The sequence below is a fragment of the Haemorhous mexicanus genome, chromosome 16 (genome assembly GCF_027477595.1).
Source record: "Haemorhous mexicanus isolate bHaeMex1 chromosome 16, bHaeMex1.pri, whole genome shotgun sequence".
Lineage (NCBI taxonomy): Eukaryota > Metazoa > Chordata > Aves > Passeriformes > Fringillidae > Haemorhous > Haemorhous mexicanus.
In genome coordinates this window covers 5,206,173-5,463,421 of record NC_082356.1, presented here as the reverse complement: position 1 = coordinate 5,463,421, position 257,249 = coordinate 5,206,173, and the positions used below count along the sequence as shown (strand labels likewise).

General features: G+C 52.6%; 6 protein-coding genes, 4 long non-coding RNA genes and 2 pseudogenes across 57 annotated transcripts; 3 read left to right on the top strand and 9 right to left on the bottom strand.

Annotated features, from left to right (window-relative positions):
• The window catches only part of LOC132334711 (zinc finger protein 850-like), a 209,251-nt pseudogene extending 206,259 nt beyond the window's left edge, over window positions 1–2,992 (bottom strand).
• A 21,512-nt stretch (window positions 2,993–24,504) lies between these two features.
• On the bottom strand, window positions 24,505–27,615 carry LOC132334607 (uncharacterized). Its single transcript, XM_059860711.1, has 8 exons — window positions 27,373–27,615; window positions 26,996–27,110; window positions 26,699–26,827; window positions 26,319–26,495; window positions 26,056–26,211; window positions 25,732–25,894; window positions 24,966–25,022; window positions 24,505–24,674 (listed from the first exon to the last, which is right to left on the bottom strand). Exons 1-8 carry the CDS (start codon window positions 27,471–27,473, stop codon window positions 24,505–24,507), a joined length of 1,068 nt encoding a protein of 355 aa, XP_059716694.1. The 5' UTR covers window positions 27,474–27,615.
• On the bottom strand, window positions 27,534–29,569 carry LOC132334606 (uncharacterized). Its single transcript, XM_059860710.1, has 5 exons — window positions 29,403–29,569; window positions 28,848–29,171; window positions 28,516–28,664; window positions 28,044–28,191; window positions 27,534–27,797 (listed from the first exon to the last, which is right to left on the bottom strand). Exons 2-5 carry the CDS (start codon window positions 29,169–29,171, stop codon window positions 27,534–27,536), a joined length of 885 nt encoding a protein of 294 aa, XP_059716693.1. The 5' UTR covers window positions 29,403–29,569.
• A 3,157-nt stretch (window positions 29,570–32,726) lies between these two features.
• Window positions 32,727–36,235, bottom strand: LOC132334822 (lanosterol synthase-like). 3 transcript variants are annotated; one of them, XM_059861001.1, is made up of 6 exons: window positions 35,418–36,235; window positions 35,127–35,192; window positions 34,644–34,724; window positions 34,186–34,355; window positions 33,807–33,885; window positions 32,727–33,720 (listed from the first exon to the last, which is right to left on the bottom strand). In XM_059861001.1, the coding sequence occupies exons 1-5, from the start codon at window positions 35,513–35,515 to the stop codon at window positions 33,842–33,844; spliced, it is 459 nt and encodes a 152-aa protein (XP_059716984.1). In that variant the 5' UTR covers window positions 35,516–36,235; the 3' UTR covers window positions 32,727–33,720; window positions 33,807–33,841. The 3 variants fall into 3 exon arrangements, with proteins under 3 accessions (XP_059716984.1, XP_059716985.1, XP_059716983.1); XM_059861002.1 differs by lacking the exon at window positions 34,644–34,724 and having other exon boundaries at window positions 35,418–35,940; XM_059861000.1 differs by lacking the exon at window positions 35,418–36,235 and having other exon boundaries at window positions 35,127–35,377.
• Window positions 36,236–55,902: 19,667 nt separating this feature from the next.
• Window positions 55,903–200,591, bottom strand: LOC132334605 (zinc finger protein 850-like; annotated as a pseudogene).
• LOC132334884 (uncharacterized) lies at window positions 61,319–64,882 on the top strand. 2 transcript variants are annotated; one of them, XR_009488530.1, is made up of 3 exons: window positions 61,319–61,359; window positions 61,992–62,097; window positions 63,465–64,882. It is a non-coding gene; the product is annotated as an uncharacterized LOC132334884 (long non-coding RNA). The 2 variants fall into 2 exon arrangements; XR_009488529.1 differs by lacking the exon at window positions 61,319–61,359 and having other exon boundaries at window positions 61,954–62,097.
• Window positions 76,376–77,973, top strand: LOC132334913 (uncharacterized). The gene is made up of 2 exons (XR_009488558.1): window positions 76,376–76,440; window positions 76,731–77,973. It is a non-coding gene; the product is annotated as an uncharacterized LOC132334913 (long non-coding RNA).
• Window positions 150,063–152,617, bottom strand: LOC132334508 (serine/threonine-protein kinase pim-1-like; the record flags this gene model as incomplete). Its single annotated transcript, XM_059860622.1, has 5 exons — window positions 150,063–150,206; window positions 150,455–150,631; window positions 151,274–151,640; window positions 151,845–151,895; window positions 152,012–152,617. Coding segments are annotated over 5 exons (1,308 nt in total), but the record flags the coding sequence as incomplete, so codon positions are not given.
• On the bottom strand, window positions 160,703–166,725 carry LOC132334788 (uncharacterized). Of its 11 annotated transcripts, none has more exons than XR_009488480.1 (5): window positions 165,775–166,374; window positions 165,419–165,474; window positions 162,746–162,854; window positions 161,285–161,484; window positions 160,703–160,978 (listed from the first exon to the last, which is right to left on the bottom strand). XR_009488480.1 is itself a non-coding variant. In XM_059860928.1 (5 exons), the coding sequence occupies exons 1-4, from the start codon at window positions 166,372–166,374 to the stop codon at window positions 161,477–161,479; spliced, it is 828 nt and encodes a 275-aa protein (XP_059716911.1). In that variant the 5' UTR covers window positions 166,375–166,376; the 3' UTR covers window positions 160,703–160,978; window positions 161,285–161,476. The 11 variants fall into 11 exon arrangements, 2 of the variants coding, with proteins under 2 accessions (XP_059716911.1, XP_059716912.1); XR_009488481.1 differs by lacking the exon at window positions 165,775–166,374 and adding an exon at window positions 165,608–165,686; XR_009488482.1 differs by lacking the exon at window positions 165,775–166,374 and adding an exon at window positions 165,603–165,664.
• Window positions 175,459–180,881, bottom strand: LOC132334885 (uncharacterized). Its single transcript, XR_009488531.1, has 3 exons — window positions 179,747–180,881; window positions 178,987–179,098; window positions 175,459–176,123 (listed from the first exon to the last, which is right to left on the bottom strand). It is a non-coding gene; the product is annotated as an uncharacterized LOC132334885 (long non-coding RNA).
• A 24,935-nt stretch (window positions 200,592–225,526) lies between the features above and the next one.
• Window positions 225,527–238,413, bottom strand: LOC132334783 (uncharacterized). 35 transcript variants are annotated; one of them, XR_009488473.1, is made up of 6 exons: window positions 238,155–238,315; window positions 227,196–227,309; window positions 226,956–227,076; window positions 226,369–226,404; window positions 225,765–225,833; window positions 225,527–225,672 (listed from the first exon to the last, which is right to left on the bottom strand). XR_009488473.1 is itself a non-coding variant. In XM_059860914.1 (6 exons), the coding sequence occupies exons 2-6, from the start codon at window positions 227,188–227,190 to the stop codon at window positions 225,601–225,603; spliced, it is 426 nt and encodes a 141-aa protein (XP_059716897.1). In that variant the 5' UTR covers window positions 227,191–227,309; window positions 238,155–238,315; the 3' UTR covers window positions 225,527–225,600. The 35 variants fall into 35 exon arrangements, 26 of the variants coding, with proteins under 26 accessions (XP_059716897.1, XP_059716909.1, XP_059716899.1 ...); XR_009488472.1 differs by having other exon boundaries at window positions 226,956–227,056; XM_059860914.1 differs by having other exon boundaries at window positions 225,527–225,673; window positions 226,369–226,529; window positions 226,956–227,056; window positions 227,169–227,309.
• A 5,990-nt stretch (window positions 238,414–244,403) lies between these two features.
• On the top strand, window positions 244,404–253,852 carry LOC132334927 (uncharacterized). The gene is made up of 3 exons (XR_009488568.1): window positions 244,404–245,036; window positions 253,072–253,270; window positions 253,577–253,852. It is a non-coding gene; the product is annotated as an uncharacterized LOC132334927 (long non-coding RNA).
• The last annotated feature ends 3,397 nt before the right edge of the window (window positions 253,853–257,249 follow it).

Genomic DNA, 257,249 nt, shown 5'->3' with positions numbered 1-257,249 from the left:
GTATCAAAGGGAATGTGGATCACCAGGGCTCTAACTAATGTGGGACCTCTGATGGGGATGGAGTTGGAGCAGCACACGAAGCTCTTCCTGCAGTCGGGGCTCTTGCAGGGCTTCCCTTACCAGTGCCTCTGTTGGTGTCGGGTAAAGAACGAGCGGTCTGAGAAGCTCTTCCCACACTGGGGACACTCGTAGGGCCTCTCCCCAGAGTGGATGCGCCGGTGGGTGACGAGGGTGGAGTTGTGTTTGAAGCCCATCCCGCAGTCAGGGCAGCGGAAGGGCCTCTCCTCTCTGTGAATCCGCTCATGTACAAGGAGGTGGGACCTGGTGTGAAACCTCTTCTGACACTCAGGGCACTTGTAGGGCCTCTCCCCGGTGTGGAACCTCTGGTGGACACCCAGGTCAGACCTGTGGCTGAAGCTCATCCCACATTCCAAGCACTCATAGGGCCTTTCCCCAGTGTGGATCCTCCGGTGGAGATCAGGTTGAATCTCTTCCTGAAGCTCTTCCCACACTCCAAGCACTCAAAGGGCCTCTTGCTCTCATGAAGCTGCTCATGGGCCACCAGCTCTGAGCTCTGGCTGAAGCTCTGTCCACCTTCCTGGCCCAGGACTGGTATTTCCCCCTCAGAGCAACCTGGGCTGGGATTGGTGTCCCTTCTCCTCTGGGACCTCTGGGGCTTTTCCTCCCCATTGGATTCCTGCACTGCGAAGCTGCCCAAAATGGGCTCTTCCATGAGGTTCTGCCCCGGGCATTGGTCCTCCCTGGTCTCCATCCTCAGTTCCTTCCCTGGGGGAGGAAGGACAAGGAGAGAATGGGACGTGCCTGCGTGCCAGAGGGAAGGGAAAGGAGATCCCCACAGTGCATCCCCAGCAGGACGGCATTGGCAGCAGGGTTGTCCTGCAGCCAGGGGCCATGCTGGGCTGGGAGATGGAGCAGGAAAGAGGGGGAAAGGGGCACTGACTTCCTCCTCACCTGCCTGGGTGTCCTGGGGCATCTTCCTCTTCCTCATAGCCTTCTCCTCCTTCATTCAGCCAAGGTTTGGGAATGGGAAATCCTGGTTTGGGAAAAAACAAGGTGTGAATGCCTTGGGCTGGGGATTCCTCCTGCCCAAGTCCATCTCTAGAAGTTACCTGGTGTCCATAAAAACCTCCAAAATCAAGAGTGAATCAAAAAAAGCCACCAGGAGTGTCCTATTTCCAGTCTCATCCCTCTGTGGTTCTGGTAGTCCCCCGTCTCAGGGCTGCTGGGGATCCCATGGGTTCTGGGGATCCCCCGTCTCCACGGTCCTGCTTAGGGATGCTGGGGGGTTTCAGGGTCCCCCTCTCCAGCCTCCCCTCAATCCAGCCACTTGGGGCTCCCTCCTCTTCCCACAACCCTGTCCTGGTTTAGGGCAAATTTGGGATAAAACCCCCAAAAGGGGTTTCCTCTAGAAAGAAAATTATAGCAGTCCCTCCCCCAACCAGATCGAGAAAAGATTTCCATGAAGAAAAGGGGAAAAAACTGTTTATTTAAAAGGCAAAGCATCACCAGCACAAAAAATAAACAATATTAAAAAATAAAACCTCTGCCACTCCAAAAGAGATGACAAACTCAGAAAGTCCCTCCGTGGGCTGTAACTCGGCTCACTCAGTCTCTGATCAGTCTCTTATCAGTCTCTTTTCAGTCCCTCTGGCACTGGAAATGCTGTGGCCCAGAACCGGCCCGGTGGACCACAGGTGCGAGCTGCCAGTGGTGTTCTGGGTGTTCAGTCCAGAGCAGGTTTAAAGAGCTCCAAAGAAAAAGAAAAAACACAGTCCAGGGAACTTCTCTGCCTCAGGAAGCTAAAAACTAACTAAAAGCAAAGGAGAGCTCTGTCCTGCTGTCTGTCCATTTATAGACAACTGATACCTTAGATTTTAAGTTTTTCTGTTCTGTTTTGGTGTGCAGCTTTTAGCTTTATATTAAGTATTACTGGGATCTTTTCCCGGGGTGGTGAAGACAAAACAATCCCATTCTAGCTGGAGACTCAAGGACAATCTCTTCAAACTTCAGGCCCAAAGCGCAAACAACATGAAAAGAGGAGGGTGGGCAAGCAAGGAAGGAGGATGAAACTTCATAATTTGAAGCTATTGATTGGGCAGTTAACTCCTATATACAAATGGACTAAAACTTATAAAAATGTGAGATCTTGTGACCGAGCCCTCTTATGCTCCCATCTTGGAGCCATCCGGGCAGAGACACCACTATGGCTCCGGTACTGCCAGAGTGTGGCCTTTGAAGAAAATTGAATAAAAATTCACTTTATTCCTCTTAGCTCCGTCTGGCCTCTGTTCCAGCTCCTTAAGGCAGCAGAACAATCCAGGAGATGGAATGTGGAGGAGTGAGTGTAGTTTCTGAAAACAAACTGCTGCTTCTTCCTCCTCCCCTTCGCGCTCGGAGGCAGCCTTAAAGGTGCAGAACACATTTCTGGGCTGAACGGACCGATGGGGGTACGAGCATCATGAAGTCACCCCAGGACACACCCCTGCCAGGGTTAGGGGGTCCCATCCCCCCTCATCTCCAGGCTGCCGGGGGTCCCCCAGCTCCGGTATTGCCCCTTCCCCCCTCCCCACCCCGGGGATCCCCTGTTCCACAGCCCCGGCTCTCACGGGGATCCCCAAAACCAATGTCCCACCCCGTTGGTACGGGGCCATCCCCACGTGGACCCCCCGGGACCCTCCCCAGGGGCGATCGCGGCTCCTCTCCCTCTGAAAAAGCTCCTCTTGGGAGGCCCGGAGATATCCGGGGCTCGAGTCCGGGATCTGCCGGCTCCGAACACTCTCCAAAAAAATCCTCCCGGAGACCCCTCGCTGGAGTCGGGGCGAGCTCGGCCTCCGCCCTCACCTGCGGCTCGGGGCTGGGGGCGATGCTCCCGGGGCAGGGGGTGCTGCACACTCAGCGTGCGGGCGGTACGAGCGGCGGGATTCTCCCGCTCCTCTTCCTCCTTCCCTCCCTCCTCTTCCTCCCGCATTTCCTCCACTCCCAGCCCGGACCCCCCTTTCCCACCCCTCTGCCCCACCCCTCTGCTCAGCACCGGCTGCTGGGTGGGGGGAGCCCCCGATCGGCCCCAGGGGTGGGCAGGGGGCTCGGGGACCCCCCCGGTGCGGATCAGTCCCCCTGGCCCGAGCCCCAAATTCCGCTCCGGGGGCCGCTGGGGTCTGCGGGTCCGCCCGGCAACCGGTGAGTCATCGGCGAGAAAGGCTCTGGTTGGCTGGAAATTGTTTAGTGCGTTCTCTGATTGGCTGGAATTGTGAACGGCGCTGTGCCCTGCGGGTGTCCCTCGGAGCTGCGGAGTCCGGGCCGGAGCCTTTTCCTCTTTCCTTCTCTCTCTCTCTGAGAACTTTTTCCTATTTTTTTCTCTCCCTCTGAGACCATTTTCCGATTTCTTTCTCTCCCACGGAGACCTCTTTCCTATTTCTTTCCCTCCATCTGAGGTCTCTTTCCTCTTTCTTTCTCCCGCCCAAGAACTCTTTCCTATTTCTTTCTGTCTCTCTGAGACCTCTTCCCGATGTATTTCTCTCCCTTTCTCCTCCCCAATTCTTTTTCAGCTCAATCCAGGTTTGAGCAGATCCACAGGTTGCGTTCCCACGGTCTCATTTGCACCTTCACTGGGGCAGAGGCGAAATCATAACCCGGGGGCAGGGTCCCTTCCCACCGCAATCCTTCCAGGATTCTCTCGGGGACCTGCTTCCATTTCCTCCCTCCCTGTGCTTCCAGCCAGAAATGTGTTGGAAAATGTCCAGCAAAGCCACCTTTGCTGTGTGCTCTGGGAGCCCACAGAGCTGCTGGACCTTGTTCCCTGGCCCTGCACAGCTCCTTGGGAGGCACGGCAGGAGCAGCACCCTGGGAGCCTCTGGAATGCCCCTCTGGGATCCATGGCACACACTCCCAGGGGCTGGAATTCCAGTTCCCAGCCAGGAAATTATGTTCCTGCCCTTGAAGGCAAAGCCCTTAAGAAGGGACCCAAAAGCCAAGCGGAGCAAGATCCTACAGTGACATTTCACTGCCAACCTTCATAACTTCTCCCATGGTTGTTGTAGCTCGTGGATTGGGAATTAAATCAGGGCAGGGTCTTTGGTAGGAGCTCAAGGGAGACACTGAGAGAGAAACAGAGCAGGCAGAGAAAGGCAGGGGAGAAAGGAGGACGCAAACACAGTAAGCTGAGACGGTGGAACTGTGAAAAACAAACTGGAACTGGCTGAAAATGAATAGAACTGAAAGAAATTATTTTGTAACTTTATTTCCTATTGTCTTGTTTTGGAAAGACAGGTGCCTGCTAAGGAAGACAGGAGTCTCCCCTGAAATGGAGAATGCAAACCCTCCCCATCCCTCTGAATTGCTATGAATTTTAAATTAAGGGGCTCTCAGAAGAAAAACATGGGAGCAGGAAATAACAGTTCTTTAATAGGGAAAGGGAAACAAAAAAAGGATAAAATAAAACAATGTAATACACTAGAAGAATACTGACAGAGACAGAACTCAACCTGATACCCTGTTGGTCAGGGGGTTGGTAGCAGTCCAGCTGGAAAAGTGGCTGCAGTCTTCCTGAAGTGTCAGGTGTGGTTCTGTTGGAGCAGGGGGGGTCCTGTAAAAAAGAGTGTATTCTTCCTCCACAGATCCGTGGAAGTAGAAGCAGCTTTTGTTCCTCTGGGGAATCCAGTGGGAAGCCGTCCTGGGTTGTCAGAATCTCCAGATTATATCTGGGTAGCAATGCTTGGTTCCTCCCTCTGGGCGGAGCATCTCACAATGGGATGTTACAGTTCTTATCAGGCATGCAGTGACATTCAATAGCCTGTTATCAGCAGCTGTCCCCTACCGAGGGAGGGGTGATTATGATCACTCAGGGAAAGAGAGAAGGGGAATTGCTCACTTGACACCAGACAACTGCCATACAGATGGTAATAGGCTACATCTTGCCTTGCAATCCAGAACATTATCCACCCCTTATTCTATTCCCATCTGCATCACAATGAAACCTTACCCACAGTTCTCACTAAAGACTAGGTTTCCCTGTGGTACACAACAGCTTTCTCCATCTTTCTGCATTACCCACCAAGTGTAACCAGGTCCTTGAGCAAAAACAATTCCACGGATGGGTTTGTCTTTGCCTGAGGTAGGAGTAATCCAAACAGTCTTTCCTAAAATACCTTTCATGTGTACAACAGGGACTTTATCTCCATCCACTGTGTGCAAGGGTTCAGACTGGGCAGGACCAGCTCACTTGATGGACCCTCTGGTGTTGACCATCCATGTGATTTTTGCTAAGTTCATTTTCCAATTTCTAAAAGCCCCCCCCACCAAGTGCCTTCAGGGTAGTCTTGAGTAGTCCATTGCACCGTTCAACTTTCCCGACAGCTGGTGCATGGTAGGGGATATGGTATATCCATTCAATACCATGTTCCCTGGACCAGGTGTTGATAAGGCCATTCTTGAAATGGGTCCCATTGTCCGACTCAATTCCCTCAGAGGTTCCATGTCTCCACAGGACTTGCTTTTCAAGGCTCAGGATGGTGTTCCAGGCAGTGCTGTGAGGCACAGGGTGGGTCTCCAACCACCCAGTGGTGGCTTCCACCATGGTCAGCACGTAGCACTTGCCTTGGCGTGTCTGGGGCAGTGTGATGTAGTCAATCTGCCAGGCCTCCCCATACTTGTACTTGGACCACTGCCCACCATATCATAGGGGCTTCACTCGCTGGGCCTGTTTGATGTCAGCACACGTCTCACAGTCATGAATAACCTGAGAAATACTGTCCATGGTTAGATCCACCCCTCAGTCTCGTGCCCACCTCTAGGTGGCATCTCTGCTGTTATGACCTGAGGCATCATGGGCCCATCGAGCTAGGAACAGCTCCCCCTTGTGTTGCCAGTCTTAGTCTTGGACACCTCTGTTTTTGCTGCCTGATTCACCTGTTCATTGTTTTAGTGTTGCTCATTAGCCTGACTCTTGGGGACATGGGCATCTACATGGCAGACTTTCACAGGTAGCTTCTCCAACCGAGTGGCAATGTCTTTCCACTCATCAGCAGCCCAGATTGGTTTTCCCCTACGCTGCCAGTTGGCCTTTTTCACCTTTCCAGCCATCCCCACAGAGCATTGGCTACCATCCACAAGTCAGTATAAAGGTAGAGCTTTAGCCACTTCTCTCTCTTAGCAATGCCCAGGGCGAGCTGAAAAGTCTTGAGTTCAGTGAGTTGGCTCGATCCACGACCTGTCATGTGGGGCTCCATACAGCTGCTTTCCACTTACGGTTCATCCCTACAATGCTACAGGAACCGTCTGTGAAAAGAGCATAGCGTGTTTCCTCTGCTGGCAGATGGTTGTATGGTGGAGCTTCTTCAGCATGTGTCACTTGCTCTTGTTCCTCTTAATCAGTGAGATCAAAGTTTTCACCTTCCGGCCACTTTGTAATTATCTCCAAAATCCCAGGGCGATTCAGGTTTCCAATATGGGTGCGCTGTGTGATCAGAGCAATCCGTTTACTCCATGTAGCATCAGTGGCGTGGTGGGTGGTGGGAACCTTTCTCTTAAACATCCACCCCAGCACCGGTAGTCGGGGTGCCTGGAGGAGTTGTGCTTCCCTGCCAGTCACCTCTGAGGCAGCTTGAACTCCTTCATAGGCAGCCAAGATTTCCTTCTCTGTGGGAGTGTAGTTGGCTTCGGACCCTCTGAAGCTTCAACTCCAGAATCCCAGTGGTCAGCCTTGAGTCTTCCCAGGCACCTTCTGCCAAAGGCTCCAGGACAAGCCATTGTTCCTGGCTGCAGAGTAGAGCACGTGCTTCAGCTCTGGTCCCGTCCTGACTGGGCCAAGGGCAACTGCATGAGCGATCTCCTGCTTGATCTGGGCAAAAGCTTGTTGCTATTCAGGGCCCCAGTGGAACTCGTTCTTCTTGCGGGTGACCAGGAAAAGAGGGCTCACGATCTGCACAATCTGGCTGTACTTAGGAGTATGCATTCTCCAAAAACCCATGGCACTGAAGAAAGTTTGTGTTTCCTTCTTGCTAGTTGGTGGAGACATTGCGGTGATCTTGTTGATTACCTCAGTGGGAATCTGATGCCGTCCGTCTTGCCACTTTACTCCCAGGAACTGGATCTCTTGGGCAGGTTCTTTGACTTTGCTCTTCTTGATGGTGAAACTGGCTTCTAGCAGAATTCTTCTGGATGATCCTCTCTGCTTTCTCAAATACTTCCATTGCCATGTTCCCCCACACAATGATGTCATTGATATACTGCAGGTGTTCTGGAGCCTCACCCTTTTCCAGTGCAGTCTGGATCAGTCCATGGCAGATGGTGGGGCTGTGCTCCCACCCCTGGGGCAGTCGGTTCCAGATGTACTGCACGCCCCTCCAGGTGAAAGCAAACTGAGCCCTGCATTCTGCTGCCAGAGGAATCGAGAAAAACACACTGGCAATATCAACAGTGGCTTACCACTTTGCTGCCTTGGACTCCAGCTCGTACTGGAGTTCCAGCACGTCTGGCACAGCAGCACTCAGCAGTGGAGTCACTTCATTTAAGACCTGGTAGTCCACAGTCAATTTCCATTCTCTGTCAGACTTGTGCACAGGCCTGATGGGGCTGTTAAAGGGTGAGTGGGTTTTGCTGACCACCCCTTGGCTCTCCAGCTCACGGATCATTTTGTGGATGGGGATCACAGCAGCTCGATTTGTCCAATACTGCCGGCGGTGCACCGTCGAGCTGGCGATTGGCACTTATTGCTCTTCCACCTTCAGGAGTTCTTCTGCAGATGGGTTTTCTGACAGTCCAGGCAAGGTGTTCAACTGCTTAATGTTCTCTGCCTCTACAGCAGCTATACCAAAATCCCATCTGAGTCCCTTTAGGTCTTTGTAATAGCCATTCCAGAGAAAGTCTATGCCCAGAACACACGGGGCCTCTGGGCCAGTCACAATAGGATGTTTCTTTCACTCTTTCCCAGTCAGGCTCACCTCGGCTTCCAACAGGGTCAATTGCTGTGATCCCCCTGCCATCCCGGCAATGGAAACAGGTTCTGCCCCCACATGTTCCAATGGTATCAGGGTACACTGCACACCAGTATGAACTAAGGCATCATATTTTTGCGGTTCTGATGTGCCAGGCCATTGGATCCACACCATCCAGAAGATCCACTTCTCCCGTGCCTCTCCCTGGCTAGAGGCAGGGCCCCTCTAACCCTGGGTATTATTTCTTTCCTGGGCATACATGGCAGAGGTTCCTTCAAGGGGATCAGACAGATCATACTCAGCAGCTCGGTCATGGGAGAATGAGGCTACCTTCACTTTACTGGAGTTCCCTTGATTAGTGTTTCCCTCCTTGAGTTGACACACTCGTGCTGCCAGGACAGAAGTGGGTTTCTCATTCCACCTTCCCATGTCTCTGCCCCATGGTCCTGCAGAAAGAACCACAGGTCAGCCCGTGGGGTGTACCCTCTCTCTCTAGCTGGGGAACGTTGGGCTCTGACTTTGGGGCCTGTGACTCACACTGCTGCAATGTGGGAACTGTTCCTCCTCACCTCCTCCTTCATCTCCTCTCTGAGTTCTTGGAGCACAGCAGAGACATGAGCCTGCATCGGGCCATTGATCATACTTGAATAATTTCTAAGCTTGTTGGCAACAGAGCCCACTGTCTCTCGGCTGGTATCGGCATTAATTGTTGCAATGAAGGTGATGTATTGAGATGGCCCCAGATTTGCCAGACTCCAACACATTTGCCCTGGGCACCTAACCCTGTTGGGGTCATTATCATGCTGTCCATCCCTCCCAAAGAGTACCTCCAATACTGACACTTCTCTCAGCTGTTGGATGCTTTCCTCTCCCGTCAGAGGGTCTTCCAGCACATTCTATGGCGGTGATCCTGCATTCTCTCCCTGTGGACAAACCTCCCTCTGGCACTCATGAAATCTACTCCCAGAGGGAAAGGGAGCCTAACTCCCTTACAAAAATCTGATTCATACCTGAGTCCTGGGTAGGGGGTCCCAATTTCCTTGCCTCACCACCATCCAGTTGCACAGCTGGACCCATAAGGTCCCAGACCCAGAGTAACCAGATTGTACAAGCCTCATATCCCCGCTGTACATAGTCTTTGTGCAGATTACAGAGATTTTCATACATCAGGGATTCAGTGATGATCTCCACTGTTGTCTGTCCTGCGGGTTGTGAGGGTCCTCCTTTCTTATCTTCATCTGGGTGCTCTGGCTTCATCTCAGACCTCCTTGTTTCCACTGGGGCAACTGCTGCTGGCTGTGATTGCCTTTGCACTTCAGCTGGAACCTGGACAGTTGTAACATCTGTGGGTTCCACTGCTGCACCATCAGACTCTCCCTCTTTGAGGCAGGGGAAGGGTTTTTCACCAGCTGTGGAAATGTACTCCTTCAGCATCTGGCCCATCTCTTTCACTAGAATCCCCACCCAACCTGGGTGGTTCATTTCTGAGATGGGCTCTGGGGCAGGGTCAGGCTCTGGGGCAGCAGCATCCCTTGTCTCTGGGGTAGGTGTCAGTGTGGTTATCCAGGTTAATCTTCTTTTATCTCTGAATGCTAAATAGAAGAGGCCTATCAGGAACACTGACCACTGTATGGTATCTTTAGCATTTAGAGTGGATCTGAACCCTTTGAAAACTGGTGGGGCAGACCCAAAGAGCTGGGTGAATGGCTGGGAGAAAATTTCCCCCAGTGTCATTTCCTCACAGTAAGTACCATTATTAAAGTAACCCCCAAAACATACACTTAGTGTCTGATAGCTCTGAATCCATGTGCCTGCCTTCCAGAGGAAGTTAAAAATCCATTAATCCCTCACCTTATAAAGCCATAAAGCAAACTGGATAATAGCCACAGCAGCCTTAGCTATGGTGAGCCTGTGTTCCCAAGGATGGCCAGGCTGCTCCTGATGGGGCAGAAGGAAGAGCTCCAGGCCCTCTGTGAGGGTGACTGAGGGCAGCGGGCTGTCAGCAGGGGCTGGATGGGTGAGCTGCAATCCCTGGGCAGGGAGCTGCAATCCCTGCCCTGGCTGTGGTGGGCTTTGCTCCTTGTGTGGATGAGGGGTGCTGTGGGCAGAGCACACAGAGATTTCAGGGATGTGGGCAGGGGATTCATGGCCAGCACCTTGCAGCTGATCCCCTTGGCCCCTCCTCTCTTGTGGCCATGGCAAGAGCTGGGTGGGATGGCTCTGGCAGAAAGGTCTCCTTGGATTCCTGCACATCCAGGTTCTGACTGTGGCTCTGTTCCTGTCTCTTTCAGCCCTTCAAGGCCTGAGTGAATACAACAGCCCCTCCTGCATAAGCATATTTGTTCAGGTGATGTTTGAGGGAAGAGCTGAACTACTTTCATCTGCGGGCTCAGAAGAACCAGTATCTCTTTAAGACCTCCAGATCTCTTGGAAGGTGAGACCACCTGGAGACCAGAGGAGATCAGCTGGAGCTCCAGGCACAGCTGATGACTGGCACAGCTGAGCCTGTGGGAAGCTCCCATAGCTCCTGCCTTCTCTCTTGCTGTTGACAGCCCTCAGAACCTGCCCATCCCCTTTCTTCCCTCCCAGCTCATCCCTTTGCTTTGCCTTCCATTAATAAACAGTTTGGCTTCTTTGCTTTACCTGCATCTCTGTGGAGCTGGAACGATGCAAATCCAGAGCCCTGGGACACACAGGCCCCTCCTGCCATTCTCTTCCACACTGTGTTTTGTGCACAGACACAGAGGAACGAGGGCAGATCAGGCTGGAAAGGTCCCTGTGCTAAAAGTCCAGTTCCACAACGCTGTGGAGTTACAGATCTTGCTGAGCACCCTGGAGCCCCTGGACTTTGGAAGAGCAAACCTGAGAATGCTCTGAACCCACCTATGAGGGATTCCATGGAAAGCATCCATGGAGGGCAAAGGAGCTTGGAATGCTGGAAGGTTTCAAGAACAGCTTCCTGAAAGCACAGCAGTGCTCCATCCCTGCACAGGATCAGGAAGAGGGCAGAACCAGAGACCATCTGGGCTTAACAGAGAGCTTTGGGTGTGCCTAAGGGCAAATGAAGCAGCAGCAGGGTGCCTGAGACTCGGAGGTGCGACCATGCCAGTGCCCAGAGCGCTGTCAGGCAGTGCTGGGATCCCAGGTGTGGTTCTGGTCCCCACAACCGAGGAATGGCAGCCCCAGGCTCAGAGCCAGTCAGAAAGCCAACCAAGTGAGACCAGAGGGAGGGCACCCTTCCTGTTTCTCTTGGGCATGGCTGCAAAACAGCCCCTGCTGCTTCTTCCTCTGCCTGTGTTTGGGGTGTGCTGGTGGCAGAGCCAGCCAGGTTGTGCTCTGCCTTCCAAAGCCTGTTGGGAGCCAGCATGAAAAGCTCTGCATGCACAGCCGAGAGTCCTGGAAGGTGCTGGCAAGAGCATCCTGCAGGAACAGGGCTCTGGGCTCTGGCTGGGAACAGCCTGGTTTTGCTGCTGTGACCGCAGGCAGGAGTTGAGGCAGGTGAAGAGGCAGTGGGCAGCTTGTGTTTGTAGAGGGCCTGGGGCTGCACCTCTGAACCTCCACCTGGAAACACACTTGGGGGAATACGAGCTAGAGCTGGAGTGCCTGTCCTGAAAGGACCTGAAGTTATTCAGCCTTGCCAGCTTTTCTTAAGAGTGTATTGGTGTTCCCCAGGAAAGCTACACATTTGGGGAAATGCCTTTGGAGGAAAGGGGCTTGCTTCTCAAGGAAAGTGCTTCCCAGGGAGCTGCCAGTGAGGTGGGAAGGGTGATCCAGGAACCATAGGCCTGGCAGCCTGAGCTTGCCACAGAAGAAGGTATTGGGGCAGATCCTTCTGAGTGCCATCCCCTGGCATGTGCAGGGAACCAGGGGGTCTGCTGGAGGGTGGGAAAGCTCTGCAGAGGGACAGGGACAGCTGGGGGTCCTGCTGAGGTGTTGAGGGCTTCTGTGTTGGAGTTTGGGGGTGTTGGTGTTGGTGGGGTGTCGGGAAGGAGTTATCTGCAAGGTGAGAGGTCTAGGCTGGAATCTGAGTCAGTTTGAAGGCAGCATCTGTGGTTAGGCACGACTTTGGTTACTGAGGACAGAAAGAATATCTGTGACTATTCTTGTTCATCGTCCTGATTCTCCTGCAGGGAACAAGAGGGGAGAGCTGTACTTTACTGGCCACTTAGATATCTGTACCAGGGGGAGGATTAGCCCTTTTGCCATCTACTCATTTGTTTGAGCTACTTTTGTAACACTGAGTGGACTTTAATTTCTTGAGAGCTTTTATTCTTTAAGAGAATTAGGATAATATCATCCCTTCACAGAAAACCATTTGCAAACCAAAGAATGGCTGTTTTTTTACCTCTGTACAGTGTTATTTTAAGTGACTCTCAGTGGATGATGTTAAGGCAAATGAGTTGCTGCTTTGAGACAGAAAGCAGAATTCCAACTCTTCACCTTCTCAGGCCATCCCAATGAAGTTGGGAAGCTGCAAATTTTTGGAACTACTTGAGTTGAGCAACGGGAAGTAAAGCTTTCCTGAAGTGAGGATTCCTAAATGCCAGATTCTTCTGTGCCTTTGCCACTAAGGTGTTTTTGTGCTGAAGGAAATTACTTCAATGAGAAAATAATTTCAGCATGGAGTGAGAGCTTCTGACCCAGACCAAGCGTTGCCAGCAGTTGCTCCAGGTGCTCCTGCCAGCAGTTGGTCCAGGTGCTCCTGCCAACAGCCCCTACAGGAAGGAGCACAGTGGGCTTTGGCTCCCTCTGGAACAGAAGCCCCCTGGGGGCACAGGTCTCTGGGGCAGGAGATGGGCACCAGTGCTGCCAGGGCTCGGGGGCGGGGGACAGGTCTGCTTGGGCAGGGACTCTGCCACACCTGCTGATGTCAGCGCTCTCCGGGCCCCAGGGCTCAGAGCAGCATTCAGGCCCTGGCCCACACGTTCCATGTCCATGCCACACCCGTGGGTTTAGGATGGCCACCAGCCAGGACGTGTCCCAAGGAGGCCGAGCCAGCTTCTGTGGAAGGCCCCGTGCCCTTCCCAGTGCAGCTGTGTTGGCAGCCCTGGAGGCTCCTTCTGCTGCCCTGAGCCCACAGAGCAGGGCAGCATTTGCTGATGGTTTGAGCTGTTCCTAAAAACCCTGTCGGGCTGTCTTAGACACTTGGGGTGAGAGATTCCTTCCAATCTGGGCCACTTTGGGTGGGCTGGGGGCGGCCCCAGGGCAAGGGGCAGTGTGTGCAGGGGCCCTTTGTGACACAGTGCAGCATGGGCACCGTGGCATAGAACAGGTGTCCAAGGGCCCTTTGTGACACGTGGTGACATAGGAGCTGGCAGTGACAAGAGCACACCACAGGTCTCAAAGCACACAACGGGACAGGACGGGACAGAGCGGTGCCGTGAGGAGCCCCCACACAGCGCGCTCGTTCCTGTCCAAACCGGAGCCTTTCCAAGGTGTTATTCCTGCAGCTGAGCTCGAGGCCTGACCACAGGACTTGCCAACCCGTGGTCTCCCTTCTCTTCTGCAGGTGCCCTTGAGGGCAGAGTGTGGGACTTGGTGCCCCAGAGGCATCTCCCATCCCTGGTGCCAGTGCCCTCGAGGCCAGACCACAATCCTTGACAGGAGTCTCCTGTCCTTGTGGCAGGAGCCCTCGAGACCAGAGTGCAGGACTTGCTGTCCTGTTGCCTTCCTGAGGCTTCTTACTTGAAGGTGCCTTCCAGGCACCACTGCAGGACTTGCTGACTCTGAGCTTTTCTGAGGCATCTCTCCAGCAAGTAGCCACAAATCCACTAAGAGACATGGAGCAGAGACCCCTAAGAGTGCCCAAGCTGGCGTGGGTGGAGGAGGAGGAGGAGGAGGAAAAAGGCGCTGGAGCTGCTCCAGCACAGGAGACCAAAGAGGTGGTGCTGTTTGAGCTGCTGCAGGAGGGTGAGTGGCAGAGCTGGGCCACAGGGATGGTGCCTGCAGCCAGCCTGGAAACATCCCATCCCATCCCATCCCATCCCATCCCATCCCATCCCATCCCATCCCATCCCATCCCATCCCATCCCATCCCATCCCATCCCATCCCATCCCATCCCATCCCATCCCATCCCATCCCATCCCATCCCATCCCATCCCATCCCATCCCATCCCATCCCATCCCATCCCATCCCATCCCATCCCATCCCATCCCATCCCATCCCATCCCATCCCATCCCATCCCATCCCATCCCATCCCATCCCATCCCATCCCATCCCATCCCATCCCATCCCATCCCATCCCATCCCATCCCATCCCATCCCATCCCATCCCATCCCATCCCATCCCATCCCATCCCATCCCATCCCATCCCATCCCATCCCATCCCATCCCATCCCATCCCATCCCATCCCATCCCATCCCATCCCATCCCATCCCATCCCATCCCATCCCATCCCATCCCATCCCATCCCATCCCATCCCATCCCATCCCATCCCATCCCATCCCATCCCATCCCATCCCATCCCATCCCATCCCATCCCATCCCATCCCATCCCATCCCATCCCATCCCATCCCATCCCATCCCATCCCATCCCATCCCATCCCATCCCATCCCATCCCATCCCATCCCATCCCATCCCATCCCATCCCATCCCATCCCATCCCATCCCATCCCATCCCATCCCATCCCATCCCATCCCATCCCATCCCATCCCATCCCATCCCATCCCATCCCATCCCATCCCATCCCATCCCATCCCATCCCATCCCATCCCATCCCATCCCATCCCATCCCATCCCATCCCATCCCATCCCATCCCATCCCATCCCATCCCATCCCATCCCATCCCATCCCATCCCATCCCATCCCATCCCATCCCATCCCATCCCATCCCATCCCATCCCATCCCATCCCATCCCATCCCATCCCATCCCATCCCATCCCATCCCATCCCATCCCATCCCATCCCATCCCATCCCATCCCATCCCATCCCATCCCATCCCATCCCATCCCATCCCATCCCATCCCATCCCATCCCATCCCATCCCATCCCATCCCATCCCATCCCATCCCATCCCATCCCATCCCATCCCATCCCATCCCATCCCATCCCATCCCATCCCATCCCATCCCATCCCATCCCATCCCATCCCATCCCATCCCATCCCATCCCATCCCATCCCATCCCATCCCATCCCATCCCATCCCATCCCATCCCATCCCATCCCATCCCATCCCATCCCATCCCATCCCATCCCATCCCATCCCATCCCATCCCATCCCATCCCATCCCATCCCATCCCATCCCATCCCATCCCATCCCATCCCATCCCATCCCATCCCATCCCATCCCATCCCATCCCATCCCATCCCATCCCATCCCATCCCATCCCATCCCATCCCATCCCATCCCATCCCATCCCATCCCATCCCATCCCATCCCATCCCATCCCATCCCATCCCATCCCATCCCATCCCATCCCATCCCATCCCATCCCATCCCATCCCATCCCATCCCATCCCATCCCATCCCATCCCATCCCATCCCATCCCATCCCATCCCATCCCATCCCATCCCATCCCATCCCATCCCATCCCATCCCATCCCATCCCATCCCATCCCATCCCATCCCATCCCATCCCATCCCATCCCATCCCATCCCATCCCATCCCATCCCATCCCATCCCATCCCATCCCATCCCATCCCATCCCATCCCATCCCATCCCATCCCATCCCATCCCATCCCATCCCATCCCATCCCATCCCATCCCATCCCATCCCATCCCATCCCATCCCATCCCATCCCATCCCATCCCATCCCATCCCATCCCATCCCATCCCATCCCATCCCATCCCATCCCATCCCATCCCATCCCATCCCATCCCATCCCATCCCATCCCATCCCATCCCATCCCATCCCATCCCATCCCATCCCATCCCATCCCATCCCATCCCATCCCATCCCATCCCATCCCATCCCATCCCATCCCATCCCATCCCATCCCATCCCATCCCATCCCATCCCATCCCATCCCATCCCATCCCATCCCATCCCATCCCATCCCATCCCATCCCATCCCATCCCATCCCATCCCATCCCATCCCATCCCATCCCATCCCATCCCATCCCATCCCATCCCATCCCATCCCATCCCATCCCATCCCATCCCATCCCATCCCATCCCATCCCATCCCATCCCATCCCATCCCATCCCATCCCATCCCATCCCATCCCATCCCATCCCATCCCATCCCATCCCATCCCATCCCATCCCATCCCATCCCATCCCATCCCATCCCATCCCATCCCATCCCATCCCATCCCATCCCATCCCATCCCATCCCATCCCCTGGGCCATGCCCATGGGCAGGGGCCAGGCAGACACCCCGCAGTGGCCGTGCTCCATCCCCTCAGGCATCCCAGGGCTGTCCCCACCTGGGGAGCCCAGGGCTGGGCTGTGTTCTCCGGCCTCTCCCGCAGCCCCTCAGCTCTGGCTGCGCTCGTTCTTTGCCAGGTGCAGCCCTGGAGCGCACACAAGAGCAGGACCCCACCCGTGGCCTCTTCCGCCGAACAGCGCAGGTACCTGCAGCCACCCCCAGCTGGGCTGGGCCTGCTGTCACCGCACTTGGAGCATTCTATGCAACATCCTTGGCTTCTTGCCCTTCTCCTACAGCTGGTTTGCAAATTCATCAAGAGAATTCGGGAGGAAGAGACCAGCACCATGGGAACTGGGCTCAGAGCATACACGCACATCTTCAAAACCAAGACCAGTGCTGCCCTGCTGGATATGCTTGTAGAGGAGGGCTTTTCCAACCCAAAGCAAGTAAGCAGCCTGTGGCCAGGGTTTGATCCTCCCAGGAACTGCTTGGCCTCTCAAGCCACACCCACTGGTCACTGGAAGGCTTTGAGGCCATGGCAGTGTGGTGGGAAGAGAAGAACTTCTCTGGGGACACTGGGGACATTCCTCCTTCTGGCAGCTTTCCAAGTCTTCCTGTGCCTTCTCCAGGTGCCCGCCCTGGTCAGGTACATCCACCAATGGCTCCTGGCCAATCAGTTTGCTGAGCACAGGCTGAACAGGACCCTGCTGGATCTCACAGAAGCACAGCCTGCTGACGTACTAATGACGCTCCTGCGTGTGGCCCCATCCTGTGACAGGTATGGGGCCCACCTGCCCAGAGAGCTCAGGGCTCCCCAGCCCATCAGCCTGTACAACTTGGCCCAGGTGTCTGACCAACAGAGAGTTCCAGGGCCCTCTGGCTGCTCCCTTTGCCAGCCCTGGCATGTCACCTCCCATGCCTGCTGCCATGCTCCCTCCCTGCCCCTCAGGGGTCTGTCCCCAAAGGGCTGGGCTGCCTGGGTGCTGCCAGTGAGGGACAATGGGCAGAGGCAGAGCTGGAAGCTGGCTCAGATCCCCACTGCTGCCCAGGCCACCGTGCTGTGTCTGAGACCTCCCTGAGACGGAGCTCTAACCCCACAGAGCTGCCATGGCCATGTGGAAGACCATCATGTGCTCGCCCAGGACTGCGGAACCAGTGCTGCTGATACTCCTGGATGTGCTGGGGAGCTGGCCAGAGCACAGCATGTGCACCTCTGATGGGGACGAAACGGGTGTCTTTGCCCTGGCTGTGAGTTTCTGTAACTGGCCTTTGCTGGCCCCAAGGCCACCTCTCCAGCAGCTCTCCATCCTCCTTCCCCCACTGCATCTCCCTGCCTCAGGCGCTGGCCTCAAACCTGGCCCAGGGGCAGCTTCAGGCCTGCCAGGCCCCATGCTCCCCCTGTGTCTCTCTGGGCCTCTTCCTGCCAAGCTCGGGCCCTGCCACACGGACACCTCAGCACTGAGCACTGTCTCGGGTGGCTTTGTTCTTTGCAGGCAGCTGTGGTGATGTGGAAGATCCTCCAGGTGCCCTGTGTCCCACATATGGTGACGGTGTATTTCCCCCGCCTCTTTGTGCATCTGCTCCTCCAAGTGCTCTTCAGCACTCTGGATATGCCAGAGGAGGTCATTACCTTCTGGAAGGGATGCCAGGAGCAACATGGCCTTGCCACCAGCCCCAGGAGGTGCTCCATCCTACTCCTCCTGTCCCTGCCACGTGACCTGGGAAGGAGCCAGTGCTCCCAGCGTGACCTGGGCTTTGCTCTGCACGCAGGTTTGCAGTGCAGACCCTGAAGTCCCTGCTCTGCCGAACGCAGCACGAGGATGTGGTGGTGGCAATGGAACACAATCGTGGCTGGGACATGCTGCTGTGTGCTGACACCCACCACTGTGCCGTGAGTCTGCTGGCCAGGTGAGACCCCCTTCTCCCCACTGCCTCTGACATTTGTGCTCTGTGCCCAGGGAGCTCCACACAGATCCTGTGGTTGTGGGCCAGAGGGTCTTGTCACCGAGGGTCGGCCAAGCAGACTGGAAAAGGCTGGGAGAGGAGGGTGCCCACAAGGAGCCGCCTCCCAAATAGTCCAGGGCCACTTGCACAATGCTGGGGAAAGACCAGACCTGTGTGTGTCAGTCCTGGCGGAGGTTTGTGCCCCTGGCCCACAGTCTTGGTTACTTTTTCTCCTGCCAGGGAGATGTCCTGTGTCTCCATCCCCTTGTGTTCCCGGATCGCTCGCTACCTGCTCCGGCTGCTCAGCACACAGGAGCCACGCTGGGAGCTGCCTGCCCTGGCGTTCCTTGTGGAGGTGAGCCTGATGGCCAGCGCTGCCTTGCTCAGCTGCCTCCCAGCTCTCTGCCCTTTCAGAGCCACAGCTGCCTGGGATGGAGCCCGTGCCCTGCGCTGCTGCCTGGGCCCGGCCCTGTGCGGTTCCGGGCTCCTGCCGGCCGGGTTTGCTGTCACTGCCCTGTGCCTTTCAGGTCCTCGAGTGCCTGGACTTGAGTGAACGCAGTGCTAACAGAGTCCTGCAAATCTTCTCAAGGCAGCTGCAGAGGGAGTGCAGGGAGAGGCGTCGCCTGGCGCTCAGGGCCCTTCTTGATCTCACTGATGATCCCTCAATGGTGAGAAGGGGGCAGTGGCTGAGGCTGAGCTAGGGAATGCAGTTGCTTGGGCTTGGCTGGGCTTTGGGAGCTGGGGCAGCTGCTCCCAGCTCTCCTGCCTCCCGCTTCAGCTGCCCAAGTGCTTCGGGACAGGCCTTTGGCCTTCAGGCCCTGCAGCAGGAGGATGGCATTTCACAAATTTGTGTTCTGCACAGACCAAAAAAATGTGGAGCCTGACTGAAAGTCTTGTGGAGTTCCTGTGGGACACAGATGGAGAGATAGTTATCATGACAGTCATGCTACTCAGCTTTATCATCTTGGACAATGACATGCTGATGCCCAGCCCCATCACACTGCAGCTGGTTGAGGCGCTCCTGCCACTCTTTGACCACGTAAGGCTCGCTGCCCCCAGCCATGGCCACTGGGTGCTACCCGGACAATTCGTGCCCTGAGGATTTGCAGGCCTGCGTCAAGCTGAGCCCCATGCAGCCGATTCTGAGGTCTTTTTTCCTTCCTTTCAAACAGGACAATAGCCAGGTGCAGGTAATCTCCATACTGCTCTTCCGAACACTGGTGACTCATCCAGCGGAAAAGGCAAAAAAGGCCCTGAAGACACCCCTGCGCCAGAGCCTGCTGCCACTCTTCTTCCACTGCCATGATGAGAATCGTCTTGTGGCACAGGTGAGGACTTGTGGGCTGCTGCTGTCGCCCTGGCAGGGGGCTCAGCTGCCTCCTGCCCTGGTGCCTGCCAGGCTGCAGCCTCCTCCAGGCCTTGGCACAGGGACACGGGTCCTGCGCCCTGGGCTGTGGGGTCATCTCCTCGTCTCTGCTGCTCTCCAGGCTTCACAGGAAACGCTGCTTTGTGTGGCCAAGTTCCTGAAGAGGAGGGATCTTGAAAGACTGCTGAAGAACAAGAAGCTGTGGAAATTCACCGAGTGCCTGGTAAGGATGGCCTGGAAGTCCCAGCATCAGCCTGGAGAAGGCCCCCGAGGGCGGTGCTGAGAGTGTGGGGCTGGCAGCTGTGCCCCTGCCCGCTGCTGCACGCAGAGGCCGCGCGGGCTCCTCTCAAGGCTCCCGTGGGCCCGAGCCGGGTGCCCGTGGAGCCCCGGCCCGGCGGAGCTGCGGGGCGGGCCAGCACTGCCAGCACCGCGGCTCCCCGGGCAGCAGCCGGCCCTCTGGCCCCTCCCTTCGGGAGCCCGGCGCTGGGGGCTGCTGGCCGCCCCTCAGGGCTGTGCGGGCAGGGGAGGCCGGGGCTGGGCGCAGGCAGCGCCCGGCCGAGGGGCTGAGCCCGCGCCAACCCTTCCTTCCCTCCCGCCGCTCTCTCCAGCTGGCAGAGGACAGGAGCGGAGCGGCCGAGCACCTGCGCCGGGCCCTGCGCTACCTGCAGAGCCCACAGGAGCCCCTGCGAGAGGCGGCCATCAGGTTCATGGGTGAGCCACGAGCCCGGGTCCCTCCCCGGCCCGCCGCAGCTCGGCCCCAGCCCCGCCTGCTGCCCCGGCAGTGCCGGCCGGGCCCGGCGCCGTGGAGCCCCGGCTGGCCTCGGCGCTGCTGCCGCCCTCTGGCAGCCGTGCCCTGGGGCGGCAGCGTGCGGCCAGGGCCCGGGCTGAGCCCTGCCGGGCCAGCAGGCCGTGTGGCCACAGCGCCGGCAGTGCCGCTGGCAGGGAGCTGTGCCGCTGGGGCCGTGACAGGCTCTGTGTTCACAGGGATGGCTGGGCAGTACCTGAGGGGGAAGAAGGAAGAGCTCCAGCTCATCTGCAGTGGTGAGTGAGGGCAGCGGGCTGGCAGTGGGGGCTGGTGGGGGCAGCTGCAAGCCCTGCCCCGGCTGCAGAGGGCTCTGCTCCCTGTGCAGACGAGGGGCAGCGTGGGCAGAGCACACAGAGATTTCAGGACCACGTGGAGGATTCGTGGCCAGCAGCTTCAGGCTGGTCCCGTTGTTCCCTGCTCCCTCCTGGCTATGCCTAGAGCCGGCTGGGACGGCCCTGGCAGGGAGCTCTCCTCGCGTCCCCAAAGATTTGGGATCTGACCATGGCTCTGTTCCTCTCTCTTTCAGCCCTTGAACACCTGACAGAGGACATCAGCAGTGCTGTGTCAGACATGGCACTTCAAACATTGTATGTCCTCCGGGCACTATATAGTGAGCAATATTCCATCTTCCAGAGGCTGCAAGATCAATTCTGCAGGGCATGGAGGACACGGCCTCGTCTGTCAGGGCTCGGCTGGCTGCGCTGCTGGAGCTCGGCAGAGAGCTGAGCCCACAGGCTGTGTCTGCTGGAGCAACCTGAGCCAGCGGGAATTTTCTGTTTCTTTAAAATTGTTCTTTTTTTCTTTTTGTTTTTTTTCTTTAGTCTATGAATATAGAATGTGTTATAATACACAGACTCCCAGGAGTTTTCTTTTGCTGGCAAGGGTTAGCAGGGCATAGGGGAAGAGGGGGAAAAGGGTGCCTGGGCTCAGCCAACTGCCCAGACGTGCAGTGTAGCAGGGAAAATGGTCAGAAGGCCCTTGCCCTTTTTCTGGTTCTTCTGAAGCCTTTGTGCAGGTGACAGAGCGGCTGGGCAGGGGCCGGAGCTGCGGGGATCCCTGCGAGAGCGGTGCCTGGAGATGGCCACAAGCCCTATGCCAGGCAGGAAGGGCCATCTGTGTCCTCCTGCCCGTGTGCTGCTGGCTGGATTGCTGAGGGCTCCGAGGTGCCTCTGGCTGGGGCTCCTCTGGAGCTGCTGTGGGGCTGTGGTGCTGCTGCCGGGCAGGTTGGCTGGGATGGGGGAGACCCTGAGGGGACAGAGCCATGAAGGGATGAGGGGCTGGAGAAGCCCTGACAGGACACGGCAGTGGGAAGGCACGAGGGGGGATGTGTGAGGGAGTGGGTGGCTGTAACATTGGCAGGGGGAGGGAATGGGCTGGAGACAAAGAGACCACTCACCCCGATGTCCATGTGGCAAACAGAGAATGTTTATTCTCAAGCCCTTCCTTCTAAAGGGCCTTTGAAAAACCCAGTCTGGATAATTTCATTACTCTGATCTCTATGCCCTGTCAGATTCTGACCAGTGAAATGCTGCAGCCTTGGCAGAGATGTGACTGGGTGAGGCCCCTCTCAGTCAAACCAGGGGCTGGTGCATTCACACAGTACCAGCCAGCCTGCACTGTGACACACGGCAACAGAGTGCAAGGCACAGCTCCGGGTGCTCCCCAGGAACCTCAGCTCTGGGAGCACTGTCTGCCCCAAGCTCCAGGGGCTGCAGTGAGAGCCAGGCTGGGCTCTGCCCTGGGGCCATCCTGCAGGGACAGCTGGAAACAGGGAGCATTCCCTTGCCACAAAGAGCCAAGCCAGGCCTGCAGGGCAGCTGCTCCAGCCTGGACTGCACTGTTGGTGCTGTGCTCTGGGCTGGGGCTCCCCGCACAGGGCACTGGACTGGTGTGCCAGAGGAGACAGAGAAGCTTCAGCTTCAGCCAAACTGAGGGGGGTGCGTGGGCTGGGAAGAGTGGGCTGGGGAGGCTCAAGGGGATTCACAGAGCTCATCCTGCTGAAAGGATGAGGAAAAGGGAATAGGAACTCAGCAGTGAGCAGAGCTGAGGGCTGGAGAGTGGCTCTGAATGACACTAAAATCCCACTGGACCTCTGAGACATTGCTGCTCCTCAGCCAGTCCCAGGATGAATTCCTAAGTCTGGGGCTCCCTCTTCCTTGTGGTGAGGGGGCACCAAGGAAGGCAACAGTGTGATAGAGACTGCGATGGGCTGGGAGCTCACTGCGGGAAGAGAGCAGTTGGGAAGTAAAAGGCAGGCAGTGGAGAGGACTGTTCAGAGAAGGGCTGAGCTTCAGCTAGAGCAGGCTGTGAAATGTAATTTGGGGTCACCCCAGATTGATTTCATTTCAGAAGTTATTGAACAAGTTTTTTTTTTTTTTGGGGGGTGTCATGTTTTCCCTTGGAGGTGTACATTCTGCAAACTTGAGCTGTGTTGCCGAAATGCTCAAGCAAGTCTGTGCTACAGGTCACACCATTTCTTCTTTGGCTGATTCCAGCCCAGTGCTGAGCTCCAGCAGAGCCCTGGCAGAGCCCAGAGCAGCCTCAGCACCCACAGAGCCCAGCTGCAAGGAGAGACACCAGAAACTGCCTGTCACCTGAGGGCTCCTGTCCCCTTGTGCCAAGGCCTGCGGTGCCCAGGCCATGCTGGCTGTGCCCAGAGCTGCCCATCCCTGCTGCCTTTGGGAGCAGAGCAGGAGGGCAGGACATGTGCCCAGCCTGCAGCCAGCCACGGCACATCCAGCCTTCAGCAGCTGCCCAGAGCCAAAAAGCAGCTGGGCGGCCAACTGAAGAATTCATTGCATCTGCCCCAGCAAAGGGGGAACCCTTCGTGCCTGGCCAGGCCATGCCATGCTCAGATCTGGGAGCATCCCCATGGCTGTGGACTCACCTGCAATTTGGGCATGGAGCCTGGCTTTGAAGAAGGTGCCAGAATCAAAGTCCATCATCTTCAGCTGGCCAGGCTGAGGAAGAGATTGTCATCCTTGAGGTTTTCCTTGGTGTCTCCAGCAGCAGCCCCACCAGGTACAGCTTCTCCAGGGGCTCCTTCTCTTTCCCTGCGGCCAGACCAGGCTGTCAGGGCTCTGCCCAGGGCCCCAGCCATCCATGAACCAGACAAACACAACCAGCGGGGATGGTGGCCACCAGTGCTTGCCACACCAGGTCTCCAGCTCAGCTCCAGCCCAAGAGCTGCGTATTCCCTTCTGCTGACCCCTGCTCAGAGCTACAGGCAGGACAAAACCAGTCTGGTATGCTTTGCCACTGATTGCCAAGAGATGTGTGGAGCTGTTATCTGCCAGGCCCCTGGATCCAACTGTGCACATGGATCTCTCCCATCTTCTAGGGCAGAGGAACACCCTGCACCCAAGGATGACAGAAAAGCTCTTCTAAGGATGGCCTGTCCAAGGGTTGCATGGACAAACACCCCTTAATGATGTCCTGGCACTCTGGGGAACGAAACCAGAAATCACCAGTCAGCCCAGCGTCTGATGGCCAATGCTGCGAGCGCTGCCCGTCTGGCTGTGGCCAGCAGCTCGGGTCCAAACACAAGCAGGTGCCTTCTGGGCAGGGGAATGGACTGGCATGGGCAGCGATTTTCCCTGGTGAACCTGGGAGGAAGCTGGGCAAGTGCAGAAGATTGGGATAACTCCGGCATGAGAGAACCTGAGGTGTGTCCCTGATGATGCTGCCAGCACTGAGAAGGAACGGCCAAGGCAAGCGCTGGGAGCAGACACATCCTGCCGCTTTCTGCTCTTCGACGGACACGGAACTCACTTGTTCCCCCAGCTCCAGAAGACTTGATGCAGAAACAAAAACGTTCCTGCAGGACCACCAAAGGCCAAGGGGCTTTTGGCCACTTTCCCTTCCACACCACTTCTGGGCAACTTGCTCAGAGGAAGAACTCTTTCTTCCCCTCTTCCCCATTGGCCTGAAGACACTCTGCTCCAAGAGAAAGCTCCCGGACATCGGCGTATGACAACAGCAATTTAATGTTCCTATAGAGGGTGGGAAAGGAAGTGCTTGCAGAGGAGAGGTGTTCCCCGCAGGTTCAGGTGGCCCCAGCAGACGCAGCCTCCCGGATCACTTCTCCACGGCGCCACAGCAGGACACTCAGCCACAGTGAAACAGGAAAGGCCGCGACTTCCAGAGCTGGCGGAGTTGGTCTCGCATCTTCTGGAGTCGGGAGGAGGGAATGCTCTGTACAGCTAAATTGATGTACAGAGTTTGAAGTGCCAGGCATGAGACGGTAGGGCTGGTGTCATCCGTCATGTCCTGAAGGGCTGCAAGAGAGAGAAACAGAGCCACAGTCAGAGGGTGGATCTGCGGGGACCTGGGCAGAGCCTCCTGCCACGTCCATCCCACGCAGCTCCTGCCAGGGCCTGGAAGAAGCAGGACAGAAGAAGGACGAGCTGGCAGCTGCTGGCCAGGAATGTCCCCCAGGCCCCTGAAGAGTGTCTGTGTTGTGGCCATGCTGCCCTTGGTGCGCGCAGGTAGCGGAGCCGCCCACGGGCAGGCCAGGGAATGCAGCTGCCGGTGGCAGCCCCCGCTGAGAGCCTGCAGGCCTCACTCACCCATGCAGATGATCCGGAACTCTGGCTGCTGCCGTGTCAGGTAGCGCCCGGCGATCCCTTGGGAACACAGAGCGAGTCCTGCCTTCAGAGCCACAGCTGCCGCACACGGGTGCTGCCAGCCCTGAGGCCACAGGGCCTGCTGGCCTGGCAGGGCTCAGCCCGGGCCCCTGGCACAGGCTGCCGCCCCAGGTCATGGCTGCCAGAGGGTGGCAGCGGTGCCAAGGCCAGCCAGGGCTGCAGATGCCTGCGCCCAGGCTCCTGTTGCCGGTGCAGAAGGCGGTGCTGGGGCCGAGCTGCGGCGGGCTGGGGCGGGGAGGGGAGGGAGCAGAGCTTGGGGCTCACCGATGAACCTGACGGCCGCCTCTCGTAGGGGCTCCTGTGGGCTCCGCAGGTATGGCAGGGCCTGGCGCAGGCGCTCGGCCGCACGGCTCCTATCTTCTCCCAGCTGCAGAGAGTGGCAGGGCACGGAGAGAAAGGGTTGATGAGAGCCCTGCCCCAGGGCCGGGTGCTCCCTACACCCTGCACTGCTCCCCCTGCCCACACAGCCCTGAGGCCTGGCCAACAGCCGCAGGCGCCAGGCTCGGGATGGGGCAGAGGACCCAGTGAGCCATGGTGCCGCCCCGCAGCAGAGCCCAGCTGGCTCGGGGCTCCATCGACATGAGGCTCGGTCAGAGGAGCCTGGAGAAAAGCCCGCACGGCCCAGGAAAGGGAGTGGTGTGCCTGCGTGGGGCACTGGGAAGGGGCCACAGCTGCCAGCCCCACAGACTGGGTGCCATGGGCAGGCGGCTTCTCCAGGGATTGGGCTGGGGATTCCAGGCCGTCCTTACCAAGCACTCGGCCAACCTCCACATCTGATCCGTCTTCAGCAGCTGCTTGAGATCCTTCCTCTTCAGGAACCTTACTGCAGAAAGCAGCGTTTCCCGAGAGGCCTGCAGAGCAGCAGAGACCCAGAGATGGCACCGCAGCCCAGGGCACAGGACCCGCATCTCTGTGCCGAGGCCAGCAAGAGGCTGGAGCCCGTCAGGTGCCAGGGGGTGGGCAGACAGCTGAGCCCCCTCCCACGGAGACACCAGAGGCCAGGAGGCCTCACCTGTGCCACACGCCCGTTCTCATCGTGGCAGTGGAAGAAGAGCGGGAGCAGGCTCTCGCTCACATGCTTCTTCAGGGCCTTTTTGTCCTTTGCCACTACCAGCGTGATCACGTCTTGGAAGAGGCGAATGGAGAGCAGCTGCACATGGCTGTTGTCCTGTTGGAAAGGAAGCAAAAGCCATCCGCATCAGCTGCTCCAGGTCCCGCTATGCCCTGGCCCAAGGCAGCATCCAAGTGCCCGTGGCTGGGGGCACAGAGCCTCACATTGTCAAAGAGGTGCCAGAGCGCCTCAGCCAGCTGCAGGGCGATGGGGCTGGCTATTGTGAGGTCTTTGTGCAGCAGCAGTAAGCTGAGCACAATGAGGGTCATCTCCACGATGTCTTCGTCCGCATCCCACAGTAGTTTCCCAAGGCTTTCAGTCAGGTTGAACATGCTTGGATCCTGTGTGCAAAACAAGGCTGGGCCACCCCACGCTGCTGCTGCAGGGCTCAGAGGCCGAAGGCCTGTCCCAAAGCACTCGGGCAGCTGAACAGTGACCTTGGAGAGCTAGGAGAGCATAGCTGCCAAAGCCCAGCTGAGCCCTAGGGGCTGCTTGCCCCAGCCCCATGCTGCCAGCACAGCTTCAGCTGCTGCCTCCTTCTCACCATCGAAGTGAGCACCACGAGGCCGCGGAGTACCACGCGACGCATCTCCGTGGACTCACTCTGCAGCTGACTTGTCAAGATCTCCAGGACTTTTTCACCACATTCGCTCAAGTCCAGGCAGTCCAGGACCTGAAAGGCACAGAGAGCAGGCGCAGAGGTGCCCAGGAGCTCAGAAGCACACAGGGCCGAGCCAAGGCAGCAGCACAGGGCACGGGCACCGTCCCGGGCAGCTGTGGCTACCAGAGGGCAGAGGGGTGGGAGGCAGCTCAGCGAGGCAGCGATGGCCATGGGACTCACCTCCACCAGGAACGCCAGGGCGGGCAGTTCCCAGTCTGAAATGCCTTCGCTGAGCAGGTCAAAGAGGCAGGATGCCATGCCGCAACACCAGATGATGGAGACGCGGCGCATCTCCCTGGCGGGGAGAAAAAGGCACCATTGCCCCTGAGCCGGGTGGGCAAACCTCTCCCAGGGCTGACTCACAGAGGCCTGGTCTTCTCCCAAGCACCCAGGGGATGCTTTGGGAGGCGGCTATTCCCGGGCACCCTCCTTTGCCAGCCTTTTCCAGTCTGCTCATCCCTCCCTTGGTGACAAGGCCCTGCCGCCCATGACCACAGGGACTTTGTGGGGAGTTCTGGGCACAAAGGAGAGGGCTGGGGGGGAGAACGAGGTCTCACCTGGCCAGAAGACGCACTGCATAGTGGTGGGTGTCAGCACAGAGCAGCGTGTCCCAGGCACGCTTGCGTTCCATTGACACCACCACGTGCTCATAGCGCATTTGGCAGAGCAGGGCCTTCAGGGTCTGCAGTGCAAAGCTGTGTGCACAGCAAAGCCCAGGTCACGGTCGGGAGCCCTGGCTCCTGCCCTGGGGGCATGGGAGGGATGGGGAGACTGCGAGGACTGGCATGGAGCACCTGTTGGGGTTGGCGGCGAGGCCATGTTCCTCCTGGCATCCCTTCCAGAAAGTCTCAACCTCTTCTGGCATCTCCTGCGTGCTGATGTAAGCTTGGAAGAGCAGACGCAGAAAGAGATTGGGGAAATACTCCAGCATGACAGGGGAGCGCCAGGTCAGATTGAAGACTCTCCACAGTGCCACGGTTGCCTGCAAGAAATAAAACACCCAGAGACAACGCTCAGTGCTGAGACATCCATGTGGCAGGGCTCCAGCGTGCGAGGGAGAGGCCAGGGGGACACGGGCAGAGCAGCCGGCCTGGTGCCCCTGAACCCTGCCCCTAAGCCAGGTTTCAGCCCAGTGCCCGAGGCAGGGAGATGCAGCTGGGGGAGGACAGAGAGCTGGCTGCTTGAGAGGCGGCCTGGGGGCTGGCAAAGGCCGGTTCCAGAAACTCACAGCCAGGGCAAAGACTCCTGCATTGTCCCCATCAGAGGTGTACACGCTGTACACTGGCCAGGCGCTGAGCGCGTCGAGGAGTAACAGCAGCGCCGGCTCCGCAGTCCTGCTCGAGGACATGATGGTTCCCCACATGGTCGCGGCAGCTCTGTGGGGTCAGAACTCTGTGTCAGGGCAGTCTAGGCCACAGCCCCGTGGCCTGGGCAGCTGCAAGGGCCCACGCCGGCCCTCAGCCCTGGCTCTGCCCACTGCCCCGGGCTGGCAGCGGCCAGCCAGCCCACGTGGGTACAGGCCCTGAGGGGCAGGGAAGGAGCATGGCCCCAGGCTCAGGAGCTGATGTCCCAGCACTGTAAAACAGAGGAGCCAGAGGATCCTGGAACTCCCCGCCCCGTCTGGCAGTCAGCAGGAACAGGCTCTACTGGGTGACGGGCTGGTGAACCCTAAGCCCTCAAGGCACGTGGGGCTGCCCTACCTGTCACACGATGGGGCCCAGCGCAAGAGGGTGATCATCACGTCCGAGGGGTATTCCTCGGTCAGCTCCAGAAGGGCCTCGTCCAGCCTGTGCCCAGCAGACTCATTGGCCGTGAGCCACTGGTGGATGTACCTCACCATGGCGGGCACCTGCAGAAGGCACGGGGAGACTCGGAGACCTGCCAGAGCAGCAACTTGCCCAGCTTCCCCTAAGAAGTGCTTCCCTTCCAACCACATTGGGCTGGGCCTCAAGAGCCGAGGGAGCCCGGCAGAGCTGGGTCGAGGTGCCACAGCAGTGCTGGGGCGATCGAGCCCTTGCCCCAGGCTGCTTACTTGCGTTGGATCGGAGACACCCTCCTCCACAAGCAAATCCAGCATGGCAGCACCGGTCTCAGCATTGAGGAACAGAAGGTCCGCCAAGAGGCCGGTGCCCACACCAGCGGTCTCTTCCTGCCAAAGGCACATGATGGAGTCACAGAGGGTCTGCAGGAGAAGGGCAGGAAGGGAGGGAGCATCCATGGAGCACTCCAAGCCTGGTGCTTGGCTGAGCAGTGACAGCAGGCCCAGCCCAGGTAGGGATGGCCACAGGTACCTGCGCTGTTCCGCAAAAGCGGCCAGGGGCGGCTTCCTGCTCTTGTGTCCGCTCCTCGGCTGCATCTGGCAGAGAGCGAGCACAGACAGGGCTGAGGGGCTGCGGGAGAGGCCGGAGAACAGAGCCCAGCCCTGCGCTCCCCAGGCAGGGAGAGCCTCGGCATGCCCCGGGGGATGGAGCACAGCTGCCAGATGATCCAGCCCAGCTTCTGTCTTATCCATGGGCATGTCCACAGGGATGGGATGGGGCCAAGCTGGCTGCAGGCTCCAGCCCTGCAGCCCAGCTCTGACACTCACCCTCCTGCAGCAGCTGGAACTGCTCCAGTTCTTCAGGCTGCTGTGCTGTCTGAGCTCCAGCCTCTTCCTCCTCCACCCAGGCCAGCTTGGTCATGCTGGGTGGTCTCTGCTCCATGTCACTCTTTGCAGTTATGAGTGCCTGCTGAAGCAGAGAGGCCTTGGAAGAGCTGAAGATGAGCAAGTGCTGCAGTCGTACCTAGAAGGCACCTGCAACAGAGGGGCCTTGGGAATGCTACAGGACAGTAAGTCCTGCAGTCTGTCCTCAAGGGCACCAGCAAGAGAGAAGTCTCTAGAAAGAAATAGGACTGAGAGACCTGCAGTCTATCCTCGAGGGCACTGGCCACAGGGATGGCAGACGCTTCGGAAATGCTCCACGTCACCGAGTCCCGCAGCCTGGCCTCGAGGTCACCTGCACAGAGAACACCTCGGAAAAGCTCCGGGTCAGCAAGGAATGAGTTGGCTGTGTGGGGGCTCCTCACAGCACTGCTCTTTCCCGTCCTGTCCCGTTGCGTGCACCGAGCACTTTGGCACGGCTGTGTCGCTGTCAGCACATATATCACGACGTGTCACAAAGGGTCACCATGGAACACTCTCTCCCTTACCATCCCATGGTGACCACGGTGCACTGTGTCACAGAGAGCCCCAGGACACACCCCCACCCCACCCAAACTGCCCCAGCTTGCATGGAAGACCTTGCCCCAAGTGTTGAATACGCAGCTAGCAGGAACTTTAGGAACAGCCAAACAAGAAGCAGCTGCTCCTCTGCTCTGCCTGCTCAGGGCAGCAGAATGAGCCCCCATGGCTGCCAACGGAGCAGGGCAGGAAGGGCACCGGGGCCTTCCACTGGCCCTGCCACGGCCCCTTTGGGACCAGTCCCGGTGCTGGGGGGCCCGGCCCACTCACAGGGGCGTGACACAGACACGGGCAGGCATGCTGCTCAGTCCCCTGGGGCATGCTGCCATCAGGAGTCCCTGAGGAGGGGGTGGGCATTCAACTCCCTCTCGGAGGAATTGGTGGCAGCTCAGCTTGCCAAGTGCTTGCCACATCATCTTTATGTCCTACTCCATGCTGGACTGTTCTGTGTTCATCTTGCTCACCTCCTCATGGAGACCCTGACACAAACCCATGGCCTAGGACCCCTTATCCTTCCATTTGGAGCCCATCACACAGCCAGGTCAGCAGGGATGGATCCAGCACCTCCTGCCCAAGCCAGGCTCTGTGCTGGATCATGGAATCCCCTCTGAAAAGCAAAGACCTGCTGCCCTCTGGCAGTCTGAAGTCATTCCCCTGTTTGTCCTGGCCCTCCAGACACTTGTCCAAAGCCCCTCTCAGTCTCTCTTGGAAGCCCTTTAGGCACTAGAAGAGGCTCTAAGGTCTCCCTGGAGCCTTTCCTTCTCCAAGCTGACCACCCTCAGCTCTCACCCTTTCCTCACAGGAGAGGGCTCCAACCCTTGGAATATCTTCATGGTCTCCTCTGGATTTGGTCAAACAGCTCCATGTCCTTCCTGTGCTGAGACCCCAGGGCTGCAGGCAGCTCTGTGTCACAGCACATGTCGCAGTTGAGATGGCCACCATACACAGAGAATCACCACACAATATCAGAAAGCTCCAACCCACACACTGTAACACCTCACCTCTTTAGAAGGCTGCAAGCATCTGCCCTTCTTCTCCTTCAGCCCAACCTTTCATAGTCCTCCTGTTCATGCACTGCACCTGTGTGCCCTCTGCTCCCTTTGGTGGTTGGTCAGTGCCCCTGGGCACTCCAGAGCTCATTGCTGTCAGTGCTGCTCAGAGCTGTGCCCAGTGGGATGAGGCTGGGCCCAGCCCCACTCCCAGTCACCACAAACTGTGTGCCTACAGCTTTGCAGATGTTCAGGTCTCACCCTGAACTCCCTGTCCTTCTGCCCACGCTGTGTGATCAGCCCAGCACATGGTTGGTTTCTGGGGGTGAGTGCACATGGCCAAGGCATGTCCAGCTCCCACCCACCGGTATCCACAGCTCCTCCTTGGCAGGGCTGCTCTCAATCCCTTCATCCCCCAAGCTGGACTGATGCTGGGGGTTGCCCTCACCCAGGTGCAGCATCAGCACTTGGCCTTGTTGAACCTCATGAGGCTTCCATGGGCCACTTCCTCAGTTTGTCCAGGTCCCTCTGCATCATTCAGTCCTTCAGGTGAGGCATTGCACCCTCAGCTTGGTGCCATCTGCAAACTTGCTGAGGTGCACTCGATCCCTTCATCCATGTCATTCATAAAAATATTACACAGTACTGATCCCTGTACAGACCCTGAGGATCACTTGCTTTCTCCTAAGTGTACCAGGACACTGGAAGACCATGTGGGACAAAGTGGGTGGCATCATGTCAAGAGACAGTGCTTAGGATCACCACGGTCATGGCTAAATCTTGGATCTCTTTTTATTGCATGTAATAAACCAGTCTGCATTTGTATCTCTCTTTTCATGTGCTGCAACTCCTGAAAAACAGAAAGAGATTTCCTCCAAAACAGAAAAATAATCTCAGAAAGTTTTCTTGGAAGAGTCTGGGGCTGCCACCCAAGATGTCAGGTCCCAAAACCATAGATCAAAAGACTCCAGATGCCTGGGATGAATCTTGAATAGATTCCAAACCTGAGAGTTTCTCCAAAGGAAAAAAAATCACCTCAGCTAACATCCTGGGAGTAGTCTAGGACTGACACCTGGGATCTCTGAAATCAGAGATCAAAACACTCTAGAAGATCCCTGGGAAGAGTGCCAGAGGACTCCTGGAAGAAGCAGTTTCTATCAAACAAGAATTGTACTGAATATATCCTGTATCTACTTGATCTCTTCTGCATGTGCTCAATCCAAAATTGCAGCTTGGAGCAGATTTTAACAATAGGTGAAATCCACACAGCCATGTCCTCTCAAAACACATCACCACGTGACACTTGAATAATTCAGTTTCAGCAAGAAGAAATTTAAATGCAGAGTAATATCACAGACAGGTATAAAGAGGTCCATAATTTGGAAAAGGCAAACAGGGCTGAGTTGAGACAGCCTGAGTTGAATCTTCTTAAATAAATAAGTTTTTCTGTCTTGCTTATCTGCATGAGCGTAAGCAGCAGGATGAGGGAAGTGATCATTCCCCTTTAGTGAGCTGCTTCCTTGATTACATTTTTCTGTGGCTAAATGCTTTAGAGGAGGCACAGGCTCCCAGCATGGTTTGGTGGATATGGTGCTCACACGTCTGGGGACAGGCAAGCCAAGCCACATGACATGAGGCTGCTGTGCCAGCTCCCCTCTGCCTGGGACACACACTAGCAGACAGAAAGGAGAATACAGTGAAGTTCCTCTTGCATCACCCTTAGCAATTTATTATCCCATCTGACTTCCAGCTCTGACAATGACCTGTGAATGCCCCAGGGCACCACGGTCTGAGTTGGGGGAAGCCTGGAGCCCTGGGCTCAGGCTGTGCCATGATGCCAACCACCTCACAGCTTTCTGCTTCAGCTGCCCCTTCTCCAAGGGCTGGTGGTGACTTCACCTGCGGAAGGTAGGTGCCACCAGCTGGGGGACAGAACAATAAGAAAATTAAGCAAAGCACTCCTTTTCTTACACATCTGGGGGAGGACAGGTGTCCTTCCCCTCCCAGAACGGGCTCCAGAGTAGAGCGAGTAACTCAAAGGCCATCACTGGCACCCACAGTACAGAGGTCAGCTCAGCAGGGATTGTGCGGTGCCCCCCAAGCCCCAGTGGTGGGCACAGGGGAGACCCCAAATCCCACACTCTTGGTATAGACAGACAGACTGTGACAATAAAGGCAGCCTTGCGACCCAGGATGAGAGTCTGTCCAAATGTGAAATACAACACAGCTCGGCAGCTTCATCTGATCTTCAAAATGGTCTGAAAAGGCACTTCACTCCCCATCTGGGGATGGGGAACATACCTGGAAAAAACCTTAGAAAGGGAATGTTTAGAAGAGGTTCAACAGCAAGCAGAGGCTCTGCAGCACCGGCACAGCACCCTTCCCTGGCAGAGGCAGCAGTCCACATGCTAAGGTCAGCATGGAGATGTCCCATGCAACACACACCGCCACGGCCCCACACAGACACCGGGATCCAAGACAAGTCCAGGGCCGCAGGTTCAAGCAGACAGGGCTCCCTGCTCCTCCTGCCCTGCCCCAGCCGAGGGGCTGGCTCTGGCTCTGGCTGGCAGCTGCCCAGCCAGGGGGCTGTTGGGATGCAGCCGGCAGAACCGCCCCAGCGTCCAGATGGGGAAGATGTTGCGGTACGCGGTGTAACTGATGGCACACGACTTGTTGAACACCCCAGCAATGTTCTCCTGAGAGACAAGCAGAGAGCAGAATGGTATGAGTGACAGGGGACTGCTGCGTGTTCAGGAACTTCTTGGAAAGACTAAAGATGTACCTGAGGCCAGTCCCCGTTGGGCAGCTGCTTATCCATCAACACTTTAATGCCCCCTTCCAGCACACTGATGTCAGGGTACCTACAAAGCACAAGGGAAATGTAAGCATCTTTATCCAAACATCTGCAAACCCTCATCCACATGTCTGGGGAGCTCAACTACCTCCAGGCTGCCCTGAGCTTGCCCCAGGCATGCTGAGTGCTTTGGGACCCTCCCCACAACCCCAAGACACTAAATAATATGAATACGGCACCATTTTCCCAGGCTGGAGGCCTGCAGTCATGATCAAAAGCTTTGCTTTGCACTGGGTCACACCAGCCAGGCCCAGGGCCACCCAACCCAGCTTGATCTCTTTTCCCTGAGCACTGGGGCTACTCTTACCTGACAGCCATGAGCCCCAGCAGGGCCCAACAGGTGTTGTGGATCTGTGACTCGGCACTCTGCACATATGTGTGCTTCTCGCAGGACTCGAATCATCTCCCCACCTGCCATCTGCCATCTGCTTGGAGATCAGGAACTGGCAGGCCTGGGCCACTTCTTGGCAGACAGTCCTGCAGGGATGGGAGCCAGAATCAAGACAGGACTGGGGACAGAGAGTATTTGGATGCTCACAGTTCTCAGCTGCAAAGAGAAGAAGTGCCCATGGCTGGGACTGCCCTGAGTTTGAGGGTGAGGCAGCAAGTATGCCCTGGCCATACTGCAGGCACTGGATTTGGGAGGAGCAGTCCCTGAGGCAGGAGAGCCCATGCACAGCCAGGGATCCATCCAGCTCCACCACAGAGTCCTGCCCTGGCCCAGGAGGTAGGCAGGGCTAGAGTACCCAGACATTCCCTTCGCACCCGTCATGGTATGTGTGCTGCATGCTGGCAAACGCCTCCAGACCAAACCAGGTGCCGTAGGTGAAACAAACCCCCCAGCTCCTAGAAGAAGGGGAGAGCAGCACTGTCAGGGGTGAAGGCCACAGGGAGAGGCAGGCTGCAACACAGCTGTGTTCACAGCAGAGCAGAGCCAGGCACAGAGCTACAGCCTGCCTTCCCCTATTACCCAACCATGCCCAGTCCCACCAGCACCTGCTCCCAGCTAACTCAGGTGTCAGCAGAACTGGGACCACAGGAGCTGGAGCCACCCCAAACTTCTCTGCGTCTTGTACCTGTTCTGCCTGGGCTGGAGGGAGGTTAACTGAGAGCAAAGCACAGCAGCTAGAGGAGGATCAGCCCTTCTTTTCCCTCCCACAGATCCTGCCAGCCAGGAATGCTTGCCATGATGATCCCTCTCCCACTGGGGCAGCCAGAAGAAAACGGGGTGCTGGGAACACCACCTACCCTTCCCAGGACCCATCCGCTCGCTGCTTCTTGCGACAGAAATCCAGGCCCTTCTGCAGAGTCTCCCTGGACAGGAAAGAAGTCATCCATTTCAGAAACAACTCAACCTCAGTGTTTGCTTCACTGGGGGCTCCATCAGCCCCTCTGAGGCTTGGATGGGTCCCATTATTGGAGGGCACAAGAGACAAGAGCATGCCGACAGGCAGCTACATTGTTTAGGAGGCCATGGCAGGCAGCTTGGGACACTGAGCCTGCCTTCTCCCCGGGCCAGCTCTCATCTCAGTGCCTCACCTGATCTCCACGGCTTGGTGCTCAGGGAACTGGCTCTGGAAGTGTCTCAGTGCCTGCATGACAGCGGATGTGCATTCCACGTATGTGTAGTCAATCATGATGTCACCTGCCAGCAGGCAATGGGTATCAGTGCCACAGCCCCTGTGTGGGCAAGCCTCCAGGCCAGCTGCTGCCAGCCTGCCCCAGACCCAGGGCACATTGATCCCCTGTCAGGCACCCACTGGGCATGGTGAGCCCAGGCCACTTTGTCCCTTCTCAGTGGGCAGGACAACCAACCCCCAGAGCTGCCCTTACCAAACACCTCCGAGGGGTTTAGCAGCTCCAGTAAGTGGCCTCCTCGCCTGGTTTCATAAGTGGCAAAGCCTCCATCAGAGTTCCTCATGCTCAGCAACTGCCCAGACAAGCAGAGAGGGGGGGTGGTACAACCTCATGGGCAGTACTACTCCAGTCTGGCCCCAAGCCAGCTGTGAGGATAAAGTCAGACCTACAGATCTATGGGGCAGGCAGAAAACCAAGTCCCAAACCACCGTGACAAAGCAAGCTCAGTCTGGGCCATCACATGACATTAGGTCACATAGGCAGCTCTGAATCAAGTGAGGGTGGAAACCTCCAGGAGCACATGGCTTTGGATCTGCTGTGGTTCTCCAAAGGGAAAGCAGAGCACCGTGTTGCTTTTGGAAAAGCTGAGCAGAGCTGGATGAAGCTGAGCAGGAGCCTGAAGTGGCACCTAAAGGCCTCTCACTGCTTCTGCTCCATCAGCCTGATTGCAGGGCTCTTTCAGAATACGTTTCCTGCAGTGCCAATGCCATTGATGAGAAGTGATTCCAGCACAAAGTGCAGAAGACTCAGCCCCTGAGCTGTGACTGTCAGCTGCACAAAGGGAGCCAAACTGGCTGAGAGAGGCAGAGATTCCTACCAGGAGCCAAGATTAACCAAGGAGACACAGGGTGTGGGATAGACTCAAGGCAAAGCAGGAGAGCAGGTAAGAACTGTACAGCCCTCAACATTCCTCTCAATCCAGAGCTTGCAAGAGAAGGAAACTCCTTTGGGATAGACACCATCACTGCATGGCCAAAATCAGGGGACAATTCCCAGCACAGGAAGATTTCCACCATCTTGCAGAACAAGGTGCTGAGTAATTTTCTTCTGCATGTGCTGCAGCAGAGAACTTGCTTTGCTGTACACTGGGGGAACGATAGCACTCTCCTCTTCCAGCACAGTGTCAAAGCTCCAGGTGCCAGCACTTACCTTGTCCTTATTAATGAGAGACAGCTCCATCTCAGAGACCTCCCGAGCGACGAAGTTCTGAAATACCAGCTCTGGTGGGGAAACCCCAAAACAGCTCTGTTTCGGGGCAGCTGACGGCAGCTGGAGAGGCGAGAGAGAGCAGGGAGAGCTTCAGCTGCTGGGAGGAAGGTTCATGAAGGAGAATCTTCCACTGATCCCCAGGGAAGTACAGACTCTGGGCGAGCACATCTGCCCAGCCCACACTGGGCAAACAGTGGCTCACCCACCTCTGCTCTGAGTGATCCAGAGCTGCTGGGCCACACAGAGCAGGCTCAGGCCAAGCTGCTCTTTTGGCATCTATTTCTCCAGGTTTCATTCTCCACAATGCCAGGCAGCACTTCCCTTAAGCACAGCCCTGTGCCCATGTGGTCACAGAGCTCTGGGGCACTGACTGAGCACTCATGGAGTAAGTCAAACCCATGGATTTACAGGAGACTCCATGGGAAACAATTCTGGGATGTCCTTTACTCTGAGACAGGGAAACGCAGGCCCACACAACTGCAAATATCTTTTTTGCTCTAGAATTTAGACCTATCAGTAAGAAGAGCACAGGACCAGAGGAGGTGGGAGAGATGAAGTGATATTTGGCTGAAGCCAAAAGGTTATTAAGCAAAAGAATGGAATTTGTTGGTTCTGTGTGTTGTTTGTGGTTTGGATTTGTTCAGGTTGGATGTTGAGTGTGGCAGCGAGAGGGACAGGGTTGAAGACCTGACCAAAAGGAGGTAGGATGAGAGGGGAGGGGACAGAAAAGTTGGTGGTGAGCAGAGAATGGAAGCTCCTGAGTACCCATCCAATGGGAAAGGGGACAGGGACCGTCCCAGCCGGGTGTAAAGGGCACATTAAGATTGCCATTTTCTCGGAGGGTGTGAGTGTGCTTGGCTCTGGGGGAGGGAGACACACCCGGCTCAGCTGAATCCTTACTAATAAACACTTTTCCTTTGCTTTGATGATTTTGTCCCCTTTCATTGTAATTAAAAGTCAGTGTGTTTCAAACAGAGGGAAAGGCAAAAAAAAAAAAAGACAGATGAGGTGAAAATCAAAAGACAAGGGAGGTGAATGCTGAATGAGGATAAGGTTCAGTTATTTTCTCAGCAATCTGGGTAAAAGTAGAGTTGGTATCTCCTTTTCCCAGGAGTTTTAAATGGCTGCTTTTCTTGTCATTACTGCTACCTTATTTATTGCCACTGTAGAGGCACGTCTGGAATGACACAACAACAGCAAATGCTTCTGGAGCAGAGACATTGCTTTGAGAAAACTCTCCCCTGCTTTGTCTGCCTGCTTCAGCCACACTGCTGTCACTGCAGGGACACCAGCAGGTCACCTGTGGGACTTCACAGCAGACACATTCTGCTCAAGGGAGTGGCTGCAGCACACTGGCCCTTAGCTGTGCCCTTCCCTGAGGTGTTCCCAATGCCCCTCTCCAGGGCAATCCTTAACCACTTTGTTCCATGTCTCCTGCTGCCAATTTCCTGCTCAACAGCCCACCTTGGTCACCTGCCCCTTTGGACTGTGCTTTCTACTGGGCCAGTCCTGCCAGAAAAGCAGCTTTAAACACACCTCTAAGGAGGCACTGATCCAGATAAAGCACATCCATTCCTCTCTGCCCAGGGCCAGTCCCCTGCACATCTGGCAGCCTGCAAAATCTAACACCCCATCAGGGTCCAACACATTCTTCCAGCCCAAAGCAGGAATGCAATTTGTTTTGCTAAATCTGAAGTAATTCCTGCACATCCTTGGCCTTCAAAGGCCAACACTGCCACTCTGGAGGGAATCCTCTGACCCCAAGCATTTGATGGTGACCACACCAAAGCAAGAGGAGGCTATTTCAGCAGGAGAATGGCAAATGGCAATGCTGTGCCTTTGTGTCCCCAGCCTTCCCCCTGTTAGCAATGGCAGCTACACTCCAGCACAGCCCAGCAGCTTTAACAATTTTTCTATTCAAATGACATTTTCCATTAATTCTTGTTTCACTAATTCTTCATGAAAAAAATGCCTGTTAAAATAAATTTATGACCTCTTGAGCTAATTATTGAACATGATATTGGCTATCAGAGGATAAAAATCAACCTTTTTGAACAAAAGGCCTTTTTCTTGTTTCTCTAAACATACATGAGAAAAACCAGAAGTACAAATGAATTTCCCTTTCTCTTTGCTTGCACTACCACAAAATACCAACTGAAGTGCTGTATTTGTACCAGATATGCTTGGGCAAGCCCTGAGGAACACGACAAAACCATTTCAGAGCTACCAACTGCTTCTGTGTCTTGAAACCAATGCTCTTACATGGCTTTTACAAATATTCCTGGCCTTGTAAGCAGTGGAGAGAAGCTGTATGTGCCAAGGACCATGAAAAGGGTGCTCAAGACAACCATTTGCTAGGTCTGGATGGTAGGAGCTTTCAGGTCTGGATTAATTATTTCCTGTGACACCTAAACCCAGCTCTGAATTCTTGCATATTTAGTCTACTTTTCAAAGCTACTAAAGACACTTCCTGCTAACAAGCTTTAAAATTTAAAGATGGAACTTCCTAGAAAACTTTTTGTCCAAATACTGACATTGTATTATTTAACTGAACTCTCTCTCATGTTCCAGTCTTGATGAAGTGACACCACAGGAGGAGTCAGTGGATGAGAATTTAGGAGAAGCTGACAGACAGGAAAAAGAAAAAGCAAATCTTACCACAAACTTCAGTACAGTGTCCAATTGTTAGAATAATACTGATTTTTTTCTCCTGTGCTCAGTGTCTCATTGGACAGCAGCTTCAGCAGCTCTGACACAGTGGGATACTTTGCCAAGACAACACTCATGGCAGCTGTTGGTTAAAATGATTGGAAGGAAAAGAAAGTCGATTGTGAGTGTACAGGAAATATCCAAGGATCAAATGCTGGGTTTGGAGGGAACTGTACAGAGCCCTCAAAGCCTTGGGCCTGCTCAGCCCTGCCCTGCTCCACCCTGAACAGCTCAGATTACCCCACCCCTCCTGTGCTGCTCCCAAATCCAGTCCTGCCCATCCTCCCAGCCTGTGCTCCACGGAGAGGAGGCAGAAGATCTGATCAGAAGATCTGAGTGCAAAGCCCTCATCCTCCCTGATGAGGAGGGCTTTGCACTGTGCAGCTTCTGGAGATCCTTGCTGAGTTTCTCCATGTCCTTGATCAGCTCCAGCATGGAGCCAGAGAGAGTTGAATAAGCTTTGACACACAGAGTATCTGCCATAAAAAGAGCAGGGGGCAAGCCCTTCCTGGCACTGGCAACACCACTGCTAGAGCATCCACGCTGAGGCCCAGTCCTGTCACACCCAACTGAGCTGAAACTACCCTCACAACTAGTGCAGGCTGATGCTTTTCAACTTCTGGGAACTTCCATTTGAAGCTCTTATGGCAGAAGTGTGAGGTACAGCAACCACGGCCACAGCACAGGCTCGTCAGGATCACAGGTTTCTGCAAACCTTCTGTGGAAAACACAAAACCTCATCAGGAGAGCAGTACCCGGCCAGCAAACCAGAGCAGAGTGTGCTCTGCAGAAACACCACGTCCGTTCAGCTCCACCTCTAAATGACTAAAGCTTCCTAAAGCTACACAATTTATTATTCAGCCATAGGCACAACTCCAGGATCCAAACTGACTGGTCAAATCCAGGCCCAGAGCTCAGCTTTACTTACCCAGCACGGGCAGGAGCATCTCAATTTTAATTTTCAGTTGGGTTTAAATTTCACTGCATTTATTTGAGCAATGATGGGACAGTAATCCACCTCAGATGAGCTGAATCACTCCCCACTTACACCTCTGAGTTTTAAAAAGCATCGCAACATCCACTGGGATGTGGAGAACTTAACTGCCTTTAAGCATTCATTTCTGCAACTTTTCCACCAGCACAAGACTTTAAAAATAGCATTTTAAAATTGCCATAGATCAAAAATGTCTTTCCACTCACAGTTAGTAGCAATACAGGCATCCAGAGTCTTTGTTACTACCACTGCAAGTTTCATGCTGGAGTGACACAAACAGGAATCAGGCATAAGCTCAAGGAGAACTTTGGCTAATGTATCCAATCCTCCAATAGAAACAAAAGATTTCTGCACATCTGCTCAGTGGAAAAAATAAAAAAATGTGATTTAAGCAACAGAGTCTGCAAATTCTTTTAGCATTTCACCAAGTAAGTCCATCAGAGTTTTTCTGTGCATGTGTCAGTCATTACATTTCTGATATAACAGAAGCTGGAGATACATTAATCTCAAGAAATGCAGTAACTGCAGATAAAATAGTTCCAGGAAAACATGACCCTGATATGTGCACACAAATGGCAAACATCATGCCTGAGTTCTACCTAAGTCATTGTTTTCAGTCATGTCACAAGGACTTTAATTTAGACACACTTTTAATCAGAACAGCTCCCAGCAGTTTTACTGACCCTATCAAATGTAAGCAGACTGTGGCTATTTGTGGACTTGAGCACAGCACAGTGTAAGTAAAGATGGTGGAGTACAGTGGTCAGAGTAAAAGTGGGAAGAACAGCAAATGACTTTGTAGAGATTGACAAGAAAGAAAAACTCATTTAGCTCTCGAATTAAACTTCCTTTTATCAAATGCAAAGCTGTGTAAAGCTTGAGCTGCACTTCCAGTTGTTTGCAACTGTGAGACCAAGAAATGAACAGATGGGACGAACTATCTCAGGCTCTGTGCAACTCTCGAGCCACCCTTTGGCATAGGGAAAAACCCCACAGCAAATGTTCTGATTATCTTCTGGAAAAGTAAAAACAAATTACCCCAAATCAAAACGCAATGAAATCAACTTCAGCTGAACAGTAAAAATGAAACCAAAGTGTTACCAATTTGGAGAATATCTCTGAACTTCTTCCACAATTTTCAGAGCAACACGTCCCATTCTGGGGGTTGTTGACACAGGCACAGAGAGTGCTGCACACTGAGGACCAGAGCTGATAGCAGGGATCAGTGTTTTCAGCTGACAGATTCTTCTCAGATGTGGAGAGAGTTGTTCTGTTAATGAAATGCAAACAAGTCCCAGACAGTCAAGGAAACATAGCTGCAAACCAGCCTACTATTTGTCTGTTTGAATTGCAACCCTGTTCACCTGAACAACTGCAGCAGCAGGCTGATGCAGCCTGTGTCTCTGACATGGGTTTGCCCATTTTCTAAAAGAGAACACACACAAGACTCCAGAGACAAATGCAACTGCAGACAAAATCTTAACAGCAAGTTGAATTTACATACATACATTCCCTTTCCTAAGCACATACCCTCCCCACAAGGAAATACAAAATCATATCAACATATTGGTAAATAACCTTTCTATGTCTCTCTCTTTCTAGACACTCTCATAAACTATGGGTTTGCATTTGCAAACTATCTTTTTTGAACTAAACCACGTTCTGCTGTTTAAGGAAATCCCAGTGAGCAATGACCTACTTCGACAATTCAGGTTCGGTTACATGCAAACATTCATCTTTATAAATTCACTTCACCACAACATTGCTTATTGCATGTTCCAAATTTTGGACTGCAGATTGGCAAATAGAAAAGGAGTGTTGTTGTAACACAGAAAAAAAAACCAACTTACCATTATTTGACACCAGTACTAAGATGACAGAAACAGACATTCTTTTCAAGTTCACATCAGAATCCTTTTTAATTCAAAATAAAATGAGTTCTTCAAGCAACTCAGAAGTACACAAGACAGTGTACTTGTCAACAGTGTCTGTTGACAAGACACTGAAAACAAGAAGTGAAAACCTCAAGTAAGCTACTCATCATCCTAAATTATTAAGTTTCAGTTGTGGCCAGTATGTGGGGAGCAGAGACAGGGCAGGACTATGAAGTGCCTGAGGGCTTCCCCCTGCAGTGAGTTCTACACCAAGCAGGACCCTGGCAAGCTCTGGAACAATCCAGGAGTCACTGAACACTTGCTGCTGAGGGAGAGGGGGAGTGCAGCTGTCTGGTAACTTAAAGACACCCTGTGTGCACAAGTCAGCAAGGCACAGATCAAATCTGGGGATGGAAAGGGCAACTGGGGCACCTTCCCTGCCCTTGCTCCAACTGACAATCTTGTAGTCTCATTTTGTGAGACCAAAAGAAAATGGAGACAAAGCAGGAGCACAAGTAATGACAGGGGGCCATAGCACACTCAGAAATACAAACAGTGTTATTTTTATTGCCATTACTCTCTAGAATAATCCCCAATGTAAATAAAGCTGCTTCCTTTACGATGGAATGAGCACTCGACTTGGCAAGGTCATTTCTAAACATCAAACCACCAATTCCTCCAAAGTATTCGCTTGCTTCACCTACAAGAGGAAAAACTTTTGCTTCTGTTTCTCTGCAAAATGAAAGGCTTCTATGATTTTCCAACATCTCAAGCCTTATGTCCTTTAGACATTTTTACAGTGCCCACCAGTTCCTTGGCATATATGGTGAACATAAATGCCTGCATTGTTTCTAAGGAAAAGCCTTTCTTACTGCTTTGTTGGCAAATGGAATAGACAGTGACCACAGCCTCCTGCTGAGACAGAGGGCAGTCCAACTGAGATTTAAGGCATTCCAGCAGTAAGGTCAGATCTGTTTTCATATCTAGGAGCAAACACAAAAAGCTTCATTAAATTGTTATCTTTTCTCTCTATTAATCTAGTCAGTATTAGAATAAACCTGTCAAAATGCAGTATGTAGGTGTATTTTAAAAAAGGGGGGGAAGTGAGCCAAAATGGAGCTACATCACTTCTATTCAGCCACCAATAACAAACCTAGAAATATTTCTGTCCATCCTTTGTTATTTGAGCATGAGCTCCTTTGCAGAGTAACAGCTTCCTTTTAATATTTCTGGCCTTTCATTACTAGTAACTCTTAGTAAGTCTGATGTAAACTACTAAATGTTAAATTCACAATTGCAAGGTGCATTAAGTGTAAATAATACAGAGCCATTAAAGTATTCCGAGTGCAAATAAAATTCAGGGTGCAGTTGAAAATCTGTGGAGTAGTAAGGAAAGAGTCCAAGAGCACAAGGCTGCTCCGTGGTACTGAGGTACAGGAGACATAAACCATGCAGCACAGCAGCAGAGCCCTCAGTCAGGTGGGTGGAGACAGAACACAAAATATTCTCTGGGCACCTACACCCAACCCTAGGTGGGAAAACAGACTTGGAAAATCTGCTTCTTAGTCTTTGGGGTATCATTAAAAGACTTAGATGATAATTATTTCTAACAGTGACAGAAGGTATTGTTAACAGTAAACCCTTACAAGGTCTGAGGGTTCTTAAAGAAGTTAAAATACAATAAAAATGTGGATAAATATTAGCAAATTAAAACCAAAAATTGTGACTTCGTAATGGTGTGTTTTACTATGTGTGCAGGTTTGACATTGGATTTACCCTTTGCATATCCAATACAGTATCCAAAATGTGGAAACTAGGAAAAAACATGTTCTCCCAACTGCTCACCACCCCACAACAGGCCTATCACAGTCTACTAAAACTTTGTAAAATTGATGCAGATTATAATGACAAATTATATTAGATATCTTACCACACTGATTTATCTGCACCTTTTGAGTGTTCCTTTTTTTTTAATCTCTGTTCTTGTTCTACAACAGCAAGGAAAAAGTTTTTTCAGTTCTGTTCAGATTAGCAGTGTTTATAATATATGCAGTAGAAACAACATCATTTTTCTAAAATGCACTTTTCCCAGTTTTCTGCTTTTACTTTGTCATCTCACACACACACAGTTGAATGTATTGTTGTATGGCAGAGTTTTCCTTTGGAAATACAGTCTTTTATAACAGCCCTGCATTTGTAACCACCAGGTGATCATCTTTTGAGAGTGCACATTCTGCAGAAATCAGGTCGTTCCATGTTACCCCTGAGGGTCACTGTCAGTAAAGAACATCCCCTGCTCTGTGTCACTGATCACAACAAAGCTGATCCAACTTTCCTTACAAGAGTGGCCACCTTTGCCATCAGCCAACAACTGGCACTAAGACCAAGTCATGTTACTTAGGGGATGGACACTCTAAAACATTCGGCCTCCTGCTGCTCAAGGAGCCACTAAACCATCAGCATTGTTCTGGCAGCACTGATCAAACCCAGGGCAGTGAGCACAGAGACATGTTCCTTACAGGGAGAACCCACTGAAATTCCCCAAAGACATTGCCACATTCCATGAACCATGCAACCCACCAAACCCCACAGCATTGCTTCTTCACAAACCCCACAGGGCAGCCTCTGAGAGCAGAGCAGCAGAGTGACATTCAGCTTTGGAGGCACAAAGATGCTCCCTCAAACACGCCCCAAGTCCCAAACAGAGAAGGTTGATGCAAGCATCACAGTAACCTCTTACAATTTCTCCAAAAATGACTTAGCTCCAGGTAGAAACTTTAAATCAGTGGCAAATGCAGCTTAAGAATGGATTCATTTTCCTTCTCCAAGTGGAGCAAAGGCTCAAAGCAGAATCCTTGTCATCACTGTGCATCCATCCATTGAAAGCAGCCAGCCCTGCTTTCTCTTGGGAGTTACTGACTGCCCCCATTCCTTTGCTGCTTCCCTTAGAGAGGAGAATTGAGAGAGGTCATCTCCCTGCAGCCTTTCAGAAGTGATAACAGACATGCATTTCATTTCCTGCAAACCCAACCCTGCCACAACAAGGAAAAGCTTGCCAGCCTTCCTCACCTCTTTTTGTCCTACTGCCACCACCCTGCCAGCCTAAGAAAAAACACAACCCACCCAAACAAAAGGAAGCCTGTAAAAATGAGTTCGCTCTGGAGCTAATTGCTTTTCAGAAGAGTTTCATTTAATACATGTTTATACAATTATGCAATATAAGAAGCACAAGGGGTTTAAAACTGGATGTATACAAGGACACATCTTGACCTTTACCTGCATCTTTTTGACTTTTGCAACCTACAGGAGGTACGCAAAATAGTATTTATAAACCAGCCTACATTAATTAGATTCAAATAGCTCACCTCGGTTGTTGCATCACAGAGCAAGGTGGAAAGACAAACAACTAGATTTGCTTCAACAAACAGCTGGCAAATGTTGCATCTAAAATTCTTCTCCATCAGTTATGGAAAACAACCCAGTAACATTGCTTTAAATCTCAGAAACCACTCCTGGAGAACTGCAGATCTGTCAATGTGTGTGCTCAGCAGCACCAGAGCACATGGCTGGCACGGTCAGTAGACCAGCCAGCCTGGGCAGGACTTATCCTTCGAAACCCAGGGAGCAAAGCCCAGAGGGGAGAAGTGCGGGTTGTTGGCGTCCTGTGGAAACCAAACCCCACAGCAGCAGCTGAGGCCGTGAGGACGCTGCGCTGTGGAACAGGACTTGGGGCTGTCCTGGCCTATTTCAGCTCCCTCGCACCCTCCTCCTCAGATGGGCCGTGTGTGATTTACAGCTCTTTATCAGAGCTCCCCTCTGAAGCCTTAGCAAGCACCCAGATCAGCCCAAATATAAAAGGGAAAGAACATATACATATTTAAAATAAGAGCGGGGTGGGGGGGTGGGGGTTGGAAGGCAACAGTCTAAAGATGAAACAGCAGCCTTCTGTGGGAAGGCTGGGGAGTGCCGAGGGGGGAAATGGGGCACGGCTCGGGTACCTGTGATCCAGTGGCGCGGGTGGCTCCGGGCAGACCCCGAGGCGAGGCGGGTGCCCGCTGCCGAGCGCTGTCCGGCTGAGGGGTGGGAACTGCGGGCTGAGGGGTGGGATCTGCGGGCTGAGGGGTGGGATCTGCGGGCTGAGGGGTGGGATCTGCGGGCTGAGGGGTGGGATCTGCGGGCTGAGGGGTGGGATCTCTGGGCTGAAGGACAGCGGAGGCCCCGCCGGGCTGATCTGGGATCTCGCGGAGCTGAGGGCAGAGCCCGGCCCGGCCCCTCAGGAGACGCCGCCCCAGCGCGTCAGGGCACGGCCGCCCTCGGACTCGGGACAGCACTGAGCCTTCCCCTCAGCCAGGCGGGAAGCGCTTGGAATTGTAGAACCGTCAGAGGTGAAAGAGATCTTGAAGAGCATCAGTTCAACGTCAGCCCAGCTCTGACACTTCAAACACAGACCACTAAACCATTTGCCAGTGTCAGATCCAGAGGTCTCTTTAACATCTCCAGGGATGGCAACTGCACCACCCCTCTGGCCAACCTATTCCCAGGCATGAACACCTGAGCAGTGAAATATTTTTCTAAAGTCTAACCTGAATTTCCTCTCAACGTGAGGCCACTTCCTCTGGCTCTCAGTGCAGGCCCAGCAGAAGAGAGCAGCCCCCCCTCAGTGCACGCTCCTGTCAGGGAGTTGGAGAGAGCGCTGAGGTCCCTCCTGAGCCTCTTCTCCAGACTGAACAAACCCAGCTCCCTCAGCTACTCCTCATGGGACATGTTTTCTAGAGACTTTGTGAGCCTTGCTGCCCTTCTCTGGACACACTCAGCCCCTCAATGTCCTTTTTCCCAAGGGGCCCAGAGCTGACACAGCCCTCGAGCTGTGGCCTCAGCAGTGCCCAGCACAGAGGGGCAGGCACTGCCCTGGTCCCGCTGCCCACACTGCTGCTGATCCAGGCCAGGTGCCATTGGCCTCTTGCCCCCTTGGGCACACTCTGGCTCACACTGAGGCGGCTGGTGACCTGCAGGATGTGGCACTTGGCCTTGTGGAACCTCAATGGCCTTGTCCTTGGCCCATTGATCGAGTCTGTCCAAGTCTCACTGCAGAGCCTTCCCGTCCTCCAGCAGATCCACACTCCCACCCAACTGGGCATTGGCAAATTTACTGAGGGTGCTGTCAATCTCGATCTCCAGATCATCAATAAAGATGTTAACCAGGACCAGCCCCAAAACTGAGCCCTGGAGAACACATTTCAGTGCAGCTCAGTTTGCATACTCTGCAGTTGGAGGCTGCAATGCCCTCACAACAGAAAGAGCTGCCATCCCTTGGCATTGGCCACACACACAGGTGCAGGAAAGAAACCTTTTACTAGGTGAATATGGCTGACAGGACTGAGCTTTTGGGCACACACTCCCTTTCCCTAATGACCCTGAACTCAAGAAAAGGTATTTCACCTTCCAGCTCTTTGCACCATTGCATCCTCAGACCATCAGAGCTCCACCAGCCTCTCTCATCCTTTTGCACCTTCTCCCCACTCAAACTGAGTAGCAGCTTTGATAAGAAAAAATGCAGTTCTGCTGCCAAGGAGGTGAGCCAATTTGCAAATGTAACTTACCCTGCCAAAAACAGCTACTGCCTTTTTCTTTCAGAGGCGAGTCATGAGAAGTAATGAAAATGTGTTGCATTTTAAACCAAAAAGGAAAAGAAACGAAAGCACTCACAGAGGATTTGGCAAAGCCAATAGGTGCCAGTGTGGCTTATCCTGTTGGCTGCTCAGTTATTGCAGCCCTTTGCTACTTTACCATTTGTCTTGTTTGGAGATTGTGCTCAGATAATTCAGTGATGGGTACAAGAGAAATTTAAAAAATCATAGCTGATTGCAAAATAATACAGCCTAGGAAAATTTGAATAGATTGTGAAGTATTTACATCAGGGTGATGACAGTTACCACACACAGAACAAAAGAAGCACTTTTAATAAAACTTTAATTACATCCTTGTTCCTCAAGCCTTACTATCCATTTGTTTGGCTGATGTAGTATTATGTAAAAATCCTGTTCAATACCTTGTATTGTTTATACTTTCCAACACTTCTGATGTGTTTTCTAAAAGCTGTGAGTATTTTTTAGTTTGAAAAAAAAATCTATTATTTTGGTAGCAACATTGCAGTTCTGTGTTTCCTTTTGGTACTCAGCTGAAAAAAATAAAGAAAAAAAAAAGAGCAGAAAAAATTGCAGAGGTGGACAGTAGATCACAAGGAGCAAAGTTACAGGAGATGAGTACATTACTACAGCCACTGCTTAAGAGCATCTCTCACAAAAAGCAGACTGGCTACACTGTCCCAACTCCATCATTTCAACTCTGCATGACTTGTTTCTTGCTTGGCAAAGCTGATCTGAGCCATTTTTGCCTATTATGAATAACAACTAGTAATACACACTTACAGTTCTCTTGTATTACTGCAACAGCACTAGGTTCCCTTAGAATTTTTTAGGGCAATTGCAGTGCCGTCCCTGAATTTAAACCAGATCAAGATATTATTTGTAGCTTATTCTTGAAGGTAATTTGTAGCAAAAGTAAAAAAAATTATTGCAGATGGTCAGTGACTGGACTGTTATGTGTATGGGATGCACAGGATGATTTAAGTGCTGCTTCATTCTGTGTGACTCCAGGCTTTGAAAAGAGTAATCCCACTTGGCATTTGGACTCCATTTGGTCTCAGGAATTATGGATCCAGAGTAACTTGTTAGAAGCTTGTGAAAAAATGTCTCTGAAGTTTACAACAGAGCTGAAGTGTACAGAAGGATGAGAATTCAATGAAGAATTCAATGAATACTAAGAATAAGTTTGAAAAGCATATCCAGTTATCCTGCTGGCTATGTCCAGTGGCTGTCCCCTGCTACAGTACAGTGCACAATGTCCCCAGGAAAATTGTGAATGTCATCTTTAGACCAATCTATTCACACATTTTTTTTTTTGATCAGAGTTACTTTCTACAAATTACCAAGCTGTTTTGCCTTTTTGAGGCTCTTGGTTTTTCGTGTGAAGTATTTCCATGTATAATACAGGTGGCTCCTGTGTCTTGGTTTGGAAAGACAGGTGTTTGCTAAGGAAGGCAGGAGCCTTTCTTGAAATGGAAAAATGTAAACCCTTTCCTTCTCAATTGCTAAAAATTTGAAATTAAAGGGGGCTCTCAGGTAACAACATGGGAGCAGGAATAACAGTTCTTTATCAGGGAAGTGTCGGCAATGGAGAGAGACGGGGAGACTGACGCGGTGATCAGAATCCGATTTTATTGTGGGATACAAGCACTTATATACTATTTTAGGGAGACTAGTAATGTGTGCTACAGTGATTAGGTTACATTCATACACAAATTTATATATGAAACAACATCCCTTGCTTGCAGTTGTGGAAAGGGAGCCGGCTGCTGGCCTTGCTGACAGCTTCTGCCAGCCAGACTGGCACGGGCTGAGGCGGGGCAGCCAGCCTGACAAAAGCATCCATCCGTGTGGATGGGGGGTGCGTTTACGGGAGGAAAGGTGGGGATTTTCCCCACCCTTGGGCAGGTTTAATTCTCTCATGGAGTGGTCAGACCCTCCTCAGGTCTGTGAAACAGTGACAGGCTTTGTGCTTTTTCTTGTTTCCAGGTCTTGTTTTGAATTGACTTTCATGCAATTGTTCTCTCTTTTTCCCAGGAGGATTTCACCTGGTGCCCAGACCGGATGGGGAAGCGCCTGCAGCGTCTGTGGAGCACGTCCAGTGGCAGCACTACCCCAGGGGTCACGGTCTGCAGGGACAGCCCCTTCCAGAAGGACGAGGACCTGGTGCAGGATTGGCTCCTCTCCTGGCAGCAGCTCTCCAGAGGTGGGCACCCAGCTCCATAGCTCAGCTGGCAGAAGGGCTCTGGGCAGGCGGCAGCGGGCACACGGGCATCCCGCTCTTGCAGCTGCTGAGGAGTTGCTGTGCCGTGATTAAGCAGAGGAGGTGGAACGGTGCCTGCCACGTTGCCCTTCTCTAAAAACAGAGACTAGGACTGGAGGTTTGGGCTCTAAGCACAGCCAGCAGCCTGGCCCAGGCACAGACCACGGCGGGACAGGGGGACAGGAGCCTGCTGCGACTGACCGTGGCTCTCTGGTTTCTCTCTGCAGGCTGCCAGCACCTCATGCCATGGGAACGGCACCGCTTGGCCTGCCAGGCTCAGGGGGCTGGAGGGCAGCCCATGTTCATTTGCTGTCAAAGATAAATTATTTTGGGTTTTTTTTTTGTTATCGTCGTCATCGGAGCATTTCTTTCATCCTTTTCCAAGCTTTTGGCCTGTTGTGATAAATGGATATGATTTGTGCTAACAAAATCTGGTGGTTTATACCAGCTGGACTCTATTGTGTTCTATACCATGTTTTATTTCCTGCATAGGTAAAATAACATGTATCAAATTTGATCAAAAAGAGAAATGAGGGAGTGTGAAAACATGGATTTGTGGGATGTAGAAGATACCAAAATTCAGTCTTTAATAAAAAGCATGAGTTAATATTATCCAAAGAGAAGATGGGGGAAATTGTGATAAATGGATGTGGTTTGTGCTAACAAAATTGTAATTATATCAATATTTTGGGAAGAAAATTGGGAAGGTATATGTTATTAATGCTATGAAGCAAATGGGTTTCTTTGTAGATGATACATGTGGGAAACAGGATACAGGAGATTGGAATTGGCCTTGATGAACAAAAGTTAGGAAGACTCCCGAGTCAGAATTGGCATCAAGACGAAGTTAAGACAACTCCCAGGACAGGATCGGCCATGACATGAATAACGTTGGGACAATTCCAGACAGGGAGTCTAAAAGAGTGTTCTTTTCTATAAAATAAAAAGGCTTAACTGGAGCATAGTGCTTACTTACACAACACAGGACTTGGGGCACATGCACAGCCTGTCAGGTTGTTCAGAGGACAGTGAGGAAGACTGTTGGCCTTCCTCCAAGGAGAGCCCCAGAGAGCCAGAAGCCCCCTTAGCCACAGCGGGAGCATGCGCTGTGAGTGTGGTGATGTTGATTTCAAGAAGCAGAAACAGGAGGAGATTTACAGGAAAACATTGATGAATATGTATTAGCCCACAGTACATAAGTTGTATTTGGATCCTTTTGCCTTTTGCACATCAGGCAGGGTGGGAAGCCCTCCCCATACCCTGAGCAGTTTTGGTTATGCTTTATCCAAACCACTGCCAAATTTCTTTTTGTAACTACTGGAATCTATTTGATTGTATTGTTTTATCTCAGTTAAAACTGCTGCTAAATTTTAAGTTTGTGGTTTATTGAATTAGACATATGGGACCCCATATATAACATGAAGAATATGACTTAATAGTTTACAAAACCAAAATGAATATCATTCAGCTAAATTAACAAGGAATAGGAAAGCATTTGAGACTTAATCACAAAGGATAAAATAACAGAAATGATGATACTTGATTAAATGAATACGTTTTAACCTAATGAGTTATTAGCTCAGTCTCCTCTGGCTTTTGATCTCCTCCCCAGAAGGGGAGCAGTTCTTTGAACTCCTCTTCACAAGGGGCACAGTCTTTAGGGTTTGGTCTCGGCTTTGGCAGGGGGTGTTGTTTTTTGGATGATGATGACTGCCAAAAAGCCCCCTTAAATCCCCCCCAAAACCCCTAAACCCCCCCCACCAAACCTCCCCCCAACCCCCTCAGGATGAATTTTTCATTCATTTCAGGTAATTTTGGATGGATTTGGGGGATTTTGGTACTTTGTGGATGCTGAAGTGGGCATAGGATTCAAATCCACTCAAAATGCCCCCCTAAAATCCCTCCAAATCTACCCCAAAACCCCTCAGGATGGATTTGGAGGTAATTTTGGGTGAATTTCAGGTAATTTTGGGTCAATTCTGGGTGGATTTGGGGTGGTTTTGGTACCTCCTGGACACAAAATTTGGTGTAGGATTCAAACCCAGACAAAATCCCCCCAAATCTCAAAACCCCACAAATTTTCCCCCCAACCGCCTGGTTGTTGGGTCGACTTTTTGTGGATTTTGGGTTAATTTGGAGGAAATTTTGGGTGGTTTTAGTACCTTGTGGATGCCCAAGCGGGTGAAGGATTCAAACCCAGCCAAAATCTTCCCAAATCCCCTCAAAACTCCCCTCAGATTTCCCCCAGAGCCCCTCAGGATGGGTTCTGAGGTAATTTTGGGTGGATTTGGGGTAATTTTGGTTCCTTTTGTGAAGTGGCGAGGGCCCCGGGTGCAGGGCTTGGAGCGGGGCTGAGCAGCGGGGCAGGAAGGGGGGGAAGGAGGGAGGTGTGAACCCCCCCTGAGGATCCCCTGATGGGGACACCCCTAAAAAGTTCTGTGCCAGGATTGAGAAAAAAACGGGACCTTTGCTTTTTTTGGTCTTCAGGCTGTTGTTTATTTTTCTCTTACCAAAAGTTCAGCACCCCATCTGCACACCAGACTTAGCATACAAAGAGAAGGCACCAAAAGTCATAGGACACACAGGTTCAAGGTCCTTTAAAATCATTTTGCCCAATTAACTCTTAGAACACATTTTATTTCTACCTTTCTACCAGTAACTAATTCTTTGTCTGCCACTCAGCATCTGCATTGCAGCTCTTTCCAACCAATCACCCTGTGCTCCCAACACAGCAGAAAATGGAGGAGATGAAGAACGAGAAGGAGATCAGGCAACGCCCAAAATCCTCTGTCTTGTCTTCTATCCACCCTCATACTGAAAACCCCAAAGCTCTCAGTTTTTCACCCTGTGATAAACTGCACTAATCTCTATTTCACACACTCGTAGATTCCAATTCATCCCAAAGTCTTGGAAGCTTTCTCCATGGACAAAAGTTAAAAGCAGTGATCTCTTGGGGATCAGGACTTCTCAGGACAGGCAGGGAGACATTCCCTGTGCCCTGGGTTCCAACAGCAGGGGGGAAGGGGAGGTTGGGGACAGGAAAAGAAGGACTTGGGCAGGAAAAAGGGGAACCTTAAACAGCGTGGTAAGCGCCATTTCTAGAGGGAGGGCCCGGGACGGCGCGGCCGTCACCTTCCCGGGTAGGTGTGGATACACAATCCAGGTCAGATTTCCCATGGATCCATCTGGGAAACATTAGGGAGCTGGAGATGAAGAATTCTGAACAACCTCGCAGGTGGTGTTTGTGACAATTGTTTTCCTCATGGATTTTTACCCCAAGGGGTTTTCTTAATTAGCCAATCATGTGAAATGTAAAATAACCAATCAGGTCCACCGAAATCAGGACTGAGTATAAAAAAATGCGTCTCCTAATAAAGATGATTTTTGGCTTTCTGAAGATGCATGGAGTGTGTCACTCATTTATCCATGTCATTTCTGACTCAGCAGTGACAGGCAGGAAAGGGGAACATGGAAAGATGGGGGGGAGGAGGACACAGAATGGAGAGAGGACGGCAGCGCTCCTGTGTCACCGCTGGATGGATTCTGTCCCTTGTTCTGCCCTCAGGAAAAGAGAGACAGGGTGGCACAGAGTGTTGGGAAGGATGAAAGTTCGACAAGAAACTTTAACAGATATGTGTGCATGACAGAAAGATTTTTGAATGCAGAATCTGAAGAAGGAATAGAAATGAAAGCAAGTTTTGATATAGAAGAAAAGAAGTGCTGGGCCAGTCTTACTGGGTCACTAAGGCAAAGGGTGTGCTACTTACAAGGGGTTTTTATGGCTTAGAGCAAAGGATAAACCCACCTCAAACAAGAAGATGTTTTTACCAAGCAAAAAGATTCCATAGGCAAACAAGACTGTCAATACTGCAAATAGAAAAAAGGTCTCAGAATTTTCCATTGCAAGAAAACTGAAAAATAACTTCTAGCTTAAACTGTAAGGTACTAACTTTTAGTGACTGGAGAATAGTAATATGAATATGGTAATTACAGGAGTTATGATAGGCTATAGATAAAAGTAAAGGTAATGACTGGTTCTACTGTATTAAGATGCTCAGCAAAGCAGAGTATATAATGCACTATAACCAAAGCTAAAGGGTCCCCAGGCTTGTCTGCAGCTGGAGCTGACAGCTGGAGGCACAGGCTCTGTCACCAGACCCTGGACTGCTGTAACATCTTGGATACAATAAACTGCATTTTGGAGAGCTGCCTGGAGTCCCTCATCTCTCATTCAGGCTCTTACAGGAAAGGGACACAGGGTGACAGAGAGATGGCAGCAACCCCGTGCCATGCTGGCAGTTTTCACTCCTTGCTGCACTCTTGGGAACAAAAGGGTAAGGAAAGATATGGGCAATGTTATGGATACATCTTCTAATAGTGGCTTTTAGCAAATATTAAAATGGATTTTATATCTGTGATGTTAAAGCAACTTTGTTGTAAAGATACAGCTTTTATTTCTGTTGTTAATTAAGCTTCATGAAATAGCTGCTTGTGTTAAAATTCCTGCTGGGATGGGATAACATCCAATGCACACAGGATGAGGACACCTGCACAGATCTGCCAACTATCAGCACTCCCCATCTGAAGGCAGAGTGGAACAAGGCCCAAAAACTGGAGGTGATAAAGAGAAGGAGCCAAAACCACAGCCAAGAAACACACATGCTCTGAAAAGGCAGACCCAAGGAGGGGCCATGTAAAATCATTCCTGGAATATGTAAAGCAGTTTATGGATATGCATGAGGGTCTATGAATATGCAACAGGCTGATGTAAGGGAAAAGGCATTTCAGGGGGATCCCCGAAGGGAACAGGGTGCTCCTGGCTGAGTGCCAAGATGCACCAGGCCATAATAACCATTGCTCCATGGTCCTGGTCTCCCACTGTCCTTTATTAAACTTTTTACATTTTCACAGGAGAGTGAATGTGGTTTTCACATTTAGGAACGATTTCAGTTTTTTCGTTTTTTTAAAGGAGGGAGTTTTGAAGAGCTGCAAGTGGCTAATCTGCCTGCAACAAGGACCATTCCACGGGCTCTTGTCACCTTTCCTGACACGTCTTCTGCAGCTCATGGAGGGTGAAGCCCTGGAGGCTCCTTAGGGGTGGTTATGGACGATTGCAGGCAGCACCTCGATGCTCTGGATCAGCGGTGCCCCCTCCTGGGAACCCCCACGTTTTCCAGTTTCTGTGAAGCTGCCTGTGAAAAACACGTTCACTCTCCTGTAAATTAATGGCCCATTAACAGCAGATATCTCCTGGAGGGAGGAATGGTTGTGGAAGAGATAAACTGCCCAATGCACAGAAGATAACTGCCCCACCTCTGACAGATGGCAAACACAACACACACTTATCTTGCAATCCAGGACCTGTCCTCACTGGCTGCCCCCATTCTGCAGAGTTCATGGTGCCCAGGGAGGCTGCAGCTGCCGGTGCCGGGAACAAACAAGACAGGTCTTGGTTTCAGAGATCTCCAGAATCCATTTCTGACCCCAAAAAACAGGGCAAAGGCAGGGCCATGGGGTTTTTATAGGGTATGCCAGGGGTGGAGTTTGGGTTTGGGCCAGGGGAGGAGTTGTTAGCAACACAAGAAGGGTTAGATCAAATTCCTGCCTTTTAGCAACAGGTGCACTCCACACAGAATGTGTCCCCAAATCCTAAATTCCTCCTCAAACATCTGAGAAATGGTGGGACTTTAGATATCTTTGATCAATTTCATTTATTTAACCATGTTTATGGTGGTTTTAAGGGATGAAGATGGGGCACAAGAAAATCATTGCCAGACCAAAAGGAGAAGCAGCCAGGTGTGTTCCCAACATGGATCACAGGAATGTGGGGGACCAGGGCTCTGCCCAATGTGGCTCCTCCAGTGGGGGATGGAGCTGGAGCAGCACATGAAGCTCTTCCCGCACTCGGGGCACTCGCAGGGCTTCCCTTACCGGTGCCTCCGTTGGTGTCGGGTCAAGTGAGAGCTCCACCTGAAGCTCTTCCCACACTGGGGACACTCGTAGGGCCTCTCCCCAGTGTGGATGCGCCGGTGGGTGATGAGGGTGGAGTTGTGCTTGAATCCCTTCCCGCAGTCAGGGCACTGGAAGGGCCTCTCCTCTCTGTGAATCTGATAGTGCAGGAGGAGATGGGAGTTGCTCCGAAACCTCTTCCCACACTTAGAACACTCGTAGGGCCTCTCCCCAGTGTGGATCTTTTGGTGGAGGATCAGGTTGGAATGCCGGCTGAAGCTCTTCCCACACTCCCCACACTCATGGGGCCTCTCCCCTGTGTGGGTTCTCCGGTGACTGATCAGGTTGGAGCTCCGGCTGAAGCTCTTCCCACATTCCCCACACTCGTGGGGCCTCTCCCCAGTGTGGATGCGTCGGTGCGTGACAAGATGGTCATTCTGCCTGAAGCCCTGCCCGCAGTCGGGGCAGCGGAAGGGCCTCTCCTCTGTGTGAGTGTGATGGTGCTTGAGGAGATTGGAGCTGGTCTGAAACCTCTTCCTGCACTGATCACACTCGTAGGGCCGTTCCCCAGTGTGGGTCCTCTGGTGCAGGATCAGGTGGGAGCTCCTCCTGAAGCTCTTCCCACACTCCCCACACTCGTAGGGCCGTTCCCCAGTGTGGGTCCTCTGGTGCAGGATCAGGTGGGAGCTCCTCCTGAAGCTCTTCCCACACTCCTCACACTCGTAGGGCCGTTCCCCTGTGTGGATCCTCAGGTGATTGATCAGGTGGGAGCTCCTCCTGAAGCTCTTCCCACACTCCCCACACGTGTGGGGCTTCTCCCCACCATGGAGCTGCTCATGGAGCACCAGCTCTGAGCTCTGGCTCCATCTCTGGCCGCCTTCCCGGCCCAGGCTGGCTCTTTCCCCCTCAGATCCCCGCCATCTGCGTTTGCAGCCCCTCCTCGTGCGGGATCTCCGGGGCTTTTCCTCCCCGTTGGGTTCCTGCGCCGTGGAGCCGCTCAAAACGGCCTCTGCTGCCTGGTTCTGCCCCGGGGATTTGTCCTCCCTGCTCTCCATGCTCAGCTCCTGCTCTGGAGGAAGAGGGATAAAAACAGGATGGGATTTGCCTCCGTGGCACAGGCAAGGGGAAGGAGATCCCCCCAGGGCTGTCCTGCAGCTGGGGGCCGTGCTGGGCTGGGAGATGGAGCAGGACAGAGGGGGAAAGGGGCACTGACTTCCTCCTCACCTGCCTCAGTGTCCCAGGGCACCTTCCTCTTCCTCACTGCCTCCCAGGGGCTGGCAATGGGAAATCCTGGTTTGGGTAAAACAATGGATGACCACGTGGATTTTGAAGGTCCCTCTGCCCAAGTCCATCTCTATAAGTCACAGGCCACCTGGGCTCCATAAAAACCTCCCAAACACCAAAATTCAGCCCTGAAAAAGCCTCCAAAGAGTTCCCTGTCCCTGGTCCCTCTGGTGTTCGGGGTTCCCCCCTGTCCCAGCTGCTGGGGGTCACACTTGGATTGGGGGTCCCCCTTCTCCTCGGTGCCTGCCCTCCCCAGGCTGCTGGCAGTTCCAGCAATCCCTAAAGCTCCCCCCTCTTCACTCTCACTATTTTGGGATGCCAGGGCTGTTTGGGCTCCTGGGTCCTTTCTCCCCTCACTCTCTGCTCTGGGCTGCAGGGGCTCCAAGGAGTCCCCCCTGCCCCTCTCCAGCTTTTGAGGGTCCCGCCAATGGCGGCGCTCCCCCCTCTCTGGGCTCCCCACTTTGGGCTCCTGGGGGACACAGGGCTCTGCTCCTCCAGGCTGCCTCTGCTGGCAGCCACCACCGGCACCTCCCGATGTCCCCCCAAGGGGCCTTTTCCACTAAGCCTTGGACTTCTTAATTCTCCAAACATCCCCCCAAAAAACCCAACCCAGGGATCCCCCCGGGATATCTGGGCCGAGCTCCCCCTCCCCGCTCACCTGCGCGATGGGGGGGGGCGATGATCCCACAGGTGGGGGCTGCGAATTCAGGTAGGGCTCGAGCACATGGTTCCGTCTGCCCAGCCTTGATCCGCCTTTGTCCCTCCTCTTCCTCCCGCTCCTCCCCTTCCATCCCCACTCCTTGTCCTCCTCTGCAGTCTTATCTCCACCTCCTTCTCCTCTTCCATCCCTCCCCTTCTATCCCTACTCCTCGCCCTCCCTAACCCCACCTCCTTTCCCTGCTTCTATCACTGCTCTCTCTCCGCCTTCATCCCTCCTCTTCCATCTCCCCCCCCTCCTCCCCCTCCCTAACCCCACCTCCTTCTCCCCCTCCATCCCTCCCCTTCCCTCCCTCCTCCTCCTCCCCCAGCAGCAGCGACACCCTCGGTGCCCCGTTCCCGCAGCAGGAGCGGGGATGGAGCCGGGACAGGTCGGGATGAGCAGCGCGGGGCTCTCGGCTGCTCCCAGCCGCTGCGGGCGGGAGGAACCCGGCCCGGGCCAAAGGAGAGGCAAACTGGGAAAACTGGGGGCTGCACATCCAAACTGGGCCTTGCTGGGGACCCTGCCTGGGCACTGCCAGCCCTTGGGGCTCCTCTCGGCACCTCCGGGAGGGAGGAACGCACACAGGGCTGGGGGATCCCAGCAGTGGCAGCGCTGCCGGGGACTGGGCTGGACTGGGATGGTACTGGGAGTGACTGGGGCTGTACTGGGTTTGTATGGACATCATACTGGGAGTGACTGGGACTGTACTGGGTTTGTACTGACATCATACTGGAATCGTACTGGGAGTGACTGGGACTGTACTGGGTTTGTACTGACATCATACTGGAATCGTACTGGGAGTGACTGGGACTGTACTGGGTTTGTACTGACATCGTACTGGGATCATAGTAGGATCATACTGGGACTGTACTGGGTTTGTGCTGACATTATACTGGGATCATACTGGGAGTGACTGGGACTGTATTGGGTTTGTGCTGACATTATACTGGGATCATACTGGGAGTGACTGGGACTGTGCTGGGTTTGTACTGATATAATACTGGGATCAGACTGCCAGGGCAGACTGTGATCACACTGATGGAGACTGGGATCACACTGGGAGTGAGCAGGAGCCTGTGGGGAGCAAATGAGACCATGTTGGGGCAAATGGGATGTACTGGGAGAAACTGGGATGGTGCTGAGGGTGACTGGGAGCAGCTGTGAGGAACTGGGATCATGCTAGGAGCAACTGGGAGTGACTGGGAGTGACTGGGTGCATGCTGGGGGCCATTGGAAACTGCTGGGCTTATTCTGGGATGAACTGGGATCATACTGGCAGTGAGTCCCACTAAACTGAGGGTGACTGGGAGTGCTTGGGAGCAAATGGGATCATACTGGGGATACTGGGAGTGACTGGGAACATGCTGGAGGGAACTGGGGAACACTGGGAGATACTGGGAGTGACTGGAACAAAAGTGAGGGTGAAAGAGAGCAGCTGGAACCATGTGGAGCACAGCTGGTTCATACCAGTGGGCTGGGGGAGTTTGTTGGGAGTTTAGGGCAATTATTGGGGTTTTTGGAGAGAATCACTGAGTTTGGGGGGTGTTGGGGATTTTGGGGGGTTTGTGGATTTTGGTAGGTTTGGATTTTGGGGGATTCTATCAGCCTTTTTTGTTAGGATTTTGGGAGGTTTTTGTGGGGTTTTTTGGGTGTTGCCAAGATTTCTTTGGGTCTCGGGGTGGATTTTGTGGGACTTTTTATGGTTTTGCAGACATTTTTGCAGGGATTTGTGGGGTTTAATGAGGATTTTGGGGATTTGTTGAAATTTCAATGGATTTTGTGGGCGTTTATCGGGATTCTAGGGTGTTCTAACAGGACTTTGTGAGAGTTAATTGGGATGTCGTGGGTTTTATAGGGACTTTTGGGGATTTTAAGGAGATTTTGGTGCCTCTCAGCCCTTCCCAACATCCGGGAATACCTGCAAAGCCCCCCCAAAATTCCACTAAAAACCTCCAAAATCCCCAAAAAATCCCCAAAAAACCCTCTGAACACCCGCAAATCCCACAAAATACCAGTGGAACCCACCAAAATTTAAAAACACTCTTGAAAATTTCAATAAATCCCCCCCAAGAAACCCTCCACAACTACAATAAAATCCCCCAAAATCCAAAACCCCACAAATCCACAAAACCCCCCCAAATCATGTAACACCTCCCCCCAAACCCAGTAATTCTCCCCAAAAACCCCCACCAAATCCCCAAAACCCCTCCTAAAATCCCCCAAAAAAGCCCCCAAAACCCCCCAGACTCACTGGGGCCGTCCTGGATCAGGGGGCACCGGCCGGTGGAACAGGAGCCACTTCAGGGGGCCCTCGGAGCTTTCTGGGGAGGGGGCACCATGGGAGACCACCCAAAAACCTGAAGGGGGAACCCCTGCTGTGCCCCCTCCCCCTGAAACCCCCAGACCCCGGTTCAGGGTGGGTCTGGGACCCCCCCGGGACCCCCAAATCTCCTCCAGGTCCCCCACAGCCCCCCAAGGTTGGCCCAGGACCACTCCAGACCCAAAAACACTCCCCAAGACCCCCAAAACCTCCCCAGGACCATCAGACTCCCCCCAGTTTTCCCCAAAATTCACCCCAGACCCACCTGAGACCCCCCAAAATGCATCAGACTGTCCCAAATCCCCCTCAGGCCCATTAATCCCCCCAGACTCCCCCAAATTCCCCCCAGACCTACCTCAAAACCTTCCAGATCCCCTCACAACACCCCAGTTCCTCTCAAAATACCCTCAGACCCTCCCAGTTCCCCTCAGATCTCCCTAAACCCACCTGATGAACGCTCCAGACCATCTCAAGCTTCCCCCAAAGCTCCCTAAAGCCCCCTCAGACCCACCAAAGCCCCCTCACACGCCTTCGTTCCCCCCAAACCCACCGCACACCCCCCTATTTCCAGTCAATGCCCCCAACAATCCCCCCTTTCCCCTCAGACCCGCCCCAAACCCCCCCCCAGTTTCCCCCCGACCCCACCTCAGCTTCTCCTCTGCTGCTTTCGCCTCACAATCACCCGCCTGCGCCGCGTGGGCAGGCTCCCAGCCAATAGCGACGCGCCCCAACCCGATTCAACCAATGACCACGCTGCATGTCCCCAAAACACCAATCACGGCGTGGTTCCTCTCAGTAACGCCCGCCTTCCCCTGCGCGGCTCCGGCCAATCAGAGGCGAGCCGGAAGTGGCGCCCCGTTCCCCGCCGCAAGCGGGACCCGCCGGGCTGGGGACAGGTGCGGGAGGGTCCTGGGGGGTCTGGGGGGGCTTTGGGGAGGGGTCCGGGGCTTTGGGTGGGTCTGGGGAGGGTCCTGGGGCATTGTGGGGGGACCTGGGGGTGCGGATGGGTCCTAAGAGGGGTCTCGAGGGGGGATGGGGGGGGTCTGGGGGGATTTTGGGGAGGGGTCGTAGGAAGGTCTTGGGAGGGTCATGGGGGGTTGGGATGGTCCTGGGGGAGTTTGGGGAGGGCTCTGGGGGGGTCCTGAGGGTGTCCTGGGAGGGTTTTGGAGGTTTTAGGGAGGGGCTTTGGGGAGTCTGGAAGGGTCTGGGGAGAGGTCCTGGGGGGATCTGGGGAGGGGCTGGGGGAGCCTGAGTTGGGTTTGGGGAGGGGTCTGGAGGGTCCTGGCAGGGTCCTGGGTGGGGTCTTGGGAAGGGTCTGGGGGGGTCTCAGGGGACATCTTGGGCTGGGCTCGATTGGGGTCTGGGGGCTCTCAGGGGGTCCTGGGCCAACCTTGGGGGGCTCTGGGGGGTTTGGGGTTCCTGGAGGGGTCCTGGGCGAGATTTGGGGGTCCCGGGGGTCCCAGACCCACCCTGAACCGGGGTCTGGGGGTTTCAGGGGGAGGGGTCACAGCAGGGGTTCCCCCTTCAGGTTTTTGGGGGGTCTCCCATGGTGCCCCCTCCCCAGAAAGCTCCAAGGGCCCCCTGAAGTGGCTCCTGTTCCACCGGCCGGTGCTCCCTGATCCAGGACGGCCCCAGTGAGTCTGGGGGGATTTTGGGGGCTTTTTGGGGGATTTTGGGAGGGTTTTTGGGATTTGGGGGTGGCTTTTTTGGGCTTTGGGGAATTTTATTGGGAGTTTATCGGAATTATTGGGGTTTTTGGAGACAATTACTGAGTTTTGGGGGTGTTGTGGATTTGGGGGGTTTTGGAATTTGGGGGATTTTATTGGGGTTTTGTGGGGGGTTGGTTGTTTTGGGGCATTTATTGAAGTTTTTGGGAGTATTTTTTAATTTGAGTGGGTTTCACTGGTATTTTGTGGGATTCTCTGGGGTTTTGGAAGATCTTATTGTAATTTTGGGGGGATTTTGGGGGACCTTGGGTGGTCTGAGGGGCTTTGGGGTTGTCCCAGTTGTGGGGAAAGGGCTGAGAGGCACTATAATCTCCTTCAAAGCCCAGAAAATCCCAAAAAAACCCACAAAATCCCAATTAAATCTCACAGAATCACATTAGAACACCCTAGAATCCCAATCGAAGCCCACAAAATCTATTGAAATCCCAACAACCCCCCAAAAATCCCAATTAAACCCCACCAATCCTCCCAAAAATATGCCCAAAACAACAAAAAGTCCTACAAAATCCCCCCAAGACCCAAAGAAATCTTGGCAGCATCCAAAAAAAACCCCACAAACCCCCCGCAAATCCCACCAAAGAACAAAAAAAAAATTCCTCAAAATTCCTGGACCTGCAAAGAATCCTAATAATGCTCCCAAAAATCCAATAAAATTCCCCAAATACCCCAATAAAACCCCCAGAATTCTGGAGACTGTCACTGTCCTGGTTCAGGGCAAGTTTGGGAGAGAACCCCCCAAAGGGCTCCTCTAGGAAAGCAGATTCAGTCGCCCCTCCCCCAACCGGTCCGGGAGAAAATACCTCCTTGGAGAAAAGTGGAAAAACCTGTTCATTAAACAATAAAACTTAAACAATATTAAACAATGAAACTCTTTGCTGCTCCAAAAGAGATGACAAACTCACCAAGTCCCCCTGGGTTGCAGTTCAGCTCACTCAGTCTCTGCTCAGCCCCTCCGGTGCTGGAAATGCCGCGGCCCAGGCCCGGCCCGGTGGCCACAGGTGGAGCTGCCGGTGCTCTGCTGGTGTTCAGTCCAGAGCAGGTGTGAACAGGGCCAAAGAAAAGGGAAAAAACACAGTCTAGAGAACTTCTTTGCCTCACCTAGCTAAACTAACTAAAAGCAAAGGAGAGCTCTGTCCCGCTGTCTGTCTGCCGACAACACAGTCCAGGAGCAGGAATGTGGAGGAGTGAGTTGTGTCTGAAAACAAACTGCTGCTGCTTCTCTCTCTCCTTCACTCTCTGGAACAAGTCTTAAAGGTGCAAAACTTATTATTCAGCACAAACAGAACAAGACAACTGGGGATAAAAGCATCATATAGTCAACCTATAACACTGCTACACTCAGGGAGAACAGAGCAAGTTCTGTGAGGCAAAGTGGTGAGTGGAGAGTGAGGGGAGATGGTCTGTCATTCTGACCTGTTCAGAGTTTCTCTGGGATTTAACCTTTCTCAGGTGGAGGGTCATCACCTTCCAACCTTTCCCTTAAAAAGTGACCAGGTGCTGCTGAGAGCAGATGGATCCACCACAGCCCAGCTCCACATTTGTAGACAAGGACTCACGTTGCTCATTCCACCAACCCAGCAGCATTTTCAGTGTCACAACACCTCTGCCTTTCCCTGTCAATCTTATAACTCAGAGATGCCCTAGGACAGATTTGTACCCTGGACTGAAGTTCCCAGCTTGGGCTGAAATCTCAGGGAGACTTCCAAGTGTTCCTATGATGGCATTGGATGAAGGGAGATGCAGCTCCTTCCCTGGCTGCACTGACAGCATTGCTCAGAGCCAGGCACTGGGGACAGCGTCACCCTGAGCCAGCTGTGCCCCCTGCCAGAGCCCCCAGGGCCGGGCAGCTGTCCCAGCCCTGTGCTCTGCAGAGGGAACTGGGCCTGGGGCTGCAGAGCTGCCCCACGGCTCTGCTGCAGCTCTGCCTGCACAGGAGGGGCTGCACACCTTGGAGCCCCGGCCCTGAGGGCAGAGGCTTGGCTGGGGGCACAGGAGGGAGGGGGCTTTTTCAGAGGGAGGGGCTGAACTGGAGGAGATCCTGTGGACATCTCTGATCTCTCCCTGCGACAGCGTTTCTGAGTTTGGTTTTCTCTCATTGCCTGATCTTCTCTCTTCCTGGAGATTTTCCTCCTGCAGGTGTTTCCCTGTGCCTGATCTCTCTGTGCCAGCATTCACAGACCCTAAATCTCTGGGCACTCTCCTTGGCTTGACAGAACCCTCCCTGTTTGCAGGGCACTGGCTGGGGCAGGTTCTGTTTGCAGCTTGGAAAAAGGACAGCTCAGACTGAGTCTGATGGCTCCAGCAAATGTGAATCTTGGGCTGTCCATGGGCAGAGTGGCTGCTTTGGCGGGGCTTGACAGCTGGCCTGCAAGCAAAGCTGAGTTAATAGAAGAAATAACAATTGATGATTTTCGGTGTATCCATAGCAAGGAAGAAGACAAGGCCGTCAGCATGGAAACCGATTAGAAAAGATACATGAGAATTTTTGTAAGCTAGACTACGTGCCTAAGTGGATGTGTATACATGCCTTATTAAATTTCTGTAAAACTTTTGCCAATTATATTGACACTGATTGCTTGGCACCAATGAATATAAAAAGTTATTGTGATGTAGTTAATAACTTAAGATCACGCTTTGTTAAGGGTGTATGAACTGGAGAAGATGCAGAATAAAAACTTTTTTTCTTCCTGGACTTTGGTCACGTGTGTATGTCACGTCTGGCCTAAAGGTGACATTTGGTGCTACCCTGACGTGATGGAACTGCCGGGCGAGGGGCAGTGAGCACAGAGCCCAGCAAAGCTGAGAGCAATGGGGAGCAGCTGCCAGTCCAGACCTGATTCTGACACCTGGAAAAAAGGTGAGCTGCTGGGAACAATGGGAAATAATTTAACAAGTGAAGAACAGATTGTTTTATATACATGGAAAACGTCCTTAAAAAGAAAAGGAGTTAAAACAACAGACTATGCTCTGCATAGTATTTAATTATGGGCAAAGTCTCAAAATTTTAAGACTGATGTAACTACTGCTTTTAGTGTTAGAGCTTGGAAAGAAGTTGGAGAAAAACTCTGGAAGTAATTCAGAATGGGGATAAAGCAGCTGCAGATTTATCTCCTACTTGGAGGTTGCTTTATAACACCTTAAAGGAGTGGAAAGCAGAGCAGGACAAGAAAGACCTGGAGGAGGAACTCGTAGCTGCTGGGGAGCAGCAAAGGGAAGAAGCTCAGCCTGAGTGTTCTGCTGGGATTTTTTCTGCAGAGACTGTTGCCGGGTCTGTTGCTATGGGAAAAGTTGATAAGGCTTCTTCGTGTTTGTCTGCAAAAGGCTTCAAATCCACGTACCCCTCCCCCATAGAGCCACTAGCTGAACTTAATGTTAAATCTAACTCTGAGTCCTCGGCACAGTGGCCGGCTAAGATGACCTTAAAAAAGAAATAAATTGAGCCATCTGCTCCTTTGCTTGATTCTGACTCTGAACTGCATGAACACATGGAAATATTAACTCTTTCTCCTCCTTTGTTTTCTGATTCTGATAGTGACCATGAGGAAATTACAGGGGTTAAAAGGTCTGACTTAATGCATACTTCTGTTTGCTGTAAAACTGGTAATAGAAATAAGCTTTGTAGAACTGGTAGTAGAAATAACCTTGATAAAACTGGTAGTAGAATTAAGCTTGGTGTTTCAAAAGCTCAGCCTTCTGATAATGTCACTGTAACTGTTCGTGATTCTTTTCGGTGCTGGGAATATGTTAAAAGGAAAGCAGTTGAGATAGGAGACTGGGATTTAATGGAGAAAATAGGCACACCAAAGGGCTTGGATGCTCTTGATATGGATGCTAATAGTGTTGCTACTAGTGTTGGTAATGGTAAAATGGCTTTTTCTGTGTTTAAAGCAGTTCCTAATTCAGGATGAAGTGATAGTCATGAGGTTTTTGCATGGAAGGTTGTGCAGGATCTTCAGTCTAAAGTAGCTAAATTTGGTATTAATTCTGCTGAAGTAATGCAATTAATTCGTATTGTTAATACAGATTTGCTGTCTCCTTATGATATTGTGCATTTGGCAACTGTTTTGTTTCAACCAGTGCAGTATAACGTATTTCAAGAAAATTGGAGGCAATTAGCTGAGCGAACAGCTTTAGATAAAATGAAACTACCTCAGCAGGACCCTCGTCATGCTGTAGGAGTTGATGTTTTGCTTGGTCAAGGGCCTTTTTCTAATCCAGATTTACAGGCATGGTGGGATCCCCTGGTTTTAACACAGGCTCAACAATTAGGTGTGAACGCTATAAAACAATGGAAATGGCAGATCCAAAACAAAAATATGTCACTATAAAACAAGGTCTTAAAGAACCTTTTCTGCAATTTGTAGAAAAAATTGCTGCAGCAATTGAAAAACAGGTAGAGGATGAGAAATTAAGGGAGATTCTATGTAGGCAATTAGCCACTGGCACAATGTGGGAACTGTTCCTCCTCACCTCCTCCCTCATCTCCTCTCTGAGTTCTTGGACTACAGCAGAGACATGAGCCTGCATCAGGCCATTGATCATACTTTCATAATTTCTAAGCTTGTTGGCAACAGAGCCCACTGTCTCTCGGTTGGTATTGGCATTAATTATTGCAATGAAGGTGGTGTATTGAGATGGCCCCAGATTTGCCAGACTCCAACACATTTGCCCTGTGCACCTGACCTTGTCGGGGTCATTATCATGCTGTCCATCCCTCCCAAAGAGAACCTCCAATACTGACACTTCTCTCAGCTGCTGGATCCCTTCCTCCCCCCTCAGAGGGTCTTCCAGCACATTCTATGGTGGTGCTCCTGCATTCCCTCCCTGCGGACAAACCTCTCTCTGGAACTCACTAAAAGTTGCTCCCAGAGGGAAAGGGAGCCTGGCTCCCTTACAAAAATCTGATTCATACCTGACTCCTGGGTCAAGGGTCCCAGATTCCTTGCCTCACCACCATCCAGTTGCACACCTGTACCCATAAGGTCCCAGACCCAGAGTAACCAGATTGTACAAGCCTCACATCCCCTTTGTACAATGTCTTTGTGCAGATTACAGAGACTTTTGTACATCAGGGACTCAGTGATGATCTCAACTCTTGTCTCTCCTGTGGGTTGTGAGTGCCCTCATTTCTTATCCTCATCTGGGTGCTCTGGCTTCATCTTAGATCTCCTTGTTTCCACTGGGGCAACTGCTGCTGGCTGTGATTGCCTTTGCAGTTCAGCTGGAACCTGGACAGTTGTAACATCTGTGGGTTCCACTGCTGCACCATCAGACTCTCCCTCTTTGAGGCAGGGGAAGGGTTTTTCACCAGCTGTGGAAATGTACTCCTTCAGCATCTGGCCCATCTTTTTCACTAGAACCCCCACCCAACCTGGGTGGTTCATTTCTGAGATGGGCTGTGGGGCAGGGTCAGGCTCTGGGGCAGCAGGATCCCTTGTCTCTGGGGTAGGTGTCAGCATGGTTATCCAGGTTAATCTTCCCTTATCTCTGAATGCTAAATGTAACAGGCCTATCAGCAACACCAACCACTGTATGGTATCATTAGCATTTAGAGTGGATCTGAACCCTTTGAAAACTGGTGGGGCAGACCCAAAGAGCTGGGTGAATGGCTGGGAGAAAATTTCCCCCAGTGTCATTTCCTCACAGTAAGTACCATTATTAAAGTAACCCCAAAACATACACTTAGTGTCTGATAGCTCTGAATCCATGTGCCTGCCTTCCAGAGAAAGTTAAAAATCCATTAATTCCTCACCTTATTAAGCCATAAAGCAAACTGGATAATAGCCACAGCAGCCTTAGCTATGGTTACCCTGTGTTCCCAGGCGTGGCCAGGCTGCTCCTGATGGGGCAGAAGGAAGAGCTCCAGGCCCTCTGTGAGGGTGGTGAGGGCAGTGGGCTGTCAGCAGGGGCTGGCTGGGTGAGCTGCAATCCCTGGGCAGGGAGCTGCAATCCCTGCCCTGGCTGTGGTGGGCTTTGCTCCTTGTGTGGATGAGGGGTGCTGTGGGCAGAGCACACAGAGATTTCAGGGATGTGGGCAGGGGATTCATGGCCAGCACCTTGCAGCTGATCCCCTTGGCCCCTCCTCTCTTGTGGCCATGGCAAGAGCTGGGTGGGATGGCTCTGGCAGAAAGGTCTCCTTGGATTCCTGCACATCCAGGTTCTGACTGTGGCTCTGTTCCTGTCTCTTTCAGCCCTTCAAGGCCTGAGTGAATACAACAGCCCCTCCTGCATAAGCATATTTGTTCAGGTGATGTTTGAGGGAAGAGCTGAACTACTTTCATCTGCTGGCTCAGAAGAACCAGTATCTCTTTAAGACCTCCAGATCTCTTGGAAGGTGAGACCACCTGGAGACGTGAGGAGATCAGCTGGAGCTCCAGGCACAGCTGATGACTGGCACAGCTGAGCCTGTGGGAAGCTCCCATAGCTCCTGCCTTCTCTCTTGCTGTTGACAGCCCTCAGAACCTGCCCATCCCCTTTCTTCCCTCCCAGCTCATCCCTTTGCTTTGCCTTCCATTAATAAACAGTTTGGCTTCTTTGCTTTACCTGCATCTCTGTGGAGCTGGAACGATGCAAATCCAGAGCCCTGGGACACACAGGCCCCTCCTGCCATTCTCTTCCACACCGTGTTTTGTGCACAGACACAGAGGAACGAGGGCAGATCAGGCTGGAAAGGTCCCTGTGCTAAAAGTCCAGTTCCACAACGCTGTGGAGTTACAGATCTTGCTGAGCACCCTGGAGCCCCTGGACTTTGGAAGAGCAAACCTGAGAATGCTCTGAACCCACCTATGAGGGATTCCATGGAAAGCATCCATGGAGGGCAAAGGAGCTTGGAATGCTGGAAGGTTTCAAGAACAGCTTCCTGAAAGCACAGCAGTGCTCCATCCCTGCACAGGATCAGGAAGAGGGCAGAACCAGAGACCATCTGGGCTTAACAGAGAGCTTTGGGTGTGCCTAAGGGCAAATGAAGCAGCAGCAGGGTGCCTGAGACTCGGAGGCGCGACCGTGCCAGTGCCTGGAGTGCTGTCAGGCAGTGCTGGGATCCCAGGTGTGGTTCTGGTCCCCACAACCAAGGAATGGCAGCCCCAGGCTCAGACCCAGTCAGAAAGCCAACCAAGTGAGACCAGAGGGAGGGCACCCTTCCAGTTTCTCTTGGGCATGGCTGCAAAACAGCCCCTGCTGCTTCTTCCTCCGCCTGTGTTTGGGGTGTGCTGGTGGCAGAGCCAGCCAGGTTGTGCTCTGCCTTCCAAAGCCTGTTGGGAGCCAGCATGAAAAGCTCTGCGTGCACAGCCGAGAGTCCTGGAAGGTGCTGGCAAGAGCGTCCTGCAGGAACAGGGCTCTGGGCTCTGGCTGGGAACAGCCTGGTTTTGCTGCTGTGACCGCAGGCAGGAGTTGAGGCAGGTGAAGAGGCAGCGGGCAGCTTGTGTTTGTAGAGGGCCTGGGGCTGCACCTCTGAACCTCCACCTGGAAACACACTTGGGGGAATACGAGCTAGAGCTGGAGTGCCTGTCCTGAAAGGACCTGAAGCCATTCAGCCTTGCCAGCTTTTCTTAAGAGTGTATTGGTGTTCCCCAGGAAAGCTACACATTTGGGGAAATGCCTTTGGAGGAAAGGGGCTTGCTTCTCAAGGAAAGTGCTTCCCAGGGAGCTCCCAGTGAGGTGGGAAGGGTGATCCAGGAACCATAGGCCTGGCAGCCTGAGCTTGCCACAGAAGAAGGTATTGGGGCAGATCCTTCTGAGTGCCATCCCCTGGCATGTGCAGGGAACCAGGGGGTCTGCTGGAGGGTGGGAAAGCTCTGCAGAGGGACAGGGACAGCTGGGGGTCCTGGCGGGGTGTTGAGAGCTTCTGTGTGGTAATTTGGGGGTGTTGGTGTTTGTGGGTTGTTGGGGAAGGAGTTGTCTGGAAGGTGAGAAGTGTAGGCTGGAATTTGAGTCAGATTTAAAGCAGCATCTGTGGTTTGGCACAGATTTGGTTACAGAGGGCAGAAAGAATATCTGTGACTATTCTTGTTCATGGTCCTGATTTTCCTGCAGGGAACAAGAGGGGAGAGCTGTACTTTACTGGCCACTTAGATATCTGTACCAGGGGGAGGATTAGCCCTTTTGCCATCTACTCATTTGTTTGGGCTACTATTGTAACACTGAGTGGATTTTAATTTCTTGAGAGCTTTTATTCTTTAAGAGAATTAGGATAATATCATCCCTTCACAGAAAACCATTTGCAAACCAAAGAATGGCCCTTTTTTTACCTCTGTGCAGTGTTATTTTAAGTGACTCTCAGTGGATGATGTTAAGGCAAATGAGTTGCTGCTTTGAGACAGAAAGCAGAATTCCAACTCGTCACGTTCTCAGGCCATCCCAATGAAGTTGGGAAGTTTGCAACTTTTTGGAACTACTTGAGTTCAGCAACGGGAAGTAATGCTTTTCTGAAGTGAGGATTCCTGAATGCCAGATTCTTCTGTGCCTTTGCCACTAAGGTGTTTTTGTGCTGAAGGAAATTACTTCAATGAGAAAATCATTTCAGCATGGAGTGAGAACTTCTGACCCAGACCAAGCGTTGCCAGCAGTGTCTCCAGGTGCTCCTGCCAACAGCCCCTGCAGGAAGGAGCACAGTCCCCAGTGCCTGTGGGCTTTGGCTCCCTCTGGCACAGAAGCCCCCCAGGGGCACAGGTCTCTGGGACAGGAGATGGGCACCAGCGCTGCCAGGGCTCGGAGGGTGGCAGGTCTGCTTGAGCAGGGACTCTGCCACACCTGCTGATGTCAGCGCTCCCCAGGCCACAGGGCCCAGAGCAGGATTCATACCCTGGCCCCCACGTTCCATGTCCGTGTCACACCTGTGGGTTTAGGATGGCCACTGGCCAGGATGTGTCCCAAGGAGGCCGAGCCAGCTTCTGTGGAAGGCCCTGTGCCCTGCCCAGCAGAGCCCTTGGGGTTACTTCTGCTGCCCTGAGCCCACAGAGCAGGGCAGCGTTTGCTGATGGTTTGAGCTGTTCCTAAAGACCCTGTTGGGCTGTCTTAGACATCTGGGGTGAGAGATTCCTTCAACCTGGGCCACTTTGGGTGGGCTGGGGGTGGCCCCAGGGCAAGGGGCAGTGTGTGCAGGGGCCCTTTGTGACACGGAGCAGCATGGGCACCGTGGCATAGAACGGGTGTCCAAGGGCCCTTTGTGACACGTGGTGACATAGGAGCTGGCAGTGACAAGAGCACACCACAGTGCTCAGAGCACACAACGGAACAGGACAGGACAGAGCGGTGCCGTGAGGAGCCCCCACACAGCGCGCTCGTTCGTGTCCAAACCGGAGCCTTTCCAAGGTGTTATTCCTGCAGCTGAGCTCGAGACCAGACCACAGGACTTGCCGACCCGTGGTCTCCCTGAGCCTTCTCTTCTGCAGGTGCCCTTGAGGGCAGAGCGTGGGATTTGGTGCCCTAGAGGCATCTCCCATCCCTGCTGCCAGTGCCCTCGAGGCCAGACCACAACCCTTGACAGGAGTCTCCTGTCCTTGTGGCAGGAGCCCTTGGGACCGAGTGCAGGACTTGCTGTCCTGTTGCCTTCCTGAGGCTTCTTACTTGAAGGTGCCTTCCAGGCACCACTGCAGGACTTGCTGACTCTGAGCTTTTCTGAGGCATCTCTCCTGCAAATACCAACAAATCCAGTCAGAGACATGGAGCAGAGACCCCTGAGAGTGCCCAAGCTGGCCTGGGTAGAGGAGGAGGAGGAGGAGGAAGAAGGCCCTGGAGCTGCCCCAGCACAGGAGACTGAAGAGGTGGTGCCGTTCCAGCCACCGCAGGAGGGTGAGTGGCAGAGCTGAGCTGCAGGACTGGTGCCTGCAGCTGGCTTGACCCAATGCCATGCCATGCCATGCCATACCATGCCATGCCATACCATGCCATGCCATCCCCTGGGGACATGCCTACGGACAGGACAGAAGAGGGGCCAGGCAAACACCCCGCAGTGGCCGTGCTCCATCCTCCTGGGACTTCCTAGGGCTCTCCCTGCCTGGGGAGAGCAGGACTGGGCTGTGTTCTTCGGCCTCTCCCGCAGCCCCTCAGCTCTGTCTGCGCTCACTCTTTGCCAGATGAAGCCCTGGAGCGCACGGGAGAGCAGGAATCCAGCCATGGCCGCTTCCGCAGCACAGCTCAGGTACCTGCAGCCATCCCCACCTGTGCTGGGCCTGCTTTCCCTGCTCAGCCGAGCACCATGTGTGCAGCATTCCATGAAACATCCCTGCCTCCCTGCCCTTCTCCTACAGTTCATCTGCCAATTCATGAAGAGAATGCAGGAGGAAGAGACCATCGCCATGGGCACTGGGCTCAGACCATACTCACCCATTTTCCAGACTAAGACCAGTGCTGCCCTGCTGTGTATGCTTGTAGAGGAAGATTTTTACAATCCAACGCAAGTAAGCAGCCTGTGGGCTGGGTTTGATTCTCCCAAAAATTGCTTGGCCTCCCAAGCCATTCATGCTGGTTGCTGTGAGCCTTTGAGGCCACATGGCAGTGTGGTGGCAAGGGAAGCACTTCTCTGGGGACACTGGGGGACATTCCTCCTTCTGGCAGCTTTCCAAGTCTCCCTTGGCCTTCTCCAGGTGCCTGCCATGGTGAGGTACATCCACCAGTGGCTCATGGCCAATGATTCTGACGTGCACAGGCTGGACAAGCCTCTGCTGGATCTCACAGAAGCACAGCCAGATGACGCAGTGGTGACGCTCCTGCGTCTGGCCCCGTCCTGTGACAGGTATGGGGCCCACCTGCCCAGAGGGCTCAGGGCTCCCCAGCCCATCAGCCTGTACAGCCTGTCCCAGGTGTCTGACCAACAGAGAGTTCCAGGGCCCTCTGGCTGCTCCCTTTCCCAGCCCTGGCATGTCAGCCCCTGAGCCTGCTGCCATGCTCCCTCCCTGCCCCTCAGAGCTCTGTCCCCAACGGGCTGGGCTGCCTGGGTGCTGCTGGCGAGGGGCAGTGGGCAGAGGCAGAACTGGCAGCCAGCTCAGCTCCCCCTCGGTGCTCTGTCTGAGACTACCTGAGACGGAGCTCTAACCCCGCAGAGCTGCCATGGCCATGTGGAAGACCATCATGGGCTCAGCCAGGACTGTGGAGCTGGTGCAGCTGACACTCCTGGATGTGCTGGGGAGCTGGCCAGAGCACAGCACGTGCACCTCCGATGGGGACGAAACGGGTGTCTTTGCCCTGGCTGTGAGTTTCTGACACTGGCCTTTGCTCTCCATCCCCCTTCCCCCACTGCATCTCCCTGCCTCAGGCGCTGGCCTCAAACCTGGCCCAGGGGCAGCTTCAGGCCTGCCAGGCCCCGTGCTCCCCCTGTGTCTCTCTCGGCCTCTTCCTGCCAAGCTCGGGCCCTGCCACACGGACACCTCAGCACTGAGCACTGTCTCAGGGGTCTTTGTTCTTTGCAGGCAACTGTGGTGATGTGGAAGATCCTCCAGGTGCCCTGTATCCCACGTATATTGAAGGTGTATTTCCCCCGCCTCTTTGTGCATCTGCTCTTCCAAGTGTTCTTCAGCACTCTGGATATGCCAGAGGAGGTCGATACCTTCTGGAAGGGATGCCAGGAAGAGCACGGCCTTGCCACCAGCCCAAACAGGTGCTCCATCCTGTTTCCCTGCCACGTGGCCTGCGAAGGAGCCAGTGCTGCCAGTGTGACCTGGGCTTTGCTCTGCACACAGGTTTGCAGTGCAGACCCTGAAGTCCCTGCTCTGCCTTCTGCGGTGTGAGGATGTGGTGGTGGCAATGGAACGCAGGCGTGGCTGGGACACGCTGCTCTCTGTTGACACCCACCACTTTGCCGTGGCTCTGCTGGGCAGGTGAGACCCCTTCTCCCCACTGCCTCTGACATTTGTGCTCTGTGCCCAGGTGCCCCACACAGTCCCCGTGGTCGTGGGCTACAGGGCCCTGTCACTGAGGAATGGCCAAGCACACTGGGAAAGGCAGGGAGAGGAGGGTGCCCATGAGCAACCAACTCCCACATGGCCCAGGGCTCCTTGCTGGAAGGCTGGTGGGGAAAGATTTCAACTCTGTGAGTCACTCCTGGCAGAGGTTTGCCCACTGGCTCAGGGTCTTGTTTCCTTTTTCCTCTTGTCAGAGAAATTTGCCAATCAGACATACACTTTTGTTCCGAGATTGCATTCTACCTGCTCAGCATGCTCGGCAAAGAAATGCCATACTGGGATTTCCCTGCCCTGGCATTCCTTGTGGAGGTGAGCCTCAAGGCCAGCACTGCCTTGCTGAGCTGCCTCCCAGCTCTCTGCCCTCTCGTAGCCACAGCTGCCAGGACAGTGCCCATGCCCTGTGCTGCTGCCTGGGCCCAGCCCTGTGCGGTTCCGGGCTCCTGCCGGCTGGGTCCCCTGTCACTGCCCTGTGCCTTTCAGGTCCTCGAGTGCCTGGACTTGAGGGAATGCAGTGACAGTGTTCTGGAGATCATGTCAGAGAACCTGCAGAGCGAGCACAGGGCGAGGCGTTACTTGGCCCTCAGAGGCCTCGTAGTGCTGGGCAAGAATCCCTTGATGGTGAGGAGGGGACAGTGGCTGAAGCCATGCAGGCAGCGTGGGGCTGGGCAACGCAGTCGCTTGGCCTTGCCTGGGCTTTGGGTGCTGGGGCAGCTGCTCCCAGCTCTCCTGCCTCCTGCTTCAGCTGCCCGAGTGCTTTGGGAAAGGCCTTTGGCCTCTGGGCCCAGCAGCAGCAGGGTGGTGTTTCACAAACTTGTGTTCCATGCAGGCTGAAAAAATGGGGAGCCTGACTGAAAGTCTCGTGGAGCTCCTGGAGGAAAATGATAGTGACATGGTCAGGATGACCATTCTTCTACTCAGATATTTGCTCCTGGATAATGGTGCCCAAATACCCACCCCCATCGCTCTGCAGCTGGCTGAGGCGCTCCTGCCACTCTTTGACTGCGTAAGGCTCTGTGCCCACGGCCACTGGCTGCTGCCCGGACACTCGGTGCCCTGTGGAGATGCAGCCCTGTGCCCTGGGGGGTCTGAAGCAGCTGATGCTGAGGTCTTTTGCCCTTGCTTTCATACAGGATGATAGCCAGGTGCAGCTGAGCTCCATGTGTGTCTTTCAAGAGATGCTGGACTTATTAACGCCAGAGGGAAGAAAAGCCCTGAAGTCACACGTGCGCCAGAGCCTGCTCCCACTCTACTTCCACTGCCATGATGAGAATCAGCTTGTAGCTGAGGTGAGGACTTGTGGCTGGCTGCTGTCCCCACGGGAGGGGGCTGGGCTGCCTTCTGCCCTGGCACTTTGCGGGCTGCAGCCTCCTCCAGGCTGTGGCACTGGGATGCTCCTGTGCCCTGGCCTGTGGGGCCATCTCCACATCTCTGCTGCTCCCCAGGCCTCCCGGGAAATGCTGCATTCTTCAGCCAGATTCCTGAAGAGGAGGGATCTCGATCAAGTGCTACAGGCGGATCAGACATGGAGGTTTGGCGAGAGCCTGGTAAGGACTGCCAAGTTTCCCTGGCCTCAGCCTGGAGAAGGCCCCCGAGGGCGGTGCTCAGTGTGCGGGGCGGGCAGCTGTGCCCCTGCCCGCTGCTGCACGCCGAGGCCGCGCAGGCTCTTCTCCAGGCTCCCGTGGGCCCGAGCCGGGTGCCCGTGGAGCCTCGGCCCGGCGGAGCTGCGGGGCGGGCCGGCACCGCGGCTCCCCGGGCAGCAGCCGGCCCTCTGCCCCTCCCCTCGGGAGCCCGGCGCCAGCGGCTGCTGGCCGCGCCTCAGGGCTGTGCGGGCAGGGGAGGCCGGGGCTGGGCGCAGGCAGCGCCCGGCCGAGGGGCTGAGCCCGCGCCAACCCTTCCTTCCCTCCCGCCGCTCTCTCCAGCTGGCAGAGGACAGGAGCGGAGCGGCCGAGCACCTGCGCCGGGCCCTGCGCTACCTGCAGAGCCCACAGGAGCCCCTGCGAGAGGCGGCCATCAGGTTCATGGGTGAGCCACGAGCCCGGGCTCCCTCCCCGGCCCGCCGCAGCTCGGCCCCAGCCCCGCCTGCTGCCCCGGCAGTGCCGGCCGGGCCCGGCGCCGTGGAGCCCCGGCTGGCCTCGGCGCTGCTGCCGCCCTCTGGCAGCCGTGCCCTTGGGCGGCAGCGTGCAGCCAGGGCCCGGGCTGAGCCCTGCCGGGCCAGCAGGCCGTGTGGCCACAGCGCCGGCAGCGCCGCTGGCAGGGAGCTGTGCCGCTGGGGCTGTGACAGACTCTGTGTTCACAGGGATGGCTGGGCAGTACCTGAGGGGGAAGAAGGAAGAGCTCCAGCTGATCTGCACTGGTGAGTGAGGGCAGCGGGCTGGCAGTGGGGGCTGGTGGGGGCAGCTGCAAGCCCTGCCCCGGCTGCAGAGGGCTCTGCTCCCTGTGCGGACGAGGGGCAGCGTGGGCAGAGCACACAGAGATTTCAGGACCACGTGGGGGATTCGTGGCCAGCAGCTTCGGGCTGGTCCTGTTGGTCCCTGCTTCCTCCTGGCCATGCCTAGAGCCGGCTGGGATGGCCCTGGCAGGGGGCTCTCCTCGGGTCTCTGCCAATCTGGGATCTGACCATGGCTCTGTTGCTCTCTCTTTCAGCCCTTGAACACCTGACAGAGGACATCAGCAGTGCCGTGTCAGACATGGCACTTCAAACATTGTATGTCCTCTGGGCACTGCAGAGTGAGCGATATACCCTCTTCCAGAGGCTGCAAGATCAATTCCGCAGGACATGGAGGACATGGCCTCGTCTGTCGGGGCTCGACTGGCTGCGCTGCTGGAGCTCTGCAGAGAGCTGATCCCAGAGGCTCTGTCTGCTGGGGCCACCTGAGCCAGCAGGAATTCTCAGTTTCTTTAGGATTGTTCTTCTTTTTGTTTTTTTTCTTTAGTCTATGAATATAGACTGTGTTATAATACACAGACTCCCAGGAGTTTTCTTTTGCTGCCCAGGGTCTGCAGGTCATAGGGGAAGAGGGGGAAAAGGGTGCCTGGGCTCAGCCAGCTGCCCAGACGTGCAGTGTAGCAGGGAAAATGGTCAGAAGGCCCTTGGCCTTTGGTGGTTCTTCTGAAGCCTTTGTGCTGCTGACAGAGTGGCTGGGCAGGGGCCGGAGCTGCAGGGATCCTAGGATCCTACGAGTGTTCCGAGTGTGGGAAGAGGTTTCGGATCAGCTCCAGTCTCATCCTGCACTATCAGATTCACTCAGAGGAGAGGCCCTTCCTCTGCCCTGACTGTGGGAAGGGATTCAAGTGCAACTCCACCCTCATCACCCACCGGCACATCCACACTGGGGAGAGGCCCTACGAGTGTCCCCAGTGTGGGAAGAACTTCTCACAGAGCTCTACCTTGACCAAACACCAACGGAGGCACCGGTAAGGGAAGCCCTGCGAGTGCCCCGAGTGCAGGAAGAGCTTAGTGCGCTGCTCCAGCTCCATCCCCCACTGGAGGAGCCACTTTGGGCACAGCCCTGGTCACCCACATTCCCTGTGATCCATTTTGGGAACACACCTGGCTGCTTATCCATGTGTTTGGCCTTAATTTTTTTCTCTTCTCCATCTCTCTGTACTCCAAAAGCCAAGAGGGATCGATCTGTCGCCTCAAATCCCACTGAAAAGAACTGTATTTTTACCCAAAATGGCTCAATTCCACCTCAAATTTCTTGTTCCCTCCTCAAAAAAAGTCAGTCCCAGGCCAAATTCGCTCCATGCCACAGCTGCCAGGCTGAGATGGAGTTGGGAGGAGATTGGGAGAAGTGGGATCCCAGTTTGGAGCAGTGGGATGGGGATTGTGTGGGGCTGGCTGGGTGGGATGTATTTGATAGCAAATAAAACTTTCAGAGTTACTGATTTCTGTCCTGTTCATTTTCAGTCAGTTCTGTTTGCAGTGATGCCTTCTCAGCTGATTAAATTCCTGTAAAAATCCCATTTTTCTAAATCATCTAACCCAAACATTTTTCTAAATCATCTAACCCAAACAACCCAAAAACCAATATCCAAATAAAACCACCCACACACAATTTTTTAAAAATAATTTTAATTTTTTAAGAGTACTTAAGGATGTTATTAAAGTTTAATTGTTTGGTTAAAATGTGTGAGAAATTATAGTGGTGTTTGATTTTGTGTTTAGTATATTTGTAATATGAATTGTTTAACTAAGGTGTGTTAGATTGCATGTTAGTTTTTTTAGATATTTTTTATCTGAAGTATATTAGCCATTGAGTTAAAACTTTCAAAAGTTATTTCTTGGTATATAATTTGTTTATATAAATTTATTGGTAATGTTATAGTAATAGGTTTTGCTGTTTTGGGTTGAATCATTATTGGAATATCGTAAGTAAGAGTTGAAATTACTATATTTCATTTTCATCATTATTATTTCATTTTATTTATTATTTCTTTATTTATAATTTTATTCTAATGTTTTGAGATGATAGGAAGGAAATTCTAGGGCAGGAACATTGTTTCCTGGCTTGGAACTGGAATTCCAGACTCTGGGAGTGTGTGCAGGACCACACAGACTGGGATCAAATATGGACTGGGATCAAATATGGGCTGGGATCAAATATGGACTAGGATCCTATGAACAGGGACTGCACAGAGTGGGACCATATGGATCAGGACTACACAGACTGGGATAAACTGGACTGGGATCAAATATGGGCTGGGATCACATGGACGGGGATCACATGGACAGGGATCCTGGGGATCAGAACCCTCCAGACCGGGATAGCCTGGAGTGGGATCAAATATGGACTGGGACCATATGGGCTGGGCTCCTATGGATTGGGACCACACAGACTGGGATATACTGGACTGAGATTATACGGACTGGGATCACCTTGACTGGGATCCTATGGACTGGGATTCTAGGGAGTGGGACCATATGGATCAGGACCACACAGACTGGGATCAACTTGTATGGGATCAAATACGGGCTGGGACCATTTTTTAAACTAACTTTGTTATAAAGATATAGTTTTTATTTCCATTGTTAATTAAGCTTAGAGAAATAGCTGCTTGTGTTAAATGCCTGCTGGGATGGGATAACATCCAATGCACACAGGATGAGGACACCTGCACAGATCTGCCAACTATCAGCACTCCCCATCTGAAGGCAGAGTGGACCAAGGCCCAAAAACTGGAGGTGATAAAGAGAAGGAGCCAAAACCACAGCCAAAAAACCACACATGCTCTGAAAAGGCAGACCCAAGGAGGGGCCAGGTAGAAGAGTTCCTGGAATATGTAAACAAGTTTATGGATATGCATGAGGGTCTATGAATATGCAACAGGCTGGTGTAAGGAGAAAGGTATTTCAGGGGATCCCCGAAGGGAACAGGGTGCTCCTGGCTGAGTGCCAAGATGCACCCGGCCGTAATAACCATGGTCCTCCATGGTCCTGGTCTCCCATTGTCCTTTATTAAACTTTTTACATTTTCAAAGGAGGATGAACGTGTTTCTCTGCACTGAGAATGTCCTCGTCGACCTGGCCACGGGTGAGGCGAAGCTCATTGACTTCAGGTGCAGCACGATCCTGCAGGACACATTCTACACCCGGCTGTCAGGTGAGCCCAAAGCCGGGGCCCAGCCAGGCAGCAGGGGTTCCCCCGTTTGCTGGAATAGGGGGAAGAGGGAGGAAGGGAGGGCGGGAGAGGGATCCTTCTTCAGCCAGCTGAAGCCAAGTTGCTTTTTGGCAAGGCAGGGGCTGGCTGGGAGGGAGGGAAGGAGGGAGGGAGGGAGCAGGATATGCCTGATGAGCTGTGCCCGTGTCCCATAGGAACGCCGGAGTACAGCCCACCGGAGTGGATCCTCTTTGGCTGCTACCATGGCCAGCCAGCCACCATCTGGTCCCTGGGCATCCTGCTCTATGAGCTGGTCTGTGGGCACCTTCCTTTCCACACCAAGGAGGACATCGTCCGGGGCCAGCTCTGCTTCCCCGCCCGGGTGTCTCAAGGTGGGGATGCGCCTTCAAGGCACGAGGGGAAGAACGGGGTTGGGAGGGGCAGCTGGCACAGAAGCGTCCTGCTCTTGCAGCTGGTGAGGAGGTGGATCTCCTGGGCTTAGCTGGAGGAGGTGGCACCTGTGCCTCTGTGCTGGTGTCCTCTGCAAGAGAGGATCGATGGGAAGCTTTTGGCTGCAGCTCTGAGCACTCCTGGTGTGGCCTGAGCACTGTGGAATGTGGGAGAGCATGGACAGGAGCTTTGTCCCGCTGAGCGGCGATTTCTGGTTTCTCTCCACAGAGTGCCAGCACCTCATCAGGTGGTGTTTATGCAAGGACCCCACAGACAGACCATCTCTGGAGGAGCTTTTCGAGCATTCTTGGCTGCAGGAGCCCTGCCTGGCCCAGGAGACAGCAGAGCTGCATCCCTGTGCACAGTAGATCCAGGAACCCAGCAAGTAGCAGTGGAACACGTCTCGTGGCGCTGGAAGAAAAGCCCAGAGCGTTTCCCTGCGGCTGTGGTGCAGAGGAGAGAGCACAGCCGAGGAGATGCTTCCACTGGTCCCCGGCGAGCTGTGGAGGGAGCGGCTCCGAGCTCCCCGTCCTATTGGAGAAGTGGTGGCAGTGCAGTGAAGGTGCCACGGACTGGGACAGGGGAAACATCCCCCTGCAGCTCAGTGGCATCGTGATGTCGCTGCAAGTTGAGGCACAGCTGGCGTGTTCTTCTGGAGCACAACGTGGAGCTGGGAACACCATCCTGGAGCTGGCCGCTGGCAGGGCAGAGCCGATGGGCTTTGGCTGCGGCCCCTGACTGGAGGACACGCTCTGTGCCCTGATGAAATCAAGATGAGTCCCCAGCCGGCGCAGGGGTGGGGGGATGGTGGTGCTTCCAGGCAGGGCAGGGCTCGGCCTGACCCTGCGCCAGAGGTTCCCCGCTCGGTGGCACTGGGGAATATTAATTTTTATGCTGGCCGCCAAGCTGCTTCTTGGCGGGACAGGGGACAGATGTTGTGGAAGGGGAGCCGGCTGCTGGCCTTGCTGACAGCTTCTGCCGGCCAGCCTGGCAGGGGGTGAGGCGGGAGCAGCCAGCCTGACAAAAGCATCCATCCATGTGGATGGGGGACGGGTTCCGGAGCCGTGCCCCAGCTGGTCTGCTTTGCAGGCCCTTGAGGAAGGGGGCGCGTTTACATGTGGGAAAGGTGGGGATTTTCCCCACCTGTGGGCAGGTTTAATTCTCTCATGGAGCGGTCAGACCCTCCTCAGGCCTGTGAAACAGTGACAGGCTTTGTGCTTTTTCTTGTTTCCAGGTCTTGTTTTGAATTGACTTTCATGCAATTGTTCTCTCTTTTTCCCAGGAGGATTTCACCTGGTGCCCGGACCGGATGGGGAAGTGCCTGCAGCGTCTGTGGAGCACGTCCAGTGGCAGCACTACCCCAGGGGTCACGGTCTGCAGGGACAGCCCCTTTCAGAAGGACGAGGACCTGGTGCGTGATCGGCTCCTCTCCTGGCAGCAGCTCTCCAGAGGTGGGCACCCAGCTCCATAGCTCGGCTGGCAGAAGGGCTCTGGGCAGGCGGCAGCGGGCACACGGGCATCCCGCTCTTGCAGCTGCTGAGGAGTTGCTGTGCCGTGATTAGGCGGAGGAGGTGGAACATGGCCTGCCATGCTGCCCTTCTCTAAAAACAGAGACTAGGACTGGAGGTTTGGGCTCTAAGCACAGCCAGCAGCCTGGCCCAGGCACAGGCCACGGCGGGACAGGGGGACAGGAGCCTGCTGCGACTGACCGTGGCTCTCTGGTTTCTCTCCTCAGGCTGCCAGCACCTCATGCCATGGGAACGGCACCGCTCGGCCTGCCAGGCTCAGGGGGCTGGAGGGCAGCCCATGTTCATTTGCTGTCAAAGATAAATTATTTTGGGTTTTGTTTGTTATCGTCATCATCGGAGCGTTTCTTTCATCCTTTTCCAAGCTTTTGGCCTGTTGTGATAAATGGATGTGTTTCGTGCTAACAAAGTCTGGTGGTTTATACCAGCTGGACTCTATTGTGGTCTATACCATGTTTTATTTCCTGCATAGGTAAAATATCATGTATCAAATTTGATCAAAAAGAAAAATGAGGGAGTGTGAAAACCTGGATTTGTGGGACGTAGAAGATACCAAAATTCAGTCTTTAATAAAAAGCATGAGTTAATATTATCCAAAGAGAAGATGGGGGAAATTGTGATAAATGGATGTGGTTTGTGCTAACAAAATTGTAATTATATCAATATTTTGGGAAGAAAATTGGAAAGGTATATTTTATTAATGCTATGAAGCAGATGGGTTTCTTTGTAGATGATACATGTGGGAAACAGGGTACAGGAGATTGGAATTGGCCTTGATGAACAAAAGTTAGGAAGACTCCCAAGTCAGAATTGGCATCAAGACGAAGTTAAGACAACTCCCAGGACAGGATCGGCCATGACATGAATAACGTTGGGACAATTCCAGACAGGGAGTCTAAAACAGTGTTCTTATCTATAAAATAAAAAGGCTTAACTGGAGCATAGTGCTTACTTACACAACACAGGACTTGGGGCACATGCACAGCCTGTCAGGTTGTTCAGAGGACAGTGAGGAAGACTGTTGGCCTTCCTCCAAGAAGAGCCCCAGAGAGCCAGAAGCCCCCTTAGCCACAGCTGGAGCATGTGCTGTGAGTTTGGTGATGTTGATTTCAAGAATCAGAAACAGGAGGAGATTTACAGGAAAACATTGATGAATATGTATTAGCACACAGTACAGAAGTTATGTTTGGATCCTTTTGCCTTTTGCACATCAGGCAGGGTGGGAAGCCCTCCCTGTACCCTGATTGAGCAGTTTTGGTTATGCTTTATCCAAACCACTGCCAAATTTCCTTTTGTAACTACTGGATTCTATTTGATTGTATTATTTTATCTCAGTTAAAACTGCTGCTAAATTTTAGGTTTGTGGTTTATTAAATTAGACATATGGGACCCCATATATAACATCAGGAATATGACTTAATAGTTTACAAAACCAAAATGAATATTATTCAGCTAAATTAATGAGGAATAGAAAAGCATTCGGGACTTAATCACAAAGGATAAAGGAACAGAAATGATGATACTTGATTAAATGAATACGTTTTAACCTAATGAGTTAGTATTTTAGTCTCCTCTGGCTTTTGATCTTCCCCCCAGAAGGGGAGCAGTTCTTTGATCTCCTCTTCACGAGGGGCACAGTCCTTAGGGTTTGGTCATGGCTTTGGCATAGGGTGTTTTGTTTTGGATGATGATGACTGCCAAAAAACCCCCATAAAATCCCCTGCAGAACCCCGAAATTCCCTCAACTCCCCCCCCCCCCAACCCCCTTAGGATGAATTTGGATAATTTCAGGTAATTTGGGGTGGATTTGGGGGGGTTTTGGTACCTTGTGGAATCCAAAGTGGGTGTAGGATTCAAACCTACTAAAAATTCCCCCTAAAATTCCCCTAAAATCCTTCCATATCTCCCCCAAACTCCATCAGGATGGATTTGGAGGTAGTTTTGGGAATTTCAGGTAACTTTGGGTCAATTCTGGGTGGTTTTGGTAACTCCCGGACACCAGATTTGGTGTAGGATTCAAACCCAGCCAAAATCCCCCCAGAGCCCCTCAGGATGGGTTCTGAGGTAATTTTGGGTGGATTTGGGGTTAATTTTGGGTCCTTTTGTGAAGCAGCGAGGGCGCAGGGCTTGGAGTGGGGCTGAGCAGCGGGGCAGGAACCAGGGGAGGGAGGGAGGTGTGAACCCCCCCTGAGGATCCCCTGATGGGGACACCCCTAAAAAGTTCTGTGCCAGGATTGAGAAATGAACGGGACCTTTGGTTTTTTCAGTCTTCAGGCTGTTGTTCATTTTTCTCTTACCAAAAGTTCAGCACGCCGTCTGCACACCAGACTTAGCGTACAAAGAGAAGGCACCAAAAGTCATAGGACCCACAGGTTCAAGGTCTTTTAAAATGACTTTGTCCAATTAACTCTTAGAACACATTTTATTTCTACCTTTCTACAAGTAACTAATTCTTTGTTTGCCACTCGGTGTCTGCATTGCAGCTTTTCCAACCAATCACCCTGTGCTCCCAACACGGCAGAAAATGGAGGAGATGAAGAACAAGGAGGAGATTAGACAACACCCAAAATCCTCCATCTTGGAAGCTTTCTCCATGGACAAAAGTTAAAAGCAGTGATCTCCTGGGGATCAGGACTTCTCAGGGAGACATTCCTTGTGCCCTGGGTTCCAACAGCAGGGGGGAAGGGGAAGTTGGGGATGGGAAAAGAAAGACTTGGGCAGGAAAAAAGGGAACCTTAAACAGCGTGGTAAACGCCATTTCTAGAGGGAGGGCCTGGGACGGCGCGGCCGTCACCTTCCCGGGTAGGTGTGGATACACAATCCAGGTAAGATTTCCCATGGATCCGTCTGGGAAACATTAGGGAGCTGGAGATGAAGAATCCTGAACAACCTCACAGGTGGTGTTTGTGACAATTGTTTTCCTCATGGATTGTTTACCCCAAGGGGTTTTCTTAATTAGCCAATCATGTGAAATGTAAAATAACCAATCAGGTCCACCTCTATCGGGATCGAGTACAAAAAAATCCGTCTCCTAATAAAGATGATTATTGGCCTTCTGAAGATGCATGGAGTGTGTCACTCATTTATCCGTGTCATTTCTGACTCAGCAGTGACAGGCAGGAAAGGGGAACATGGAAAGATGGGGGGGAAAGGAGGACACAGGACGGAGAGAGGACAGCAGCGCTCCCGTGTCACCTCTGGATGGATTCTGTCCCTTGTTCTGCCCTCAGGAAAAGAGAGACAGAGTGGCACAGAGTGTTGGGAAGGATGAAAGTTTGACAAGAATCTTTAACAGATATGTGTGCATGACAGAAAGATTTTTGAATGTAGAATGAGCCAAAGGAATAGAAATGAAAGCAAGTTTTGATATAGAAGAAAAGAATTGTTGAGCCAGTCTTACTGGGTAACTAAGGCAAAGGCTGTGCTACTTACAAGTGGTTTTTATGGCTTAGAGCAAAGGATAAACCCACCTCAAACAAGAAGATGTTTTTACCAAGCAAAAAGATTCCACAGGTAAACAAGACTGCCAATATTGCAGGTAGAAAAAAGGTCTCAGAATTTTCCACTGCAAGAAAACTGAAAAACAACTTCTAGCTAAAACTGTAACGTAATAACTTTGAGTGATTGGAGAATAGTAACATGAATATGGTAATTACAGGCGTTATGATAGGCTATAGGTAAAAGTAAAGGTATAGATTGGTTATTCTGTGTTAACATGCTCAGCAAAGCAGAGTATATAATGCACTGTAACCAAAGCTAAAGGGTCTCCAGGCCTGCCTGCAGCTGTAGGCACAGGCTCTGCCACGCACAACCCTGGACTGCTGTAACATCCAGGATACAATAAACTGCATTTTGAAGAAATGCCTGGAGTCCCTCATCTCTCATTCAGGCTCTTACAGGAGAGGGACACGGGGTGATGGAGAGATGGCAGCAACCCCGTGCCATGCTGGCAGTTTTCACTCCTTGCTGAACGCTTGGGAACAAAAGGGTAAGGAAAGATATGGGCAATGTTATGGATACATCTTCTAATAGTGGCTTTTCACAGATATTAAAATGGATTTTATATGTGTGATGTTAAAGCAACTTTGGTACAAATATATGGGTTTTATTTCTGTTGTTAATTAAGCTCAGAGAAATAGCTGCTTGTGTTAAATGCCTGCTGGGATGGGATAACATCCAATGCACACAGGATGAGGACACCTCCACAGATCTGCCAACTATCAGCTCTCCCTGTCTGAAGGCAGAGTGGACCAAGGCCCAAAAACCTGGAGGTGATAAAGAGAAGGAGCCAAAACCACAGCCAAGAAACACACATGCTCTGAAAAGGCAGACCCAAGGAGGGGCCAGGTAGAAGAGTTCCTGGAATATGTAAACTAGTTTATGGATATGCATGAGGGTCTATGAATATGCAACAGGCTGATGAAAGGGAAAAGGTATTTCAGGGGATCCCCGAAGGGAACAGGGTGCTCCTGGCTGAGTGCCAAGATGCACCCGGCCGTAATAACCATGGTCCTCCATGGTCCTGGTCTCCCACTGTCCTTTATTAAACTTTTTACATTTTCACAGGAGGGTGAACGTGTTTTTCACATTTAGGAACGGGTAAAGTTTTTTCAGTTTTTTACAGGAGGGAGTTTTGAAGAGCTACAAGTGGCTAATCTGCCTGCAACAAGGACCATTCCACGGGCTCTTGTCACCTTTCCTGACACGTCTGCTGCAGCTCATGGAGGGTGAAGCCCTGGAGGCTCCTTAGGGGTGGTTATGGACGATTGCAGGCAGCGCCTCGATGCCCTGGATCAGCGGTGCCCCCTCCTGGGAACCCCCACGTTTTCCAAATAGGCATCATCTCCTTCAGGATGCTTCCTTAAGAATCTGAGCTGTACATTGATGACAGAGGTTACAATCTAAACCATTCCCATCAGTCAGTAACATAATTCAGGTGTTAAGATGTTGGAATGTTGGAGGACAGAAGACAGATGATGGACTTTGGACCTGGTTAACAGAAGAGATTTGATACCAGGATGCCTTGGCAAAACAAACAGGACTTTGAAAATTAGACCTAGATTGCAAGAAGGGTTTGCTGGAAAAAAATCAGACGGGTTTGCTGGAAAAAGAAAATCCCATTAAACTCTGCAAGCAAGGGATGTTGTTTTATGCATAAGTTTGTGTATGTGATTTTAACCTAATCACTGTAGTACACATTACTAGTCTCCCTAAAATAGTATATAAGTGCTTGTATCCCACAATAAAATCAGATTCTGATCCCCAAGTCAGTCTCCCCATCTCTCTCCATCACTGACACTTCCCTAATAAAGAACTGTTATTCCTGCTCCCATATTTTTACCTGAGAGCCTCCCTTAATTTAAAATTTATAACAATTCAGAAGGAAGGGGTTTACATTTTTCCATTTCAAGAAAGGCTCCTGCCTTCCTTAGCAAACACCTGTCTTTCCAAACCAAGACACAGGAGCCACCTGTATTATACATGGAAATACTTCACACAAAAATAACAAGAGCCTCAAAAAGGCAAAACAGCTTGGTAATTTGTAGAAAGTAACTCTGATCAAAAATAAAATGTGTGAATAGATTGGTCTAAAGATGACATTCACAATTTTCCTGGTGACATTGTGCACTGTACTGTAGCAGGGGACAGCCACTGGACATAGCCAGCAGGATAACTGGATATGCTTTTCAAACTTAGTATTCATTGAATTCTTCATTGAATCCTCATCCTTCTGTACACTTCAGCTCTGCTGTAAACTTCAGAGACATTTTTTCACAAGCTTCTAACAAGTTACTCTGGATCCATAATTCCTGAGACCAAATGGAGTCCAAATGCCAAGTGGGATTACTCTTTTCAAAGCCTGCAGTCACACAGAATGGAGCAGTACTTAAATCATCGTGTGTATCCCAAACACATAGCAGTCCAGTCACTGACCAGCTGCAATAATTTTTTGACTTTTGCTACAAATTACCTTCAAGAATAAGCTACAAATAATATCTTGAACCGGTTTAAATTCAGGGACAGCATTGCAATTGCCCTTAAAATTTCTAAGGGTGCCTAGTGCTGTTGCAGTAATACAAGAGAACTGTAAGTGTGTATTACTAGTTGTTATTCATATTAGGTACAAATGGCTCAGCTTAGCTTTGCAAAGGAGGAAACAAGTGATGGAGAGTTGAAATGATGGAGTTGGGACAGTGTAGCCAGTCTGCTTTTTGTGAGAGATGCTCTTAAGCAGTGGCAGTAGTAATGCACTTGTCTTCTGTAACTTTGCTCCTTGTGATCTACTGTCCACCTCAGCAACTTTTTCTCCTCTTTTTTTTCCTTTATTTCTCCAGCTGAGTACCAAGAGGAAAAGACAGAACTGCAATGTTACTACCAAAATAATAGATTTTTTTTTCAAACTAAAAAATACTCACAGCTTTTAGAAAACACAACAGAAGTGTTGGAAAGTATAAACAATACAAGTTATTGAACAGTATTTTTACATTCTACTAAATCAGCCAAACAAATGGATAGTAGGGCTTGAGGAACAAGGATATAATTGAAGTTTTGTTAAAAGGGCTTATTTTGGTCTCTATGTGGTAACTGTCATCACCCTGATGTAAATACTTCACAATCTATTTAAATTTTCCTAAATTGTATTATCTTGAGATCAGCTATGATTTTTTAAATTTCTCTTGTACCCATCACTGAATTATCTGAGCACAATCTCCAAACAAGACAAATGGTAAAGTAGCAAAGGGCTGCAATAACTGAGCAGCCAACAGGATAAGCCACACTGGCACCTATTGGCTTTGCCAAATCCTCTGTGAGTGCTTTCGTTTCTTTTCCTTTTTGGTTTAAAATGCAACACATTTTCATTACTTCTCATGACTCGCCTCTGAAAGAAAAAGGCAGTAGCTGTTTTTGGCAGGGTAAGTTACATTTGCAAATTGGCTCACCTCCTTGGCAGCAGAACTGCATTTTTTCTTATCAAAGCTGCTACTCAGTTTGAGTGGGGAGAAGGTGCAAAAGGATGAGAGAGGCTGGTGGAGCTCTGATGGTCTGAGGATGCAATGGTGCAAAGAGCTGGAAGGTGAAATACCTTTTCTTGAGTTCAGGGTCATTAGGGAAAGGGAGTGTGTGCCCAAAAGCTCAGTCCTGTCAGCCATATTCACCTAGTAAAAGGTTTCTTTCCTGCACCTGTGTGTGTGGCCAATGCCAAGGGATGGCAGCTCTTTCTGTTGTGAGGGCATTGCAGCCTCCAACTGCAGAGTATGCAAACTGAGCTGCACTGAAATGTGTTCTCCAGGGCTCAGTTTTGGGGCTGGTCCTGGTTAACATCTTTATTGATGATCTGGAGATCGAGATTGACAGCACCCTCAGTAAATTTGCCAATGCCCAGTTGGGTGGGAGTGTGGATCTGCTGGAGGACGGGAAGGCTCTGCAGTGAGACTTGGACAGACTCGATCAATGGGCCAAGGACAAGGCCATTGAGGTTCCACAAGGCCAAGTGCCACATCCTGCAGGTCACCAGCCGCCTCAGTGTGAGCCAGAGTGTGCCCAAGGGGGCAAGAGGCCAATGGCACCTGGCCTGGATCAGCAGCAGTGTGGGCAGCGGGACCAGGGCAGTGCCTGCCCCTCTGTGCTGGGCACTGCTGAGGCCACAGCTCGAGGGCTGTGTCAGCTCTGGGCCCCTTGGGAAAAAGGACATTGAGGGGCTGAGTGTGTCCAGAGAAGGGCAGCAAGGCTCACAAAGTCTCTAGAAAACATGTCCCATGAGGAGTAGCTGAGGGAGCTGGGTTTGTTCAGTCTGGAGAAGAGGCTCAGGAGGGACCTCACCGCTCTCTCCAACTCCCTGACAGGAGCGTGCACTGAGGGGGGGCTGCTCTCTTCTGCTGGGCCTGCACTGAGAGCCAGAGGAAGTGGCCTCACGTTGAGAGGAAATTCAGGTTAGACTTTAGAAAAATATTTCACTGCTCAGGTGTTCATGCCTGGGAATAGGTTGGCCAGAGGGGTGGTGCAGTTGCCATCCCTGGAGATGTTAAAGAGACCTCTGGATCTGACACTGGCAAATGGTTTAGTGGTCTGTGTTTGAAGTGTCAGAGCTGGGCTGACGTTGAACTGATGCTCTTCAAGATCTCTTTCACCTCTGACGGTTCTACAATTCCAAGCGCTTCCCGCCTGGCTGAGGGGAAGGCTCAGGGCTGTCCCGAGTCCGAGGGCGGCCGCACCCTGAGGCGCTGGGGCGGCGTCTCCTGAGGGGCCGGGTCGGGCTCTGCCCTCAGCTCCGCGAGATCCCCGCCCTCAGCACGGCGGGGCCTCCGCTGTCCTTCAGCCCGCAGATCCCACCCCTCAGCCCGCAGATCCCACCCCTCAGCCTGCAGATCCCACCCCTCAGCCTGCAGATCCCGTCCTTCAGCCGGACAGCGCTCGGCAGCGGGCACCCGCCTCGCCTCGGGGTCTGCCCGGAGCCACCCGCGCCACTGGATCACAGGTACCCGAGCCGTGCCCCATTTCCCCCCTCGGGACTCCCCAGCCTTCCCACAGAAGAATGCAGCTGCTGTTTCGTCTTTAGACTGTTGCCTTCAAAACCCCCCCTCCCCACCCCCCGCTCTTATTTTAAATTTGTATATGTTCTTTCCCTTTTATCTTTGGGCTGATCTGGAGTGCTTGCTAAGGCTTCAGAGTGGAGCTCTGATAACGAGCTGTAAATCACTCACGGCCCATCTGAGGGAGGAGGGTGCGAGGGAGCTGAAATAGGCCAGGACAGCCCCAAGTCCTGTTCCACAGCTCAGCGTCCTCACGGCCTCAGCTGCTGCTGTGGGGTTTGGTTTCCACAGGACGCCAACAACCCGCACTTCTCCCCTCTGGGCTTTGCTCCCTGGGTTTCGAAGGATAAGTCCTGCCCAGGCTGGCTGGTCTACTGACCGTGCCAGCCATGTGCTCTGGTGCTGCTGAGCACACACATTGACAGATCTGCACTTCTCCAGGAGTGGTTTCTGAAGTCTGAAGCAATGTTACTGGGTTATTTTCCATAAATGATGGAGAAGAGTTTTAGATGCAACATTTGCCAGCTGTTTGTTGAAGCAAATCTAGTTGTTTGTCTCTCCACCTTGCTCTGTGGTGAAACAATCGAGGTCAGCTATTTGCATCTAATTAATGTATGCTGGCTTATCAATACTATTTTGTGTACCTCCTGTAGGTTGCAAAAGTCAAAAAGATCAAGGTAAAGGTCGAAATATACATCCTTGTATACATCCAGTTTTAAACCCCTTGTGCTTCTTATATTGCAGAATTGTATAAACATGTATTAAATGAAACTCTTCTGAAAAGCAATTAGCTCCAGAGCAAACTCATTTTTACAGCCTTCCTTTTGTTTGGGTGGGTTGTGTTTTTTCTTAGGCTGGCAGGGTGATGGCAGTAGGACAAAAAGAGGTGAGGAAGGCTGGCAAGCTTTTTCCTTGTTGTGGCAGGGTAGGATTTGCAGGAAAATGAAATGCATGTCTTATTATCACTTCTGAAAGGCTGCAGGGAGATGACCACTCTCAATTCTCGCTGTGTAAGGGAAGCAGCAAAGGAATGGGGGCAGTCAGTAACTCCCAAGAGAAAGCAGGGCTGGCTGTCTTCATTAGGATGACAAGGATTCTGCTTTGAGCCTTTGCTCCACTTGGAGAAGGAAAATGAATCCATTCTTAAGCTGCATTTGCCACTGATTTAAAGTTTCTACCTGGAGCCAAGTCATTTTTGGAGAAATTGTAAGAGGTTACTGTGATGCTTGCATCAACCTTCTCTGTTTGGGACTTGGGGCATGTTTGAGGGAGCATCTTTGTGCCTCCAAAGCTGAATGTCACTCTGCTGCTCTGCTCTCAGAGGCTGCCCCGTGGGGTTTGTGAAGAAGCAATGCTGTGGGGTTTTGTGGGTTGCATGGTTCATGGAATGTGGCAATGTCTTTGGAGAATTTCAGTGGGTTCTCCCTGTAAGGAACATGTCTCTGTGCTCACTGCCCTGGGTTTGATCAGTGCTGCCAGAACAATGCTGATGGTTTGGTGGCTCCTTGAGCAGCAGGAGGCCGAGTGTTTTAGAGTGTTCACCCCCTAAGTAACATGACTTGGTCTTAGTGCCAGTTGTTGGCCAATGGCAAAGTTGGCCACTCTTGTAAGGAAAGTTGGATCAGCTTTGTTGTGATCAGTGACACAGAGCAGGGGATGTTCTTTACTGACAGTGCCCCTCAGGGGTAACATGGAACGACCTGATTTCTGCAGAATGTCCACTCTCAAAAGATGATCACCTGTTAGTTACAAATGCAGGGCTGTCATAAAAGACTGTATTTCCAAAGGAAAACTCTGCCATACAACAATACATTCAACCATGTGTGTGTGAGAGATGACAAAGTAAAAGCAGAAAACTGGGAAAAGTGCCTTTTGGAAAAATGGTGTCATTTCTACTGCATATATTATAAACGCTGCTAATCTGAACAGAACTGAAAAAACTTTTTCCTTGTTGTTGTAGAACAAGAACAGAGATTTAAAAAAAATGAACACTCAAAAGGTGCAGATAAATCAGTGTGGTAAGATATCTAATATAATTTGTCATTATAATCTGCATCAATTTTACAAAGTTTTAGTAGACTGTGATAGGCCTGTTGTGGGGTGGTGAGCAGTTGGGAGAACATGCTTTTTCCTAATTTCCACATTTTGGATACTGTATTGGCTATGCAAAGGGTAAATCCAATGTCAAACCTGCACACATAGTAAAACACACCACCACGAAGTCACATTTTTTTGTTTTTAATTTGCTAATATTTATCCACATTTTTATTGTATTTTAACTTCTTTAAGAACCCTCAGACCTTGTAAGAGTTTACAGTAAACAATACCTTCTGTCACTGTTAGAAATAATTATCAACTAAGTATTTTAATGATACCCCAAAGACTAAGAAGCAGATTTTCCAAGTCTGTTTTCCCACCCAGGGTTGTGTGTAGGTGCCCAGAGAATATTTTGTGTTACATCTCCACCAACCTGACTGAGGGCTCTGCTGCTGTGCTGCATGGTTTATGTCTCCTGTACCTCAGTACCACGGAGCAGTCTTGTGCTCTTGGACTCTTTCCTTACTACTCCACAGATTTTCAACTGCACTCTGAATTTTATTTGCACTCTGAATACTTTAATGGCTGTGTATTATTTACACTTAATGCACCTTGCAACTGTGAATGTAATATTTAGTAGTTTACATCAGACTTACTAAGAATTACTAGTAATTAAAGGCCAGAAATATTAAAAGGAGGCTGTTACTCTGCAAAGGAACTCATGCTCAAATAACAAAGGATGGACAGAAATATTTCTAGGTTTGTTGTTTGTGGCTGAATAGAAGTGATGTAGCTCCATTTTGGCTCACTTCCCCCCCTTTTTTAAAATACACCTACATACTGCATTTTGACAGGTTTATTCTAATACTGACTAGATTAATAGAGAGAAAAGATAACAATTTTAATGAAGTTATTTGTGTTTGCTCCTAGATATGAAAACAGATCTGACCTTACTGCTGGAATGCCTTAAATCTCAGTTGGACTGCCCTCTGTCTCAGCAGGAGGCTGTGGTCTCTGTCTATTCCATTTGCCAACAAAACAGTAAGAAAGGCTTTTCCTTAGAAACAATGCAGGCATTTATGTTCACCATATATGCCAAGGAACTGGTGGGCACTGTAAAAATGTCTAAAGGACATAAGGCTTGAGATGTTGGAAAATCCTAGAAGCCTTTCATTTTGCAGAGAAACAGAAGCAAAAGTTTCTGTTCTTTTTTCCTCTTGTAGGTGAAGCGAGCGAATACTTTGGAGGAATTGGTGGTTTGATGTTTAGAAATGACCTTGCCAAGTCGAGTACTCATTGCATTGTAAAGGAAGCAGCTTTATTTACATTGGGGATTATTCTAGAGAGTAATGGCAATAAAAATAACACTGTTTGTATTTCTGAGTGCGCTCTGGTCCCCTGTCATTACTTGTGCTCCTGCTTTGTCTCCACTTTCTTTTGGTCTCACAAAATGAGACTACAAGATTGTCAGTTGGAGCAAGGGCAGGGAAGGTGCCCCAGTTGCCCTGTCCATCCCCAGATTTGATCTGTGCCTTGCTGACTTGTGCACACAGGGTGTCTTTAAGTTACCAGACAGCTGCACTCCCCCTGTCCCTCAGCAGCAAGTGTTCAGTGACTCCTGGATTGTTCCAAAGCTTGCCAGGGTCCTGCTTGGTGTAGAACTCACTGCAGGGGGAAGCCCTCAGGCACTTCATAGTCCTGCCCTGTCTCTGCTCCCCACATACTGGCCACAACTGAAACTTAATAATTTAGGATGATGAGTAGCTTACTTTAGGACTTCATGGTTTTCACTTTTTGTTTTCAGTGTCTTGTCAACAGACTTTGTGTACTTCTGCATTGCTTGAAGAACTCATTTTATTTTGAATTAAAAAGGATTCTGATGTGAACTTGAAAAGAATGTCTGTTTCTGTCATCTTAGTACTGGTGTCAAATAATGGTAAGTTGGTTTTTTTTCTGTGTTACAACAACACTCCTTTTCTATTTGCCAATCTGCAGTCCAAAATTTGGAACATGCAATAAGCAATGTTTTGGTGAAGTGAATTTATAAAGATGAATGTTTGCATGTAACCGAACCTGAATTGTCGAAATAGGTCACTGCTCACTGGGATTTCCTTAAACAGCAGAACGTGGTTTAGTTCTAAGAAGAGAGTTTGCAAATGCAAACCCATAGTTTCTGAGAGTGTCTAGAAAGAGAGAGACATGGAAAGGTTATTTACCAATATGTTGATATGATTTTGTATTTCCTTGTGGGGAGGATATGTGCTCAGGAAAGGGAATGTATGTATGTAAATTCAACTTGCTGTTGAGATTTTGTCTGCAGTTGCATTTGTCTCTGGAGTCTTGTGTGTGTTCTCTTATAGAAAATGGGCAAACCCATGTCAGAGACACAGGCTGCATCAGCCTGCTGCTGCAGTTGTTCAGGTGAACAGGGTTGCAATTCAAACAGACAAATAGTAGGCTGGTTAGCAGCTATGTTTCCTTGACTATCAGTGTCATGGTCTGAGCCTGGCAAAATGCCAGTGCTTCCATGAGAAAACCTCTTTTCCTGGTATCTACTGTGAGATGTGATCAGAGACAGAGCCGAGCTGGCTCCAACTTACGATTGAAAGGAAAAAAAACTTTATTAACATAAAACTACAGGGAAAAAACACACAGAACACAGGATGATAACCTTCACAATTTCCTCCTCCTCCCCCCACCAAATTTCCTAATTCTGTTACCACCCTTTGGATAATCAATTCTCAATTCTTTGAGAAGAGAGGAGTCCCTCTTGCACCACAGACTTCACCCAGGAAACAGGCAAAACTTCTCGTGTTTCCGTGTCACGTGTGGCACCGCCCGGAGAACATTTTGCCATTGTGACCTCTTCCTTCCATGTCCAGTGCTCTCACCACTGCACATGGACCAGAGCTGCTTCTAGGGTTTTTTCCCTTTAAGGATGCTTTGTCCAGTTCCAAAAAAGAGCACAGTCCCTCTCCTTTTGGGACACCTGTCCCTGCCATGTTTCACCCCCTGGGGCTGAGGGGTCTCTTGAACAGAGATCATCTTCCTCTTCTTCTTCTTCGGAGATGAAGGGCACCACCACCATTCTCCTCCACCCTTCGTCTCTGTTCACACACTCTCACATCACCGCACTCTCCTGGCTCTGAGCCATTGCCTCCCCCCAGAATGCAGTCTCTGTGTCACAGGAACTGAAGGGTTCTGTCCATAGCTATCCAAGAAAAGTCCAGCCAAAAGCCACTCCATCATCTCCTCCCACCTAGAATTCTTCTCAACTTCTCTCAATCTCACCAACTCCAGGATGAATCAGCATTTGCAAGGTTTCCATCGTCCCAAGAAGGGTTAAAAGTCCCAGGCTCTGCCGGTTTGGTTCATGAACTCCCACGGCTGGCTGCCCTGCTGGGCACCCCCCCTTCTCCTTCACTCCAGCCACGCTATCACAAGCACAGGCTGCTCTCGCTCTCTCTCCCTCCGGGGGGGGAATGGGGGATGGCTGCCCGAAGCCCTGGCAGTGCAATGCTCCTCCACCCTTCGGCCCAGGCCTGGCCTACCTCCCTCCGGCCACATGGCTCCCTTCCCCCCCACTGCCCAGCTCAGAGCTGGACAGGGGAGAGGTCTCGTCTGGTCAAGGGCTGGAACACAAAAGCAACTTCCAGTGGGAGTTCACAGCTTATAACCCCTGTGTTCTCAGAGGCGTATCCATGCCCTCAGTGGACAAACCAGGTGCCAATATTAAAATCTAGACACCGATTGGCGTGACCACACCATCCCAAAAAAACCATATACCCTCAAACCATGACAATCTGAGATTTGCTTGCATTGTCCTTAACAGAACAACCCTCTCCACGTCTGAGAAGAATCTGCCAGCTGAAAACACTGATCCCTGCTATCAGCTCTGGTCCTCAGTGTGCAGCACTCTCTGTGCCTGTGTCAACAACCCCCAGCACGGGACGTGTTGCTCTGAAAATTGTGGAAGAAGTTCAGAGATATTCTCCAAATTGGTAACACTTAGGTTTCATTTTTGCTGTTCAGCTGAAGTTGATTTCATTGCGTTTTGATTTGGGGTAATTTGTTTTTACTTTTCCAGAAGATAATCAGAACATTTGCTGTGGGGTTTTTCCCTATGCCAAAGGGTGGCTCGAGAGTTGCACAGAGCCTGAGATAGTTCATCCCATCTGTTCATTTCTTGGTCTCACAGTTGCAAACAACTGGAAGTGCAGCTCAAGCTTTACACAGCTTTGCATTTGAGAAAAGGAAGTTTAATTCGAGAGCTAAATGGGTTTTTCTTTCTTGTCAATCTCTACAAAGTCATTTGCTGTTCTTCCCACTTTTACTCTGACCACTGTACTCCACCATCTTTACTTACACTGCGCTGTGCTCAAGTCCAGAAAGAGCCACAGTCTGCTTACATTTGATAGGGTCAGTAAAACTGCTGGGAGCTGTTCTGATTAAAAGTGTGTCTAAATTAAAGTCCTTGTGACATGACTGAAAACAATGACTTAGGTAGAACTCAGGCATGATGTTTGCCATTTGTGTGCACATATCAGGGTCATGTTTTCCTGGAACTATTTTATCTGCAGTTACTGCATTTCTTAAGATTAATGTATCTCCAGCTTCTGCTGTATAAGAAATGTAATGACTGACACATGCACAGAAAAACTCTGATGGACTTACTTGGTGAAATGCTAAAAGAATTTGCAAACTCTGTTGCTTAAATCATATTTTTTTCTTTTTTCCACTTAGCAGATGTGCAGAAATCTTTTGTTTCTATTGGAGGATTGGATACATTAGCCAAAGTCCTCCTTGAGCTTATGCCTGATTCCTGTTTGTGTCACTCCAGCATGAAACTTGCAGTGGTAGTAACAAAGACTCTGAATGCCTGTATTGCTACTAACTGTGAGTGGAAAGACATTTTTGATAGATGGCAATTTTAAAATGCTATTTTTAAAGTCTTTTGCTGTTGGAAAAGTTGCAGAAATGAATGCTTAAAGGCAGTTAAGTTCTACACATCTCAGTGGATGTTGCAATGCTTTTTAAAACTCAGAGGTGTAAGTGGGGAGTGATTCAGTTCATCTGAGGTGGATTTCTGTCCCATCGTTGCTCAAATAAATGCAGTGAAATTTAAACCCAACTGAAAATTAAAATTGAGATGCTCCTGCCCGTGCTGGGTAAGTAAAGCTGAGCTCTGGGCCTGGATCTGACCAGTCAGTTTGGATCCTGGAGTTGTGCCTATGGCTGAATAATAAATTGTGTAGCTTTAGGAAGCTTTAGTCATTTAGAGGTGGAGCTGAATGGACGTGGTGTTTGTGCACAGCACACTCTGCTCTGGTTTGCTGGCCGGGTACTGCTCTCCTGATGAGGTTTTGTGTTTTCCACAGAAGGTTTGCAGAAACCTGTGATCCTGACGAGCCTGTGCTGTGGCCGTGGTTGCTGTACCTCACACTTCTGCCATAAGAGCTTCAAATGGAAGTTCCCAGAAGTTGAAAAGCATCAGCCTGCACTAGTTGTGAGGGTAGTTTCAGCTCAGTTGGGTGTGACAGGACTGGGCCTCAGCGTGGATGCTCTAGCAGTGGTGTTGCCAGTGCCAGGAAGGGCTTGCCCCCTGCTCTTTTTATGGCAGATACTCTGCGTGTCAAAGCTTATTCAACTCTCTCTGGCTCCATGCTGGAGCTGATCAAGGACATGGAGAAACTCAGCAGATTTTCCAGAAGTTGCACAGTGCAAAGCCCTCCTCATTCATCAGATCTTCTGCCTCCTCTCCGTGGAGCACAGGCTGGGAGGGTGGGCAGGGCTGGATTTGGGAGCAGCACAGGAGGGGTGGGGTAATCTGAGCTGTTCAAGGTGGAGCAGGGCAGGGCTGAGCAGGCCCAAGGCTTTGAGGGCTCTGTACAGTTCCCTCCAAACCCAGCATTTGATCCTTGGATAATTCCTGTACACTCACAATCGACTTTGTTTTCCTTCCAGTCATTTTAACCAACAGCTGCCATGAGTGTTGTCTTGGCAAAGTATCCCACTGTGTCAGAGCTGCTGAAGCTGCTGTCCAATGAGACACTGAGCACAGGAGAAAAAAATCAGTATTATTCTAACAATTGGACACTGTACTGAAGTTTGTGGTAAGATTTGCTTTTTCTTTTTCCTGTCTGTCAGCTTCTCCTAAATTCTCATCCACTGACTCCTCCTGTGGTGTCACTTCATCAAGACTGGAACACGAGAGAGTGTTCAGTTAAATAATACAATGTCAGTATTTGGACAAAAAGTTTTCTAGAATGTTCCATCTTTAAATTTTAAAGCTTGTTAGCAGGAAGTGTCTTTAGTAGCTTTGAAAAGTAGACTCAATATGCAAGAATTCAGAGCTGGGCTTAGGTGTCTCAAGGAATAATTAATCCAGACTTGACAGCTACTACAATCCAGACCTAGCAAATGGGTTGTCTTGAGCACCCTTTTCATGGTCCTTGGCACATAGAGCTTCTCTCCACTGCTTACAAGGCCAGGAATATTTGTAAAAGCCATGTAAGAGCATTGGTTTCAAGACACAGAAGCAGTTGGTGGCTCTAAAATGGTTTTGTCGTGTTCCTCAGGGCTTGCCCAAGCTTATCTGGCACAAATACAGCACTTCAGTTGGTATTTTGTGGTAGTGCAAGCAAAGAGAAAGGGAAATTCATTTGTACTTGTGGTGTTTCTCATGTATGTTTAGAGAAACAAGAAAAAGACCTTGTGTTCAGAAAGTTTGATTTTTATCCTCTGAGTGCCAATAACATGTTCAATAATTAGCTCAAGAGGTCATAAATTTATTTTAACAGGCATTTTTTTCATTAAGAACTAGTGAAACAAGACTTAATGGAAAATGTCTTTTGAAAAGAAAAATTATTAAAAAATTATTTCAACATAAAAAAGGTTTTTCTTCAAATGCCAACACTGTCAAAATAAAAATGGTAAAAGTTTTTATTTCCTTTTTTTTGTTAAGTTTAAAGAAGAAAGAACTATGTTTAGCAATTATCCATTATATGATTCCATATGGGAATGAGAGCACAATAAAAATTCAGCCAATGACAGAAGAAATGAGGAGGAACAGATTGGCTAGACCAGGCTTAAGCTACTAATTTTATTTTGCTAAATAGAAACCTTGAGATTTTGATATTTCTGCATCCCAGGCCTCACAGAAATGTTGCATATCTACTCCAAGAGCAGGTCATGGAAGAGAAGAAATACAGGAGTCATTATTCAAATGTTTTGAGCCACAATTAAATGAGCTTGGAACTCCATCGAATAAGTGGTCTCAGTCCTTCAGTTTTCTTACAGCAACCTGAGTTCTGGTCAAATCATCCTGTGGGATGTAAAGCTCTCTTGCTGTCACTGCAGCAGGCTCGGGTCTGGAGTGAAAATCTCTCTTTCTGCAGAAACTTGCAGAGAGTTGCCAGTATTGGCCCCTGCAATGACTGTAAGGTGAAGGTGTGTGGGGCTGAAACCAAACCTTTCCTTTACCATGTCCTGTTCTAGAAGAGAACCAGTGTGAGCTGCCTCAGAACAATGGTCTGCCACTCATGATTCAGGTATTGACAGAATCTCAGGACGAGGAGCTCGTCAAAGCTGCTACTTTCGTGCTGCAGAGCTGCAAACAAATGAGTAAGCTTGCTGTGACTGCTTTAAAAAGGAGAGGGATTGTTTCCATCTCTGTGTTCTGCTGATTCCCCAAGTGATTTTAACTTCTGTGGCAGCTTTTTTTGTAATTCTGTATACTCCAAAAGATGTTTGTTTTCTGCACAGAAAGTTGCCTATTTGTCTTTAAGAACTGACTTAGGCAGAAAAAAAAAGAAGTAAAAATTCCAAGAGTGTTGCAAAAATGCATTTGTGAAACCTCTCCATGTAGGGCCAATTCTTAAAGCTTTCCCATCTCTAAATTGTGTGGAAAAGATCAACATTGTCATTTATCACCCAGGGGATACTTTCTTCCTGGGGGTGTACCACTAGAGGGAGGGAATAAACCAGGAGATAATCAAGCCTGAAATCACTGTGTCTGCACTGATTTCCAATCTGAAGAAATCTTGATCTTTTTTTTCTAAAGTAGGATGTATTTTTGGGCCCCCTGTTTCAGTTTTTTATAAATTATCTGTACAATCCCTCCCATGAAGCAGAGAGACCTTGTCCTCTAATCTCTAGAGTGTGGAGGGTGTGCAGTTGCTAATTAGGAAAAAACAAACCTGTATCTCCATTTCTGTGCTGCAAGCACAACAGAGAGGTTTGTGTCAGATTGAGGTGTGGAGATTTGTCGTGTCCATTACTGTGGAGTTGTTTTTTTAAAAAAGCAGTGACTCGTACTGGTGAAGAACCCAGAGTTGATTCAATGAAAAAGCTTTTTTTTCTTTCACAGCATCATTGTGGAAACAGTTTGTAGGAACTCTAATTGCAAGTTCACCTCTTGTAACAGCAGCTTATATTTCAAGTGTGTTAACATTTATGTAGAAATCTTAGTTTTATAAAAATTGTAATTTTGCATTAAATGATTGGGGCTGTCCCTTAGCATACAAAAATGTAATAAATGCTTCTTAAATGTTGTGTTTACATGATAAAATTTTAATTATTAATGTTGTTTTATATTTTATAAAGCTGAACAGTTGCTCTGAAATGATATGATAACTCATTAAATGTGAACAGTGCAGAAGAATTGGATATGCAAGTCAGAAAAAGATGTCTGCAAGATAGCTGGAAGAAAGCAAAAGTAATTTTACACAGAATAAACTCAATTGAAAAACAGCACGATGAGGTTGGCCTACTTACCGAAATGGGATAAAACTAATCACATCTTTCCAGAGTTTAAGGAGCAAGCAAAAGTAAAGCCTTAAGATAAGTTCAATGTGAGCAAAAAACCCAGGAAAAAACGTTGAATTTGTATGAAACGACAACCTGCAACTTTTATCAGTATTGTAGATCAGCCTGAGTTACAGATGTGCAGAGAATGGAGGCATCTGTATTGTAGGAAGTATTCTAGTTTCCTGTAAACCCAGATTTTCTATAAGCTAGAAAAAGAAGTTGAAGTAATTTGTAATTGCTAGACATTCAAACCTGTAATTTTAATATTTGGGTGCATGAAATGCTCAGGATTGTATGGCTGTGGGAACTGATTTACTGATCTACCCCAAATGGTGGATATTTTATATATATATATATATATATATATATATATATATATATATATATATATAAAACCTCCCCTCTCCTAGAGAATGTTTTAGTAGTAGAGGTAGGTAATGACTGAAGGAGGCGTGCAATGACATGGATTTTTTTCCCCTTCTTTTCAAATTAATACATACTGCATAAAATAAAGTATCTTACTCTGCTGCCAGGTTGGTATGCTCTCATTTCATCCACTGACAGTCTGGTTTCCTTTCCAACCTGAAAGATCATTTCCTTTTTTATGTCTTTCAGGACATGATTGAGACTGGTGGAACAATGAAAGCTCTGCTTTCCAAAATAAAAGACAAGAAACCAAGGGATGGTAAGAGGTAGATCCTTGTAAGGTACAAGGATAAAGCCACTAACTAACATCTTCAAATCATTTGGGTCAATAGGCAGTGTATGCTGACAGGTGCTTGTTTGGCTTGAAGTTTGGAATGGGAGGAAGCAAATGCAGGAAGTAATCCTTATCCAGCTGCTGAAAAATTAACTGTTTCTTCAGCTGGGAAAGGGACCAGGGCACTGCCATCTTCACTGCTCAGATAATTATAAAAAGGTTTTATGGCTCTTGCCATGCAGTCATCAAGTCTGATGGATTCCCTGTTTCTTACTTTATGTTTGAAGGAAATTAAGCTCTTTCCATAGCTTTTCTAACACCTCCTCAGTTGCCTCCATACTAGAATGACAACACTCAGAATATTTCTTCATACTGTCAACCATAGAGGTTTTCAGAATCTGAGAGTCTGTCAGCCCTGGGAAGATGACTTCAAGTAGCATTCTAGATCTGCTTTTAGTAGATCTCAAAAGAAATTGTGTGGAATATCCCTGTGTCTGTCAAGTAACCACAATGCTCTGTAAAAACAGTTGCTTTAAGCATCAGGTATCCAGACAGTCTTTCTAGTGACTGTCCAGGAGGTTCTCAGGTTCTTCTGAAGTGCACAGGAAAAGCAAGAATAGATATGATTTTGCAGAAGAAATTGTCCTTTTCTCCCTTCCCCCGACTAAAATCATTACCAGCCACTTGGACATGCTTCCCCCTCTGTGCTATTCTAGTGTGCATTGCTGCATGGAAGGGCAAAGATCTGAGACACGGGATTGAAGGGAACTGAATACAAAGTCGAGCCACTTGGACAGACAGATCAGAGCCTTTGCTTCTCCCTCCACTTCAAGGCTGAACACTCCTTCTTTCTGTGCAATCATCTCACTGTTTTAATTGAAGTGCATGATTTTAGACACTTATGGGAAGTGTCGAGAGCCTGGGTTCCCCCCCCGGCTCCGCCTTCCTTGTGCAGGAGCAGCCCGGAGCTGGGGCCGAGGCCCCGGCGATATCGAGCGCTGCCGCTGTGGCCCGTCACGTTCCGGGCCCCGGAGCGGATTCCTCCCCCTCCGGCCGGGGACCGAGGGGGCAGCAGGGCTGGAAGGAGCGGGGACCGAGGCCCGCCCGGCGTCACCGCCCCCGGCCCGGCCCCGACAATCGGGTGCTGCGGTTGCCGGGGAACCGCGGGCGCGGCCACAGCGGCTGTGACGGCGCCGCCGCCTCAGTTGCCGCAGAGCGCGCTCCGGGCTGGTTGTTCGCAGCCTGGGCTCGTGCAACGGCTGCACTCAGCGATTCACTGAGGGTCTTGTGCACAGAGATTGTCTCTGCCAGCCATCCCTGGACTCGCAGGGCATTGGTCTCTGCCAGCGAGGAGTCCTGAATTTCGTTTGAAGGTAAAGATTGATTGTGCTTTTTTGTTTTGTCCCATCTGTGCTCTGAAAGAGAATTCCAAAAGGAAACAGAGGATGGGATAATGTGCAGCTGAATAGATGAACGATATCTGGTCTACTGATGGTGCTTTTTTTCCACTGAAGAAATGCAGAATTTCCTAAATGTAGTAGTCTATAGGCATTTTTTTTCCCTATAGTGATGACTTAAACTGCTTAAAGGTGAATGAGTTCTACTCAGGTGTCTTTGGGTTGTTATGGTCTGGTTCTTAAAATTATTAGGGAGATGCTCCTGAATTAAGGTGCAAACAGGACCATATGCCAAAGTCAATTGTCTGGATTTGATGTAACAGCAAATGTGAGGAAGAGAGAGAGAGAGAAATAGAGAAGGGAGTTGGGGAGGGGGAGAGAAAGAGAGTGACCAATTAAATAGAAAATAGAAAGTATCACCATTGCATGGATCTCACTGGCATTCCATGAAATACTCTTCTGGTCTTCTCTGTGGTGAGGTGTCACAAAACATGAGACTTCAATGGATTCATGCAGATTTGGGCAAGGTGGGACTGCCCAGGTTCCTGCCTGGGGTGGGGCAAGTTGGACTCTGTCTCTTGCTACTTTCAAATAAGATAAAATCTTTAGCACCAGTATATCCTTTTGAGCCTGCTGTGAATTGGGTTGTGGATTTTCAGATCTGTTGTGTTCCTTTGCATGCCATGCAGTCACCTGGTGCAAGGCCTCAGGAATGGGTCTGGGGGCACTCTGGAGGTCTTTGATGGGTTCTGACACCCCGTCAGCTGCCCCTGATGGGAATGTCCCCTGGATGTGGCCTTCTGGGGCTGGGGGGTTTTAGAGCTGAGCCAGTTTGTCTGAGGGAGGATGGGTGTCCACTGCCCCTTACCAGAGGTTGTGCCACAAGCCCAAAATTTCCTCTTTCCCCCTATGTTGATGGGAGGTTTGTGTGCAAAGCTGGCCTCAGCAGATGAGTCTGTAGCTATGACTTCCCCAGCCTGAAGGCAGAGAGAGCTGATTTTCAGGACAGCTGCTGGGTTTGGCTTGGTTGTGGATACATTTTTCTCAATTAGCCTTGTTTAGTTCTCCCCAGACCTGAGCTAGGAGGACAATAGTGTCTCCTTGATCTTGTCTCAAGTTCCCTTAGGTGGCTTAACTCACAGTCCCAAGTTTGAATAAGGAGGCATTTTCAGGGAGGGGTGGGCTTCAGTGGTGGCAGATTCTTGATTCAGTTTTGTCAGAATGGGCAAAAAGTCCTTCCTAACAAGATTTAAGCCATTAGCCATTACATTTCAGTCTGTCCCAAGTCCTGTGAGAAGCAGCTGAGAGAGCAGGGGTGCTTTAGCCTAAAGAAGAGGAGGCCCACTCTAGCTATTTTTAAGTAATATTTAAGCTACAGCTTTGTCTGTTCCAACTATTCTTAATATTCATCTTCTGAGCTCCAGGTTTCAGTACAATCCATATTTAAATTGCACAAGGCAGCCATATAGCTCAAATAAAGTCCAACTAGAGGCCTAACAATACTAGCTATTTATGCCAAACAAGCACTCAGCTACTTTCAAATCATATCAAATTGTTTAGCACCAGTATATGCCTTGAAACTGCCATGGATTGGGTTGTGGATTTTCAGAGTTCCGTTGTTGCTCCTTCCAGTTTTGTTGAGGCACTGTCGCCCTCTGTGACATCATCCCTTGGAGATGGCGTCTGGATTGCCCAAGAAGACACCACCACCTCGTCTTTTGCTCAGGGAAAGGCTGAAGCCAGACACTGTGAGTGGCCACTGGGGCTGTGTTAAGGCTGGCACCTGCCCTGGTGTCCCTGCTCTCCCTGGCCCTGTTGTCCAGCAGCGCTGTGAAGCTGCAGAGCCCCTCCCCAGCCCTCTGTGCCGTGCTCCTGTTGCTGGGGGCTGTCCTGGTGCAGCAGGGAACACCGTGGGATGCTTCAGTTGTGTCTTGCCTGGCTGTGCCAGTGGAGCCAAGTGAAACCAATGTACAGCTGAAGCCCTGAGCAGGTGTTCTGTCCCTTTCCCTTTGCCACAGGAATTCCTTCTGTCAGGCTGGGCACTCACCTGTGCTGCTCTGACCATCCTGCCCTTGGCCACCCGGGCATGTCGGGGAGGAAACCTCAAACTCTGCCCAAAGCCTTGGGAGCCACGGCTGGTCCCAGCTGGAAGAGCTTCCAAAGCAGCTGTTCTCTCCCAGCTCCTGTGGGCACAGATCCAGCCCTGCAGGCAGCACTGGAGCCAAGGCCACAAAGGTCCCTTGCTGTCTGGAGCTCCCTTGGCTGAAGATGCCCCAGTGCTGAGGCTCTGTCAAGGAGATCCCTCTGTTTTCTTCTGTGGAGGGCTCTGTCAGCCCAGACAGAGAAAGCAATTTAACAGGGAGAACCAAAACCTGGACACATTCCTGTGCACCTCCCTCTTGGTACAGCTTTGTTTTCTTGCATCTGTTGGACTCAGCCAGCAGCGATATCTCCTTGCTGTGAGTTCTGAGTGTTGTGCAGGGATGGAGTTCAGGCAGTTCTGAGAGCTCCTGCCCATTCTCTGGAAAGGTCGCTGCCTCAGTCCAAGGAAATGTAAGAGGAAACAAATGCCCAAAGAGCAGAAATCCCCAACCATGTCCCATCCTGTCCTGGAGAAGCCAATGGGACAGAGCCATGTGGCTGGAGTGTGTGTATTGCACTCTGTATTATTAATTTACTGATGCTAAGGATTTCAGCAGGAAACTTCCAGGGTTCCCAAGACTGTCCTAGTGGCTGTGATCACAAGTTATTCACCAGTGCCACTTGTTCAAGAAAAGCCTTTCTGAACAAGCCATCTCTGAGGCTCTAGCTGGTGTATTTTTGCCTTTCAGCTGCTTCCCTCTAAGTTCCAGAGGGAGAAGACTCCCAGCAGGAAGAAGGAGGCCAGCACTGGGGGGAGTATTCTGCCCAGAATTGGCCCATTTCCAGACAGGAGTGAGACTGGTCCAAAGGTAGCCTTTTCCTGCTCTTTCCCTTTCTGTTGAACATGAAGTTTGAAGGGGGTGTGTGCTTGTGACAGGCTTGCCTCCAGCAAAACAGCTCAGTTTCCAGGTGCTGTTGTCATTGCAAACTGCTGGAAGGGGTGGACTGGGAGTCCTGGTGTGCACTAAGCAACACAAATAACCTCTGCTGGAGCTGCTGGGCTGTGCTGGAGTGTAGCTGCCATTGCTAACAGGGGGAAGGCTGGGGACACAAAGGCACAACATTGCCATTTGCCATTCTCCTGCTGAGAGAGCCTCCTCTAGCTTTGGTGTGGTCACTATCAAATGCTTGGGGTCACAGGATTCCCTCCAGAGTGGCAGTGTTGGCCTTTGAAGGCCAAGGATGTGCAGGAATTACTTCAGATTTAGCAAAACAAATTGCATTCCTGCATTGGGCTGGAAGAATGTGTTGGACCCTTACAGGGTGTTAGATTATGCAGGCCGCCAGATGTGCAGGGGACTGGCCCTGGGCAGAGAGCAATGGATGTGCTTTATCAGGATCAGTGCCTACTTAGAGGTGTGTTTAAAGCTGCTTTTCTGGCAGGATGGGCTCAGTAGAAAGCACAGTCCAAAGGGGTAGGTGACCAAGGTGGGCTGTTGAGCAGGAAATTGGCAGCAGGAGACATGGAACAAAGTGGTTAAGGATTGTCCTGGAGAGGGGCATTGGGAACACCTCAGGGAAGGGCACAACTAAGGGACAGTGTTGCTCAGCCATTCCCTTCAGCAGAGTGTGTCTGCTGTGAAGTCCCATAGGAGACCTGCTTTTGACCTCCTCTGGTCCTGTGCTCTTCTTCTGATGTTTAAGTTCTAGAGCAAAAAAGATATTTGCAGTTGTGTGGGCCTGGGTTTCCCTGTCTCAGAATAAAGGACATCCCAGAATTTTTTCCCATGGAGTCTCCTGTAAATCCATGGGTTTGACTTACTCCATGAATGCTCAGTCAGTGCCCCAGAGCTCTGTGACCACATGGGCACAGGGCTGTGCTTAAGGGAAGTGCTGCCTGGCATTGTGGAGAAAGAAACCTGGAGAAATAGATGCCAAACGAGCAGCTTGGCCTGAGCCTGCTCTGTGTGGCCCAGCAGCTCTGGATCACTCAGAGCAGAGGTGGGTGAGCCACTGTTTGCCCAGTGTGGGCTGGGCAGACGTGCTCTCCCAGAGTCTGTACTTCCCTGGGGATCAGTGGAAGATTCTCCTTCATGAACCTTCCTCCCAGCAGCTGAAGCTCTCCCTGCTCTCTCTCACCTCTCCAGCTGCCGTCAGCTGCCCCGAAACAGAGCTGGTTTGGGGTTTCCCCACCAGAGCTGGTATTTCAGAACTTCGTCGCTTGGGAGGTCTCTGAGATGGAGCTGTCTCTCATTAATAAGGACAAGGTAAGTGCTGGCACCCGGAGCTTTAACACTGTGCTGGAAGAGGAGAGTGCTGTCATTCCCTGGGTGTACAGCAAAGCAAGTTGTCTGCTGCAGCACATGCAGAAGAAAATGTCTCAGCACCTTGTTCTGCAAGATGCTGGAAATCTTCCTGTGCTGGGAATTGTCCCCTGATTTTGGCCCTGCATTGATGGTGTCTATCCCAAAGGAGTTTCCTTCTCTTGCAAGCTCTGCATTGACAGGAATGTTGAGGGCTGTACAGTTCTTTCCTGCTCTCATGCTGTGCCTTGAGTCTGTCCCACACCCTGTGTCTCCTTGGTTAATCTTGGCTCCTGGTAGGAGTCTCTGCCTCTCTCAGCCAGTTTGGCTCCCTTTGTGCAGCTGACAGTCAAAGCTCAGGGGCTGAGTCTTCTGCACTTTGTGCTGGAATCACTTCTCATCAATGGCATTGGCACTGCAGGAAACATGTTCTGAAAGAGCCCTGCAATCAGGCTGATGGAGCAGAAGCAGTGAGAGGCCTTTAGGTGCCACTTCAGGCTCCTGCTCAGCTTCATCCAGTTCTGCTCAGCTTTTCCAAAAGGAACAGAGTGCTCTGCTTTCCCTTTGGAGAACCACAGCAGATCCAAAGCCATGTGCTCCTGGAGGTTTCCAGCTTCACTTGAAGAAATTGGGATTGTTTTGCATTTTGCCAAGAGAGCTGAGAGGGGGGAAAAGTTGAAAAATGTCAGCAGTTGTGTTCCAGCGTAAAGAGGAAAACTTGAGACCGTTGGAATTTCAGTCAGGGAAAGATTTTCTCAAGGGGGGCTTGTGCCAAGTGTGGGCTGGTGGGAGGAGACAGGAGGGAATCCAAATCATCTGGTTTAGACTTTTGGAGAGCATTTTGGTGCTCAGGGGTTGATGCTCTCAGTGTGCCAGAAAATGCATGTTTGCTGTGTCTGTGAATGCCAGAGGGCAGAACCTGGCCTGCTGGCTGCAGGCAGGAATGCCCAGCAGCCCAGCCTGCCTGCACAGGCAGCAAGAAGGCCTGGAGAGCCAAGACTGGCTTTTCATCCTGGAACCACACTGTCAGTCAGTGCTGGTCATGTTTCTCCAGGCAGAAAAGGCCTTTGAAGCCCACAGTCAACAGGCACAGCCTGTCTGTGTTTCTGTCACTTTTGGCAAGCTGATTGCTCTCATGGTTTAATGATTCTTCCTTGCTGCTTTACTGCCCATTGCAATTCTCTTTGCCATCTCCTTGTTTTAGGGGTTGTCTTGCTGTGTTCCTTCCTTCTTTTGCTTTTCAGGTTTGCTTTTCTTCCCAGTAAGGCCACAGGGCTTGGTCTCCTCTCTTGCTGCTCTGCCTGCCTGACTGTATCCCCACAACATCCTTACCCAAAGCTAGATTTGCTAGAAGGGAATTTCTTCCTTCCCCCAGGACAATGTGCTGGTTTGCTTTCAGGGAGCACATTCCCCTCTGGAACATGACAAGTGCATGGCTGTGTGGAGGCAGAAGCCAGCAGGTTTTTTGGCCTTGTTGAATAGGCAGATGACTTCGTTCAGGTGCTCTGTCTCCATCCTGCTGGTGCTGACCTGCTCAGCCCTTCCTTGCCAGCAGGCACTGCCCTACTGGCCGTGGCCAAAATGCTGGAGGCAGACAGAAGGGATTCCAGTTCAGCCTTGTGAAGGATGTGCCTGTGCCTGCAGAGCTGAGAGTGCTTTGGGAAGGGGCCAAGGAGGGATGTCAGCAGGGCACGGACAGGTCTCCTCTGGTCCTGTTGGCACAAGTGGCACAATGATCATTTGGTGTCTTTGCTGCAGATTCCTTGGCTGGTGAAGGTATCCATGGAGAGCTGCCCTTATTTCCAGCTGGCGTGCCCCAGGGATGTGTACCATGTGGTGCCAGCAGGCTCCTCTGCCCCTGTGCGCATCCGCTTCAGCCCCGCCGAGAACAAGGTGAGAGTGGAGGAGCCAAAGCACAGAATGATCTGCACAGCCATTGTTTTCCCTGCACTCTGGCTCCAGCCCATTGCATGCTGTGAGCTTGGCTTCAGGCCATGGGCAGGCAGCCTGCAGCCAGTCACACCTTGGCCCCTGCTGGCAGGCACTGCAGCCAGGCCTGACAGGCTCTGCTTCCCCTCCCTGCACATCCCTGAGCATTCCCAGGGGAAGATGCAGAGGGAACAGGATGGAAATGACAGAGGGCTGTTGATAGATGTTGGGCCATCTCTAGGTCTAGGGGAAGGGGTTTCATGATGATGGAAAACACCAGAGGAACCAAGAGGTCAGAGAGCTTTCCTCCTTGCTGACTGGCACCAGCTTCCCTGCCTGGCCCTGGGCTGGAGCAAAGACGGTGCTTTTTCACCCCCTCTGCTCTCCAGCCTTGCAGCTGTGCTGTCCGAGAGCACAAGTGAGCATGGTACAGCTGCAGGGCCAGGGCAGAGGATGTGCTGTGCCCGTGAGCCCGGCCTGGCACAGGCACACTGGGCTCTGGGTGCCCTTGGTCAGCAGGAGGTTGCTGAGCTGCAGGGGACTGGGACACCTGCCTGAAGGAGCTCGTGCAGGGCAGGTACAAGCTGCAGGCAGAGCTGTGAGCCCAGGGCTTGTGGCAGTGACACTGCTGGGGCTCTGTCTTCATGCCTGTCCCTGTGCTTGCTCTGTCAGCTGGCACCCATCCCGTGCCAAAGGTGCTTTTGTGGGGAGGTTTGAACAGCAGTGCTGAGGCCCTGGCAAGTCTGATCTCAGTGCTGGGATCTGGAGGGTTCATGTTCTGATCTGGAGGCTTGTTCATAGGGAAGGGTTTAGGACATGGCATGGAAGGGAGGAAACCTTGCAGGGAAACAAAGAGAGGCCCTTTCCAACAGCATCCTGCTACCTCTTGGCACTGTTCTTCTCCTGGCTTGGTTGGAGAGGCAAAGTTAGAGAGGAGTTCTGAGCCAACTGATGTTTCTACAGCAGGCCAGAGGTGCAGGATCTCTTTGGGTGCAGCTGTTTTCTCATTTTCCTTTTGCTGCTTAGAGCCAGTTGAAGACTTTGTCCTATTCTCAGACAGTTGGAATATAGAAACCTAGAGGAATGTCCTGTGTTCCCAAGCACCATGTTCTTTAGAATGAACTTAGGAATTGTTTAACAATCATTAAAATTTAGAGTAAAATTGTGGTGGCCTAGGGTATGGGTATGACCTAGTGATACAAGAGCTGAATGCCACAGAGATAGGTTTTGCAAAAGTGCCCTGGTGCCTTTAAAATGTGACATATTAGTAGAACTTAGTGCTCATTTTAGGGTGCAATAGGTAAATCGATGCCCTTGGAGCATCAATTTACCTATTGCACCCTAAAATGAACAATAAGTTTTTCTTCTGCCATGGGGATGGCACTAAATGCCCTGTGCTGAGGCAGTTTCTTTTCCTGCAGGATTATTGCCACCAGCTGGTCTGCATGACATCAAGGGAAAGGATTGTTGTGCCAATTCGGGCCATTGGTGCCCGAGCTGTCCTGGACTTCCCTGCCCAGCTGGATTTCTCCAAGTGTGCAGTCCAGGGCAGCACCCAGAAGACTCTGCTGGTGCGCAATGTCGGTACCCAGGCAGCTCGTTACCAGCTGAGCACCCAGAGGTGAGGCAGCTCATCTGTCCTTGTGCAAAACACCTTTGGGGGACAGCAGAGCTGGGAAAGAGCAGCAAAAGGAACCAGAGCATTGCAGCTGCTGCCCTGCAGCCTGGCTGGAAGGGAGCAGGATGGATGGCATCTGCTCTTGCTTTCTGTGGCCTTGGAGCTTTCTCTGTCCCAGATTTGCTGGAGGCTGCTGGAACATGTTGGTAGCTGGCTTGCACCCTCCTGAGCACAAGCAGCTTCTGAAATGCTTCCTCAGCACTGTCAGCCAAATAGACCCATTCCCTGAGAGGCCACAGGCACGTGGCTTTCCAGTGGTCCTGGAGGGGACCTCTGGCAATCATCTGAGCAAACACACTGCTCAAAGCAAGAGCAGAGTCTGGGGACTGCAAGGTGCCATTGGGAGATCTGGACCTGGCTTTAGATGCCATAGAAGGGAACAAACATATCAATGGACCTAGCTAAAAAGCAGAAGAAAACAACGTGTTTTTCAAGAAAACCCCCTCCATCCCTTATCTTTTCTGCCTGTCAGGTGCAGTAGTGATTCATTGAGAGGATGGATCTAACAGGGTGAGAAGTGTCTTAAGGAGCAGCTCACAATGAACAGAGAAAAGGCCAAAACTGAGCTTGCCAGCCCCATCTCTTGGCAGTGGTTTTCATTTGGTTATTACAGTGTCAGGGATGTCTCCTGCACAGCTCTTCTATCTGTGGGCTCAGGGAACAGCTTAGTGCTGTTGGCTGAAATTCAGAGGAGTTGAGAGATGACTGCTACAGCAGGAACAGAAGAGTCTGGTGGGTCCAGCCCAGGGTGGGATGTAGCAGGTGAAGGGGCTGAATTGCACTCAGTTTTTTCGGCCTGAAACTGAGTCCTGGACTTGGCTGGATCCTCTTCTCCTGATAATTTGAAAAAAAGAAGACACCTTCTTTCTCAGGCAAGCCCTGAAGTCACCTCCAGGAATGTTCTTCCCATCCTGCCATCTGAGGGCAGGAGCATGTAACAGGGGGCAGGAGTGGGAAGGGAATGGAATGGAAGGGAGTGCTGAAGCCTGGCCAGGGATTCCCCTAACTGGCAACTTCTCTGTTCTGATGAAATTTCTGGCAAAAGACTAAGGGAAGAATCCTGTGCCTTGCCCCCAGCAGGCACTGATCCCCCGAGCCCCAGCAGAGAGCTGCAGCAGGGCTGGCATCAGCCCCGGGGCAGATGCAGGAGCACGTGCACTGATCTGGCTCTGGGGCTGCTGGGGCCTTGTCTTTCCTCCCCTCCCTCCAAAGTCTCACGTCCAGCCCATAAACATTGCTGGCCCAAGGTTTCTCCACCAGCCAGCAGTGATGTTCTCCCCAGTGGCAATGGGAACAGCTCAGCCCATCATTGCAGCAAGAGGTCCTTCATGAGCAGAACCTGAAGCAAGTTCATCAGCTGTCACTGCTGACATGAGCAAAGCTCAGCTTGCCAGATGTTCCCTTTGTTTTTGTGTGTGATGCATTCATCACCAAAGTCCCCAGAAGACACTTTGAAGTGACAGATTGACCAGCAGCAAAGCACCAAGGCCAGGAACTTTTGTTTGCTCAGTGGGGCTGTAGAAGAGCACAAAGCCCAGCAGCTGCTGGGCAGAAGCACTTTTCCCCTGGGCTGTCCCTGAGCATCAAAGCACAGAGTCTTGTGTTTGTCAGGCAAGAGCTCTTTACCTGGTGATCAATGCTGATTGCTCCTGGTAAATCCAAAGTGCACCAACACAGTTGCATAATTATTTCCAACACATTGCACAGAGTTTGTCCGGTGGGCCAAGCAAGCAGTTACCAGCCTGCATGACAACCCAGAGTCCCAGACTGCATTGCTGGTAAATACACAGAAACCTCCTGTTCTGTTTCCTTGATGTGCTCCTGCTGATGGTGCTTCATTGAGCTGGGATTGGACCCTTCAGACTGTAAATGGCATCCTCCTTTTGGGTCTTGTTTCCAGGTCACTGTATTGCTCTAATCTGCAGTTGCACTCTTTCAGAGTTTTGATTGCTCCTTTTCTTAGAAAAGGAAGCTCTCATTGAAATGCTGATAAAATGTGTCTTTTTGGCTAAATCAGGATGTTTTCAATGGAAAAGAAACCAAAGAACCACACTGCAACAGTAACTATTCCTTGGTCTTCAGGGAATAGTTCCTTCTCCCTGTCTGATTGCTAGGCTGTAATCTGCCAGGACAGGGAGTGCCCTAACGTTTGCATCTCCTGAGATGAGGTTCATAGGCAGCAGGAAAAGAGAAATTCCTGAGGCAGTCAGTGTCAAGTTGTCATGCAGATAGCTCTGAACCCTCTCTGTGCTCTTCAGAAACCATTCTCTGATGGGATTGGTGGCAGTGGGACCCTTGAGCCTCATTGCAGAGAGCTGGATGCAGAGTATGGGGGAGCTGAGGTCATTTTAACCCCAGGATCTGGTGAGGGCTGGATCTCCTCAGCAGTGGCTCAGTGGCTGTTTCTGATGCTGTCTGTTCTGGCTGTCTTCTGCTGCCTGTGCTTGGTTTGCTCCCTGCTTGCCCCAGGGAGCTGCAGTGAGCTGCAGTGCAGAAGGAATCTCCTGGCCAGGTGTCCCCCCAGCCCTGCTCCCTCTCTCTGTGTTGCAGTCCTTTCTCCGTGGTGCCGGCCACAGGAGCTCTGGGCGCTGGTGACACCGTGCAGGTGACAGTGGGATTTCACCCGCGGGCCAGCGGTGACCATTGGGGCTCCCTGGCAGTGAGCTGCAGCACAGGTGAGTGCTGGGCCCTGCACGGGCACAGGACAGTTCTGCACCATGGCTCCGTGCTGTCCCATCCCCTGCATTCCCTCCAGAGGTACCTCCCCTGCTCAGCTTCACCCCAAAGCAAACTGAGAACTCCTTGGTCTTTAGGGGCTTGAGAAAGTGAATCCCCTCTAACAGGCAGAGATTTTGGACTCCTGTTGTGCTGGGAGTTGCTGAGTGGAGGAAGGAGGATCCCTGATTCTCCACTCCCATGTGGCTATGCCTGGCTGAAGTTTTATTTGATTCCTGGGCAGTGCTGTAGGTGAGGTCTCCATCAGACTCTCTCCAATGCAGTGGATTTCTTGCACACCTCTGTCCCATGTGTGTCTTCTCCCCTGGCTTGCCACAGACCCTTTTTCTCTGTGGCCCTTACACATAGATGTAGTTTCTGTCTAACAACATTTTCAGGTGCTCTAGTTCTTTTTTTTGTGACGAACCCAAACAAACTTCTCCCTGTCCCCATTTCCCAGGCTGTTCCTGCTGTTGCAAACCTCTCACATCTGTCTCCCATTTGATTTCTAGACTGAGGAATCCCATTCAGTCTTAATGGAGAAGCTGCTCTGTACTTACTCATCTTTCCTTTGTCCCTTTTTTATTTCATTTGCAATGCTCCAGCTTGGTTTTTCAGATCAGAACAATATCAAATATTTCAAGACTGATGAGGCTTTGGCTTTGGCCAGGGAGATGATGATGATGATGATGATGATTTTCATGGTGTTCATTTTGCTGTGGTTTGTCACATTGCAGAGCCAGGCTGGTTGTGTTTCCTCCCCTGTGTCCCCTCCTGCTGGGGGCTGTCACTTCACTTGTTCCTCTGGGCCTCCTTTTGCTGCCCACCTGCCCCCAGGCATATTTGCTGGTCAGCAACAAGGGATCCAAGGGATCAGGAGAGACAGAGTCTGGTGGGATGCCCAGGGAGAGTCTGGGCAAGGCAGGACTGAGCAGGGCTCCTCAGCCCTGTCACCTGAAGGACTTGGATGCAGAAATTCTGGTGATCTGAGTGGGTCACCGGAGCACGTGGACCAATCTCCCTGTCCATACTGTCACCTTGGGGCCAAATCTCCACAAACACCCTCAGAAATAAGGTGTTTAAGGAGCTGCTCAGGACATCCCCACATTCTACACACAGAGCTGTCAGGATGGGATAAATGGACTGATCCACAGAACTGCTCATTCAGCTCAAAACTGGGACACTTTCTTCTGTGCCCTGTGGTTTGCTCCGTTCCTTGTGCTTCCATCAGGCAGTGAGCTGAGCAAAGACTCCCCTTTGCTTTGTTCCAGGGGAAGAAATTATCCACACAAAGCTCCACGGAGAAGCTGTGGATGTCAACGTTGGGCTGAGCACAAGTTCCATGGAGCTTGACAAGACTTTCATCACCATGTCAAGCCACAGAACTGTGTTCATTGAGAACAGGAGTAACATCACAGCCCACTTCCAGTGGAAGGCTTTTCCTAGTGAGGAAGAAGAGAATGAAGAGAAGAGGAGGTTGGTTTGAAAGATGCATTTCAGTGAGATCCATGGCCCAAGAGTGAAACTAACGTTTGGCCTCAGGGGGGCGTTGGTGCTTTTGAAGGGTTAAGGCCAAGCAAACCATCCCTGGCACTGGGGTGTGTGTCCCTGGCCTTCAGGAGCTCAGCACTCAGCATTCCAGTTCCATTGATACTCCAGCCAGGGATGGCATTTTGGGAAGGAAAGGTCGATTGTGATGACTGGATTTCCTCAGGTTCTCATTGGGCTCTTGTCTCTCTAATCTTCTTCCTACATGACCTGGCAACATCCCTAAACATTTCCTGAATTGCCAGCCCCTTTTTCCAAAGGTGATACACCCTCTTCTTTCCCTTAGTTCCTTCAAAAGCATGGTCCAGGAGAAGGTGGCAAAGGTGCCAGAAGACCCCATGCTGTTCTCCCATGACATTTTTTCCATCGAGCCAATGGTAAGTGATAGCTGAGAACCTCATTTTCCTCCTCCTCCTCCTCTTCCACTTGCTCCTCCCAAGCACCCTGCCCCCGTCCCCCTTCCCCCGGCTGCAGTCACTGGGCAGATCCTCAGCTGGCCCCATGTGGTGGGAGGGAGGACATGGAGTTTCTGGAGTGGCTGCAGAGCTCCCTGCTCAAAGCATTTGTGCGCTGCAGGCTCAAGGTAGGGCTGGGAGCCTGACAAAGCCGAGCTCTGCTGCCAGGCTCGAGCTGCTCAAGGCACTGTGTGTGTGTCCCTGCAGTGTCACAGGGAGCAGTTATTGCAGGCAGGGGCTCCCCCAACACGTGGGGTTCAGCAGAGGCTGTTGGAGCACTGCCAGCTCACACACTGACCTGAAGCTTGCCACGGTTCCCTGGCAAAAGGAGGTCAAATTCAGCCCAAGGGTAATGCCAGAAATGCCAATCCCCTCCTGTAAGCATGCCTTGCACTATTTCTGAGTCTGCCTTCCAGTGTCATCTGTGAGCCTGGACACCAGGGTGCAAGGCTGAAATGGGCCTTTGGAGTTCTCCTGCACACAGGGACACAAAACCTTTTCCTTTTCTGGTGATGCAAGCAAACTGCCACGTGCTCCCATCAAGCAGAGCCCTGATTCTGAGTGCTGGCATTGTGAGAGATGATGAGTACCTGGTGTGTGCACAGTGCAAAATCCCTTCTCATCTTGGAGTAAAGCCCAGAATAATCCCAACCTCTGCTTTCTTTCAAAACAGCTTAACTAATATTTGCATTTCAAGGAAGGGCATCATGTTCTCTTCTTGATCACTCCTATGGCCCATCTAAGGCCAAGAGCCACCAGTGCACAGGGGCAGTTGCATCCCACTGTGGCTGCCAGCAGCATGATGTGAGCAAGAGCTTGTGTCAGAGCAGCAGGAATCTTGTGGAGAGTGGGAGCTGATCAGCTGAGCATTGAGAGCTTCCAGCGCTGGGTTGAGCTGGGTTTGGAGGGTTTCCTTGGCTCCTTGGGTGGTTCACTCATCACTGATGCTCTAAACAAAGGCTTACAGGAGTGTGGTCGCAAACAAGCAGTGTGAAGTGTGCAGAGCAATGTTTTGCTGTCTCTCTCTGTTGTAGGAAGGAGAAATCGGGCCGAATTGTTCGGCCGAAATCAAGGTGACCTTCAAACCCCTGGAAGCACTGGAGTATGGAAGTGTGGCTTACTGCAGCATCTCAGGTGCAGCTCCTTTGCCCTGCTTCTCTGCCCCTCAGTGAAGCCATGGTGCAAGCCTGAGCCCACTGGGCTCCCATGGAACTGCTGGGAAGAGTCCCTGGTCAGCAGGGACACCTCCCCCTAGACCAGGAAGCTCCAAGCCCCATCCAGCCTAGCTTGGAGCACTTGCAGGGCTGGAACCCCCACAGCTTCCCTGGGGAACCTGCTCCAATCACTCACAGTAAAAAATTCCTTCCCTAATATCTAACCTCAATTTCCTTTCTTTCAATTTCTACCCATTACTCCTTGGCCTGCCACTCCAGGACACCAGAGATGTTTTAAACTCAGCAAAGTGGTGGCTCAAATTGGAAAGCAGCCCGAGGAATGGGTTAGAAATTAGAAGTCAGCCCCAAGGGATATCTCCTGAGGGGAGAGAAGGGTCCAGATCTTCTCCTGCAGCATCAGGAGCTGGTTGCATCCAGCTCATTCAGGCACTAGCACTGAGGCAGCCTGGAAAATGCAGTGTAACAGAGGGAATGATTGCACTGCAATGGACATCTCTCCCCAGGCCGTGAGAGCAGGCTGCCCCTGCAGCTCCGAGGGGAAGGCCAAGGACCCTTGGTTGAACTCAGCTCTCAGACTCTGGACCTTGGGAACGTTTTTGTCAACACCCCCCACGTCTATGAGGTGAGCAGCAGGACTTGGGATGGATCCTGATGGCTCCTGAGGCAGCAGCAAGCGTGCTGGAGCTGTGGAATTCCTGCCACCCTGGGCACTTGTGAGCAGGGAATATTTGATGTCCTGCTCAAATCTGGGGGGGGTCAGAAAGGTGTGTCTGTTGTTCCTGAAGCCCCAGTCCCTGCTTTTGGGCAGCCTTCCTTAGGGATCAGCTGGGAGGCTTCCTGCACTACAACCCCTTGGCCCATGAACCCAGCACTGGCTCCAAAAGCTGCATGTTCAGAGGCTTTTGTGGCAGTGCAGACACAAGGTTCCTTTGGCCTGGGCTCTGCAGAAGCAGCTGACACAAACTGGCTGCCTTTGAGCTTCAGCCCACTGCAACAGCTTCCAGGCAAGTGTCTCCTGCTGATTGCTGCAAGGCACAGGAAAGCCTTGGGAGTTCTCTCCCTTGCTGACCAGTCCCTCAGCACACTTCAGCCTTGGTGCATCTCTGGCTCTAGAAAGAGAAAAGTGTCCCTGGGAATAAAGCAAAGCATTTCTCTACCTATTTGCCTCCCGCACAATAGTATCAAGCTTGCCAAAAAAACCCATGAGAGATCAACTGAAGGGGTAGAAAGTGAGGCACTGCATCATGCCAGACATTTTCAAAAGCTTGGCTGGGGAAGAGAAAGACACCCTGAGTTTTCTTACCAAAAGTTGGTGCTGTCTGTACATTTTGATGCTGATGCCTCATTCCCAATGTATTGTTTTCATGGTGTGGGGAAAGGTGAATGAGCAGATGGTGCTGGTGGAGCTGTGCTAACTGGGGCAGCAGCAGCTCTGGGGTGATTCCCTACACAGCTGCAATCAGCCCATGTTGCTCTCAGGACCAGCTCTCAGTGAGCTTGGTGATGCTGAGCAGAGGTGCACAGCTCTGTGTCCATGGGATCACCCCAGGGTGAGTGCAGTTCTGGGGAGTTACCTCTGCTCTGCAGGAAAACCCAAAGGCAGAACTTGTCCTGTTGTATCTTTTGACTTCTGCCACTCAGCAGCACAAAGCATCTTCTGCCTTTTCTGGCTGTTCTTGGCATCATGAGAAAATAACTCCCAAGAAGGGAAGGTTCCACATGTATTTCCACTTTGCTTTCTTGCTGCTGCAGGTGAAACTGATGAACCGAGGAGCTCTTGATGCTCCCTTCACCTGTATCCCTTCAGCCACCAAGGTGGGCTCCTGCTTCAAGTTTGCACCCGAGGAGGGCATCATTGCAGCAGGAGGGAGCCAGACTGTGCAGATCTCCTTCAGTGCCACCGTGTTGGGCAGCTTTGAGGAAGAGTTCCAGCTCAGAGTGGCTGGATCTCCTACGCCTGCCATCCTGACCATCAAGTAAGGACCCTAGGAGCTGGGTGGGCACATCTGTAGCTGTCTCTGGGACATCCCCCACCTACCTCATGTTGGGCTGGAGCAGAGAAAAAAGGTGTTTCCTGAGGTCTGAATCTGTGCTCTGATGCTGGCACTGCTTTAGTGTGAGGATGCCTCCTGCCCTTGGTGGTGCCTGGGAGCTGGAATGACTCCTCCCTGCAGAGATCTCCCTGTGCCTTGGGCCATGGCAGGCAGTGGGATGGATCAGCCTTGGGCAGCAGCTGCTCTGGGATGTCCCACCTGAATGGGCCAGCCTGGCTGATTCTGCAGCAGCAGCAGTGTTTGTAAAAACTTGTGTTAATAATCCATGCCAGGTGGGCAGCAGCAGCCTCAGCTCACCTCTGCCAGCCCTGCTGGGAGGGACAAGCTGTGCTCCCAGCTCCTGTGCACAGAGTGCTCTGGTGCCTCCTTGGCACAGCCAGGAAAGGGCTGAGGTGGGAGTCAGGGAACTGCAGCAGGAACTGTCCCAAGGACTTGAGCATCCTCCCGTGGGCTGGGGCCATGGCAAGAGATAATCCTGGCCCAGCACAAGGGAGAAGGGCTGATCACAGGGGAAGCAGAGCTCAGTCCTCAGAAGCACAGCAGCGTGAGGCCTTGTCCCTGCCAGCCTGAGCCATGTGCTGCTGGGATAATGTAGTGGGAGCAGGAGAGCTGATGCTGGCTGCTCTGCAGCTTTGGAGCTGGGCTGCTGCTGTTGGCAGGCGCTGGCTCAAGGCAGTAAAGAAATGGAAGCAATCTGCACTGGATTACACCAATAAGATAAGGGAGAGGGATAAAAAAGAGCAAGGAAGTTCTTACCTAGCAAGAGAAAAGTGGCAAGTAGGTGTGCCCACAGTGGAGAAACAATGATGCTGGCTTTGTTTTTGGAGGAAAAGTGCTGCTTTTGTATTTTGGAAATCAAGAGGAACCTTTCACCATCAAATAATTGATTCTCCTCTGTCCCTCCCCAAAAGTGATCAGGGGTGTTTCTGCATAAGCAGCTTTCTCCTTGGGCAAGGGCAGGTGTCTCTTGTTGAGATGTGCAGAGCAGAGCCAGGGGCAGTCCTGTGAACACAACACAAGGCCCAGGTCACTGCTCCTTGAGTTTGAACCAAAAGGCAGAGTGGGCATTGATTGGCATCAACCATGAAATCAACTGGTGAGTGTTGTGCAGCTTCAAGTGCTGATTTCAGTGGATGTTGGTGACTTTTGGAGTTTGTCTGCTGAGTTCCAGGACAGCTGAGGTGTTGTGCTGGATTCAGGACACCCTGGTTTGGTTGCTGAAGCTGTTGCTCTTGGCTGTGCCAGCTGGTGCACTGCTGACAAGCTGGTCCTTTCCTCTGGGATCCATCTGTCCCCGGCTAGAACTGTTGCTGCTCCTTTCAGAGGATGATTGGGCATGGCCTGGATTCATGTCTCAGAACTCTGTCTGTCATGATTGTGTGGGTCAAACTCTGCTGAGAAAGCTCCTCCATGGGAACAGCAGTTCCAGCTAAGAAGGAGCAAAGCAGGGAACCTGTGGCTGCGAGAGCTGCTTACAGAAGTGTGTGGGGACACCTTTATGTCCATCCCCTTGCAGACGGGGAAACTGAGGCACAGAGCCATGTCTGGGTGTGTGTTCAGGGTCCTTCATGGGACCAGCAACAACCTGGGGGCTTCTCCTGCCTGCCCTGTGCCCAGAGCCCATCAGTGGCTGTTGGCTGCTGGCCACTTGGCTTTAGCTGCCTCCTGTGCACGGGGCCCTGTGCTGAGCCCATGGGGCTGTGTTGGTTGGAAACCCAGGGTGCCCTGAGCCCAGGTTTTGTGCCCCCGAGCCAGGACAGCCAGACCTTTGCAATTCCTTTAACCGAGCCGTTTCCTCCTCTGTCCTCGCCCTCCAGGGGCAGCGTCAGTGCACTGAGTTTACACTTCGACCTCCCTGAGCTTGACTTCGGGGACATCTCCTTTGGTGAGTGTTCCCTGGGCTGGGACACAGCCTCAGGAATCTGTGCCTTCCAACAGAACAGCATCCCTCACTCACGCTCTGCCCCAGCAGCCTCTCCAGGCTGTGAACTGCAGGGCTGCTGCTGCCTCAGGTGGCATTTTGCCATTGGGAGATCCAACAGAAGCAAGGAATATAAAGTCAGTGTTTTCTGGTGTCTCTGTGCTGCTTTAAAAGACAGATGTCTGTCAAGGAAGGTGGGAATCTTCCTGCAATGGAAAGATGAGCCCATCCCTCCAAATAATTCTACCTTTGAAATGAGAGGGCTCCCAGGCAAAACTATGGGAAAAGGAATAACAGTTCTTTCCTAGACTCGATCAGGAGAGCACAGATAAGAAGGCAAGAACAGACGTTTCCCAGGCGCCAAGTCCCGTTTTTCCCCTTGAGTGGAGTTCGGGTCCCAGCAGGAGGAGCTGTGGGATCCGGCAGGGCAGTGATCCCCTCCCAGCCGGTGCAGGGAGGGAAGGAGGGAAGGGAAGGGAGGAAGGAAGGAAATGCTCCTTTTGCAAACTGCCAAAGGGCAGGGGGATGTCGGCAGTGCGGAGCAGCAGCAGGCAGGAGCAGGGCAGGCAGGCAGGGTCGATGGCAGCGCTGAGCTGCAGCCAGGGCAGTCCCGGGGCCAAGCACACAACCTCCCGCAGCAGCAGCGGCCGAGCTTCGATCCCCGAGCGGGAGGAAGGGAAGCTCCGCTCCCTGCCCGAGCTCAGCTCCGACTGCACAGCCGCCCCCAGTATCACGCCCGAAATCCCAAAAAACCCCGAAGGGAAAAGCCCAGCCCCAGGGCCAAAACACCCCAAAACCCCTCTGCCCCTTCCCAGACCAAGGGCAACATTCACTGCCAAGCCTAAACCCAGAACAATGAAGTTCCTGAACTTTGGAAGGAAACTCATTGCCTTTCCTGAGCTGCTTCTTCCCCAGCCTGCATCGGCATGGAGGCACTTGTCAAGTTGCCTTGTGAAGAAATGAAACAAGCAAGGCAACAGATGGAAATATGGTTCTGAACCAGGAGATTGATCCTGCTGAATCCAATTTCATTCCTAAGGTCTCTCCAGCTGAAGGCAGCTGTTGTATCTTTGCTTCTTTGTGACTGTTGACTGTTGTCTGCATGTGCTGAGCTCAGTCTCATTTGAGGTTTTGACATCTGGGTTTGTCCTTTTTGTGCCTCTCCTACCTCCCTGCTGGAGTCACTGCTGGAGCTGGCAGTGGTCACTTGGATGGGCCCAGAGAAGCTCTGGGCTGCACCTGCAGTCCCCATCTGTGTTCCAGGGACTGTTGGTGAGCAGGCCTGGGGAGAAGTCTCCTCCCCACAGAGCTGGCCAGCCCAGCCAGGTGTGCCCTGTAGAGCAGGTTGTGGCTGCTCTGTGGGCTCTGCAGGACATCCCCACCATGAGTGGCTGTATCTCTGGCTTTCCAGGATGGAAAGCAAATCTCAGAGCTAAAGTGGGCTAAACCCTTGCAGGCAGCAATCCCAGTGAGCAGCATGGCTGTGATGTCCCTGTTTGTTGGGTGAGGTGGGACCTGATTCCTAATTGCTAATCTCAAAGCAAGGCTTGGGTGTGCCCCCAGCTGAGTGGGCTCTGAGCTGTCCCGTGCTCAGTCTGTTTGGCCCAAACCAAGAGATGCCTCAAGGATGCTGCAGAGAGAAGCTGCATTAGGGTGCTTTGCCTCACGTTCTAGTTCCTGATTCCATCCTCACTTTCTTTTGCTGTAGCTTCTTCTCAATGACGACTCCCTGTTTATATCTCTTGAAAACAGTGGGAGTGTTGGCAGGCTTCCCAGGGAATTTGACAGCTTGAATTCTCAGAGTAAATGGTGGGTCTGGGTGCACACCCATCACTGAGAGATAAGTGGTGCTGGTTTGGGGCAGGTGAGGGAGCTCCTCGCCATCCCAAAGATGCAGTGTTGAGCAGGGCTAGGAGTGGGCATTTTCAAGGCTGCAGTCTGGACTCTGTGTCAAAGGGAACTAAGTGACAATTAATTCCTCACGCACCTTCTCGGTGAGCTGTAGTTCAGATAATAAAGAGCTGAACTCCAATCCCACTTTGATCCTGCCAGGATATTCACCCCAGGATCATGCCATCATGGGTGCCTGACTGGATATTTGTGTCCTTTGCCAGGCTTTCCCTACACCCAGCGCTGTCGCCTCACCAACAGCTCCGCGGTGCCGCTGACGTTCCAGCTCCGCATGTCGGACGATGGCACGCAGCCGGCTGTTGACAGCGTGGATCAGATCCGCAGGCACAGCGACCCAGCCTGGAGGAAGGGAATCCATTTCTATGTTGAGCCCAGGGAGTTCACCATGAATCCCAGCCGAGGGACCATCCTCCCCCAGGGACACCAGGACATCGAGGTACAGCCAGAGTCCAGCCACAGACGCTGCAGCACCAGGGCTGAAGCTGCACTGGAGTGTGGGAGGGCTTTAGCTCTGGTGCCAGCTTTGAGCATGGTGGGAGGGAGAGATCTGCACTGCTGGGAGGCCTCTGCTAGCTGGCTTACTCGGGATGTTCCTCCAGGAGCACTGTTTGGTTTCCAAAATCATCTGCTGAGGTCACATACCTTATGGTCAAGGCCTGAAGCCATTCTTGTGTTTTTGAGAGCAATTGATTTGATTGCAAGTGGGCAGAGCAAGGATGATGGCAGAAGGTGGCTGTTAGAGAGATGTCATTGTATAAAGCAGTTAGCTTTTCTTCTTGGTCTCATTTCCCCCCTCCTGGGGAGCAGAATGATTTGTGTTCACTGCAGGAATCTCTAGAGGGGACAGAAAACTTTGCAGCCATGTGTAGTGGTTCAAATTTATTTTATTGATTTCTTCTTAAGTGGTTTGTTCTGTTGTACCCCCATGTTCTCCCCGAGTTGTTTTACCCCTGGGTTTCACCCTCCCTCAAAGCTGTCCCTCATGCCATTCCTTGCCCCTTGTTCCAGCTCTTTCCCTGCCTTTCAAGGCAACCCACCCCCTTTTGTTCCCCAGCCTTCTTTGCCAATTTGACCTCGAGCCATTCCCTGTCTGCAACACTCCTTTGGAATTCCCCTATTCCTGGAGGTCCCATTGGCCCTTGTGAGCCATCCTCTCCACCCTCCTACCCCAAGTGGCCCCAGATGTACACTTGATGTAATCCCCTCCCTGCTCCCCTGAGGATTCCCTAATGGTTTGCTGTTTGTATCCCCCCGCCCCCCCCCCCCCCCCCCATTTGTGCCTGTACAAAAGCCATTTCACAGGAGTGCCCAGGGCTCTTTTGCCTCTGATCCCCTTGCTTGGAATAAACCCTTCCTTGTGGAACTTCAAGACAGGGAGCCTCCTCCTTTCTTCTCTGCCTGCTCCCTGTCGTGGCTTGTCTCTTGCACCATAGAGCAAGTGCCTCTGAGGGTTCTGCCTCTGGTAAGTGCCCATCCTGAGGCAGTTCCCCACTCCTGGCATGGGGCTGGAGTTCTGAGAGCCAGCCCGGGCTCCGGGTCCCACGGCAGCCATGAAGTGCCCAGCACCTGCTGGGCCACGCTTTGCCCTCAGCTTGCTGCTGTAAAGCTGAACTCATTTTGTTCAAGTCAGATTTCCTCTGCATGGATGTCATTGTAGTCAGATGAGAAATTGGACCCCTAATTTGAATTCAGTATTGCAAAGAGCTTTAGTCTGATGTCTGAATGTAGCTGACCTATGCCCTGATAGCAAGGTGTGTTTAACAAATCTGGTATTGCCAGAAGGCTTTTGTTCCTCTGAGACTGTGCTCTACACATGGAGCTGCAGAAGAATGAAGGCCAAATCCTCCTCAAGAACTGGAGGATATCACAGGTGGGTAATGAGCTTTTGTAAGGAAGAATTTCCTGTTCTTCTCTTCCACCAGGTGACCCTGTGTTCCAACACGGTGATGGAGTTCCGCCGGAGGATGCTGGTGGACCTGGAGGGCATTGGCAAGGGAGTGACAAAACTGTTCATCACAGCCAGGTACCAGCCCTTGCCTGGCCTCCCCCAGGCACTGCCTTGCACAGGCTTTGCTGGCTGCAGCTGCCAAGGAGAAGTGCTGCTTAATGGCCTCATGTTGTGCCAGCTGGACATGAGAACAGCAGGGCTTGGGCAGCAGCCTGTGGTGAAAAGCAGCCCTGCTCACAGCCCAGCACGGTCCTGGGCCCTCTTCTAAAGGGACCAGGAATGATATCATTTCTTGGCCTGGGTTTTGGTGCTTGAGGTGGAACAAATTTCCCGAGGGCCTCCTCTCCTTCTTGCTGCAGGATGTGGAGTTGTGCTGGTTGTGACCAGCGTGCATTGGTTTGGGCCACAGCAAGCAGCCTGCTGAGAGTCAGGCTCTGCTTCTGTTCATGAGGGCACCTGGCAGGGGGGAAGTGGCTCTCAGCAAGAGTGGCGAGGGCAAGGTCTTAGGAGGGGAAAGCAGCCCTGGATGTGGCAGCTCAGTCCAGTTTTTCTCCTTCCCTCTCCTTCCCATTTTGAGCTTTAATATTCTCAGAGTTGAGACTAAAGGCCGTTGTTGCTGCAGCAGAATTCCATCCTGCTGTGCTGCTGTGGGTGCCAGTTGAATGCCCAGAGGGATGCAGCTCCCTGGTGCTGTTCCCTGTCCCAGGCAGAGCCATCCAGTCAGTGCCTGGGCTGCCATTCTGTAAAGCAGGTGGAGCTGGGGCCAGTCAGTGCCTGGAGCTGTGCAGGGAAGGAGGGAGGGAGCTGCAGGGCCTGGGAGGGGGTGATCAGCCACTCTGGAGGGCAGCTGGTGTCTCGTGCCCTCCAGGGCTGGGGCAAAGAGCTGAGTTCTCAGGCAGGGCAACAGCACCATGGCAGAGAAGGGAGTCATTTTTCCTGAGACACTGGAGCTGTGTGTTCCTTGAGCCTTAGTGAGCCCTGATCCTTGTTGGGAAGGCTCCCCCAGAGCTCGTGGATCACTGGGACTGTGACAGGAGTCCTTGCAAGGCTTCTTGGGCAAAGGAGGGGCTGAGGCAGCTGTGGCACAAAGTGCTCTGCCTGGGGCACTTGGCAGCCTCTGGGTGCTGCCTCAGGGTTTGCCCCTCCTTGACAGGACCTGTTTGAGTGGGAAGAGGCAGAAGGCAATTTATCCCTGTAGGGCTGTTAAATGTCCATTTGACAGTGACCAATGTGTTCTGCTGCATTGCACAATCTTTGGGGGTAAACGTTCTCCATTCTCTCAGTATCTCTGATTCCCCTGGGGTCATCTCTTTGCCCAGATGTCTCGTTCCTGAGCTCCAAGTGTCCCCCTATGTGCTCCAGTACGATGAGTGCCACCTGAAGGTGCCCTATGAGAAGAAGCTCGTCATCAGGAATCCCAGCCACCTCCCTGGCTGCTACGGGCTTATTCCCCAGGTTTGGCATCACATCCACCTCCTCCTGTCAAATATTATTGAGGAGATTCTTAGGGGAAAAAAATGGTTTGGATAAGACTTTGCTGCTTTCTATTCAGTCTTAAAGATCTGCTGAGAACAGGATCCTACCCGAATGTAAACTTGAGGAGGCAGTGTAAGCTGCTGAGGGAACAGTTGATGTTCTAGTCTTCAGGGTGTTTTCTTGTGGGAGATCTTAGAGGGTTGTGAAAAGCTGCTGCATCCAGAGACACCAGTGCCTGTGCTGGCAGCCTCCTTGCAGGATCCCCTGCGAATGTTAAGCCTCCAATTCTTGCATCTTGTTTGTTCCTTTTACCTTTGTCCTGGGGAGTTTTAAACGTGTGTGTAAGTTGCTGTTGCGGTGGATGTTAAGGAGTCTAAAGTTTCTTGAGAGGTGCCTCTGAAGCTGCATTTCATTCTGTCCCTTCCAGAAACACAAGGAGGACTCTGCTGTGTTCTACTCCAGCCCCCAGCCCTGTGGGATTGTCCAGCCCCAGAGCACAGCAGAGATCCCAGTTGTGGTGGAGGTGCAGGCGCTGGGCGAGCATCGCACCAACGTTCTCATCGGCGTGTTCGGGGATGAGAGAAACCCCCTGGTGAGGGCAAGGGGAGCTGTGTGCCTGTGGGCAACTGCTCCTGGCAGGGGGCACAGGGACAGGGATTCTTCTGGGGAAAACAGGCACAGGCTGCTGTGGAGAAGGACGGGAGGGATGGGTGGCACAAACAGCTCGTGCCTTAGAGGTGGGAATCTCAGTGTCTGACACAGAATGGAGTTGGGCTAAGCTGGGATCCAGGGTCATTTTAGTTCATTGTTCTTTAAAATGCTGTTCACTTTGGAAACATCTGGTTTAAATGCCATCTCTCTGAGCACAAAAGAGGAGGTCAGAAGACTTCTAAGAACCTTGAGCTTTCTATAAAAGAAAGAAAAGCTGGCATTTGAAGTGTGGATGCAAAGATTGAAACTTATCTTAAGACATATGGAAATGGTGATGCCAAATTCCCTGGATGGCAGCAAACATCTGAACCTGGGCCATTGTGGCACTGCCTGTAAATCAGTGAACAGGAAGGACAGGCAGTGCAGGCTGTGCCAGGGAGCCTGAAGTTTGACAAAACAGTTGCTTTCAACTCTCAGGCTGCTTCCCTTAACGAGGAGGGTTTCTCCCCACCAGAAGAACCAGTTGTTTAACTGTCAGCATGGTCTTAACTAGAGATTTCTGGCAAATCTTTTACCTTTGGGCCAATAATTTGTACTTTGAAAGGTTCTCTTACCTTAATCCTTTTCAATTTGGAGGTGAACATGTAATTTTCTTTTTCCCCAAAAGCCCAGCATTTCAGCTGGAGAGTGCTAGGTGTCCCTAAAGAAATAACGTGAGCAGGGTTGAGCTGTTGAAGGTTTTTTAGGTTTCCCTGTTGTAGTTTGGTTTGGGTTTTTTTAAAAATCTTTCTTGCTTGCTTCCTGGCACAGAGAGCACAATTACGGAGCTCAGGACGGCTGGCAGAAACCTCCCCAAGCCCAAGGGTGACAGAGCTTGGCAGGATCCCAGCACCACAGCCTGTGTATGTATGGATGGGGAATGTGACCTGAGTCACCTGGGAGTGCTGGAAAATGTCAACCAAGGCCCCAGCAGTGTCAGGGGAACATTCCTGATAAATCCCTGGTGGAGCTGCAGAGTTTCTGGCCTTGGGCACTGGGGGGGGCTGTGCTGGCTGGGCACTGGCTGGGTCTGCCCCTGGGTGCCTCAGATCTCACCTTTTTGCTTGCCTTCTCTGTCCTTTCCTCTCCCACTGTGCTTTTGGCATCCCCACAAGGTGTTCATGCCTGTCCTCTGGAGCTGCTCAGTGCAAGCAGTTGCAGCTGCTGCAGCAGCTCAGTGTCATCCCTGGGCTGCCTTTAGAGCAGAGCTGCTCCAGCCTGGATTGGGAAGGGCTGGATCAAACCATTTCTCAGTTCAAGGTGCCAGCACCCAGCCAGGGGCTGCATCCTGACCAGGAGCTGCTGGTGCAGGTGTCCCTCCCTCCCACTGCAGGTCCCTGTTCATAGTTCTCTTATTTTCCAGAGATGAGCTTCACCCACCTAAGTTCAAGCCCCAACCACCAAAGGAGAAGAGAATCGGCTTGGACTCCTCAGCATCTCGATGGCGGAACTTCAAGATCAGAAGGGAGGAGCCAGTCCCAGCCCTGAGAGAAGTGCAGGATCTTGCCCAGTCTTCAGGAGCAGAGGTAGATTTTCTTGTCCACCCAGTGCTTGTGTTGCCTCCCCAGCCTGCCAGCACCAAGTCATGCTCGTGCTGACCTCCCTTTTTGCTGCCCTGCTGTCCTGTGCCCTGGCAGTGGGCTGGGCAGCAGGGCCAGTGGCTGGACATGGGGTGAGTGGGGGGGAGAAAGAGGAGAGTTTTCCTTGGAGAAGCTGACTCAGATCCTACAGGCCTGTGCTGAGTGTGGGATGTTTTGCCTTGTTTCCTTCCCAATGTAAGATGAGACTTTTATCTGCATCATCATGCTCAGAGCTCCAGCTTCCTTCCCAGAGCAAGCTGGGATGAGTCCTGATCTCCATGGAGCCTCTTCCCAAGCCAGCCAGACTCCCTGTGTGCAGGGCTCTGCTTTCACCCCAGAGCTGCTGTTGCACTGCTGGCCCTGAAGCTCTCTTACAAAGGGAGACTTTGCAGAGTGGCTGTCTCTTCCTCCCAGCACAGAAAATGGCTTGTTTTTCAGGTGCCAGCACAAACTCCTGAAAACCCTCCCCTCCCACGAGGCTTGGAGGGATTCAGGTGCTCCCTGGACGTAGTGCACACTCCCCTGGAAGGCAAGAGGGAATCTGTCTCACTTGCCCATTGTCAGTGTGGCCAGCAGGGCTGGAGCTCCCAGTGCCACTGGGGGCCCTCAGCATTGGCCACAGAGGGGCCTCCCCTCCCTCCAGGCCCAGCACAAAGTGCTGCTGAAGCAGCTGCTTGTTGGAGAGGCCGTGCAGGACACGGTGTGGGGCTGCCCAAGGACGCTGTGCAGCACCTGTGGAGGGCACTGCTCCCCCTGGAACTCCTCAGGTGGTCCATAGGAAATTTTTGCAGGAGCTTTTGCTGTAGCACCTTGAGAAAGCAGCATTTCAATCAGAGAGAGAGGGGAAGAGCCTCAGGAGTCAGATGAGCTGGGCTGGACTCCTTCCCTCAGCTGCAAGAGCTTTCACTCTGAGTCTTCTCCTTCTCTAAAAGCAGGAAGTTTTTAAACTTTTTCAAGGCAAGTTGTGCATCAGAGAGAATTTCTACTGCCAGGAGACATCCCAGTTCCCTTTCATGTAATGTACTAATCAATGCATTGACCCATGAGCATGGGAGAAGATTTTCCCCATGGTCCCTGCCCTGGTCAGTGGCATGGATGCAGGATGAGGTGAGGGTGATTCTGGCAGTGTTTGGAGAATAGGCCCCTCCAGGTCCAGCTGCACTTTGCTCCAAGATGCTCTTCTGCATCCATTTCCATGCTCAACACCTCAATCTCTCCTGTCTTCCATCCAGGCTTTCAGTATCCTGCCACTCTCAGGTGTGCTGCAGCCAGGACAGAGCCAGCAGGTTTCCTCCACCTTCTCTGGCCACCTCAGCAGCACCTCCAATGTCACGGAGCTGTGCCACGTGGAGGGAGGCCCCACCTGTGAGGTGCTGGTGACCGGGGAGGCCTCAGGTGTCAGCTCCTCCCTGAGCCCCCGGGAGATCAGCTGTGGCTCTCAGGCACCTCTCAGGGACAGGTGAGTGAGCCTTGCATGGGTTACTGCTCTGCCATGGGTTCTTGTCCCTGCAGGGCTTCCCTGCTCCAAGGACTCTGAGCTCAGAGGTGCTGCATAGCAAAGGCCAGAAGCAGCACAGGGATGGCCACTCTGAGCTCCCTGGCTCCCAAGAGAGGAAGGACCTTCTTCTGTTGAGACAGAACATCATCTGCTCTATAGGAGTGCTGAGCCCTCCTGGCTTAGCTGCTGCCTGCAGGGAGCTGGGCTCTGGGCTTGCCTTGGCACTGCCTCTGGAGGTGTCTTGAAGTCCATGGTGTTGAGTGGCATCTTCTTCATCATCTCCCTTCTTCACCAAAGCAGTGGGATTGTGGGATGGGCAGGCATGGGGCACAGACCAAACCTTGCTTTGGGTCCTGCTCCTGCCCCAGATGAAGTCCTTGCAATGCTGATCTGCCAGGTTCTCCTTGTGGTGGGACAGCACCCAGAAAAGCTCATGTCCTTGAGGCTCCCCTTCAGCTGCAGCAGTAGGCAAGCACAGGAGAAGCTCAGCTCCAGCAAGGCAGCCCAGCTCAGGACACACAGGCCAAGTGTGGAGCTGGGAAGGGAGGCTGCTCAAAGCAAGCCTGTGCATCAGGACTTCTTCAGGCCAGGCTGAAGTTGGTTTCATGGGGAGGAGATGGATGAGGCTGCTTCCAATGGTTTCCACGGCAGCCAGCCCTGGTTTGCTTGGTCACAGCTGGGTTCCAGCAGGAAATCTGGCTGCCAAGAGCCTGTCTGGCAGGAGAGGAGTTCCTGCAGCCTTTGCTTTCTGACTGACAGGATTGTTCTCATTAAGGAGCAGGCTAGGAGTCCTTAAAACCAAAGATGAGGGACAGAGACTCTCTAACTAATTAAAGTCAGACAGTGGTGTGTTTATTAACACCGGCGGGCGGCACCAGAGCCGTCCCTAAAAGGCGTGACCGCGCTGCCCAAGGTTCTCTGCCCTCTCTTTATTTCCCAAGATCTTACATACAATACATCTGCACAGCCCCAGCCCCTCCCATCCCTGCTATGTATTCAAATGAGGTCATTGGTCCTTCACACCTGTGCAATTCTTCTCTTGAATTGGGTCGGTGGTCTGAAATTGGTCAGTGGTTTTAAGGGATGAAGTCAGGAATGTCTTCATCAGGTCTCTGTGACCCTCTGGCATGATCCAAGATCCCCTGCTTAGTGATTGATTGACATCAAGTCCAGGTGCTAACCCATTGTTCTACTGGTTTCAATTTGTTCTTGGAACAGTTCACTTACTCCCCTTCCTTCTAGAAAGAAGCTCCTAATGGTAAACAATAGAACAATCAGCTCCAGCTTAAGCATCTCATAATCATTAACCTATGGTCTGCCTATCTACCTTACATCCTGATCCATGGGAATTGCTTCTAACCCTCAGCTGAAATCTTAACCCTTTAAAATCATGCTTCAGCTGTGCCCAGGGAGAAGGGGCTGAATGAGCTGAGTAAGAATGGTAGGAGAGAGAAGCAGATGTGAGCAATCTGTGCTCTGCTCTAACCTGGGAAGCCAAGAGACAAAGGGCGTTTTCAGCACCAGCACAGAGAGCTGGTGGATCAGCCTTTGGCACTGGGCTGGAGGGCTCTGGCTGAGCCTTAAGAGGGAGCTTGCACAGTCAAGAGCTGATGATGGCAAAGCTCAGGTTTGGCTGGTCCTGGAGGTCCCCTTCCACCAGTGCCCTCACTTGGGATGTTCCCAGCCTCTGTGGGTTGAGGAGAATTCACGGAAATGGCCTCAGGGTGAAGGAGTGAAGTGCAGGGCCAGCCAGGACTGGTGAGCCCAAGTTTCTGGTGGGACTCTCAGCCATGTTTTCTGTTTTGTCTGCAGAAGGGAACTGAAGCAGCCCGCTCAAAAGCTTCAGGAGGAGGCCAAAACCTTAGAGGAAGAAAAGAGGCAGAAGGAGGAAGAGAGGTGGAAGAAGGGAAAGAAGGGAGTTTGTGTGGGGAAGCAGCCTCCAAAAGCAGAGAAGGGGAAAAGCAAACCACCAGAGATGAAGGAAACCAAAATCCCAAAAAAAGAAACAAAATCCCCTGAGAAGAGGGAAAAGAAAGGCCCAGAGAAGAAAGAAACCAACGCCCCAGAGAAGAAGGTCACCAAAGCCCCACAGAAGGGGAAAGCCAAAGTCCAAAAGAAGGGGGGGAACTGAAATACCAGAAAAACCACATGGGATGGAGAAGGACTTCTAATTTTTTTATTCACACAACTAATTATACTCAGTTTATTAGACATCTTGTTTAATTTTAGCTAGTTAACAAATTTCTTAGCAGTTTTTCTATTATTGTTTAATAAATAGATTTTAGTTGTGCATCAAATCTCTCTACTGTATTGTTTTTCTGTTCTCTTCACTGATTCTCATGGCACAAATCCCTTGTTCTTGCAGGTGCATTTGTTTCTCACCCTCAGAATAGATTGTTCACAAAGTCTCATTCTCAAAATCGCTTCACATGGGAACTTGTAACTGCTTAGCTGCACTCAGAGGAGATGACAGGCCAGCTGTTAATAGAGCAGAGCAAGGCCTGATTTCATAGGGCCTTTCTTTTATCAATTTTCTACCTGTCTATGGCATCTCCCCCTTTTTGTTCATTTAAAAAAGGCTCCTCTGTTCTGATGTTGAAACTGCTCACTCTTGTGAGGGTATTATCTCATCAAGGTTATCACTGGTTATCTATTAGATATGGGATAAGATAGATAAAGAGCAATTACAATCAACAAAACTTACCAAATTCTATCAAGTCATTGACACAGGGTTTTGCAGCATGAGAAAACAGAAGAATAATGTCCAATGTCTCTTGGGGAAATGGAAAGAAATGACCATTGTTTCCATTTAGTTGAGAAGGATGAGAAAGTCCATTAGCTGGAAATGTTGATCTTTGCCATCCCTGAATGTCCTCCTGGGAGCTGGAACAGGGAATAACTGGAGAAGGTCAGTAGGAGCACTGTACCATGAGGGTGCCATGAGGCTTTTGTTGGCAAAGTGCCTCTGTCAGTTTCCAGACCCAGCCATGTCTTGGCAGTCCTCCTCCTGCTCCTGCTCTGGCCACAGAGGCTGCAAGGTGATGAGGTTATTTCTCTTTGCCCTGGGCCTCATTTTTTCAGAGCTGATCAGTGTCTGATGGAATGAACAGGTGACAGCTTTGAGCTGCTGATGATAAAACACAGGCACATCTTCTCCTGAAGGTAATGAATCAATTGGGCTTCACTGTGGTGCACTCAGTTGGGATTTAGATATGGTGAGCTTTTTTCCCAAATTTCTCATGTAAATACTGCATCATTCAGAATGATTAGTTGTCCAAATTTCTCATGTACAATTTGCATTATCTGAACGTTCTTAAGGTGTTATTTCCTCTTCTTTTTGGTTTTTTAAGAATGAGATGCATGTCTTTTGTTATGAGTATGAAGCAACATCACAGTAAATTAATACATGCAGTGGACAAGAAACTTACAGCAATTAGAAATAATTTGGACACAACAATCAGGAATATTTCAAATAGCAGACAAAACTAACAGCATAGGTGGAATTAGGTAAATAGCAATCTCTGAAATAATGTACCATCATCCCAGAGTCTGCAAACAGCTGACAAACCTCCATTCAGGGGGGACTTGGATCATTATTTCCAGACAATAATTCCCAAGCTCCCTTTAAAAATAGTTCAACAGTCATGTCTAGAGGGTCAGATTGCCATGTCCAAGCAACTCAAATCTAGTTTTGATGCAGAAAACATCTGGCTCTGTTGGCAAATTCCTGTCCAGGCAGAGCTGAGGCCTGGCCACCACCCAAGCTCTAAGTGGGAGAGAATTCCCTAAAGGTAATTTAAAACAAGGCTCTTGAGAATGGCACTTAGGAGTGAAGGTCTGGGGGTGACAGACTAATGAACCATCCAATAGCTGTCTCCTCCAAAATTCCCCCAGCACAGAGATGCTTTAAACCCAGCAAAATGTTGGAGTGGTTCTGTAATAATAATTGGGGCTGCATCTGATTCCTTAGAGGAGATGTCACAACACCATCAGTTTAGAGGAGGCTTCCCACAGAGCTGAGAGATCATTTCTTGGAACTCTGAAAAATCCTTGAAAATGCTGAGACAGCCCTGGGTCAAACCATGGAGGATTTTGGTGGGATTTGGGGCAGATTGTTTGGTGTGTATCCAGAGTGACTTTGGGCAGATTTGGGGCCTGCTTGGGGCAGGTTTGGGGCAGGTTTGTTGCTGATGTTGGGGTTTTTCTCCCGTTTGCCCAGCTGTGGGCAAAGCCCCGAAGCACATCCTGTTCCTGCCCCAGCTCCTGAGGAGCCCAAGGAGCTGATGCTCTCCATGCTCTGCCCCCAGGGACATCTGGGGCGATCCCGGCATCCCGGGGATTCCGGGGATTCCGGGCGGCCTTTGGGCATTGGGGGATTTGGGGGCTTGGGGGGTGAGAGGGGTGAGGGGGGCTTGGGGCTGGATTGTTTGGGGGAAGTATCGGGATTTGGGGTGGAATGTCTGCATTTTTGAGGGTGAATTTCTGGGGTTTTAGGAGGAATGTCTGGATTTTTGATAGGAAATTTCTGGATTTTTTGGGGGTGAATTTCTGAATTAGGGTGGAGATTTTGGATTTTTGGGGAGGTTCTGGATTTTTTTTGAGGGGGAATTTCAGGATTTTTGTAGGAATGTTTCTGGATTTGGGGGGAGGGGATTTCTGGATTTTTGGGTATGTTTCTGTAGTTTTTGGGAATTATTCTGGATGGGAACTGAGGTTGGTTTTGGATTTTTTGAGGAGGACTGGTTCTGGATTTTCTGGGCAAAGTTCGTTTTTTGGGAATGTTCCAGGATTTTTTGGAGGAACATTTCTGGATTTCTTTGGGGAACATTTCTGACTTTTTGGGGGAATTTTTCAGGATTTCTTTTTGAGAACATTTTTGGACTTTTTTTGGGAACTGTTACACATCAGGGAACATTTCTGAATTTGGGGGGGGAACATTTCTTGATTTTTTTCGGAGAACATTCCCAGGTGTCTGGGGAATGTTCCCGGGTTTCTGGGGCTCTCCTGACCCAATTCCCATCCCAGGTTCCCAGGGTTCCAGGAGCTGCCCTGGTGCCCAGGCACTGCGACATCGCCTGGGTGCAGTTGGAAAAACCCAAAATGTCATAAAATGCTCTCAAATCTAATAGAAATACCAGAAAATCCCTAAAAACCACTGCAAAACACCCTAAATCCCATACAATTGGTCCCAAATCCCACAGACCTGCCCTCTAATCCCATAGAAATATTCCAAAATCCCAGAAAACTGCCCAAAACTAGTCCTGACCCTGCCCCATCCCCCCACTCTCCCAGGTAGGCTCAGCTCAACCCAAATCTTCCTTTTTAAACCCCAAATCCTCCTGCAGACACTGACTCTGGAGGCTCCCAGAGCTTCCTTGTCTCCAGGAGCTTCTGTCAAGTCCCAGTGGAACCTCAGTGCCGCATTGTTCCACAGCCTCACAGCGCTCTCCTGGCTTCCATGAGGTCCCTCTGTGTCCCGCTGCAGCCTTGGCTCCATGAGGGTCTCCTGGCTTCCCTGAGGGTCTTCTGGCTCCATGAGGGTCTCCTGGCTCCATGAGGGTCTCCTGGCTCCATGAGGGTCTCCTGGTTTCCATGAGGGTCTCCTGGCTTCCATGATGCTCCACTCTGTCCCAAGGGGCGTCCGTGGCTCAGCTTTGGAGCCCTGCAAGATCCAAAGATTCCCCCCCAAAAATCACCAGCCCAGGGACCCCCAGGATATTTGGGCTGAGCTCCCGCTCCCCAGGCACCTGCATGGAACCCAAGTGACCGCTGTGACTCCATGGAATGTCCTGGAACAAACTGTCCCTTGTCAGACAGCGGGGTGCCATGGAACACAGGTGCCACTGGGACACGGCCACTGCCCATGGAACCAGGTGTCCATGGTGACAGAGCCAGGCCTGATGGAACGCTGGAGAACATTGTTACCCCATGGAATCCCATGGAACCAGGTGTCCATGGTGACAGGGCCAGGCCTGATGGAACACTGGAGAACATTGTTACCCCATGGAATCTCATGGAACCGGGTGTCCATGGTGACAGAGCCAGGCCTGATGGAACACTGGAGAACATTGTTACCCCATGGAATCTCATGGAACCAGGTGTCCGTGGTGACAGAGCCGGGCCTGATGGAACCTAATGGAACACAGGAGAACATTGTTACCTGTTGGAACCCTGGCTGCTGAGAATTTTAGACTTTTGAGCTGACAGACACTGACCCCTAAGAGAACACTGCATTTGACCTGAGGCTGTGGAGAAGGCTTCCAAAATGGAATGATGGAACTGGGATTACACCCTTGAATGGAAGGGTGTAATAGCACATGGTGGAAAACTTAGAGTTTAAGGTTTTAGAGTATAGTAATATAAATAAAACAAGATGGAGGTTTTAGGGCAGAGGCTGATCCTTTTTCTTTGCCTTTTTCTTCACCTTCTTCTTCTTCTTCCTCACCTTCTTCTTTTCCTTCTCCTTCTCCTCCTTCTTCACCTTCTTCTCCTCCTCCTCCTCCTCCTCCTCACCCTTGTCCTCTCTCTTCCTCCTCCTCCTCAGGTTTGGGTGGTATTGTGTAATTGGATAAAAGAGACCCCGTTGTCAGGCACGGGTGGTTGGTTATTGGGTTAAAAGGAAAAATAATTGAGGTGTCATTTCTTAATTGGACAGTTTATCCTTCAAAGACCTTGTAGAGGGAGAGATGGGGCTCCATTTTTACCTTGTTAGCAAAGTGCTGCAGAACTCACAGCTTGTGAGACTGTTGTATAGACAAGAGCTAATGAACACCTGAGTCCAAACAAGAAACACTGTCTTGTGATTTAATCCCGACCTTGGCAGAGAAGAAGCAAAAGAACTGACTGTTCCGCCACGGAATCTCATGGAACCAGGTGTCCACTGTTTCACAGTGCAGCCTCAGAGAGTGGGGAGACCATTGTGCCACAATGGAATATCCTGAAATCAAGGCTCTGTTGTGGCAAACCTGGGCTTTATGAAAACAAGGACACCGCTGGGATGCAATGGAATTTCAAGGAACCAAGGGTCAATTGTCAACACATCAGCTTCTCAGGAAACCAAGGAAAAAAACCACTGTGACACACAGTGGGCCTCATGGGACCCAGGAGACCATGGTGACACCGTGGAACCTCATGGAACCAAGTCTGAATTGTTACAGGACCCAGGAGACCATGGTGACACCCTGGAATCTCATGGAACCAAGTCTGAATTGTGGCAGGACCCAGGAGACCATGGTGACACTGTGGAATCTCATGGAACCAAGTGTCCAGAGTTTCATGGCTCAGCCCCATGGAGCGCTGGAGACCATTGTGTCCCAGTGGGAACACAGGGAACAAAGGCTCCACTGTGACACAGCAGGGCCTCATGGAATGCAAGAGATCATCCTGATGGAATGGGAACTCATGGAACCAAGGGCCCACTCTTTGGCTGCGTGGCCCCATGGAATGCTGGAGACCATTGTGGCACCATGGAATGAATGGCACAAAGGCTCCACTGGGACCCAGCAGGGCCTCATGGAACCAAGGACACCGCTGGGATGCAATGGAATCTCATGGAACCAAGGTCCAGTTGTGACAAAGCTGGGCCTCATGAAACCAAGGACACCCCGTGATGCAATGGAATCTCATGGATCCAAGGATCAATTGCCAACACATCAGGTTCTCATGAGACCAAGCAGAACATTGTGACACAGGGCAATCTCATGGAAGCAAGGCTCTGCTTTGACCAAGTGGGGCCTCATGGGACACAGGTGCCATGTTGTGTCACCATGGACACTTGCTTCCTCCAAGGCTGGAGATGTCCCAGTGGCACTGGGCTTCCATGAGGCCATGCTTTGTCACAATGGAGCCTTGGTTCCATGAGATTCCATTGTCCCACAGTGGTCTCCTGGGTGCCATGAAGCCTGCCTTTGTCCCAGTGGAACCTTGCTTGCAGGAGCCTTGGCAATGTCCCAGTGGCACAGGGGTTCCATGAGACCCTGCCGTGTCCCAAGGGGCCCTTGGCTCCATCAGGTTCCATTGTGTCACAGAGCTCTCCTGGGTCCCATGAGGCCTTGGTCTGCCACAGGGGTGTCTTGTTCCTCCTGGGCCTGACAATGTCCCAGTGGCACCTGTGTCCCATGAGGCCCCACATGGTCAAAGCAGAGCCTTGGGTTAACAACTGACCTTTGTTTCCTTGAGATTCCATTTGTGAAAAACACGTTCACCCTCCTGTGAAAATGTAAAAAGTTTAATAAAGGACAATGGGAGATCAGGACCATGGAGCAAAGGTTATTATGGCCGGGTGCATCTTGGCACTCAGCCAGGAGCACCCTGTTCCCTTCGGGGATCCCCCTGAAATGCCTTTTCCCTTACACCAGCCTGTTGAATATTCATAGACCCTCATGCATATCCATAAACTACTTCACATATTCCAGGAACTCTTCTACCTGGCCCCTCCTTGGTCTGCCTTTTCAGAGCATGTGTGTTTCTTGGCTGTGGTTTTGGCTCCTTCTCTTTATCACCTCCAGGTTTTGGGCCTTGGTCCACTCTGCCTCCAGACAGGGAGAGCTGATAGTTGGCAGATCTGTGCAGGTGTCCTCATCCTGTGTGCATTGGATGTTATCCCATCCCAGCAGGCATTTAACACAAGCATGTTTCTCTCAGCTATTTCACTACAATGTCTAAGCTCAATTAACAACAGAAATAAAAACTGTATCTTTAGAACAAAGTTACTTTAACTTCACACAAAGAAAATCCATTTTAATATTTGCAAAAAGCCAATACTATAATATGTATCTATAACAGGGTGAAGGAGCCCTGGCCCAGGCTCTGGCCCTGGGGGACACAGGGACGCTGCCGGGGGGTCCCTGTCCCCCTGTCCCACCCCCAGGGCCCCGGCCCCCCGTCCCCGTGTCAGGCTCTGGGGTCGATCTCGTGGAACATCCTCTGGGGGAGGCTGCGGGGCCGGGGGCAGGGGGACCCGGGGGGACAGGGGACCCTGCTGGGCACGAGCAGGGTTGGACTGCTCTGGGGGGGCTGTGAGGGGGGACAGGGCAGAGTGACCTCACACAGCCCCTGTGATGTCACACAGCCCCCTGTGATGTCATACAGCCCCTTTGATGTCACAGAGCCCCTGGGATGTCACACAGCACCTGTGATGTCACACAGCCATCTGTGATGTCACACAGCCCCTGTGATGTCACACAGCCCCTCTGTTATGTCACACAGTCTCCATATGATGGCATTCAGCTGCTATGTGATGTCACAGACCAGCTTTGTGATGTCACAGCCACCCTGTGATGTCACAGCCTTGTCTGTGATGTCACAGCCTTCTCTGTGACATCACACAGCTGCTCCGTGATATCATACCCTATGTCACAACCCACATTCTGATGTCACAGAACCACCATCTATGATGTCACTGCTAACTCTGTGATGTCACAACACCATCAGTGATGTCACACAGCCCACTCTGTGATGTCACACAGGCCCTTGCTGACATCCCAGCTGCTCTGTGCCTCTATGACACAGCCACAGAGGTGCTGCTGTGACACAGCCCCCTCAGGGACATCCCACAGCCCCTGCCAGTGCTGAGCCCCTGTGAGCTCTGTCTGTGCCCTGCTCGTGTCCCTGAGGTGCCCTGGCAGTGTCCCAGCCCTGCTGGGCTGTGCACAGGAGCTGCTCCTGCCCAGAGCTGTCTCTCTGCAGCGCTGCCCTTGCCAGGAGCTGCCTCTGGGCCAGGAGCCCAGCCCAGCTCAGCAGCACAGACACAGCACAAGGACTTTAATGACCCTCTGGGGCTTTGTGCTCAGGCCCTGAACATCAGTCCTTGAGAGGGAGCTGAAGAGACCTCTCCAGAATTCCAAGTCAGAATCCAACTCCAAAGTTTCTTGGACTTTTAATGGGTCCCACTGAGGGACATGACTGAGAAAGTGTCCCCAGGCCCCAGGCAGAGCAGAGAACTGGAGGCAGTGATGGCAGCTGGGGACAAAGAGAAGCCAAGTCTTGGTGTCCTGGGGCACAGCAGGGTCTGTGCCACCAAGGGCTGGGAGGAGACACCTTGTCCTGAGGCACTGGGGCCTCCTGGCACAGCCCCAGCCAGGCTGGGCACTGTCAGCCCCTTGTCCTGCCCTCAGCATCCCCCCCTAGCCCACATCCCAGTGGCCTCAGGGATCTGCTGGAAGGAGTCCCTGGGGAGCCTTGCTCAGCAATGGCCCTGGGGGCTCCTGAATGCTCCCAGGCACTGCAGGGTTTTCAAAGGACTTTGGGTTTGGCTTTTGCCTGGGAGTCTCTGAGAGGTGTGAGCAATCATGGCCTCCAATTATCTGCTGTAATTAGTCCCTGGAGAGGCTTTGTCAGTAACAACACTCAGTGGGGCTCATTAATGCTTCAAGGTACTTCAGTTCTTTTAAGGTACTTGGTGTTTCCCTTTGGATACAGACTCTGGGAGAGGTTTGTGCAATCATGGCCCCAATTATCTGCTTTAATGAGTCCCTGGAGAGCTTTGTACTGACACTCAGTGGGGCTCATTAATGCTTTGAGATACTCAAGGTGTTTAAGGTACTTTGGATTTTCCTTTCCACACTGAGTGTCTGAGAACATTTTGTGCCATCCTGGCCACCAATTCTCTCCTCCAAGGAGCCCATGAGGAGCCTGTGTTGGAGAGGGACCTCAGTGGGACCCATTCATGTCTTGAGACCCTTTGGATGTTTCCTCTGTCTTGGACTCCTGGAAAAGTTTGTGCAATCTCCTTCCAGGCCCTGAGGTTCCAGGGCTCAGCTCCAAATGCACAGTGAGGCTCATTAGGATCAAGCAAGTCCTGACAAACCATGGCTCTGCCTTGATTTCCCTCTGCTCTAGTGCAGCTCATGAGGAGGGTTTCCTTTGACAGTGATGGAGAAATAGTTCAAAGAGCTTCTAGGAAATATGGATTCCTATTTTAAAGAGTGTCTTTTATGGCTGTTCTTATTACACAAGAGGTGATTGCAGCAATCAGGGACTGATATTGATGCAGGAATTGTCCTAAGGAGGTCTGGCCTGCTCAGAGAAGCTGTGCCTTGAGGTCTGAGCCAGCGTGGACAACCTTGCTCCACATTCCCCAAGCCCATTGTGTCTCTCCTCACTCACCTGGGACCTGCTTTGCTTGGAGAACTGGCTGCACACAGCCAAAGAGGAATTTTCCTTCTTTTATTTTTGAAGCAATCTAAAACTCCTGAGTTTCCCCATTGCAAACAGACATCCTCCTCAAGTGTGGGCCAAGCCCAAGGTGCCACCAAGAGCACTCCAGACCTGCCCTGGGCCAGCTGTGAGGGTGGATCATCATGCCAACAGGCAGTGGGCCATTGCAAGGGACTGTTGCCATGGACACTGCAGTGACCCCACTGCTGGGTTTGGGTGCCATGGACACCCCATCAGTTCAGGTTTCCTTGGAAACCAGCCCAAGGAGCCATTTCTGCAGCCAGGTTCCATGGCCACGTGCCTGCAGAGCTGTTGCTGCCCTCGGCTGCCATGGCAGCCCTCAGGACAAAGCGGTGCCAGGGCTGTTCCAGGTACAATTGCAGTGACACTCCTTGGTGCCACCAGGTGCCATGGCAATGGCCACGGGGACCCGTTCCTTAGTTTGGTGCCATGGCAACCAATGCCCAGACCAGTTGTGGTGGTTGGTGGCCATGGAAACCTGCCCTGGGCCCCTTGCTGGGGGCTGGTGTCACTGCCCAGAGCCAGAGGGGATCCCTGGCTGGGGGCTTGTGCCATGGCCACCTGCCCTGTGCCGCGCTGGCCGCTCAGGCACCAGGAACCAGCAGCCAACGCCACTGCCAGGGCCAAAGGCCAGGTCAGCCAGACAGAAAGGGGCAGTGCTGGGCACTGTTTCCATGGCAACCGTCCCTGGGGGTGACACCTGGCTCACCTGTGCTGGCAGTTGCCATGGAAAGCCCTGGCAGGGACTGAGGGCACAGACACTGGCACTGAGGCACTGCTGGGCCGGTGCTGAGCACAGGGCTGAGCACGCAGAGATGGTTTTGTTCTTGCTGAGCTGCAGCAGAGCCAAGGCCTGTCCTGCCCCTGGTCCAGCCACGCTGGGGAGGGGCTGGGGCTGCGGGGCAGCTGGGCAGGGGACACAGCCAGGACAGGGGACCCCAACTGACCCCAGGGATACCCCAGACCATAGGACATCATGCTCAGTGTATGAAGGGGGGAACAAGGAGGAGGGGGGGAATTTTGGAGGCAGGGATTTTGCCTTGCCAGGGAACACTTAGGCAAGAGGGGGCCCTGTTTCACCAGTGGGCAGGGTCACTACCAAAGACACAGGCACCAACTTAAGCAATTGTGTCATTTATATCATGCACAGCTGCAAAGAATTACAAAAGGATAAGCTCAGCAAAGCACATCATCGTTAGCAAAGAATTACAAAAGAAGCTCAGCAATCCATCCAGTCATTACTACCAAAGATTGCCTGCAGTGATTAAAGAAAGATCCATCAGCAGTTCCCCTCAGGCTCTACCATCACCCAGATTCACACATCAGCTGGGGAAGCCAAGGACTGCAGAGCCACTCCCAGACACTGGGAATTCCTCCAGGTGCCTCCACCTCTGCAGGCAAGGAGGCTCCAAGGCCCCTGGGAGAGGGCACAGCTTTTACACTGTTAAACACACAAGCTGACATCACTGCTACTCTGGGAACATCTGGTTTCATTCTCCTCATTGCTTTCTCCCCAAGCCTGGCCAGGGCTCAAGGAGGAACCAGGGGAGTTGGCTTTGATCCTTCAGCCCAAACAAGGCCAGGTGGGGCCTGCTCTGGTTTCTAAATACAGAAAGATAAATCCATGTTTTATCAAGGAACACATACACTGATCATGTTGGTAATAATGCTTCCTTAAGGAGTGGATACAAATCTAACATTTGGTTGGAAGGTTCATCTAGAGGTGAACTTTTCCTCAGGACCTGTTCAGGCCTTGGTACTTTGATCGGTCCTCAGACCTACAATGAACTACAACCCTCAACAATTCTTTCAATAACACAGTTTAGATTTCCATATTAGGCATAAAGGCACCTCCTCTTCTGCTTCAATTAAGTTCTATTGCACATTTCAACAGGATCAGTTGCTACTTCTGCTAATAATCCATTCAGCTTATTCATGGAAACGCCACAGGACAGGGCAGCACACATGGGGCACAGGATGAACCAGAATCTTTTGCTTGCTGAAATCCAGGGCACTCCTTGGGGGGAAAATGTTCCCTGGGCCCCAACTCTTCCTTGTGGTTGTTGCTGAAGGACCCGAAATGGTGGCCCTGCAGCCAAGAGTGGTGTGACACTGACACCGAGCAGCTCCAGCACCCCGAGTTCTACTGACACTGGCAGGGATGGAAAAGCACAGAAATCCTCTCACACTGGGGCCTCTAGAACTACAACAGGGTTGGGTTTCTCCTGGAGGGAAATCTCAGGGAATCCTGTCCAAGTGATCCTTGTATTCCTGTGTTTTCTTTAACTGTCCCTTCACTGACAGTGACAGGCAGAGCCCAGGGACAGAGTTCTGGCCACCCCACAGGGTGGGCCCTCCAAGGGAACCCCATCCCTCCCAACTCCAGCTGAGAACATCCCCAGCAATTGGTGACATGCACTGCTTTGGCTACCCTGATCTTCACATTTTCATAACTAATCATTACATTTTGATCACTCACCCCTTGGTGAAACACTAGAGGTGTTTGTGCAGACAAAGATTCTGGCTGACCATCAAGGTACAACTTACAGACATCAGTAGTACTTTAGTGACACCGTTCTTCATTCTTTTTTCTCAGTCTCATTCGAGTTGGGAACAATAATTCTGTTGTCCATGGAGCTGGTGCCTTTTTAATTCCAGAATAATGCCCCAAGGCCCTTTGCTGTTCAGCTTTTCCATGTTGTCTGTGCCTAACAAGGCTTGGGGGGCCCTTTCCCCTCTGGCTGGAAGGGGGCCGGGTCCCAGTCCCTGAGGGGCACCCAGGCTCCTGGATGGAATTCCTCTGGAAGTCCCTCAGGGTCACAGCAGCCTGCACATGGAGCCCCGTGGATCAGAGCATTTTCCAAAGGGGCCCTTGGGGCAAACAGGGAGATTTGCTCTGGCAGGATGTGTAAAACAATATCCTGTCAGATCTGCTGGGTCTCACACAGAACACTTGGCTGCAGGGACACATTCCCATTGCTCCTGCCCAGGTTTCAGGACTCAGAGTTGTCTTTCCTAGGAGCTGTTCCTTCAGCTGCCTCGGGAGGGCCTTTTGGCCTCCACACCCACACTCTGGCTCCATTATTAGGGCTGCTGGATCCAAACCCTTTATCTCCACAAATGGTGGTGATTGGAGGTGGAGCTCCTTTTTTCACAACCTTTCTTAAAATTGCAATTTCAATAATTGGGCTACCCTGTCATGGGGTTGAATAATCCAAACTTGTTCACTATTGTTTAATAGAATTACTGCAATTTCTCCTTGATATTCTGCATCAATTCCTCCTGCCATGACATGAACACTTTGCAAGGCCAAGCTCCAAGCGAGCAGTGACCAAAGCAAAGTGTCCTGGAGGAATCTCAATTCTTGTTTCAGTATTGATAGCTCTCATTAGCTTTGAATTTATCCCAATTAATTCCAGTGCATGAAGGCCCAGCCCTGCAGCCTCTGGGCTGGCCCTGCCAGGGGCCATCCCAGCCAGAACAATTTCCCAGGCAGTCCAAGTCTCATTGCCCATGGCTGTATTTGCAAATTGGGTGCAGCCCTGCACAGCCAGGGGGTTTCCATTTCCCCAGTGGGCCATTGTTAAGGGCATGGAGCACATCTGGGAGATGGGTTCTCCATGGGCACAGGTTCCCATCTCCTCATTCTTTCAACTGCTCTTTTCACAACCCCTTCACCCTTCAACCAGTCCTGCAGCTTGTGGATGGTGTGGTACATGAAAAACCCTGCAGGCTTAACCACTGTATTTTTCACAGGAACAGACAAAGCACTCTGCATCACAGTATCAGCAAACCCTGTAAAAATAGCCAATTTCATCCCGTCCTCCTTTTTTCATTGTATGCAATCTCACAAAGTTGACCACTGACATTAGGGTCCTGGCCAGTCCTGTTCTGTAGGGTATTTATTGTTACATCCCTGAGCAGCCAAAGTTACCAAATTAGTAATGTCAGCACTATTTCACATCATTATTATTTTATATGTAAATATAGATATTGATACTGACATATAGATATAGATAGATATAGACATATATATATATACACACATATATTAAAGTATATTATGCTGTAAATACATATAAAGTTATTTCTTATATTAATATTTCACTTGCACAAATGCATTTGTGCTCAAGATTAAAACCTTCTCTTGCTCCATGTGGGAGCATTCCAGCAATAATTGTTCCTTCTGAAGGTGCTGTTTCCAATGAACTCTTAACAAATCCATCTTTGTCTGCCCAAACCCACAAGTTCTTTTCCTTTTCCATTTGCAATTTTTGGATGCATTTGAAGACATCCAGGGGTGCAGCTTCTTTTCACCGACTGCCTCACTGCTCACACGGTGCCCCGACCTCAGCCCACTCCAGAGCCAGGGAACTCCGGGAAGGGCTTCCAATCTAGGAATTTCTGATGGGACTGATTCCTCACATTTACATTGAACAAGTGACATTTTGTTGTCATCTGGCCAGACTGTGCCAGTTTTGTTTTACCAGTGGGCAGGGTCAGCACCAAGGACACAGACTCCAGCTGAAGGAATCAGTGTCATTTCCTGCAGCTCAAAGCAGCAAAGAATCACCAAAGGAGCAGCTCAGCAATGGACCCAATCATCCCCACCAAAGATTGCCTGCAGTGATTAACAAAGATCCAGCAGCATTTACCCTCAGCCTTTTCCATCCCCCAGATCCACACAGCAGCTGGGGGAAGCTGTCACAGCCCAGGGCTGCAGAGCCACTCCTGGGCACTGGGAATTCCTGCAGGTGCCTCCAGCCACAGGTGAGGCTCCAACCCCGCTGGGAGAGGGCCCAGCTCTGACAGTGCTGGATGAACAAACTGACAGCACTTCTAGTGGGGGAACATCTGGTTTCATGCTCCTCTTGGCTCCCTCCCAAAGCCTGGCCAGGGCCCCAGGAGGAACCAGAGGAAGTGACTTTGATCCCTCAGCCCCAAACAAGGCCAGATGTCAGATTTCATGGCCTTGTCTGGCTTCTAAACACAGAAAGGTCAATGCATGTTTCACTAAGGAGTGCCTACATCTATCACAGTGCTAATGACCATGCATATTTCATTAGGGAGCAGATACAAAGATAACCTTTGGGTGGAAGGTTCATCCAGAGGCACCTTTGGCTCAGGGCCTGCTGTCCAGGCCTCGCTCAGGGCTGTTGTCCAGGCCTTGGCCCTTCAGGGACGTGGTTTAGTGCTGGGCTTGGCACTGCTGGGTGACCGACTGCACTGGTGAGCTCAGAGGTCTTTTCCAAGTGAAAGGATTCTGGGATTCCATGGTTATATCCACTGCATTCAGCTGGGGCTATTTTAGCAGCATGACTTTGCTCAGAAAGTTCCCTCTTGCCCAGCTCCTGTGGCCTGAGGCTTCAGCTCCTTCAGCTCCTGGTGCTGAGCTGCTCATGCTGAACGAGACGACTCGGAGAGACGAACACAGTCCATCCAATTCCTTCTGGGACACTGAGAGGGGAGGCTGTGGAAACAGGAGCATTGTTTGCTGTGGCCTCCTCTCTGCCCTTCACGCCTTTCAGCGCTCTGAACCAGCCAAGAGCTTTCTCCAAGAGTGCAATGGAGCAGCTGTTCCTGCTCCCGGGTCTGGCTCTCTGCAGTCTCTGACCTTGCCTGGTTCTGTCCCTCTTGCTGTGCCCTCTGTTCCCCCAGAGCTCGCTGGCTGCTGCCCAGGACTGTGGCACTGGCACAGATCCAGTGCTGGAGACCCTCCTTTCTGTGCCCTTGGAGCTGCCTGGGCACAGCAGGCTTTTCCATCTGGAAGCTCCCCATGGACAAGGAGCCCCCAGCTCCATTCCCTGCACAACCTCCAGGAGCCCAGAGCTGCCATCTCAAGTCCCTGCTGGCACTGGGGGCTCCCAGGTGCCTCAGGCTGCTGTGACACCGCTGCACACGGGAGGGAAGAGGGGCAGGGGCTGTGCTGAAAGTCAGCTCCATGTGCTGCTGCTGCTGCTGCTGCTGCTGCTGTGGGGTCATTTGTGCAGCCCTGGCCCAGAGTCAGGGATCAGATCCAGGCCCTGCTGCTGCTCCCTCAGGATCAGCCCCAGTTTGGCTGTTGCTGTCAGGGCCAGCAGAAGCCCTGGCTGGAGCAGCAGGTGCTGACAGTGCCCCAAGCCCCGGGGCTGGAGGGGTCCCTGGGCTGGGGCTGGCAGGGAGCTGCCCCTTGTTCTCCCTCCGCCCCAAGCAAAGCTGGGCCAGGCACAAGTGGGGCAGCACAGCCAGCAGGGAGCCTGCCAGTCTCTTCCAGCCCTGTCTGCTCAGAGCTTGGCCCTTGGAGCCTCGGGTGGCCAAAGGCAGCTGCTGCTGGTCCCTCTGGGTGTGCCCGTGTTCAGCAGTGCTGCTCCATCAGTCTGTGCCCAGCAACGGGGAAAAGCCTCAGCCCTGCAGGGCCAGGAGCTGCTGGGCTCTGCCTGAGCAGCTCAGCCAGCAGGAAGGGAGCTGCTCCACACGGGAACCAGGAGCAAAGGACATTCCTTTTGAAGGCCACGTTTTCTATTTAAAGAGAAAAAAAAGAAAAAGAAAAAAAAACTTGATAAATTGTAAAAGATAAGAATAAAATCAATGGTTAGTGAAAAAACATAACAGAATGTTAGTGAAAAAAACAAAACATAAATGCAAAGTTACATTCTTTGAATTAAGAGGTAAATGATCTTTTTAAAAAGAGAACTTAGTTATTTACATTGTAAATGGGCTGATGGCATGGATCCATCTTACTGACCTCAGCAGCCTTTTAAAAGATTTTGGGCTTAGTTTCCAACACTGTTATTTGAAATTGTGCTCAAAGCAAGAGGAAATTGTTTTGTGCCCTTCCAGCTCCAAGCAGGACTGGGAATTGAAGCCCCGTCAATCCCCAAATCCTTTAGAAGATGACCTTCCTCCTCACCCTGGTAATGAGCTGCACATTCCCTTTGAAACTGTCAGGGATTTCTTAAAGACACCAAATCCCACTTACGGCTTCTTGCTCTGGCTGGGAAGTGCAGAAGGGCAATTCTCCATCCATCAGCTCCAGCCTGCACTGCCTCAGGAACACGGCCCACTCGCCAGCCTTGGCCCACTCGTGGCACTTCTAGAGGAGGAAGAAAGTGCAACTGCACAATTCCAGCCAATAAAGAAGGAAGAACGGGACAGACAAAACACCCTGTGGAGACCCAGGCATTTAGATGGGACTGTGGAGAGTCTGGGTCCTTGCCAATTGGATGTGTGTCCCCAGCTGCAATCTCTGGGCCTGCAGGAGAGTCTCACTCACCTGCCAAAGCAGAAAGCTCAGGCGCTGTGCTCTGAACGGGCCCGTCTGATGCAAAGCTGTCAGAGCAATGAGAGGGCAGAGCCAGCCCAGCTGGGCCCAGGGCTGAGCCCAGCAGAGCCCTGGCAGAGCCCAGAGCAGCCTCAGCACCCGCAGAGCCCGGCTGCAAGGAGAGAAAGCAGAAACTGCCCGTCAGCTGAGGGCTCCTGTCCCCTTGTGCCAAGGCCTGCGGTGCCCAGGCCATGCTGGCTGTGCCCAGAGCTGTGCCCAGAGCTGCCCATCCCTGCTGCCTTTGGAACAGAGCAGGAGGGCAGGACATGTGCCCAGCCTGCAGCCAGCCATGGCACATCCAGCCCTCAGCAGCTGCCCAGAGCAGGATGCTCCTGTGCTCGCTGCCATCTCCCAAAAGCTCTGATCCCACCCTGCCAAGCAGACAGGGACCCACCTCACGCCATCCACGGCTGGAAGAAAAGCTGCTCCCAAACCATGTCCTCAGCCTTCCCCAAGGGCACGGCACATCCACGCTACAGCTGCTCCCAAGCACTTCCCATCCAGTCTGGACCACCCAGAATGCTTCCTCTGGAAAAAGAAACAACACATTATGGAAAAGAGATTAGAGACAAAAAGGGAAAAACTCTTATCTCTGTCAAAGGCTGAGGAAGGCCCAACCCCTACATGCTAGGGAAGAACCCAGCCTTGGGGAGGGAAGCCCACACTTTCTCTCTTCCCCCCTGCACTGGCCACCAAAATCACAGGGATCCCAAAGCAAACAAGGGCAGTGGAGCAGCCCAAGCCCTTCCTTGCCTGCACAGCAAAGCAGCTGTGCACAGGTTCTGGAGTCCCACCTCTGCTCCCACCATGGGGTTGGTTTGTGTCGGGCTGGCTGCCCCAGCCCCAGCCCAGGCCACGGTGGGTGCTGGGGGCTGTTGGCAGGGCCAGGAGCCCACTCCCATTTTGTACCCACCCCAGCCCATCCCCCCAGCCCTGCCAAAAAGCAGCTGGGCAGCCGACTGAAGAATGAGTTGCATCTGCCCCAGCAAAGGGGGAACCTTTGCTTCCCTGCCAGGCTGGGCAATGCCCAAATCTGGGAGCATTTCCCCAGCTCTGGACTCATCTGCAAATACCCTGTGGACTTTGGCTTTGAAGAAGGTGCCAGAATCAAAGTCCATCACCCTCAGCCACTGGTGGCCAGGTTGAGAAGAGCTTATCATCCTTGATGTCATCCTCACTGTCTCCAGCAGCAGCAGCAGCAACATCCCCACCTGGTACAGCTTCTCCAGGGGCTCCTTCTCCTTCCCTGCGGTGAGACCAGGCTCTCAGGGCTCTGCCCAGGGCCCCAGCTGTCAGGGAACCAGGACAAGCAAAACCAGCCTGGATGGTGGCCACCAGTGCTGGGCAGGGCAGCTCAGCTCCAGCACAAGGGCTGCGTGTTCCCATCCCATGACCCCTGGGCAGTGACACAGGCAGCACAAAAAGGTTCTGGGTTCCTTTGCTTCTGATTGCCAAGGTGTGTGTGGAGCTGGAACTTACCAGGGCCCGGGATCAAAGTGTGCCTGTGGCTCTCTCCCTTCTTCTATGGCAGAGGAATATCCTGCACCCAAGGATCACAGAACAGGTCTTCTAATGTGGGTCTGTCCAAGAAGTGCACGGATAAACACCACCTGATCAGATCTTTGCACTCTGGGGAGAGAAAGCAGAAACTGCCGCTCAGCTGGAGAAGGCTCCTGTCTGCTTTGCCCCACTATTCCCATGCCCAGGCCATTCTGGATACGCTCAGAGCTGGGCCTCAACTTTCCCATCAATTCCCTGTTCTGGAGGAGAGCAGGACATGTGCCCCCTCCTCAGCAGCTGCCAGAGCGGGATGCTCACGAGCCCGCTGCTGGCTCCCAGCACTGGTATTCCCCCCGTGCCCAGAGAAGAGGATCCACCTTGAGAGAGCCCTTGTGGCAGTGAGAGCTGGCCCCAGCAGATGTTCCAGCCCCTCCTGAAAGGGTGCTCCCCGCAGACCATCTGGTGCAGCAGGATGCCCAGGGACCAGATCGTTGCTGCCTTGCCGTGGTACCAGCCATAGTGGTTCCATTCTGGGGGGCTGTATGACGGTGTTCCTATGGAATACAGATGGAGTTCAGCAGGAGGATGCTGCTGCTCCCACAGCCTGGCCCCAGCATCCCTGGGCATGCAGGGGCTGCATCAGTGGCACACAGGGTGACCACTGCCCTCTCACCAGCACCTGGGACTTGTGCACAAACTCAGGGTTGCAAAAGAAGCCACTGGTGTTGGAAGAGGGCAGGCCTGGCTAGGCCTGACCATGACATGCAAAGGGAAAACCCCTCCGTGCTGGGGAAAAAACATTCCCTTATCCTCCTTGCTTGCATTGCCCCTAAAATATTATGAAGCCAAGGCAAACAGGGCAAGTGCAGCAGTCCAAGCCCTTCCTCTTGCCTGCACAGCAAACTGGCTGGGGCACAGGTTCTGGCCACCCCTCTCTGCTACCTCCACCCATGGGGGTTTTTGTCGGGCTGGCTGCCCCAGCCCAGCCCCTGTCCTGGGCAGAGTGGCTGGAAAAGGCTGCCAGCAGGGCTGGAAGATGGCTCCCCACCCAGCCCCCCTCCAAAGCAACTCAGCTGAAGACTCAGTCCCCTGACTGGCAGCAAAAGGGAGAATCCCCTCTGCCACAGCCAGCTTGGCCTGGGAGATGCTGGGCCATGAGATGCCAGCACCAGGAGCACACCCCTGTGGAGGCTCACCTGCAAAGTGCGTGTAGGCTGTGTCTTGCAGGTAGGTGCCACAGCCAAAGTCAATCAGTTTGGCCTGCCCGGTGGCCAGGCCAACCAGGATGTTCTCTGGTTTGATGTCGCGGTGCAGGACCCCGCAGCTGGTGCAGTGCCGCACGGCCTCCAGCACCTGGCGGAACAGCTCCCGTGCCACCTCCTCGGACAGGAACCGCCGTGCCCGAATGAAATCCCGCAGGTCCTGACACCGCTCTGGCCGCTCCAGCACCATCACAATTTTGTTGGGGAGCTCGAGCCACTCCAGCAGCTGCACCACACCAGGAAAGCCGGTGGACACCTTGTCCAGCAGCACGATCTCCAGCGGTGCGCTGGTGCCGTCGGGCTGCAGGAGGAGCACAATGCCGTCAGTGGGAGCCGATGCCGTGCCAAGGCTGGGGAAGCCCTCACCCAGCCCGGGATGCTCTGCGCCCTGTGCTGGCCCCACGCCCGCTCCCCCTCGAGCCGTCCTGGCGGCTTCCACCCTGCCGGACCTCGGCTCATCCCCGCCCGGCAGCCCCGGCTTCTGCCGCTGGCCCCGCTCACTCACCAGCTCGCCCCAGTGCCGGACGCGGTTCCGTGGCACCCTTTTGATGGCCACCTGCAAGCCAAGGGGAAGAGCGGGCTGAGCTCGCCGCCCGCCCTGCCCAGGCACAGCCCCATCCTCCTCCTCCTCCGCCCCCTCCTCCTGCGCCCGCCGCCGGCCCCGCCGCTCACCGGGGCGCCGTCCGAGAACCGCGTGGCCGCGAAGACGCTGCCGAAGCCGCCGCGCCCCAGCGGCGAACCCAGCCGGTACCGCTCCTGCAGGGCCTCCTGCGCCTTCCCTGCGGGCGGGACGCGGCTGTCAGCGCTCGGCCCGGGGCCAGCTACGGCCCCCGAGCGCCCCTCACCCGCCCCGGGCCGGCCATCCCCGGGCGTTCGCTCTTGGGAACGCGACACGGGAGGCTCGGGGCCGGCGGCCGCGCTGCCGAGCGGCGGAGCTCGGGCCGGGGAAGCCGCAGCGGAGGCGGCGGGAGCGGCCGCGCCGCGTGTGTCCTCCGCGGGCCCCGGGAGGAGCCGGGGCCGGGGTCGGGGTCGGGGATGGACCATGCGTCGGGCCCGGCGTCGGGGCCGGGGCCGGGCTCGGGCCAGGCGGAGACAAAGGGCGGCGATGCCGCCCGAGCCCCAGGCACTGATGCCCGCCCAGCAGCACCACCGCCAGTACGGCCAGAGCCGGGCGGAGGCGAGACTGCGGCGGGACGCCCGGGGACGGGGACGGGGATGGGGACGGGGCAGCCCCGGCCGGGGCCAGGGGCGGGCCGGGGGCATGGCCGGGCCCGGCAAGGGGAGAGAGGGAGGCGGGGAGAGGAGAGGAACGCCGGGCAACGGGCCCCGAGAGAAGAGTGCCCGACAGCGGGAAAGGGAAAGAAAGAAAAAGAGAAAGATAAAGAGAAAAAGAGTAGAGAGGCTTCTCTGTTTTTTTGCTGCCGCTGCTACTGCCGCCGCTGTCGCTGCCGCCGCTGCCGCCGCTGCAACTGAAGCCCCGGTGCCGTTCGTCCCCGTGTCCGTTCCCCGCTCGCCCCACGAGCCCCACGGCCGAGCCCCGCGCGCCCCGGGGACAGCCCCTTCGTCTGTCTGAACACGGGAACTTTGCAGTGTTGAGCCCAGATGCAGAGCCCTGACTCCTGCATGCTGGCAGAGCAATCCCCTCGCTTGCTGCTGGGCATTGTCCTTGCTGAGGGTCAAACACTGTCGGGACACCTTCCCTTGGTGTAGGATTCTTACCTGACCCCAGCACTGCACTTCCATCTCCAGTGTTGCTTTCCAGTAAAAACAGAGCAAGGAAAAGTGTGTGTGGCTCATGGTATTTTAAAGTGCCTAAAACTTGCTAAGTCACCAATCTTGTAGGTGAGGTGCATCTACAATTACTGGGATGGAGAAGTAGTGCAACATGGAGAAGGGGAGCATAGAAATAAATAGAGGAAAATGTCCTGGATTGTGTCTTCTGTTTTCATGTCACTTCTGGAAAGCTGTTTCAGTTTTCCAGGAATCTTCTCCTGTCTGTTCTTTTCAAGAACCTCTTGTGGAGAACAAGGTTGAACTTCTGCAGCCACCAGCTGCCGCTTCTCTTGGCTTTCCACACTGCACTGTGTGTGCAGCACCAGATCTTGATGTTGCTGGAGCCAGAACCTGGAAATTTCCAAATTTTGTCTTTCTGTGCCAGCAAATCACTGGACTTGGGCTGTGGCAGCACCAGGAAGTTTTCAGATCTGGGCGCTGGCGCTGCCAGCAAACACCAGATCTGGGACGTGTCGTTGCCAGCGACAGAAATCTGCTGGATTTGGGCTCTGCTGGCACTGGGAAATTTCCAAATCTGGGCACTGGCACAGCAAACAGAAGATGTGGGAGGTCCCAGACCCAGGAGCAGGAAGTGGCCGGGTTTTGGATTTCTGTGCCAGCAAATTGCTGCACTTGGGCTGTGCCAGAATAGGGAAATTTCCAGATCTGGGCACTGGCAGTGCCAGCAAATATCCCATTCCAGGCTCCAGGAAGGACTGGATCTGTATCCCTTTGTCTTTTCCTTCCTTCTTTCCTTCCTTCCTGGGGTCCTGCTGCCAGCAATCACCAGATTAGGCGGTGCTGGCAAGGGGATATTACCAGGTTTTAGCTTTCTTTGCAAGCAAAGTGCTGGACATGGGCGGCGTCGGAACAGAGAATTTGGCAGATGTGGGCACTGGCAGTGCCAGCAAACATCAGATCTTGGCGGGGAATGTGCTGCCACCAGGAAATTACCAAATGTTAACTTTCTGTGCCAGCAATTATTTGAAAAATTCCAGATCTGGGCACTGGCAGTGCTGGCAAACACCAGATGGTTGGTGCTGGCACCAGGTATTTGCTGGGTTTTGGCTTTCTGTGCCAGCAAATGGCTGCACTTGGGCTCTGCCAGCACCGGGAAATTTCTGGATCTGGGTACTGGCAGTTCCAGGAAACCCCAGATCTGGGCAGTGATAGTCCTGGCACCAGGAAATTGCCCAGTTTTGTCTTTCTTTTCCAAAAACTTGCTGCACTTGGGCTGTGCTGGAACCATGAAATTTCCGGATCTGGGCACAGGCAGTGGCAGCCAACACCCGATCTGGGTGGTGCTGGTGGCAGCACCAGGAAGTTGCCACGTTTTGGCTTTGTTTGCCAGAAAATTGCTGCATTTGGGTTGTGCCAGCACTGGGAAATTGCCAGATCTGGGTACTGGCAATGCCAGCTAACAGCAGATTGCTGGCTGGTGCTGGTGCTGGCACCAGAAAATTGCCGGGTTTTGGCTTTCTGTGCCAGCAAACTGCTGGACTTGGGCTATGCTGCCAGTGGGAGACTGCTGGATCTGAGCACTGGTGGTGCCAGCAAACACCAGACGATGTGGGACTCCAGGCGGCTCTCCAAAATGCAGTTTATTCCATCCAAGATGTTACAGCCGTCCAGGGTCATGGGCGACAGAGCTGTGCCTACAGCTGTCAGCTCCAGCTGCAGGCAGGCCTGGAGACCCTTTGGCTTTGGTTACAGTGCATTATATACTTTTCTTTGCTGAGCATCTTAATACAGTAGAACCAATCTATACCTTAACTATTACCTATAACCTGTCATAACTACTATAATTACCATATTCATGTTACTATTCTCCAATCACTAAAAGTTAGTACATTACAGTTTAAGCTAGAAGTTGTTTTTCAGTTTTCTTGCAGTGGAAAATTCTGAAACCTTTTTTCTACTTGCAGCTTTGCTGACTTGTTTGCCTGTGCTATCTTTCTGCTTGGTAAAACATCTTGTTTGAGGTTGTTTTATCCTTTGCTCTAACTCATAGAAACCCCTTTTAACTAACATCCCCTTTGCCTCCTTGGTTATCCAGTAAGACTGGTTCAGCAATTCTTTTCTTCTATATCAAAACTTGCTTCCAACTCTATTCCTTCATCAGACTCCATATTTAAAAATCTTTCTGCTAAGCATACATATCTATGAGACTTTCTTGTCAAACTTTCATCCTTCCCAACACGCTGAGGTGCCGGTCAGCCATTCCTGAGAACACAGAGCCTGTCACGGCCCCAGCAGCACAGCTCCCTGCCAGCCCTGTGGCCACACGCCCTGCTGGCCCGGCAGGGCTCAGCCCGGGCCCTGGCCGCACGCTGCCGCCCCAGGGCACGGCTGCCAGAGGGCGGCAGCAGCACTGAGGGCAGCCGGGGCTCCACGGGGCCGGGCAGGGATGGCGCTGCCGGGGCCGCAGCTGGGGCCGAGCTGTGTCAGGGTGAGGAGAAACAGGATTGGGTGGCGCAGAGTTGGGGGTGGTTGGATGGGGCTGGGTGAGGCAGGTTTGGGCAGTGCAGGGCGGAGCTGAACGGGGCAGGGCAGGGTGGGACAGGGTTTGGCACGGTAGAGAATTGTGAGGCGGAGTGGGGTGTGGCAGGGAAGGCCTGGGATGGGGCAGGGTGGGGCGGGGTTTGGCAGGGCGGGGCCCAGTTCAGCATGGCAGGGTGCTGTGGGCAGACCTGTGCAGAGCAAGGTGTGGCTGGGCACGGTTGGGTGTGGCTGGGAGGGGCTGGGTAAAGTGTGGATGTGCAGGGCTGGGATGAGGTGGGACAAGGTGGGGTAGGCAAGGAAGGAGCAGGGCTGGGTGTGGCAGGCCAGGGTGGAGTTGGGCGCTGCAGGGAGGGGTTGGGTGGGGCAGGGCGGGGCAGGGCAAGGTGGGGCAGGGCAGGGCAGGGGAAGCCCAGGCTCGTGGCTCACACATGAACCTTATGGCCGCCTGTCACAGGGACTCCTGTGGGCTGTCCAGGTACAGCAAGGCATAGTGCAGGTGCAAATGGATTGCCCTCATCGCACAGCACGCCAGTATTGGAAAGACAAGCTGCTCAGGGATCTTGGAGATAATTATGAATTGGCCTGAAGGTGAGAACTTTAATCTACCAGAAGAGGGGCAGGAACAGGTGTCGTGTGCTGAGGAAGCTCCACCTTACAACCACCTGCCACAAGGAGAAACACACTATGCTCCTTTCACTGACAGTTCCTGTCGCATTGTAAGGACGAACTGAACGTGCAAAGCAGCTGAATGGAGCCCCACGGGATAGGCTGCAGAAGCTACTGAAGGAGAGGGTGGATTGAGCCAACTTGCTGAACTCAAAGCCGTCCAGTTGGCCCTGAACATTGCTGAGGGAGAGAAATGGCCAGAACTCTCTTTACACTGACTCATGTATGTTATACAGTGCTCTGTGGAGGCCTTTCCTGGCTGGAAAGGTGGAAAAAGGCCAATTGGAAGCATAGGGGAAAAGCGATCTGGGCTGCAGACGAATGGCAAGACATTGCCACTTGGGTAGAGAAGCTACCTGTGAAAGTCTGTCGTGTGGGTGCCCACATGCCCAAGAGTTGGGCTAATGAGGAGCACTGAAAGAGTGAACAGGTGGATCAGGCTGCAAAATCAAAGTGTTACAGATAGGTTTGGACTGGCAACACAAGGGACAGTTGTTCACAGCTCAGTGGGCCCATGATGCCTCAGGCCAGCAGGGCAGAGCTGCCACCTATAGGTGGGCATGAGACCCAGGGGTGGATGTAACCATGGGCAGCATCTCCTAGGTTATCCATGATTGTGAGATGTGAGCTGCCATCAAGCAAGCTAAGCGGGTGAAGCCCCTGTGGTATGGGGGGTCATGGTTCAAACAGAAGCATGGAGAGGCCTGGCACATTGACTACATCACTGCCTTAAACCCGCCAAGGCAAGTGCTACGTGCTCCCAATGGTAAAAGCCACCCCTGGGTGGTTGGAGACCTACCCTGTACCTCATGGCGCTGCCCAGAGCACCATCCTGGGCCTGGAAAAGCAGGTCCTTTGGAGGCATTCAGAATTGAGTTTTGAGAGAGAGAATTGAGTCCAACAAAGGGACTCATCTCAAGGACAGCCCTAACAACACCTGGGCTAGAGAAGCTGGCATTGAGTGGCTACATCACATTCCCGACCATGCACCAGCGGTCAGGAAAGTTCAGCAGGGCAATGAACACTTAAAAAAAACATTGAAGGCAATGGAAAGATGGGACCCTCAAGCAGTGGGAGCTGCATTTAGCAAAGGCTACATGGTTAGTTAATAGCCTCAGCCCAATCCGAGCCCCTGTGCACAGCAGGTGGAGACAATGTTCTGGTGGTGCACATGGGAGGTGTGCTAGGAAAGCCTGTTTGGATTAATTCTGCCTTGATCAAAGACAAACCCACCTGTGGGGTTGTCTTTGCTCAGGGACCAGGTTGCACTTGGTGGGTGATGCAGAAAGATGGATAAACACAATGGATGTCTCCACGGGACCTTGTTTTTGGGGTGAATTGCCCAAAACACTGTGCCTGTATCCACATCTGCAGGTATGTATGAATGTATATAATTAGGATAATACATGTATGCATATAGTTTAAAAGTCAAAGTTTGATGTAACATGTTGGTATGGGAAAAATTCAGGATGGAAAATGTGTGTTTGGGGTTGTTTTTTTGGTGAATTTTCTCTCGTTTGTTACCTGAAAAGGGCAGTGTGGCGAGGAGAGGGCAGCTGACACCTGTGGGGAATGAATTGCCTGTGGGGCAATTGAGATGCAAAAGAACTGGCCAATGACTCTCCCATTCCACTGGAAGCTTCCAGGGAGGGAGGGCAGGGTTGGGCACTGGCTTGCTGAGGGAAGAACCAGCTGGCCATGCGAGGAGCAGGGCAGTTTGGGCAGTTTTTGGTGCTCAACCCGACACTGCTTCAGAATTCTCCTTGCCATCCATAGGTGAGCCCATTGCTTGCAGCAGCTGCTGGCTGACAGGGACTTTTCCACACTTGCCATTGCCAGGAAGATCCTCACCATCTGTGTGGGTGCTGGAGGGGAAACGGGACCACCCCACCTATTCTCTCTCTCTCTGGAGAGAGGGAGCCCCAGGTGCTGTTTGACTGGAACCACAGCAGAGCTGCCATGGCCAGGATACTGCCACAGACAGGTGAGAACCTGGGGAAAGCAGAGCCCCAGCTTCCCTCTGTCCCCGAGGCCGCCGTTACCCCTGGGGTGGCTCAGGGCTCGCAGCCGGGGGCCCCTGGAGCCCCCTGGGCCAACAGCGCCCCCCGGAGCCAGGGCAGAGTCACTGCAGCCGCTCTGCCCTGCCGGCAGCTCACAGTGCCCTCTGCCGGCTGTGGTCATAACTACAGCAAAGGCAGAACTGCTCAGCCGGGGGGAAGGGTCTGGCATTGCTTTGGGAAATGTTGGTGGCTTTTCTCTCTTGTTCACCTATATCCATATATTCTAGAAAATAACTGATACTTCTTTCTCCATATCTTTGCCTGGAAGCCCTGTAATTTTGAGTTGTAATTATTTGGAGGGAGGGGGCTATCTCTCCATCCCAGGAAGATTCCCAGCCTTCTTGGAAGTCATCTGTCTTTTAAGCCAGGACAATCTGCTATCATTAATGGAGAAATTGACCTAGGAGATAAAGGAACTCACAGATATGCAGCTTCAGCCCTTGCCTAGGAATTGTTCCTGATCTTCACAAAACAGGGGCTTCTATGGTTTGATGAATAGTCTTTGAATGAACTCTACAGCCCAGCTTTTACCTCCCTCAGAGTGCTCCTTCCCACAGTATGTCACACCAGTCTGGCACAGCTCCTGTGCAGGTGACATCCACTGCCACCAACAACGGGATCACTTTACCCACCACCAGTGAGAGGAAGTGTGGATCATTCCATTTTTTCCCACATAAGATATGGAGCAGAAATCCCTGTTGTAAATCCTGCCAATTCTTTCTGAATAAGTACATACAAGCAAAAACGCCTTGCACAGAATCTCCCTTCTTAGAACCCTGGTGAGCAGTGGCACAAAGTCTAGCGGTGGACTGTTGCAGCCTGAATAGCTGCTAGTAAAGTCCAGGGTAAGGAAGCAAAAAGAGCCTTTGCATGGTATTTAGAGATGTTTAATTCAGCCGTGCGTGGGATGTTCCCAGTCCCCAGGACCACTCAGGGGCACCCGAGGTTTGTCCGTCCCGAGGGGCTGGGGGTGAACCTGGTCTCCAGGCAGTACAAAAATGAGGGCCAGTCAGGGAATAGGGAGGGAGTAGCTCAGGGACATAGGAACAGACATAGGAACAGGGGAAAGAGCCAAAAAGGTCCTAACAGCTTTTTGAGGGAAGCTTCTTGTATCTCCCTAAGCTAGGGGATGCCCCCAGGGTCCCCACAGTGGACCCCAGAGGACAATGCTGAGTCCAGTCCTTTCTGACACCTTTGTTAGTAAACTGGGTGAGGGGGCCAGGCTGTGCCCTCCCACAAACCAGGAGGAGTGGCTGATCTGCCAGAGAGAAGTGCTGCCATCCAGAGGGACAGTTCAACAAGGGTGACAGTTCAATGACAAGAGCTGAGTCCTGTCCTTGGGAAGGAACAACCACAGGCACCAGTATCTGCTGGGGGCCACCCAGGTAGAAAAGTGAAGTTTGGCAGGGTTCTGCTGGACACTAGGATGCCCAATGTGCTCCTGCAGCAATGCAGAACAGCGTCCTGGGCTGCACTGGGAGCTGTGTCACAGCTGGCAGAGGGAAGGGATCCTTTCCCTCTGCTCCACACCAGAGAGGCCAGCCCTGGAGTGCTGGGCCCAGAGCTGGGCTGCCAAGTACAGGACACAGGGACAGACTGGACAGAGTCCAGCACAGGGCCATGAAGGTGATGGAGGGACTGGAGCGTCTCTGCCATGAGGAGAGGCTGAGAGAGCTGGGACTGCCCAGCTTGGAGCAGAGTAGGCTCAGGGAATCTCATCCATGGGGATAAATACCTGGGGGGAGGCTGCAGAGGGGACAGGGCCAGGGACAGTCCAAGAGGCCTCGGGCACAAAGTGACACACAGGAGGGGCCCTCTGGGCTCAGGAGACACTTCTGCACTGGGAGGGTGGCTGAGCACTGGTGCAGGTGCCCAAGGAGGTGGGGGAGTCTCCATCCCTGGAGAGACTCAAAAGCCACCTGGACACACCTGGGCAGCTGGCTCTGGGTGGCCCTGATGGAGCAGGGGCTGGGCAAGGTGACCTCCAGAGGTGCCTCCAGCCTCTGCCAGCCTGAGATTCTGTGACTCTGAGAAAAAACAGGCGGCAGCTTCCTAAGGACAAATGAAAAAGCTCCACACATGGCAGGTTTCTCCTGTCCCCACCAAAGTGGTTCATGGCACGTGGCTCCCTTCTGCAGATTCCTCCCCAGAGTGAGGGTGCTCCTCAAGGTCACGCCTTGAGGCTGAGAGAAACGTTTGCCTGTGTTCATTGGTGTGGGTGAGTAGCATCAATCTTTAATTAAGACTTGGTTTTGCTGGCTTGACTAGAATTGCTTCAATGTTGCTTCAGATGTAAAGCACTGTACTGGAAGTTATAGGTCTCTGTACTGGGTAGTAAATAACTCTGATATAGATCCATTAGTTTCATGGTGATCATAATAAACTCTTTATTTTTCTATAAATATATCTTTCATCCTATGGAACACAGTTGTATAAAGGCTCAGTTACACCTATACTATCCTTTAAACATAAACTATTGACTAGTCTAGGACTGCATCCAGCTGCAGCCTGGCTCCTCTCTGAGATGTTCAGGAAGCAAGGAGGTCCCTTCTGCACCTCGTGTCTCCTGCCTGCTCCCTGCACAGCTCTCCAGGTGGTCCTGTCGGTCCTGGGCCAGCTGTGACAGCAGCAGGGACACCTGAAAGAGGCACAAGGCCCGGCTCAGACAAGCCCACACTGGCAGGAGCACCTGGAGCCCCAGGGTTCCGGCTCTCGGGGCAGACACAGCCTCCAACTCCAGCCCTCACCAACACTCTGCCCTTGGGCAAGGGGAAAGGAACAGGCTCCCAGACAGAACAGAGCTCAGATGATCAACAAGTCCAGCTCAAGGCTGGCAAACCCTTCCCACGTACATCCCTCAGCCACCACAGGTCTATTAGAGAGAGTTCTGACAGCATTTAGAAACGCAGCTCTGATTTCCAAAGCACACATTTGGGCCACTCACCCCTTTCTCCACAGGCTGTGCCTCAGCACAAGGGCTGCTGCTCCCCCTGAGCTCCTGGAAGACTCTTCTACTTGAGCTGCTGGGCTTCCAGCCCAGGCATGAGGGGAATGTGGTGCTTGGGTTGTTTTGGTGCTTTCTTGAGGCATTTGAGCACCCCATGCCCCATTTTATCCCCATTGTGAAAAACGAGGTTCACTCTCCTGTAAAAGTTTAAAAGTTGAATAAAGGACAATAAGAGACAAAGAGAATAAAGCAAAGTTTTTGCGGTGGGTGCTCTGCATTCAGCCAAGAGCACAGCTGCTATTTCAGAGATGTCCTTTACATACCCTTTCTATTGCATCAGCCTACAGCATAGTCATAAACAATTATGCATATTTAAACTTTTCCCCAAACTAGTTTACATGTTCCAAGAATTGTTTAGCATGGCTGCTCCTCGGGTCCACCTTTTCAGAGCATGTGCCTTTCGTGGCTGTGGTTTGAGTCCGCCCTTGTTATCACCTCCTGTTTGGGCTTTGGTCTATGTTTGCTACAGACAGTGGGTGCTGATAAATGGCATGTCAGCAGCAGGGGGCTCCATCATATGTTCATTGAATGTTATCCCAACTAAGCAGGCAGTTTAACACAGGCATACTATAGCAGCTATTTCACTACTATGTCTAGCCTTAGTTAACAACAAAAAAAAGCTTAAATTTTTATAGCAAAGTTACTCTAATATAGATACAGAATCCATCTAAATATTTGCAAAAAGCCAATATTCTAATATGTATTTAAAACAATACTTTTCCTGACAGGACCCATATCTGCACCCCTGATAGCTGAACAGAGGGGTGGGGGTTTGGTTCCACAGGGGTCCCACAGAAATTTTGGACACAAAGTATTACATATCAGTGCCCCACATGCCAATGCAAAGTGACTCCAAAAGGCAAAGACACATTCTGAGCAGGACTCTGACACTGGTGCTAAGTGTGTCCCTGTGACACAGACGAGGAACGTGTGGGCCAGGGCACCAGTGCTGCTCTGAGCCCTGGGCCCTGTGGAGCACTGACATCAGCCCGTGTGGCAGAGTCCCTGCCCAAGCAGAGTCTCCCCGAGCCCTGGCGCAGCACTGGTGCCCATCTCCTGCCCCAGAGACCTGTGCCTCCAGAGGGCTTCTCTGCCAGAGGGCAGCCAAAGCTGACCTGCACTGAGGGCTGTGCTCCATCCTACAAGGGCTCTTGGGAGGAGCACCTGGAGCACCTGGTGGCAACATTTGGTATGTGCCAGATGATGTTGCTCCTTCCTGGGATGATTTTTTTCAAGGAAGGGATTAGCAGTAGCACAGAAACACCAACAGCTAGAGAATTTCCCAGGACAAAGAGACTCCACCAAAACACTGTCATGTTTCCTTGTGCTTTTCTGTCTTTCTTGCACTCTGAAAGAAAAAGAATTGGCCCCTCCTCTGCTATTCAACTGTCCACTTACTGTGTGTCCTCCTATGGCAGCTCACGTGCAAATACGACTGGCTGCGTACTGAGCACGGCAGTGGATGGCCACAAACAGGGAAGACCCTGGTGAACATCAAGGCAGACACCTGGGGAAGTGCAGAGGATAGAGATAACTCTGGGAGGAGAAGCTGTTCTGTTTCTCTGATGATGGTGCCAGCCCCTTAAAGGAGCAGCCAAGGCAAGTGCTGGAAGCGGCCATGTCCTGCTGTGAGGCTGGCAAGCCAAGAGAAAGCCATTGTGGCCAAGTATGCTGAAGCCTTTTGCTAAATCACATGCAACAGTGCCCACAGTATTGCCCCCTTTTGAAGGGCGGCTGGTGCAGACGCCTCCTTGAGCAGATGCCGGCGTTCGGGGTGCTGCTGCTCCTGTGCTGCTCTGGTGCTGTTTCTGTGGTGTTCAGAGCTGCTTTGGCAGCAGCGACTCAGCAGCCCTGCTGGAGGAGACATCACTGCCCTCGCCATGGAGGCAGAAGCTCTGCGGGCCCAGAGCTCTGTGTCAGCAGGGCCTCATCCTCAGCACCGTGGCCTGGGCAGCCGCGGGGGCGCGGGCTGGCTGCCAGCCCTGCTCTGCCCACTGCCCTGGCAGCACCCAGTGACCGTGCCCCGGCAGGGCCCCCTTGCCCTCCTTGTCCTCAGCCAGCCCAGCTTGGGCACCTCGGGGGTGTCCCCACACTCCTGCTGAGGCCCGGCCTCCAGGGCTTCTGCCCCAGGCGTGGGAGCCTCTCTGGGGAAGCACCAGAGCAGCCGGCTGTCAGGGACAAGGCGGCAGCCTGGGGGCTGCTTATGGCCTCTGACACCCAATTCCTCAAGGCTTCCCACCAGCCTGTGTTCCTACCCACTTCTGTCCCCTTGGAGCCTCCTGCCCCCCACTCTCTCCCACAGGGCCCGCATGCCTTCCCAATGCCTTGTCCCGTCAGCGCCTGTGTAGCACCTCATCCCTTCATGGCCTCCCACCGCCCCTCAGGGTCCCCTCAGGGTCTCCCCCAGCCCAGCCAGCCTGCCCAGCAGCGGCGCAGCCTCGAGGGGACACAGATGGCCCTTCCTGGCTGGGCAGGAGGGCTTGTGGCCATCTCCAGGCACCAGTCTGGCAGGGATCCCTACAGCTCCAGCCCCTGCCCAGCCGCTCTGTCGCCAGCACAAAGGCTTCAGCAGAACCACCAAAGGCCAAGGGGCTTCTGGCCATTTCCCCTTCCCCACTGCACGCCTGGGCAGCTCGCTTGGCACAAGGACCCGTTTTCCCCTCCTCCCCTGTGCCCTGCAGACGCTGGGCACCAAAGAAAGCTCCTGGGAGTCTGGGTATTAGAACACATTCTATATTTATAGCTTAAAGAAAAACTAAAAAGAAGGAAAAAACCAATCTTAAAGAAAAGAAAAATCCTCCCTGGCTCAGATGGCCCTGGCAGACAGAGAGCCTCTCAAATCAGCGCTCCTCAGAGCCCCAGCAGCACAGCCAGCTGTGGCCCCAGAGACAAGGCCGTTTCTTGTGTGCCCTGAGAAACCCATCTTGCAGCTTCCCTGACCTGTGGGAGAGTAGGGAATACCAAATGTATGATGAACACCCCAGTCATTTAAAAATGTGGCCCATTCTTGTGTGGCTTATGAAGGACCATTATCAGTTTTAACTTCTTGAGGGACACCCAGTGAGGAAAATGCTTGTGAAAAATGCTGGCAAACATGCTTAGCTGTTTCTCCTGTATGTACAGATGCAAAAACTGCTTTTGAAAATGTATCAATAGAGACATGGATATTTTTAAATTTCCCAATAGAAGGGTACTTTGTGACATCTGTTTGCCACTTCTGCAAACCTTCCAACCCCCTTGGGTTGGTGGCTCCTGTAGAAGGGATAGTTTGAACTAGCTGGCAGTCAGGGCAAGCCCCTACATGGGCTTGTGCTTGCTCTAGGGAGATGTGAAAATCTCATCTGAGGGCCTGTGCATTTTGCTGAAAAAAGGCATGACTCAATTTAGCTTGTTCAACAATGTTAGGCAAGGTAGCTGCAGGAGGCACAGAGGTGCAATCTTTACTGTCTCCTGCAGCTCCCTCATCACACGCTGCTGTGGCAATGCATCAGCTCGTGCATTCCCTTCTGCCATAAATCCTGGGAGCCTGGAGTAAGCTCTAATGTGAGCAACAAGTAAGGATTAGTTCTGTGTAACAAAATTTGATACAGACAGGTAAGCCAAAGACACAATTTGTCCCTGCTAACATCTTTTAAAACAGACTCCTCAATTCTCTTAACAATATGCAGAATCAGTGACTAAGTTAAAAGGTTCTGGGAAGAGCTGAAATGCTCTTACAGCTGCAGCCAATTCAACAATCAGAGGAGAACTTTTGACCTTTTGAATGTCTTGTTCTCAGGATTCAGTGTTTTTATTTTGCCAGGTAACCACTGCCTTGTGTGTTTGTCCTGACCCATCAGTGAAGAGAGCAACTGCATCTAAAGGCTCTTCACTGATAAGGGGTTTCTCTTTGTAGCATAATTTAGCTTTGATCAGTTTGTGTGCTGGTTAATGAATGGAGCAAACACCTGGAAAATCTAACAAGGTATACAGTAAATCTTCTGACTTTTGCATGGCCCAATCAAAATAGGATTTAATCACAGGTAAAGAGATGATTTTAAATTCACAATCTGCTATGTCAGGAAGCCTTACCTTGCCCTTAATGACAGTTTGAGAAATCATCTCTAAAAGTGATTGTCTTTGGTGACCTGTAAGAAAGAAAAAGCCATTCAATTATTAACAAAGGATTATTTTGAGAAGAGTCCCAATGGAAGATGAAGCCATACAGTCTCAGTGTTTCTCCTAGAACTGCAAGGAAAAAAGGTTTATCTGGAACCTAACAATGTGCTTGTCTGTTTTGCAGAGCATTGGTAATTTTCTCCAAAGCTGTAGGAGTAGGAGATCTGGGCGATGATTTTTGTCTCTTTCAGTGATTCTTGTTGCCGGTGGCGACCTGCCCAGCGATGAGATGCAGGTCCCAGCGAAGTTAACTTCCAACTTCCGTGCACCTTGGCCATGGAGCCCAGGCCGGCCCCGCCGTGCAGGTCGGAGCCCCGCGGGGCCGGAGCCAGGGCCGAGCGCGGGGCTGCGGGAGCCGGCGGTGCGAGCGGGCCGGGAACGGGGCAGGCTGGGACGGCGGCGCCTTTCCCCAGCACAGGCAGAAGGGCAGGGGGATCCAGGATTCGGGATCCGGCTCTGGGCCGGAGCAGCAGCAGTTTCTGTTCCCTTCCCCCCTTTCTTCTTCCCCCCACTCTCACAGCTGGAGAAGCTGGCTGAGGCTGTGGCTGCGAGAGTTCAGGTGCAGTGGGGGCGCAGAGGGGCGTGGCGGCGGGGCATTCATGGCAGATTTCCACTAGGACTCGGCAAGCAGGGAGAAGTTCCGCTGTTGTTTTGTCACGCCGAGAGATAGCATTATACAATTTAACCCCCACAGAGTCCCAAACCTCTCTGGTATAGAAGGCTTCAGAGTCAGCATTTGGAATATGAGTTATAGTCCCTTTTAAAAGCTCTTTGAGCTTTTGATTTGCAAGGTTTTTTGGTCTTGATGCACATAAAGATTTTAAATGCTGATACACATCTCTCTGCAGAACAGACTTATTCTGCCCCATTATTCCTGGTGCTCACCTGCTGTCCAGCTATGCAGTAGGCGCTGTACATAGAGGCTCTGATCCAGGTACTGTCCAGCAGCAACTCCTGTCCGGGCCTTGGTCACCCTCCTCCCAGGTGCCTGATCCTCGCGGCCGCCTCCTACTGAGTTCACCGGGAGGTCTCTTACTGCCAACAAGTTCAAGTTCGCCAACTAAAACGTGGGCGCTACTGTAAGAGCCTAAATGAGAGATGTGGGACTCCAGGTGGCTCTTCAAAATGCAATTTATTCAATCCAAGACGTTACAGCATGTTGTATTGTGTTATTATATGTTTTAGTTGCATTAGGTTGTACTTTGGTTTATCCCAGTTCCTCCCTGTTAGAATGGTTCTGCCCCTGCTGCCTCTTCCCATCCTTTTAATGTCAATCTCCCCACCCCTTTATAACACCCTGCACACCCCATTCTTGCTGTCTCCAGCTGGCTGGTTTCCCTGGGTTAGGAATCCTGTTAGAGCTCCGAATAAACCTTGACTTTGCACCCAACTGGAGTCCACTCTCTTCTACCAATGTTGTGCTGGTGTCTTGTCAGAAAGGTGAAAGCCTTAGCCGCTCTCCCGACCTCCCGAGGAAGGGAAAGTGTCCCCCGCTGCTCGCTGTGCCGGAGCAAGCCGGGGTGACTCCGTGCACACACTCAGAGAGGCACTGCCACAGCAGCAGTCCAGGGTCATGGGCAACAGAGCCTGTGCCTACAGCTGTCAGCTCCAGCTGCAGGCAGGCCTGGAGACCCTTTGGCTTTGGTTACAGTGCATTATATACTTTTCTTTGCTGAGCACCTTAATAAAGTAGAACCAATCTATCCCTTAACTATTATCTATAGCCTATCATAACTCCTATAATTACCATATTCATGTTACTATTCTCCAATCACTAAAAGTTAGTACATTACAGTTTAAGCTAGAAGTTGTTTTTCAGTTTTCTTGCAGTGGAAAATTCTGAGACCTTTTTTCTACTTGCCACATCGGCAGGCTTGTTTGCCTGTGCTATCTTCCAGCTTGGTAAAAACATCTTCTTGTTTGAGGTGGTTTATCCTTTGCTCTAAGTCATGAAAAACCCTTCTAACTAACATACCCTTTGCCTTTTTGGTTATCCAGTAAGACTGGTTCAGAAATTCTTTTCTTCTATATCAAAACTTGCTTCTAACTCTATTCCTTCATCAGACTCCACATTTAAAAATCTTTCTGCCATACATACGTATCTGTGAGACTTTCTTGTCAAACTTTCATCCTTCCCAACATCAGGTTCTTTTGATCCTTACTCTTGCTATCATCTTCACAAAGATACACAAACACACACAGACACAGATTGTGTTGATTTAGTGCCATTTTGCATTGACTGACTCTGGATTTTTGATTGTTGCCTTTCCTGGCTGTGCCTTAAGCATGGTGTAAGCTGTAGAGTGAAGCTTGGCAATGCACCTTGTTCTGTTGTGGCTTTGCTATGAAATTTTACTCTGCCCACAGCTTTGCCATCATCCTTGCAGTGATGTCCAAGTGCCTGTGCCATGCCAGGTCTTTGGCAGTGTGGAGAGCCCTGGACTGTGAACACTGAGGCCCTGGCACTGCCTGTGACACCAGGGCTTCTCAGCAGCCTGCAGCCTCCTGAGATGTGCACCTGGGCTCTGCTGGGACCGCCTGGGAACTCAGGGTTCTTTTGGAACATGGAGAGCTGAGGCATGTCACCACATAGTTCCTGTGACAGCACGTGACTTCCTGAGCCTCGGCAGCCTGGAGATGGCTGGAATGTGCCCAGGGAGCCAGTGTGACGGTGTGTGACACCGCAGGTCTTTCAGAGGATGGAGAGTGCAGGTGTGTCCCCATGCAGGCGCTGTGAGTGCGTGTGAGCTGCCGGCTCCTCAGCAGCCTGGGGACACATGGGACATCACCCGTGAGAGCCTGTTCTAGGCTGGGATCTGCGTGGGCTTTGGCAAATGGGAGACTCCTGGCATGTCCCCCCTGAGCTGCTGGGGCTGTGTGTGGCCCAAGTGTTCTTTGAGAGCACTGAGAGCCCAGGATTTCCCTGTGGGAGCGCAGGGAGTGGCTGTGACACAGCAGTGCCTTGTGAGCTGACAGTGGCCTGGCATGTCAGCTGGGAAGGGCTGTGAGTGCCTGTGAGCACACATGTCTGTCTCATGGCCAGAGAGCTGTGGGAGGTGCCCCTGGCAGGCCTGTGAGTGCAGGGGAGCTCAGGGCTCTGGAGAAGCCTGTGGGCACGTGGGACACCAGGCTGGAAGGCCTGGCAGTGCCTTTGCCCTGCCTGCGCTTCAGCAGTCTGGAAAGCCCTGGGAGGTTGTAACAGGATGCCTTGGGCTGGCTTTTCTGCCTTGGAATGTGATCCAGGCACTTGGACAGTGTCCAGTTTGCCAGTGTCTCCAGGTGGCTTTGCAAGGGCCAGCTTGTGTGTTTTAGTGATGGATTCTGCTGAAACTCCTTGTGGCTACTGGCCCTGACTGAAGGTGCTGCTGGGGGTCACAGATGGGGTAGATGAGCTGCTCAAGTGAGCTGGAGACCCCTGCATGCCAGTCAGTCCCTTTGAGCTGTAAAAGTGCAGCCCCCTGGCCTAGGGGAAGTTCTTCTGAGCTGTTCCTGCCTGGAGTGTGTGGAGCTTCCTCCCTGGGAAGGGGATGCCCAGCAAGGCTCCGCCTGGAGGTGCAGAGAAAGAGAGCTGCCCACGAGTGTTGCTGTGGGGAGCTCCGCTTCCTAATTGTATTTTTGTCTTGTTGGAGTAGGACTGCTTTCTGTAATGTTGACTCATGGGGGGCAGTGGGTTGGGGACAAAGAGACCACTCACCCCGATGTTCATGGGGCAAACAGAGAGCATTTATTCTCAAGCCCTGCCTTATAAAGGGCATTTGAAAAACCAGGTCTGGATACTTTTATTGGTCTGATCTCTACACCTCTTCAGGTTCTGGGCAGTGAAATGGCTGCAGCCCAGTAGAGATGTGATTGGCGAGGCCCAGTCAATTGGGCAAGGTCAGTCAGCCTGGGGGCTGGTTAATTCACACAGTAGAAGCCAGCCTGCACTTTGACACACGGCAACACTTCTGCTCTGCCCCACAGACACTGGAGCAGGAGTTCTCTTGCAGAAATGCTTGGGGACCTTTGGTTTCCTTCCAGGTCCTGTAGCAGACCTTCCCCACCCAAGTGAAATTCTCTATTCCTCATGTCCAAGCCCCAGTGCTGCAGACAGAACCAGGGGGTGACACGTGGGCTGTACCACCAGTGCCTTTCCCTGGAGCAGGAAAATTGTGGCTCTTCCCTGCTGAGACAGTGGTTGAGAGGAGAGGGAAAGCTCATCCTTCCTGACCTGCTGGAGCACCTGTAGGGACGGTTTCTGCACAGTTCAGACACAGCCCCAGAGGAAGCAGGGACATTCCATTGGGACCCCAAAATTGGGGGCCAATCCAACTGCAATGGGAGACCCCATGTGTGTCCAGCTCATTCTACCTGGGCTGTTGCACATGGTCAGTGGCTGTCCAATGCTATCCCCCTGGCTGGCACTGATCTCTAAGGCAGCCTGGAGCTCTCCTTGGTCAAAGTTCCCCAATTTGGACCCTGCAGACACTTCCTCAATACCTCTCCAAGGTGACCTCAGCACACCAATGATGTCACAGCACTCGTACACCTGGTCAAGAATCCCAATGGGGACAATCTGGTCTCTCCTCCAAGGGCACAAAGCAACAAAACCCCCAAGGAAAATCTTCCCCAGTGGGCACGGTGCCTCCTTGGGCAAGTTCCATAGCAAATAGTCAAGGCAGTGGCCTGAAATGTTTTCCCAGCTGGGCCACAAGACATCTTGGATGGATCTGCATTGTCCCTGGGGAAAGAAATGTGCAGAACCCTTCACTAATGCCCTGGAATGTCAAACAGGAATCACAGCCATGGACAGCTCTCGGGAACCACTTCACAGTGGATTTTCCTTCCTGGAAGCCCAAGATGTCTGAATGATCTCCTGGTGCCTCAGGCAATGGGTAAACAGGGCTTGTTAGAGATGCTGGCAGGGCACCAACACCCCTCCTCCTCACAGGGCACCTCTGTTACCCCAGTTAGTTCCCAGTGGCTGCCTGGGGACAGGTGCCCACTTCCCCATGTCCCTGGGGATGGGCACATCCTGCTCAGGGCCAGTGCTGGCCTTGGTTCAGGTCCTGGGCATTGCAGAGACCCTGTGTGGGCACAAGGGCCCTTCCCTCGGGAGCTGCAGGTGATGGCAGCCAGGGCCAGGGCTGGAGTTTGAGCCTTGTTGGGGATGGGGTCCCTGGCACCCTGCATGGGGCAGCTGTGTAGAGCGGGACACAGGTGCTCTGGGTGGGCACGGTGGCCATGGGTGGGACAGGGTGAGGGGCAGGGCAGGGGACATTGCCCTCGGGACTCTGCTCTGGGGCTGGAGATGAGACTGATTTGGGGCCTGTGGGGAAAGGGAAATGGAGTGGTCAGGCTGTGGCAAGAAGCACAGCTGAGGCATTGCCCAAGGCTCAGCCTTGTCTGCAAGGTCATCAACAGGTGATCAACACTGCCCAGTGCTTCCAGTGTCTCCAGTGAGTGCAGATCCCAATCACCTGCCTGCCCTTGACTCAAAGTCCTCCCACATGCCTGTTTTCCCTGAGTTTGGGGTCCTGATTCCCCAGGAAGAGGGGTCAGTGCCCACCACTGTTTCCTCAAAGTGCCAGAACAGGAACAGGGGCAATTCTGCTGGGATCCAACGGATTTTGGGATGGGCTCAGCTTAGGGCTGTCCCCCAGGGAAAGCTCAGGGAGGGAAGAGGCAGCAGGAGATGAGGGTACGTGGTTCTGGGGGCTGTTGGAGGATGGATTTTGTTGGAGTGGGGCTTGTCCCCAGCCGGGATCCTTTTACTCTCAGCTCCCCCATGCACAGACCACCCTGCACCAGGCAGTCCCAGAGAGCCCAAGATGTCTGAATGTCCTCCTGGTGCCTCAGGGCCTGGGTAAACAGGGCTTGTCAGGGATGCTGGCAGGGCACCAACACCCCTCCTCCTCACAGGGCACCTCTGTTACCCCAGTTAGCTCCAAGTGGCTGCCTAGGGACAGGTGCCCACTTCCCCATGTCCCTGGGGATGGGCACATCCTGCTCAGGGCCAGTGCTGGCCTGGGCCCAGAGCCAGGGCCATGACCCAGGTGCTCTGGGAGGGTTCCGTTGCTGCAGGTGTGACAGGATGAGAGGCAGGGCAGAGCATATTGCCCTCTGGACAGTGCTCTGGGCACGAAGATTGGAGGGGTTTGGCATTTGCAGGGAAAGGGATATCAGGTTGTGTGGATGTGGGAATTGTCACTCCTGAGCCATTCCCCAACCCTCAGCCTTGTCTGCAGGTGATCAGCATTGCCCAGTGCTCCCCAGGGTCTGCAGTGACTGCAGATGCCAATCACCCACCTGATCACATGTCCCTTGTTCCCCTTGCTCTCCCACATGTTGGGTTTGGGGCTGGGCTCTGGGGTGTCCCCTAGGGAAAGCTCTGGGAGGGGAAGGGCAGCAGAAGATGGGGGATCTGGCACTGTGGGTATTGGAGGATGGATTGTGTTGGAGTGGAAGTTGTCCCCACAGGGTCCCCAGATGCCTTTGCCTCTCTGCCTGCCCCCCTTGGCTCCCTCAGGTGCCTGGGCCCTTCCAGGGGCAGCTGTCCTAAGCAGAAGGGATGCCAGGCAAGGGGGCTGGATCTGTGTCACATGTGGGGTGGACTCTCTGCCAGGGCTGGGCTTGTGGCCAGGGCTGGGGGCTGGCAGAGAGGGTGCAGGGAGGAGTCCCAGCAGGGATAAAGGTGCTCCTCACCTGCTGCAGCCTCAGGCAGCGCTGCCCAGAGCGAGAGGAAGATGAAGGTGGCTGTGCTCAGCGTGGCCCTGCTCTTCTCCATCCTGCTGTGCCCCCCGGCACAGGCCAAGGTGAGGTATCAGCTAAAGGCTGTCCCCACATCTTGCCCTTTCTGGCCTCCCATCCCACCCTTTTGGACCCTCCTCTGTGTCCCATTCAGGGTCCCCAAATGCCCTCCCACTGACCATTCCCGAGGCCTCTCCTTCTTTGTCCCCCTTCAAGCCTTTGCCTTTCTTCTTGGCCAGTATAGCAGGGTCCCCCTGTAGAATTCCCTGACTCACTCCCCACTCCCACAGCATCTCCCAAGCTGCTGGTTCTGCTCCCACCCATCCTTGTTCTTCTGTCCCCACCAAGCCCCTCCCCTGCATTCCCATGTCCCTACACTGCTATTTCTTTCTCCTTCCCTGCACCTCACACCCCTCTCCTTCCACACCCCCAGCCCCATTCCCTGGGCCCTCAATGGACCCCAGATCAGTGACTTTGGGTCTCCCCCCAGCTCAAACAGATCTCTTTGGAGGCCCTGAATTCCCATCCCTCTGCCTGTGCCCTGCTCCCTGGAGCTGTGTCCCCCCACAGCCCCACAAGATCCAGTCCAGACCCAGCCTTTGTTCTCCTTTCCAGGCACTCCTGGAAGGAACGCAACATGATCTCCGGGAGGTGAGTGGGCTGCTGTCTTTGGAGGGCATGCCCTCAGGGAACTGGGGGGCAGTGGTGTCCCCCCATCCCTTGCTGGCACCGGGGACATCCCAGTGACCAGCAAGGTCTCCTGGTCTCTCTGCAGCTGGATTTAGACAATGTAGCGGTCCTGGAGACACCTCTGGTGGGTACCAAGAGTTCTGCCGGTGTCAGACCCTCCCCTTTCATGGCCACCACAGCCCAGGCCATCCCAGTCTGTCCCAGCACAGCCCAGTGCACCCCTCCTGACAGCCCAGACAATGCCCTGCCCCAGGGCTCCTCACCAGGGAAGCCTTTCCCCAGGGCCCCTGCTGCATTCCCATCCCGGTCACCCCAGGACCCCCTGGATGAGCCAGGACGCAGCCCCTGCCCCAGCTGTGCCTCTTGGCCAGGAGCCCAGTGCTTCTGGGCAGGAGCACAGCAGGTCCTCCACCCCATTGCTCCCACAGCCCCTTCCCTTAGCCCCCTCCCTGCTCTGCCCTGCCTCCCAGTCCAGCCCAGTGCCCCCAGTGTGTCTCTAACTCTGCCTTTGTCCCCAGCCCCCTGTGGCTGAAGAGCTGCGGGCTCTTCTGCGGCAGAAGCGCCTGGCTGCCTCTCTGGATGCCTAGGTGAGCTGTGCCTGCAGGGACAGGGGTGGTGACAAAGCCCATCCATGGCCCAGTGGGCTCCAGAGGTCACGTTCTGGGGTTTTTAATTTAGGATTGGAAGCTGTGGGGATGCCGGTGTCCCAATCCCCTCTGGCCGCATGAGCAGATGATCATCCCTGGAGGAACCTTCTGATTCCTTTGAGCCCTGGGCTATTTCCCCTCAATAATCAATCATCAATAAACCCTTTCAGCAAAGCTACAATCTCTGTCTGTGTGTCTGTGTCCATGTGTGTGTTCCAAAGGAAATTCCCCAAAATCTCAGAGGTTTCCCCCAGAGGTGTAGTCTTGTCCCTGTGTCCATCTGCACATCCTGTCACTCTGTCACTGTCCCCTCCACACACCTCTGCCCCGCTGGCACCTCCCAGGTTGGCACTGAACTCCTCCCTCCTGCTCCCCTCCCACAGCAATGACCATGGCAGGGAGCTCACCCAGGAGCACCCAGGCCAGGGATGGAGAAGGAGCATCTGGCAGAGGCAGGAAGAATCCCCCATTCCAGGGGGTGTGGGGTGCACGGGGGGCAGTTGTGTCCCCTGCCAGCCCCAGGGCTGCAAACCAGGGAGCAGATGTCTCAGCTGCCTCAGCTGAATCACCTCCCTCAGCCCTTGGCCCGGGAAGTCTCTGGCTGCAGCACAACCTCCACAGGAGACTTTCCACAAGGAAGACAAAAGAAAGGAATTGTTTCTGCCCTCTCCCTGATCCCTCCTGCTTTGCTGATTTTCTTGCCATCTATTAGCAAAATCAGCAAAAAAGCATCTGCACTCTGGTGTTTCCGAGGCTCAGTTCCTAAATGGGGCCAAAGGAAGGTTTTCTGCCAGGGTAAAAGTGAGAAGTGTGGGATTTGGCCAGTGAGTTGGAAACATGACAATTTCTAAACACTGGAAATCCAGAGGTACAAAAGCAGAGTTTGTAGTTTGAACGGTCCATTTTCCTCCTTCTTCCCACTGTTCATTTGTCCCATCCCAACTCCAGAGAAGCAGATTCTGAAAAGCAGACCTGCAGGGAGTGTTGGAGGCTTCATCCCAGAGGGAGGAAGAAAGAGTGAAATCAGGAAAAGAATTCCAGTTGTTTTTCAGTCACAATAACCACAAATAGCTCTGTACTGCAAGCACAATATCCAGGTGATGAGGCACGTTTCTCGTTTTTAATGCCAAATCACAGCACTTTGGGAATTGTTCCTTGGACTAGAACAAAGCACAGGCCAATAATTGATCCAGTTTGGTTCCTAAATCAGAAATCATTAAACTTCTCCCAAGCTGTGTTTCCCTCCAGTAAAGGAGGCAGTTTGATTGCTTTTGTCCTGAGTATCTCCTGAGTTCATGACTTCAGATGGACTGGAACTGTCCCAGCACCCCAAAAGTGGCCACAATGAGCAGGATCAAACCCCCAGGTCACCATTAAATGTTCTCCATCCACACCTTCCAGAGCCCAGCAGCAATTCCTGCTGCTGCCCCCACTCTGGTTCAGCCTGATGGGATTGCTCTGGTGTGCGGGGCGGGCTCCTGCAGGACACAGCGCTTGGAGCTGCTCTGTGTCCCGCAGCTTCGGCACCTCCGGCACCGCTCCACTGCTGCGGGGCCTGTGCCACCAACGTGCCACCAGTGTGCCACCAGTGTGCCACCAACGTGCCACCAGTGTGCCACCAGTGTGCCTGCCACCAGTGTGCCACCGCTGTTCCTGGCTGTGGTTCCTGTCCCACCACTGTTCATGGCTATACTAAAATCAGATGACCCCCGAGGCTGGAAATGATTGGCATCTGACTCCAAGGCTTTGGGATGCTCAACACTCACTTTATTAATACTATATTATGTTACATTATACTATTCTATAACAATACTACAAAGAATACTAAAGAATACTTACTTCTAACTAAAAACTTGTGACTGTATGCAGAGCCACAGTCCACACAGCTTGGACCTGATGGGCTAATTAACATAAACAATCTCCACCAGAATCCAATGACCAAAGTCCTTGAGGTAAACAACCTTCCCAACACATTCCACTTGTGCAGAATACCAGGAGCAGCAAGCAGAGATAAAAAATGTTTTCCCTCTGTACTTCTCCAGGAAAAAACCTGAGAGACAGAATTATGTCTCTCTGTTCAGAGGGCATGTGAGTATCACACATGGTTGTGGTTCCGGTTCCACCACTGTTCATGGCTGTGGTTCCTGTCCCACCACTGTTCCAGGCTGTGGCTCCTGACCCACCACTGTTCCAGGCTGTGGTTCCTGTCCCACCACTGTTCATGGCTGTGGCTCCTGTCCCACCACTGTTCCACCTTTTCCATGGTTACTCCACTGCTGCTCAAAAGCTGCTCCAGTGCTGCTCTGGGGGTGTTCCAGCACAGTTCCTCTGCTTGTCCAACACTGCTCCACCACTGTTCCACCACTGCTCCACCACTGCTCATCTCCTGCTATTCTGAGCTCCATCTCTGCTCCTCCACGGCTCCCCTGTTGTTGCACGACTGCTGCTTCTGTTCTTGTGCTGCTGCCACAGTTGCAGTGTCACAGAGAGGGGAACGCTCAGGCAGCAACCGCTGTGGTGTCACAGGGAGCAGGACAACGGGACTGCCACAGCTGTGGTGTCACAGAGAGGGGAACGTTTGGGCAGCCACTGCTGTGGTGTCACAGAGAGCAGGACAACGGGACTGCCACAGCTGTGGTGTCACAGAGAGGGGAACGTTTGGGCAGCCACTGCTGTGGTGTCACAGAGAGCAGGACAACGGGACTGTCACAGCTGTGGTGTCACAGAGAGGGGAACGTTTGGGCAGCCACTGCTGTGGTGTCATAGAGAGCAGGACAATAGGACTGCCACAGCTGTGGTGTCACAGAGAGGGGAACGTTTGGGCAGCCACTGCTGTGGTGTCACAGAGAGCAGGACAACGGGACTGCCAAAGCTGTGGTGTCACAGAGACCGGGACAATGGGACTGCCACAGCTGTGGTGTCACAGAGAGGAGAACACAGCGGCTTCCAGAGCTGTGGGGTCACAGAGAGGGGAAGGCTGGGGTGGCTGTTGCTGTGGTATCATAGAAGGGAACACTGGGGCTGCAAATGTTGAGGTGTCACAGAGAGGGGAATATTGGGGCTGCCACTGCAATGCTGTCATAGACAGGAGAACACTGGGAACACTGGGGTTGCAATCACTTTGGCATCATAGACAAGGGAACATTGGTATTGCCACTTCTGTCATGTCACAGAGACGGAACACTGAGGTTGCCACCACTGTGGTGTCACTGAGAGGGGAACACTGGGGCTGCAAATGTTGAGGTGTCACAGAGAGGGGAATGTTGGAACTGCCACTGCGGTGCTGTCATAGAGAGTAGAACTTTGGACAGCCACGCCTGCAGTGTCATAGAGATGGGAACTTCCACCGCTGCAGTGTCACAGAGGGGGGACACTGGGGCTGCCACAGCAATGGTGTCACTGAGAGAACTTCTGGGTACCACCACTGTGGTATCACAGACAGGGGAACTTTGGGGCTGCCACTGCTGTGGTGTCAAAGAGAGAGGGACTCTGGGGCTGCCACTGCTGCGGTTTCACAGAGGCACCTGGGGCTTCCACAGCTGCAGTGTCACAAGGAGGGCAAAGTTGAGGTTGTGACTGCTGTGGTGTCACAGAGTGGGACACTGGGGCTGCCACTGCTACAATGTCAAAGAGGGGAACATTGGGGCTGCTACTTCTGTGTTTTCATAGACAGGGGAATGTTGGGGCTGCCACCGTTGTGGTGTCAGAGAGATTGGAATGTTGAGGCTGCCCCCACTGTTTTCTCATAGAGAGGGGAATCTTTGGTTTGCCACTGTGTTGGTGTCAGGCAGAGGGGAACGCTGGGAGTGCCACCTCTGGTGTCACAGAGAGGGGAAGGTCAGGATTGCCACCACTGTGCTGTCACACAGAGGGGAATGCTGGCACTGCTACTGCTCTGGTGTGACAGAGAAGGGAACACTGGGGCAGCCATTGCTGTGGGGTCGTACAGAGTGGAATTTTGGGGCTGCCACCCTTGCGTTGTCACAGAGAGGGGAAGATTGGAATTGCCACTGCTGTAGTGTCACAGAGAGGGGGGCATGGTACTGCCACACCTGTAGTGTCATAGAGTGGGGAACATTGTGCCTTGCCACTGCTGCGGTGTCACAGAGAGAGGAATGCTGCCAAACCTCCCCTGGTGCTGTGTCTTCACCAGTGCTGCTCCTCTGTGACACTGCATGGCCTCCTGGGGACATGGTGACACTGCAAGGATTCATGGGGACATGGTGACACTGCAGGGACTCATGGGATCACAGGGGCTTTGTGGCACTCTGGGCCCTGGTAGAATCCAGAGGCCCCTTGGGGCCATTGGCCCTCATGGAACCAAGAAGAGACTGCCAACCTGTGGGGCTTCATGGAACCATCCACTGTGATCCCTCAGGGCCTCATGGCTCCCAGGAACCATGAGGAGCAGCACTGCAGGACTAAATGGCACCAAGGGGACATTGTGACACTGTGGAGTTCAGGGAACTGAGGGGATGCTGTGACACTCTGGTGCCTAAAGATGCTCAGGGGCCATTGTGACCCTGTGACTTGTGGAAACAAGGGGACACTGTGACACTGTGGAGTCTCAGGGAATCCAGAGGCCCTCGTGACACAGTGAGGCCAAATGGAATCAAGGATCCATTGGGATACCTCAGGGCCTTGTGGTGTCCAGGGGTCCTTGTGACACTGTGGGGCCACATGGAGCCAAAGGGGCCCTGGGATTCTCTGGGGCCTCATGGAGCCAAAGGGGCCCTGGTGACACGCTGGCCACTCGGAGATGGCTGCAGCTAGCCCTGTCTCCTGTTCCCTGCCAGGAGTGGCCACTCCCTATCCGCCCTTCGGGCCGGTTGGGCTGGTGGTACAAGCAGGGCTGCTTGTCTCCCAGAAGCAGCAGGCTGCTCTGTGCAGATACTGATGTTGTCCCGAGCTGAGGAATCCAGAGCCAAGGAAGAGAGGGATCACTTGTGCAGGCTCCCAAGAGATTTTCAATCTCCAAGAGGGCCCAGAAACAAGTGACAGCAAATCCAGGGTCACAACAGCTTTAGTACGGGGGAGGGAACATGGGGAGGATACAAACCAGGAGCAGTGGCAGAAACCTGGGGAGGAGCACAAGGCGGGGTACACATTGTGACAACCAGGGAGGAACAACAGGGCAGGAGGATGAACTGAGCATACCAGTGGGTATTCGAGGGGTACAAGATGGACACAGAAGTTTCTAGAGAGAAAGGTGGGGTTTCTGTAATGGACAAGGGAGGAGGGCAGGATTTCCTTCAGTAGCAAGGAAGGATCTGGAATGAGGGGTTGGTCATGAGGTAGATGGACAGGGGGATGGGAGGGTACCTCTCCAGGGCAAACCAACATGCATGGGGGACAACCAGAAAAAACTACTTTTTCTTATAACATGACTGTTTCATAACAAAGGAACTTAATTACCACATCCTGGGATTCTGTGGGGCCTCATGGAACCAAGGGCACTCAGAGACAGGGCACTCAGAGACACTGTGGAGCCTCCTGGTTCTCAGTCTCTTCTGACACCGGTGTCCATCTACAAAGAAACAAAACTGGGCAGCCTGAGCCTGTTGATCCAGAATATTCCCATCTCCATGGGAGGACGTTCCTGCCATCTGTGCTGCCATGTGTTCCCTCTTCTCTCCGGGGGAATTGAATCCTACAAGAGACACCGACCCCTCTGGTAGCTGACACCACAGGGCCTCCTGTGGGGTGGGAGCAGAGACATCTTTTCCTCCATCATGTTGTTCACAGCCCATGCAACCAGGAATATTTCCAAGGATGGGGCATCCACCAGGTGTCTGGGAAACCTGTGCCAGTGCTTAACCAAACACAGCATCAAAGATTTTTTCCTTATCTCCAGTCTGAACTTATCCTCTTCTGCTTTAAAACCATTTCCCCTCACCCAACTCAGACAGGCCCTACTAAAACATTTCTCCCCACATTTCCTGTGAGGTTCCTGGAAGCCCTGCAAGGTCACAATGGGGTCTCCCCAGGGCCTTTTCTGCTCTAGGCTGAACCGCCCCAACTCCTCCAGCCTGTCTCTGTCACAGAGGTGCTCCAACCCTTTGGAGCATCTCAGCTCCTCTGGAGCTGCTCCATGAGGTCTGAGCCTTTCCTGTGCTGAGGACCCTGAGGTAAATTGTTTATGCCAAAGCTCCAGTCAGTCAAAGAGGGGAAATACCTCATTGCTGAAATGCTGCTGAGAGCTGTAGGGAGAGATTCTGCACAGCTCATCCACAGCCCCGAGGGGGGCAGGGACATTCCCATGGGGTCCCTGAAGCTGCAGGGCCAATCTGCCCACACTGGGAGCCTCTGGGCATGTCCAGCTCCTTCTGCCCGGGCTGTTGGCACGTGGTCAGTGGCTGTCCAGTGCCACCCCCCTGACTGGCACTGATCTCCAAGGAGGCCTGGATCTCTCCTTGGCCTCCTTCTGCAATTGGAATCCTGTAGACATGTCCTCAATTCCATTCCAAGGTGTCCTCAGCACCCCAAAGACATCATAGCCCTTTTGCTCTGGTCAAGGATCCCCCACAGGGACACTCTGGTCTCTCAGTCCTGGGGTACTCCACAGGAAAATCTTCCTGGGCCCTGCAGCTCCTTGAGCAAGTTCCATAGCAAACAGTCAAGGCAGTGGCCTGAAATGTTTTCCCAGCTGGGCCACGACACCTCTTGGATGGATTCACATGGTCCCTGGGGAAAGAGATGTGCAGAACCCTTCACTAATGCCCTGGAATGTCAAACAGGAATCACAGTCATGGACAGCTCTCTGGAACCACTTCACAGTGGATTTTCCTTCCTGGAAGCCCAAGATGTCTGAATGTCCTCCTGGTGCCTCGGGCAATGGGTAAACAGGGCTTGTCAGAGGTGCTGGCAGGGCACCAACACCCCTCCTCCTCACAGGGCACTTCTGTTACCCCAGTTAGTTCCGAGTGGCTGCCTGGGGACAGGTGCCCACTTCCCCATGTCCCTGGGGATGGGCACATCCTGCTCAGGGCCAGTGCTGGCCTTGGTTCAGGTCCTGGGCATTGCAGAGACCCTGTGTGGGCACAAGGGCCCTTCCCTTGGGAGCTGCAGGTGATGGCAGCCAGGCCCAGGGCTGGAGTTTGAGCCTTGTTGGGGATGGGGTCCCTGGCACCCTGCATGGGGCAGCTGTGTAGAGCGGGACACAGGTGCTCTGGGTGGGCACGGTGGCCATGGGTGGGACAGGGTGAGGGGCAGGGCAGGGGACATTGCCCTCGGGACTCTGCTCTGGGGCTGGAGATGAGACTGATTTGGGGCCTGTGGGGAAAGGGAAATGGAGTGGTCAGGCTGTGGCAAGAAGCACAGCTGAGGCATTGCCCAAGGCTCAGCCTTGTCTGCAAGGTCATCAACAGGTGATCCACACTGCCCAGTGCTTCCAGTGTCTCCAGTGAGTGCAGATCCCAATCACCTGCCTGCCCTTGACTCAAAGTCCTCCCACATGCCTGTTTTCCCTGAGTTTGGGGTCCTGATTCCCCAGGAAGAGAGGTCAGTGCCCACCACTGTTTCCTCAAAGTGCCAGATAGGAACAGGGGCAATTCTGCTGGGACCCAACGGATTTTGGGATGGGCTCAGCTTAGGGCTGTCCCCCAGGGAAAGCTCAGGGAGGGAAGAGGCAGCAGGAGATGAGGGTACGTGGTTCTGGGGGCTGTTGGAGGATGGATTTGGTTGGAGTGGGGCTTGTCCCCAGCAGGGATCCTTTTACTCTCAGCTCCCCCATGCACAGACCACCCTGCACCAGGCAGTCCCAGAGAGCCCAAGATGTCTGAATGTCCTCCTGGTGCCTCAGGGCCTGGGTAAACAGGGCTTGTCAGGGATGCTGGCAGGGCACCAACACCCCTCCTCCTCACAGGGCACCTCTGTTACCCCAGTTAGCTCCAAGTGGCTGCCTAGGGACAGGTGCCCAATTCCCCATGTCCCTGGGGATGGGCACATCCTGCTCAGGGCCAGTGCTGGCCTGGGCCCAGAGCCAGGGCCATGACCCAGGTGCTCTGGGAGGGTTCCGTTGCTGCAGGTGTGACAGGAGGAGGGGCAGGGCAGGGCATATTGCCCTCTGGACAGTGCTCTGGGCACGAAGATTGGAGGGGTTTGGCATTTGCAGGGAAAGGGATATCGGGTTGTGTGGATGTGGGAATTGTCACTCCTGAGCCATTCCCCTACCCTCATCCTTGTCTGCAGGTGATCAGCATTGCCCAGTGCTCCCCAGGGTCTGCAGTGACTGCAGATGCCAATCACCCACCTGATCACATGTCCCTTGTTCCCCTTGCTCTCCCACATGTTGGGTTTGGGGCTGGGCTCAGCTCTGGGGTGTCCCCCAGGGAAAGCTCTGGGAGGGGAAGGGCAGCAGAAGATGGGGGATCTGGCACTGTGAGTATTGGAGGATGGATTGTGTTGGAGTGGAAGTTGTCCCCACAGGGTCCCCAGATGCCTTTGGCTCTCTGCCTGCCCCCCTTGGCTCCCTCAGGTGCCTGGGCCCTTCCAGGGGCAGCTGTCCTAAGCAGAAGCGATGCCAGGCAAGGGGGCTGGATCTGTGTCACATTTGGGGTGGACTCTGTGCCAGGGCTGGGCTTGTGGCCAGGGCTGGGGGCTAGCAGAGAGGGTGCAGGGAGGAGTCCCAGCAGGGATAAAGGTGCTCCTCACCTGCTGCAGCCTCAGGCAGCGCTGCCCAGAGCGAGAGGAAGATGAAGGTGGCTGTGCTCAGCGTGGCCCTGCTCTTCTCCATCCTGCTGTGCCCCCCGGCAAAGGCCAAGGTGAGGCACCAGCTAAAGGCTGTCCCCACATCTTGCCCTTTCTGGCCTCCCATCCCACCCTTTTGGTCCCTCCTCTGTGTCCCATTCAGGGTCCCCAAATGCCCTCCCACTGACCATTCCCGAGGCCTCTCCTTCTTTGTCCCCCTTCAAGCCTTTGCCTTTCTTCTTGGCCAGTATAGCAGGGTCCCCCTGTACAATTCCCTGGCTCCCTTCCCACCCTCGCCCTCACCCCACCCCCCCCAAATCCTCTCCCAGTGCTGTCGCTTTTGTCCCTACTCGTCCTCATTCTTCTGTCTCCCTCCTGTGCACTCCCAGGTCCCTACAGAGCTGTGGGCAAGTCCCAGGCAGGGACAGCACTGCAGTTTGATTCTTGTTGGGGATGGTTCCCTGAAACACCCATGTGAAGCAGAGCAGGACCCAGCTGCTCTGTGATTGCATGGAGGCTGTAAGGGTGACAGGATGAGGGACAGGGCAGGCATATTTCCCTCTGGACTCAGCTCTGGGGCTGAAGACTGGACTGGTTTTCAGCCTGTAGGGAAATAGGAATAATGCAGTATTCCCATGTGGGAAGTGCCAGATCTGAGCCATTCCCCAACCCTCATCCTTGTCGGCAGGTGATCAGCATTGCCCAGTGCTCCCCAAGGTCTGCAGTGACTGCAGATGCCAATCACCCACCTGATCACATGTCCCTTGTTCCCCTTGCTCTCCCACATGTTGGGTTTGGGGCTGGGCTCAGCTCTGGGGTGTCCCCCAGGAAAAGCTCTGGGAGAGCGAGGGGCAGCAGAAGATGGGGGAATCTGGGTCTGGCCGTGGGAAGTCTCGGAGGATGGATTGCATTAGACTGGAGGTTGTCCCCACAGGGTCTCCGGATGCCTTTGGATCGCTGCCCTCCACCTAAGATGCCTGAACCCCCCCGTGGGCCGCTGCCAAATCAAGGAAGCTGGAGTGAGAGCGGGGCTGGACCTGTGCCACAGGTGGGATGGACTCTGCACCAGCGCAGGGTTTGTGGCCACGGCTGGGGGCTGTGCCAAGCCGGGCTCTGTCCTGGGGGCTGGCAGAGAGGGTGCAGGGAGGAGTCCCAGCAGGGATAAAGGTGCTCCTCACCTGCTGCAGACTCAGGCAGCGCTGCCCAGAGCGACAGGAAGATGAAGGTGGCTGTGCTCAGCGTGGCCCTGCTCTTCTCCATCCTGCTGTGCCCCCTGGCCCAAGCCAAGGTATGGCACCAGCCAAAGGCTGTCCCCACATCCTGCCCTTTCTGGCCTCCAATCCCACCCTTTTGGTCCCTCCTCTGTGTCCCATTCAGGGTCCCCAAACGCCCTCCCACCGACCATTACCAAGTACTTTCCTTCCGTATCTCCCTTCAAGCCTTTGCCTTTCTTCCTGGCCGCTGTAGAAGGGCACTCCTGTAGAATTCCCTGACTCACTCTTCATACTCCAATAATCTCCCAGTCCTGTTGGTTTTGTTCCCACCCATCCTTGTTCTTCTGTCCCCTGGAAACCCCTCCCTTGAACTCCCGTGTCTCTACACCTCAATTCCTTTCTCCTCCCATGTACCCCAAACCCTGCTCCTTCCACACCCCCAGCCCCATTCCCTGGGCCCTCAATTGACCCCACATCAGTGACTTTGGGTCTCCCCCCAGCTCAAACAGATCTCCTTGGAGGCCCTGAATTCCCATCCCTCTGCCTGTGCCCTGCTCCCTGGAGCTGTGTCCCCCCACAGCCCCACAAGGTCCAGTCCAGACCCAGCCTTTGTTCTCCTTTCCAGGCACTCCTGGAAGGAACCCAAGATGACCTCCGAGAGGTGAGTGGGCTGCTGTCTTTGGAGGGCATGCCCTCAGGGAACTGGGGTGCAGTGGTGTCGCCCCATCCCTTGCTGGCACCAGGGACATCCCAGTGACCAGCAAGGTCTCCTGGTCTCTCTGCAGCTGGATTTAGACAATGTTGTGGTCCTGGAGACGCCTGCCGGTGTCAGACCCTCCCCTTTCATGGCCACCACAGCCCAGGCCATCCCAGTTTGTCCCAGCACAGCCCAGTGCACCCCTCCTGACAGCCCAGACAATGCCTTTCCCCAGGGCTCCTCACCAGGGAATCCTTTCCCCAGGGCCCCTGCTGCAATCCCATCCCGGTCACCCCAGGACCCCCTGGATGAGCCAGGACGCAGCCCCTGCCCCAGCTGTGCCTCTTGGCCAGGAGCCCAGTGCTTCTGGGCAGGAGCACAGCAGGTCCTGCACCCCATTGCTCCCACAGCCCCTTCCCTAAGCCCCCCCCCCCGCTCTGCCCTGCCTCCCAGTCCAGCCCAGTGCCCCCAGTGTGTCTCTAACTGGCTGCCTTTGTCCCCAGCCCCCTGTGGCTAAAGAGCTGCGTGCTCTTCTGCGGCAGAAGCGCCTGGCTGCCTCTCTGGATGCCTAGGTGAGCTGTGCCTGCAGGGACAGGGGTGGGGACAAAGCCCATCCATGGCCCAGTGAGCTCCAGAGGTCACGTTCTGGGGTTTGTCTTTTAAGGTTGGAAGGACCAGTGTCCTTTTTCCTCTCCAGTGGCATGAGGAGATGATCATCCCTGGAGGAACCCTCTGATCCCTTTGAGCCCTGGGCAATTTCCCCTAAATAATCAGTATTCAATAATCAATAAACTCTTTGAGCAAAGCTTTGCTCTGTGTCCATGTGTGTGTCCATGTGTGTGTCCCTGGATCTGGACTTCCTCCTTTCCAGTGCTCTGGGGAAGTCAGGCCAGGTCTGGGCTCTGCTGCCTTGACACAGTCTGTGCTTTCCCCCTAGACAAATGGTGTATTGGGAGTTGTGCAGAGTCCAGGGGGAGTGGGTTGAGTAGGGGGTGGGTGTCCCGGTGGTGAGAAAGGCTGTGGTTCACTCTGAGTGTGGTCAGAATGGCCTGGGTTTAAAAGAAAAAATATAAATTCAAAACAAGCTTTCTTGTAAAACTTTTTCTCCCTGTGAGAAACGACCGTTCACATCTCAACATTTTTAAAGGTTTATTAAAACCTTAACAAAAATTACAACAAAAGGACTAAATAAGGAAAAAATTACGGTGCTGGGAGCCTCCCTCACTTCGTGGCCGGTAACCACATGGCCAGCCCATCCACAACATGGCTGCTCTCATTTTATATCCTTGGTGTTGCAGCAGGTAGCCAAAGCTCCTCCCAAAGGCTGTCTGTTAACTCTTCATCGCTGTTCCTTGGTGTAGACTGCTTTCTTGTAACTTGATTGGAGGTCAGGTGTTGCTGAGCCATGCCTCTTAATAACAAGCCTGCCCCTCCCCAAATGCCCAGACTACCAAGACCCACCAATGCTGGGTGGGGGGAACACATTGCAGTAATATAACTGTACATCTGTAAAACTTCTCTTAACATCCCTATAATGTTCACCCTTTAATTGTGAATGCTAACCATCTAATTACTCATCTATAACACTGTGGCATTCACATTCTCTGAAAATATCCCTTCACCCAGGATTTTTCTCCTGGGAAGCTGATAAGCCTCAGAGAAAAAGGAAAACAATTCTTGTCTCATTTGCTTCTCCTGTGTTGTGTTCATATGCAGAATGTGTTTGGAGATTGTTTACCCACAGATGATTGTTTGATTGGATTCTGGTGTTAGTTATTTTGACTCATTGGCCAATTAAGGCCAAGCTGTGTCAAGACTCTGGAAAGAGTCACAAGCTTTCATTATTATCTTTTGAACAATCAGTAAGTATCCTTTCTGTATTCTTTAGTATAGTATAGTATTCTTTAATATAATATTGTATTGTAAAGTAATAAATTAGCCTTCTGAGAACATGGAGTCAAATGCATCATTCCTGCCTTCGTTGGGCATCTCTGCAAATAAAATACAACACAACAGCCCCAAAATTCTTGATTTACTCAAAAGAATTTAACTGCTAAAAAAAATTTTCAAATGTCAAAAGCATGTTGAAATTATTTATGTGTTTTGCAATTTCCTCCCCTGGCGGGATGGGGCTGCTGGGTCAACCTGTCTGCAGGGCACTGTGGGGCTGTGGGGTTTCCTGGGTGAGGGGCCCTACACAGTCACCTGTAATACCTGGCCAGGGTGGGGTAGAGCCACCGCAGTGTCCTGGAAAAGGGTGAGTGGTTCTACCTGGCTCTGGGGTTGTTCTTGGCCGCTGGGTCCATCGGCTCCAGATGAACTTGGGTGAATTTTGGGGTGGGCCAGGTAGGTCAGTTTTCCCTGGCCATCCTGACAGCTCACCAGGGCTCAGTCGTGTTCGCTGACTCCAGTTCCAATACTGAAGGAATTACTGGTGCCAGCACCACCCCAGGAAAGCCTCACAGCAGAACTGGCACAGGGCATTGCCCTGGCAGAGGGGCAGGGAAAATATCTTGGCCGTGAGCAGCAGGATGGCGAGAAAGCCCCTGGTGCATGAGTTCCTCACCCCACCAGGTTTAAGGCAGATTTGGGTTGCATTGCTGCTGTCCTGGCATAGAAATTCTGAGCAGAGGGCACAGAGGTGTCTTCTCCATGGGGCTCACAGGTGACACTGAGATGCTGTGGGGGAGCTGAGCCCTGCCTGAGGGCAGACTCAGCCCAGCAGGAGCCCCGGGCTGACACCACCACGCTGGAGTCCACAGCTGGCTCAGGGGCGATGCGGTGCCATGAGTGGGGAACAGCTTCCCCTGAAATGGGGAGAGCTGAACCTTGGAGCCACCTGCTCTACAGCTGGAATGGTGTCAGCGTCAGGGAGCAGACTAAAGAGGAGAGGGAGGCCTTCGGTGTGAGATTCTGAGGAAGGTTTATTTGTCAAAGGGAACAGGAACCAAAGAGCCCCGAGCACCAGCGTGCTCAGGATTTTATACAGCACTAGAACTGCGGGTGGGCACAATCGCTGAGCCCATAGGGAATCAAGGAGGGAGGAGCAAAAGGAGGGGAATACATCTCAGGGACCAATGGGGATAAGGGGGTGGAGAGGGCAGGTCACATGGGCCAATGGGGCATCATACACTAGGGGAATTCCAGAGGGGCGGAACTTGCAGGGGAGGGGGTTTACAGGAGACTGACAGGGAAGGGTCCAGAACAGGGGCAGAGTTTACAGTGATGGATAGGGAAGGCGCTGGAATACAGGGTGGGGATTATAATGATTGAAGGGTAAAAGGGGAGGGATATAAACTGGGAATAATCCAGCTTGGGGAAATATAACATACAGGGGGTGAACTGGAACAGACCATCCAAAAAGCTGTGAAATAAAAGGGCACTGCAACAGCGCTCGATAAAGAGGGATGCAGGACACGGTTTATGGTGCAAAAAGAAAGGATTGCTCCTGTGTTGTTTTTAAAGGGTCTTTTAATAGGCCTTTTTATAGGGTTTTTAAAGAATATCCCCTGTCTATCCCCAATTGGTAAGTAACAAGTTCTTACCTTGTATTGATTGGTCACTCAAAGCCCCAGTGTGTAAGTGCAGGAAAAGTTGTTTGTGAGAGAGAGTTTTCATTTTTCTATCTAAGAGTGAAAAAACAGTTTATATGGGTGCTGGTGTTTATCACAGTCCTAGAGCTCTTTTTCAGGGAAAGTAGGGTTTTTTCCACAGACCTGGAGCTCTTTCTCAGGAAAAACAAGTTGTTTTTCACTGCTCCAGAAATCTGTTCTCCTGAACCTCCTGTCAGCTTTCTCATGGCTTCTGTTGGCTCAGGTCAGGATTCAGTTTGTCAGCCTCTGGCCTGCTGTTTCACCACCACAGAAAACATCATTACTGTCCCCCCAAAAAAAAGCAGCTGAGATGCAGCTCACTTCCTTCTAGAAGGTGAAAAGGGATGCAGGTGCCTGGAGGCCCAGGAGAGAAATTGACGGAGTCGACGGGAGACAAGCACATCCGATGATGATCAACAAGTCTCAATTTATTGATTTAACATGCGTGCTCTTATAACAGTGATAATAAGGCTCATACATATTGCAAAACTAAAGCTCACTATTGGTTCGCTATAAAAGGTCAGCTCAACTTTTGCTATCAGATACTCAGGATGCTTATGTTTTCTCCCCTCAGATACTCAGGATGCTTATGTTTTCTCCCCTCATTAGCTAGTCTCTGCTTCTGCATCCCGTTATCGTATAACTTCCTGCTCAAGGACACTCTGGCCCTGCCAAAGGCCCCCCATCAGAGGTCCATTGCTTTACCAGCTGTATTTTATCATGTCCCTTCTCTTCAAGCCACATCTCCACAAAACTCTCCACAAGAAATGGCAGTATTGAAAATGTGAGAAGCAATGTTTTATCCATTGAGGCAGTGCCTGACCTCAAGGAAGACTTTTCCTACCAATCAAGACTTTCTTAGGGAACACCCTGCTTCAATATCAATTAGAAAATAATGTTATATTGCCTCTTATGAAAAGAAAACTAATGAGAGAAAATCTTGAAAGTGGGGAAAAAAATCATTTGAGGTAATTGCTCATTGAAATCTTTTTTATTAATTCCACTCCTGACAAAATTAATTCTTGAAGACAATTCTGGTAGAGGTGCAGCTCCTTTGGGCTTTGTGAACTCTGAGGAGCCCCATGGGAGATTTGTTGCCACCTCCATGAGCCTCAGTTCCTCAAAGAAGATGTCACAAATGTCCAAGAAAAGGAAATGCAAAGCAAAGGCAGAACACACCTTCCAGGGCCCAAGATAATATTCTCCTCCCCACTGGATTTTTGCCCTGCTCAGATGGGACTGTCCGAGGGTGAAGGAGACTTCCTGAGCAATCCTTTGCTTTCCGGGCACTGATCAGCTGGATGCCCAGGGAGGCTCTCTGGAACAGAGGCTGGGCAGAGTTCAAGGAATAAAGTAGGGATTTATTAAAAGGCCTTCAAAGGATTCACCTTGAGCAGTGCAAGAGCCCAGATGAGGCTACACTCAAAATGGATGACCAGTCAAGAGTTTTCACACTCTTATCATGTTTGGTCCATTTAAATATTAGGGTTAATTGTCCAATTACAGCCTCAGGTTATGCAGTCCCATCCTCCCAGTTTGCTCTGCTCAGTTTGCTGTTGTTTGCACTTTTGGGGCCTGAAGCTGCAACCGTGTCCTTGGTTCTGGGGCTGGAAGAGGATTGTTTTGTCTGACTACACTGTGAAGAAAACTTGCTAACACTCTGTATGAAGTCCAGAGTTACAGACTAATGCAGCAGAGAATCTGGAAAATAGAACAGCTAAAACTGAAGGCATCAGCCTGTTCCATGTTCCCTTGGTTCCATGGGGACCCACAGTGTCACAATGGCTCCTCCGTGACACTACAGGCTCCACAGTGTCACCCTGTGCCCTCAGTTCCATGGCAGTTTCACAATGGTCTTCTTTGATTCCATAAGGTCCCCATGGTGTCACAATGGCCGCTTGTTTCCATGAGGTTCCATAGTGTCACCATGGTGTCCTTGGACCAGCCTGGTCACAACTGACCCATGGTTCCATGAGGTTCTGTAGTGTCACTGTGGTGTCCTTGGACCTGCATTGTCACAACTGACCCATGGTTCCATGAGGTGCCCCAGTGTCACTGTGGTATCCTTGGACCCACCTGGTCACAACTGACTCATGGTTCCATGAGGTTCCCTGGTGTCACCATAGTCACTGTCAGAGGCTGGATGAGATCAATGTCCTGAGACACCGTGAGATGAGCTGTCAATCAGTCACAGAGTGGGGACAGCGCTAACCCAGCCCTGATTGCCTGAGCGATCAGAAATCCCACCTGGGGGGAGGCCCACAAAGGCCTGGGGGCTTAAAAACACGGAGCACAAGGTCAGCCCCTGGTATGGACTCTGCCTTCTCCTGGGGTTTGTGTCTCACCCACACCGGAACCCTAGGAACTGATAGTCATATGCATGTCTTTCTAGAGAGCTTCTGTCTTTCTGTCTCTCTCTCTTTCTTCTCCTAATGCTCTTTATATGGAACATTTTTGGGTACCACAACAGCTTACGTGTTTAAAGGTTTCTAGGTTAAATGAGCTAAGTTAATGAAGTTATTGCTATGATAAGGGTTTTATATGTAATTGGATGTTGCATTAAATCCTCCTTCAAAGTTTCTTGGTTTTTTGTACTTTGCCAGTAAAATTTTGTGTCATTTTGGCTGCTTGAGAATATCTGGCTGGTGTCTCTCCTGTGCACCAAACTCGAGTAAAGGAGCCTTTGGTTACCTCCAGCATGGCAGTGTTCTGGGCTCTTACACCCTACAGGCTCACAAGGGCATCTTGTTTCCACACTGGCCCCTTGGTTCCATGGGCCCCAACAGTGCCACAATGATCCCCTCAGTTCCACAACTTCCCACAGTGTTGCAGAGAATACATTGTTTAAGGAGTTAATAAAAAGTTCCAATGATAGTTATAGAGTGTTTGTTTAATGTTTTATGGTTATGTAAAGTGCCAATGTTAGTTATTAATTGTTTGTTAAAGGTTTTATAATTATGTATATCCCCTTACCGTCGGGTATTACCCTGGCTGCTCCCACTCTCATCTAAAATGGTGAACCACTCAAGACCATAAAGAAGATGATTACGTCACCTAATAAGGAAATATGAAACTCCTATAAGACTTAGCAGAAAAGGATTACATAACAAAAACCCCTAGAACAACAAACCACCATGCAAATAAAGAATCAAAATAACACCTCTTAACAGAGGGAACATAAGACAATATCAAAGACCCTGGTCAGAACTTTTTGCCTTCGTCACCCCAACCAGAGCAGGCCAAGAGCAGTATAAAGATTATGAACCTGAAACCAACAGGCGTCTACTCAGAGACTCTCATGAGGAAAGAAGACCCAGCTCTGCCGGATGACAGAGCTGACATCCTCCTTCTCCACGCCGTCTCGGGAGGAGTGGTGGTGTGCGCACACCCCCATGGGTCCCCTACCTAGACTGTTTCCAGTAAAGCTGAAACCACTAAAGAGCTGGTCACGTGCCATTCATAACAGTCTTGGGCACTCGTCCGGGATAGGCCACACCCAGAGAGAGGACTGAGGGGATCCGGGATATCTGGCCCTATCTGGACCAGTCAGCAGCAGCCAAGGAGCCGAGGACCAAACAGTGTGGAGGAGCATCGGTAAGGAAAGCTGGTGGCAGGAGTAGGAGGCACGCAAAAGAAGTGTGTGTGAGACAGGCCAGGCAGCTCGGACCCCCAAAGCCTTGTGGACCTCCCAGTACCACGGTTCCGGACTACTGCGAGGGGACTGGCCAGAAACTGAGGGAAGCAAGAGAAGCCTGAGTAAGTGAGACACCTCCCAGGGGGATAAGGTGGCCGCCCCCCATGTGTGCGGAGGAATAGAAATGTGACTGGCACACAAGGGGTAGGCCTTCCCCCTTTAGGCTTGGTAGGTGGCCCTCAGGGCGTGCTGGGGGTGGTAGATGAATTGGTGAGTTGGCACGCAAATCCCAAACGGAGCCCCAGGAGCGTGGAGGATCAGGGTAGTGTGAGTCACGCACAATCCCTGGAGTGGGGGGACACGGGTCCCTACCAGGGTTCAGGGTGCCCCGACTGCAGCAGCAGCACTGAGTAGAGCCAAGAGGGCCCCAGTGCCCAGGGTCAGACAGTGGTGCTGGGGGTTAAGTGTGCCACGGTTCAGGTAGAAACCGTCAACCCACTGGAGGCCACTGGGGGGATTGGGGTTCCAGGGCAGGGCAGTGCTGGGGTTCCAGGGCAGGGCAAGGCTGGACCTGCCCCTTCGTCCCCCACACACCAAATGTTTTGAGCCAACAATCTCCTCCAGTCTGTCACAGGCAATGTTGGAGGTGAAATCCCAATTGTGGCCATGGGCACCTGGCTGAGAAGGACAGTTCTTTTTCATAGGAAGGAAAGCACAGAGCCCCAAGGTTTGGAAGGCAGGTGAGAGCCTCAGTAGGCCAGTTAGACTTGTCAGTAATAGCACATTTTGTCTGGGAGCAGTCTTTGGACTGAGGGAATTTTGGAGGTGGAAACCCAGTCTTGGCCATGGGCACCTGGAGAAGCAGGACAATTCTTTCTCATGGAAAGGAGAGCATGGAACGTCCCCCAATGTTTTGGGGACAGATGAGAGGTGACCCTTTTGAAACCACTGCCAGTGAGACTTGTCCTGGCAATATTCCTATGGGAACAATCCCTGGATATAAGGAAATTTGGAGGTGAAATCCCAATTCTGGCCATGAGTGCCTGGAGCAGAAGGACAGCTCTTTTCCATTGGGAAGGAAAGCACAGAGCCCCAGTGTTTCAGCAGCAGATGAGAAGTGACCCTCAATATGCCAAGGTCAGCTGGACCAGTCAGGCAGTCCATGGGAGGCTAAACCAGCCAGAGCTGTTCTGTGTTCCCTTGGTTTTATGGGGGTTCAGAGTGTCACAATGGTGCCTTGGATCCACGGGGCCCCTCAGTGTCATAATGGTGACTTGATTCCATGGGTTCCAGCAGTGTCACACTGGCCCCTAGGTTTGGCAGGGTCCCACAATGTCACAGTGACCCCTAGGTGTCATAAGGCCCTGCAGTGTCACAATGGTCCCAAAGATTCCATGAGGCCCCGCAGTGTCACAATGGTCCCAAGGATTCCATGAGGTCTTGCAGTATCACAAGGGTCTCCATGGTTCCCCAGGCCCCACAATGTCATGTGACTCCTCTGTTCCATGAGCCCTGCAATGTCACAATGGACCTTTAGACCCTGGGGGTTTGCTGTGTCACAATGGTCGCCTTTGGCTCCACAGTGTCACAATGAACATTGATGTCAGGAGGCCCCTCTGTGTCACCCTGGAGCTTTGGTTCCATGCAGCCCTGCAGTGTCACAAAGGCCTCTTGGCTTCACAAGGCCCCAGAGTAACACAATGGTCCTCTTGGTTCTGTGGGGACCCCCAGGGTCACAATGGTCTCTTTGGTTCCATGAGACCTCACAGTGTCACAATGCTTTGCTTATTCCATGGGGCCTCATAGTGTCACAATGGTGTCCGTGTTTCCATGAGTCCCCTGAATGTCACAACCATCTCTGTGATGCCATGGTGCCCCTCAGGGTCACAATGGCCCCTTGGTTCCATGAGGCTGTGAAGTAACTTAATGGTCTCTCCATGGTTCCATGAGGCCTTGAAATGTCAAAATGGCCCTTTGGTTAATGGGGCCTCACAGTGTCACAATGATCCCTACATTCCATGGAGCCACACAGTATCAGTAAAGCCCCCTTGGTTCCATGAGGCCCAGCAATGTCACAGTGGTCTCCATGATTCCATGAGGCCCCACAGTGTCACCATGGTCCCTTGGTCTCACAGGGCCCCCCAGTGTCACAATGGTCCCTTGGTGTCACAGGGCCCCACAGTGTCACACTGGTCCCTTGGTCTCACAGGGCCCCACAGTGTCACACTGGTCCCTTGGTTCCATGGCCCTGTGCTGCTGCATTCCCCCCTCCCCTTCTCAGCCCGCCCTGCCAGCTGAGAAATGCTCCTTGGGCCTCGGCCTTGGCCAGCAGCCCCTGGGCTCAGCTCCTCTGCAGCTCATCACAAACACTGCCTGCTCCAGGCACTGCTGCTGCCCAACCAGCTCCTGGTTCCTTTAGGAGCAGCCCTGGAACTGTTTTTGTTCCCTCAGTGGCACAGCATCCCTGTTCTCACAGTGCCAAAGAAAGCTGCTGATGCCAAGTGTGGCCAGGATGAACCATTGCTGGGACTGAAGCCCCTCTGGTGGGGCCCTGCAAACAGCGCTCCAAAAGGAGCCCTTGGAGCTCTCCTGGGCCAGCGACTCCCTCTGAGTGGGGCCTCTCCCAGCCGGGAACTCTCCCGTTTGCTGCACTCGGGGATCCTGAACAAGGACAGAGCCTGGGCCGATCCCCCCACTCCTCCAGGCCCAACCCTTGGCCTGCTGGGGAGATGCCAAAGGATCCACAGTGAGCATTCCCTGCCCTCAGGGGAATTTCTCACAGGTGCCTTGCACTGACTCTTTGTGTCTGTGTGCACACAGGAGTGCCTGTGCTGGGGAAATGTGGCAGAAATGCTGCTCTCTGAGGGGTTTGAGTGCCTTGGAGAGCTGAGTCAGTCAGGCCTCTAAGAATAGTTCAGTCATGAGGTATGAGCTAAGTTAAATGCTTCTGAGAGTTGTTCTTTTGCTAAGTTGTTACTTTTAATGGAAATTATTTGGTAAGTTGAACACTCTTAAGTCTTATTCCTCTGTTAAATTGCAAAGTCGTAGGTTTCATGTCACGTTAAATAGTGTTAGGTGCAGGTTTTGGCTAAATTGTGGCATTTAAGGTATCAGTTAAGGTATAAATTAAGTCCTGTTAGGTTTGAGCTCTTTTAGGCTTTTATCTCTTTATTCCTTTTATCCTTGCCCTTTTGTCACACACACACAGGGAGAGTTCTCAGTTCATTTCTGGTTTGATTGCCTGGATTCTGTTTGGTTTTGTTGTTCTTTGTTTTCCTGGTGTGCCTGAAGTGTCCAGGCAGGAGCAGAGTGACTCTTGCCAAGGAACTTTGTGCTGCTGTCCCTTAATATCAAATCTGGTTTTTGCTGATCCCTTGCCAGGGATTTTTTCAGCATTCTCAAGCCGTCATTCCTAACAGGGTGAAGGAGCCCTGGCCCAGGCTCTGGCCCTGGTGGACATGGGGATGCTGCCGGGGGGTCCCTGTCCCCCTGTCCCACCCCCATGGCCCCGGCCCCCCGTCCCCGTGTCAGGCTCTGGGGTCGATCTCGTGGAACATCCTCTGGGGGAGGCTGCGGCTCCGGGGGCGGGGGGACCCGGGGGCACAGGGGACCCTGCTGGGCACGAGCAGGGTTGGACTGCTCTGGGGGGGCTGTGAGGGGGGACAGGGCAGAGTGACCTCCCCAGTGACATCACACAGCCCCTGTGATGTCACACAGCCTCCTGTGACATCACAGAGCCCCTGTGATGTCACAGAGCCTCCTGTGTCGTCATACAGACCCTGTGATGTCACACAGACTCCTGTGATGACATCCAATCCATGTGATGTCACACAACCAGCTCTATGATGTCTCACAGCTCCTGTGATGTCACACTGCCCCTATGATGTCACAAAGTCCCTGTGATGTCACAAACCCAACTCTATGTTATCTTGTGATGTCATACAGCAGTGCTGTGATGTCACAGAAGACTGATGTAACAAAGTCACCCTGTGATGTCACAATCTGTTCTGTGATGTCAGACTGCTCGGCGATGTTACACAGCCATCAGGTGATGTAACACCCACTCTCTGATGCCACAGAGCCACTCTCTATGATGGCAGACTCTGCTCTATGGCCTCATATCCTACTCTGTGATGTCACAGCCAGATCTGTGGTGTCCCAACACCATCAGTGATGTCACAAAACCCTCAAAAACTCAATTACATTGAAACACAAGTTTCTCTGACTTTGAAGAAATCCCTGTCAGGGACACAACTGAGAAAGTGTCTCCAGGTTCCAGCTAGAGCAGAACCCTGGAGGCAGTGATGGCAGCTGGGGAAAAGCAAGGCAAATGTGTCTCTGGTGCTGAGCAAACCTGGATGTGTTTCAGGAATGCAAAGGGCCAAGGCCTGAGCCCCTAGCCCCTGGCCAGGCAGATCCTGTCCCTCTCTCCTTGCTCAGGGCTCTTCCCAGGATGGGCACTGGGATGTGGGGATGGGCAATGCCAAGGGCAGGACCATGGGGCGGCCCCTGCCAGGCTGCTGAGCAGGGACAAGGAGGCAATGAGGCCCCAGGGCTGCCAGGGTCACTTGTCCCCTCGTGGCCTCAGGCCCAGGGCCAGCAGCCATGGCCAAAGTGCTGCCCAAGTTGGCTCTGTCAGGGCCTGGCAGCTGCTGCCCATCCCTGTGCCCTGTGCAGCCCAGGCTGTCCTACAGTGTCCCTGCCCTGGCCTCTGTCCCTGCAGGCTGTGCTCATCCCCTGGCTGCCCCACCTGGCTGGCCCCTTCCTTTGCTGACAGCTCTGCCTCCTGCCTGCCTCTGCCTGCCCACACAAAGCCTTGGGCTGCTCCAGGCTCCTTCTGGGGTCGTGCTGCACCACAGCCCTGCCCTGGCAGGGAAATTCCTTTCTCCTGGTGCCCACTCCGGGCCTCCCCAGCTGCCCTTGTGTTGCATTTCGCTGCAGCAAGGGGCACAAAAACTCCCCCAGGCCCCGGAGTCTCAGACCTCAGGCAGACACCGATGACCAACAGGGAAAGGAAGGAAACAGGACAGATCTTGGTTTATCACAACCAAGGATCCTTTATTGTGACAGGGACCAAGAGAAGAAATGAGTGAGTAGGGTCATGGGTTCAGGGGTGGAGTTTAGGGTCAGGTCCAAGAGTAAGAGGAGCTGGGGACAGCAAAGGGGTGGATTGAGGAGGACAAACAATGGAAAATCTAAGGTGGGGACACTGCAGTAGAATTTAAAACAGTGGGGGTACAGAAAAGGAAGAACATTCTGGGGCCATTCCTTATTTGACCAGATGGGGTGGAGTGTCTTTTTCTGGGCTTGCAGGGGCACGCCCCATTGGAGGGCAGGAATCTTCATTAAATCACACCCCTTTACCAGATGCTGTCTGTCTGGGTAGAATCCCCGCCTCATGGGGCAGGGGCACTCCACACCCTTGATGCCATTTTTTCTTTCTCTGGCTGTTTTATACAATGAAGAAAAACTCCAGAATCTGTGGAACCACCCTTCAATCCCTCCCAGGCTACTCCTGTTCTGTCCTCAGTCTGCACACCACTGACCCCAGAGCCCTCAGCCTTTCTCTGCTGGTTCTCTGATGAGGCCTCCAAACCCCATCTTGGGAGATTTTTGGGTCCTCTCCAAGGTCTGTGACAATGGACAATGGAAAATTAGTGATCAAACTTATTTTCTCTTGAATATTGCATGAGAGAACAAGGGTCAACATCTTTAAACTGAATGAGGGTGAATTTACATTTGTCAGAAGGAGGAAATATTTTACAATGAGAGTGGCACAAAACTGCAACTGGTTTTCCAGAGAAGTGGATCCCACATCCCAGGAATGCTCCAAGAGCAGGAGCTTTGTGCAACCTGACCCAGTGAAACCCTCTCATCCCCAAGGATGGATTTCCTATTGTATGGGTTCTCTGATGTGCTGGGTGCCCTCACCACACTTCTGGCCAGAATGTCTGCTGAGGGCAGCCAGGCTGCTGCAGGGGCAGTGACCTCATAACCATCACCATGGCAGCCCTGGCCCTGGGCCTGGCTCTCCCCTTTCCTCTGCCCCTGCCTTGTCTCTGCTGGCATCAAGAGTTTTGTCATTAATATCTTGTCCCCAGGGTGCTGGGGCCAGTGGCTTCCCAGTCAGGCTCCTGGAGCAGAAGTGGCTTTTCAGAGCCCAGCCAGAAATGAGCCCTGAGGCAGCAGCTCTGCAGTGGTGGCCACCAGGCCGGGGTGCCAAGGGAGGCTTCTGGCCATGCCCTGCAAGCAGCTGCTGCTGCCAAGGTGCCTTTGGTGCCTCAGGCTCTCCCTGGCACAGCTCCCAGCACGGCACTCTGCCCTTGTGCCCGAGGCCTTCCCTGTGCTGGGACTGGCCTGGGGCTTTTCCTGCAGCGGGACCTGCCCTGCTCATGGCACAGGAAAGGCAGTTCCTGCTGGAGCAGGAGGCTCTGCCTGCAGTGGGCTTCAACCACACCAGCAAGGCCCTCTTGACTTCAAAATTGCTTCACAGAGCAGAATATTCTAATAATTGTTATAGCTCCTGTACTGTGGAGTAAATAACTCTGGTTAAGATCTCTCTGTCTAATCATGATCAGGATCATTCAGAGCTGTATTTAAATAAATTTAACTGGTATTCCATCATTAATCCTGTGGGACAAATTGCATTTAGGTTCAATTCCACCTGTCCAGTCTTTGACACCTTTGACAAATGCTGGGTCTGGGATTGGATCCAGCACCTCCCAGTCTCCTCCCTTAGAATGAATTTTAGAAGTCTAGGGGCTCTGCAGGGACTGTTGGGTGTCATTTCTGTACCTCATTACTCAGCGGGCGTTTCTCTATTAAAGAAATAAAGCTTTTGCCTGAAGCTCCCACTGTGCCCATGACAGGAACCTCTGGGAGTATCTGGATTATCCCGGCTCTTTGGCAGCCTGGGGACTCCTGGGATGTCACCATGGAGCCCCCGTGAGTGCCTGTGACAGATCGGTGCCTTTGCAGCCCAAGGTCCCCTGGGATGTCACCATGGAATGGCTGTGACTGCCTCTGACCACAGGGCTCTTTACCACCCCCAGAAAGCCCTGGGAGGTCTCCATGGAGCCCCTGTCTCTGCCTGTGACATTCCAGTGCTTGAATAGCCTGGAGACTCTAGGAAAGTCCCCATGGAACCCCTCTGAGGGCCTGTGACAAATCTGATCCTCAGCAGGCAACCATCACCAGCCCCCTGTTGGTATGGACAGGTTCCATGGCAACCATCACCAGCCCCCTGTTGCTGTGGTCAGGTTCCATGGCAACCATCACCAGAACCCTGTTGCTTTGGTCAGTTTCCATGGCAACCATCACCAGCCCCCTGTTGCTATGGTCAGTCGCTGGGCAGCTCCATGGAGACCCCATGCCAGGGGTGGTTGCCATGGACACCAGCTCAGGCCTGCAGCCAGAGCCCGTTGCCATGGCAACCATTTGCAGTCCCATCCCCAGGGTCATGGGATCCCAGAACCACAGAACTGGCTGAGTTGGGAGGGACCCATCAGGATCCTTGAGTCCAACTGCTGGCCCTGCACAGGACACCCCAACAATGCCAGCCGGGGCCTGGCAGCACTGTCCAAATGCTGCTGGAGCTCAGAGATCCCTGGAGCTGGGACCCTTCCCTGGGGAGCCCAGGCAGGGCCCCAGCAGCCTCTGGGGAAAAACCTTTTCCTGAGATCCAACCTAAGCCTGCCCCTACTCAGCTGCAGCCATTCCCTCCACTCCTGTCCCTGGGCACTAGAGGGAAGAGGTTCCCACAGCCCCAGCCAGGGACCTGCTCCCAAGGCTGTTGCCATGGCCACCAGGGCTGGGACCAGCTGGGATGCTCGGTTTTCATGGGCTGGGGTTCAGGAATGGAGTTCCTCACTTTCCTGCTCCCGCTAAAACCATGATGCCCTCGCTGCCCTCCCGACTTCTATGAAAAGCACAAAAGGCAAAGGTCCCAGGCTGGAATAAGAATAATTTATTGGGAACAGAAACAAGATAAAGAACAAAGAGGAACAGAAACAATATTGATAACAGAAGGAATAAGAAAATCAACTTACAGGGAAAACTACAACATCAACGGCTGGCTCTTCCTGGCCATGTATTTCCTCCTGCCTGGAAAGGACACCCTTCTCCTCGGGGAGAGAGAGAGAGTCCCTTTCCTGTCCCTGGCAATGACCTGAGGTGGGAGTGAATGTAATGTCACGGCCACGGCCAGACCCTCATGTTCTTCAATCCCACATCATGTCACTGGCAGGGGCAGGAAAAGGTACAGGTGTCTTTCCAGCATGGATCATGGGGAACACGGATAACCAGGGCTCTTCCCAACGTGGGACCTCCAATAGGGGATGAAGCTGGAGCAGTGCATGAAGAGCACTGTAGTGGGGGCATTTGCAGGGCTTCCCTTATCGGTGCATCTGTTGGTGTCTGGTCAAGTGAGAGCTCTGGGTGAAGCTCTTCCCACACTGGGGACACTCGTAGGGCCTCTCCCGGGTGTGGATGCGCCGGTGCCTGATGAGGGTGGAGTTGCGGTTGAAGCCCTCCCCACAGTCAGGGCAGCGGAAGGGCCTCTCATCCGTGTGGATCCGCTCATGCAGGAGGAGACTGGAGCTAGTGTGAAACCTCTTCCCACACTGGGGACACTCGTAGGGCCTCTCCCCAGTGTGGATGCGCCGGTGGGTGATGAGGTGGGCATTTTGCTTGAAGCTCTTCCAGCACTCAGGGCAGCAGAAGGGCCTCTCATCCGTGTGAATGCGCTCATGCAGGCGGAGAACGGAGCTGGTCTGAAACCTCTTCCCACACTGGGTGCACTCGTAGGGCCTCTCCCCAGTGTGGATGCGCCGGTGCCTGATGAGCGTGGAGTTGTGCTTGAAGCCCTTCCCGCAGTCGGGGCAGCGGAAGGGCCTCTCATCCGTGTGAATCAGCTGGTGCCTGAGGAGATGGGAGCTGGTCTGAAACCTCTTCTGACACTCAGGACACTCGTAGGGCCTCTCCCCAGTGTGGATGTGTTGGTGGGTGAGGAGCTTGGATCTGCAGCTGAAGCCCTTCCCACATTCCCCACACTCGAAGGCCCATTCCCCAGTGTGGATCATCTGGTGCTGGATCAGGTAAGAGCTCTGCCTGAAGCTCTTCCCACACTCCAAGCACTTGTAGGGCTTCTCTTCCACGAGGTTCTGCTGTGGGGATTTGTCCTCCCTGGTCTCCATCCTCAGCTCCTTGTCTGGGGAAGGAAGGACAAGGAGAGGATGGGATTTGTCTCTGTGCCAGAGTGAAGGGGAAGGAGATCCCCCCAGTACAGTCCCAGCAGGATGGCGTTGGCAGCAGGGTTGTCCTTCAGCAAGGGGCCATGCTGGGCTGGGAGATGGAGCAGGAGAGAGGGGGAAAGGGGCACTGACTTCCTCCACACCTGCCTGGGTGTCCTGGGGCATTGTGTCAATTTGAAAAGACAGGTGTCTGCTAAGGATGTCAGGAGCCTCCCTGTAAATGGAAAATGTTAACCCCCTCCCTTGGAATTATAATTTTCAAAATAAGGGGCTGTCAAGCCAAGCTATGGGAATAGGAACCACAGTTCTTTAGTAGGAAAATTAAAAATACAAATGCAATAGTACTAAAAAACTACTTACAGAGTCAGAATACCACCTGACACGCTGTGGGTCAGGGTGTTGGCAGCACTCCCGTTAAATGGTGGCTGCCATCCTCCTGCAGTGACAGATGTGGTTTTGTTGGAGCAGGGATCCTGGAGAAGGGTGGAGTTCTCCTCTGGAGGTCCAGTGGTAGTATCGATGGGCCTGGTCTTCCTCTGGGATCCAGTGGAGCTGAAAGCTGCTCTTCTGGGAATCCTGTGGGAGAAGGCCGACTCTGTTGTTCTCATTCTCAGTTTATATCCAGGTAGGAATGCTTGGCTCCTCCCTCTGGGCGGAGCACCTCACAATGGGATGATGGACTATTTATCAGTCCTGCTGTGACACTCAATGGCCCATTAACAGAAGATATCTCCCCAGAGGGAGGATTCCTTGTGGAAGAGATAAAGTAAACTGCTCAATTAACAGATGATAACTGCCCCACCTTTAACAGATGGTAATTGTATACACACCCAGCTAAACCTGAGACACTGTTGCAGCCTCGGAAACCAGGATTTGGTACCAGGACTTGTTAGGGAATGCAACCCTGACTGAAGGAAGGGACAGAATCTCCAGAGCCTGCAGCCAGAAATGGAGAGTTGAGTGATAATCATTTCAACATCTTCTCTTTTGGAATTATTGTATAATGATTTTTGCTTTGCCTATGTAATACTTTTGTAATTTTTGGCAAATTTGGATTATCTAAATTACACTGCTCCTTAAGTGAAGTTGGTGTCTGTGTCTTTGGTGCTGACCCTGCTCACTGGCGAAACAGGGCCCCATCCTGCCTAAGTGTTACCTGGGAAGACAAAACCCTCACTCCAAATGTCCCTCCTTCCTCTTTGTTCTCCCCACATTATACCCTGATCATGATGTCCTATGGTCTGGGGTGTTCCCGGGGTCAGTTGGAGTCACCTGTCCTGGCTGTGTCCCCTCCCAACCTCCCCCACATCCCCAGCCCCTCTGCAGCGTGGCTGGACGAGGGGCAGGACAGGCCTTGGCTCAGTGCGAGCTCAGCAAGAACAAAACCATCTCTGTGTGCTCAGCCCTGTGCTCAGCACCTGGCCCCCACATTTTCTCCACTCCCAGCCCGGACCCCCCTTTCCCACCCCTCTGCCCCACAGCCACCGCAGCACCGGCTGCTGGGTGGGTGGAGCCCCTGATCAGCCCCAGGGGTGGGCAGGGGGCTCGGGGACCCCCTGGTGTGGATCAGTCCCCTTGGCCCGAGCCCCAAATTCCGCTCCAGGGGGCCCCTAGGGTCTGCGGGTCTGCCTGGCAAGTCGTGAGTCATCGGTGAGAAAAGCTCTGGTTGGCTGGAAATTGTTTAGTGCGTTCTCTGATTGGCTGGAATTGTGAACGGCGCTGTGCCCTGCGGGTGTCCCTGGGAGCTGTGGAGTCCGAGCCGGAGCCTTTTCCTCTTTCTTTCTCTCCCACTGAAACCTCTTCCCTATTTCTTTCTGTCCCTCTGAGACCACTTTCCTCCCTCCCCCCTCCCCCTGCCCAAGACCTCTTTCCTATTTCTCTCTATCTCTGAAACCTCTTCCTGATTTCTTTCTCTCCCTCTCTCCTTCCCAGCCAAGAAAAGATGTTCCTGCTCTTGCAGGCAAAGCTGTTAAGAAGGACCCAAAAGCCAAGTGGAGCAAGATCCTACAGTGACATTTCACTGCCAGCCTTCATAACTTCACCCATGGTTGTTGTAGCTCGTGGATTGGGAATTAAATTAGGACAGGGTCTTTGGTGGGAGCTGCCCTGGGTCAAGGGAGACACTGAGAGGGAAATAGAGTGGGCAAAGAGAGGCAGGAGAGAAAGGAGGGCACAAACACAATCAGCTGAGAAGGTGGCACTCTGAAACAGAAACTGGAACTGACTGAAAATGAATAGGACAGAAAGAAATAATTTTGTCACTTTATTTCCTATCAAAATACAATTTCCACCCTTTCCCAAAACCTCTTCCTGGTGCCATTCAGCAGGGCTTTCAGAAAGTTTTTCATTCTGAATTGATGCTCCAGACTGCAGCCACAAGGAAACAGGGAATGGGGATTTTCCTGCTCCTGAGGAGTTTGACATCCTCAGTGGAGGATGAAATAAACAGGGCAGGAGATCTTTCTCCTTTTTAATGCCTTTATTAAAAGTGATCAGCTCAGGATGGGGGGGGGGTTTACAGGTCCGTGGTTCCCTGCAGCCGCTCCCAGCAGTGACTCGGAAGAGGAGGAAAGTGCAGCTCTGTCCCCTGGGGGGCAGAGCCAGGAGTCCCGTCCTCCCAAGGGCAGTGGGGGTATACCCCGGGTTTGGTTTGGTTTGCCGGTTCAGGAGTCCTGGACTCGACTGACTTTAACCGGGGCGAGGAGTGACTGAGGTTTTTAGCATCTCTGCCGGCTTCGGACCTCGCCCCTGCTGTCCAAACACCACCCTGACCTCTCAAATCTGCTTTGGCTCATTTCTTTTGGGGTATTTTTCCGGGATTTGGTGGGGTCCCGTCCCGTTGCAGTCTGGGTTTTGAGATAAATTTGCATGTCTCCTGAGATTTCCCCTCCCCTTCCCATCATCCGGGGGGGCTGTCATCCTCTTGACAGCAGGCAAGGGTGGTACTGAAAAAAAGAATTCTCCACAATAGAGGGTTAACGACAATACTCAACAGATGATTAGAAAATTTAACCAACACCAGAAGTCTTGGCCAGCAATCAGTTCCCAGCTTAACTTTAAACTCTGCAACCCTTTTCTTAAAAAAAATGGGTAACTCTTTTTTTACTCATAACAGAGGAGAGGAGGAGGCACCAGAAGAAAAGGGCAGCTGGGCTTCATCCTTCCACAGGAAAGAGGAGGAGGGAAGTCTCTTGTCCTGTCTGCAGCTGCTCCCACAGGGATGTGAGGGCTGATCCCAGAGCCCCAAGGGTCACAGTCAGGGCTGCCCTCAGGGAATGCTCGCCTGGTATTGAGGGACAGCATGGGAGCATCTGGATCTTGGAGCACCCAGCTGCCCCCCATGTTTGAAGGTACCTGAGGAGGGCCGGGAAAATGCCAGGGGCATCCTGCAGTGGCATCCCCCTGTCCTGCTCTGTGTGACCCTGATCCTGGTCTCAATCTCACTCCACATTTACACACACTCACAGTTCTGTATTTAATCCCATCCCAGTGCCAGGCTCGTCTAGCCCCAGACCCAATCCCAACCCCAGCCCTAAAGCCAATCCCATGCCTAGCCTTAACCCCAATCCCAGCTCTAATCCAAATCTCAGCCCCAAATTCAACCCCAGCTCCAATTCCAGCCCCTTCCTAAATCCTCAGCCCCAAACCAAATCCCAGGTTCAGCCCTTCTGGGGGTTTGGGGGTGTCTCTGTCCCTCTGACCCCGATGATGTTTGTGTGGGGTCACACCAGGGCTGAGAGGGACAGAGCCCCCCCCCCCCCCCCCAGCCTCCCCAGGTGTGAGAAGGTCGGAGAGCCCCTCCAGCCCCGAGCACCCTCAGTGGTGAGAGGGACACAGAGCCCCTGGTCCCCAGCCCTGCACAGGCATTCCCTGAGGCCAGAGGGATGGAGACCCCCCGAGCTTCCCCCGGGGCGAGGGGACAGAGACCCCTGAGCATCCCTGTGCTGAGAGGGACAGAGACTGCCCCTGAGACAGGGGTGAGGGGGAGGGAGACCCCCCCAGGAATTCCCTGGAGTGAGAATGATGGAGAGACCCCCTGGGGAATGGCCTGGGGTGACAGGGACATGCCCTGGGGAATAGCCTGGGGTGAGAAGGACAGGGAAACCCCCTGGGGAGTGGCCTGGGGTGACAGGGACAGGGACAAACCCCTCAAGCCCCTCCCAAGCATCCCTGAAGGCGAGAGGCACAGAGACCCCTCGAGCATCCCCTGGGCCCTGGACAAAATAAACTCAGCAAAATTCGAACTTAACTCTGCATAAAATACCTTGATGAATACTTGATTTTCCCACAAGTCACATGTGATGAAAATGCAAAAAAATCCCAAACATGAATAAACCAACAACAGAAGCAATGATGATGGCAATTCCAAGTTTCAATGGTTCCTGCACAGCTCCAGCTCAGCTGCTGGCAGGTTCCGATAAAAGAAAAGGGGAAATTCAGCCCTATACAGATTATTCAAAGGAAGGGGAAGCTCTGTGTAGCTGTTAAAAAGGTGACAGGGAGAAAGAGAAAAATTATTCTCACATTTGGCAAAGCCCCCGAGCCTGTGAATTCTGGAGTTATTTGGGAATTTAGCTACTTGAGCTGGGCTTCTTATGGGACTTTTAGCAGCCTTGTGTTCCTCACCATGGGGTGAACGAACCTTGTCAGTCTTGCTGGTATCATTTGCTCCCTTTCCTCCAGTGATTTTAACAAACTTTTCAAGGAAGGACAACAAAATATTTTCTTTACACTGGCCACCCACAACAGCCATTTTCCTCATCAGTTCTCCCATTAGTCACTCTGAGGAAACAGCATCCAAGTTTCCAAGAGTTCCTCTAGTAGAGCCACGACCTCCTCAGAGGAGGGAACCATGCTCTTGTCAAAGGAACTTGGGGTCAGAGAACAGTGCTTAAACTCACTGTGTCAAAATAATGTTGCAAGCTGGTTAAGAAAATTGTTAGAGAGATGCCTCTGCTCCGATTAAGGTGTTAATGAGACCGAATCCAACATGGATTTTATTGAACAGTAAATGTGAGGTAGAGAGAGAGATGGAAAGAAAGAGAAAAGGGGGGAGAACAAGGGAGTGACAAGGACAGAGACCACCCCTGGGGCAGGGCAAGTGTGACATTGTCCCCTGTGTGTGTGGCCTTCCCAGGGTGGGGGTTTTACACCTGAGCCAGTCTGGGTAAGGGGGGTGGTGCTCACCCCCCCGAGCAGGGATTACCCCACTGTTTCAGGTTGCAATGTAAGATGGAACCAAAAACATGTTTTCAATCACCATCTCCACAAACTGCTATAAACAGGTGGGGAAGAGTTCTTTATCTCTTCCATGACTCACCCCTGATAACGCCCTCCAGGGGAGATATCTTCTGTGAATGGGCCATTGAGTGCCACTGCAGGACTGATAAAATTACATCCCCCCATTGTGGGATGCTCCACCCAGGGGGAGGAACCAAGCATTCCTACCTGGATATAAACTGAGGCTTACAAGACCAGGAGCACCTTGCCTACTGCATTCCCAGAGGACAAGAGCTCCATAACCACCCCTGGACCTTCAGAGGAAGGCCAGACCCTTCTACAGGATCACTGCTTGGACAGAATCACGTTCATCACTCCAACAGGACTGCAGCCACCATTTAATGGGACTGCTACCAGCCCCCTGATCAACAGGGTGTCAGGTAATATCCTGACTCTGTCAGCTTAAGGCAGTGTTTCTGTATCATTGCCCTGAACTTAATTTTCCTATTAAATTATAATTCTGGCTTAGACTCTCCCCCTGGTTTGTCTTCAATCCAGTACAAGACTCTATGTGCTCAACCCTTGTTTTCCTCCCAAAACAGGATATCCTATTCCCAAACCTTTGCCACATGGAGGAGGAGGCTGCAAGAAGACAAAGATGCCCCAGGACACCCAGGCAGGTGAGGAGGAAGTCAGTGCCCCTTTCCCCCTTTCTCCTGCTCCATTTCCCAGCCCAGCACTGCCCCCAGCGGCAGGACAACCCTGCTGCCAACGCCGTCCTTCTGGGAATGCCCTGGGGGGATCTCCTTCCCCTTCCCTCTGGCACAGAAGCAAATCCCATCCTCTCCTTGTCCTTCCTCACTCTGACATGGAGCTGAGGATTGAGACCAGGGAGGACAAATCCCCATGTCAAAACCTTGTGGAAGAGGCGGTTTTGAGTGGCTCCATGGCACAGGAATTCTACAGGGAGGAAAATCCTGGAAGATCTCACAGGAGGAGGGGCTGCAATGACAGCCCAGGGTGCTCTGAGGAGGAAAGACCCACCCTGTGCCCAGAAAGTGGACAGAGCTCCAGCCAGAGCTCAGAGCTGGTGGTCCATGAGCAGCTTCCTGATGGGGAGAAGCCCTACAAGTGCTTGGAGTGTGGGAAGAGCTTCAGCCAGAGCTCCCACCTGATCAGCCACCAGATGATCCACACTGGTGAATGGCCCTACAAGTGTGGGGAGTGTGGGAAGGGCTTCAGCTGCAGCTCAGAACTCGTCATCCACCAACGCATCCACACTGGGGAGAGGCCCTTTGAGCCTCCCGAGTGTGGGAAGAGGTTTCACACCAGCTCAGATCTCCTCCAGCACCAGCAGATTGACTCAGAGGAGAGACCCTTCTGCTGCCCTGGCTGTGGGAAGTGCTTCAAGCACAACTCCAGCCTCACCAGGCACCGGTGCATCCACACTGGGGAGAGGCCCTACGAGTGTCCCCAGTGTGGGAAGAGCTTCAGCTGGAGCTCCAACTTGACCAGACACCAACGGAGGCACCGGTAAGGGAAGCCCTGCCAATGCATTGACCGCAGGAGGACCTTCGTGCACTGCTCCAGCTTCATCCCCCATTGGAGTTCCCATGTTTGGAAGAGCCCTGGTGATCCATGTTCCCCATGATCCATGCTGGGAAGACACCTGTCCCTTTTCCTGACCCTGCCAGTGACATGATGTGGGATTGAAGAACATGAGGGTCTGGCCATGGCTGTGTTATTATATTCACTCCCACCTCAGGTCATTCCCAGAGGCACAGAAGGGACTCTCTCTCTCTCTCTCTCTCTCTCTCTCCCTGAGGAGAAGGGTGTCCTTTCCAGGCAGGGGAAATGCGTGGCCAGGAAAAGCCAGCCGTTGATGTTGTAGTTTTCCCTGTAAATAGTTTTTCTTATTCCTTCTGTTATGAATATTGTTTTTGTTTCTGTTTGTTCTTTATCTTGTTGCTGTTCCCCATAAATTATTCTTATTCCAGCCCAGGTTCTTTGCCTTTTGTGCTTTCCATGGGAGGCAGGAGGGCAGCGAGGGCTGAGTGGTTTTAGCGGGAGCAGGAAATTGGGGAATCCCATTCCTGAACCCTGGCCCGTGGAAACCGAGCATCCCAGCTGGTCCCAGCCCTGGGAGCAGGTCCCTGGCTGGGGCTGTGGGAACCTCTTCCCTCTGGTGCCTGGGACAGCTGCAGCTGAGTCGGAGCAGGCTTAGGTTGGATCTCAGGAAAAGGTTTTTCCCCAGAGGCTGCTGAGGCCCTGCCCGGGCTCCCCAGGGAAGGGTCCCAGCTCCAGGGCTCTCTGAGCTCCAGCAGCGTTTGGACAGCGCTGCCAGGCCCCGGCTGGCATTGTTGGGGTGTCCTGTGCAGGGCCAGCAGTTGGACTCAAGGATCCTGATGGGTCCCTCCCAACTCAGCCAGTTCTGTGGTTCTGGGATCCCATGACCCTGGGGATGGGACTGCAAATGGTTGCCATGGCAACAGGCTCTGGCTGCAGGCCTGAACTGGTGTCCATGGCAACCACGGCATGGGGTCTCCATGGAGCTGCCCAGCGACTGACCATAGCAACAGGGCTATGGTGATGGTTGCCATGGAAACTGACCACAGCAATGGGTCCTGGAGTTGGTTGCCTACTATGTATCAGATTTGTCACAGGCACTCAGAGGGGTTCCATGGGGACTTTCCAAGAGTCTCCAGGCTGTTCAAGAGCTGGAATGTCACAGGCAGAGGCAGGGGCTCCATGGAGACCTCCCAGGGCTTTCTGGGGATGGTAAAGAGCCGTGAGGTCACAGGCAGTCACAGCCATTCCATGGTGACATCCCAGGGGACCTTGGGCTGCAAAGGCACCGATCTGTCACAGGCACTCATGGGGCTCCACGGTGACATCCCAGGAGTCCCCAGGCTGCCAAAGAGCCAGGATGTCCCAGACACTCACAGGGGTTCCTGTCATGGGCACAGTTGGAGCTTCAGGCAAAGTTTATTAGAGAAGCTCCTGTTTGCTCATGAGGTGCAGAAAGGTTCCCCAATAGCCCCCACATATCCCCAGATACCTCCAAGGACCTCCAGGCTTTCTAAACTCCTTCTGTGAGAGGAGCCTTGGAGCAGCTGGTTCCAATCCCAGCCTCAGACTTTTCAAGAGTTTGTGTGTAAAGAATTATCAAGGTGGAATTAAACCTTTACAGAATTTGTCCCACAGGATTAAGGATGACAAAGTAGATATATTTATATAAATATATATTATATTTTTTGGTAATGATTAGACAAAATTATCTTAAACAGAAATATTTACTCCAAGGTATAAGAGCTGTAACTCTAATATGTTATGTTATGTTATGTTATGTTATGTTATCTTATGTTATGTTATGTTATACTATATTATACACTCAGAATTCATTTCAAAGCAACTGTATTCAAGAAAAAGAAGCAGTTATTAAGCAGAGATTGATGTCACTCCCCCAGAGCAATGACGGGGGCAAATCCATTTGGCTCAGCCTGGAGCAGTGACCTTGAGGGGTGTCCCCACTGCAGGGAGGAATCTTCACACTCCCCCAAGAAGGGAAATGTCAGGAGATGCTGCCATTAACATTTGGGATGGGGCTTTTCTAGTCTGAAGTGCTGCCCTGTCAGTCAGATGTGCCCAGGCTGGGCCAGCTCAGCAGCTCTGCAGAAGCTCCCTGTGGTGTCACTTGTTGTTCCTTTCTCCAGGGATTTTTTCAGCCCTGCCACAGCTTCAGCTCCCTCTGAGGATGTTGAACTTTGGGATGGAGGAGTCAGGCTGGTTTCTGCATTATTCACCCCAAAGCAGTGTGACCTCTGTCATTCATTTCCCACTGGGGCCTTGCTGGTGTGGTTGAAGCCCACTGCAGGCAGAGCCTCCTGCTCCAGCAGGAACTGCCTGTCCTGTGCCATGAGCAGGGCAGGTCCCGCTGCAGGAAAAGCCCCAGGCCAGTCCCAGCTCAGGGAAGGCCTCGGGCACAAGGGCAGAGTTCCCTGCTGGGAGCTGTGCCAGGGAGAGCCTGAGGCACCAAAGGCACCTTGGCAGCAGCAGCTGCTTGCAGGGCATGGCCAGAAGCCTCCCTTGGCACCCCGGCCTGGTGGCCACCACTGCAGAGCTGCTGCCTCAGGGCTCATTTCTGGCTGGGCTCTGAAAAGCCACTTCTGCTCCAGGAGCCTGACTGGGAAGCCACTGGCCCCAGCACCCTGGGGACAAGATATTAATGACAAAACTCTTGATGCCAGCAGAGACAAGGCAGGGGCAGAGGAAAGGGGAGAGCCAGGCCCAGGGCCAGGGCTGCCATGGTGATGGTTGTGAGGTCACTGCCCCTGCAGCAGCCTGGCTGCCCTCAGCAGACATTCTGGCCAGAAGTGTGGTGAGGGCACCCAGCACATCAGAGAACCCACTCAACACGAAATCCATCCTTGGGGATGAGAGGGTTTCACTGGGTCAGGTTGCACAAATCTCCTGCTCTTGGAGCATTCCTGTGATGTGGAATCCACTTCTCTGGAAAAACAGCTGCAGTTTTGTGCCACTCTCATTGTAAAATATTTCTTCCTTCTGACAAATGTAAATTCACCCTCATTCAGTTTAAAGATGTTGACCCTTGTTCTGTCACTGCAGGATCTGGGAGAAAATATTTTGACCAGTATTTTCCCACTTTCACTGATCTTGGAAAGAAACCGAAAATCTCCCAAGCTAGAGTTTGGAGGCCTCATCACAGAACCAGCAGGGACAGGCTGAGGTCTCTGGGGTCAGTGGTGTGCAGACTGAGGACAGAACAGGAGTAGCCTGGGAGGGATTGAAGGGTGGTTTCAGAGAGGCTGGAGTTTTTCTTCATTGTATAAATTAGCCAGAGAAAGAAAAAATGGCACCAAGGGCAGCTGGAGAGGCCCAGACTGGGCACCAGGAGAAAGGAATTTCCCTGCCAGGGCAGGGCTGTGGTGCAGCACATCCCCAGAAGGAGCCTGGAGCAGCCCAAGGCTTCGTGTGGGCAGGCAGAGGCAGGCAGGAGGCAGAGCTGTCAGCAAAGGAAGGGGCCAGCCAGGTGGGGCAGCCAGGGGATGAGCACAGCCTGCAGGGACAGAGGTGCAGGTTTGTTCAGCACCAGAGACACCTTTCCCTTTGCTTGTCTTGAGCTGTCATCAGTGCCTCCAGTGTTCTGCTCTAGCTGGAACCTGGGGACACTTTCTCAGTCCTGTCCCTCTGAAGGATCTATTAAAGTATAAGAAACTTGAGTGTATCAATGTCTTTTTGAGTTCTTGAGAAGTTCTTGGAGCACACTCTGAGGGACTGGGTCTGATGCAAAGAGCACCAAAGCCCCAGAGGGTCATTAAAGTCCTTGTGCTGTGTCTGTGCTGCTGAGCTGGGCTGGGCTCCTGGCACAGAGGCAGCTCCTGGCAAGGGCAGTGCTGCAGAGAGACAGCTCTGGGCAGGAGCAGCTCCTGTGCACAGCCCAGCAGGGCTGGGGCACGGCCAGGGCACGTCAGGGACACGAGCAGGGCACAGACAGAGCTCACAGGGGCTCAGCACTGGCAGGGGCTGTGGGATGTCCCAGAGGGGGCTGTGTCACAGCAGCACCTCTGTGCCTGTGTCATAGAGGCACAGAGCAGCTGTGATGTCAGCAAGGGCCTGTGTGACAGCCCAGAGTGGGTTGTGTGAGGTCACAGATTGGGCTATGACATCACAGAGTTTGTTGTGTGAGGTCACTGAGCAGCTACAACATCATAGAGGGGATTCTGTGACATACAGAGCAGGCTGTGACATCATGTCATGGCTGTATGACATCATGGAGCAGGCTGTGAGGTCAAAGTGTGTGCTGTGACATTACAGAGTGGCAGTATGACATCACAGAGAGGGTTTTGTCACATCACTGAGGGGGTTGTGACATCACAGAGCTGGCTGTGACATCATAGAGTAGGGTGTGAGGCCATAGAACAGATCCTGCCATCATAGAGGGTGGCTCTGTGGCATCAGAGAGTGGGTTGTGGCATCAGTGGGTGGCTGTGTCACATCGTAGAGCAAGCTGTGACATCACAGAACAGACTGTGACATCACAAGGTGACTTTGTGACATCACAGAGCAGCTGTATGACATTCCAGGGTGACATCCCAGAGTTGGCTTTGTGACATCACAAGGGTGCTGTGTGACCTCCCAGAGTGGGCTGTGACATCACAGGAGCTGTGTGACATCACAGGGGCTGTGTGACATCACAGGGGCAGTGTGAGGTCACTGGGGAGGTCACTCTGCCCTGTCCCCCCTCACAGCCCCCCCAGAGCACTCCAACCCTGCTCGTGCCCAGCAGGGTCCCCTGTCCCCCCAGGTCCCCCCTGCCCCGGCCCCGCAGCCTCCCCCAGAGGATGTTCCACGAGATCGACCCCAGAGCCTGACACGGGGACGGGGGGCCGGGGCCATGGGGGTGGGACAGGGGGACAGGGACCCCCCGGCAGCATCCCCGTGTCCCCCAGGGCCAGAGCCTGGGCCAGGGCTCCTTCACCCTGTTAGGAATGACGGCCTGAGAATGCTGAAAAAATCCCTGGCAAGGGATCAGCAAAAACCAGATTTGATATTAAGGGACAGCAGCACAAAGTTCCTTGGCAAGAGTCACTCTGCTCCTGCCTGGACACTTCAGGCACACCAGGGAAACAAAGCAACAACAAAACCAAACAGAATCCAGGCAATCAAACCAGAAATGAACTGAGAACTCTCCCTGTGTGTGTGTGTGGCACAAGGACAGTGAGGGCAAGGATAAAAGGAATAAAGAGATAAAAGCTTAAAAGAGCTCAAACGTAACAGGACTTAATTTATACCTTAATTTTAAATGTCACAATTTGGCCTAAACCAGCACCTAACAGTATTTAACCTAACATAAATCCTATGACTTTGCAATTTAACAGAGGAATAAGACTTAAGAGTGTTCAACTTACCTAATAACTTACATTAAAAGTAACAACTTAGCAAAAGAACAACTCTCAGAAGCATTTAACTTAGCTCATACCTCATGACTGAACATTTCTTATAGGCCTGACTGACTCAGCTCTCCAAGGCACTCAAACCCCTCAGAGAGCAGCATTTCTGCCACATTTCCCCAGCACAGGCACTCCTGTGTGCACACAGACACAAAGAGTCAGTGCAAGGCACCTGTGAGAAATTCCCCTGAGGGCAGGGAATGCTCACTGTGGATGCTTTGGCATCTCCCCAGCGGGCCAAGGGTTGAGCCTGGAGCAGTGGGGGGATCGGCCCAGGCTCTGTCATTGTTCAGGATCCCCGAGTGCAGCAAACGGGAGAGTTCCCGGCTGGGAGAGGCCCCACTCAGAGGGAGTCGCTGGCCCAGGAGAGCTCCAAGGGCTCCTTTTGGAGCGCTGTTTGCAGGGCCCCACCAGAGGGGCTTCAGTCCCAGCAATGGTTCATCCTGGCCACACTTGGCATCAGCAGCTTTCTTTGGCACTGTGAGAACAGGGATGTTGTGCCACCGAGGGAACAAAAGCAGTTCCAGGGCTGCTCCTAAAGGAACCAGGAGCTGGTTGGGCAGCAGCAGTGCCTGGAGCAGAAAGTGTTTGTGATGAGCTGCAGAGGAGCTGAGCCCAGGGGCTGCTGGCCAAGGCCGAGGCCCAAGGAGCATTTCTCAGCTGGCAGGGTGGGCTGAGAAGGGGAGGGGGGAATGCAGCAGCACAGGGCCATGGAACCAAGGGACCAGTGTGACACTGTGGGGCCCTGTGAGACCAAGGGACCATGGTGACACTGTGGGGCCCTGTGAGACCAAGGGACCATGGTGACACTCTGGGGCCTCATGGAATCATGGAGACCACTGTGACATTGCTGGGCCTCATGGAACCAAGAGGGCTTTACTGATACTGTGTGGCTCCATGGAATGTAGGGATCATTGTTACACTGTGAGGCCCCATTAACCAAAGGGCCATTTTGACATTTCAAGGCCTCATGGAACCATGGAGAGACCATTAAGTTACTTCACAGCCTCATGGAACCAAGGGGCCATTGTGACCCTGAGGGGCACCATGGCATCACAGAGATGGTTGTGACATTCAGGGGACTCATGGAAACATGGAGACCATTGTGACACTATGAGGCCCCATGGAATAAGCAAAGCACTGTGACACTTTGAGGCCTCATGGAACCAAAGAGACCATTGTGACCCTGGGGGTCCCCACAGAACCAAGAGGACCATTGTGTTACTCTGGGGCCTTGTGAAGCCAAGAGGCCATTGTGACACTGCAGGGCTGCATGGAACCAAAGGTCTTTTGTGACACTGCAGGGCCTCATGCCATCAGTGGTCCATTGTGACACCAGGCAACCGAAGGAGACCATTGTGACACTGCAGGGCTGCATGGAACTTAGGAGCCATGGTGACATCGTGGAACCCCATTGAACCAAGGGTTCATTGTGACACTGCAGGGCTGCTTGGAACCAAAGCTCCAGGGTGACACAGAGGGGCCTCATGTCATCAATGGTTCATTGTGACACTGTGGAGCCAAAGGTGACCATTGTGACACTGCAAACCCCCAGGGTCCAAAGGTCCATTGTGACATTGCAGGGCTCATGGAACAGAGGAGTCACATGACATTGTGGGGCCTGGGGAACCACGGAGACCATTGTGACACTGCGGGGCCTCATGGAATCTTTGGGACCATTGTGACACTGCAGGGCCTTATGACACCTAGGAGTCACTGTGACATTATGGGACCCTGCCAAACCTAGGGGCCAGTGTGACACTGCTGGAACCCATGGAATCAAGTCACCATTATGACACTGAGGGGCCCCGTGGATCCAAGGCACCATTGTGACACTCTGAACCCCCATAAAACCAAGGGAACACAGAACAGCTCTGGCTGGTTTAGCCTCCCATGGACTGCCTGACTGGTCCAGCTGACCTTGGCATATTGAGGGTCACTTCTCATCTGCTGCTGAAACACTGGGGCTCTGTGCTTTCCTTCCTAATGGAAAGAGCTGTCCTTCGGCTCCAGGCACTCATGGCCAGAATTGGGATTTCACCTCCAAATTTCCTTATATCCAGGGATTGTTCCCATAGGAATATTGCCAGGACAAGTCTCACTGGCAGTGGTTTCAAAAGGGTCACCTCTCATCTGTCCCCAAAACATTGGGGGACGTTCCATGCTCTCCTTTCCATGAGAAAGAATTGTCCTGCTTCTCCAGGTGCCCATGGCCAAGACTGGGTTTCCACCTCCAAAATTCCCTCAATCCAAAGACTGCTCCCAGACAAAATGTGCTATTACTGACAAGTCTAACTGGCCTTGGCCTACTGAGGCTCTCACCTGCCTTCCAAACCTTGGGGCTCTGTGCTTTCCTTCCTATGAAAAAGAACTGTCCTTCTCAGCCAGGTGCCCATGGCCACAATTGGGATTTCACCTCCAACGTTGCCTGTTGTGACAGACTGGAGGAGATTGTTGGCTCAAAACATTTGGTGTGTGGGGGACGAAGGGGCAGGTCCAGCCTTGCCCTGCCCTGGAACCCCAATCCCCCAAGTGCTCTCCAGTGGGTTGACGGTTTCTACCTGAACCGTGGCACACTTAACCCCCAGCACCACTGTCCGACCCTGGGCACTGGGGCCCTCTTGGCTCTACTCAGTGCTGCTGCTGCAGTTGGGGCACCCTGAACCCTGGTAGGGACCCGTGTCCCCCCACTCCAGGGATTGTGCGTGACTCACACTACCCTGATCCTCCACGCTCCTGGGGCTCCGTTTGGGATTTGCGTGCCAACTCACCAATTCATCTACCACCCCCAGCACGCCCTGAGGGCCACCTACCAAGCCTAAAGGGGGAAGGCCTACCCCTTGTGTGCCAGTCACATTTCTATTCCTCCGCACACATGGGGGGCGGCCACCTTATCCCCCTGGGAGGTGTCTCACTTACTCAGGCTTCTCTTGCTTCCCTCAGTTTCTGGCCAGTCCCCTCGCAGGAGTCCGGAACCGCGGTACTGGGAGGTCCACAAGGCTTTGGGGGTCCGAGCTGCCTGGCCTGTCTCACACACACTTCTTTTGCGTGCCTCCTACTCCTGCCACCAGATTTCCTTACCGATGCTCCTCCACACTGTTTGGTCCTCGGCTCCTTGGCTGCTGCTGACTGGTCCAGATAGGGCCAGATATCCCGGAGCCCCTCAGTCCTCTCTCCGGGTGTGGCCTATCCCGGACGAGTGCCCAAGACTGTTATGAATGGCACATGACCAGCTCTTTAGTGGTTTCAGCTTTACTGGAAACAGTCTAGGTAGGGGACCCATGGGGGTGTGCGCACACCACCACTCCTCCCGAGACGGCGTGGAGAAGGAGGATGTCAGCTCTGTCATCCGGCAGAGCTGGGTCTTCTTTCCTCACGAGAGTCTCTGAGTAGACGCCTGTTGGTTTCAGGTTCATAATCTTTATACTGCTTTTGGCCTGCTCTGGTTGGGGTGACGAAGGCAAAAAGTTCTGACCAGGGTCTTTGATATTGTCTTATGTTCCCTCTGTTTAGAGGTGTTATTTTGATTCTTTATTTGCATGGTGGTTTGTTGTTCTAGGGGTTTTTGTTATGTAATCCTTTTCTGCTAAGTCTTATGGGAGTTTCATATTTCCTTATTAGGTGACGTAATCATCTTCTTTATGGTCTTGAGTGGTTCACCATTTTAGATGAGAGTGGGAGCAGCCAGGGTAATACCCGACGGTAAGGGGATATACATAATTATAAAACCTTTAACAAACAATTAATAACTAACATTGGCACTTTACATAACCATAAAACATTAAACAAACACTCTATAACTATCATTGGAACTTTTTATTAACTCCTTAAACAATGTATTCTCTGCAACACTGTGGGAAGTTGTGGAACTGAGGGGATCATTGTGGCACTGTTGGGGCCCATGGAACCAAGGGGCCAGTGTGGAAACAAGATGCCCTTGTGAGCCTGTAGGGTGTAAGAGCCCAGAACACTGCCATGCTGGAGGTAACCAAAGGCTCCTTTACTCGAGTTTGGTGCACAGGAGAAACACCAGCCAGATATTCTCAAGCAGCCAAAATGACACAAAATTTTACTGGCAAAGTACAAAAAACCAAGAAACTTTGAAGGAGGATTTAATGCAACATCCAATTACATATAAAACCCTTATCATAGCAATAACTTCATTAACTTAGCTCATTTAACCTAGAAACCTTTAAACACGTAAGCTGTTGTGGTACCCAAAAATGTTCCATATAAAGAGCATTAGGAGAAGAAAGAGAGAGAGACAGAAAGACAGAAGCTCTCTAGAAAGACATGCATATGACTATCAGTTCCTAGGGTTCCGGTGTGGGTGAGACACAAACCCCAGGAGAAGGCAGAGTCCATACCAGGGGCTGACCTTGTGCTCCGTGTTTTTAAGCCCCCAGGCCTTTGTGGGCTTCCCCCCAGGTGGGATTTCTGATCGCTCAGGCAATCAGGGCTGGGTTAGCGCTGTCCCCACTCTGTGACTGATTGACAGCTCATCTCACGGTGTCTCAGGACATTGATCTCATCCAGCCTCTGACAGTGACTATGGTGACACCAGGGAACCTCATGGAACCATGAGTCAGTTGTGACCAGGTGGGTCCAAGGATACCACAGTGACACTGGGGCACCTCATGGAACCATGGGTCAGTTGTGACAATGCAGGTCCAAGGACACCACAGTGACACTACAGAACCTCATGGAACCATGGGTCAGTTGTGACCAGGCTGGTCCAAGGACACCATGGTGACACTATGGAACCTCATGGAAACAAGCGGCCATTGTGACACCATGGGGACCTTATGGAATCAAAGAAGACCATTGTGAAACTGCCATGGAACTGAGGGCACAGGGTGACACTGTGGAGCCTGTAGTGTCACGGAGGAGCCATTGTGACACTGTGGGTCCCCATGGAACCAAGGGAACATGGAACAGGCTGATGCCTTCAGTTTTAGCTGTTATATTTTCCAGATTCTCTGCTGCATTAGTCTGTAACTCTGGACTTCATACAGAGTGTTAGCAAGTTTTCTTCACAGTGTAGTCAGACAAAACAATCCTCTTCCAGCCCCAGAACCAAGGACACGGTTGCAGCTTCAGGCCCCAAAAGTGCAAACAACAGCGAACTGAGCAGAGCAAACTGGGAGGATGGGACTGCATAACCTGAGGCTGTAATTGGACAATTAACCCTAATATTTAAATGGACCAAACATTGTAAGAGTGTGAAAACTCTTGACTGGTCATCCATTTTGAGTGTAGCCTCATCTGGGCTCTTGCACTGCTCAAGGTGAATCCTTTGAAGGCCTTTTAATAAATCCCTACTTTATTCCTTGAACTCTGCCCAGCCTCTGTTCCAGAGAGCCTCCCTGGGCATCCAGCTGATCAGTGCCCGGAAAGCAAAGGATTGCTCAGGAAGTCTCCTTCACCCTCGGACAGTCCCATCTGAGCAGGGCAAAAATCCAGTGGGGAGGAGAATATTATCTTGGGCCCTGGAAGGTGTGTTCTGCCTTTGCTTTGCATTTCCTTTTCTTGGACATTTGTGACATCTTCTTTGAGGAACTGAGGCTCATGGAGGTGGCAACAAATCTCCCATGGGGCTCCTCAGAGTTCACAAAGCCCAAAGGAGCTGCACCTCTACCAGAATTGTCTTCAAGAATTAATTTTGTCAGGAGTGGAATTAATAAAAAAGATTTCAATGAGCAATTACCTCAAATGATTTTTTTCCCTACTTTCAAGATTTTCTCTCATTAGTTTTCTTTTCATAAGAGGCAATATAACATTATTTTCTAATTGATATTGAAGCAGGGTGTTCCCTAAGAAAGTCTTGATTGGTAGGAAAAGTCTTCCTTGAGGTCAGGCACTGCCTCAATGGATAAAACATTGCTTCTCACATTTTCAATACTGCCATTTCTTGTGGAGAGTTTTGTGGAGATGTGGCTTGAAGAGAAGGGACATGATAAAATACAGCTGGTAAAGCAATGGACCTCTGATGGGGGGCCTTTGGCAGGGGCAGAGTGTCCTTGAGCAGGAAGTTATACGATAACGGGATGCAGAAGCAGAGACTAGCTAATGAGGGGAGAAAACATAAGCATCCTGAGTAGCTGAGGGGAGAAAACATAAGCATCCTGAGTATCTGATAGCAAAAGTTGAGCTGACCTTTTATAGCGAACCAATAGTGAGCTTTAGTTTTGCAATATGTATGAGCCTTATTATCACTGTTATAAGAACACGCATGTTAAATCAATAAATTGAGACTTGTTGATCATCATCGGATGTGCTTGTCTCCCGTCGACTCCGTCAAATGGTGACCCCTACGACGTGATCCTTGCCAGACACCACGGACGAGCGACGACCGGGTTGGGTCCCGAAGCAGCCGGGATGGCAAAAAAGCGCGAAAAAGAAGAGTTAAGACGCGCCGTGCCCTGGGTGTCCGTACAGACGAGCCTGGCCGATACGTGCTGCCGAGACCTTGAGGGGCTGCAACAGCACTGATGAATTAGGTATGGAAAGGCAAGCAGCATATGATTTATTTACCGCTTTTTTACAAAAGCGGCAGGTTAAGGAGATAGATTTACAAAAGGAGTTACCGGGGCTTTTAGCATATGGGTATGCCAAGGGAGTTTTTGCAAATCCTCATACTGTACATGAGTTGACAGAGTGGCGAAAATTTGGGGATTTATTATGGGAGGCTACATTAGAGGACGATAAGACGGCTAGAAAGTTGGGAAAGCTTTGGAGGGTGGTATACAATGAGCTTCTGCAGCATCAGGCAGAAAATAAAGCAGCTGAGCAGGCATCTGCCGCTCACACCAAGAATAGGAGTTATGGGAGTGATCAGGATCAGACCACTCCTTTACCCCCTGTGTTCACAAAGGTGGTCCTGCCGCCTCCACCATCGCCTTCTACCAGAGCTGGTCCTGAGGTTGCTTGTGAGCCTTCTGCACCCCCCGAAGAGCAGGGGCCACGGCCGAGGCCACCCACTGCTGAATTCCCGCAGGGTAATGAGCCGATCCCTGGGGCGGAAAGCAACCTAGCGGAGGCCATTGCCAGGGAGCGAAGGGAGGCTTGGGCTGCGCTGGCGAAAGATGGCTTGGAGAGAGGGGATGACGGTGCAGTTAGTGCGGCAACCCAGCTAGCATGCCCGGTGACCTTCCAGGCACAGGCTGGTGGAGGATTACTAGCAGCAGTCACTGCTCTCGATTGGAAATTGCTATCACAATTGCGATCTACTGTTAGTCAGTTTGGGGTAACTAGTGAACCAGCAACACAGATGTTGGATTATGTTTGGAATACTCAGGTACTTTTGCCTGCTGATTGCAGAGGGATAGTGAAGTTGATTTTCACTCAGCATCAACAACTTTTATTTAATGCACATTGGCAGGCGCTTGTTAATGAGTGTGTAGCGATACAGCGGCAGCCAGGAGACCCTCTCCATGGGGTGACTGTGGATGAGCTTATGGGTTTAGGAGCATTTCTTCGCACTGAAGAACAGGCTCTGATTGGACCGGACAAGTGCCGAGAGGCAATGAGGTTGGTTAGATTAGCAATAGATAGAGTGAAGGAACCGGGAGGAGTACCTGTGTATATGGGAATTAAGCAGGGCCGGGAGGAATCGTTCGGTTCATTTATAGATAAAGCTGCTGCTGCGATTGAGAAGGCAGGGGTACCCGAGTATATGAGAGGAGCTTTGTTGAAACAATGTGCTCTTCAGAATTGTAATTCAGCTACAAGGAGTGTAATTAATACACTAGGTGCAAACTGGACCATAGAAGAAGCACTAGGAAGAATGGCACAGATGCCGGTAGGATCACAAGTCTGTCTGGTAGATGCTATCAATCAGCTGGGATTAGGGTTACAAGAACAAGCAAAGGCTTCTCAGAATCAGGTGTTAGCTGCCCTTGCACCCCTTCAAGCGTCAGCTGCGCTTACCCCGACTCCGACAGGAAATCAGATGGGATGTTACCGATGTGGAGGCATGAGTCACATGTGTCGGGAATGCCGAGCAACAGGGATCTGGTGCCAGAAATGCCACTCGAATACACACAATACAGGAGCTGTGTGGGTACCCGCAAAGTGGACTAAACCTGTTCTCAATGCAGCGGTCGGTGGGCAATCTGACAGAAGTGGACAAGAAGCGGCTAGAGGAGAAGCTGCCAGTGATCCTACGGCCACTACTGATACAGCTGAAGGGACACTCGAAGGCGATCGACAGAGCTGTGACACACTGCCAGACTACTAAGGAGCTGACTGAAACTATTGAATCACTGTCATCTTTTTACATAAGGGGCCCAGCGGGCCAGAACTGTCTTGATTGTAATTGTTTATGTTGTGCTGCTTGGGTGGCATTGTATTGTGGGGGCTGCTGTAAGACCTTTTGGATAGAGCAGTCCTTGATCCGGCAATTGTGGTGCGGTACGTGCTGGTATGACCATCGTTTTGATAGCTGGCAAAGGGAGCTGAGGGAACAAACAAGATTGGACATAGGTTCGGCTTTACATCTTTTTGAAGCGCCTGAACAAAAGATTTTGGCTTATTATCGGTGGGAATTAAATCATATTGTAAAAAGGGTTAAAGCTCAAAGTAGGTCCTATATTGCATCTGCAAGGTGTAGAAAGTTGGTGCCCTTAACACAGCACTCTGTAGTAGGGCCCATTAAGGGAGATCCCGATGAAGAATTGGATCAATGCTTAAGAAAATTACAGGATCTAAAATTACAACGGTTAGGGACACTGAAGATTAAAAAAAAAAAAGAAGAAAAATAAGAGAGAAAAATGAAGCTTATTTTTGTTGTGTTGCTTAGTGCTGTGATAGCTGGGGTAGTAGGAGTAACGCGCTTTAATCAGCCAAGAGACAATATATAGATAACGCTTGCTAATCAAACTAATCAATCATCGCTTTGTTTTAGCTTAAGAAGAGTTACTAACCCCTTTCGAACATGCTTAGTAGGCCTGCCTGTGTGGTCTCCCAAAGAGTTTTGTGGTCTGATAGATAATCAAACCTTGTAATATATGCTATAGGGATACTGGGTGTAGTTTTGATGCTTTTGCTTATTTTGCCTTGTATTTTTAATTGCATTCAGAATATGGTCAGTCAAATGATAGAAAAAACCTGGCAGACAAACCTACTTGCTCAAAAAGAAAACGGGGGAAGTGTGGAGAGTTTTGTGGAGACGTGGCTTGAAGAGAAGGGACATGATAAAATACAGCTGGTAAAGCAATGGACCTCTGATGGGGGGCCTTTGGCAGGGGCAGAGTGTCCTTGAGCAGGAAGTTATACGATAACGGGATGCAGAAGTAGAGACTAGCTAATGAGGGGAGAAAACATAAGCATCCTGAGTATCTGAGGGGAGAAAACATAAGCATCCTGAGTATCTGATAGCAAAAGTTGAGCTGACCTTTTATAGCGAACCAATAGTGAGCTTTAGTTTTGCAATATGTATGAGCCTTATTATCACTGTTATAAGAACACGCATGTTAAATCAATAAATTGAGACTTGTGGATCATCATCGGATGTGCTTGTCTCCCGTCGACTCCGTCAATTTCTCTCCTGGGCCTCCAGGCACCTGCATCCCTTTTCACCTTCTAGAAGGAAGTGAGCTGCATCTCAGCTGCTTTTTTTTGGGGGGGACAGTAATGATGTTTTCTGTGGTGGTGAAACAGCAGGCCAAAGGCTGACAAACTGAATCCTGACCTGAGCCAACAGAAGCCATGAGAAAGCTGACAGGAGGTTCAGGAGAACAGAGTTCTGGAGCAGTGAAAAACAACTTGTTTTTCCTGAGAAAGAGCTCCAGGTCTGTGGAAAAAAACCTACTTTCCCTGAAAAAGAGCTCTAGGACTGTGATAAACACCAGCACCCATATAAACTGTTTTTTCACTCTTAGATAGAAAAATGAAAACTATCTCTCACAAACAACTTTTCCTGCACTTACACACTGGGGCTTTGAGTGACCAATCAATACAAGGTAAGAACTTGTTACTTACCAATTGGGGATAGACAGGGGATATTCTTAAAAAACCCTATAAAAAGGCCTATTAAAAGACCCTTTAAAAACAACACAGGAGCAATCCTTTCTTTTTGCACCATAAACCGTGTCCTGCATCCCTCTTTATCGAGCGCTGTTGCAGTGCCCTTTTATTTCACAGCTTTTTGGATGGTCTGTTCCAGTTCACCCCCTGTATGTTATATTTCCCCAAGCTGGATTATTCCCAGTTTATATCCCTCCCCTTTTACCCTTCAATCATTATAATCCCCACCCTGTATTCCAGCGCCTTCCCTATCCATCACTGTAAACTCTGCCCCTGTTCTGGACCCTTCCCTGTCAGTCTCCTGTAAACCCCCTCCCCTGCAAGTTCCGCCCCTCTGGAATTCCCCTAGTGTATGATGCCCCATTGGCCCATGTGACCTGCCCTCTCCACCCCCTTATCCCCATTGGTCCCTGAGATGTATTCCCCTCCTTTTGCTCCTCCCTCCTTGATTCCCTATGGGCTCAGCGATTGTGCCCACCCGCAGTTCTAGTGCTGTATAAAATCGTGAGCACGCTGGTGCTCGGGGCTCTTTGGTTCCTGTTCCCTTTGACAAATAAACCTTCCTCAGAATCTCACACCGAAGGCCTCCCTCTCCTCTTTAGTCTGCTCCCTGACGCTGACACCATTCCAGCTGTAGAGCAGGTGGCTCCAAGGTTCAGCTCTCCCATTTCAGGGGAAGCTGTTCCCCACTCATGGCACCGCATCGCCCCTGAGCCAGCTGTGGACTCCAGTGTGGTGTCAGCCCGGGGCTCCTGCTGGGCTGAGTCTGCCCTCAGGCAGGGCTCAGCTCCCCCACAGCATCTCAGTGTCACCTGTGAGCCCCATGGAGAAGACACCTCTGTGCCCTCTGCTCAGAATTTCTATGCCAGGACAGCAGCAATGCAACCCAAATCTGCCTTAAACCTGGTGGGGTGAGGAACTCATGCACCAGGGGCTTTCTCGCCATCCTGCTGCTCACGGTCAAGATATTTTCCCTGCCCCTCTGCCAGGGCAATGCCCTGTGCCAGTTCTGCTGTGAGGCTTTCCTGGGGTGGTGCTGGCACCAGTAATTCCTTCAGTATTGGAACTGGAGTCAGCGAACACGACTGAGCCCTGGTGAGCTCTCAGGATGGCCAGGGAAAACTGACCTACCTGGCCTACCCCAAAATTCACCCAAGTTCATCTGGAGCCGATGGACCCAGCGGCCAAGAACAACCCCAGAGCCAGGTAGAACCACTCACCCTTTTCCAGGACACTGCGGTGGCTCTACCCCACCCTGGCCAGGTATTACAGGTGACTGTGTAGGGCCCCTCACCCAGGAAACCCCACAGCCCCACAGTGCCCCGCAGACAGGTTGACCCAGCAGCCCCATCCCGCCAGGGGAGGAAATTGCAAAACACATAAATAATTTCAACATGCTTTTGACATTTGAAAATTTTTTTTAGCAGTTAAATTCTTTTGAGTAAATCAAGAATTTTGGGGCTGTTGTGTTGTATTTTATTTGCAGAGATGCCCAACGAAGGCAGGAATGATGCATTTGACTCCATGTTCTCAGAAGGCTAATTTATTACTTTACAATACTATATTATATTAAAGAATACTATACTATACTAAAGAATACAGAAAGGATACTTACTGATTGTTCAAAAGATAATAATGAAAGCTTGTGACTCTTTCCAGAGTCTTGACACAGCTTGGCCTTAATTGGCCAATGAGTCAAAATAACTAACACCAGAATCCAATCAAACAATCATCTGTGGGTAAACAATCTCCAAACACATTCTGCATATGAACACAACACGGGAGAAGCAAATGAGACAAGAATTGTTTTCCTTTTTCTCTGAGGCTTATCAGCTTCCCAGGAGAAAAATCCTGGGTGAAGGGATATTTTCAGAGAATGTGAATGCCACAGTGTTATAGATGAGTAATTAGATGGTTAGCATTCACAATTAAAGGGTGAACATTATAGGGATGTTAAGAGAAGTTTTACAGATGTAGAGTTATATTACTGCAATGTGTTCCCCCCACCCAGCATTGGTGGGTCTTGGTAGTCTGGGCATTTGGGGAGGGGCAGGCTTGTTATTAAGAGGCACGGCTCAGCAACACCTGACCTCCAATCAAGTTACAAGAAAGCAGTCTACACCAAGGAACAGCGACGAAGAGTTAACAGCCTTTGGGAGGAGCTTTGGCTACCTGCTGCAACACCAAGGATATAAAATGAGAGCAGCCATGTTGTGGATGGGCCGGCCATGTGTTACCGGCCACGAAGTGAGGGAGGCTCCCAGCACCGTAATTTTTTCCTCATTTAGTCCTTTTGTTGTAATTTTTGTTAAGGTTTTAATAAACCTTTAAAAATGTTGAGATGTGAACAGTCGTTTCTCACAGGGAGAAAAAGTTTTACAAGAAAGCTTGTTTTGAATTTATATTTTTTCTTTTAAACCCAGGCCATTCTGACCACACTCAGAGTGAACCACAGCCTTTCTCACCACCGGGACACCCACCCCCTACTCAACCCACTCCCCCTGGACTCTGCACAACTCCCAACACACCATTTGTCTGGGGGAAAGCACAGACTGTGTCAAGGCAGCAGAGCCCAGACCTGGCCTGACTTCCCCAGAGCACTGGAAAGGAGGAAGTCCAGATCCAGGGACACACACATGGACACACACATGGACACAGAGCAAAGCTTTGCTCAAAGAGTTTATTGATTATTGAATACTGATTATTTAGGGGAAATTGCCCAGGGCTCAAAGGGATCAGAGGGTTCTTCCAGGGATGATCATCTCCTCATGCCACTGGAGAGGAAAAAGGACACTGGTCCTTCCAACCTTAAAAGACAAACCCCAGAACGTGACCTCTGGAGCTCACTGGGCCATAGATGGGCTTTGTCCCCACCCCTGTCCCTGCAGGCACAGCTCACCTAGGCATCCAGAGAGGCAGCCAGGCGCTTCTGCTGCAGAAGAGCACGCAGCACTTTAGCCACAGGGGGCTGGGGACAAAGGCAGAGTTAGAGACACACTGGGGGCACTGGGCTGGACTGGGAGGCAGGGCAGAGCAGGGGGGGGGCTAAGGGAAGGGACTGTGGGAGCAATGGGGTGCAGGACTGCTGTGCTCCTGCCCAGAAGCACTGGGCTCCTGGCCAAGAGGCACAGCTGGGGCAGGGGCTGCATCCTGGCTCATCCAGGGGCTCCTGGGGTGACCGGGATGGGAATGCAGCAGGGGCCCTGGGGAAAGGCTTCCCTGGTGAGGAGCCCTGGGGAAAGGCATTGTCTGGGCTATCAGGAGGGGTGCACTGGGCTGTGCTGGGACAGACTGGGATGGCCTGGGCTGTGGTGGCCATGAAAGGGGAGGGTCTGACACCGGCAGGCGTCTCCAGGACCACAACATTGTCTAAATCCAGCTGCAGAGAGACCAGGAGACCTTGCTGGTCACTGGGATGTCCCCGGTGCCAGCAAGGGATGGGGGGACACCACTGCCCCCCAGTTCCCTGAGGGCATGCCCTCCAAAGACAGCAGCCCACTCACCTCTCGGAGGTCATCTTGGGTTCCTTCCAGGAGTGCCTGGAAAGGAGAACAAAGGCTGGGTCTGGACTGGACCTTGTGGGGCTGTGGGGGGACACAGCTCCAGGGAGCAGGGCACCGGCAGAGGGATGGGAATTCACGGCCTCCAAGGAGATCTGTTTGAGCTGGGGGGAGACCCAAAGTCACTGATCTGGGGTCAATTGAGGGCCCAGGGAATGGGGCTGGGGGTGTGGAAGGAGCAGGGTTTGGGGTACATGGGAGGAGAAAGAAATTGAGGTGTAGAGACACGGGAGTTCAAGGGAGGGGTTTCCAGGGGACAGAAGAACAAGGATGGGTGGGAACAAAACCAACAGGACTGGGAGATCATTGGAGTATGAGGAGTGAGTCAGGGAATTCTACAGGAGGGCCCTGCTACAGCGGCCAGGAAGAAAGGCAAAGGCTTGAAGGGAGATACGGAAGGAAAGTACTTGGTAATGGTCGGTGGGAGGGCATTTGGGGACCCTGAATGGGACACAGAGGAGGGACCAAAAGGGTGGGATTGGAGGCCAGAAAGGGCAGGATGTGGGGACAGCCTTTGGCTGGTACCTCACCTTGGCTTGGGCCAGGGGGCACAGCAGGATGGAGAAGAGCAGGGCCACGCTGAGCACAGCCACCTTCATCTTCCTGTCGCTCTGGGCAGCGCTGCCTGAGGCTGCAGCAGGTGAGGAGCACCTTTATCCCTGCTGGGACTCCTCCCTGCACCCTCTCTGCCAGCCCCCAGGACAGAGCCCGGCTTGGCACAGCCCCCAGCCGTGGCCACAAACCCTGCGCTGGTGCAGAGTCCATCCCACCTGTGGCACAGGTCCAGCCCCGCTCTCACTCCAGCTTCCTTGATTTGGCAGCGGCCCACGGGGGGGTCCAGGCATCTTAGGTGGAGGGCAGCGATCCAAAGGCATCCGGAGACCCTGTGGGGACAACCTCCAGTCTAATGCAATCCATCCTCCGAGACTTCCCACGGCCAGACCCAGATTCCCCCATCTTCTGCTGCCCCTCGCTCTCCCAGAGCTTTTCCTGGGGGACACCCCAGAGCTGAGCCCGGCCCCAAACCCAACATGTGGATGAGCAAGGGGAACAAGGGACATGTGATCAGGTGGGTGATTGGCATCTCAGTCACTGCAGACCTTGGGGAGCACTAGGCAATGCTGATCACCTGCAGACAAGGCTGAGGGTTGGGGAATGGCTCAGATCTGGCACTTCCCACATGGGAATACTGCATTATTCCTATTTCCCTACAGGCTGAAAGCCAGTCCAGTCTTCAGCCCCAGAGCTGAGTCCAGAGGGAAATATGCCTGCCCTGTCCCTCATCCTGTCACCCTTACAGCCTCCATGCAATCATAGAGCAGCTGGGTCCTGCTCTGCTTCACATGGGTGTTTCAGGGAACCATCCCCAACAAGAATCAAACTGCAGTGCTGTCCCTGCCTGGGACTTGCCCACAGCTCTGTAGGAACCTGGGAGTGCACAGGAGGGAGACAGAAGAATGAGGACGAGTAGGGACAAAAGCGACAGCACTGGGAGAGGATTTGGGGGGGGTGGGGTGGGGGCGAGGGTGGGAAGGGAGCCAGGGAATTGTACAGGGGGACCCTGCTGCAGTTGTCAGGAAGAACGGCAAAGGACTGAGGGGGACATGGAAGGAAAGGCTTTGGAAATGGTCAGTGGGAGGGCATTTGGGGACCCTGAATGGGACACAGAGGAGGGACCAAAAAGGTGGGATTGGAGGCCAGAAAGAGCAGGATGTGGGGACAGCCTTTAGCTGGTACCTCACCTTGGCCTTTGCTGGGGGGCACAGCAGGATGGAGAAGAGCAGGGCCACGCTGAGCACAGCCACCTTCATCTTCCTGTCGCTCTGGGCAGCGCTGCCTGAGTCTGCAGCAGGTGAGGAGCACCTTTATCCCTGCTGGGACTCCTCCCTGCACCCTCTCTGCCAGCCGCCAGGACAGAGCCCGGCTTGGCACAGTCCTCAGCCCTGGCCACAAGCCCAGCCCTGGCACAGAGTCCACCCCACATGTGACACAGATCCAGCCCCCTTGCCTGGCATCCCTCCACCTTCCTGCTTAGGACAGCTGCCCCTGGAAGGGCCCAGGCACCTGAGGGAGCCAAGGGGGGCAGGCAGAGAGCCAAAGGCATCTGGGGACCCTGTGGGGACAATCCCCATTCCAACACAATCCATCCTCCAATACCCACAGTGCCAGATCCCCCATCTTCTGCTGCCCTTCCCCTCCCAGAGCTTTCCCTAGGGGACACCCCAGAGCTGAGCCCAGCCCCAAACCCAACATGTGGGAGAGCAAGGGGAACAAGGGACATGTGATCAGGTGGGTGATTGGCATCTCTGTCACTGCAGACCCTGGGGAGCACTGGGCAATGCTGATCACCTGCAGACAAGGCTGAGGGTAGGGGAATGGCTCAGGAGTGACAATTCCCACATCCACACAACCCAATATCCCTTTTCCTGCAGATGCCAAACCCATCCCAGCTCCATGCCCAGAGCACTGTCCAGAGGGGAATATGCCCTGCCCTGCCCCTCATCCTGTCACACCTGCAGCAACAGAACCCTCCCAGAGCACCTGGGTCATGGCCCTGGCTCTGGGCCCAGGCCAGCACTGGCCCTGAGCAGGATGTGCCCATCCCCAGGGACATGGGGAAGTGGGCACCTGTCCCTAGGCAGCCACTTGGAGCTAACTGGGGTAACAGAGGTGCCCTGTGAGGAGGAGGGGTGTTGGTGCCCTGCCAGCATCCCTGACAAGCCCTGTTTACCCAGGCCCTGAGGCACCAGGAGGACATTCAGACATCTTGGGCTCTCTGGGACTGCCTGGTGCAGGGTGGTCTGTGCATGGGGGAGCTGAGAGTAAAAGGATCCCTGTTGGGGACAAGCCCCACTCCAACAAAATCCATCCTCCAACAGCCCCCAGAACCACGTACCCTCATCTCCTGCTGCCTCTTCCCTCCCTGAGCTTTCCCTGGGGGACAGCCCAGAGCTGAGCCCATCCCAAAATCCGTTGGATCCCAGCAGAATTGCCCCTGTTCCTGTTCTGGCACTTTGAGGAAACAGTGGTGGGCACTGACCTCTCTTCCTGGGGAATCAGGACCCCAAACTCAGGGAAAACAGGCATGTGGGAGGACTTTGAGTCAAGGGCAGGCAGGTGATTGGGATCTGCACTCACTGGAGACACTGGAAGCACTGGGCAGTGTTGATCACCTGTTGATGACCTTGCAGACAAGGCTGAGCCTTGGGCAATGCCTCAGCTGTGCTCCTTGCCACAGCCTGACCACTCCATTTCCCTTTCCCCACAGGCCCCAAATCAGTCTCATCTCCAGCCCCAGAGCAGAGTCCCGAGGGCAATGTCCCCTGCCCTGCCCCTCACCCTGTCCCACCCATGGCCACCGTGCCCACCCAGAGCACCTGTGTCCCGCTCTACACAGCTGCCCCATGCAGGGTGCCAGGGACCCCATCCCCAACAAGGCTCAAACTCCAGCCCTGGCCCTGGCTGCCATCACCTGCAGCTCCCAAGGGAAGGGCCCTTGTGCCCACACAGGGTCTCTGCAACGCCCAGGACCTGAACCAAGGCCAGCACTGGCCCTGAGCAGGATGTGCCCATCCCCAGGGACATGGGGAAGTGGGCACCTGTCCCCAGGCAGCCACTTGGAACTAACTGGGGTAACAGAGGTGCCCTGTGAGGAGGAGGGGTGTTGGTGCCCTGCCAGCACCTCTAACAAGCCCTGTTTACCCATTGCCCGAGGCACCAGGAGGACATTCAGACATCTTGGGCTTCCAGGAAGGAAAATCCACTGTGAAGTGGTTCCCGAGAGCTGTCCATGGCTGTGATTCCTGTTTGACATTCCAGGGCATTAGTGAAGGGTTCTGCACATCTCTTTCCCCAGGGACAATGTGAATCCATCCAAGATGTCTTGTGGCCCAGCTGGGAAAACATTTCAGGCCACTGCCTTGACTGTTAGGTATGGAACTTGCTCAAGGAGCTGCAGGGCCCAGGAAGATTTTCCTGTGGAGTGCCCCAGGACTGTCCCTGTGGGGGATCCTTGACCAGAGCAAAAGGGCTATGATGTCTTTGGGGTGCTGAGGACACCTTGGAATGGAATTGAGGACATGTCTACAGGATTCTAATTGCAGAAGGAGGCCAAGGAGAGATCCAGGCCTCCTTGGAGATCAGTGCCAGTCAGGGGGGTGGCACTGGACAGCCACTGACCATGTGCCAACAGCCCGGGCAGAAGGAGCTGGACATGCCCAGAGGCTCCCAGTGTGGGCAGATTGGCCCTGCAGCTTCAGGGACCCCATGGGAATGTTCCTGCCCCCCTCGGGGCTGTGGATGAGCTGTGCAGAATCTCTCCCTACAGCTCTCAGCAGCATTTCAGCAATGAGGTATTTCCCCTCTTTGACTGACCGGGGCTTTGGCATAAACAAATTACATCAGGGTCCTCAGCACAGGAAAGGCTCAGACCTCATGGAGCAGCTCCAGAGGAGCTGAGATGCTCCAAAGGGTTGGAGCACCTCTGTGACAGAGACAGGCTGGAGGAGTTGGGGTGGTTCAGCCTAGAGCGGAAAAGGCCCTGGGGAGACCCCATTGCGACCTTGCAGGACTTCCAGGAACCTCACAGGAAACGTGGGGAGAAATGTTTTAGTAGGGCCTGTCTGAGTTGGGTGAGGGGAAATGGTTTTAAAGCAGAAGAGGATAAGTTCAGACTGGAGATAAGGAAAAAATCTTTGATGCTGTGTTTGGTTAAGCACTGGCACAGGTTTCCCAGACACCTGGTGGATGCCCCATCCTTGGAAATATTCCTGGTTGCATGGGCTATGAACAACATGATGGAGGAAAAGATGTTCTGCTCCCACCCCACAGGAGGCCCTGTGGTGTCAGCTACCAGAGGGGTCGGTGTCTCTTGTAGGATTCAATTCCCCCGGAGAGCAGAGGGAACACATGGCAGCACAGATGGCAGGAACGTCCTCCCATGGAGATGGGAATATTCTGGATCAACAGGCTCAGGCTGCCCAGTTTTGTTTCTTTGTAGATGGACACCGGTGTCAGAAGAGACTGAGAACCAGGAGGCTCCACAGTGTCTCTGAGTGCCCTGTCTCTGAGTGCCCTTGGTTCCATGAGGCCCCACAGAATCCCAGGATGTGGTAATTAAGTTCCTTTGTTATGAAACAGTCATGTTATAAGAAAAAGTAGTTTTTTCTGGTTGTCCCCCATGCATGTTGGTTTGCCCTGGAGAGGTACCCTCCCATCCCCCTGTCCATCTACCTCATGACCAACCCCTCATTCCAGATCCTTCCTTGCTACTCAGGGAAACCCTGTCCTCCTCCCTTGTCCATTACAGAAACCCCACCTTTCTCTCTAGAAACTTCTGTGTCCATCTTGTACCCCTCGAATACCCACTGGTATGCTCAGTCCACCCTCCTGCCCTGTTGTTCCCCCCTGGTTGTCACAATGTGTACCCCGCCTTGTGCTCCTCCCCAGCTTTCTGCCATTGCTCCTGGTTTGTATCCTCCCCATGTTCCCTCCCCCGTACTAAAGCTGTTGTGACCCTGGATTTGCTGTCACTTGTTTCTGGGCCCTCTCGGAGATAAAAAATCTCTTGGGAGCCTGCACAAGTGATCCCTCTCTTCCTTTGCTCTGGATTCCTCAGCTCGGGACAACATCAGTATCTGCACAGAGCAGCCTGCTGCTTCTGGGAGACAAGCAGCCCTGCTTGTACCACCAGCCCAACCGGCCCGAAGGGTGGATAGGGAGTGGCCACTCCTGGCAGGGGACAGGAGACAGGGCTAGCTGCAGCCATCTCCGAGTGGCCACCGTGTCACCAGGGCCCCTTTGGCTCCATGAGGCCCCAGAGAATCCCAGGGCCCCTTTGGCTCCATGTGGCCCCACATTGTCACAAGGACCCCTGGACACCACAAGGCCCTGAGGTATCCCAATGGATCCTTGATTCCAACTGGCCTCACTGTGTCATGAGGGGCTCTGGATTCCCTGAGACTCCACAGTGTCACAGTGTCCCCTTGTTTCCACAAGTCACAGGGTCACAATGGCCCCTGAGCATCTTTAGGCACCAGAGTGTCACAGCATCCCCTCAGTTCCCTGAACTCCACAGTGTCACAATGTCCCCTTGGTGCCATTTAGTCCTGCAGTGCTGCTCCTCATGGTTCCTGGGAGCCATGAGGCCCTGAGGGATCACAGTGGATGGTTCCATGAAGCCCCACAGGTTGGCAGTCTCCTCTTGGTTCCATGAGGGCCAATGGCCCCAAGGGGCCTCTGGATTCTACCAGGGCCCAGAGTGCCACAAAGCCCCTGTGATCCCACGAGTCCCTGCAGTGTCACCATGTCCCCATGAATCCTTGCAGTGTCACCATGTCCCCAGGAGGCCATGCAGTGTCACAGTGTCCCCAGGAGGCCATGCAGTGTCACAGAGGAGCAGCGCTGGTGAAGACACAGCACCAGGGGAGGTTTGGCAGCATTCCTCTCTCTGTGACACCACAGCAGTGGCAAGGCACAATGTTCCCCACTCTATGACACTATAGGTGTGGCAGTACCATGCCCCCCTCTCTGTGACACTACAGCAGTGGCAATTCCAATCTTCCCCTCTCTGTGACAACGCAAGGGTGGCAGCCCCAAAATTCCACTCTGTACGACCCCACAGCAATGGCTGCCCCAGGGTTCCCTTCTCTGTCACACCAGAGCAGTAGCAGTGCCAGCATTCCCCTCTGTGTGACAGCACAGTGGTGGCAATCCTGACCTTCCCCTCTCTGTGACACCAGAGGTGGCACTCCCAGCATTCCCCGCTGCCTGACACCAACACAGTGGTAAACCAAAGATTCCCCTCTCTATGAGAAAACAGTGGGGGCAGCCCCAACATTCCAATCTCTCTGACACCACAACGGTGGCAGCCCCAACATTCCCCTGTCTATGAAAACACAGAAGTAGCAGCCCCAATGTTCCCCTCTTTGACATTGTAGCAGTGGCAGCCCCAGTGTCCCACTCTGTGACACCACAGCGGTCACAACCTCAACTTTGCCCTCCTTGTGACACTGCAGCTGTGGAAGCCCCAGGTGCCTCTGTGAAACCCCAGCAGTGGCAGCCCCAGAGTCCCTCTCTCTCTGACACCACAGCAGTGGCAGCCCCAAAGTTCCCCTGTCTGTGATACCACAGTGGTGGTACCCAGAAGTTCTCTCAGTGACACCATTGCTGTGGCAGCCCCAGTGTCCCCCCTCTGTGACACTGCAGCGGTGGAAGTTCCCATCTCTATGACACTGCAGGCGTGGCTGTCCAAAGTTCTACTCTCTATGACAGCACCGCAGTGGCAGTTCCAACATTCCCCTCTCTGTGACACCTCAACATTTGCAGCCCCAGTGTTCCCCTCTCAGTGACACCATAGTGGTGGCAACCTCAGTGTTCCGTCTCTGTGACATGACAGAAGTGGCAATACCAATGTTCCCTTGTCTATGATGCCAAAGTGATTGCAACCCCAGTGTTCCCAGTGTTCTCCTGTCTATGACAGCATTGCAGGGGCAGCCCCAATATTCCCCTCTCTGTGACACTTCAACATTTGCAGCCCCAGTGTTCCCTTCTATGATACCACAGCAACAGCCACCCCAGCCTTCCCCTCTCTGTGACCCCACAGCTCTGGAAGCCGCTGTGTTCCCCTCTCTGTGACACCACAGCTGTGGCAGTCCCATTGTCCCGGTCTCTGTGACACCACAGCTTTGGCAGTCCCGTTGTCCTGCTCTCTGTGACACCACAGCAGTGGCTGCCCAAACGTTCCCCTCTCTGTGACACCACAGCTGTGGCAGTCCCGTTGTCCTGCTCTCTGTGACACCACAGCAGTGGCTGCCCAAACGTTCCCCTCTCTGTGACACCACAGCTGTGGCAGTCCCGTTGTCCTGCTCTCTGTGACACCACAGCAGTGGCTGCCCAAACGTTCCCCTCTCTGTGACACCACAGCTGTGGCAGTCCCGTTGTCCTGCTCCCTGTGACACCACAGCGGTTGCTGCCTGAGCGTTCCCCTCTCTGTGACACTGCAACTGTGGCAGCAGCACAAGAACAGAAGCAGCAGTCGTGCAACAACAGGGGAGCCGTGGAGGAGCAGAGATGGAGCTCAGAATAGCAGGAGATGAGCAGTGGTGGAGCAGTGGTGGAACAGTGGTGGAGCAGTGTTGGACAAGCAGAGGAACTGTGCTGGAACACCCCCAGAGCAGCACTGGAGCAGCTTTTGAGCAGCAGTGGAGTAACCATGGAAAAGGTGGAACAGTGGTGGGACAGGAGCCACAGCCTGGAACAGTGGTGGGACAGGAACCACAGCCTGGAACAGTGGTGGGTCAGGAGCCACAGCCATGAACAGTGGTGGGACAGGAACCACAGCCATGAACAGTGGTGGAACCGGAACCACAGCCATGTGTGATACTCACATGCCCTCTGAACAGAGAGACATAATTCTGTCTCTCAGCTTTTTTCCTGGAGAAGTACAGAGGGAAAACAGTTTTTATCTCTGCTTGCTGCTCCTGGTATTCTGCACAAGTGGAATGTGTTGGGAAGGTTGTTTACCTCAAGGACTTTGGTCATTGGATTCTGGTGGAGATTGTTTATGTTAATTAGCCCATCAGGTCCAAGCTGTGGCTCTGCATACAGTCACAAGTTTTTAGTTAGAAGTAAGTATTCTTTAGTATTCTTTGTAGTATTGTTATAGAATAGTATAATGTAACATAATATAGTATTAATAAAGTGAATGTTGAGCATTCCAAAGCCTTGGAGTCAGATGCCAATCATTTCCTGCCTCGGGGGTCACCTGATTTTAGTACAGCCATGAACAGTGGTGGGACAGGAACCACAGCCAGGAACAGCGGTGGCACACTGGTGGCAGGCACAGTGGTGGCACGTTGGTGGCACACTGGTGGCACACTGGTGGCACGTTGGTGGCACAGGCCCCGCAGCAGTGGAGCGGTGCCGGAGGTGCCGAAGCTGCGGGACACAGAGCGGCTCCAAGCGCTGTGTCCTTCAGGAGCCCGCCCCGCACACCAGAGCAATCCCATCAGGCTGAACCAGAGTGGGGGCAGCAGCAGGAATTGCTGCTGGGCTCTGGAAGGTGTGGATGGAGAACATTTAATGGTGACCTGGGGGTTTGATCCTGCTCATTGTGGCCACTTTTGGGGTGCTGGGACAGTTCCAGTCCATCTGAAGTCATGAACTCAGGAGATACTCAGGACAAAAGCAATCAAACTGCCTTCTTTACTGGAGGGAAACACAGCTTGGGAGAAGTTTAATGATTTCTGATTTAGGAACCAAACTGGATCAATTATTGGCCTGTGCTTTGTTCTAGTCCAAGGAACAATTCCCAAAGTGCTGTGATTTGGCATTAAAAACGAGAAACGTGCCTCATCACCTGGATATTGTGCTTGCAGTACAGAGCTATTTGTGGTTGTTATGACTGAGAAAACAACTGGAATTCTTTTCCTGATTTCACTCTTTCTTCCTCCCTCTGGGATGAAGCCTCCAACACTCCCTGCAGGTCTGCTTTTCAGAATCTGCTTCTCTGGAGTTGGGATGGGACAAATGAACAGTGGGAAGAAGGAGGAAAATGGACCGTTCAAACTGCAAACTCTGCTTTTGTACCTCTGGATTTCCAGTGTTTAGAAATTGTCATGTTTCCAACTCACTGGCCAAATCCCACACTTCTCACTTTTACCCTGGCAGAAAACCTTTTTTTGGCCCCATTTAGGAACTGAGCCTCGGAAACACCAGAGTGCAGATGCTTTTTTGCTGATTTTGCTAATAGATGACAAGAAAATCAGCAAAGCAGGAGGGATCAGGGAGAGGGCATAAACAATTCCTTTCTTTTGTCTTCCTTGTGGAATGTCTCCTGTGGAGGTTGTGCTGCAGCCAGAGACTTCCCGGGCCAAGGGCTGAGGGAGGTGATTCAGCTGAGGCAGCTGAGACATCTGCTCCCTGGTTTGCAGCCCTGGGGCTGGCAGGGGACACAACTGCCACCCGTGCACCCCACACCCCCTGGAATGGGGGATTCTTCCTGCCTCTGCCAGATGCTCCTTCTCCATCCCTGGCCTGGGTGCTCCTGGGTGAGCTCCCTGCCATGGTCATTGCTGGGGGAGGGGAGCAGGAGGGAGGAGTTCCGTGCCAACCTGGGAGGTGCCAGCGGGACAGAGATGTGTGGAGGGGACAGTGACAGAGTGACAGGATGTGCAGATGGACACAGAGACAAGACTACACCTCTGGGGGAAACCACTTTGAGATTTTGGGGAATTTCCTTTGGAACACACACATGGACACAGACACACAGACAGAGATTGTAGCTTTGCTGAAAGGGTTTATTGATGATTGATTATTGAGGGGAAATAGCCCAGGGCTCAAAGGAATCAGAAGGTTCCTCCAGGGATGATCATCTGCTCATGCCGCCAGAGGGGATTGGGACACCGGCATCCCCACAGCTTCCAATCCTAAATTAAAAACCCCAGAATGGGACCTCTGGAGCCCACTGGGCCATGGATGGGCTTTGTCCCCACCCCTGTCCCTGCAGGCACAGCTCACCTAGGCATCCAGAGAGGCAGCCAGGCGCTTCTGCCGCAGAAGAGCTGGCAGCTTTTCAGCCACAGGGGGCTGGGGACAAAGGCAGAGTTAGAGACACACTGGGGGCACTGGGCTGGACTGGGAGGCAGGGCAGAGCAGGGAGGGGGCTAAGGGAAGGGGCTGTGGGAGCAATGGGGTGCAGGACTGCTGTGCTCCTGCCCAGAAGCACTGGGCTCCTGGCCAAGAGGCACAGCTGGGGCAGGGGCTGCATCCTGGCTCATCCAGGGGGTCCTGGGGTGACCGGGATGGGAATGCAGCAGGGGCCCTGGGGAAAGGCTTCCCTGGTGAGGAGCCCTGGGGAAAGGCATTGTCTGGGCTGTCAGGAGGGGTGCACTGGGCTGTGCTGGGACAGACTGGGATGGCCTGGGCTGTGGTGGCCATGAAAGGGGAGGGTCTGACACCGGCAGAACTCTTGGTACCCACCAGAGGTGTCTCCAGGACCACAACATTGTCTAAATCCAGCTGCAGAGAGACCAGGAGACCTTGCTGGTCACTGGGATGTCCCCGGTGCCAGCAAGGGATGGGGGGACACCACTGCACCCCAGTTCCCTGAGGGCATGCCCTCCAAAGACAGCAGCCCACTCACCTCTCGGAGATCATCTTGGGTTCCTTCCAGGAGTGCCTGGAAAGGAGAACAAAGGCTGGGTCTGGACTGGATCTTGTGGGGCTGTGGGGGGACACAGCTCCAGGGAGCAGGGCACAGGCAGAGGGATGGGAATTCAGGGCCTCCAAGGAGATCTGTTTGAGCTGGGGGGAGACCCAAAGTCACTGATCTGGGGTCAATTGAGGGCCCAGGGAATGGGGCTGGGGGTGTGGAAGGAGCAGGGTTTGGGGTACATGGGAGGAGAAAGGAATTGAGGTGTAGAGACACGGGAGTTCAAGGGAGGGGTTTTCAGGGGACAGAAGAACAAGGATGGGTGGGAGCAGAACCAGCAAGTTGGGAGATGCTGTGGGAGTGGGGAGTGAGTCAGGGAATTCTACAGGGGGACCCTGCTATACTGGCCAAGAAGAAAGGCAAAGGCTTGAAGGGGGACAAAGAAGGAGAGGCCTCGGGAATGGTCAGTGGGAGGGCATTTGGGGACCCTGAATTGGACACAGAGGAGGGACCAAAAGGGTGGGATGGGAGGCCAGAAAGGGAAGGATGTGGGGACAGCCTTTGGCTGGTACCTCACCTTGGCCTGTGCCGGGGGGCACAGCAGGATGGAGAAGAGCAGGGCCACGCTGAGCACAGCCACCTTCATCTTCCTCTCGCTCTGGACAGCGCTGCCTGAAGCTGCAGCAGGTGAGGAGCACCTTTATCCCTGCTGGGACTCCTCCCTGCACCCTCTCTGCCAGCCCCCAGCCCTGGCCACAAGCCCAGCCCTGGCACAGAGTCCACCCCACAGGTGACACAGATCCAGCCCCCTTGCCTGGCATCCCTTCTGCTTAGGACAGCTGCCCCTGGAAGGGCCCAGGCACCTGAGGGAGCCAAGGGGGCAGGCAGAGAGCCAAAGGCATCTGGGGACCCTGTGGGGACAACCCCCATTCCAACAAAATCCATCCTCCAATACCCACAGTGCCAGATCCCCCATCTTCTGCTGCCCCTCCCCTCCCAGAGCTTTCCCTAGGGGACACCCCAGAGCCCAGCCCCAAACCCAACATGTGGGAGAGCAAGGGGAACAAGGGACATGTGATCAGGTGGGTGATTGGCATCTCTGTCACTGCAGACCCTGGGGAGCACTGGGCAATGCTGATCACCTGCAGACAAGGCTGAGGGTTGGGGAATGGCTTAGGAGTGACAATTCCCACATCCACACAACCCGATATCCCTTTTCCTGCAGATGCCAAACCCCTCCAATCTTCGTGCACAGAGCACTGTCCAGAGGGCAATATGCCCTGCCCTGCCCCTCCTCCTGTCACACCTGCAGCAACGGAACCCTCCCAGAGCACCTGGGTCATGGCCCTGGCTCTGGGCCCAGGCCAGCACTGATCCTGAGCAGGATGTGCCCATCCCCAGGGACATGGGGAAGTGGGCACCTGTCCCCAGGCAGCCACTCGGAACTAACTGGGGTAACAGAAGTGCCCTGTGAGGAGGAGGGGTGTTGGTGCCCTGCCAGCATCCCTGACAAGCCCTGTTCACCCAGGCCCTGAGGCACCAGGAGGACATTCAGACATCTTGGGCTCTCTGGGACTGCCTGGTGCAGGGTGGTCTGTGCATGGGGGAGCTGAGAGTAAAAGGATCCCTGTTGGGGACAAGCCCCACTCCAACAAAATCCATCCTCCAACAGCCCCCAGAACCACGTACCCTCATCTCCTGCTGCCTCTTCCCTCCCTGAGCTTTCCCTGGGGGACAGCCCAGAGCTGAGCCCATCCCAAAATCCGTTGGATCCCAGCAGAATTGCCCCTGTTCCTGTTCTGGCACTTTGAGGAAACAGTGGTGGGCACTGACCTCTCTTCCTGGGGAATCAGGACCCCAAACTCAGGGAAAACAGGCATGTGGGAGGACTTTGAGTCAAGGGCAGGCAGGTGATTGGGATCTGCCCTCACTGGAGACACTGGAAGCACTGGGCAGTGTTGATCACCTGTTGATGACCTTGCAGACAAGGCTGAGCCTTGGGCAATGCCTCAGCTGTGCTCCTTGCCACAGCCTGACCACTCCATTTCCCTTTCCCCACAGGCCCCAAATCAGTCTCATCTCCAGCCCCAGAGCAGAGTCCCGAGGGCAATGTCCCCTGCCCTGCCCCTCACCCTGTCCCACCCATGGCCACCGTGCCCACCCAGAGCACCTGTGTCCTGCTCTACACAGCTGCCCCATGCAGGGTGCCAGGGACCCCATCCCCAGCAAGGCTCAAACTCCAGCCCTGGCCCTGGCTGCCATCACCTGCAGCTCCTGAGGGAAGGGCCCTTGTGCCCACACAGGGTCTCTGCAATGCCCAGGACCTGAACCAAGGCCAGCACTGGCCCTGAGCAGGATGTGCCCATCCCCAGGGACATGGGGAAGTGGGCACCTGTCCCCAGGCAGCCACTCGGAACTAACTGGGGTAACAGAGGTGCCCTGTGAGGAGGAGGGGTGTTGGTGCCCTGCCAGCACCTCTGACAAGCCCTGTTTACCCATTGCCCGAGGCACCAGGAGGACATTCAGACATCTTGGGCTTCCAGGAAGGAAAATCCACTGTGAAGTGGTTCCCGAGAGCTGTCCATGGCTGTGATTCCTGTTTGACATTCCAGGGCATTAGTGAAGGGTTTTGCACATTTCTTTCCCCAGGGACAATGCAGATCCATCCAAGATGTCTTGTGGCCCAGCTGGGAAAACATTTCAGGCCACTGCCTTGACTATTTGCTCTGGAACTTGCCCAAGGAGGCACCATGCCCACTGGGGAAGATTTTCCTTGGGGGTTTTGTTGCTTTGTGCCCTTGGAGGAGAGACCAGATTGTCCCCATGGGGATTTTTGACCAGGTGTACGAGTGCTGTGACATCATTGGTGTGCTGAGGTCACCTTGGAGAGGTATTGAGGAAGTGTCTGCAGGGTCCAAATTGGGGAACTTTGACCAAGGAGAGCTCCAGGCTGCCTTAAGAGATCAGTGCCAGCCAGGGGGATGGCATTGGACAGCCACTGACCATGTGCCAACAGCCCAGGTAGAATAAGCTGGACACACATGGGGTCTCCCAGTGCAGTTGGATTGGCCCCCAATTTTGGGGTCCCAATGGAATGTCCCTGCTTCCTCTGGGGCTGTGTCTGAACTGTGCAGAAACTGTCCCTACAGGTGCTCCAGCAGGTCAGGAAGGATGAGCTTTCCCTCTCCTCTCAACCACTGTCTCAGCAGGGAAGAGCCACAATTTTCCTGCTCCAGGGAAAGGCACTGGTGGTACAGCCCACGTGTCACCCCCTGGTTCTGTCTGCAGCACTGGGGCTTGGACATGAGGAATAGAGAATTTCCCTTGGGTGGGGAAGGTCTGCTACAGGACCTGGAAGGAAACCAAAGGTCCCCAAGCATTTCTGCAAGAGAACTCCTGCTCCAGTGTCTGTGGGGCAGAGCAGAAGTGTTGCCGTGTGTCAAAGTGCAGGCTGGCTTCTACTGTGTGAATTAACCAGCCCCCAGGCTGACTGACCTTGCCCAATTGACTGGGCCTCGCCAATCACATCTCTACTGGGCTGCAGCCATTTCACTGCCCAGAACCTGAAGAGGTGTAGAGATGAGACCAATAAAAGTATCCAGACCTGGTTTTTCAAATGCCCTTTATAAGGCAGGGCTTGAGAATAAATGCTCTCTGTTTGCCCCATGAACATCGGGGTGAGTGGTCTCTTTGTCCCCAACCCACTGCCCCCCATGAGTCAACATTACAGAAAGCAGTCCTACTCCAACAAGACAAAAATACAATTAGGAAGCGGAGCTCCCCACAGCAACACTCGTGGGCAGCTCTCTTTCTCTGCACCTCCAGGCGGAGCCTTGCTGGGCATCCCCTTCCCAGGGAGGAAGCTCCACACACTCCAGGCAGGAACAGCTCAGAAGAACTTCCCCTAGGCCAGGGGGCTGCACTTTTACAGCTCAAAGGGACTGACTGGCATGCAGGGGCCTCCAGCTCACTTGAGCAGCTCATCTACCCCATCTGTGACCCCCAGCAGCACCTTCAGTCAGGGCCAGTAGCCACAAGGAGTTTCAGCAGAATCCATCACTAAAACACACAAGCTGGCCCTTGCAAAGCCACCTGGAGACACTGGCAAACTGGACACTGTCCAAGTGCCTGGATCACATTCCAGGGCAGAAAAGCCAGCCCAAAGCATCCTGTTACAACCTCCCAGGGCTTTCCAGACTGCTGAAGCGCAGGCAGGGCAAAGGCACTGCCAGGCCTTCCAGCCTGGTGTCCCACGTGCCCACAGGCTTCTCCAGAGCCCTGAGCTCCCCTGCACTCACAGGCCTGCCAGGGGCACCTCCCACAGCTCTCTGGCCATGAGACAGACACGTGTGCTCACAGGCACTCACAGCCCTTCCCAGCTGACATGCCAGGCCACTGTCAGCTCACAAGGCACTGCTGTGTCACAGCCACTCCCTGCGCTCCCACAGGGAAATCCTGGGCTCTCAGTGCTCTCAAAGAACACTTGGGCCACACACAGCCCCAGCAGCTCAGGGGGGACATGCCAGGAGTCTCCCAGTTGCCAAAGCCCTCGCAGATTCCAGCCTAGAACAGGCTCTCACGGGTGACATCCCATGTGTCCCCAGGCTGCTGAGGAGCCGGCAGCTCACACGCACTCACAGCACCTGCATGGGGACACACCTGCACTCTCCATCCTCTGAAAGACCTGCGGTGTCACACACCGTCACACTGGCTCCCTGGGCACATTCCAGCCATCTCCAGGCTGCCCAAGGCTCAGGAGGTCACGTGCTGTCACAGGAACTATGTGGTGACATGCCTCAGCTCTCCATGTTCCAAAAGAACCCTGAGTTCCCAGGCGGTCCCAGCAGAGCCCAGGTGCACATCTCAGGAGGCTGCAGGCTGCTGAGAAGCCCTGGTGTCACAGGCAGTGCCAGGGCCTCAGTGTTCACAGTCCAGGGCTCTCCACGCTGCCAAAGACCTGGCATGGCACAGGCACTTGGACATCACTGCAAGGATGATGGCAAAGCTGTGGGCAGAGAAAAATTTCATAGCAAAGCCACAACAGAACAAGGTGCATTGCCAAGCTTCACTCTACTGCTTACACCATGCTTAAGGCACAGCCAGGAAAGGCAACAATCAAAAATCCAGAGTCAGTCAATGCAAAATGGCACTAAATCAACACAATCTGTGTCTGTGTGTGTTTGTGTATCTTTGTGAAGATGATAGCAAGAGTAAGGATCAAAAGAACCTGATGTTGGGAAGGATGAAAGTTTGACAAGAAAGTCTCACAGATACGTATGTATGGCAGAAAGATTTTTAAATGTGGAGTCTGATGAAGGAATAGAGTTAGAAGCAAGTTTTGATATAGAAGAAAAGAATTTCTGAACCAGTCTTACTGGATAACCAAAAAGGCAAAGGGTATGTTAGTTAGAAGGGTTTTTCATGACTTAGAGCAAAGGATAAACCACCTCAAACAAGAAGATGTTTTTACCAAGCTGGAAGATAGCACAGGCAAACAAGCCTGCCGATGTGGCAAGTAGAAAAAAGGTCTCAGAATTTTCCACTGCAAGAAAACTGAAAAACAACTTCTAGCTTAAACTGTAATGTACTAACTTTTAGTGATTGGAGAATAGTAACATGAATATAGTAATTATAGGATTTATGATAGGCTATAGATAATAGTTAAGGGATAGATTGGTTCTACTGTATTAAGATGCTAAGCAAAGAAAAGTATATAATGCACTGTAACCAAAGCCAAAGGGTCTCCAGGCCTGCCTGCAGCTGGAGCTGACAGCTGTAGGCACAGGCTCTGTTGCCCATGACCCTGGACTGCTGCTGTGGCAGTGCCTCTCTGAGTGTGTGCACGGAGTCACCCCGGCTTGCTCCGGCACAGCGAGCAGCGGGGGACACTTTCCCTTCCTCGGGAGGTCGGGAGAGCGGCTGAGGCTTTCACCTTTCTGACAAGACACCAGCACAACATTGGTAGAAGAGAGTGGACTCCAGTTGGGTGCAAAGTCAAGGTTTATTCGGAGCTCTAACGAGATTCCTAACCCAGGGAAAGCAGCCAGCTGGAGACAGCAAGAATGGGGTGTGCAGGGTGTTATAAAGGGGTGGGGAGATTGACATTAAAAGGATGGGAAGAGGCAGCAGGGGCAGAACCATTCTAACAGGGGGGAACTGGGATAAACCAAAGTACAACCTAATGCAACTAAAACATATAATAACACAATACAACATGCTGTAACGTCTTGGATTGAATAAATTGCATTTTGAAGAGCCACCTGGAGTCCCACATCTCTCATTTAGGCTCTTACAGTAGCGCCCACGCTTTAGTTGGCGAACTTGAACTTATTGGCAGTAAGAGACCTCCCGGTGAACTCAGTAGGAGGCGGCCGCGAGGATCAGGCACCTGGAAGGAGGGTGACCAAGGCCCAGACAGGAGTTGCTGCTGGACAGTACCTGGATCAGAGCCTCTATGTACAGCACCTACTGCATAGCTGGACAGCAGGTGAGCACCAGGAATAATGGGGCAGAATAAGTCTGTTCTGCAGAGAGATGTGTATCAGCATTTAAAATCTTTATGTGCATCAAGACCAAAAAACCTTGCAAATCAAAAGCTCAAATAGCTTTGAAAAGGGACTATAACTCATATTCCAAATGCTGACTCTGAAGCTTTCTATACCAGAGAGGTTTGGGACTCTGTGGGGGTTAAATTGTATAATGCTATCTCTCGGCGTGACAAAACAACAGCAGAACTTCTCCCTGCTTGCCGAGTCCTAGTGGAAATCTGCCATGAATGCCCCGCCGCCACGCCCCTCTGCGCCCCCACTGCACCTGAACTCTCGCAGCCACAGCCTCAGCCAGCTTCTCCAGCTGTGAGAGTGGGGGGAAGAAGAAAGGGGGGAAGGGAACAGAAACTGCTGCTGCTCCGGCCCAGAGAAGGATCCCGAATCCTGGATCCCATTGCCCTTCTGCCTGTGCTGGGGAAAGGCGCCGCCGTCCCAGCCTGCCCCGTTCCCGGCCCGCTCGCACCGCCGGCTCCCGCAGCCCCGCGCTCGGCCCTGGCTCCGGCCCCGCGGGGCTCCGACCTGCACGGCGGGGCCGGCCTGGGCTCCATGGCCAAGGTGCACGGAAGTTGGAAGTTAACTTCGCTGGGACCTGCATCTCATCGCTGGGCAGGTCGCCACCGGCAACAAGAACCACTGAAAGAGACAAAAATCATCCCCCAGATCTCCTACTCCTACAGCTTTGGAGAAAATTACCAATGCTCTGCAAAACAGACAAGCACATTGTTAGGTTCCAGATAAACCTTTTTTCCTTGCAGTTCTAGGAGAAACACTGAGACTGTATGGCTTCATCTTCCATTGGGACTCTTCTCAAAATAATCCTTTGTTAATAATTGAATGGCTTTTTCTTTCTTACAGGTCACCAAAGACAATCACTTTTAGAGATGATTTCTCAAACTGTCATTAAGGGCAAGGTAAGGCTTCCTGACATAGCAGATTGTGAATTTAAAATCATCTCTTTACCTGTGATTAAATCCTATTTTGATTGGGCCATGCAAAAGTCAGAAGATTTACTGTATGTCTTGTTAGATTTTCCAGGTGTTTGCTCCATTCATTAACCAGCACACAAACTGATCAAAGCTAAATTATGCTACAAAGAGAAACCCCTTATCAGTGAAGAGCCTTTAGATGCAGTACTCTCTTCACTGATGGGTCAGGACAAACACACAAGGCAGTGGTTACCTGGCAAAATAAAAACACTGAATCCTGAGAACAAGACATTCAAAAGGTCAAAAGTTCTCCTCTGATTGTTGAATTGGCTGCAGCTGTAAGAGCATTTCAGCTCTTCCCAGAACCTTTTAACTTAGTCACTGATTCTGCATATTGTTTAGAGAATTGAGGGGTCTGTTTTAAAAGATGTTAGCAGGGACAAATTGTGTCTTTGGCTTACCTGTCTGTATCAAATTTTGTTACACAGAACTAATCCTTACTTTGTTGCTCACATTAGAGCTCACTCCAGGCTCCCAGGATTTATGGCAGAAGGGAATGCACGAGCTGATGCATTGCCACAGCAGCGTGTGATGAGGGAGCTGCAGGAGACAGTAAAGATTGCACCTCTGTGCTTCCTGCAGCTACCTTGCCTAACATTGTTGAACAAACTAAATTGAGTCATGCCTTTTTTCAGCAAAATGCACAGGCCCTCAGATGAGATTTTCACATCTCCCTAAAGCAAGCACAAGCCCATGTAGGGGCTTGCCCTGACTGCCAGCTAGTTCAAACTATCCCTTCTACAGGAGCCACCAACCCAAGGGGGTTGGAAGGTTTGCAGAAGTGGCAAACAGATGTCACAAAGTACCCTTCTATTGGGAAATTTAAAAATATCCATGTCTCTATTGATACATTTTGAAAAGCAGTTTTTGCATCTGTACATACAGGAGAAACAGCTAAGCATGTTTGCCAGCATTTTTCACAAGCATTTTCCTCACTGGGTGTCCCTCAAGAAATTAAAACTGATAATGGTCCTTCATAAGCCACACAAGAATGGGCCACATTTTTAAATGACTGGGGTGTTCACCATACATTTGGTATTCCCTACTCTCCCACAGGTCAGGGAAGCTGCAAGATGGGTTTCTCAGTGTCACCGACATGTTTTAGGAAAAATCCTTTCCTTAGGATTTTTCCCTCCTGAGAAGCTGAGAGGCCTCAGGAACAAGCTGTAAACAATTCTTATCTGCTGCTGTGGAATGCAACAGGGGGAATCTGTGATTGGTCTCATCTGGTTGTTTGGAATTAACGGCCAACCACAGTTCACCTGTCCAGACTGTCTCGGTGAGAGACAAGCCTTTGTTATTCCTTCCTTTCCTATTCTTAGCTTAGCCTTCTGATGAAATCTTTTCTCTCTGTTCTTTTAGTATAGTTTTAATATATTTTCTATCATAAAATAATAAACCTAGCTTGCTGATACATGGAGTCAACTTTCTCATCTCTTCCTTCATCCTGGGACCCTTGTGGACAATACTACAAATGGTGACCCCGAGTGAAAAAAGGAGCACCACCACAGAAGGTGAACACCGAGGACAGAACTGACAGATGGTGCCTCGAGTGAAATCACCACAATTGGACGCTGAGTGAGGAAGATTTCTTCATTTGGCTGGCCGCAGAGAGAACCTTTTGAAAAGTCTCCGAGACAAGATGTCCAGAAGTCTTTGCAGCACAGAGCAGTCTGCCGAAGCCCAGAGGACACTGTCACAAGGTACTGTTTACACTTCCCTTCCTGAAAATGCTTCCCTTCTTACAAGGCAGATTCAGATGTGGACAAGGGTGCCTACGGAGGCGGAGGTTCCATTCTCTCCCTCAGAGGAGAAACTTACTGGCCTCTGGCAAAAATGGGGTCATGAGGACAGAATTCCTATGCTGAAGATACATTTCTATGAGTTTTTCAGGTGGGCAAAGCACCATGGCTTTTTCACTGATGTGCTGTATGCCCTTGATTCATACATATGGGAATGCATGGAATTCATTATCCGAGACCTTCTTTACCGGGGACTTGGATTTCCTCGGGTTTATCCGTCATTCAGAACTCTCTTCCCAGTTTTGAAACGGAAAGCGTCTGCATATCAGTGGATTTCGGATTGCCGAGGTATGTCTCCCTTCTCGCTGGCGCTGGCAAGAGGGGAACCAGTGCAAATCCACAGCCTGCAGGTTCCCAGCCCCCCCGAATCGCGGCGGGGGGGCGAAGTTTTGCCCGCGACAGAAGAAAAGTTTTTTTCTGCGCCTTTGGAGCATGCTCCGACGGAACCGCCTCCCCCGCCTCGCTGCTCTCAGGGGGGAGGTGAGTTGGCTCCACCGCCCGAGCCGGAGCCGCGGGCCCCACCCCAACCCGCCCCGCAGGAGGTGCCAGTCCCCGCGGCCCCTCCCGCGGCACCGCCTCAGCCCGGACCGGACCCGTCGCCTCCAGCGGAGTTTGTCGGCGTTCCCGTGGCAGAAGCACCGCCTCCCGGGGCTTCGCCCGAGTTGCTAGGCGACGCACTCGACAGCAATCGCCAAGAGCTCGCGACTGCGCTGCCGCTCCCGAAGCAAAGTGAGGCAACAGTGCAGGCGGCACCGGTGGGCGCGGGCCCCGCGCCCCTGCCGCCCCCCGCGGCTGTCCCGCCGCCTCCCGTGTCGGCTCCGCCGGCTTTGCTGTCTGCGCCCGCGATGCAGCTTCCGGTACCCGGAGAAGACGCGGCTGCTGTCCCCAGCCCGGCGGGGGTCGATGCCGCGCCGCCCGCGCCGGTCGAATCCGCGTTCGGCCCTCCAGCAGAGCCCGTGAGGGCTCCGACCGCGGCGGCTCCGCCTTTGCCTGCCATGCCAGTGGAGGAGGCTGAGGTTGAGAACCACCAAACAGAACCATCATTGGAGCCGCCCGTGGCCCCGCCGCTCCCCGCGGCGGCCACCGCAGCGCCTGCGATCAGCCTGGATTCCCCCCCGAGCTTTTCGGGCTGTCCCGAGGCTGCCCCTGCAGGGGGAGCTGGGACAGGGGAAGGGGATGCCGGCCTGCCCCTCCGTGGGGGGGTTGTGGCTCGACAGCTGATTGCGGGCTCAGCCCGTCTGCCTGCTTTCAAACTCAGCGTTTTTCGCGGGCCGGTTCGGGTTTGGTTCGGAGGTTCCCGTTGGGGGTTGGAATGCCTGACTCCCCCTGCGCGCCCCAGCACCATGGGGGAGGTGGCTCCTGAGGGTTCTGCCTCTGGTCCCCAGCCTGGTGGGGGTGGTACCGAGGGGCAGAAAGGAGGAACACCTTTTGCATTTGCGTTGCAGAGGCAGGAGAAACAGTGGAAAGTGAGCTTCGCTCAATTGCTCTGGGGACAAAGCACCCCCAGATCTGGGGTGATGATCCCTGGGAAAGCTTCTCTTCCCCAGCTGCTGGTCTGCACCGGTTCAGAGGGGATGAAGCGTTCAGTCACTCGTGCTGCCCAGGCATTGGCAGCAGAGTGCTGGGTTGTGAGACCACGGAGCCCGCTCCGCGGGCCGGGTCTGGGCCGTTTGGCTCGGTTCCCTGGGCCAGGGCCTCCGCCCAGCCAGCAGCTGTTTGGTTCGGGGGCTTTGCTTCCCCCGTCAGGACCTGGGCCACCGTTCTGTAGGCCAGGTCTGGGATCCCTGATCCTTCCACGAGGGCCAGGGCCCCCGCAGGGCCTCAGTGGCTCCTCTCTGCAGCTGCTCTTTCGTCAAAAAAAAAAAAAAAAAAAAAAAAAAAAAAAAAAAAAAAAAAAAAAAAAAGAGTTGAAAGAGCTAGCAGCTCAAAAAGCATTGAAAAGCCAAGCAAGCCTGTTTCAGGACCAAAAGGGACTTTCAGCGATGTCAGAGAGGAACATCTTCAGTTTGGACTTTCCCTGAAACTCAGCTGTTTGGACTTGAAGCAATGAACTTTCTTTTCATTGTTTTATTGTTTTTGCATTTTCTTATATCTTAAGATTGTTTTGGTGTGTGATGTAATTTGATGTTTTGCAGGTGAAGAATTTCCCTGACGGTTCCACATCAGCGGTGATTGATGTTTTGATTGGCAACATTAAGCCTCTCAGGTGCTTGTTCTTTCCTCTGCATGGCCCAGCAGATGAAATTGCAAACACTTTTCCTTTTAATTTATTTAAAATAAAAAGGGTGAGATGTCACCGACATGTTTTAGGAAAAATCCTTTCCTTAGGATTTTTCCCTCCTGAGAAGCTGAGAGGCCTCAGGAACAAACTGTAAACAATTCTTATCTGCTGCTGTGGAATGCAACAGGGGGAATCTGTGATTGGTCTCATCTGGTTGTTTGGAATTAACGGCCAACCACAGTTCACCTGTCCAGACTGTCTCGGTGAGAGACAAGCCTTTGTTATTCCTTCCTTTCCTATTCTTAGCTTAGCCTTCTGATGAAATCTTTTCTCTCTGTTCTTTTAGTATAGTTTTAATATATTTTCTATCATAAAATAATAAACCTAGCTTGCTGATACATGGTGTCAACTTTCTCATCTCTTCCTTCATCCTGGGACCCTTGTGGACAATACTACATCTCAGGGCACGCAAGAAACGGCCTTGTCTCTGGGGCCACAGCTGGCTGTGCTGCTGGGGCTCTGAGGAGCGCTGATTTGAGAGGCTCTCTGTCTGCCAGGGCCATCTGAGCCAGGGAGGATTTTTCTTTTCTTTAAGATTGGTTTTTTTCCTTCTTTTTAGTTTTTCTTTAAGCTATAAATATAGAATGTGTTCTAATACCCAGACTCCCAGGAGCTTTCTTTGGTGCCCAGCGTCTGCAGGGCACAGGGGAAGAGGGGAAAACGGGTCCTTGTGCCAAGCGAGCTGCCCAGGCGTGCAGTGGGGAAGGGGAAATGGCCAGAAGCCCCTTGGCCCTTGGTGGTTCTGCTGAAGCCTTTGTGCTGGCGACAGAGCGGCTGGGCAGGGGCTGGAGCTGTAGGGATCCCTGCCAGACTGGTGCCTGGAGATGGCCACAAGTCCTCCTGCCCAGCCAGGAAGGGCCATCTGTGTCCCCTCGAGGCTGTGCCGTTGCTGGGCAGGCTGGCTGGGCTGGGGGAGACCCTGAGGGGACCCTGAGGGGCGGTGGGAGGCTGTGAAGGGATGAGGTGCTACACAGGCCCTGACAGGACAAGGCATTGGGAAGGCGCAAGGGCCCTGTGGGAGAGAGTGGGGGGCAGGAGGCTCCAAGGGGACAGAAGTGGGTAGGAACACAGGCTGGTGGGAAGCCTTGAGGAATTGGGTGTCAGAGGCCATAAGCAGCCCCCAGGCTGCCGCCTTGTCCCTGACAGCCGGCTGCTCTGGTGCTTCCCCAGAGAGGCTCCCACGCCTAGGGCAGAAGCCCTGGAGGCTAGGCCTCAGCAGGAGGGTGGGGACACCCCCGAGGTGCCCAGGCTGGGCTGGCTGAGGACAAGGAGGGCAAGGGGGCCCTGCCGGGGCACGGTCACTGGGTGCTGCCAGGGCAGGGGGCAGAGCAGGGCTGGCGGCCAGCCCGGGCCCCTGCGGCTGCCCAGGCCACGGTGCTGAGGATGAGGCCCTGCTGACACAGAGCTCTGGGCCCGCAGAGCTTCTGCCTCCATGGCGAGGGCAGCGATGTCTCCTCCAGCAGGGCGTCTGAGTCGCTGCTGCCAAAGCAGCTCTGGACACCACAGAAACAGCACCAGAGCAGCACCGGAACAGCAGCACCCCGAACGCCGGCACCTGCTCAAGGAGGCGTCTGCACCAGCCGCCCTTCAAAAGGGAGCAATACTGTGGGCACTGTTGCATGTGATTTAGCAAAAGGCTTCAGCATACTTGGCCACAATGGCTTTCTCTTGGCTTCCCAGCCTCACAGCAGGACATGGCTGCTTCCAGCATTTGCCTTGGCTGCTCCTTTAGGGGGTTGGCACCATCATCAGAGAAACAGAACAGCTTCTCCTCCCAGAGTTATCCCTATCCTCTGCACTTCCCCAGGTGTCTGCCTTGATGTTCACCAGGGACTTCCCTTTTGTGGCCATCCACTGCCGTGCTCAGCAGGCAGCCAGTCCTATTTGCACATGAGCTGCCATAGGAGGACACACAGTAAGTGGACAGTTGAATAGCAGAGGCTGGGCCAATTTTTTTTCTTTCAGAGAGCAAGAAAGACAGAAAAGCACAAGTGTAGGCGAGACTGGGGGTAGCACGGTCGGGACGGATGGAGATGAGAGATCTCTGAAGCCAGGTCGTGGAACTTGCGGTTTATTGCAAAGGGCGTGGGTGCAGGGCCCTGCTGGGAGCTGCCAGCTGCAGCTTGGAGCAGGCCCGAGAGAAGAGAGGGGATGAGAGGGTAACAACGTAAAACGGCAAGAGCTAAGAGCATAGAAAAGTACGTAAGAGCAAGAGAGCAAGAGTAAGTGTAAGAGCGCAAGAGTAAAAGCAAGAGAACAAGAGAACAAGAGAACAAGGCAGCAAAGTTCCCGTTACAATACAATAAATCATCTTCTGTGTTGAATATTCTGATTCTCACTAACCAATCTAGTAGAACATACAAATCCTATAGCATTTACATACAGCCTATAAGAATCACTACATTACCATATTGTGCTACATTTTAAACCCTAAAAACTACACTTCGGACCCCTTCTGCCAAGCTGGCAGGGTCTGCTCTGACCCTTGGACCTGCCTGCTTGCAGAGGGTATTGTTTCATCAAAAGGGGATTACCTTCAGCCGGCCACACCATTGTTTTCCTGTTGTTCAGTAACTAAGGGATGTCAAAGCTTGCTTTCATTTCAATCTCGCTTATAGTTTCTATATTCTCAAAATCTTTTGCCAGGCAATCATATTTGTAAGGCTTTCCTGTTTCATCTTCCCCAACACACAAGGAAACATGACAGTGTTTTGGTGGAGTCTCTTTGTCCTGTGAAATTCAGTAGCTCTTGGTGTTTCTGTGCTACTGCTAATCCCTTCCGTGAAAAAATCATTCCAGGAAGGAGCAACATCATCTGGCACATACCAAATGTTGCCACCAGGTGCTCCAGGTGCTCCTCCCAAGAGCCCCTGTAGGATGGAGCACAGCCCCCAGTGCAGGTCAGCTTTGGCTGCCCTCTGGCAGAGAAGCCCTCTGGAGGCACAGGTCTCTGGGGCAGGAGATGGGCACCAGTGCTGCGCCAGGGCTCGCGGAGACTCTGCTTGGGCAGGGACTCTGCCACACGGGCTGATGTCAGTGCTCCGTGGGGCCCAGGGCTCAGAGCAGCATTGGTGCCCTGGCCCACACGTTCCTCGTCTGTGTCACAGGGGCACACTTAGCACCAGTGTCAGAGTCCTGCTCAGACTGTGTCTTTGCCTTTCGGAGTCACTTTGCATTGGCATGTGGGGCACTGATATGTAATACTTTGTGTCCATAATTTCTGTGGGACCCCTGTGGAACCAAACCCCCACCCCTCTGTTCAGCTATCAGGGGTGCAGATATGGGTGCTGCCAGGAAAAGTATTGTTTTAAATACACATTTTAATATTGTCTTTTTGCAAATATTTAGATGGGTTCTGTATCTTTATTAGAGTAACTTTGCTATAAAAATATAGGCTTTTTTTTGTTGTTAACTAAGCCTAGACATAGTAGTGAAATAGCTGCTATAGTATGCCTGTGTTAAACTGCCTGCTTGGTTGGGATAACATTCAATGAACATCTGATGGAGCCCCCTGCTGCTGACATGCCAATTATCAGCACCCACTGTCTGTAGAAAACATGGACCAAAGCCCAAACAGGAGGTGATAACAAGGGCGGACTCAAACCACAGCCACGAAAGGCACATGCTCTGAAAAGGTGGACCCGAGGAGCAGCCATGCTAAACAATTCTTGGAACATGTAAACTAGTTTGGGGAAAAGTTTAAATATGCATAATTGTTTATGACTATGCAGTAGGCTGATGCAATAGAAAGGGTATGTAAAGGACATCTCTGAAATAGCAATTTGCTCTTGGCTGAATGCCAAGCACCCACTGCAAAAACTTTGCTTTATTCTCTTTGTCTCTTATTGTTCTTTATTCAACTTTTAAACTTTTACAGGAGAGTGAACCTCGTTTTTCACAATGGGGATAAAATGGGGCATGGGATGCTCAAATGCCTCAAGAAAGAACCAAAACAACCCAAGCACCACATTCCCCTCATGCCTGGGCTGGCAGCCCAGCAGCTCAAGTAGAAGAGTCTTCCAGGAGCTCAGGGGAGCAGCAGCCCTTGTGCTGAGGCACAGCCTGTGGAGAAAGGGGTGAGTGGCCCAAATGTGTGCTTTGGAAAACAGAGCTGCGTTTCTAAATGCTGTCAGAACTCTCTCTAATAGACCTGTGGTGGCTGAGGGATGTACGTGGGAAGGGTTTGCCAGCCTTGAGCTGGACTTGTTGATCATCTGAGCTCTGTTCTGTCTGGGAGCCTGTTCCTTTCCCCTTGCCCAAGGGCAGAGTGTTGGTGAGGGCTGGAGTTGGAGGCTGTGTCTGCCCCGAGAGCCAGAACCGTGGGGCTCCAGGTGTTCCTGCCAGCGTGGGCTTGTCTGAGCCGGGCCTTGTGCCTCTTTCAGGTGTCCCTGCTGCTGTCACAGCTGGCCCAGGACCGACAGGACCACCTGGAGAGCTGTGCAGGGAGCAGGCAGGAGACACGAGGTGCAGAAGGGACCTCCTTGCTTCCTGAACATCTCAGAGAGGAGCCAGGCTGCAGCTGGATGCAGTCCTAGACTAGTCAATAGTTTATGTTTAAAGGATAGTATAGGTGTAACTGAGCCTTTATACAACTGTGTTCCATAGGATGAAAGATATATTTATAGAAAAATAAAGAGTTTATTATGATCACCATGAAACTAATGGATCTATATAAGAGTTATTTACTACCCAGTGCAGAGACCTATAACTTCCAATACAGTGCTTTACATCTGAAGCAACATTGAAGCAATTCTAGTCAAGCCAGCAAAACCAAGTGTTAATTAAAGATTGATACTACTCACCCACACCAATGAACACAGGCAAACGTTTCTCTCAGCCTCAAGGCGTGACCTTGAGGAGCACCCTCACTCTGGGGAGGAATCTGCAGAAGGGAGCCACGTGCCATGAACCACTTTGGTGGGGACAGGAGAAACCTGCCATGTGTGGAGCTTTTTCATTTGTCCTTAGGAAGCTGCCGCCTGTTTTTTCTCAGAGTCACAGAATCTCAGGCTGGGGGAGGCTGGAGGCACCTCTGGAGGTCACCTTGCTCAGCCCCTGCTCCATCAGGGCCACCCAGAGCCAGCTGCCCAGGTGTGTCCAGGTGGCTTTTAAGTCTCTCCAGGGAGGGAAACTCCCTCACCTCCCCGGGCACCTGCACCAGTGCTCAGCCACCCTCCCAGTGCAGAAGTGTCTCCTGAGCCCAGAGGGCCCCTCCTGTGTGTCACTTTGTGCCCGAGGCCTCTTGGACTGTCCCTGGCCCTGTCCCCTCTGCAGCCTCCCCCCAGGTATTTATCCCCATGGATGAGATTCCCTGAGCCTACTCTGCTCCAAGCTGGGCAGTCCCAGCTCTCTCAGCCTCTCCTCATGGCAGAGACGCTCCAGTCCCTCCATCACCTTCATGGCCCTGTGCTGGACTCTGTCCAGTCTGTCCCTGTGTCCTGTACTTGGCAGCCCAGCTCTGGGCCCAGCACTCCAGGGCTGGCCTCTCTGGTGTGGAGCAGAGGGAAAGGATCCCTTCCCTCTGCCAGCTGTGACACAGCTCCCAGTGCAGCCCAGGACGCTGTTCTGCATTGCTGCAGGAGCACATTGGGCATCCTGGTGTCCAGCAGAACCCTGCCAAACTTCACTTTTCTACCTGGGTGGCCCCCAGCAGATACTGGTGCCTGTGGTTGTTCCTTCCCAAGGACAGGACTCAGCTCTTGTCATTGAACTGTCACCCTTGTTGAACTGTCCCTCTGGATGGCAGCACTTCTCTCTGGCAGATCAGCCACTCCTCCTGGTTTGTGGGAGGGCACAGCCTGGCCCCATCACCCAGTTTACTAACAAAGGTGCCAGAAAGGACTGGACTCAGCATTGTCCTCTGGGGTCCACTGTGGGGACCCTGGGGGCATCCCCTAGCTTAGGGAGATACAAGAAGCTTCCCTCAAAAAGCTGTTAGGACCTTTTTGGCTCTTTCCCCTGTTCCTATGTCTATTCCTATGTCCCTGAGCCACTCCCTCCCTATTCCCTGACTGGCCCTCATTTTTGTACTGCCTGGAGACCAGGTTCACCCCCAGCCCCTCGGGACGGACAAACCTCGGGTGCCCCTGAGTGGTCCTGGGGACTGGGAACATCCCACGCACGGCTGAATTAAACATCTCTAAATACCATGCAAAGGCTCTTTTTGCTTCCTTACCCTGGACTTTACTAGCAGCTATTCAGGCTGCAACAGTCCACCGCTAGACTTTGTGCCACTGCTCACCAGGGTTCTAAGAAGGGAGATTCTGTGCAAGGCGTTTTTGCTTGTATGTACTTAGTCAGAAAGAATTGGCAGGATTTACAACAGGGATTTCTGCTCCATATCTTATGTGGGAAAAAATGGAATGATCAATGCTTCCTCTCACTGGTGGTGGGTAAAGTGGTCCTGTTGTTGGTGGCAGTGAATGTCACCTGCACAGGAGCTGTGCCAGACTGGTGTGACATACTGTGGGAAGGAGCACTCTGAGGGAGGTAAAAGCTGGGCTGTAGAGTTCATTCAAAGACTATTCATCAAACCATAGAAGCCCCTGTTTTGTGACGATCAGGAACAATTCCTAGGCAAGGGCTGAAGCTGCATATCTGTGAGTTCCTTTATCTCCTAGGTCAATTTCTCCATTAATGATAGCAGATTGTCCTGGCTTAAAAGACAGATGACTTCCAAGAAGGCTGGGAATCTTCCTGGGATGGAGAAATAGCCCCCTCCCTCCAAATCATTACAACTCAAAATTACAGGGCTTCCAGGCAAAGATATGGGAAAAGAAATATGAGTTATTTTCTAGAATATATGGATATAGGTGAACAAGAGAGAAAAGCCACCAACATTTCCCAAAGCAATGCCAGACCCTTCCCCCCGGCTGAGCAGTTCTGCCTTTGCTGTAGTTATGACCACAACCGGCAGAGGGCGCTGTGAGCTGCCGGCAGGGCAGAGCGGCTGCAGTGACTCTGCCCTGGCTCCGGGGGGCGCTGTTGGCCCAGGGGGCTCCAGGGGCCCCCGGCTGCGAGCCCTGAGCCACCCCAGGGGTAACGGCGACCTCGGGGACAGAGGGAAGCTGGGGCTCTGCTTTCCCCAGGTTCTCACCTGTCTGTGGCAGTATCCTGGCCATGGCAGCTCTGCTGTGGTTCCAGTCAAACAGCACCTGGGGCTCCCTCTCTCCAGAGAGAGAGAGAATAGGTGGGGTGGTCCCGTTTCCCCTCCAGCACCCACGCAGATGGTGAGGATCTTCCTGGCAATGGCAAGTGTGGAAAAGTCCCTGTCAGCCAGCAGCTGCTGCAAGCAATAGGCTCACCTATGGCTGGCAAGGAGAATTCTGAAGCAGGGCCGGGTCGAGCACCAAAAACTGCCCAAACTGCCCTGCTCCTAGCATGGCCAGCTGGTTCTTCCCTCAGCAAGCCAGTGCCCAACCCTGCCCTCCCTCCCTGGAAGCTTCCAGTGGAAGGGGAGAGTCATTGGCCAGTTCTTTTGCATCTCAATTGCCCCACAGGCAATTCATTCCCCACAGGCATCAGCTGCCCTCTCCTCGCCACATCGCCCTATTCAGGTAAGAAATGAGAGAAAATTCACCAAAAAAACAACCCCAAACACACAACATTTCCCACCCTGAATTTTTTCCATACCAACATGTTACATCAAACTTTGACTTTAAAACTGTATGCATACATGTATCCTAATTATATACATTCATACATACCTGCAGATATGGATACAGGCACAGTGTTTTGGGCAATTCACCCCAAAAACAAGGTCCCCTGGAGATATCCATTGTGTTTATCCATCTTTCTGCATCACCCACCAAGTGCAACCTGGTCCCTGAGCAAAGACAACCCCACAGGTGGGTTTGTCTTTGATCAAGGCAGAATTAATCCAAACAGGCTTTCCTAGCACACCTCCCATGTGCACCACCAGAACATTGTCTCCACCTGCTGTGCACAGGGGCTCGGATTGGGCAGAGGCTATTAACTAACCATGTAGCCTTTGCTAAATGCAGCTCCCACTGCTTGAGGGTCCCATCTTTCCATTGCCTTCAATGTTTTTTTGAA

Excerpts from the sequence above, each read along its gene's own strand:
- LOC132334607 (XM_059860711.1), bottom strand. The coding sequence starts at position 27,473 with ATGCGCTATGAGCACGTGGTGGTGTCAATGGAACGCAAGCGTGCCTGG. Across the intron at positions 26,496-26,698 it reads TCGTGGTGCTCACTTCGATG|GATCCAAGCATGTTCAACCT; the intron begins GTGAGAAGGAGG and ends TTTTGCACACAG. Across the intron at positions 26,212-26,318 it reads TCTGGCACCTCTTTGACAAT|GACAACAGCCATGTGCAGCT; the intron begins GTGAGGCTCTGT and ends CCTTTCCAACAG.
- LOC132334822 (XM_059861000.1), bottom strand. The coding sequence starts at position 35,320 with ATGCTCTTGTCTCTTGTGCCCTCCAATAATGGGACCCATCCAAGCCTC. Across the intron at positions 34,356-34,643 it reads CAGCACACATACCATGACGG|GACTGTCTGCCAAGAAGTGG; the intron begins GTGCGAAGGGAA and ends CCATCCCTGCAG. Across the intron at positions 33,886-34,185 it reads CTGGGGCTCATGGCTGTCAG|GTACCCTGACATCAGTGTGC; the intron begins GTAAGAGTAGCC and ends TGTGCTTTGTAG.
- LOC132334788 (XM_059860928.1), bottom strand. The coding sequence starts at position 166,374 with ATGGGGCAGAATAAGTCTGTTCTGCAGAGAGATGTGTATCAGCATTTA. Across the intron at positions 165,475-165,719 it reads TGCATCTCATCGCTGGGCAG|GTCACCAAAGACAATCACTT; the intron begins GTCGCCACCGGC and ends TCTTTCTTACAG. Across the intron at positions 162,855-165,418 it reads AAACTGTCATTAAGGGCAAG|GTGTCTGCCTTGATGTTCAC; the intron begins GTAAGGCTTCCT and ends GCACTTCCCCAG.
- LOC132334783 (XM_059860899.1), bottom strand. The coding sequence starts at position 238,223 with ATGAAGGTGGCTGTGCTCAGCGTGGCCCTGCTCTTCTCCATCCTGCTG. Across the intron at positions 226,530-226,955 it reads GCCCCCTGGCCCAAGCCAAG|CTCAAACAGATCTCCTTGGA; the intron begins GTGAGGTACCAG and ends GTCTCCCCCCAG. Across the intron at positions 226,245-226,368 it reads CCCAAGATGACCTCCGAGAG|CTGGATTTAGACAATGTTGT; the intron begins GTGAGTGGGCTG and ends GTCTCTCTGCAG.
- LOC132334606 (XM_059860710.1), bottom strand. The coding sequence starts at position 29,171 with ATGCAGCCGAGGAGCGGACACAAGAGCAGGAAGCCGCCCCTGGCCGCT. Across the intron at positions 28,665-28,847 it reads GTGTCTCCGATCCAACGCAA|GTGCCCGCCATGGTGAGGTA; the intron begins GTAAGCAGCCTG and ends TGCCTTCTGCAG. Across the intron at positions 27,798-28,043 it reads CAGGAGTCTTTGCCCTGGCT|GCAACCGTGGCACTGTGGAG; the intron begins GTGAGTTTCTGG and ends TATTTCTTGCAG.